The sequence below is a fragment of the Carcharhinus amblyrhynchos genome, chromosome 7, assembly GCF_965287045.1.
Source record: "Carcharhinus amblyrhynchos chromosome 7, sCarAmb.v2.hapA, whole genome shotgun sequence".
In the NCBI taxonomy this organism is placed as follows: domain Eukaryota; kingdom Metazoa; phylum Chordata; class Chondrichthyes; order Carcharhiniformes; family Carcharhinidae; genus Carcharhinus; species Carcharhinus amblyrhynchos.
The window spans coordinates 13,408,330-13,696,687 of NC_137330.1; the positions used below are offsets into that span (position 1 = coordinate 13,408,330).

General features: G+C 44.2%; 3 protein-coding genes and 2 long non-coding RNA genes across 6 annotated transcripts; 1 reads left to right on the forward strand and 4 right to left on the reverse strand.

Moving 5' to 3' along the window:
* Positions 1-8,855: 8,855 nt before the first annotated feature.
* col9a1b (collagen, type IX, alpha 1b) lies at positions 8,856-132,492 on the forward strand. The gene is made up of 32 exons (XM_080193166.1): positions 8,856-8,989; positions 10,739-10,801; positions 11,568-11,603; positions 11,708-11,770; positions 29,514-29,567; positions 34,581-34,616; positions 36,294-36,317; positions 38,413-38,466; positions 42,615-42,668; positions 44,978-45,022; positions 45,109-45,165; positions 45,276-45,329; positions 55,275-55,328; positions 57,764-57,817; positions 61,954-62,007; positions 69,573-69,626; positions 71,818-71,871; positions 72,441-72,494; positions 72,615-72,668; positions 77,686-77,730; positions 81,267-81,320; positions 84,954-85,007; positions 92,443-92,496; positions 93,721-93,792; positions 100,101-100,136; positions 100,265-100,309; positions 104,784-104,816; positions 110,759-110,905; positions 111,024-111,078; positions 124,131-124,319; positions 124,863-124,940; positions 131,358-132,492. Exons 1-32 carry the CDS (start codon positions 8,912-8,914, stop codon positions 131,540-131,542), a joined length of 2,043 nt encoding a protein of 680 aa, XP_080049292.1. The 5' UTR covers positions 8,856-8,911; the 3' UTR covers positions 131,543-132,492.
* A 23,821-nt stretch (positions 132,493-156,313) lies between these two features.
* On the reverse strand, positions 156,314-179,708 carry LOC145345420 (uncharacterized). 2 transcript variants are annotated; one of them, XM_080193238.1, is made up of 7 exons: positions 179,506-179,708; positions 179,369-179,404; positions 179,137-179,181; positions 174,131-174,292; positions 168,894-168,960; positions 160,966-161,109; positions 156,314-156,560 (listed from the first exon to the last, which is right to left on the reverse strand). In XM_080193238.1, exons 1-7 carry the CDS (start codon positions 179,560-179,562, stop codon positions 156,523-156,525), a joined length of 549 nt encoding a protein of 182 aa, XP_080049364.1. In that variant the 5' UTR covers positions 179,563-179,708; the 3' UTR covers positions 156,314-156,522. The 2 variants fall into 2 exon arrangements, with proteins under 2 accessions (XP_080049364.1, XP_080049365.1); XM_080193239.1 differs by lacking the exon at positions 179,137-179,181.
* Positions 179,709-218,750: 39,042 nt separating this feature from the next.
* LOC145345421 (uncharacterized) lies at positions 218,751-224,625 on the reverse strand. The gene is made up of 3 exons (XR_013887060.1): positions 224,580-224,625; positions 224,441-224,494; positions 218,751-218,792 (listed from the first exon to the last, which is right to left on the reverse strand). It is a non-coding gene; the product is annotated as an uncharacterized LOC145345421 (long non-coding RNA).
* Positions 224,626-230,771: 6,146 nt separating this feature from the next.
* On the reverse strand, positions 230,772-243,089 carry LOC145345352 (uncharacterized). Its single transcript, XM_080193168.1, has 6 exons — positions 243,039-243,089; positions 241,466-241,519; positions 239,385-239,438; positions 233,908-233,997; positions 233,734-233,778; positions 230,772-230,933 (listed from the first exon to the last, which is right to left on the reverse strand). Exons 1-6 carry the CDS (start codon positions 243,087-243,089, stop codon positions 230,772-230,774), a joined length of 456 nt encoding a protein of 151 aa, XP_080049294.1.
* A 12,904-nt stretch (positions 243,090-255,993) lies between these two features.
* LOC145345422 (uncharacterized) lies at positions 255,994-262,870 on the reverse strand. The gene is made up of 3 exons (XR_013887061.1): positions 262,827-262,870; positions 258,538-258,579; positions 255,994-256,038 (listed from the first exon to the last, which is right to left on the reverse strand). It is a non-coding gene; the product is annotated as an uncharacterized LOC145345422 (long non-coding RNA).
* Positions 262,871-288,358: the final 25,488 nt, after the last annotated feature.

Sequence of the window (288,358 nt, forward strand, 5' to 3'; positions counted from 1 at the left end):
AAAAATATGCAGACTCCGCACAGACAATGACCCAAGCTGCGAATTGAACTTGGATCCCTGGTGCTGTGAGGCAGCAGTGCTAATCATTAAAGGGGAACCAATAGATACAGTATATTTATGTTTTGAAAAGGCATTCAATAAGGTGTCACATAAAAGATTACTGCGCAGCCAAAGAGCTCATGGCGGTAGGGTAATATATTAGCCGGGATAGAGGACTGATTAACCAACAGAAAACATAGAATTTTGATAAATGGCATTTTCAGGTTGACAAACTGTAACCAATGGAGTGCCACAGGCATCAGTGCCGAAGCCTCAACTATTGACAATCTATATTAATAACTTGAATGAAGGGACTGACTGTGTTGTAGCCAAATTTGCTGATGACAGAGAGATGTGAGAGTAAATTGTGAGGAGGATACAAAGATTCTGTAAAGGGATATAGATAGGTGAAGTGCATGTGCAAAAATTTGGCAGATGAAGCACAATGTGGAAAAATGTGAGATTACTTACTTTGGTAAAAAGAATAGAAAAACAGAATATTAATAAATAGAGAGAGACTGAAAAATGCTATAGTACAGAGGGATCAGATGTGCAGGTACAGAAAGTAATTTGGAAGGCAAATAGAATGTTGGATTTTATTGCAATGGTGATGGACACAAAGAAAGGGAAGTCTTGTTGCAACTGTACCAGGCCTTGATGAGACTATACCAATGTATGACTGTGTGCAGTTTTGGTCTCCTTGTTTAAGCAGGAATAGACTTGCATTGTCACTGTTCAGAAAAAGTTCATTTGGTTCATTTCTTGGATAAAGGGATTGCCTTTTGAGGAATGGTTGAGCAGGTTGGGCCTATACTCAGTGGATTGAAACAGGACCTTGGTGAGATCACATTTGGAATATTGTGTGGCGTTCTGGTCATTTCACTATAAGAAGGATGTGGAAGCGTTGGAGAGATTGCAGAGGAGATTTATAAGGATGCTGCCTCGTTTGGAGGGTAGGTCTTATGAGGAAAGGTTGAGGGAACTGGGGCTTTTTCTTCAGAGCGGAGGAGGATGAGAGGTGACTTAATATAAGTTTATAAGATGATGAGGGGGATAGATAGAGTGGACATTGAGAGACTCTTTCCTCGAGTGGACGTAGCTGTTACTAGAGGGCATAACTATAAGGTTCATGGTGGGAGATATAGGAGGGATGTCTGAGATGGGTTCTTTACTCAGAGAGTGGTTGGGGTGTGGAATGCACTGCCTGCTGTGATGGTGGAGAGGGACACTTTAGAAACTTTCAAGCAGTTACTGGATAGGCACATGGAGCACAACAGAATGATAGGGAGTGGGGTAGCTTGTTCTTGGGTTCGGACACAACTTGGCACAACATTGAGGGCTGAAGGGCCTGTACTGTGCTGTACTGTTTTATGTTCTATGAATTTGGAAGAATGTGAGGTAACTTTATTGAAACACAAAACACTGAGGGAGCTTGATGCAGGGGGATCTAGAGCTAGGGGACATAGTATCAAAATAAGGGGTCTCCCATTTAAGATGATGAGGAATTGTTTCTCTGAGTGTTGTTAACCTTTGGAATTCTCTACCTCAGACAGCAGGGGAAACTGGGCCAATGAATATATTCAAGACTGAATTGGACACTGAACAACAGGGACTGAAGGACTGTGGGAAATGTGGAGCTATGACCAAGGTCAGATCAGCCATGATCTTAATATACAGTAGAGCAGGTTTGTGGAACTGAGTAGCCGAATGAAACTTGTACAAAATTTTTAAATATATTTAAAAAAAAAACCTACATCACCCCTCTGGTTCTTGTGTGAACCACCTTAAACCTGTATTCGTTGGTTAGTAATCCTTTGCCATCTTCCTATTTACCCTATCAAAATCCTTCATGATTTTGAACACCTCAATCACATCTCCTCGAAGACTGCTCTGTTCTAAGGAGAACGACCCAACTTTTTCTATAGAGACATAACCAACATCTTGCATTCCTGGTACGATTCTGGTCAATGTTCTCTGTTGTTCACATCTTCCTAAAATGTGGTGCCCAGAATTGAACACAGGCTTAACCAGCAGTTTATAAGGGCACCACCTTGCACAGTGGTTAGCACTGCTGCCTCAGACTGCCAGGAATCAGGGTTTGATTCCCAGCTTGGGTCACTGTGCAGAGTCTGCAGCTTCTTCTGTGTTTATGTCTGTTTCCTCCAGGTGATCCAGTTTCCTCCCACGGTCTGAAAGACGTACTGGTTAGGAGCATTGGCCATGCCAAATTCTCCCTCAGTGTATCTGAAGAGGCGCCGGAGTGTGGCGACTAAGGGATTTTCACAGCAACTTCATTTCAGTGTTAATGTAAGCCTACTTGTGACACTAATAAATACACTTAATAATGGTTTATCGTAACTTCCTTGCTTTTTATTCTGCCTTTGCATTAAAGCCAAGGTTCTCATGTGCTAGTTGTCTTAACACCTTTCTTAACATGTCCTGCCACCTGCAAGGATTTGTGTACATCTGTCACCCCACACCTTTCTGTTTCTGCACCCCATTTAATACTATACCATGTCATTTTCAATAAAAAAACAGGAAATGCTAGAGACACTCGGATGGTCTCAGACTTTAATTCAGAGTTAAATTATAAGGTCAATGATCTTCATTCAGAACGATTTGGTGTATAATTGTTTGGTGGTATGGAGCATGAGTATTGCTGAAAAATTTAGGCATGTTGGAGCTTTTTGGCTCCACTTATCAGGACACTTTGCAAGAAAACAATAATTTATGAGAAGAGAATCTGATTGATTAGCAAATGGGTGTGCAATGTAAAATGATCTGATTATGGTATCCATTATCCTGCAGGATGCCTTTGATGTCCCCTTGTGATGTGTGTACTTTTAAGAATCTTTTTAAAGTCATGGTCTCTGCAGCTCACTGCCTTAGCTGATGTCATTCTTGCTGAGCTGTCTATAAGGAGTCCTTTTATTGTTCCTTAAGTGGTTTAAGCAGGCTTAAATGATTATTTTTATTTTGGGATCTTTTATGACTCTGCATTGTTAGGAGAGAGAATGATTGGCAGGTCAAGCAACAGGAGATCTTTCATTTTCAGTTTTGAGCTGCAGGTTTTAGTTTTAGAAGGGACATCAAACTGGAAAGTCTCTCTCTCTCTCCCCCTGGTTTTGGAAATTCTGCTGGTTAGTTGCAAGCAAGGCTTATTGCCTTCTTGGAGTAAAGAATCTGCGGTTGGTGGCTTCATCAGAGTTTTCTCCCTGGTGTTCTGGGAAGCTGTTCTGGGTGTACCAAGAGGACTGCTAGAATTTACAAGACTGAGCATTTTCAATTCTCCAACTAAATGCTTGGTTCCAGTATCACATGAGCATTAGTCTTGTTGTGTTGAACCTGTTTGAAGGGCTTTGCTTATGGCAAGGTTTTTTTTTAATTGGAACATCTTAGATATATTAAGGGTTATGCATTATTGTGGTTATTTTGTTGGTTGCAATTGATAAAGGTTATTGGTAATATTCTTATTAAACTTGTTAACTCTATTCTTAATTAAACATTGTTTGATAATAGCTCTCTCGTGGGTCATTTCAAAGATATCTGAAGTGAAACATATCATGCTTCTCCTAGCCAAATTCAAGAGGCAAAACTTATGATCCAGGCGGGCTCCATAAAACACTTTGGAGTTTCTGGCCTGAACTGCAACACTCTGTTTCAGCAATAAACTAAAATGGTGGGCAATTGGTCTATCCCTATTTACAAGGTTACCGATAAGACTAATTTTATGGCATGTGGAGTGGTAAGAACTGTAATTAGATGTGATTCTGCAATTGGACAACAATTCACTAAATAATCCTCTGTGCTAATAATTATGTTGGCAACCAATTTAAGATTGCCAGTTGGATTTGCAGTACTGTGCATTTGCGTGTGCTGAAAGTTACTTTCAGTAAGACACAGCCCTGTTCTTTGTGGACAGAAAGAACACGTCCACACATTGCACCTGTTTCAGTAAACAAAGGATGTGAGCCATTTGCTGATTAATGCCTCAGGGCAATGTTGTCAATCAGGGTCAAGCTATCTGGTTTAAATTTCAGAAAATGCTTGACAGTTCACTGTCAGTCACCATCAGCTGGTGCATTAAACATGGCAATGCCGCAACCATTCAAAATCCACTAGCCATCAATCGGCATTCTCCTCTCAAACAGTATAAAATGGTGTTTTTCCTTTATACTGGTATTCTTGCTAAGTGTGCTGCTGAATGCCAGACGAAAAGCTTCAACATGTCTCTTTTTTCAGCAATACACATAGATTATATTATCTTTCCTCATTCTTCCTACCAAACTATGTATCACTTCACATTTTTCTGTTAAATTTCATTGTCATGAGATGATCTATTTCACTAGAAAGCCTTTGTCTTCCTGAAGTCTGTTACCATCTTCCCCATTGTTTAGTACAATTCTGAGTTCTGTATCATCTACAGCTTTGAAATTGCATCCTGTAACCAAGTCCAGGCCACGATAGGTACGAAAAAGAACTCTGGTCCTAATACTGTCCCCAGGAAACACCAGTGTATATCTCATCTGAAGAATAATAATTCACTACTATTCTTTGGCTTTCTGAACCTTAGCCAACATTTTACCTTGCTGCCACTGTCTCTTTAATCCCATGTGATTTCATTTTGTTAACAAATCTATTATGTACTACTTTATCAAAAGCCCTTTAAAAGGCCATAAATACATCTACTGCACCACCCTTATCAACCCTCTCCATTACCTCATCAAAGCATTTAATCAAGAAAGTAAAGAATGATTAACCTTTAACAAATCCATGGTCACTTTATTTTTTTAATTCATTTATGGGATATGGGTGTTGCTGACTGCATTTATTACCCATCTCTAGTTACCCTTCAGAAGGTGATGGTGAACCGCCTTTTTGCACCGCTGCAGTCCCTTAGGTATTGGCTCACCCACAGCACTATTAGGGAGGGAATTACAGGATTTTGATCCTGCGACGATGAAAGATGTGCAATATATTTCCAAGTCAGGATGGTGTGTGACTTGGAAGGGAACCTCAAGGTGCTGGTACTGCCAGCTGTCTGTTGCCCATGTCCTTCTAGATGATTGTGGTCATGAGTTTTGAAGGTGCTACTTGGTGAGTTCCTGCAGTGCAGTCCATCATGCAAACCAGCCTTCCACCCATTGACACTGTTTACAGTTCCCACTGCCTTGAAGAAGCAGCCAGCATAGTTACCCCATGCACCCTGGACATACTCTCTTCCGCCTTCTTCCATCAGGAAAAAGATACAAAAGTCTGAGGACACATACCAACCGACTCAAGAACAGCTTCTTCCCATCTACATCAGACTTTTGAATGGACCTATCTTGCACTAAATTGATCTTTCTCTACACCCTAGCTGTGACTGTAACACTACATTTTACACTCCTTTCCTCTGTTTTGAATGGTATGCTTAGTCTGTGTAGTGTGCAAGAAACTATACTTTTCACTGTATATTAATACGTGACAATAATAAATCAAATGTAATCAAATCAAAAAATCAGAATAAATCAAATCAGTAATGGAATGATTGAATGTTTGTGGAAAGGATACCAATCAAGTCAGCTGCTTTGTCCTGGATAGCATCGAGTGCAGTGTTGTTGGAGCTGCACTCATTCAGGGAAGCGAGAAAATACCATCACACTCTTGACTTGTGTCTTGATGGTAGACAGACTTTGGGGAGTCACAAGTTGAGTTGTTTGTTGCAGAATTCCCAGCCTCCCAACTGCCCTTGTAGTCACAGTATTTATATGGCAGCTCCAGTTCAGTTTCTGGTCAATGGTAACCCCCAGGTGTGGTAATAGGGATTCTGCAATAATAATGCCATTGAATATCAAGCGACAGTGATTAGATCCTTTCTTGTTGGAGATGGTCATTGTCTGTGTGTGGTGTGAATGTTACTCGCCATTTGTTCGCCCAAGCTTAAATATTGTCCAGGTCTTACTGCATTAGGACATGGACTGCTTCAATATCCGAGGAGTCAGGAATGGTGCTGAACATTGTGCAATCATTGGCGAACTTCTGAACTTATGATGGAAGGAAGATCATTGATGAAGCAGCTGAGGATGTTTGGGCCCAGGACACTACCCTGAGGAACTCTGCAATGATATCCTAGAGCTAAAATGATTGGCCTCCAACAACCAAAAGCATTTTCCTTTGTGCCAGGTATGACTCCAACCAGTGGAGAGATGTCCCCCTGATTTCCATTGACTCCAGTTTTGCTAGGGATCTCTGATACCATACTCGGTCAGATGTTGCCTTGATGTCGAGGGCTGACACTCTCACCTCACCTTTGGAATTCAGCTCTGCTAACACATACTTATTCCAAGTGCCAATTAATTTTGGCTATGGTTATTATCTCTGAATCTTTGCCCCTGCATACGAAGCATTGGGATCATAATGGAAATGGAACCACCAGCAGCCTCTCTCTCTGGTTAAAAGGATATGGTTTATTTTCTCTTCCAGGCTTGGTTAATTTAGTGCTCATTTATCAGATGACAGATGATAAATGCAAAATTTCTCATGAATGCAGTTGTAAGTGTCTATGTTAGAGGCTGACAGTGTTTAAAATTATTTTTCTTCAGCATGGTGTGAAATGTCACATGTACACAAGAGGCACTGACAGCGACATCTCATGTCTACATGGTCTGGAACACTGAGATTCCAGTTACTTCAAAGAGAAATACTGATCATTAATAGAATCCCATAAGTGCTGGTTCGTCATTAAATTCATTTCAATTCTAAACTGTTATTTTGATAAATAAACAAAAGAATTGGACACATGCTTTAAGGGGATAAATTTTACATGGATATGGGGGAAACAGCAAGGGAGTGGGACCAATTGGATAGCTCTTTCAAAGAGCCAGCATGGGCACTGTGGACTGAATGGCCTCCTGAGTGTGTTATATGACAGTAAAAAGTCTCACAACACCAGGTTAAAGTCTAACAGGTTTATTTGGTAGCAAATGCCACTAGCTTTCAGAGCGCTGCTCCTTTGTCAGGTGAGTGGGACTTCTGAACTCCCACTCACCTGACGAAGGAACAACGCTCCGAAAGCTAGTGGCGTTTGCTACCAAATAAACCTGTTGGAGTTTAACCTGATATTGTGAGACTTCTTACTGTGTTTACCCCAGTCCAATGTCAGCATCTCCATATCATGTGCTATATGAACCACTGAATCTCTACAGTGCAGAAGGAGGCCATTTGGCCCATCAAGTCTCCTCCAACTCTCCAAAAGAGCATCTTACCAATGCCCACCTTCCTGTCATTGTCCTATTTAATCCACTTAACCTACAAATATTTGGTGTGTGGGAGGAAACCCACGTGGACACAGGGAGAATGTGCAAACTCCACACATACAGTTGCCCAAGGTTGGAATTGAACCTGGGTCCCTGACTCTGTGAGGCAGCAGTGCTAACCACTACGCTTCTGTGATTCCCCAGCTTCTATTGTTTTTGAGTTATTTTGAATATTTTCATTGTACAGGCCCTAATATAAAATTCTGAACCTGTATTTCGTAATATGTGATGAATTTGAATATCAACGGTAATGAGCAATTATCATCGAATCCCTATAGTGCAGAAGGAAGCCATTCGGCCCATGAAGCATGCACCAACAACAATCCCACAGTATCTCTGTAACCCCGCACATGTATCCTACTAATCCCCCCGACACTAAGGGCTGATTTAGCTTGGCCAATCAACCTAACCCGCACATTTTTGGAGTGTGGGAGGAAACCGGAGCACTCAGAGAAAACCCACGTAAACAATGTGCAAACTCCAGACAGTCACCCAAGGCCAGAATTGAACTTGGGTCTCTGGTGCAGTGAGGCAACCGTGCTAACCACTGTGTTACCGTGCTGGCCAATTATATATGAAAACAAAAGGTACTGGCCTTCATTGCTCCATGCAACGTCCTTTAAGCATCGCCATCACTAAACAAAATACAATTTTTCTTACTTCATAGTTTTTACGGCGAAATATCTACCTTTGAAGGAAAAGCAAACACACGTGCATTTGATGGTGGCACATTGGTTAGCGCTGCTGCCTTACAGCACCAGAATTCTGGGTTTGAATCCCGGCTTGGATCGTTGTCTGTGCGGAGTCTGCACTTTCTCCCTATGTCTGCGTGGGTTTCCTCCGGGTGCTCTGGTTTCCTCCCACACTCCAAAGATGTGTAGGTTAAATGCATTGGCCATGTTAAATTGCCCTTTAGTGTTCCGGGATGCATAGGTTAGAGGGATTAGCAGGGTAAATATGTGGGGTTGCTGGGATAAGGCCAGGGTGGGGTTGTTGTGTAGACTCGATGGGCCAAATGGCCTCCTCGGGATTCTATGATCATTGGCTGGCAGGTTAAAATGAGACCTTAATGGTCAGGGATTTTAGTTGCTCTCTGTAGTTAATGAGCTGTTTATGACTGTATCTGATCTTCACTGTAATTCTCTCTGATCCAGTTTGATTTGCAATCAAGCACACCGCGAAACCTACTCTCAACTTCCTGTCCGACCCTCGGTAAGTAAATAGGACCTGCTATTCCCAAGACTGACTTCTGTAAAAATAAATGATGTTATTTGATACGATTGCAAAAACTCAGGGATAGTCTCATAAACCTTTAAAAAATAGTAAAACAGCACGATTAGGAGAGGTTGGATCAAGTTTATGGAAAATGTATGGATATTAACCTGGGAACACCTCTGTCTGTCAAACCCGTCCAATCGCGGAGCCTGACAGCCCAATATTAATAAACATGAGGTTTCATTGCTATGCCAGAGCTTTAGTCGGGGATAGCGAAGGAAGATTTTTCTTGGGGGCCGAACAGTTAACTGAGAGGAGAGGAAAGACGAGAGATAATATAACCTGGCCATTGAGTGATCATGGTGAACTCCAAGAGGCGATGTGGACTCTTGTATCTCGTGGTTTTTCTACAGATAGTGCGTCTCAGTTTAACTCAAGTAAGTGGATATTAATTTTAACCTTGCGGTCCTAATTCTTTACGGATTGGCGGCGGATTCTTATTCCAGCCTCGGTGCCCAGATTTTATTGCCTTTGCACCAAAATGTTCTCACTGAAAATGTACTAAAACAGAAAGCATTGACATGGGAAGGGTTTAATAAACTACCACTGTTCTAATGCATTATACCGAGTGACTGAAACGAGGTGCCACATCTCCTGCGCTCTGTTTCTCCCGATAGATTCAGCAATACTGGGCCATTGCTATATCATTCATTGTAAAGGCTTATCACACCGGGAAATCACCCTGCACATTTTCTGGTGGTAAAGTGATTCTACCACTGAACTTTATTCGATTAAATCTAACTTTTTTGGAGACATTAACAGCTGGACAGTGGCAGCTACTTCCCTGGGTGGCTTCAGGGATACAGTGGTCTGAATGGGTTGTCCATTCCCCTGATGGTGATGGTCTCCAGTCAGCTGCCTGGTCACTGAGGAGAGCTGGACTGGGAGTTAGAAATGTAAAACTGGGGAGAGAGGATCAACGATTAGGGTACTTTGGCAAAGCATGCTGACGATTCACATTGCATTCTGTTCTGCAGTTTATTCTTTTGATCTATATCACACATCCTGTGACTTGGCGTATCACTTTGAGCGCAGGGAAGAATTCATTGTTTAAATTACGAATGTTATTTCAAACAGCAGGAAATCGCTTTCTCTAAATAGAATTTTAACAAACACTAACCCAGGAGTTTAACCTACACAAACCCAGGGTTTAATCTCACTAACATAGAGTTTAACCAACATTAACTCAGGGCTTTAATCTCACTAGCGCAGGAGTTTAACCTACATCAACCCAGGGGTTTAACAAACACTAACCTAGGAATTTAATCTACACTAACCCAGGAGTTTAATCTCACTAATCTAGGATTTTAATCTACATTAACCCAAGATTTAACCAACACTAACCCAGGAGTTTAATCTACATTAACCAAGGAGTTTAACTACTCTAACCCAGGGTTTAACCAACACTAACCCAGGAGTTTAACCAACACTAACCCAGGAGTTTAACCAACACTAACCTAGGAGTTTAATCTACGTTAACCTAGGAGTTTAACCTACACTAACCCAGGAGTTTAATCTACATTAACCCAGGGGTTTAATCTACACTAACCCAGGGGTTTAATCTACACTAACCTTGGCGTTTAACCAACACCAACCCAGAGGTTTAACCTACACCAACCCAGAGGTTTAACCTACACCAACCCAGAGATTTAACCTACACCAACCCAGGGGTTTAATTTACATTAACCCAGGGGTTTAACCGACACTAACCCAGGGGTTTAATCGACACTAACCTAGGAGTTTAATCTACATTAACCCAGAGGTTTAACCAACACTAACCCAGGAGTTTAATTGACACCACGCCCAGGGTTTAACCTACATTGATTCAGGGGTTAAGGTAAATTAAGAGTGGGAATAGAAGTAACAAAGTGTATAAAATTATTTAAACCGTTTTGCTTGTTCAAAGTGTGGGAATGTTTCAAAGTTAAAAATTATTAGAGAACTAGGATGGATGTTGTTCCTTATTGAATATTCACCAATGCCAAAATAAATGTGTTCTAAATGCAGCATTTATACAGGAACGTTAATTATTTTAATTCTATAGCTGCTTTACTTGACCAACACTAAATGGCTTTTGATTATTTAACAAATAATTCAGACTTTTCTTCATGGCTTTCAAACTGTAGGTTTCACCTGACGAGTTGGTTCTCCCAGGTCTGGCCGGAGTCCCGGGAGTGGATGGCATTGATGTAAGTCATTGGGAAAAATCTTGTTAATGGCTTCCCTCCCAATCTCCAATTCCCTACTCACATCCCCATTCCCTACTCCCTCCCCCATCCCCTCCCCATTCCTCAAACCATCCCCATTCCCCACTCCCCACCCCTCCTCATTCCCTACCACTTCCCCATTCCCCACTCCCTCCCCGTTCCCCACCCCCTCCCCTCTTCCCATTCCTTACCCCCTCCCCATTCCTTGCCTCCTTCCTATCCTCCACCCCCTCCCCATTCCCCCTCCCTGTTCCCCACACCCCCCAATCCCTACTGCCTGCACATTTTCACCCCTCCCCATTCCCCTATCCCCTCACATTCATCTCACTCCCTTTCCCCCTCCCCATCCCCCACACCCTCACCACTCCCACCCATCCTCATTCTCTCTCCCCATTCCCCACCCCTCCATTTTCCGCTTTCCCCTCCCCCTACTTGAGCACCACCAGCAGTCTATATAAGGAGGTGTTGGATGAGTTTATGTGAGGAGTTGAGTTTGTACAGAGGGACCAGCTATTTTATAAAGCCCCCAGAGCGAGGGCTGTGGATCCGATTGGAACAGAATAAGCTCAATCACCTATTGAAAAAGAAGATTATTGTATTGAAGTCTTTTTAACATGTGCACCCCCCCCCCACCCAACCCCTGCCAATCTGAGTCTCCACCCAGATCTCCCTCTCTCTCTCTGGAGAAAGACAATGCGTTTTAAACTCTATAACCAAAATAAATTGTTCACTTTGTGATTACCTTTAGGGGGATCGTGGTCCAGATGGTTCCCCGGGTCCCCCGGTAAGTTCATTCTCCTTCTCTCTATGTTCATCATGAGGATGTAGCTGTAAGAATTGAATCAGTGACATGAAACTCTCTTGCTCTCTCTCTCTGAATTTTTACAGGGTCCGAAAGGTGATTCCGGTCCCAGAGGCGCGGCCGGATTGGTGGGACAACCAGGAGCAGATGTAAGTCCAAATTTATTTTGAAATGATCATAGCTGGAGGCTAGCAAATAGTATTAACTTGGCAGTAACATTGGCAGAACCCAGCAGTGTTGGCAGTTTTGTGTATGTGTGTGAGAGCCACTGTGTAACTTACAGGAAACCAGGCCTGAAGGAGTTAAAGAGATGTATTCCAGCTCTTCCACTGGAAACAAGACCCTTATTGTGCCAGCCTGTATATTATCAACATTAAAAATCAACAGAAAAATCCACACAGTCTGAAAATAATGCAGTACTCGACACCAGAGAGAGGAGGAGGGTCTCCCCTGGTCCCAGGGGGGCAGGCCCTGAGCCTTGGAGTGGGGTGGGGGGGAGGAAGCAAGGTCTCCTCTAATCCTCAGGAGGGTGCAGCTGGTCTGCCCTGAGCCTTGGGGTGCCAGAGGGGGCGGTAGGTTGGGGAGTGGGGAAAGGGGTGGGTGCAGGAATGGTTTCTTCCAAGCCCTCAGAGTGGGGCTGAGTTCCTCCTGGCCCTCAGAAGTGGATGAGTATCTCCCCTAGCCCTCAAAATTGTGGGTAGTATGGTCTCCCTCACCCTCAGTGAGTGTTGGGTGGGTGGGCCTTCCTTAGCCCTCTGGGGCAGTGTGGGAGGGAGTGGAGACATTTCCGCTCACCCTCCAGAGAGCAGGTGAGTGGGTTTCCCCGGCTGTCAGAAAGGGAGTGGGGATGGGTTGAGGTTGGCCTCCAAATCTCAGGGAGGATGGATATCCCCCCGGTCCTCTGGGGATTGAGGTGGAGGGTTGTGGGGATGGTCTTGAGCTTTTCCCTGGCGTTCCAGAGTGGGCGGGGGAAGAGGTTGCTCCCCAGGCTCTCGAGGGGAGGAGGGCAGTGGGGATGCAGTGGTCTCCTCCTGCCTTCAGGAAGAGGGCTGGGGTGGAAGGACCAGGGGGAGGGTTTCAGTCCCTAACCTGCACCATTTTCTCATCTTCCTGAATCTGGAAAAGGCAGAATCAGCCAAAGGGGATTTTCACAGCCAAGCAGTCTCCATGACAAACGATTAGGTTCCCGATTCCTCCAGGATTGCACTGTAGGCTGCGGGAATTCATCTTCCGACCCTGCCCCAGGGAGAAGTAAAAAGCACAGCAGCAGAGTTGCAGTGCCTTTTCATGATTGATTAATTTCAACATATTTATTTGCTAGCTATAAAGACATCAGGACCTGGGAGGAGTTGGGGGTGGTAGGTTGTTGGATTGAATCATGAATCACCCAATTAGGCAAGTGCCATTCTGGACAGCTTTCAATTGGTCCTGGTCTTGTGGGTAGTGTGAGGATGACAGACTGGCTGACCAATGATGGCAGGGACGGGGGAGGGGGGGGGTGCATGGTTAGCATCAGGTGGTCAGGCGATAAAACCTTCTGAATTTGCCAAACCCAAGTTGGCAACAGGAAAGTTTTAAGTGACTCTTACTGTATGTGTTGAAAAGAAAATGCTGGAAGTATTGAGCAGGTCAGTTCAGTTCAGAACAGTTCAGGCAACCTCTGTGGAGAGACAAGCAGAGTTAAGGGCTGCGATTTTCCCAAAACTGCTGAATTGGCGGGAAAACTCTTCGAGATCCCAACTGTTTCTCAGTTCAACTTCTCACCCGAATCTTTGCACACTGTGCAATGCAGAGGTCCTAGTCATGCATCTCATTAAAAAAGCCAGGGGGATGGGGCCTATTTGCACCGGAGCCTGACAGTACTGGAACTCTGCGTGTGGTTCCGATGTGTCAGTCTCCCCGTTTGTTGGCCAGCTCGATTGCTGGCCAGCCTGGGACCTCCGTAGTGCTGCTCCTCCAACCCTTCCCACAACCTGATCGCGGTCTCCACAACAAATCCTGGGCCAGGCCTGACCCCCCTGCCGTTGCCCACCCTCTGGGGTCAGACATCTTCCCATCTTCCCCCCACCACCACCAAGAAGGCAGCAAGCACCCCACCCTGGCCGCCCAGCAGACACCACCCCCCCACCCCCACACCCTCCCAGCCCGCCCCAATCACTGCCCTCCCTCCATCCCAGAGCGATCCTGTCTGCAGAGTGGCAGGGGATCCCCCCACCCCCTCACCAATTGCCCCTGACCCCCCAACAATAGGCCCCATCCCCTTGGCACTGCCCAATGGGCAGTGCTAAGATGTCCCCTGGGCATGGGCACTTTGCCCTTGAGCAGTGTCAGGGCACAGGCTGGCACTGCAAGGGAGCCCACCCCCTGGGGGTCTCAATTGTCCCCTTTCATTCCAACGGGATCTCCCGCTAGTTTCCCTGGCAGGGTGGGAGCTTCAGTCAGGACTGATGAGTTCCTGATAATTATATTTAAAAGATATTTAAAACATATTAAAAACAGATTCACATTACTTACCTGTCTCCCTGCTGATTTTCCAGCATGGCCTGACTGATGACTGTTCGCTGGCTCTGGGAGATGCGCATGCATTCCCAGTGTATGCACAAATCCCGGAACAAGGCCAGCAACGTGCATCTCCCACCCCCGACCCCCAGAAAAGTTGTGGGTTGGGATGGGAGAATTGCGGCCAAGGTTTCAGGTCTGTGACCTTTCATCAGTGCATGAGCTTTGACTCTCCCTCTCCACAGCTGCATGACTTGTTGAGTATTTCCAGCATTTTTGGTTTTTTTCAGTTTTCCAGCATCTGCTGTATTTTGCTTTTGTATGTTTTGAAGATACAGCGACCCAGGTTCAGTTCCGACCTCGGGTCCCTGTCTGTGTGGAGTTTGCACATTCTCCCCGTGTCTGCATGGGTTTCCTTCAGGGGCTCCGATTTCGTCCCACAGTTCAAAGATGTGCTGGTTAGGTGCATTGACCATGCTAAATTCTCCCTCAGTATCAGAGGATTAGCAGGATAGACGTGAGATTATGGGGATAGGACCTGGGTGGGCTTGTTGTTGGTGTAGGTTCGATGGGCCGAATGGCTTCCTTCCGCAATGTAGGGATTCTACGAAAATGAATAAACATAGAAACTAGGAGCCATAGTAGGCCATTCAGCCCCTCGGGTCTACTCCACCATTCAGACTGATCCTCAATCTCAAACCTACTCTCTCCCCATACCCCTTGATGCCTTTGGTGTCCAGAAATCTATTTATGTCTTCCTTACATTCAGTGATTTGACCTCCACAAACTTCTGTGGTAGAGAACTCCACAAATTCACTATCCTGTACACGGTGGCACAATGGTTAGTGCTGCTGCCTCAGAGTAAAAAGTCTGACAACACCAGGTTTTAGTCCAACCTATTTATTTGATAATATACTCACAAGCTTTCGGGGTTAGCCCCTTCGTCAGGTGAATGGAGAGTTCTGGCCTCAGACAGAGCATATAAAGCACAGACAGTTTAGAGATTACTGATTAGAATGCGAATCCTTACACCTAACCTGCTGTTCAAGACCTGAAGTGGCTGATAATGTGAGTGGAAGGAGCACTGATCACAGGTTAAAGAGATGTGTATTGTCTCCAGACAGTACAGTAAGTGAGGTTTTGCAAACCCAGGCAAGTCACGGGGGTTACCTCGCTGCCTCAGAGTGCCAGGGATCCGGGTTCCACTCCTGGCTTAGGTCACTGTCTGGGGAGTCTGCATGTTCTCCCTGTGTCTGTGTTGGTTTCCTCCCACAGTCCGAAAGACGTGCTGGTTAGGTGCATTGACCATACTCAATTCTCCCTTAGTCTACCCAAAGAGGCACTGGAATGTGGTGACTAGGAGATTTCACAATAACTTCACTGCAATGTTAATGTAATGCCACCTCACTGGCTGGCCAATATTTATTGCCTATCCCTAGTTGCCATTGGAGAGTCAACCACATTGCTGTGGTTCTGGAGCTACATGTAGGCCAGGCCAAGTAAGGTCAGGCAGTGACAAGTTACAACCATTTTGCAACATGAGAAATCATTCATCTTTCTTTTGGAAAGAAACATTTTTTTCTTTCTTCAGTTGGCATTTTAGCTCACAATTTGCCTGAACTTTTAATGAAGTTACCAATCCTCCAGAAAACTGTATTCAATTGCTGAACAACACAGGAGTATATCAATGGGCCATTAAAACAAGAGCGTGGGGGTTTGTTAATATGGAAGTGTTAGAGATGGGAGAAAAGGTTGTTTGATCAGGCGACGTCCATGTCCCATAGAATCATAGAAACCCTACAGTGCAGAAAGAGGCCATCTGGCCCATCAAGTCTGCACTGAGCACAATCCCACCCAGGCCCTACCCCCATATCCCTACACATTTACCTGCTAATCCCTCTAACCTACACATCTCAGGACACTAAGGGGCAATTTTCGCATGGCCAATCAACCTAACCCGCACATCTTTGGACTGTGGGAGGAAACACACGCAGACAGGAGGAGAATGTGCAAACACCACATAGACAGTGACCCAAGCCAGGAATCGAACCCAGGTCCCTGGAGCTGTGAAGCAGCAGTGCTAACCACTGTGCCACTGTGCCGCCCATGAATGAATTAAAAAGAAACCTGCCACGTTTAGAGTATTGTGGTAATTCAAAGGGTAGATTGAAATGATAATTGACAAAATAAACTTCGAAGAATAGTTTGTCTTAAATGTTTCTAGACGCATTACAGTGTGTGTCGATCCATATAAAGTTTTGCATTGGTGCAAAAGCTGTGGTGCAGCCTGTGTCTAGTCACCTGAATTAACAGCAGCTCTGTTTACCTTATTGATGAATCTGATAGTTTGAGATGGACTTGGGTCAGGCAAAGTTGGTGGCATCCCATGGAATCCCTACAATGCAGAAGGAAGCCATTCATCCCAACAAGTCAACTCTGGGTCTCTGACAGAGCATCTCACCCTGGTGCACACCCGCCCCATTCCTATAACTCCACACATTTACCGTGGCTAATCCCCCTCATCTACACATCTTGGGATACTAAGGGGAATGGCCAATCCACCCAACCTGCACATCTTGGGACAGTGGGAGGAAACTGGAGCACCTGGAGGAAACCCATGCAGACACAGGGAGAATGGCAGATTCCAGTGACCCAATACCAGAATTAAACCCGGGTCCCTGGCGCTGTGAGGCAGCAGTGCTAACCATTGTGTCACTGTGCCATTAGTGTTAGTATTCCAGGGCTTCTTAGTATTTCCCTGCTTAGTTGTCTCTGGTTTTCCTATCTATATCAGTTGCCAATGCCGGGATGGAACTGCCGTCAGCACTTTCACGTGACCGATGTTCCTTTGAACATAGATCTATTTGTAAAATTCACTTTCCAAATTAAAAAAACAGAAAAATAAACTGCAAAAGTCAATCATGCAATATAGGCCATTCTGAAATGACGTCCCAAACTCCCCATCTGCCTTCCTACTTTGCCTTGGATTCTTGCTGCTTTTCCATCTCTGATTCCTGGTCTGTTCCTCCCCCCTCACTTAAATCAATGATTCACTGCTTCTGTCACTCTCTACCAGAAGCACTTTAATTGTTTCCTTTAAGACTTTATAGTGGATAATAGTTCCAGATTTAAATTAAAGGGGTGGTATGCACAAGCATATTATCCAAAATTATTTTTTTGTTCATGGGATGTGGCCATTGTTGGCAGGGCCAGCATTTAGAGTCATAGGGTTACAATATGAAAACAGGCCCTTCGGCCCAACTTGTCCATGCCAAACAGTTTTTACCACTAAACTAGTCCCAATTGCCCATATCCATCTATACCCATCTTACCAATGTAACTGCCTAAATGCTTTTTAAATGGCAAAATTGTACCCACTTCTACTACTGCCTCTGGCAGCTCTGCACTCACCACCCTCTGAGTGAAAAAATTGCCCCTCTGGACCCTTTTATATCTCTCCTCTCTCACCTTAAACCTATGCCTTCTAGTTTTAGTCTCCCCAACCTTTGGGAAAAGATGTTGACAATTGACCTTATCTATGCTCCTTGTTATTTTATAGACCTCTACAAGATCATCCCTAAGCCCTCTACACTCCAGCATCTCCTTATAACTCAAACCATCAAGTCCAGGTAGCATCCTAATAAATTTGTTGCCCATCCCTAATTGCCCCTTGAACTGAGTGGCTTGCTTGGCCATTTCAGAGGGCAGTTAAGAGTCAGCCACATTAAGTTAGTTTATTAGTATCACAAGTAGGCTTACATTAACACTGCAATGAAGTTACTGTGAAAATCCCCTTGTCACCACACTCCGGCACCTGTCCAGGTACATTGAGGGAGAATTCAGCATGACCAGTGCATCTAAACAACACATCTTTCGGACTGTCGGAGGAAACTGGAACACCCAGAGGAAACCCACACAGATACGGGGAGAACATGCATGCTCCGCAAAGGCAGTGACCCAAGCTGGGAATTGAACCCAGATTCGTGGTGCTGTAGACAGCAGTGCTAACCACTGTGCCACTGTGTCACCCAGGTTAGGTTCAGCAGATTTCCTTCCCACAGCAATGTGGTTGACCAGAAGTGTTTTTACTACAATCGATGATAGTTTCACAGTCACTGTTACTGAAACTAGTTCCATATTTCAGATTTTATTAATTGAATTTGAATTCCATCAGCTGCTGTGGTGGAATTTGAACCCTTATCCCCAGAGAATTAGGTTGGGCCTCTGGATTACTAGTCCAGTGACATTACCACTGTGCCACCATCTCCCCTAAACAGTGCGAAAGAAAACATTGTTTGGAATTTTTGCCAGCCAGCTGCCAGTGGCCTGTTTCAGACTTATGCTTGAAAGAGTTTGCATGTGGACGTGTTGCTTTGAGCTCCTCTTGAGTGACATTATAAAGTCCATTCCAAAATCGTACACATGGCCCACAAAATTCCTCTTGACAGTTTTGAAACCAAACTAGGTGTACACAGGAACTTGATTCAGAGACTCTGCAAACTGGAACGGCAGCAGCAAAGCTTCATACAATGAACGCCCTGTCCACTTGGATTCAGGCATCTGAAAGTGTGTCAAATCATTGCTTGCTGAAGCAGGGTCTTTGGAAAATGCATTGGTCGCTGGGGAAACTGCCGGGTACCCAAGCACAGCCTTTCTTCTAACTGTCGGCCGAGGCAGAACTCCGATATATATCTAACGGTATATTCAGTATTGCTGATTTCTCGAATAGAGCCATATTAGACAAGAGTTTAAGTTGTTAAAAGCTCCCTTGACGCTGTTGGAATTTGTCCTGCACAAGTTGTCTCTTTCGGTACCCTGTTGCTCTGACACTTGATCTGCAAAAACAGAACAAGTAATTTGATGATTGTGAGAGAAACACTATTTAAAGTTGCAGATTACCCAATGCAGTCAGAAAGAGTCCAGAAAGACCAGTGTGCGAATTTGTGCTCCTGGCTTGACTTTCATCTGCTTTGACTAGACATCAGAAATTTGGGTCGGTGATTTTGTGCCCATTTGAATGAATGCTGGGAGAATGCCTGCCAAAATCAGAGATTCATAGAATCCTTACAGTGCAGAAGGAGACCATTTGGCCCATCAAATCTGCACTGATCACAACCCCACCCAGGCCCTATCCCCTTGACCCACTTATTTACCCTGCTAGTCCCCCTGACACTATGTGGCAGTTTACCATGGCCAATCAAGCTAATCCGAACACCCTTGGACTGTGGGAGGAAACTAGAACACCTGGAGAAGACCCACACAGACACAGCGAGAATGTGCAAACTCCACACAGACAGTGACCTAAGCCGGGAATTGAATCCTAGTCCCTGATGCTGTGAGACAGCAATGCTAGCCACTGTGCTGCCCAGGCCCAACTGCTTACTGAGACTTCAGCCAAGAGTACAGATTTATAAAACTGCCCAAAGCAAGCCAGGCAGCTGTGTTGGAATAGCACCAACCTTATGATTAATTCTGGTCTACAGTAACTGCAAAGATATAAAGGAGAAACCACTATAATTCCTGAGATGAGAGGGTTGTCCTATCAAGAGGGACTAAATAGTCTAGGTCTGTATTCCTTGGAGTTTAGTAGAGTGAGGGGTGACCTTATCCAAACACACAAGATCCTGAGGGGGCTTGACAGGATGGATGGTGAGATATTTTCACTAGTGGGAGAGTCTCAAACAAGGAAACATAGCTACAAGAAAAAAGGGACAGTTACTTAAAACTGAGGTGTATAGAAATTTCTTCTTGCAGAGGGTGCTGAGTCTCTGCCTCAAGGGGTAGATCATTAGAAGTATTTAAAGTGGAGGTGGATAAATATTTGATAGATCAAGGGATAGAGGAGCGATGGAGAAATGGCACAGAAAAATAACTAAGGCTGGCATAGATCAGTATTGAATTATATTGAATGTTGGGGCAGGCTTGAAGGCCCTGGTGGCCTACTCCTATTTCTTGTGTTTTTGTATATTGCAGTCCGTATAGTCTGTATGGTTCACAGCGGTTAGCACTGCTGTCTCTCAGTGCCAGGTTTGATTCCCAGCTTGGGAAACCATCTGTGGGGAATCTGCATGTACTCCTCATATCTGCATGGGTTTCCTCTGGGTGCTGTGGTTTCCTCCCACAGTTTGAAAGATCTGCTGGTTAGGTACATTTCTTTTTGAAATTTTCTATTGCATGCCAATCTCAACCACTTTCTGGGGAGAGAGTTCCACATTCTCAGTACACTTTGTGTGATAAAGTGCTTCTTGACATCAGCCCTGAATGGCCTGTCTCTAATTTTAAGGTTTGCCTCTTGTTGTGGACACCCCACAAGACAAAATTATTTCTCTCCACCTGCCCCAGGCATGGCGGCACAGTGGTTAGCACTGCTGCTTCATAGCGCCGGGGACCCAGGTTCAATTCCTGACTTCGGTCACTGTCTGCGCAGTCTTGATGTTCTCCCTGTGTCTGCACGGGTTTCCTCTGGTTTCCTCCTGCAGTCTGAAAGACATGCTAGTTAGGTACATTGGCCATGCTAAATTCCCCCTCAATGTACCTGAACAGATGCTGGGGTATGGCAACTAGGGGATTTTCACAGTAACTTCATTGCAGTGTTAATATAAGCCTCCTTGTGACACTAATAAATAAACTCAAAGGATAGTTGAAGAGGAGGCTGTAAATCTCAAGCAATTGCACAACGTACTACTCCCGGCAAAGGTTGCTACTCACATGGCATCTGTGTAAAATATTTACAGGTACAGCAACACACCTTTGCAATTTCACTTTCTGTATCCATTCAGAGAGAGAGAGAAAAACAAGAATGAGAGAAATGAACCATTAATTATTTAAAGCAAATAATACGTAAATCTGTAGGGTCCATTCATTCCTCAGAATAGTTGTATTTCTTTTATTGAGCATAATTTAAAATTAACACATAACAGAAAGCGAAAAAAACTGGGAGAGAGAGAGAGAGATACTATCAAAGGCCAGTATTGTACTGGTCTCAAAACCAGACTTGACCCAAACCAACTGAAAAACATATGGCTGAATACAGAACTATAAGTTTGCCATTATCTCACATAGAAATTGTTTGATACAAGCCGTCTCTAACTTTCATAAACAATTTGCAGCTGTGGCCAGGAAGCCATTGTTTTGGCTTATGTGAAAGCTTGTTTCTGCTAGCATTGTACTTTCAAAGAATACAGTGAATTTTTCAAGCTAATCCCAACATGCCTGCTGAGCTTAAAATGTCAGCATGTTAATTTTTTTAAGCTTAGTATTTAAATGTAATTGCATAGGCAGAAATATCTTAAAATGAAGTCTTTGCGTAAATGAAGCAAACCATATATCGGATCCACAACAAAATCAAAGGTAAAAGGTGCACATCAACTCAGGATTTCTGTACTCGGCTGATCTCCCATGTTCAATAAATTAACCATTATCCAAAACTCTGCAGCTAGTCTTAACTTGCAACATGTTTTATTCTGCTATGCTCGCTGAACTGTGTTCTCTTGATGAAATAAAGTCTTGATTTTACAATTCTCGTCCTTGTTTTCAAATCCCTCCGTGGTCTCCCTCCATCTCTGTATTCCTCTACACACCACAACAAACTCCAACAATATCTGTGTAATTAAGGCCACTTGTGAATTCCCAATTATAATTGCTCCATCCCTGGTTACTGTACCTTCTGTTGTCTCATCCCCAAGCTCTGGAATTCCCTCCCTGCACCTCTGCACTTCACTACCTTCCCTCCATCAAGACACTCATAGAATCTCTTTAACCAAACTTTTGGCCATCTGCTCTAATATCTCCTTATGTGGCCTGGTGTCATACTTCATTTTATAATGCTCCTGTGTGGGATGTTTCATTATATTAAAGGTGGTATATAAACATAAATTATTGCTGCGAACAAAGGTGAGGCTCTCAACAGTCACAGGTATTGTGAAGAAAATGAAACATCAACTTCTGACGTCTGCACACACAGTCAAAGAAGGAAATCCAAAAGTTTCTATTGGAGATTGTCCATGCCACCACACACAAGATGCGCCTTTGCAATCTTACTGAGAAACAAGGCATACAAATCACTATAACAGTTTGAACTTGCTCACTGGTTCACCCAAAAAGCAGCAGAGAAACTTAAAACTGGTGCATTCGGGAGAAAGTGAGTGCTCGTTGTGCTGATAATTAATAATAATTGTTGAACAGCCTATCTGGCCAGGAAAATATAATTTTACAGGTGTGAAGTCTCATTCCCTTCAATGGCAACCAACGCTGGAGTTTTGTTTTAAAGCTTTTCTGTCTCTTTTATCTCCCCTTTATCCTTTCTTTCACCTTCTTTTGCTTTCTATTAGATTCAAATCTAACTTGAACTCTTAATTTGATTTAGTCTCTACGTGGCTCAGTGAGAAATTGTACAATCTGGTGATGACCCTTGCTGTTTGTTGACCAGTTCACAGACCTCCTGTAGAGAATGTTGTGCTGGATCAGATACTGGATTACAGTTAGTCTGCACTTTAAAAACATGTTGGTGAGTCATAGAGACATGCAGTACAGAGGAGGCCCTTTTGGCCCATTGAATCTGTGCCGGCGAACCATATTAGATCTGCACTAATCCCACTTTCCAGCACTTGGTTCCTTGAATGTTAGGACATTTCATGTGCTCAGCCACATACTTTTTAAAGATTGTGAAGTTTCCCTCCCAGGTAGTGACTGCCAGTGAGGTGAGCAATTGTTCCTTGCTGCTGATCTCAAAATCCAGGCCAGTGAATTAAAATAGTGCTTCTTTTATGGTACTACTTCCTGGTAATTCAAAGCTTGGATTGTGGTTTCTCGACATTTTTGGTAGAGGGTTGTAAAATTCCGTGGATGGGATTCCCTCCATGATTCCTGATGCTCTGACCCAGACATGATTTTACAGTGGGATGGGGAAGGCAAGGAAGTCTTAAACTGTCTACTTAATGGCCACTCAAGTACCTTTCTCTGCCCAGCCTCAAGTTTTAGGCAGGCAGGTGTCTGATGATTTCCTGATGCCCGGGGAAGTGGGATCATGTTTCAATCAGGAAAGTGCCTCCAGGCTGGGAAGGCACACTCCTCTCAGGTACCAGCTCTGGCCTTTCCTCTCCTATTTCCTACCGTCCTCCCCCACCTCTACTGATACTGAAGTCACCCTGACCTCCTAGAACAATCCCTATCCTCCCCCACCCTACAACCCCCAGGACTCAGCTGATTTCCAACCCTGGGATGTAGTCTCAGGCTTGGCCACTACAGTACCACTTCAGGCCACTGCAGCACTGTGCTTGGAGGAACTGGAGATCCATTGGCAAATCAGAATGGCTGACAGGTCTCCGAGGTGATGACTTACCTCCATTGTCAATCAGAGCACAACTGGGCATGAAGTGGCTGCAGGCCTGTCAGATTAAGGTGCTAAGCACTCACCATCCTGAAAATTCAGGCCCATGTTTCCACGCTGAAACACCTGTTCCTTGTGAGACCTCAGCAGTCCTGTCTCCACTCTGAAGGAGTTGTTGCATGGAAGTTCACTCTTGAATGTTTCCAATATTCATTTTTTAAAGCTTTATTTATTATTGTCACAAGTAGGCTTATATTAGCACTGCAATGAAGCAACTGTGAAAGTGGCCACACTCAGGTGCCTGTTTGGATAAACTGAGGGAGAACTTAGCATGGCCATAGCATAGGATCGCACCTAACCAGCATGTCTTTCAGACTGTGGGAGGAAACTGGAGCACCCGGAGGAAACCCACGCAGACATAGGAAAAATGTGCAAAGTCTGCACAGACAATGATCCAAACCAGGAATTGAACCTGGGTCCCTGGTGCTATGAGGCAGTGGTGCTAACCACTGTGCCACCATGCTGCCCTGTGGGAATCTTAAGCATTGAGGGGAGAAAGGAAATCCTGAGGTAGATTCATGACAGACAGTTATCACTGGAGTTATAACCCACCTGGTGATCTAAAGATTATTGATGGGCTCCTGGAGGGTTGTTTGGCTTCCGTACTGCCTGGGGCTATCACAGCTGGGTTCAGAATTTGTGGACAGGATGTTTAGCCCTGGTTGAGGACGGGATTGGAGATGGGCGAGTGTGGAATTTTGTACTACTGGTCTGCGTACTGAATATTGACCAGAATGTTGTTTACCCAGCTCAATGACACTCCAGTATCTTCTGGGAGTTGGCGCATAACTGAGCTAATGAATTGCACCTCTGGTCTCTATTTGCCCCTGGGGGTAATTAGTGCCGGCAGTGGATAGGCGTTCTGGTTATTGGTTTCTGAGGTGGTAAGCTGGCTCAAGCTATTATTTTTGAAGTGGGATCATGCCACTTTAATGTTTAGCTATGGAATTCTCTGCCTCAGAGGGCTCTGGAGTCTGACTCATGTCCAAGACTGAAATCGATAGACTTCCACTGATTAAAAACACCAAGGGCAAGAAAATGGTGTGGAAGGAGAAGATCAGCCATTATTTCATTGAATGGTGGAATGGGCTCGAAGGGCTGAGTGGCCTGCTCCTGCTGCTACATCTTATGTTCTTAAGCTTCCTATAAAATAGCTTCATTGGAGATTTTGCAGTTAAGCCTAAAACTGGTTTACCGTCTCTATATATATTTTTAATTCATGATAGAGTCATAGAGGTTTACAACATGGAGACAGGCCCTTCAGCTAACTGGTTTATGCCGCTCAGTTTTTATCATTAAGCTAGTCCCAATTGCCCACATTTGGCCCATTCCCATCTTACCCACCTTACCCATGTAATTGTCCAAATGCTTTTTAAAAGAATTGGTGGGACATGGGCATTGCTGGCTGGCCAGCATTTATTGCTCATCCCTGGTTGAGAGTTAGCCACATTGCTGTGGCTCTGGAGTCACATGTAGGCTATGCCAGATAAGAGTGGCAGATTTCCTTCCCTAAAGGGTATTTGTGAACCAGATGGGTTTTTCTGACAATCAAAAGTAGTTTCGTAGTCATCAGTAGATTTTTAGTTCCAGATTTTTTTTAATTGAAATCAAATTCCACCATCTGCCGTGGTGGGATTCGAACTTGAGTCCCCAGAACACTAGCTGAGTTTCTGGATTAATAGTCAAATGATACTACCACTAGGCCATTGCCTTCTCCTCAGCGTATTGTAGGCTGGGGGCCCATGATTCTGCTGGTTGAAACTTGTTTTGAGATCAAACCTTTTGTTCAGTATTGCACTTTATAAATGGAAAGACTTAGTTGACTTTGAAATTAAAGCTGAAGCAGTGAGAATAGTTCTTTGCAATAATAATCACAGCAATTGCAGTAACTGTGAATCAGAGTCATTTTAGTATGACTGATCTTCAACAGACTGCTTGGCATATACAGAACTAACAATTACGGACATTTTAGTGGCAATGGGTGTCAGATAACGTGGAGCTATTGATTGGATTAATTGTACTGGCTGGAGATTAGGCTGTATACTGAATTGGAAATTCTGACCTCAGTGTTGGAAGAGTTAATTTGCACTGCTGTCAATTATTCCTATGTAGAGTAGTCACTATATGGAGAAACGTAGAAATAAATCTTGACGTTGCCGGAGTTCCAATGCACAAAATTGATTTTGTTGAATTGATTTTTACAGCTGGAAAATTGCAATGTCATTAATTAAATGCGCCATGGTGGGAAAATACGTAGTGCGGAGGACAGCGAGGTTTGTAGCGGTATTTTCTGAAGGACCAATCATCAAACACCACTCCCCCACCTTCTCTCTGTAGTCCTGCATGTTCTTTCTTTTCAGATAATCATTAGAAATCTGGACAGGGTGGATTTTTTTTATCCATTTGTGGGACATGTGTATCGCTGCCTGGCTAGCATTTATTGTCCATCCCTAGTTGCTGTTGGAGGGCAATTGAGAGTCAACAACATTGCTGTGACTCTGGAGTTACATGTCAGCCAGACGGGTAAGAATGGCAGATTTCCTTCCCTAAAGGAAGTCAGTGACAATTGCTTCATGGTCATCAGTAGATTCTTAATTCCAAATTTTTTTTATTGAAATCAAATTCCACCACCTGCTCTGGCGGAATTTGAACCTGGATCCCCAGAACATTAGCTGAACTTCTGGATTAATAATCTAGTGATAATACCACTGGGCCATCGCCTCCCCCTTGGGATAGGGAGAAACTGTTCCCATTGAAGGATCAGGAATCATGGGGCAGGGATTTAAGGTGACTGACAAAGAAGCAATGATGACACGAGGAAAAGGTGTTAGTTAGCAACTTATCAATTTCATGTCCCACATGGCCTAGGAGGTACATCAACCCATCTACTGCAAAAACATGGAAGATCACAAAATAAGAAATGTGCTGAGCATTGTAGCTGCAGACAAGTATGTTGGACAGGCTACCTTTGTATTTGCTGGAATTTAGAAGAGTAAAGGGCAACTTGTTTGAAGTCTTTAAGATCCTGAGTGGTCTTGTCAGGGTGATGTGGAGAGGATCTTTCCTCTTGTTGTAAAATCTAGAGCTAGGGGTCCCTGTTTCAAAATAAGGGGTCACTCATTTAAGAAAGAGATGAGAAGATATGTTTTCTTTCAGAGGGTGGTGAGTCTCTAGAACTTTCTTCTTGTAAAAGCAGTGGAATATCCTTTGAATATTTTTACGGCAGAATTGGATAGATCCTTGATTAATAAGAGTGGGGGGGAGGGTGAAAGGTTATTTGGGGAAAGCAGGAATGTGGGTCTGAGGCTACAATTAGATCAGCCATAATCTTGTTGAATGGGGCAGCAGGCTCGAGGGACAGAGTGGCCTCACGCCTGCTCCAAATTCATACGTTCGTATGTAATGGGATTGAAGCAAGTACAGAGACAAGGGAAAGGGAAGGAAAGGACAAAAGGAAAGATGTCCAAGAAGACTGAAGGTAGGTGAGATTAAATGACAGAAGGGAAGATGATGCATGTGCCAATGGGACAATCGAGGAACATAAGATGGATCTAGAGAAGGTATAAATGGGAAATTATTGAACCACTATCAACAATTTAAAATCAAAAAAACACATATACTGAATAACTGAAATAAAAGGATAAAATACTGGAAAAGCTCAGCAGGTCATTTCAGTATCTGTGGAGAGAGAACAAAACCAATGTTTTGAGTCTGGATGACTAATGTGCTGGGAGGCAGGGGGAGAACAGGAAATGGATGAAAATGGTTGAGACCCTGTCAATTTCAGTAGGGGGGATTCTTATTTGAGGATAATGAAAGATACATTGGGAGCATTGGTGTGGAAGGTGGCAACATCAGAACAACACAATATATTTGCATAGCGTCCAGATTCAGAATTGGCTGAATTGTTGGAGACAGAGGGTGATGACAGAAGGCTGTTTTAGTTACTGGAATGATGTGGAGATGCCAGTGTTGGACTGGGGTGAGCACAGTAAGAAGTGAACTGGAAGCCAGTGTCCAGTGGAGTACCATAGGGATCTGTGTTAGGCTCCCTATTATTTGTCATTTGTATAAATGACATCGATGACCTTGTGGGGGATACAAGGGGATACTTATAAATATAGTTTAAGTTTGCAGATGACACAAAGATTGGCCATGTGAGGTGGAGTGTCTTGGGCTACAGGAAGATATAGATGGGCAGATAAATTGCAGATGGAATTTAACCCTGAAAGGTCAGTCACAAGGGGACATAGGTTCAAGGTGAGGAACAGGAGGTTTTGGGGGGATATTAGGAAAATCTTTTTTAACCAGAGGATGGTGACAGTCTGGAATGCACTGCATGGGAGGGTGAGGTACACTTTGGAAGGAATAATTTGACAAGGAAGTGCTCACTGTATGATAGGGCACTAGGAAGTTCTGTGGAACAAAGGGACCTTGGTGTGTTTGTCCACAGATCTCTGGAAGCGGAAGGGCATGTAGGTAGGGTAATGAAAAAGGCATATGGGACATTTGCTTTATCTATCAAGGCATAGATTACAAAAACAGGGAAGCCATGTTGGAGTTGTATAGAACTTTGGTGAGGCCACAGCTAAAATACTATGTGCAGTTTTGAGTGTAGAGGAGATTCACCAGGATGTTGCCGGGGATGGAACATTTAAATTATAAAGAGAGGTTGGATAGGCTTGGGTTGTTTTCGTTGGAGCGGAGAAGACTGAGAGGTGACCTGATGGATGTGTACAAGATTATAAGGGGCAGGGATAAGGAACAGCTTTTCCCTTAGTTGAATGGTCAGTCATGAGGGGACATAGGTTCAAGGTGAGGACAGGAGGTTTAGGGGGGTTGTGAGGAAAAACATTTTTTATCCAGAGGAGGGTGGCGATCTGGAATGTGCTGCCTGGGAGGGTGATGGAGGCAGGATGCCTCACATCCTTTAAAAAGTACCTGGATGAACACTTGGCACATCATAACATTCAGGGCTATGGGCCAAGAGCTGGCAGATGGGATTAGATGGGAGTTCAGGTGTTTCTAATGTGACGGTGTGGACTTGATGGGCTGAAAGGCCTCTTCTGTGTTGTATGGTTCCATGATTCTGTGATTTAACAAAGGTCACCATCAAACAAGAATTGACACTGAGCCACATTAGGAGCTATTATGACAGGTGGTCAAATGATTGGTCAAAGAGGTGGTTTTTTAGGAGTGTCTTAAAATAGGTTTGAGAGATGAAGAGATTGAGGGATTGAATGTCAGAGCTTATGATCCTGGCAGCTAAAAGCAAGGTGACTGAAGGTAGAGTGATTAAAATTGGGGATGCACATGAGGCTGAATTACAGGGGGTGCAGATATAGAACCATATTATTTCTACAGTGCAGAAGGAGGCTAATCAACCCATCGGGTCTACACCGACTCTCCAAAACAGTGGGCTCCACCCCTGCCCATTCTCCACCCCTCCACCTATCCCCGTAATATTCACCATGTTCACATTCACCACGGCTAATCCACCTAACCCACACATCTTTGGATTGTGGAAGGAAACCGGGGTACCCAGAAGAAACCCACGCAGACATGGGGAGAATGTGCAAACTCCACACAGTCAGTGACCCAAGGCTGGAACTGATCCCTGGAGCTGTGAGACAGCAGTCCTAGCCACTGTGAGGCAGCAGTGTTAACCTGGAGGTCTGTGTGTTTGGAGGAGATTGCAGAAATGGGGAGGGGTAAGACCACAGAGAGATTTGGAAATAAGGACAAGAGTTTTAAACCTGGGGTTAGAGTTGGCATTTGGTGCACAATATTTAATATATATTAATAATTGCTAAGGCTAACTGTCCCTACAGGAAAACCAGAACTGTCATCTTATTTACTTCTGGGATTTTAATAACCTTGTATCATTTTGGGAAAAGATGCCTGCTGATATTAACTAATATTTAAACTTCAGTCACTGAAGTTTAGTGTAACTATTGGTGAAAAGTGGTTAATGTTTGTTTTCTGGTATTTCCACATATGTACAGGGATTACCAGGACCGGAGGGATCACCAGGAATCCCTGGACAACCTGGACCAAAGGTAAGTAAAGAGTGAAAGGATTTCTCAATAAAATGCAGCTGTGTGCAGAACATATTTAATGTGTTAAATCAAGACTTTGCTCTGTGTAACAGAAGAGAGAGAGAGAGATGACAGTGACTGAGATATTTAATCAATGGATATGTGGGTCAGTACTAACACACAAAGCGCACAGGCAAATATTCCGTCTTTTGTATTATTCATTGGTGGAACATAGGCGTTACTGGCTGGCCAACATTTATTTCCCATCCTTAGTTGGAGGGCAGTTGAGAGTCACCCACATTGCTGTGGGCCTCGAGTCACATATAAGCTGGACCAGGTAAGGACATCAGATTTCCTTCCCTAAAGGACATTAGTGAACCAGATGGGTTTTTCCGACAACTGACAATGGTTTTATGGCTGTCATAGATTCCTAATTCCAGATTTTAAAAACACTGAATTGAAAGTCACCATCTGCTGTGGTGGGATTTAAACCCAGGTCCCCAGATCATTAACTGAGTTTCTGGATTAACAGTCTAGTGCCACTAAGCCATCATCTCCCCCTGTAGACCATAGGGATTTATGAATAAACTCATAATTCCCATACACCCAGTGAGAAACACAATTTAGTCATATGGTAGTAAAAAACTTCAGTATTGCTGAAAAAAGAGACATATCAAAGTTTTTGCACTTACATTTTGCAAGAATAGCAGTGAAAGGGCAAACCAACAAATTTATATTGCATGTGAAGAGAATGCTGATTGGTTGGCAAGTGAACTCTCATTAGTAGGGGCATTGTCATGGTGAATGCACCAGTTGATGGTGGCTAACAGATAATTGCCAAGCATTGACCAGTCAGGGTTAAGCTGCCTGGTTTAAATTTCAAACAGTGCTTGACAATTAACTGTCAGTTTGGTGCAAGTTTGGGCATCACATTTGTGAAAGGATATATTGAACTTGGAGAGAGTTGAGTGTAAATTTGCCAGAGTGATCCCTGAACTCCATGGGTTACTTGGGGAGATTACACTCCGGTTATATTTCCTGGAACGGAGAAAGTTATGGGGGTGATTTGGCCAAGGTTTTAAGATATTAAAGCAACACATTGGGTGAATTGAGAGAAATTTTAAGCTGGTCAGGAAGTCTAGAGCTGAGGGACATCGTCGGAAAATTGGAGCTTTCTGGGGTGAAATTAGGAAACAGTTCCATGTGAGAAGATGGTAGAAGTTTGGAATTGTTTTCTGGGAACGGTAATTGATGCCAGATCAGTTGTATATTTGAAACCTGAGATTGATACTTTATGGCAAGCAAAGGTATTAAAGTAAAAGGTATGGAGTTGGGTCACTGATCAACTCTGATCTCATTGATTGGTGAACAGACTTGAGGGGCTGAATGGTTTACATGTGTTCTTATCTCCTTCAGTGCACTACAGATGCCATCATCACAAATAGTGTCATAGCTTTGGAGTCACTGCTGCAATTAGCTAGGACCAGCATATTTCTCTTTCTTGTTTAATATTAAATACTGGGACTGGTAGGGTAAAATGTGTGGAATTAGGGCTAACAGAGTAAGGGTTCCTCACTTAATCTAAGTTTTCTTTTGCTATGCAGTTGAGTGTTAAAAACCTTCCCATATGATCATAAAATAGAACCATAAGGCCACAACATATAGGAGCAGAATTAGGCCATTCGCCCCATCAAGTCTGCTCTCTCATTCAATCATAGCTGATAAATTCCTCAACTCATTCTCCTGCCTTTTCCCCATAACCTTTGATTTCTTATCAACCAAGAATGTATCTAACTCTCTTAAATACACTCAGGACCTGGCCTCCACAGACTTCTGTGGCAATGAATTCCATAGATTCACCACCCTCTTGCTAAAGAAATTTTTCCTCATCTCGGTTCTTTGCTCTGAGGCTTTGCCCTCAGATCCTAGTTTCTCCTACTAATGGAAAAATCTTGCCCACGTCCATTCTATCCAGACCTTTCATTATTCTGTAAGTTTCAATGAGATCCCCCTTATTCTAAACGCCATCAAGTACAGACTCAGAGACCGCAAACATTCCGCATATGTCAAGCTTTTCATTCCCAGGATCATGAACCTCCTCTGGACCCCCTCCAGGGCCAGCACATCCTTCCTTAGACACGGGGCCCAAAATTACTCATAATATTTCAAATGTACTCTAACTATAATCTTACAAAACCTCAGCAGTACATGAAGGAATGAATGATTCCTTTTCAAATTTTGTGCTAATACATGTTATGGTACATTGTTGTGTTTGGTTTACACTGGCCTTACAGGAGTGTAAAGACTGATATGTTGGCATAACCATACTTCAGAAGACAGATTTCAGGTGGCATTGCCAAGAGATGAGGGCGATACTTGATTATCTTGACTTGAACCACTATTCTCATGGTTCTACTTTCCTTCGCTTTTCAATCTATTGTTCCTCAGCAGGAATGGGATGGCACTGACAAGGGGTTTAGGGGTAATTTCTGAACAAATTAGTCCCGTAATAGATTGCTTGATACTAAACTAATATCTCAATCCCTGTCCTGCTTTCCATGAGATGGAATGGGTGCCTTTATAATTTTCTAAGTAATTCTCTAAGATAATAGATTACAATGGCATTTATTGGCATTTACAAACATTAAGCATAAAATGATCACTATTATAGATAATAATGCCACAAAACCTATGAGCACTTACCTTGCTCTTAGTTTACTGTAAAGCTCATTTTTTATGATTCATTAATTCGAGGGCAATGTCTGCTCTAGAATCATCGAATGAAACTAACACATCTTTTACATCTTTCCTTTGTGACAATTAGTGGATTTCCTGTTCAACCCATCATGAGAGATGGTCCGCCATTAGCTGGCAGTGGGATCTTCTGGTCTCGCTATTGTCAACAGGATTTCCCTTTGAATGCCCATGTCACTGCCGGGAAGCCCATGGCAGGGCTGTGCCATCAGAGGGATTGGAAGATCCCACTGGCATGAGCAGCCAGAAAATTGTGGCCCATATGTTTTGATAGGGTGGCACAGTGGTTAGCACTGCTACCTCACAGCGCCAGGTACCAGGTTCAATTCCCAGCTTGGGTGACTGTCTGTGTGGAGTTTGCACATTCGCCCTGTGCCTGCATGGGCTTCCTCCCACAGTCCAAAGATGTGCAGGTTACGCGCATTGGTTGTTGCAGACTTGAAGGACTAAATGGCCTCCTCCTGTACTGTAGGATTCTATTTTATGATATTCGTTCATCCAATAAGCTACAGTAACTTGCAATTTAACAGGAATCATTTTATCATGACTGAGCTGACACTCAAAGTAATTTAACTGAGGGGGCAGTTAGATTGTGTGATTCCCATTCTTATTCACGTTCTTGAAGAAGTTAGCAATGTGCGCTATTGGGATTGCCTTGCAGCTGCAAAGTCTATTTTAGCTATGCCATTAAAAGGCAGTTTGTAGGAGTGCTGAATCTCCTTACCAGTTTGTATGACTCGAATTCCTTTCACCAGATCAATCTCGTTCCCCAAAAATTCAGCTAGAAGCTCAAGTTAGTATCAACAAATTAGTATAAAAAGAACCTTTTTTTAATAAGAGGCTTGCCTGTATTGATATTTTACATTTGCTGGCTGCCCTTCTCTTATTCTCTGATTGCAGAGATGCGGCACGATGATTCGCACTGCTGCCTCACAGTGCCAGAGACCCGGGTTCAGTTTCAACCTCGGGTGACTACCTGTGCGGAATCTGCACACTCTCCCCTTGTCTGTGTGAGCTTCCTGCGGGTTCTCCAGTTTCTTCCCACAGTCCAAAGATTTGTGGATTACTTGGATTGGTCATGCTAAATTGCCCCTTAATGTCAGGGGGATAAGCAAGGTATATACAAGGGGTTATGGAGTTAGGGCCTGGGTGAGATTGTTGTCAGTGCAAGCTTGATGGGCCATCTGGCCTCCTTATGCACTGTAGGGATTCTCTGATTCTATTCTATGGTGTTGGGGGAAAAGCCCATTTTTGGGATACCCCACATAATGATTGCACCCCCCAGGAAAGTCAGCTATCTGCTGTATTAGCATACCCTGGCCTGGCCATATGCAGGCCATATCCAGCCTGCCCCTTGGAGGGAAGCTCTGGAAATTCCCAGGCAATGTAAAGCGAATAGTGACTCACCTACATGGATCTCCATTCTCGTTTCCACTCCATCGTGTCAGGAACTGCCTGTTGCCCAGGTGTATATCCTGTATACACAGGAATATCCTGTCTCCAATATATGCTCCAATATGTAGAGGCCAATATATGCTCCAAATTCTAGAGAGGTAAAATTGAGGGCCATCATTTGAATTTTTCATTCATTCGTGGATCATGGCCATCCATGGGTGAACACAGTAAAAAGCCTGACAACACCAGGTTTAAGTCCAACCGATTGATAGTAAATTCACTAGCTTTCGGGGTTACCCTCTTCGTCAGGTGAATGGAGAGTTCTGGCCTCTGTCTGAACTCTCCATTCACCTGACGAAGAGGGTAACCTTGAAAGTTAGTGAATTTACTATCAAATAAATCGGTTGGACTTAAACCTGGTGTTGTCAGACTTTTTACTGTGTTTACCCCAGTCCAACGCCGGCATATCCACATCACCCATGGGTGGCCAGCAATTATTGCCCACCCCTCTTTGCCCTTGGAGGGCAGCTGTGAGTCAACCATATTGTTGTGGTTGGCCAGACCATGTAAGGACAACAAATTTCTTTCCCTAAAGGACATTAGTGAACCAGATGGGTTTTTCCAACAATGTTTCACGGTCATCAGTGGATTCTTAATCCCAGATATTTTTTATTGAATTCAAATTCCATCACCTGCCAGGGTGGGATGCGAACTTGGGTCCCCAGAACATTAGCTGAGTTTCCTGGATCAATAATCTAGCAAAAAAATCACTAGGCCATCACCTCCCCCTATTTGGCAAGCCTTGAACAAATCCATAAGTACATTACATCATGACTGTTCCACTTTACTGAAAATGAAACTAATTCAGATTGTTCCTTTTTTTAGGGGGAGCCAGGGGCAGTCGGACCTCGTGGAGCTCCCGTAAGTTCAAATATTTACAATTACAAAATACCTTCAAAATGTTAGTGTTTTGAAAAATGTAATTGGATGTAGAAAATAGCATTCTATACTTAAATGCTCCTGAATAATTATTTTGGCAAAACCTCTGATTAACCCATTATTGAAATCTTGTAACAACTTGCACCTTGAGAGCAACTTTGCAAAGCGGCCCATTGTCTTTTTTAAGGAACTTGGACACTGGCTGATGGGGAGATTAGGAAAGGATGGGTGACATTGAGTGTGAAATAAGTAGAGGGAAGATGACCATGGTTGATAGTGAAGTTAGCTATTAAGGAGGCTGTTAAAAATGGGAGAGTGGTAGATAAGTGGACAGGTTTAGCAAGAGAATTCCGGTCAACGTGATGACTCTATCATTGGTGAGGGAGGCAGGTTGTATACGGATCCAAGTTCAAGACTTGCATGTCTGGTTGGAGGTAAGGTGTCGAGAGACCAAGAAGGATTGGTCAATGAGTGCGAGGAACTTGAAGACATTACAGCTGGGAATGGGTGTCTCAATGAGAATGAGTGAGGACAGAGATGATTGGTAATCAGGATACTGCAATTGGGAAAGTTTTTAGAGCATTTGGAGTCCGTGTCGGGTAGAAGTCAAGAACCTGGTGAAGAGAGGTTCGGAAAAGTCAAGCCAGGATGTGGTGACAGTGTGAAAGAGATTTTCTGTGGGAAGATTGGGGCCAGTATTTCAGAGATGGAGGTCGATGAGTGTAGTAAAGGATTGAACACATGATTTGGAACTCAGCTCATAGTGAAACATGTCTGTTTGGTTTCACACTTTGTGATTTGACCTGTGCAAAGCTCTACAAAGAAAGATGAAGCTTGTGTTGACCATCAAGCAGTAGGACTTCTACATTGCTGATGGTTTTGATGGAAGAAGTTCTGGATGAGCCCCAACACAATAGTGGGTAGACAGTCCGATGTGACATAAACAATCGAAGGCGCAGAACGGGGGTGGGTAGGGTCAGGGTTAACACCACTGGCTGAGAGGGAAAGTTAGTACCGCTGAGGTAAAAATGAGGACCCCATGCCAAGTGGAAGATGCAGATGTAGATAGCAGTGGACCAAGGACTCACGCAACTGAAGATATGGGTGGATGAGGGAACACAACTTCAGCCGTTGTGTTGACTATACATAACCAGCAGGAGCCATAGAGGGGCAGTCACACATTGCTGGACCGTAGGGTAAAAGCAAGAGTGAGGTGAATGGTGTGACCTTTGAGACCAAAGGTCACAGACAGGTCAAAGATGAAATATTGTGCTCTGTGAATGCTCAAACACAGTATTTGTGGGTGATATTGATCAGAGTAGCCTTGGTTTGAGGTTGGGGGAAAGGTGATGATGGAAGCTGAGACTAAGGGGTTCCTTGGACAAAATGAAAATGGTGTTGGGGGGTTGTGGTGGTGGTGGGACATAGAGGGGGGAGATGCAGCAAACAACTTGTTTGGAGAGGAAGATTAGGAATGGGGTTGTGATTGGAGAGAACTAGGGTACATTGCAGTCAACAAAACACTTGAATACTTTGTTTGCCAGTTCCAATTTGCTTTCATCTCAGTGCAGGGAGATACGTTTCCTTCACTTATTAAAAAAAAATGTCCATTTAAACAAAAATTGCTCCATTGAAATGTTTGCTGTTCTTTGTTTGCAGGGTGAGGGAGAACCAGGGCCACCTGTAAGTACAGTGACTGTGCAATGGATGTGGCAAGTTATTGGTTAACTATTGAAATGTGAGCAGTTTTCCACTCTGTGTAAAGCTGTCCTCCTTTTCTTTCATTGGGCTTGTTTTTTTCCCTGCTTTTTATTTCTCTCGTCCCTTGAGAGCAGTGGATGCTGGGTCATTGAATACATTTAAGGTGAATTGGATGCATTTTTGATTGATAAGGGGTCGAGGGTTATGAGGGGTAGACAGCAAAGTGGGCTGAAGGCTACAATCGGATCAGCAGTGATCTTATTGAAAGATAGAACAGGCTTGATGGGCTTAATGGCCCTACCCTTGCTCCTACTGCTGCTGATGTTATAAAGATATGGATGGTTATTTCCTTTTTGTTTGCTTTTGAAGTCTTCCTGTACTAAAAACATCTCTTAGCCCAGCCACTGGTTAAGTTGCTGCAAATTCATGGCTTCCACTGTCCAAAATGGTGCAACTTGAATAATTAGAGACAATATCTGCCTCCTCCACACCCGATTCCACCCCTCCACGGTGCGTTTTTGGGTGGTGGAGGTGACCCACCATTGGCTGGTGGTGGGATCTTCTAGTCCTGCCGCTGGAACAAGGTGGAAACAAGGACTGAATTCAAATTAAAATAATGGACAGTTTTAGGTTGGATGAGGGATAAAACTTCACCCACCCTCTGACCCAAGCGTTTTCAGCAGATTTGAAGCTGTACGGGGGATTAGACAGGAATCTCCTGGTTTTAAACTTTAATGGCTGAAATTGTGAGCACTAGGAATGCCTGGGTGAGGACTTGATGGATTTGGGAGTGAAATGTTTTCATGCCCAGCTCCGGGATCCAGGTGCCTGCCAGAGGGCCCCCTGAAACCCTCTGCAGTGTCTGCCTGCAGGCATCCCTTATTTACCCCCTCCATTTACCCACCTCCCCACCATCACCAAGCCTCCCATTTATCCCCTCCCCAATAGCAGGCCTTCTATTTACACTAAACCCCCCCCCCGCCCCCCCAACCACCACCAGACCTGTCATTTACCCCCCATCGACTGCCAGGCCTCCTGTTTCCCTCCCACCCTGTTGTGACTTTTGCTCAGTGACAGATCTCTGCTCAACATCATTCAGGAGCAGACTGGACAGAGGCTGAAGGAAGAGGATACATGTCACTGGGATTATCTCCTTGTGTGTAGGGTAAATGTTGATGTAGACTAGTTGGGCTCAGTGGTCCGTTGCAGTGATTTTAGGCTCTCGCGAACTGTGCCAGCAGCTTACCCACCCAAAGGAGAGGTGTTCTGGTTTTCCCTCTGTTTTTGTCCTCGCAGCAGAGATTTGTACCAGGATATAGTCCCACAGAAACTCTGTAACATGCCCAGGATACATCGCTTCTCGCCTTGAGCTTTGACTGGACATGTCAGCAGATTGCTTGGGCAGAACTCAATCCTGTTCTCCACCAATTCTCCATCTGCACCCATACTTCCCACCAGGAATTGCTGAATAATGGGGATCCCACCTAATTAACCCCTAGGCTTCTGGCTCAGACACTGAAAGGTGAATTCTACAGCCTCAGTGAATTGTATTGCCTCACCCAGCGAAAAGTCAGCTCTGAGTAGGCCAGGTATTGAACCTCGGTTCTCCTGGTCTATTTTGCCTCAGTAGCACTATGTACATTTACCTCACTGAGGCATTTTATAAAATCATCGGCAGTGACAAGGTTGGAAACAATCCAGAAAGTGGAGTTGGGCCAATCACAGTTTGGTAATGTTCCTTATCAATGAGATTGGAGGGTGGAATTTCTTGAGATCTGCAGTTGGACATTGCCAGCAGTGAATGATTTACCAGAGGATTGGGAGCACACTGTCCACCATACTGGATCATTGCTTTCAGTGGACATAAAGGGGGAGGCAGGCATGACTGTGCTTTTTAATTGTTCAGATGTCCGTTGCTGGCAAGGCCCTGCAGCAGGGTGAGCAAGGAGTGACTTTGCGTCTAATGCCACACAGCCCTCAGAGTGAGTTTTGTGCTTTTTCGTTGGTTAATTCTACCTTTAAGATGTTCCACAATGAACAGAATGCATTCAGCTTAAGCTGTGTTGCTTTGCTGTAGGGCCTCCCTGGTCCATCTGGACTTCCAGGTGAAATTGGTCGAGTCGGTCTTCCAGTAAGTATTTATTATTTTATCATTTCTCCACTGTTATGACTTTACATTTTGTAGATCATCCTCCTGACTGTTAAAACTGAGGGATGATGTGGAGATGTCAGCATTGGACTGGGGTGGACACAGTAAGTAGTCTCACAACACCAGATTAAAGTCCAACAGGTTTATTTGGAAACATGAGCTTTCGGAGTGTTGAGCCTTTATCAAGAGTGGACTCACTCCACTCACTCGATAAGAAAACAGTGCTCCGAAAGCTCGTGATTTCAAATAAACCAGTTGGACTTTAACCTGGTGCTGTGAGACTTCAAAACTGAGGGACAATGATTATTTGTGTATGTATTAATAGAGAGGGTTGAAATGTGACTGTAACAGTAACAGTGTTTTGAGTAAATTTATGCATTTTTGTTATCAAGTTTATACAGTGTACATTAATCAATGCGGCTGTTTATGGTACTTCCTCAATTTTAATCCAGTTTATACTGAGGGTAGGCCGGCCTGCAGAGACTTAGAATTCAGCATTACATTTTGGATATGTACAGATCAATTTACTACTTTGATACGAACAGTGGTGGCCACACACGCACACGCACATGCACACACCCAGCCACATGCACACACAAACGTACACGGACATGAACACACACACACACATGGAGACACACACACATACACAGACACACACAGATGTAAAATCCCGTCAGCAGTAAACACGCTGTGGGTCAGGGGCACCCGAAAACCTTGGTCAAGGAATATTGTGGTTCTCCCTTTGTCGTTCCCTTTAGAAGTTCACACATGTGGATGATGAGATTGAGGCCTTGTTGCTATCCATCCCTAGCTGCTTCTCTCTCTTCTTCTCTCTCTCTCTCTCTCTCTCTCTCCCCCCCCCGTCCTCTCTCTCCTCTCTCTCTGCCTCTCCTTCGCTCGCTCCCTGTCTCTTCTCTGCTCCCCCCCCCCTCTCTCCGCCTCTCTCTCTTCCTATACCTGCATGATTTATTGGTTATGGTCAGATACCAGCATTGACAGAGTGGAATCACCTTTAGTTCCAATGGAGGGGAGAATTGACATCAGGTGCCTGCAAAGTCATACATGTGGCCAACGCCAGCCCACCCTTGGGGAAACTTTGCAATTCTTCCACCTTGTCTCCAGCAAGAAGACATGGAAAGAAGTTAACTCTTTGAATTGGCAACCTTGGTGATCTCTCTTTTGGAACAGTGGATGGCAAGCTGAGAGATGTTGCTGCTCCAAGATGGAAGGACCCGGACACCACAGCCAGTAGCAATGCTGTCCTTGCCCTACTTTGAGATTGTAGTTGTAGCTATAGCTGGAGGCAAATTTTGGTGAGGGCACAGAGTTCCAAACATTGGTCATCACTGAGGGTTAAACAGGAGAACTTCTCCCGGAATACCATGTGTCTATATGGCCTCCAGGTGAGAGATATTTTCCCCCTCCTTCTCCCAGCAGCTTGGTCCTACTTTGCATGGCCTCTGTTCATTGTCCAAATCATGCTGGAATCCAAAGAGAATGTCTGAAAGCATCAGCTTTGTGCAGAAGCCTTGAAGTCAATAAAGATGACCTGCTACACCAGTCGGTATTGACCATTGCAACATCAATGGAAAGCACCAAAAATGCGCTGAGTCAAAGCATCGGTCAGAAAAAAAATCAACCAACATAAGCCATGGATGAACCCTTTAACTCGGGCTGCTAGGGCAAAGGTTTTCATGCCTGCTGATTAATCCCACAGAGGCTAACACCTTTACAAAAAGGGCATTTGATGTACTTCACAGCAGAAGTCTACACGTGCACTGCAGATGCCATTTTGGATCGTTAATGGCACGCCTAGCTGTCTGATATTCCATCCGTTATCTGTGCTTCTGCTGAGCTTTTTGCCATTGCCTCGGACGTCTCCAGATCTTTTAAGAGAGTACACTTCTAAATAAGTGATCATCATACCGCTAGTTAATTTTTTCTTAAATCACTTGTGTGTAATTAATCCTCAGATTATTTTTGTCCTTTGCTCTATTGCACGCAATGTAGTGAGATTCTGTAGCTGTGCTTGTTCCAAAACTGGAAAATCCTGCCTGATGTCAACGGACCTTTGCATGGTGTCCCCCTGTTTCCCACCCTGCTCCCCCCAACCATCTGCTATGATTCCTATGGTGGGTGAGACGTTAAAATTTCCTCAATGTTTCAGCAGCATTCTTACCATTAATTTCATGATTAGGCCTTTGGAAATAATCTAATTATACACTTAAATTCAAAGATCACCAAGTAAACTCTGGAATTTTTGTCCACCCTGATATTTCCATTATTCCCCATCTCAGAGACGCCGCAATGATCGAGTGCCATGAAGAATTTGAGTATCTCACCAACAGTGAGCTCCATTCCAAGCAGTGCCATTACCAGCCAGACATTTGCTCTGTTCCTTTTCAAACACATTAACCATTTTGGCCTCAGCTTGGAGTTAGTTTGACAAAGTCACTTACCATGCGGAGCGAAAGTCAAGCTCTGGGATGAGATTCTCCGATATCATACGCACCCTTCCCTGACACAGCTGCCAGCGAGAATGGAGAATTTGGCACTCAGCCAAATCTCCGTCCACAGCAGAAGAACTGGAGAATCCTAGCTGCGTTTGAGGTGGAAGAATCCTGGGCCCTGGTCTGTCATATAACTTGAGACTTGTTAATGTTAAACCCTGTGACTTGCCAGTGACTGATGACAAATAAAGAAACAGAAATGAAAAAGGTCATCATTTGAAAAATAAAACACAAAAAAGGTGCAGAAATCATAGACTCCCTCAGGAGTTTCCTATCTTAGTTACATTACCCAGAAGTCATGAATGATCCCTTTAACTCAGGTTGGTGGGGCAAGGTTCTTCATGCCTGCTGATTATGTCATGATCTGTCTGCCCTACATACGAGTGGCAAACATTAACCCCACAGAGGCCCTTTTGGTAAAGACATTTGGTATACTTCACAGCACAAATCTACATGTGCATTGCAAATGCCATTTTGAATCGCTATTCCTGATCCGTGCTTCTACTGAGCTTTTTGCCATTGCCTCGGACATTTGCAAATCTTTTAAGATTGTGGAGCAGTACACTTCTAAGTAAGTGACCATCATGTCGCTAGTTATTTTTTTCTCAAATCACTTTACTTGTGTGTAATTAATCTTTGGATTATTTTTTGTCCTTTGCTCTCTTATACACAATGGACCAGATTTTCCAGCCATGATGACGTGCCACTAACTTTTCCAGATGTGCAAAGAAATTTCTACTCCCCTAAAGAGGGGAAGGGATATGTGGTGGGGAAAATCATCTCTAGGCTTTTCTTGTACATCGACAAGCTGATTCGGAGAGTAGGGTCAAGTCTAAGGACTAGGTTGTCTGCCTCCTTTATTGGATGTATGTATATTCCAAAAATAATGCAGTAAGAAGTGTCAGAACACCTGGTTAAAGTCCAACAAGTTTATTTGGAATCACAAGCTTTTGGAGCGATGCTCCTTCATCAGGTGAGGGGACTGTCCATTCACCTGATGAAAGAGCAGTGCTCTGAAAGTTTGTGACATGATGGTCACTTACTTAGAAGTGTACGGCTCCACAATCTTAAAAGATCTGCAAATGTCCGAGGCAATGGCAAAAAGCTCAGTAGAAGCACGGATCAGGAATAGCGATTCAAAATGGCATTTGCAATGCACATGTAGATTTGTGCATTGTGAGACATCTTACTGTACCCACCCCAGTCCAACACTGACATCTCCACATCATGTGAAAATGAATGGGTGAACAAACAAAAGTGAGAGTAAAATATTGTTCAATGTGCACATCATTCATTTCCCTTTGAAATATCCCTTTTACGTACCCCATTGTGAATATGCCACGCAAGGACAAGAGGTGGGATTCCTCATAGGTTTGGGATTTAATGGTCACCGATGCCCCTAATTATTCTTTGGAATAGGGCAAACAAAACTGCAACTTGCAAACTGACACCGCAGATAGTTTGAAATCCATTTCAGATGCACCTCGGTATTTTGTGTTGATGCAAGTATATTTTGCGAGTCAATAGTTGGAAGTTTGACTTTGGTTCTGATTAATATGTGACAGAAATGTTTGTAATTACACTGGGCAATGACGTGCAGGTTCCTTTCAATCCCAGGGTGATCGAGGACCTCCAGGACTTCCTGGACCACCAGGTCCCCCTGGACCCAAGGTGAGCAATTCACCGTTTTATCCAAATATTCACTGTCGTTTGTTAACCAGTGCAGAAAAGTTGTCTGTTTTTGCTTTTGATTTGTTAACACTGATTATTTACTGTGGCCAGAATTCTCTGGCCCAGACAATCCCGCTGCCACCACCTCCTACTGGTGGAAAACACAGGACTAGGAAGCCAGAGATCTCGCCCCGTCAGTCTAAAGAGTAGAACACCTCGATGAACCAGCAATAATTTTGATTGGGCCTTAACAAGGAAGAATCAGGATTTGTTTTATCCAGAATGAAATGTCAGTGAGACTTTATGGCCTGTGATGAAGCAATGGTGCAAGCTGCTGATCTTGGGACAGGGGTGGGGGGGTTGTTGGTGGCTGGTGGTGATGAATTTCAGCTCCAGGGAAGGAGTCCCTCCTCACAGTGTGTGCTTCACTACAGCAGTTTCTGGCCCAGTCAGAAAGAAGTGAATTAGATGGCACAGTGACTAGAAACCGGCACTGTGGTCCAGTGGTTAACAGTGTTTGTTTCCCGATTTGGGTCATTGTCTGTGCGGAGTCTGCAATTCTCCCCGTGTCTGAGTGGGTTTCCTTTGGGTGCTCCAGTTTCCTCCCACAGTCCGAAGGACGTGTTAGTTAGGTGCGTTGGCCATGCTAAATTCTCTGTGTACCCGAACAGGTGCTGGAGTGTGGCGACTAGGGGATTTTCACAGTAACTTCATTGCTGTGAGGCAGCAGTGCTAACCACTGTGCCACCCTTAATATTTTTAAAAGTAGTTTATGTTAAAACATTTACAAATCTAGATTAATTGTGTTAAATCTGTTTGCACAGTTTTAAAAAAAATCTGATCAATAAAATTTCAGAAGAGTTATAAAAATCTACCCGAGTCTCAGGCCTTTTGGAAGTTCCATTCTGGTGCTGGTAAACTCATTAAATACTCAGTAAATGAAAGTTTCTTATGATACCAAATCTGAAATTTTTGGATCAGAATAATGTGCCTTTACTAGACAAGCAGGTCAAAATCTCACCACTGCCAAATCTTTGATTTTAAGTTTCAGGCCTGTGATTGATACTGCAGAGCTTTGAAAGCAGTAGAGAGTGACACCTTCTCCTTGTAGGTGTGACAGTGTCTGTGGTCTTTGGACCTCTGCACCAGACAGTGACAGAGACTGCTGAGAGCTTTGCAGTCACTACTCATGCAAAACCTGGATCTATGACAATGAAATTGTGTTTTTTTAAAAATCACCGTTAGTGTGAAGCGTGATTCGAGCACTGTATTTTTGTCTGTAAAATACTGTGAATGATGATGGCATGGGGCTTTAAATCAAGCAGAAGGGAATCACTTGCTATTAGGGGAATCTGTTTTTTATGATTATGCAGGATGTGGCCATCGCTGGCTAGGTCAGCATTTATTGCCCATCTGCAATTGCCTGAAAGAAGATGTCTCTTGATCCACTGCAGCCCACGTGATGTAGATCAGTGTTTCCAAACTTTATTTTGGTGACCCACTTTGACAAAATGGTCGCCCCCCTCGTGACCCACTGATGAGGCAAGCAGCAGTACTGCTGCTACAGTTGCAACCTAAGCCAGATTTACTGCACATTTAAAAATACACCTCACCTTTTTTCCTTTCATGAAGTGCTTGTAAGTTGAATTGTATCAGGCAATACCAAGCTTTTCCACTTCATGCTGGCCATGTCACTGTTTGAATCGAGAGATTTTCATTGTCATAACGCCTTCTCCAAAATGTGTGCTATAAACAAGAACATCCCACTTTTCTTTTGAACAGGATTACAGAAAATCTTGCGATGTTTTGAACAGGCTAGTTGGTCTATACATATTCCTATTTCTTGTGTGTTCTGTGTTCAGATGACAATAACTTGCTCCAGACAAACATTTTTCCTAATGTTATCTCGGGCTCTTCTGCTTTTTTTAATTCATTCATGGGATGTGGGTGTTGCTGGCTGGGCTAGCACTTATTGCCCATCCCCGAGGGCAGTTAAGTGTCAACCACATTGCTGTTTGTCTGGAGTCACATGTAGGCCAGACCGGGAACTGACAGCAGATTTCCTTCCCTAAAGGAAAACCCTAAAGGGTTTTGACAACAATTGACAATGGTTTCATGGTCACGAGTAGACTTTTAATTCCAGATTTTTATTGAGTTCAAATTCTGCCATCTGCAGTGGTGAGATTCGAACCCAATCCCCAAAGCACTACCCAGGGTCTCTGGATTACTGGTCCAATGACAGTACCATTATGCTACTGACTCCCTGAATTAATTCTGTTAATAATGTTTCTGTTTTCCCTTTACTGCAGGGACTTCCAGCGCTTACACAAGGTGACAACAACGATGAATCACTGGTAAGGGTTCAGGACAATTGGTACATGTTCTGCAATGTGATCATTTCCAAGAGGTTCATTTAAACAGAATGTCTGTTTGCTTGCAGTGTCCCAATGCTTGTCCTCCTGGCCTACAGGGCCACGCTGGCCTTCCTGGAATGAAGGTAAGTGCCCAACTGGTTCATCGCAACTGAAACGAATACATACAGTACAAAAATTCAGCATCCACTTTGACAAACAAGTGTTTCTAATTCCGTCACTTCTTGATCTTCAGGGACATAAAGGCGTGAAAGGAGAGGCAGGTGAACCAGGAAAACAAGGACACAAGGTAGGAGAAAATATCACTCTGCTCTTTCACAATGTTAAATATCTAATTGGCCAGTCACAATGGTAAACTGATTAATTGAACCTGATTTCAAAACACAACCTCAACTCACATTCCATTCTTAAGCACAAAACAATGTGAGCCAAGCAACAAACCTTTTTGTTTATTGTCTGACTTGTCAGTCCAAAACAGGTGAAGGTGACTTGGTTGACCTGGGTTTGTGCAGAGTTATGTAAAATAAGATTACTTATTTGGCAGGGAAAAGTCAAGGATCAGGCAGGTAGATCTCCTCTGCTAGGGGAGAGTCAATGATCAGGCAGATTGATCTCCCTCGCTAGAGGAGAGTCAATGTTCAGGCAGCTTGATCTCCTCTGCTAGAGGAGAGTCAATGATCAGGCAGGTAGATCTCCTCTGCTAGGGGAGAGTCAATGATCAGGCAGGTAGATCTCCTCTGCTAGGGGAGAGTCAATGACCAGGCAGGTAGATCTCCCCTGCTAGAGGAGAGTCAATGATCAGGCAGGTAGATCTCCTCTGCTAGGGGAGAGTCAATGATCAGGCAGGTAGATCTCCTCTGCTAGGGGAGAGTCAATGACCAGGCAGGTAGATCTCCTCTGCTAGGGGAGAGTCAATGACCAGGCAGGTAGATCTCCCCTGCTAGGGGAGAGTCAGTGATCAGGCAGGTAGATCTCCTCTGCTAGGGGAGAGTCAATGATCAGGCAGGTAGATCTTCTCTGCTAGGGGAGAGTCAATAATCAGGTAGGTAGATCTGTCCTGCTAAGGGAGAGTCAATGATCAGGCAGGTTGATCTCCCTCGCTAGAAGAGAGTCAATCATCAGGCAGGTTGATCTCCTCTGCTAGGGGAGAGTAAATCATCAGGCAAGTAGATCTCTCCTGCAAAGGGAGAGTCAGTGATCGGACAGGTAGATCTGCCCTGCTAGGGGGGAGTCGGTTATCAGGCAGGTAGATATCCTCTGCTAGGGGAGAGTCAGTGATCAGGCAGGTAGATCTCCCCTGCTAAGGGAGAATCAGTGATTGGACAGGTAGATCTGTCCTGCTAGGGGGGAGTCGGTTATCAGGCAGGTAGATCTCCCCTGCTATGGGAGAGTCAGTGATCAGGCAGGTAGATCTGCCGTGCTAGGGGAGAGTCGGTGATCGGACAGGTAGATCTCCCCTGCTAGGGGAGAGTCAGTGATCAGGCAGGTAGATCTCCCCTGCTAGGGGAGAGTCAGTGATCAGGCAGGTAGATCTGTCCTGCGAGGGGGGAGTCGGTGATCAGGCAGGTAGATCTGCCCTGCTAGGGGAGAGTCAGTGATCAGGCAGGTAGATCTCCCCTGCTAGGGGAGAGTAAATGATCAGGCAGGTAGATCTCCCCTGCTAGGGGAGAGTCAGTGATCAGAGTAGTTGATGAAGGCAATTTTTCAAAGTCACCTCAGCTTTGGCTAAGATGAAGCTTCAGATCGAACCCAAGACAGGGGGCAAAGTCTCATCTTTTTCAACTTGGATGTTGTTTGTCTCACTCATGGGGATTCAACTTGGATTGAATAAAAGTTTGAAAGAAGATTAAAAGTTGTTTTTCTTTCTTCTGGGGACCATGAATCGGATTAAAAAAAGATGACCATGATTTGACAGTAACTAATTAGTATCTTTCCTTTTCAAATGCTTGCACCACTTCAGTGTTGCAAGTCTCTGTCCCTGTACTTGCTTTTCAAGACTCTTTTTAAATGGTGTGAGAATGGGAGGAGGATCTGCAGACTGGAAACTCAAACCAAGAGAAATGCTTCTACCAGGAAAAGATTTCAAATATCTCTCAGTGCGCAAGCAGGAACAGATTCGTCAAAATAAAAATGGGCCCTTTCAAGGCTGTGGCGGTGAAATTATAGGGGGGAGGAAATGTTTAAAGTTTATATAGGACGGCAGCGTGGCATAGTGGTTAACACTGCGTCCCTTGCAGCCAAGGATCGGGTTCCATTCCCAGTTTGGGTGCCTGTGTGTGTTCTCCCCATACCTGCGTCGGTTTCCTCGAAGTGCGTAGAATCATAGAAACACTGCAGTGCAGAAGGATGCCATTCAGTCCATCGAGCTCGCATAGACAACAATCCCACCCAGGCCCTATCCCCATAACTCCAAATATTAACCCTGCTAATCCCCTGACGCTAGGGTCAATTTAGTATGGCCAATCAACCTAACCTGCACATCTTTGGACAGTGGGAGGAAACCCACACAGACACAAGGGGAATGTGCAAATTCCACACAGACAGTCATCTGAGCACAGAATTAAACTTGGGTCCCTGGGCACTGTGAGGCAGCAGTGTTAACCACTGTGCCAGGTGCAAATTCAGCTTGGATAGCATGACATTGTAGACATTACCAAGACTTGACAACAAGAAGTTCAGAACTGGGAACTAAATCTTACTGGGTTATAAAGTAGGAAAAGACTGGGACCAGGGTAGAAGGGGAGGGATAGTCTGAATGATTAGGGATGAAATAACTCCAGTGATGAGAGAGGATATAATAAGAGGTAGACAGGCATTAGAAACTTTTGTGAGTGGAATTATAAAATAGTCAAAGAATTTAAGACTGTAACGGGGGTTGTGTATAAGGTCCCTGTATATAATCTGTGAAGTGGCATTCTGCAAAAATGCAGAGATTAAGTAAGCATGTAGCAAAGGCAGAGTGATTTTTAATGAGAGAATTTAACTTTCATGTAGTTTGGGATAAGCAGATAAGTGCGTCAAAAAGGCTGTGAATTTCTTGAGTGTGTCTGGCATAGATTCCTCCAGTAATATGTCCTAGAATCAACAATGGGATAGGTAGTTTTGGATTTAATCAGAGAATCCCTACAGTGCAAAAGGAGGCCATTTCAGCCATCAAGTCTGCACCGACTCACCTTTATATCTTACCCAGGCCATATCCCTGTAACTCCACATATTTTTTCCACTAATCTCCTAACCTACATATCTTGGGACACTAAGGGGCAATATAACATGGCCAGTCCACCTAACTTGCACATCTTTGGACTGCGGGAGGAAACCAGAACACCTGGAGGAAATGCAGGGAGAATGTGCCAACTCCACAGCCAGTTACCTGAGACCAGGAATCGAACCCCATTCCCCAGCGCTGTGAGTCTGCAGGGCTAACCACTGTACCACTGCAGATTTAATAATGAAGCAGCTTTAGTTAACAGCCGAACAATTTACCAGGAGTGATAATAATATGATTGTGTTCTACATTACGTTTGAAAGGGAGAAACTTGAAACAGCTACTGAGATTCTAGTTTTAGGTAAAGCTGACTTCAATGGAATGAGTTAGAGACTACATACAGTAAACTGGGCAATTCTGTTAATGGGTGAAATGACAACAGGTCAGTGGACAGTGTCCAAAAAGGGCAGAATAATTTTATCACCCTGCACAAAAGTGCAATGTGTTGGAGATGTGAAATATAAACAAAGAAAGTATTGAGTATAAGAGTTGGAATGTTATGGTGAGCTTGTGTAAGACATTGGTGAGGCCGAATTTGGAGTATTGTTTGCAGTTTTGGTCACGTAATTACAGGAAGGATATTAATAAGGTTGAAAGAGTGCAGAGAAGGTTTACAAGAATGTTGCCAGGACTTGACAAACTGAGTTACAGAGAAAGGTTGAATAGTTAGGACTTTATTCCCTGGAGCGTAGAAGAATGAGGGGAGATTGATAGAGGTGTATAAAATTATGTCGGGTGTAGATAGAATGAATGCAAGCAGGCTTTTTCCACTGAGGTTGGGGAGAAAAAAACTAGAGGACATGGGTTAAGAGAGAAGGGGGAAAAGTTTAAAGGGAATATTAGGAGGGTTTCTTCACACATTGAGTGGTGGGAGTGTGGAATGAGCTACCAGATGAAGTGGTGAAAGCAGGCTCACTTTTAACATTTATGAAAAACTTGGACAGGTACATGGATGAGAGGGATGTGGTCCAGGTGCAGATCAGTGGGACTAGGCAGAAAAAAAGTTCAGCACAGCCAAGAAGGGCCAAAAGGCCTGTTTCTGTGCTTTAATGTTCTATGGTTCTAAATGTGGAATACTCAACAGGTCCAGCAGCATCTAGGAAGAGAGAAATATATTTCATCAAAGTTTATAGTCCAAAGGCACAAGATCTCTACTTGCCAAAAAAAGTCATCTATGGACAACAGAGGTCAAAGACAATATTAAATTAAAAGAAAAGCATATGAACATGCAAAAACTAACACACATTCTGGTGAATGGAATAGCTACAAAGAGCTACAAAAGGTGACAAACTGTACAGTGAGAACCATAAAAGGGAGTATGAGAGGAAAAGTGCAAATAATATCAATTCGAATGCAACATTTTTACAATTATTATAGGAGAAAAAGGGTGGTCAGGAGGAATGCGGATTCCTTAAAATGTGGGTTCTTTGATAACTGATAAGTGATATTGTCAGTGAAAATAAAGGAATGATTTACTGGTTACGTAAGTGGAAGAAGTCAGCATGGCAGATATTGCAAGGAATTGAATCAAGGTTAGAGATTCGCCAAAATTAATTTAAGCAAATAGCAGTAATTAAGGAAATAATGGCACAAGAAAGTGACAGATCCCTAAGGTGAGATGGTTTCCATCACTGAAGAGGTAGGTGAGGACACTGCAGATCACCCAACTAAAATTTTTTGAAAGTTCTCTTGAGATTAGAAAATTATGCTTTTTAAGATGGAGATGAGGGGACATTTCTTTACCTAAAGAGTGGTGAGCCTGTGAAATTCATTACCATAGGAAGTAGTTGATGCCAAAACATTTGAATGTATTCAAGAAGTGGACAGATATAGCACTTGGGGTGAATGGGATCAAAGTTTATGGGAAGAAAGCTGATTAGGCTGTTGAGTTGGACGATCAGCCATGATCGTAATGAATGACAGAGCAGGCTCGGAGGGCCGAATAGCCGCCTCCTGCTCCTATATTTTGCACCTTGCACTGGGCAGGCTACACAGCCATGAGGACTAACACTCTTGGCCACAGAGAACTCTGTCTATCCGCCTGACTGCTGTTTCCAACTGGCACTACATTCCTATTCACTCCCCCCACTTGAATGTCTCCCTACTGCACAACAATGTGACCAGTTTGCTCATCCACCCTGCAGCCCTCTCAGTCATCCATAGTGCAAGAACCTCAAACTTGTTGGACAATTGCAACAGTTGAGCCTCCTCCACTTGTGACTTCTGATTCCCCAACCCTGTTTCATTTGCAGTCACATTTTCTTATCTTTGGACATGGAACAAATCAGGAGACCCTAGCCTAAGGGATGAGACTGCCTCCTAGAACAAAATGTCCATGTAACGTTCCCCTCTCCCGAATGATTTGCAGTGTCTGAAGCTTGGACTCCAGCCTATCAACTCTGAGCCAAACTCTTCAAGCTGCAGACAATTAATGCAAATGTGATTGCATTGAGTGCCCACCAGCAACCACATGCTACAGCTGCAATGCATCACCTGATATGCCTCTTTATTGTGAATAATTTAACTAATTAAGTTTTGAAAAAACACTCAATAGTTATCTGTAATTCTGTCAGATAGTTTCACTGGATAAGCTGTAAATGTAATGCAACATCCTCCCCTGTATCTATTTAAGCGACAACCAGCAACTTATAGCCAAAAAGAAACTTAAAACTCATCAACTACTGATCTATCTGCTTAGTCAATTAATACTTCTAGCTTTTAGCTCTTATGCCCACTGCTAATCTGTCCACACTCAGTTCACTCCTTTAATTAAAAAAAGTCAGAAAAGCACCTTCTCTGTCACTGCACCACATTCCCTCACTCACCAAATGCCCTCACTGCTCTAAATTCTTAAGTTCTCACACTGTGTCTAGTTGCACTCAGTGATGAGGTGCTGTCTTCATGTTTGCTTACTTTGTGCACCTCGCAAGACCATCTGTATTTACTAACTGAAATGCTATAGCATTGAGTCAACACTGCTGGCTGGAGAAACCAGTTTAAACTAGCTATCCAGAGGAGCAGCTGCCTCTCTAGAAGACAGCTTGAAAATGCTCAACTTCAACAATAAATTGCAGTTAAATTGCTAATTAACACTAGATTTTAGAAAGAGATTAACCCTTAAAATTCCCTCAAATCAAAATCCTAAACTCACACTTATATCTAGCTGCACTGAGTAACAAGCTACTCTCTTTGTGCTTGCTTCATGCTCTGCTGTTTGTGGAGAATGTGTCCCTGCATATTAATGTATGTTTCTTTCAGCAAACTTAAGTGAGCCACATTCTATGAGTTGCTTTCTCTATGGCAACACCTCAGTCAATCAGAGTTGTCTTGCCAACCAATCAGCACTCTTCCTTCCTATGGTATAAGTAATTATGATAATCTGAAATTTGGCATTTTTGCATTTGTCCTGGTGAGTTCACGACAAAAAACTTCTGCAACATGTCCCTTTTCAGTCATACTGATTACCTTTTTCTGTTAAGGTATTAAGATATATGGGTCAAAGATGGGTAAATGGAGTTAGTTTGCAGATCAGCCTTGATCTTTTTGAATGGCGGAACATGGACAAGTGGCTAAATGGCCAACTCTGATTTCAATGTTTGCCGTTTTAAGTTTAACATTGTAGCTATATTCTGATTTTAGACTTAAAGTTAGTAAAGAACTTGTATAACATTTTATTGGGACGTCATAAAGCCCATTACAGCTAATGATGTATTAGTTGGAAATGTATTTTTTTCTAGTTTAAAAAACTATGTATTCTGATCTGTTAATACTTATTCATCCGAAAGTCATAGCTCCAATAATTCTTGAGTCTCATAGAATTCGTGGGGCAAAAGTAGAGTATGGTAGCACAATGGTTAACTTGTTGGACCAGAAATCTAGAGACCAGGCTAACAATGCAGAGACATGAGTTCAAATTCCACCTTAGCAGCTGGAAATTTAATTAATTAATTAAATAACATATGAAAGAAACAGCTAGTTCCAGTTATAATGATCATAAAACTATTATCAATTATTGTAAAAAAAAATCTGGTTCACTAATGTCCTTTAGGGAAGGAAATGTCGTTCTTACCTACTCTGGCCTCCATGTGACTCCAGAGCCACAGCAATGTGGTTAACTCCTTGGCAGTGACCTAGCAAGCCACACAATTGAAGTATGTGGTTGACTGTTACTCTCTTGTGGATAACTAGGGATGGCCAATAAATTTCCAGCAATGCCCACATTTCGTCAATGAACAATAAAAATGTGTGAACAGAACTCCTGAATACCAAAGGCAATGGTTTTCTAATGCCCATGCCAATGGTGCCAGTAGTTGTTACTTTGGGGTCAGAATTGGCTCTGAGATGAGCTTCCAGCTAACTTCATATACCCGTCTTTACACCTATACCTTAATACCTTTGCTTAAAAAAACAAGATGGCTGAAAAGGGAGGTGTTGCAGAAGCTTTTTGTCTTGAACTCACCAGGACAAATGCAAAAGTGCCAAATTTCAAATGATCATAAAAATTTCTACCATAGGAAGCAAGCATGCTGATTGTTTGGCAAGACAACTCTGGTTGAGGTGTTGCCTTAGAGAATGCAACTTATAAAATGTGGCTCATTTATGTTTGCTGGAAGCAATATGTATTAATACACACGTTCTCTGCAAACAGTGGCTTTACTATGTTAAGGCCCTCGTGCAAGTTGTTGTTGAATACAAATTGTTGTTGGTCTCTTAAGAATGCACCTACAATTCTGACTATTTTAAGTAGCAGTTCCACTGCAGCAACAGCATTGTTTGGAAGTGATTTACTTTTGAAATTCCCACTACAGCAGTGGCATTAGTGTCAGCTGTGGTGGGGACCTGATTCTGGATTGAAGTGCAGTGAAATTAAAGTGGGTGTTTCTTGATGAACCTTCACTTTGCTCTGGGGACGGGTCAGGACCCAAATACAGTAAAACCTTGTTTCCATTTAAATTGGCAGGTGATCAAGGGGATTGACAGGAAGAGGATGAATAAGCAGAAACATTGGGAGGAGCAGAGTTAAAACATAGGATGAAAGAGCTAGGAATGTAACAGAGAAAATAATTTAAAGTTAACAACTGCAAATACAGGCAGCATGAGCAGAGAGAGTAAAGAGCTAGAACAATGAGCAGATAGATGAATTAGAAAGAGCAAAGAGAAAACATAGCCATAATCGGAAGAGAGGAGAGAACAGGATAGATTGAAAATAAAAGCACAGCATAAAGTAAAAACAGAGAGGACCCGAAATGGAAAACACAACAGGGAAGAGAAACAGTGGGCTGGAATTCCCTAACCTAACCCACAGCTGGGATTCTCCAGTCCCACTGCTGTGAATGAAGATTTGGCTGAGCGCCATATTCTCGTTCTCGCTGACAGTGGTAGTATGAGACTAAAGCATTCTGGCCAGTATCAATTTGTATTGATGTGAGAGTGAGTAGAGCCAGTAATAAATGCAAAACTAAGACCTACGACCAAAGTGTGATTTATTAAGGCTCTGACATAATGGACTTAACTTTAACTCCAGGGTAGGAGACAGGAGGGAGGCCCAGCTGATTCCTGTGGCCCGACCTCATTCACGTGATGCTGGCCGACTTCTCAACCAGAAGTGTTGTGAAGTACACATTGGTGGAAGACCTCATTTTCAGCAGCCACCTCACTCTCCATATGGGTATATGAAGTTAGCTGGAAGTTCATCTCAGGGCCAAATCTGACACCAAAATTACGACTACTGGCGCTGTTGGCATGGGCATTGGAAAACCATTGCCTTTGGTATTCAGGAGTTCTGTTCACATGTTTCTATTTTTCATTGATGAAAGTGGGCATTGCTGGAAATTTATCCAGCTCACTGCATTTTCCTCAATGTTACCCACCCAGATTATCCTTTTAGCACAAACACTGGAGGAAGAAGAGTTGCCCTTAAGTCTTCCCAAGTAGGAAGCTAAGAAAGGTGGAACTCTGAGGAAATACTCATCAGTTTTTTGCTTACAACTCCTACACTTGCTCCAAACTACTGCCAAGTTGAGGTAAGGATAATGGATGAAAATAATACATGTGGCCAGTGCCTGTGAACATCTCGTCAAATTTGTGTTTGATTTGATTTGATTTATGATTATCACATGTATTGAGAAACAGTGAAAAGTATTGTTTCTTGCGCGCTGTACAGACAAATCATACCGTTCATAGAGTACATAGGGGAGCAGAAAAGGAGAGGGTGCAGAATGTAGTGTTATGGTCATAGCTAGGGTGTAGAGAAAGAGCAACTTAATATCAGGTAAGCCCATTCCAAACTCTGATGGCAGCAGGGAAGAAGCTGTTCTTGAGTCAGTTGTTATGTGACCTCTGACTTTTGCATCTTTCTCCCAAAGGAGGAAAATGTAAGAGTGAATGTCTGATGTGCGTGGGGTCCTTGATTATGCTGGCTGCTTTTCCGAGGCAATGGGAAGTGCAGATGGAGTCAATGGATAGGAGGCTGGTTTGCGTGATGGAGTGGGTTATGTACACAGCCCTTTGTAGTTTCTTGTGGTCTTGGTCAGAGCAGGAGTCGTATCAAGTTATGATATATCCGGAAAGAATGCTTTCTATGGTGCATTTTGTAAAAGTTGGTGAGAGTCATAGCAGACATGCCAAATTTCCTTAGCATTCTGAGAAAATGGAGGTGTTGGTGGGCTTTTTAACTATAGCATTGATGTGGAGGGACCAGGACAAATTGCTGGTGATCTGGACACCTAGAAACTTGAAGCTGTCAATCAACTGGTCTCCAACTGCCAAAGGATTTATATTCCAAAACTCATCAATTCAAAGGAACCTATCTTCCTCTGTAACATGATTTTGCTCTTGTTGCCTTTGAATTGCGTGGCTTTGCATATTCTTTTGTTCTTCTTCCTATCGATGCAGCTATCAGATTATGCTCGGTCACTATGTTGGACAGTAAACCTGCTTACCTTTCTCATTTTGTTTTTTATTTCTCAGGGTGAAGAAGGTGAACAGGGAGCTCCTGGAGAATTAGGTGCTCAAGGCTCTCCAGTAAAGTATTTTACTCTTCAATTATATCTTGTGATGTCTGGATTAGGTCTTTGACCATGAGAAACACTGTGTTGAGTTCTCACTTTTGCCACCAGGTATAAAACAAGCAGTCTTGGATTTGTTGCTTATTTTATAAATTAAGCCCTCTGCCCAATCTTCTCACACACCCAACCATAGAAATAAAACAGGTGTTGAGTAAAATAGGCAACTGATTTGCTATTCCTGTTTCTTTTCCACTCAGAGAACTAAATGAAAATTTGGGCAATTAGAGTCGGATTTTAATTAGTGTGAAGTGACCTTGGATCACTAAAATGCATTTAATGAAAAGTGTTCAAAGATTTAACATTCTCAAGGGAATAGACACACTTGATCCCTGTGACACACTTGGGAATGTCACAAACTCTGGTGCCACAAGGCAAGAAAAAATGTTCCCAATGGTGGGATAGTCTAGAACTAGGGGTCATAGTTTGAGGATTAAGCAGTAAACCTTTTAGAACTAAGATGAGGAGAAATTTCTTCACTCAGAGAGTGGTGAATGTGTGGAATTCAGTACCATAGAAAGTAGTTGAGGTCAATTGTCCGATTTTAAGTAGAAATTAGATACAGCTCTGAGGGCTAAAGGGATCAAGGGGTATGGGGCGAAAGGGAGGGGATCAGCATATCAAATTTGGAGCAAGCTCGAAGAGCCAAATGGCCTACCCCTGCCTCTAGTTTCTATGTAAGGTACACAGACAGTTGAGATTTGGGGACTGTGGTCTAAATTGTTATGGTGGATGAGCAGTTATGAAGTTAGAAGTTCAGGTCCCACCACTTTGAAATGGCCTAACACTCGAAAATGATCAGAAAAGAAGCTGGAGTGCTCTAAAAACCCAACAGTTTTACTTGTATCCTTTAGGGATTGTCACCCAGTCCATCTTACACGTGACTCCAGTCCCACAGTGTGTGGTTGACTCTTAAAGGTCTCAGGAGAACTAAAGATGGGCAATATGTACTGCTTTGCCAGTGCAGCCAATATTAGGAGATCAAAGCCTATTTAAAATATAATATTTTAAACAACTGTGGAAAAGATTGTTCGGCACGTAACTTGAATATTGCTGAAAAAAAACATGTTGCTGAAGCATTTCATCTTGCACTCATCATGGACATTCGCAAGAATACCAAATGTAAAATGGAAAAACAATTTCTACTTCATGAGAAGAATGCTGATTAGTTAGCAAGTGATTAATTGTAGGGGTGCAGGGGGTGTTACCATAGAGAATGCACCAGTTAACTGATGATTGACAGTTAACTGCCAAGCCATGCTTAAATCCAAACTTTGCAGGTTGACTCAGATTTGTGCAATATCAAAAGTTTTGTTATCATGGATGGGGATTTTCTGATCTTGGTAGTTCTTGCCCATGCTGCCAACAGAATGGAGAATTGGCGCTCAGCCAAAACCCTATTCACTGCAATGCGACAGAAGAATCCCAGCTGTGGATGAGGTCAGGGAATTTCGATGAATTTACTTTTAAGCAATACAGAAGCAGATTGTGTGGGAAAATTTGAGAGAATTAAACAGGAATTTAAAGGAGAAAACAACTGAGTTAGTTGCTGAGACAAATAAGATGGATTATGGAGTCACTTCCAATCATAGAATCCTTACAGTGCAGAGGAAGGCCGTTCGTCCCATCGAGTCAGCACTGACTCTCCGACAGAGTATCTTACCCTCTCCCCCACCCTATCCCCATAAGCCCACGCATTTACCATGGCCTAATCAACCTTATCTGCACACCTTTGGACTGTGGGAGGAAACTGGAGCACTCGGAGGAAACCCAGGCAGACACATTGAAAATGTGCACACTCCACACACTCTCCCAAGGCTGGAATCGAACCTGGGTCTCAGGTGCTGTGAGGTAGCAGTGCTAACCACCGTGCCACCCTAGATTGGGCAGTCAAAATAAACTGATGAAGAACATACTATGTCTGACAGAGACGACAGTCAACTTGATGAATTTACATTATACTCAATTCTGAGAAGGATAAACAATTTGATTTTGAATTGCTAATTTTTTCACAAAGTTCTTATTGTAAATGTTGTTTATAACCAACAAATATTGAAAAAGATGAAAAATTCACATAGTAATTCAGTAATTGCATTTTGGGTGTAATTTGATTATTGTCTGCTATGTGCCACCCCCCACCCCCTGGGCCAATTTGTCAGCCTAGGTGGTAGTGTTCGGGTGCTGGAATGGAACTTGAACCCACAACCTAGGAGGTCAGTGTGCCACCAATTGAACTGCAATTGGCAGCGATCCTAAAAATAATTTGTGCATTTTGCTCAACTGGAATGAGGAGATTAAAACTGGCATCAGGCATTCTTTGTCCAAAGGTATTCTTCTAACTGCTTCTAATAGTTAATTGTCTAGATTAATGGGAGATTATTTTGTCAATTTCAGGGCACACAAGGTCCAAGAGGGTTTGCTGGCATGGAAGGAAGAAAGGGTGATCTGGTAAGTTAAACTGATGCAATCTGGCTAAATGTGAGCACCGATGCCTGAATTTCCACCAGTACGTTAAATTGCAACTTGCATCTCTCTCTGCATCGAACCACTCCTGACTTTACACAAAGCTACAGAAATGACAGTACAAGATTTAAAACTGAGTCCATATTTCCTCCCAGTGAAATGAAGGAAGGTTAATATCCCGCTGGCTGAGAGGAACGTTATGCAACTTTTTTCTTCACCGGCATTTTAAATTATTGGCAGAAATTTTCCAGTCCTCTCAGCCGCTGGGATCTTGTGGTCCCGCTGGTTGTGACCAACCCCTGTGGAGCGTTCCTTGGTGGCAGTGGGTGTGGGGCAGACAAAACCCCATGGACGTCGGTAGGATTGGAAGGTGTCTCTGCCGGCCAATGGCTGGCAGGTTCTCTCACCAGAAAATACACCACTGGGCATCTAGAAAATCCCACCCATTGCTTTGAGAATATTTCATAACTCTTTTGGACCCTCCAAAAGAGCACCTACCTAGACCCAATACCTCACCCTAAACCTGTGGATTGATAATGGCCAATCCACATAACTGACACATCTTTGGACACTAAGTGGCAATTTAGCAAGGTCAGTCCACCTAACCTGCAAATGTTTGACATTTGGGAGGAAACTGGAGCAGCTGGAAGAAACCCACATAGGTACAAGGGGGAAAGTGTAAACTCCAAACAGTCAACCAAGACTGGAATCAGACCATGGTCCCTGGCACTGTGAGGCAGCAGAGCTAAACCACTGTTTTTAAAATGGTATTGAGTAACTATTTGCAGGGCTATGGGGGAAAGAACAGTGGGATTGGACTATTAATATAGGATTATAGAAACAGGATTAGGCTCTTGTTCCTGTTCCATCATTCAGTTGACCTGACACCCATCTCCAAATACCACTTCTTGTTCCCTGCCACCCCACCCCCCCCATCCCTCCAATATCCTTTTGTATCCTTCACTTACAAAGACCAATCTATCTCAGTTTTAAAATTAACAACTAATCAAAAGAAATAGGAGAAGTGAATGAGCTTCCTCTGCCACTCATTAAGATCATGGCTGACCTGATTGTGGCCTTAAGTCCACTTTCCTGGCTGTCTCCACTGTCCCCTTCCCCCTCTCTCCAACCCAATAACCTTTGTCGACATTAGTCTTCAATATATTCAAGGCCGTAATTTCTATTGCTCTCAGGGATTCCCAAGATGACCCTCTGAGCGATGAAATTCCTCATCATCCCTGCCTTGCAGGGGAAGAAAGAGTGATCATTCTGAAACTGTGTCCCCTGGTTCTAGTCTCTCCCACAAGTGGATACATCCTCCCAGTATCCACCCTATCGAATTCTCTCGGTATATTTTCCATTTCAACAAGATCACTTTTCATTCTTCTAAATTCCAATGAGTATAGGCCCAGCCTGCTCACCTTTCATAGAATAGAATCCTTACAGTGCAGAAGAAGACCATTCAGCCCATCGAGTCTGCACCGACCACAATCCCGCCCAGGCCCTATCCCCATAACTCCACTTATTTACCCTGATACTAAGGGGCAATTTCCACATAGGACAAACTCCACGTCCTGGGAATCAGTGAAATTTTCTGAACTGCTTTCCATACAATAATTCTTCCTTAAATAAGGAGATCAGAACTTTACACAATATTTCAGATGTGTTTTCATCAAGGACCCGTACAGCTGCTGTAACACTTCCCCACTTTTATATTCCATTCCACTTGTAATAAACTTCAACATTGCCTTGCTAATCATTTGCTGTACCTTTTGTGATTCAGGTACCAGGACACTCAGATCCTTCTGTAGCAGAGTTCTTGCAATTTCTCTCGAGTTAAATAATATGCTGCTTCTCTATTCTTCCTGCCAAAGTGGAAAAGCTTGCATTTTCCCATATTACACTTCACTTTTTCTTCACTGCTTACTCCGGTTTAGAGTTGAAGCCTATCCTGTCAGACATTGGGCATCAGGTATAGTACATCCAAGATGAGATGTCAGTCCATCATAGAGTGTTACACACGCACATGGACACAAGCACACACATGCACAAATACGTGGTCACCTGCACACATACACACAAACATGCGTGCACACGCACATACACAGGCACATGCATGCACATGGGAGGAAACCAGAGCACCTGGCGATAATCCATGCACATACGGGGAGAACTGACAGTAATCCAAGTTGAGAATCGAACCCGTGTCCCTGGCGCTGTGAGGCAGCAGTGCTAACCACTGTGCCACCGTTCTCTTCACCCCCCCCGCCCCATATTATTCTCCAATTGCTAAGGGTTTGTCCACTTGCTTAACCTATCTGTATCCCTTTGTAGACACTTTGGCACAGGTTTAGCTCCTGAGAAGGGTCACGTGATTTCCTGGCTTGAACTACCCACCTCAGAAGAAATAACCCTGAATAACAGAACCTTCATTCTGGGCAGGGATAGGCTTGGCAGCTGAGTACTGGAGAACAGTCTGCTGTCCCAGGAAACAGTTTGGAGGCAGCCACAGGGATTACTGAGTACCAAACCGACAGGTTAAAAGCCTTGCCTTGGTTACCTGAGACTTTGTCCCAGTTGTAATAAACCAACTAAACTGTTATCCATCACTCCTCACATCCCCTCACACACCCCCTTCATTACCTTCATGCCAACTGATGTCAAGTATGCCTTCATCCACCCTCCATGATCCACACCTTCTTGCCATAGCCTTCTACCCAACCCCACAGTGCTTTAAAGCCCCTATACCACTTTAGTGTCAACTCATACGAACCCAACATCTACCACCCTGTGCTCTCATATCCTCCATGCCAACTCATACAGTAGCCACCATGGGCAGACCTCAAGAGCCATGCTGAGATGAAATTAAATAAAATTCACTCTATTACAGGCTTCATTACATTTAAAAATATTAATTGGTGAAACCACATTTAATCCCTCATAAAAATATACATTTATATTCATAGCTCCACATTAAAGACTAATAACCTCTTGGAGCTGTCAAACTGTAAGTTTACAGGCCGTCCGTTGTGATAATGATATGGAGGGGAAGCAATCAAGCATTATGATTATGATAATGATAGATCTCAGGCTTATGTCAACAAACAGCTATTGAAATTTTAAACACCAATTCTTTTCAACTCAGAGACACAGCAGGCTGTCTTTCTTCCAAAATATAAAGAGCAGGGGATTTAAGTAACTTGACAACTTGATCTTATAGATCTTATCCATCGTTTGTGCACAGCCATGTCGACTGTTGAAAATTATAAGTCACACAGGGCAAGGTACGGCTCTTGCTCCAGGAAGAAAAAGGGTCTGTTTGAACTCGGCACTGAGTTCAAATACCCCCTGCTGCTTTTGGGTTCTTCCCCATGTGTGAATCACATTCCAACTCTCTTATTCCTGTTTGCTAATCAATCCTCTATCCATGTTACTGTGTTATGCCCAACACCATATCTCGTGCAGTAACCTTTTACGTGACACCTTATTGAATGAATGCCTTTTGGAAATCCAATTACACCATATCAACTGGATGCCCTTTATCCACCCTGCTAGTTACTTCCTCAAAAAAGTCCAATAAATTTGTCAAGCTCTATTTTCCTTTCACAAAGCCATGTTGACTCTGCCTGATTATTTTCCAATACAGTGTGGCCAATGTGTGATACATTCCATTTTGCTGGAGTGCACAAAAATAGCACTAAGACAGTGACTTTTGCAACTTGAAGTTCATCTAATCAGAATGAATCACAGAATAGAATCCCTTCAGTGCAGAAGGAGGCCACCCGGCCCATCGAGTCTGCACTGACAACAGTCCCACCCTATCCCTGTAACCCCACACGTTCACTCTGCCAATCCCCCAGAAACCAGGGTCAACCCAGCATGGCCAATCAACTAAACCCACGCATCTTTGGAGTGTGGGAGGAAACCAGAGGAATGTGCAAACTCCACACAGGCAGTGACCTGACACCAGAATTGAATATGGGTCTCTGGTGCTGTGAGGCAGCAGTACTAACCATCGTGCCACAGGATCTACTTGATTTGTTCTGTGAAACTGTGAACAATTGCTACAGAATTTTTTTCTCCTTTTCTTCTAAAACCAAATTCTCTGCTTGTTTCTCCAGGGACTTCGTGGATTGGATGGTGAAGCTGGTGCTATCGGTCCCATTGGTCCCCTTGTAAGTAGCCTTGTATTGAAAATGTAACTCCTCTTTCTGACTTAACCAGTGAGTGGTGAGAATATGAGACTATACCACAGGGAGATAGCATAGGTGCATTTAAGGGGAGACTAGAGATACTGCCTGAGAGGGAAAGAATTAGAGGATTATGCTAATCTAATAAAATGGGCAGAGGCTCAGATGAAACATAAATTATACACTAGAACGGTTTAGACTGAATGACCTGTTTCTGTGCTATACATTCCTTGTTGTGACATTATTCTAATTCTAATGGTTGCAGTTTGTTTCATTGTAACTGTGTTCAGCTGTCAACATCCTCATTTCTGACAGTGAAATATTGCTGCTATATTAAAGAAAGGAACATTGTGCATTTGAAAAGTGCCTTGGACATCTCAAAAGGCTTCACCGCCACTTAAATATCTGTGCTCACTCTAGTGTATGGGGTGTCAGGGAGGGGTAGTACCTTTGGTGGGGGAACATGTCGTGTCCTTTCACGGCAGTTTGTTCATCTTTTGTCCCCACCTGGCACTCAGCTCTCACCTGTGGCTCCCCATAGCTGTTTGCATGCGACAGCAGCCACATCCCGGGCAATGGCCTCGACAAGCTGGCTAAACCAGCCGAGGGTAGCTGATGGGTCTCAACCTTTGGTGAGATAGGGAGTTGTCTATCCCAGCATGTGAAGACAGACTCCAACGATTTGAGTGGACGAGACCAATGGAAGGTCCAGTGGTCAAGAAGGCGGTCTCTGCAAGCATCGTGGAACGCGAAGAGCAGGACAAGACGCAGAAGAACGTCCTGGTCATCCACTGCGCCGAGTCCCACCTCCAGCCGTCTTGACTCTTGTCTTGCCACTGGATCTAGATGGGAATTGGGAAGAGAGAGTGTGGTTGACGCTGTGCAACTCTCCCTCACTTTAATCCAAATCAAGCGCTAGTTTCGACACCATCATCATCATCATGTGTCCTGTTTAACCCTTGAAGTCCTGTGGCGATGGGCGAGCGACGAAGCAGCAGGCATAGATGCACTGGGAGCTGTAGTCATGGACCTGCACGCAGGCGGCTCAGGTCTAATGGTCGTTTTTCGCTGATCGAAGCAGCAGTGGAACTCGGCATCTACCTGGGTGACTGAGCATACTCTTCAGGAACGCACTGCTCACCTCCATAGAATGAGGAAGGGGCTAGAAAAGGTGCCCTAAACATTACCTGCTTCACTGCACCCTGGCCAGTTTACCACGGCTAGTGGGGATCCTATCTTGCGGTCGAACAGACAAAATAAAACACAAGGTGATACCACTCACCATTGGCACATGGAATATGCACACACTTTTGGACAACCCTACAACAGACAGACCAGAGAGAAGAACAGCCTTAGTTGCTAGAGAGCTTGCAAGATACAACATTGACATTGCAGCCCTGAGCGAAACTTGTTTTGCCAACGTAGGTCAGTGGACTGAAACTGGAGGTGGATACACGTTTTCTGGAGCGGTCACGGCAGCGATGAGCGTCGTGATGCTGGAGTTGGATTCGCTGTCAGGAGTCACCTTGTTTGGAAACTTGATAGTCTACCCAAGGGTGTGAACAACTGGGTTATGACATTACAGCTTCCACTACAGAACAGAAGTCAAGCCACCCTGATCAGCGCCTATGCCCCCACAATGAACAACCTTGACGAGATGAAAGACAAGTTCTACAAAGAACTAGACGCTCTACTATCAGCAGTGAGCAGTACCGACAAGCTGATCTTGTTTGGCGATTTCAGTGCAAGAGTAGGGTGTGACTCTGCAATCTGGCAGGGAGTTATTGGGAGGCATGGTGTGGGCAAGCGTAACAGTAATGGCCTACTCTTACTGAAGACCTGTGCAGCACACGACCTTCTCATCACCAACACAACCTTCCGTCTGCCTACCTGTAACAAGACCTCCTGGATGCACCCACGCTCTAAGCATTGGCATCTTATCAACTATGTCATTGTCAGGAGAAAAGACAGGCAGGAGTCAGAGTTACCAAGGCCATGTGTGGTGCTGACTGCTGGACAGATCACAGGCTCATTGTCTTTAAAATGAGGCTTCGCATCAGACCCAAGAGGCCACCACAAGGAAGCAAGGTTATGAAAAGAATCAATGCAGCCAAGCTAAAGAACCCCAGCATAGCTTCAGCACTGGCTGAAGACTTAGAAATCAAGCTTGCTGACCTACACCTTGCAGGCAGCGCTGAGGATGGCAAGACAAAGTGCCAGACAATGAAATTCTCTCTAGAGCAAGGCTACCATCAGTCCACACACTGCTGATGAGAGCGCAGATCCGGTGGGCATCTCATGTCATCTGTATGTCAGATGAGCACATACCCGAGCAGCTCCTTTTTGGGGAACTCTCTGCTGGAAGTCGCTCGCATGGAGGGCAGAAGAAACATTTCAAAGACACACTCAAGGCCTCCCTGAAGTCGCTTGACATAGACACGACCACCTGGGAAACGCTGGCACAAAACCAGCCTACCTGGCGCTACCTCATCCACAAAGGCTGTCAAGCTCATGAAGCAAGGTGTATTGCTGAAGCATAACTTAAGCATGAGCTGCGCAAGTCCAGAGCCACCAGTGCAACATCTACAGTGTCTACACAAGTCTGTCCAATATGTGCCAGGACATTCTGTGCCCGAATTGGCCTGATCAGTCATCTTCGGACACGCTGCAACCAGCCTCAAAATGACTAATGGTTTCGAGGTCCTCATCGATGATGATGGATGAACAACAACAAGTGTATGGAATCTTAGCAGGCAATCTATGCCACAAGCAACAAATACTCAGGTCATCTGCATTTTAGTGATGTTAGCAGAGGGACACATACAGGGGAAAACTAAATTTAATCCAGATAGAATGGCAGGGAGGGAGCGAAGGGGGAATAAGTCAAGCAGTGATGTGAGATGAGGACAATGTGGCTTTTATGACAAAGAGTGGTGTAAATGCATGGAATCAATCAACATATTATGTCATCATGAGTTCCATTATTATTGCAGCTTAGCAAAGTAGTTCACTGGAAATGTTCACTTTGGTCATAAACCAAAAGTTTGTTCAGTTAAACAATGAAGATTCACTGAAGTCTGTATTTGCTGCTGTTCTGACATCCAGTCACATACTCTAAGCTTGACTCCAGGGTGTTGCACGAACCATCTAGGCCAGAACTTTGGTGTGGGACTGAGGAAGTGTACTGAGGAATGCGACATTAATCTGAGATTCGGATTCTATTTTACAAAGAGCAGGGTCCCAGCCAATATTCTTTGTTCGACTAGCACTGTCAAAAAAAGGTCATTCATTTCTTTGGTGTTCGTAGTATATATTATCAGGTAGATCCAGTGCTATGACCATAAATACAGTACTGGTTCCTTTTGATGGAAATTTCCAAAATAAATTGCGTGGATATGATGATATCACGTTGTTGTCCTACAAGTTCCAAAGTGAGCAGCCATCATCAACAGATCCCAAAGCAGTAACTTAAATTGAAGTTGTCAGTTTGTTGCTGAGGTACTGTAATATGTTATGAAACAAACTTTAAGTCCTCTTCTACATTCATGTACAAAATTGACCATGCCGTACTCCTGACAATACAGCTAATGGATAATCTGTTTGTGTATGGTATCCTCTCTCCTGGGAACATCTCAAAACTAATGCAGTATTTTTGAAGTACGCTAATTTGGCTACGCGGATGTAGCAGTCAGTTTGTGTACAGCGAGGTTACTATGAACACCAAAGAAATGAATGACCTTTTTTTGACAGTGCTAGTCGAACAAAGAATATTGGCTGGGACCCTGCTCTTTGTAAAATAGAATCCGAATCTCAGATTAATGTCGCATTCCTCAGTACACTTCCTCAGTCCCACACCAAAGTTCTGGCCTAGATGGTTCGTGCAACACCCTGGAGTCAAGCTTAGAGTATGTGACTGGATGTCAGAACAGCAGCAAATACAGACTTCAGTGAATCTTCATTGTTTAACTGAACAAACTTTTGGTTTATGACTGTTCCAACTCACGCCTAATTTTCTGAAGAAGGAAACCTGCCAACTTGTTAAGCATAGCAATGTTAAACAGTATCAATTAAAGTTGAAAATTATATTGAAAGGAAAGGACATGGATTAGCAGGGTGTAGAATGATCAATATTGATTTTAATTTAATTTATTATTGTCACATGTATTGTGAAAAGTATTGTTTCTTGCACATTATGCAGAGAAAGCATACCGCTCACAGGGAAGGAAAGGAGAGAGACCAGAATGTAGTGTCACAGTCTTAGTGTGTAGGGAAGGATCAACTTAATATAAAGTAGGTCCATTCAAAGGTCTGATGGCTGCAGGGAAGAAGCTGTTTTGAGTGTGTTGGTATGGAATCTCAGATCTTTGTATTTTTTCCCAACGGAAGATGGTGGAAGAGAGAATGTCCAGTGTACATGGGGTCCTTGATTATGCTGGCTGTTTTCCCGAGTAGCAGGAAGTGTAGACAGAGTCAATGGATGGGAGACTGGTTTGTGTAACCGAAAGAGAAAATGCTGGAAAATCTCAGCAGGTCTGGCAGCACCTGTAAGAAGAGAAAAGAGCTGATGTTTCGAGTCCAGGTGACCAAAGATAAAAGGCATAGAAAGTGGGAGATATTTATACTGCAAGGTGAGGGAATGAAAGATGAGTCATAACCGCAGAAACCAGGGGAAAAGACTGCCAATGGCTGTCTACAGAGAGAATAGAAGGTGTGAATGGCCAAACGGCAGAGAAACTGAAATGAAGACGTTGGGTGAGGGGGGAATGAATGGGACAGATGTAAGATTTGGAAAAGGAGAAGCAAAGGGGAAGAAAATGTAAGGGAAGGGGGATAAAGTAAAGGGAAAGAATGGAGAGGCAAAGAGAAATGAAGAAAGACAATAAAGAAATAGAAGGTAGAGAACAGTAAAAATATTAAATAGAATGAAAACAAAGGGGTTGTGGTGGGATAGAGCAAATCATCTAAAGTTTTTGAATTCGATGGTGAGACTGGAAGGCTGCAAAGCGCCTAGCTGGAAGATGAGATGCTATTCCTCCAGTTTGCGTTGAGCTTCACTGGAACATTGCAGCAAGCCAAGGACAGACATGTGGGTATGGGAGCATGATCGTGTGTTAAAATGGCAAGCAACCGGAAGGTCAGAGTCCTGAATGCGCACAGACCAAGGATGCTCAACAAAGCGATCACCCAGTCTATGCTTGGTCTCTCCAATACAGAGGAGACTACATTGCCAGCAGCAAATGTAATACACCAAATTGAAAGAGGCGCAAGTGAACCGCTACTTAACCTGGAATGAATGTTTTGGACTTTGGATCATGAGCATAGAAGAGGTAAAGAGGCAGGTGTTACACCTTCTGCGATTGCAAGTGAAAATGCCATGAGTGACAGAAGAGGTGTTGGGTATAATGGAGGAGTGGACTAGGTTATCCTGAAGAGAATGGTCTTTGCGGAATGCTGACAAAGGGAGTGAAGGAAAGATGTGTTTAGTGGTGACACCATGCTAGAGTTGGCAAAAATGGCAGAGGATTATACTTTGCATGTGGAGGTTAGCGGGATGAAATGTGAGAACAAGGGGTCTGTATTCTTGTTCTAGGAGGGAGGGGAGGGGGTGAGGGTCATGGCACGGAAGATGGACTGCACGCTGTTGAGGGGCCTTTTGACAACTGTTGAAGAAAAAGAAGCTCATATTAGCAGCACCACTTTGGAAGATGGCATCATCGGAACAAATGCAACAGAGGCGAAGGAGCTGAGAGAAGCTGATGGAGTCCTTACAGGATGTAGGGTGTGAAGAGCTGTAGTCTAGCAAGCTGTGGGAATCAGTGAGCTTGTAATGGATATTTGTAGATAACCTGTTGCCAGAAATGGAGGCAGAAAGGCCAAGGAAGGGAAAGGAAATATCTGAAATGGACCAGGTGAAATTGATGAAGGGGTGGAAACTGGAAATGAAGTTGATGAATTTTTCGAGGTCTGGAAGAGAACGTGAAGCAGCACCAAAATAGTCTTCGATGTACCAGTAAAGGAGTTGTGGAAATAGATCTGGGTTGGCTTGGAACAAGGAAAGTTCTACACACCCCATAAAAAGACAAGCATAGCTAGAACCCATGTGGGTACCCATTGCTACTCTTTGATTTGGAGAAAGTGAGATGAGTTAAAGGAGAAGTTGTTGAGAGTTAGCATGAGTTCAGCCAGCAGAAGAGAATGTGGTGGATGGGAATTGTTCAGGCCTCTTTTCAAGAAAGAAGTGAAAGAAGTTTTCAGGCCGTCCTGGTGTGGGAGGGAGATGGAGATGTAGCGAGATTGCACACCCATGGTGAATAGGAGGCAGTTAGGGCCTGTGAACTGGAAGTTGTCAATATGACGCAGGGCACCAGAGGAATCCTGGATGTAGGTGGAGAGGGAATGTTCCAGGGAGTGAGGATGGAGTCAAGGTAAGACGAAATAAGTTCAGTGGGGTCGGAGAATGCTGACACAATGGGCCTACCAGGACAGTCCTTCTTGTGGATTTTGGGAAGTAGATAGAAGTGGGCTGTCCAGGGTTGGGAGACTGCGGTTGGAAGCTGTGGGGGAAGGCATCTGGAGGAAATGAGGTCAGTGATAGTGTTGGAGATAATGGCTTGATGTTCAGTGTTGTGGTCATGGTCCAGAGGGAGGTAGGAGGAAGAATCTGAGAGTTGGTGCTCAGTTTCTGCGTGGGGGTCAGTCCATCAGATGACAACAGCACCCCCTTTGTTGGCAGGTTTGATGACAATGTCAGGGTTGGACCTGAGGGCAGCAAGTTCATAAGGAGAGAGGTTGAAATGGGTGAGGGGGGCAGAAAAATTGAGACGGCCAATGTCCCATTGACATTTCCCAATGAAAAGATGGCTGGTTCGTGTGATGGACTGGGCTGCATTCATAACCCTTTGTAGTTTCTTATGATCTTGGTCAGAGCAGGAGTAATACCAGGCTGTGATGCAACTAAAAAGGATGCTTTTTATGGTGCATCTGTAAGTTGGTGAGATTTGAGGTAGACGTGTCGAATTTCCTTATCCTCCTGAGAAAGTAGAAGTATTGGTGAGCTTTCTTAACAATAGCTTCGGCGTGGAGGGACTAGGACAGGTTGTTGATTAATTAAAGTAGGCAAAATGAGATTGCTAGCTTTTGTTCATTTCATTACACAGAGGTGGGCAGGATGATTTTCCACAACTGCTTGTCACGGTCTTGCCTGAGAAGCCAATTAATTTAGGATTTATTGTGAAAATATTGGAGGGTAAATGTTAGCCAAGGCATTCGGGAAATAGTGAATGGAGCTTTTGAGATGTGGCTGTTGTGTCAAGCAAATATTTATTATAGAGTTAAATTGTTGAAGTGAAGAATTTGGGATTGCATTTGTTAGGACATGTTATGACTGCAAACCATTAAGGACCTTAAAATATGAGAGCATAGTTATTGCAGTTCTCAGTTACAGATATAGCAGTGTTGTGGCATAGTTAAGAAAATGCATGTTGTAACCCATGTGATTTCAATATAATATTTTGCAAAAAGGTGTGTGACAACTCTTTCTTTCCTTTCAGGGTGATGTAGGGCCTCAGGGCCCCCTGGGTGAACCTGGCCCTAAAGGTGAACCTGTAAGTCACATAAAGTTGTTCATTACTTTTCTCAAAGGTGTGTGTATGTTTCATTCCCACAAAAACAATTTCACATGCTCCTTTTAGATCATTATTCGTTTCCTTAATGAATACTTGCTAAGGGATATAATTTATTTTTGTAATTGCCAAAAGAACCTGAGGCAATATGAGGAGAAACATACACAGGGGAGTTATTATAGTCAGAAATGCACTGGCTGAAAGGGCAGAGTGGTTCTAAGTTTAAGCTAATTTATTAAGTTTATTTATTAATATCACAAGTAGGTTCACATTAACACTGCAATGAAGTTACTGTGAAAATCCCCTAGTCGCCACACTCCGGCATCTGTTCAGGTGCACTGAGGGAGAATTTAGCATAACCAATGCACCTAACCAACTCGTCTTTCAGATTGTGGGAAAAAACCAGAGAACCCGAAGGAAACCCTGGCAGACAGGGGGAGAATGTGCAAACCCCGCAGAGACAGTGACCCAAGCCAGGAATCAAACCGGCTTCCTGGAGCTGTGAGATAGCAGTGTTCATCACTGTGCCATCCCTAGTAGCTTCAATAATAACTTTTGAAAGGAACTTGAGATGAAAGGCAATTTGGGAAGAGAGCAAGTGAGTATGTTGGGCCATTAGAAACAGATTGGATAGCTCTGTCACAGGTGTGAAGTCCAAATGGTTCAATGCTAGATCATTGTATGGTACCTAGAGGTAAAATGTTAATGCATTCTTGAGCCTTGTATCTTTTTCTCTTAAGGTATGTTTTAGGGCCTGCATTTATTTGTGTCCAATTTGTCTTGTGGTTGGACTTTATAAATCAGTTCATGAGCTCTGTGTCATGGGAGTCCTCTACTGGAAACTCCAATATTGAGGTCAGCATGTCCTCCCTGAATGGGAAATGCCAGAGAGTCCCCTGACCTCCACTCCACTGATATACACTCCAGCTGTGTGAAGCTGTGAGGAACAAATCTGTTGGAGTTCTTTGAGGAGATAACAAGGAGCTAGATAAAGAAGAACCAGTGAACATGATTTATTTAGATTTCCAGAAGGCATTTGACAAGATGCAGCATAGGAGACTGTTAAATAAATTAAGAGCCCATGGTATTAAGTGTATGGATAGAGGATTGGCTGACTGATGGAAGGAAGAGAGTGGGGATTAAGGGGACTTTTTCAGGATGGCAGCCAATGACTACTGGTGTGCCTCAGGGGTCAGTGCTGGGACCACAACTTTTCACAATATACATTAATGATTTGGAAGAAGGAACTAAAGGCACTGTTGCTAAGTTTGCAGATGATACAAAAATATATAGAGGGGCAAGTGGTATTGAGGCAGCAGGGGGGCTGCAGAAGGACTTGGACAAGTTAGGAGAGTGGGGCAAAGAAGTGGCAGGTGGAATACAGTGTGGAGAAATGTGAGGATATGCACTTTGGAAGGAGGAATGGAGGCACAGACTATTTTTTAAATGAGAAAATACTTAGGAAATCAGAAACACAAGGGGACTTGGGAGTCATTGTTCAAGACTCTCTTAAGGTTAACGAGCAGGTTCAGTCAACAATTAGGAAGGCAAATGCAATATTAGTATTCATGTCAAGAGGGCTAGGATACAAGAACAGGGGTGTCCTTCTGAGGCTGTATAAGGCTCTGCTCAGACCCTATTTGGAGTATTGTGAAATTTTAGACCCTGTATCTAAGGAAGAATGTGCTGGTCTTGGAAAGAATGATCCCTGGAATGAAGAGCTTGAACGGATTGAGGACTCTGGGTCTGTACTCGCTGAAGTTTATAAGGATGAGGGGGGATCTTATTGAAACTTACAGGATACTGCAAGGCCTGGATAGACTGGACGTAGAGAGGATGTTTTCACTTGTAGGAAAAGCTAGAACCAGAGGGCAAACCTCAGACTAAAGGGATAATCCTTTAAAACAGAGATGAGGAGAATTTCTTCAGCCAGTGAGTGGTGAATCTGTGGAACTCTTTGCCACAGAAGACTGTCGAGCCCAGGTCTTTGAGTGTCTTTAAGACAAAGATAGATAGGTTCTTGATTAATAAGGGCAGAAGAATGGGTATGAGAAAAATATCAGCCATGATTGAATGGTGGACCAGATTTGATGGGCCAACTGGCCTAATTCTGCTCTTATGTCTTGTGGTCCTATGGAACATTGCTGATTATCTTTCTATATTTGATCTGCAGGGTCGACCTGGTCCCAGAGGAATTACAGGTTCTCCAGGATCAAAAGGAGAGCCCGTGAGTGTTTCCCATCAGTTCCCTTAAAGCTGCCTTCAAATTCAAGAGAAAGCTGTGTGATTCCACTGTGCTTGTCTTTGTGTCTGAATAGTCAGATTTGAACTTTAACCACTATCTGCAAAGAAAAGGTAGCAACCTTTGTGATCGTAGGAAAAGAAAAACACAGAATCTGGCAATCTGAAATAAAAACAGCAAGGGCAAGCTCAGTCCTCACCTGGAGAGAGAAGAGACATTGGGTGGAATTTTCCTGTCCTGCCTGCCGCGGGAATCGTAGCACAAAGTGGGGGAACAGACCATGCAAAGGTCCATTCACCTCAGGTGGGATTATCCAGCCTTGGGGCAAGTGTGGCCGGAAAATTCCACCCTCTGGCAAACCCAGAACATTACCTCTTCTCTCCCTGGGGAAAGTGTGGTCTGCTAAATGCTTCCTTAATCTTCTTGTGAATGGATATGGCATTATTCTTGCTCATTGACACCATTGATTGAGTCGTAATTCTTAAGTCACTGTGCTGTAGTGTTTTAGTGAGGAGTGAATGCAGTACTTACTTTTCATTGTGTTTGTGCCCTAGGGTTTACCAGGTGTCGATGGAAGGGATGGTATACCTGGCATGCCTGGATCGAAGGTAACTTAGCAATCTTCCAATCTCCTTTGTTTTCCCTTTGAGCATATTTTCCCTCACTCAGTAATTATCTTTGTTGAAGACCCATGCTGCGATTAACCTTTCAGTTTATTTTCATTCCAGGGTGAACCCGGCAAGCCAGGAGCTCCCGGTGAAGCAGGACCTCGAGGTCTGCCTGTAGGTGCAGCTCCTATACGTGAATGACCTGTTTCTGTGCTACATTTGCCAAAGTGCTCAGTTTGAACATAGTATTAGTGGGGAATCATTACTCTGCCTGAAGGACTGGATTTTCGACAACCCCTCCATTCATTTTGATCTCCTTGGTTCCACTTGTCTCGCTCATAGCAGCATTACCCAACCTGCTTCATGTTAGGCAGAGCAGTGAAACCCCAGTAGTTTTATTTATGAGGTAGGGGGTCTTTTTGGTAAGTTCAGACACAGGTAGTATTACGGGCGAGGCCGTCAGGGGGTAGTGAACTGTACCATCTGGGTTGGTTGTGTTCGGTTCTGGGAAATGGAAGGACTCCTTTTTCCTGTCGGGGTCAGGGAGGGATTAGCCTCTGACTACCAGGCTGTTTGCTTCATACGTGGTGGTTTTTCTTTTTGTTTTGATTTGGGTTTTTTCCTTTTTTTGTGTGAGCATTCTTGTCTTTTTTTTATTTGCTTTTGGCTCACTGAGGGTGGATTGGATGTATCCCTGATCTAGAGTTTAATCGAGAGTGGATGTGTATCCCGTACTCTTCTTGTCCCACCATTTTCCTTTTGGTTCTTGTCCAGTCCCCTTTCCCCTATACACTGCCTTGCCTTCAGTGTAGTGACTGCTGTATTCCCTTCTGGGACATTTCTTTCCATTTGTTTCCTTTCTGTGGCATCTTTTTGGGGGTGAGTGGTGGAGATTGTCTTTGTGTTCAGTGTCAGGTTGTGTGTGAGCAGAGGGGAAAAAATGGGGGCGAAGGAGGGGGGTTGCGGTTTTGTTTGCGGGACGGTGTGTGGGTTGGGGGTTACCCAGATATTGAGTGGGAAAGTTTGGTTGTGAAGTGGGATGCGTGCGTTAGGTTTTCTTTGGATTTCTTTTTACTGTTGGTAGAATGGACATTCTGAGGGGTGTTGGGTGGGAGGCGGTTGCTGAGGTTTATTGAACCAAGGCCATTGAGAGGTTTGTAGGTGAGGAGTAAATTCTCTGGCCTCCCCTCAGCATTTTTCTTGGTGATGCAGGGGGTGGGGAGGATGCAGTGTGATGTTTGCTGGTTGAGAGATCTGCTGGTCCTGTGAATGTCAATGGGAATTCCATTGAAGCCACCCACACTGCTGGGGATGCCACAGCATGTGAACGGCTGAAGAATTCTGGCCAAGGATGAGGATTTTACATTCCAGGATAGCAAGTCTGTGCATGGCGGGTGTTGACAAAGAGACTTTTGTGGAATGGGTGATGCATTCTTGGGAGGACAGCAAGAAAGCAGTTGGAAAATTCAATGAAGTAGATGGTAAAGATACAAATCAGTATTTCATTTGCAGCAGAAGATAGAGGTAGAGATGGAGATCTGTGACATTTCACAGGTGGACACTGGAAGGTGTTGTGTTGCACTTGATATGGAATTACAAGCTTACTTCTGTCAAGCTGGATACTGAATGATGTGTTATTGGACGCTGTGGTGTACAGGTATTCGGAACAGGTAACAAGATCAACAGCTAAATATAGAAGCAAGGTGGCTTTGGTCTCGCCATTGCTGAACTGAAGACTGTGAGGCTATTCAGGAAAATACGTTCTGGCATCCCACAACTTGGCAGCAAACAGAGGGACAAATGGCGGAGCATAGCATTGAGGGTGGTGGATCTGGACCATCGTTGCTGATATATGAAACCCTCACTTCATGTTTGTGGATAATGTCAGCAAAGTACGACACACAGATGTGATGAGGGATGGACACCCAGGCAGTGTGCATGAAAGCTTGGAAGGAAAAGCATTTGGTGTGACAGGTGGGAATCGAACCAGGAGAAGGTAGCGTCATGGAGATGGAGCTTGACGGAGAAATTATGGAGGAAGTTTGTGTTTTTGAGGGACATTGAAAACTCTACAGAGCCTGAGGGAAGATATGGGTGGCACGGTAACACAGTGGTTAACACTGCTGCCGCACAGCGTCAGGAACCCGGGTTCAGTTCTGGCCTGGGGTGACTGACTGTGTGGAGTTTGCATTCTCCCCATGTCTGCATGAGTTTCCTCTGGGTACACAGTCCAAAGATGTGTGAGTTAGGTTGATTGGCCATGCTAAATGGCCCCATAATGTCAGGGGGAATAGCTTGGGGTTAAGGGGATAGGGCCTGGGTGGGATTGTGGTAGGTGCAGAGTTTATGGGCCAAATGGCCTCCTTCTGGACTGTAGGGATTCTATGATTGTATGATAACGTAGTGACACTGAATGTCAGCAGTACCCTTTCATTAGTGTGGGCTCAAATGTAGCTGGCATGAAAGTCAAACCGAAGGGATTCAAAAAAAGAATGATAGGTGCCCATTTGGTGGCAGTGATCCGTAATGAACAGGAAGTTGGGTAGTAATTAGGAAGAACAGAGGGGTGAATGAATAACCTTCTTATGAACCTTGCAGTATTGAAGGTGGGAGGGCCCAGTGTTGGAGGAGAGAGAGAGAGAGAGAGCTGTTGTTGCATTACATTGTGAGCATCAAGCTGAGGAGTGGCATTTCAGTGTTAGAATCTGGTCAAAGAAAGACGTTTCATGAGAAGGGGAATTTGGAAAAGATTGGGGCGGGAGGTGTGAAAGAGGCTTGAGAGTTAGACTGTGAGGCTGGGGTAGAGAATGGGGCAGGATGGAACTGCTGGAAGCAGACCACCGAGTAGCCTCAGTATTGGAGGCAATACAGCCCCCAAAATCCTTGCAGCTGTGTACAGATGTGAAGGTGAAGTGGGGAGGGGAGTGAATTGGAAGAACCCTGAAGGAAGGAAGGGTAGGTGTTTGGGATTTCCCATCAGGTTGATTCTGGAGGATTAAGAGGATTTGGTCAATGGGCCTCACTGTTCTTGATCCACTTGTCTGGATGAGTGCAGTTCCAACAACATTCAAGAAGCACAGCACCATCCAGGACAGAGCAGCTCACTTGAGTGACATATCACCCACCTTAAACATTCATTACCCCCATCACTGATGCACAGTGGCAGCAATGTGTACTATCTACAAGATGCACTGCAGCAACTCATCAAAGCTCCTTTGACAGCACCTTTCAAACGTGTGACCTCTACCACCTAGAAAGGTAAGGGCAACAGACACATAGGAACATCATCACCTGCAGGTTCTCCTCCAAGCCACACACAATGCTGACTTAGAAATATATCAGCCGTTCCTCCACTGTTGCTGGGTCAAAATCAAGGAACTTCTTCCCTAACGCATGGTGGGTGTATCTGCACCACGTGGACAGCAATGGTTCAAGAAGACAACTCACCACCAACTTATCAAGGGCAATTAAGGATGGGCAATAAATGCTGGCCTAGCCAGTGACACCCAGGTCTCAGGAATGATGGAAAAAAACAATTGTTTCCTAATTTCACAAAATGACCTATCAGATTTGAGGATGTAATGTCAAGCAGTAGTTTTTTTATCATTTGTTTAAATAATGTGAAATCAGGTAAACCCTTCAAGCTGCGATGGGAGTTTGTCATACTGCAAGTAAAACAGTAGAAATGATCTGGCGACAAGATAGTGGGGCAGAAGCTGTGAAAACAACTGCGACACGTCGGTTAAAGTGTAAAATCCAATAAGTAAAATCAAGGGAGGATCACATGGCCAGTAGGCACCTGGCTAATTTTCCATCTGTTAATTTAAATAGCCTGGTTGTATGAACCCATTTCTCCCTATGTATCTTACATTATTGTGCACTATCTACAAGATGCACTGCAGCAATTCATCAAAGATCCTTAGATGGCACCTCCCAAACCCATGACCACTTCCATCTAGAAGGACTAGAGCAGCAGACCCATGGCAACACTACCACCTTCAAGTTCCCCTCCAAGACACTCACCATCCTGACTTGGAAGTATATTGCCACTCCTTTGCAGTCGCCGGGTCAAAATCCTGGAATTCCCTCCCTAACAGCATTGTGGATCAACCCACAGCACATGAAATGCAGCGGTTCAAGAAGGCAGCTCACCGCCACCTTCTCAAGGGCAACCAGGGATGGGCAATAAATACTGGCCAGCCAGCGATGCCCATGTCCCATGAATGAATACATTTATTTATTTATGCTAAAACAAATGACAATCTTCCCCATCACACCAGACCAATAAAATGAAATATCTGTGTAAACAAGTGGAAAATGGGAGGGAACAAAATGATGGGAAATAACCTGGAAGTAGGATAACACTGCAGGGGTGAAATAAAATTGGAGTAAGCTTGAGTGAAGGAAACTATGGTTTGTCCCGCCATCTATCAATGAATTGAATTACAATTATTTAAATAAGAATGTGCTTTAAATCTTCTAAATTCTTCTAAAGTGAATTATTGTATCACTGCTTGTGTCTTTATTCTGCTGAACACACATCCTTGTCCTGGCATTTACTATCATTTTCTGGGTGTTGACATTCAGGGTGTAATTTTCCTGTCTTGCCTGCCGTGGGAATCATAGCGGGCGGGGGAGGGGGGCGTAGACCATGCAAAGGTCCATTGACCTCGGGCGGGATTTTCCAGTGCTGGAGCGAACACGGCTGGAAAATCCCACCCTTAATGTGACACTGTGATGTGAAAGAGAAAAAAAATACTTGCATTAATGTATCGCCCTTCACAGTCCCAACATGCTTTACAGCGAATAAAGTACTTGTGAAATTGGGACTGTTGAAATGTAGGAAATGGACTGCAGCCAATTTGTGCTCAGAAAGCTCCCCTCAAACAGCAATGTGATAAAGTCCACACAATCTGTTCTTATGATATTAAGTTTTCTTTATCTGAATGAACAGATGAAAGCTCAGAGACCATGAGTCAGCCATTTCCCTACTAGCCCTCCCTGGGAACGGGGTTCCTCACTGGGAATGTCTGCCCCAATTTCTCCAACCGCCCCCCCCCCACCCCCCCCACCAACAACAGTCCAGCATTAGGCTCCATTTCATCAACATAATTTAAACTGAATACATATTTTAATCCCTTCCCCAGGAAGAAAAACTTATTATTTGTTGACCCCTTTTTTTGTTTTCCAGGGTTTGCCTGGTTCTCCAGGACTTCAGGGTGCAATGGGTGCAAAGGTATGTAATGATTGTACTTCTGACTGTGCTTGCTGCTCCTAAATAATGTTAATTGCCAATAAGCAAGTTGATTCTACCTAGCAAGTGGCTGTTGTTGAAGTTTAGATCAGTGCTCCTCTATGGAGCAGAGTCCTCCAGTTGGTCCCTGGGCTGGCCAAAATGGACGCCACTGGAGCTGATATTTGGTGAGAAAGCTTTGAAGAGTTTTTGCCTCCACACACAAACCCCAAGTGTCCTGGACTACTGACTCACCTCTGAATCATCTGCTGCCATACGCAACCATAAGGTGAATTTTCAACATGCTTTGATCTGAAAAGAAGGGGAACTGACTGAATATAGAACATAGAAACATAGGAATGTGGGACTTAGGAATAGGAGGAGACCATTCAGCCCTTCATTCTTGTTCGACCTTTCCATAAGATCATGGCTGATTGGGTTGTGGTCTCAACTCCCCCTTCCCGTCTGTACCCCCATAACCCTCAGTTCCCTAGTCTATCAAAAATCTAAGTCAGTCTTGAATATATTCAATTCCCCAGTCTCCACTGTTCTCTGGGAAGAGAATTCCACAGATTAACGACCCTCTGAGAGAAAACAATTCACCTCATCCCTGACTTGACAAGGATACCTCTTATTCTTAAATGGTATCTCCTAGTTCAAGTCTCCCTCACAAGAGGAAACATTCTCCCAGTATCTACTCTCTCAAGTTCCATCAGGATCTTATATGTTCCAATAAGATTGCCACTTGTTTTTCTAAACTCCAATGTGTATAGAATCAATCCATTCAACCTTTCTTCATAAAATAAGCCCTTCTTACCAGGGGATGGCACAATGGCACAACGGTTAGCACTGCTGCCTCATAGTGCCAGGGACCCGGATTCAATTCCTGGCTTGGGTCACTATCTGTGTTCTCCTCGTGTCTGCCTGGGTTTCCTCTGGGTGCTCCAGTTTCCTTCCACAGTCCAAAAGACTGGTTAGGTAGATTAGCCATGCTAAATTCTCCCTCAGTGTATCCAAACAGGTGTCAGAGTGTGGCAACTAAGGGACTTTCACTTCATTACAGTAAGCCTACTTGTGACAATAATAAATAAACTTAAAACTTAAACAAATTGCCTACCTCTGTTTCCACTTGCTATGTTTCTGTGTGCCTATGAGTTGGGTGAATCTCCTCTGAACTATTTTCAAAGCAATATCCTTTTTTTTAAGACCTGGAGACCAAAAGTCTGATGCGGATTCACCAAGGCACTGCACAGCTGCAGTAAAACTTCTGTATTTTTATATTCCATTCCTCTTGCCAACGTTCAATTTGCTTTCCTAATTACTTTCTGTACCTGCAGACTAACATTTTGGTGATTCATATACCAGGACACCCAGATCCCTCTGTATCTCAGAGTTTCTGCAGTCTCATCTCTCCATTTAAAGATATTTTGCTTCTTTATTCTTCTGGCCAAAGTAAAGAAGTTCACATTTTTCTGCATCATGGCTCATCTGCTGAATTTATGTCCAGTCACTTAACCTATCTTTGTAGACTCTTTACCTCTTGACAACGTAATTTCCTACCTATCTTGGTGTCATTAACAAATTTAGCTACCTTACGCTTAGAGACGTCAACCAAAGCATTAATATAGATTGTTGAAGCCCCAGCACTGATCCCTGTGCACTTCACTAGTTACAGTTTGCCAACCCAAAAAAGATACATTTACTCTCTGTTCCCTATTAGCTAATCAATCCTTTGTCCATGCTAATATGTTACCTCATACATCATGTTCCTTTATCTTGTTATAACCTTTGATGTGACACCTTATCGGATGCCTCTTAGATATTCAAGTACACCACATGTATAGGTTCCCCTTTATCCATGTTGCTTGTTATTTCCTCTGATAAGTGAGTTAATCATGACTTCCCTTTCATCAAACCACGTTGACTCTGCTGCACCCTCTTTAATAATGGATTATACCAATTGTCCCATGACAGATAACTGGTCTGTACTTTCTTGCTCTTTGTTTTCCTCCTTTCTTGAATGAATTAGCTAAATTTGCTATTTTCCAATTCACTTGGACATTATCAGAACCCAAGTAATTTTGGAATATTAAAATCAATGCATCATTTATCTCTGCAGCCACTGTCTAGAGGACCTCAAAATGCAGGTTACTAGGTCCTGGGGACTTGTCAGCCTTTAGTATTAATAATTTTCCCAGCACCTTTTTCCTAGTGATGGTGATTGTTTTAAGTTCTTCCCCCCATCTCCCTCCCTCCCCCTTTCACCTCTAGAATTTCAGATGTCTTTGGGAAACTGAAGACAGACTCAAAATACCTGTCCAATGCCTCTGCCATTTTCTCCTTCTTCATTATTAATTTACTATTGTGGAAATTATGTGGACTCCAAGTCAAGACTGATGCTCTCCAGCTTGGATCCAGACAGTACCTTATTAGATTCAATACCATTCTTCCCACTAACTCCTGAGTTACTTTGTGGTGACAGGCAAAAGCAGGTGGTTTATTGTCCCATCTAAGTAATCTATGGTGAAAATATTTGGGAACCACTGTTTTAGAACAACTGAGATTTGCTACTATAGGTTAGGAGAATTACACAAGATATTTCCAGCAACAAAAATTAAAATTTAGGCATGAAATTTAGGGTAAATTAATTCTGCATTTCCACATAAGAACATAAGAAATAGGAGCAGGAGTAGGCCATCTAGCCCTTTGAGCCTACCCTGCCATTCAATAAGATCATGGCTGATCTGAAGTGGCTTTGTTCCACTTTCCCACTTTCTCCCCATAACCCTTAATCCCCTTGCCTACTAAAAACCTATCTACCCGCGTCTTAAATGTATTTAGCGAGGTAGCCTCCACCACTTCAATGGCCACTTTTCTTATAGATTCATAATCCTTTCGAATGTGGCTTCATACTATAATTTGGGGATTTTAAACTTACCCTTACATGAGTATGTTAGGGTTGGGTATGAACTGAACATTCTGTATTCATGTCTTTGTTACAGTATATGATATTCCAAGCAAATAAATGGAATTGAAGGTTAGCTGAAGAGTTTGAATATATGTTAAGAGAAGAGTCTGAGGGTTAATGCAATTAGAAATGATTGACTAATGTGTATCAGTGTAGTTTCTGATCAGCCTGATCATCATGCAAGCATCTGTTTTGAGATTAAAGATACTTCTGCATTTTCCTTGATTTACCCTGTGTATAAGGGTGGAACTTTTCACCCATTTCTTTAGCAGATGAAATGAATTGGCAGCCCCCACAATAGTTCACATTGTGTGTGGTCTGTGGTGTCCAAATGGAATAGTTTGAGTAACAGCAAATAGCAAAAGTCAGGTGAACGAATGCACTTTTAATTTCAAATTTGTTGGAGAAACAGCAAATTAGTTTAGCGAGCGAATGGTTTCAGTTTCTCTGGCTGCTGCTGTTTTTGAAAATAAAGCATTTTAGGTTTTGAATGGTATAATTACTGTTTATTCTATGATTTTTTATATAAATAATTTATTTTTCTTCCCATTTCATTCTTGCTTTCTGACAGGGTAATAGAGGTCCAGTTGGCTTGAATGGTACTATGGGATCTCCTGGTAAATCTGTAAGTAGACCTTGAACTTATGATCTGAATTAATCTGACTCTTGAACCCTTCACAAAAATACACAGAATTGGCAAATCAAAAGTGTCCTATTAACCATGATGAAGGATTGGGCTATAACCAACAATGGCATGTGATAGAAATATTCTGTTAATTTTCTCTTAGTTACATATAAAAAATATTCCTTTGAATTTTCTATCAATCTCATTTCTGAACAAGTTTATCATCTTCCTGTTGCTCATGATGTATCCTTTATTCATACAAAATCAGGAGCCATTATGATTTCCAATCCCACTACACCAGTTTGAGAATTCAAAATCAACTCACAAAAAATGGAAATAAAAATCGTTTACCTAGAAACGTGGCTATGAAGCTGTCAGATTGTCCTAAAGAAGCCAACTAATTCAGAAATTGTCTTACCTGGGCCGAGATTTTCCTTTCCTGCTCTTCAGAGTGTGAATGGTGACAATGGTGAAAAATCTCACGAGGGACCCAATCACGTTCTAAATTGGAGGGAAGTCTCTCCAAGATTATCCTCCCTGCTCCGTCAGTGATGTAGTAGGAATCCAGATGTTCAACATCAGGAACCCTCTTATAATAAATCTAAATCTCATTATCCGGCCTCTATTGCTGATCATCTCCTTTCTGTGAGATATCCATTCACATTGACACGTGGGCAGACTGGCGTGAATTACAACTGTTCCCCCATGGCATGCACTTGGCTAGCATTCCCTCGAAAGGAGCCCAGGTGAGTGCATCTCTTGAGGGGGGTGGGGTGGGTAAAGGGACATGCCTTTTTAGGTAACAAAATACTGGGTGACAACAAAACACTGAAGAACATGACCCACTATCACGTTCTCTTCTATGTTTCAACCAAGTCGCCTCTTAAACTCCAGTAGATACAAACCTTCCAACCTTTCCCCATAAGACAACCCCCTCGTTCCAGGTGAAGGTTTAATACACCTCTGAAGTGCTTCCAACACATTTACGTTCTTCCTCATAAATAAGGAGACCAATACTGTATGCAGAGTTGCAGATGTGGGGCAGGAGTTTCCTGCCATATGCGTCTCAAGGTTGGAAAGTCCCGCCCTTTGCATAGTCCGTGTCTCGCCCGCTAAGATTCCCGTGGCAGATGGGATGGGAAAATTCTGCTGTAGTCTCACCAATGCCCATTTATTTGGATAGATTTCCTCATTCCTCAGCTGGGGTACTGGATTATCTTTTATAGATTTGGTATTTCTCAGGGGTGAGGGGGCGGGGGGGCGTTCCTGCTGGGGAGTGGACCATTTCATGGTTCAGGCACCCACTTTCAGCCATGCATGCCAACTTGTCCTGATGACAGGCTTAAGTTCTAGCTTCAGAAGAGCATTTCCCACTGCATCAATACAACTTGAGGTGTGACTAGCTTGTTATTGGTGTACTAACTTCATAATTACTAATGGTCACCCTCGTTGACAATGAGAAATTTACATTTCTGGAATGCCAGGATTCTTTATTATGATAAACTGTTGTTCTTCTTTAAATGGTTACAATATTTTACCTTCTGAATGCAATCATAATTTATTTCATCATCGGAACTTTTAAATTAAAAGTGAAGGCATTCCACAGGTTTTACTTCCTGGTTGGCTGTCTGTTTAAATAATTCAATGTGATTGGCTGCTTAGCTTTCTTGCTGACATCACTGTTGAGGTCCCCTTGACCCAGTGTCTGATTTAAGATGATATTGGGAAAGACAGAGTTCATGCTACCGAGATTGCTAGATCTCTGCGGGCAGCTTTCATCAAGGTGGGCACTTTTGAAAAAAATCATTTGTGGGGCATGGCCGCACTGGCTGGCCAGCATTTATTGCCCATCGCTAGTTGCCCTTGGAGGGCAGTTGAGAGTCAATCACATTGCTGTGGCTTGAGGTTGCACTTAGACCAGATCGATAAGGACGGCAGATTTCTTTCCCTAAAGGACATTAGTGAACCAGATGGGTTTTCCCGAAAATCGACAATGGTTATCAGTAGATTCTTAATTCCAGATTCTTTTAATTGAATTCAAATTGCATCATTTGTGGTATTTGAACCCAGAACATCAACTGAGATTCTGATTTCACACCCCTGCCTCCCCAAATCCAACTAGCTGTATCTCATCAGTCTGAGCTTCATTTCAGTCTGTTGCCAGAGGTAAAAAGCTAATGTTTAACCCATGGAATGGCCTGTTTCCTCTCCTACTTTTGTCTTAAACCAGCAGTAAAAATCCACACTTTTATTTAGATTCTGGCTAGGCACATTAATTCCTGCTTCTGTCATTGACTCCTGTCATGGCCAGCTGAGTGCAAACCCACAGCCAGATTAAGTTCTTCATGAATAAAACAAATAAGAAGCTCCATGGTTGTCCCTGGTTCACCAAAGAAAAGTGCCTCCCTTCTTTTAAGAGGGACGAGTTATGAAGGAAACTGAACAGTAGAACAGAGAAAACTCATTAAAACAATGATGGTTTACATCCTGCAGTTCTGGCCACAGGAGGCTTTTCCTTTACTAAAGCGTGTGGTGTACTCCTTCTCCAGGGCTACCCAGGCATGAACAAGACTGTAGGAGAAAGGCAATGAGAGTGACTATCTCCATGAGCCTCTGGCCTGAGATAGGATCATTTATCAACTTGTTCCAATTGTTGTACAGCTTGTTTTTCAAGTTTATTTAAAGTGCCACAAGTAGGCTTGCATTAACACTGCAATGAAGTTACAATGAAAATCCCCTAGTTGCCACACTCTGGCACTTGTTTGGGTACACTGAGGGAGAATTTACCATAGAAATCCTAGATCCCAGAAGGAGGCCATTTGGCCCATTGAGTCTGCAATGACAACAATCCCAACCTGGGCCTATCCCTGTAGTCCTACGTATTTACCCTGCTAATCCCTCTAACCTACACATCCCTGGACACTAAGGGGCAATTTAGCATAGTCAATGCACCTAACCCATAACATCTTTGGACTGTGGGAGAAAACCGGAGCACCCGGAGGAAACCCACACAGAGACGGGGAGAATGTGCAAACCTCACATAGGCAGTGACCCAAGCTGGGAATCGAATCCAGATCCCTGGAGCTGTGAGGCAGCAGCGTTAACCACTGTGCTACCCAAATTTAGCATGGCCAATGCATCTAACCTGCACGTCTTTTGGACTGCGGGAGGAAACCATAGCACCTGCAGGAGACCCACGCAGACATGGGGAGAATGTGCAGACTCTGCATAGACAGTGACCCAAGCCAGGAATGGAACCTGGGTCCCTGTTACTGTGAGGCAGCAGTGCTAACCACTGTGCCACCGTGCCACCCCAATATGCCACCGTGCTGCCCCGCCTCCGATCACCTTGGATTGTAACAAGCAGCCCATCCAGCAAGCAGAACAGGTAGCAAAACCTCTTGTAGTGGTGAAGAAATGAAGAAAACTTGAACCCTGTGGCAGCTTCAATGACATAAAGTTGTTGTTTGGCATCAGGGGCATAAATTATTAAAATGCTCTTTGTTGTACTATTCATGGTTCAAAAATGTCTCGTAAGCAAACTGTATAACCACTGAAACCAGTGCTAAACTGAGAAAAAAATAATTAACTCCTCGTGTCACAGAATTTAAAGTGCTTTTTCTTCCCTCACAGGGTGAACAGGGCCCAATAGGCGATGTAGGAGAACCTGGTCTCGTTGGCCCTCCGGTGAGTAGCTGACAATTTCACTGCCTTTATCTTGCAACCAATCTGCAGGAACTGCGGTTAATTTGAATAGTTTAGTTCAACTCGACTGTGGTGTTCTTTTGTGTGATTGTTCAGAGAATGTCTTTAAAAGGCTTTGGCTGTTTACAGTACTGGCAAAAGTAGTTTTCATTGTTAAAAGCTTGAACCATCTCTGAAACTAGATTATTGCAAAGGGAATGATCACATTGCATGTCCTTATCACAGAATCCCTACAGTGCAGAAGCAGGCCATTTGGCCCATCGAGTCTACATCGACTGTCCGACAAAGATTCACTCCCCGGCCCTATCCCCGTATCCCCACACATTTATCCGCTAATTTCTCTGACCTACACATCTTGATACACTGCGGGAGAATTTAGCGTGGCCAATCCACCTAAGCTGTACATCTTGGTAGTGTGGGAGGAAACCAGAGCACAGGGAGGAAACCCACACAGATACGGAGAGAACAGGCAGTCTCCACACTGATAAGCCCCAATTTTACTAGCTTGTCCATCATTGGATGGAGTGAGCCGGTAAAATCGCACGAGAGCCGAGAAACCAGAATCGCACCCAATTTCTAGGCTCTCGCAATCCTACCAGAACTGGATTTCCGTTGTGTTAAGCCTCTGGCCCATTTCTGGCGAGAGGCTGAATAAATTATTTCAATTTATTAAAATCTTAATTTCCATCTAATTAGTAAGCCCATGCTGAATCATTTGGGCTTGCTTGCACTTATGGCTCACAGGGAGATGTTCTCTCTGGCGAGGAATACATCTGCTCCCCATGAACGGGATAAATTCGTGTTGGCATTTCCGGTAGAACCAGAGGCCATTGAGGACCCCTGAGGAGGCTGAGGGCAAGGGGCTGCCCCTGAGGCAGTGCCAGTCTGGCACCTTGGCAACACCCCCGGCACCTCAGGCAGTACTAAGGAGGCAGTGCCAGAGGGATGGGGCCTGAAGGGGTGGGACTGGCCTGAATGGGTGTGTGACCTGAAGGGGCAGGGCCTATAGGGGTGGGGCTGTTTCGCACTCTGCAATGTGATTGGTGGGGATGAGAGGTGGGATGCCCACTGCCACTCTGCCTGCAATTGGTTGGGGGCGATATTTTCATATGTTGTGGGGCTTGCAATTGCCATGGACCCCTGCGATTGTGGAAGTGGGGTGCTGGGTTGATATTGGCTGCAGCAACAGAGGCCTGACAAATCTCTTTCTTTCTGTCAGGCCTTTATGATTGCAATTGTGCATGTACAGCCATAGAGGTCTGCACATGTGCAATAGCTACCTCTGCTGGTTGAAGAAGCTGGCTGGTGAGTTTAGCCCTGCCCACTGCCTCATTGAATCCCTACAGTGCTGAAGAAGGCCATTCAGCCCATCGAGCCTGCACCATCACCAATCCTACAAAGACCTGTCAAGAATCTTGTCAACATGAATCAGATCAGTGAGGTATAATTACCTCGGGGGATATCATGTGACGAGTGGACTACATAATTACATGTTAGTTTATTAAAATATATTAACATAAGGCTCTTGCCCATTATGGATGCAAATCTGTTTTGTCACTGGCAAATGGGCAGGGAAAATTGAAAATCACAATCTTGCCAGCAAGATTGGTGATTCCCAGTTTTGTCGGGGTTTGTGCCCCAGTAGCAATCCTGTGCACTGAGCTCCACCACGTACAGTGTTGCATGTTTATCAATCCAATGCAAATGATGCAGATTTTTCTGTTTCTGCTCCTATTAATAACATGTTCCGGAGGATCCAGCACGTTGCTTATACTGTTGGATCCCAATACACCATTTTCCCTTTGCAAAGAGTGTGAATCATTCACACCACTATACTATCTCTGTAAATCTTTCTTGACTTTCATAACCTGCTGCTCAGAGATTGAGGTGCTATCTTCGAAGGCGACAACCTGATTAAACCACTCCCGCCCCACCACCACAGCCCACCATGGAGGTCTCAGGAGCTCCCTTCCCCACCCCTGATTGGAGTCAGCCCCTTCTTCCCCCTCCTCTGATTATCAGCCTCTTCTCTGCCTTCACTTGCCACCACACAGTTTGAGCTGGCACCCAGCACCTCTGCACCCACCAACGGCCATCGCTGGCATCCCCACTCCTCCATCTGCTCCCAACTAACACCACATCTAAATGATTTCCCCCCCAGCCCCTCCACTTTCCTCCATGAGGCTCCCACTGGAGCCTGCTCCTTTGCACCGTCAGGTTAGCACTGTCAGGTTGGCAAGGGAATGGTGCCACCATGTGCCAAGCAGTGCAGGGAGCATTGCCAGTGCACTGCCTGGCCAACAAAGCAAAAACAGAGAGTGGAATTTTCCTGTCCTTCCCACTACGGGAATTGGACCATGCCAAATCTGTTGACCTCGGCAAGGATTTTTTGGGACGAATGCGGCTGGAAAATCCCGCCCAGCAAATGCTGGAAAATCTCAACAGCTCAGTCCTTCTACCCTGGGGATCATACTTGTCGTTGCACCTCCAGGTGACCCCCATGACAGGACCACACCTGTATGAAACTGTGCCAATGTGATGTCACATTGGCACAGTGTCAATATACAGTGGAGAAGGGAGGGTTGTCAATATCTATTGAGGAGGCAGGTTAATAACATTTAAGTATATTCAAATAAATGTAAAACAGGTTCATACCGGTGATGCATGTGAACCTGAAGATGTCACTGGTGAGGGTACCTACGCCACGTACACTCCAATGTTTCAAGAAACAGCTCATTACCATTTTCTCAAGAATTTGCGATGGGCAATAAAATGAGTGATTTAGCCAGCGATGCTGCATCCCCTGAAAAAATGAGGAAAAATATAGCAACAACTTGTACAAAAGCAAGGAAATTACACTAACCCTTCACAAAACGCAGATTTAACCCCAGATAGAGTACTGTGTTAAATTCTCTGGCATCACGTCTTAGGAAGGAAGCCGTAGGACTGGTTTCTTAGAAAAGATAGGATATAAAACTTCAGCTGTGTAGATGTGCAGAAAAACTGCAAATGTGTTCTTTAGAGCAGAGAAGGTTAAGTGGAGATTGGATTGAGTTCTTAATAATGATGAATAGTTTCGGTAGAATTGAGAAGAAAAAGCTGTTTCTAGTGGAAAAGGGTGGGTAACCATGGGACACAGATGTTAGGCAGGTGGCAAAAGAACTCGAGGTGAGCTGAGAATTCTTTATAACTGAGCCAGTTGTGAAAATCGGGAATGCACTGCCTGAAAGATTCACTGGTAATGTGCATAAAGGAATTGGATAAATAATTGGCCTATCAGTATTATCACTGGACTATTAATCCTGAAACTCAACCAATGTTCTGGGTCTCGGGTTCGAATCCTGCCATGGCAGATGATGGAATTTGAATTCAATTTAAAAAAGTCAGGAATTAAGAATCTACTGATAACCAATGAACCATTGTTGAAAAACCCATCTGGTTTATTAATGTCCTTTAGGGAAGGAAATCTGCCATCCTTACTTAGTCTGGCCTACATGTGACTTCAGAGCCACAACAATGTGAATGTCTCTCAACTGCCCTCTGAACAAGGGCAACAAGGGATGAGCAATAAATGCTGGCCATCCAGACACGCTTATGTCCCACAAATGAATAAAAAAAATTGCAGGGCTATGGAGGAAAGGACAGAGGGTATGGGATTAGTTGGATACGTCAGTGAAAGAATGGGTTAAGGTACAGTATTCACAGCAGCTTCCGCTTTTAGAGTATTGTATTGTTCCTGGAACCTGCAAGGAATTTAAAAGCTCAGTTTTTCCCAGCAGTGTGCCTGCGAAGATGTCGATTAATCCCCTGAAATATGCTTTTCATCTTTTTGGGGTGGTGAGGGGAAATAAGATTAAGGCTTTTCTAAAATTAATTGCTCTGTGACCATTAGCTGATCCATTAATGTAATTACTGGTGCTGTCATTGAAAGAATGTCAAGATATTTGTTTAACTAATTCCCAACTATTTGTATGCAAATCCTTTGTAGGCTGAGTAGTTAAGGATCTAATTGGTATTTTAAGATCTCCCCTCGCGACTCATGTCCCACAATGAGTGGCACAGACATTTCTAACTAAAGAGAGAAAAAAAATCATGCAAGATGTGGTTTCTTATTTAGTTGACCACCAAGTAAAGTTATCAGCAGTGACAAAACTGTCCTTCTGTGAGTAGCATCACACAGGGTTATGTTTCATTACCATTTTCTCAAGAACAATTTGCGATGGACAATAAAATAAGTGATTTAGCCAGCGATGCTGCATCCCCTGAAAAAATTAGGAAAAATATAGCGACAACTTGTACAAAAGCAAGGAAATTATACTAACCCTTCACAAAACACAGATTTAACCCCAGATAGACTACAGTGTTAAATTCTCTGGCATCACGTCTTAGGAAAATACTTACAAATGGTTAAGATACAAATGGTTAAGATACTTACAGGCTAGCTGAATGTCTATAATCGTGAACTTACTTCAACAAGCCTAAAGACTGCTGAACAACTCTAGATCTGTGAGCAACGCTATCCTGTATGAAGAATAAAAAGGCCAAAGTGGAGGGGTGTTTTCCAGCCTCTGCATGATGCGGTTCTCGTGGTGAGAGGCAGCGTGCCATTTGCTGCCATCCTTTGGTTCCGCTGCTGCCAATTGATTGCCACCTACCACCCCATGCCATTGCGAAATCCATTGCAGGGATCTGTCGTGAGCAGGACCAGAAGATCCTGCCATGTGAACGAATGAAAAACTGTGTGTGTTCCTAATCCTAATTGCAGAGTATTAGTTAATGGGTGCAGAGGGACCTAGGTGTTCCAGTGCATGAGTCACAAAAAGTTAGTATGCAAGTACAATAATTAACTAAGAAGGATAATGGAATACTATCTTTTATTATGGGAAGAACTGAATATAGAAGTAAGGATGTTTTGCTGTAGTTATACAGGGCATTGGTGAAACCACACCTCAAATACTCTGTGCAGTTTTTGTCTCCTTATTTAAGGAAGGATGTAAATGCATTGGAAGCAGCTCTAAGGAGGCTTCCTCAATTGATATCTGGACTGAATGTGTTGTCTTCTGAGGAAAGATTGGACAGACTAGGCTTGTTTCCACTGGAGCTTATAAGAGTGAGGGGTGACTTGATTGAAGTCTATAAGATCCTGAATGGTATTAACAAGGTAGATGTGGAAAGGGTGTTTCCTCTTGTGGGTGAGTGCAGAACTCGGGGGCACTGTTTTAAACTTAGGGATTGCCCTTTAAGGACAGAGATAAGAGAATTTTTATTTCAGAGGGTTGTGTGACTTTGGAATTTGAATGCCTTAAAATTCAGGAGAGGAGGGTCACTGGATATTTTTAAGGCAGAGGTAGAGAGATTCTTGTTAGGCAAGAGAATCAAGAGTTACTGAGGCCATGGGAATGTGGAATTCGAGCCACAAACAGATCAGCCATGATCTTATTGAATGGCAGAGCAGGATCGAGGGTGCAGATTAGGTGGATTGGCCATGGTAAATTGCCCTTTAGATATGAATATTTGGGGGATTGGCAAGGTAAATACATGGGGTTACGTGATAGGGCTTGAGAAAGATGCTCTGTAGGAGAGTTGGTGCAGATTCGATGGGCCAGTTGGCCTCTTTCTGCACTGTAGGAATTCTATAAGCTGTGAAGTGAAATATATATTATACCTCACTGGCTGGAAGTACAGCAAGGTTCAGTTGGGTTCTTTTCCTTGCAGCAAAGGAGATTAAGGGTTAGGGTTTTACCAAGATGTACAAGATTCTACCAGATGAAGAAGAGCTAGAAATGAATCAAGCACTACCTACTTGCATTCTCAGACAGGTTATATTACACATTACATTAACTTGACTTGTATACCCTTGAGGATAGGAGATTGAGGGGTGATCAGGTCGATCAATGTTAAAAGGATTTGACAGGATATTTATGGATAAACTATTACCTGTGGTTGTGAGAATTAAGAATGAAGGAACATAACTCTAAAATTAATAGCTGGGCCATTCAGAAAAGAAAAACAGGATACACTATTTATGTGAAAGATATTTGAAACCCTTTTCTCCAAAAAGGCTGTCGTTACTGGGGCAATTGAAGACAGTGGTACATAGATTTTTGTCAGGTCCTGACAGGGATACAAAGCAATGGTGAGAAAATGGAATTAAAGTCCAGGCCTATATCTATCAAATGACAATGGTGGTCTGAATGTTTTGAAGTCCAACTGCCGTGCCTGTGTTCCTTCAGAAAAAGAATATTGCTGTACTGGAAGGATAATGTTATATTTTAAATGGACTGGTTATTGGTTCCAGAAAGATATATAAATGCTCAGAATCTCTCTTAGTGGAAAGCTGCACCATTGGTATGCCTTCAGCTGCCTGGGCCTACGCTCTGGAATTCCCTCTCTCTGTTAAAATCCCCTCTTTGGCTAAACCTTCAGTTGCCTGTCCCAATATCTCCTTATGTGACTTGTTGCCAAATTTAATGTGGTGATGCACAATGTGTTGTTTTTAGAAGAGTCGGGTATGATATGGTCATCCAGATACCAGAGGGAGGACTAATACTTTGTTGTTGGCTCAGTGTTCAGGAGGTGATCTGGTGATCACCTGAACACATATAATTGGTGTTTAAAACAGTGCCTTAAGAACGAAACAAATCATTATCTGCCTTAGTTTCTTCCCAAAGTACAAAGGTCGTAGAATCTCATCGAATCTGGACCAACCACAATCTCACCCAGGCCCTATTCCCATAACTCCACATATTTACCCTGCTAATCCCCTTGACACTAGGGTCAATTTAACATGGCCAATCCACCTAACCTGCACATCTTTGAAATGTGGGAGGAAACCAGAGCACCTGTAGGAATATCATTCAGACACAGGGAGAAGGTGCAAACTCCACACAGACAATGACCCGATCCTGGAATTGAACCCGGGCCCCTGGTGCTGTGAGGCAGCAGTACCAGCCACTGTGCCATCGTGCCGCGCACGTTAATGTGTATTCTTCAAAGGGGAGATGCAAGGAAGATTTTCCCAATGATGGGGGAGTCCAGAACCAGGGGCCACAGTCTGAGGATTCAGAGTAGACTGTTTAGGACAGAGATGATGAGACATTTATTCACCCAAAGAGTGGTGAGCCTGTGGAATTCATTACCACACAAAGTAGTTGATGCCAAAGTATTGAACGTATTCCAGAGGCGGCTGGAAATAGCACTTGGGGCAAACGGGGTCAAAGGTTATGGGGAGAAAGCAGGATTAGGCTATTGAGTTGGACGATTAGCCATGATCGTAATGAGTAGTGGAGCAGGCTTGAAGGGCCGAATGTCCTCCTCCTGCTCCTATCTTCTATGTTTCATGGTGTCAGTGGATGAACTAATCCCACACTGTAAATTATGCAGAAACTTATCCTTTATGTTTCTCTCTTTTGGACAGGGTGACCGAGGGCCAGCTGGTGGTGTAGGTCCTGCCGGTCCACCAGGCCCAGCTGTGAGTATTTTCATCAACTCTTGAGACAGTTCTGTTTCTGGAATCTTTTTATGTTTATATACCTGAACTTGTGTTCATCAAATTGCTAGCTGGGTTAATATCATTCTGGGCATTGTTAATAACAAACAAAGATGATGGGTTTGCTGCTCCATTATGTTATTGAGGGTGTCAATTTAGTTAAAATGACCCAAGCAATGGAACCCACAGGAAGTTGAATACTGTGCGATTTCAAGCCAATACATTGTTCATTTAGAAATGAAATGTGTCAGGTCAGACTATTCATTCAAAGTTCTATTGTGGTTCTGTGTTTGTGAATATTGGTACCATATTAGGGGTATTTATTATTAATAATAATGGACCATATTGCAAATTTCAAGGCAGTGAAGATGGGGATTATCATAGTTATAGGTATTTGTGGGAGTGTTGGACCAGAGTAAGACTACTGGCCCCGAATTGATTTCTAGCCAGGGACAACAGAGTTCTGCAGCCCAATCCTGAATGTTGGTTGGATCCAAACCTGACATTTACAGCAGAGCTTAAAATGTTTCCTGGGGTAGGGGAACTGGTTTTAAGTCTGACTTTGCAGCAGGTGGTGTGGGATCCAAGCACTATTACTCTATCTGCTGGATCTCAAGTTGTACCTCTCACTCCAGAGGGCTTTGGGTGACTTTGCTTGCACTGGGTGCAAAGGCAGAATTGCTTCTGATGCAAACTGCGTGTTGTAACTGGAACCCATTGAAGTGGTGGTTCTATACTGCTAAAGTAAAGGATGGGCTACATTGCATGCAGCTCCTGCAAGCACAGGATCAGTCCCATCAATGCATCTATTTAATCCTTGCTAGACAGTATTTACACTGTAACAGCAGGGCCACAGCACAGGAGATTGAACTGAAAGAGTTCACTGTTACTGAGGAATTCAAACCACAGTGGAAAAAAAAATCATGTAAAATGAGCTGAAGCAGACAAGGTCAGAAAGACGGCTTTAGTGCTGAAGAATGTTCAAGTACGTGTCAAATAAATTAAACACACAGTTTGAGGAAAAATCTCCAGAATAGCACCAGTTTACAATATTCTTCTGTTTTTTTGAGATGGTGGGGATGTAAAAATGGAATTAGTAACACCGAATTTTGTAGTAGTTATACCTGTGATTGGAAACGCTGGCTGATAATTCCAATTCAGATATTTTATTCCACGCTTTATTTTTCCTGCTCCTGAATACTGCAGGGTCCCGTTGGAGATATTGGCTATCCTGGTCTTCCAGGTCCTGCTGGCTTGCCTGGTGCTAAGGGTGATCGGGTAAGAAATACCTCTTTTTGTACCAGAGTTCGGCAACAAATCGAAACCTTGCCTGCCAACATGCTGCCAGTCTGGGATTTTTAATTGTGATTCAAAGCTGTACATTTACAGGGATTGCAAAGGAGATGAAGAGGCGAGTGGTGTGGGATTGGTGAATGGTGTGAGAGCTATTTGAAGAAGTGGGTGATCGGGGAACTGAGATAGATAGAGAGATAAAGTAACCCTAATCAGCAACCAATGATTAATACTTAGAGCAGTTTTAATACCTCATTCAATGTGCAATTTCACTAGAAAATTAAGATTTTTTCCCTGACTTTTCTACTTAAGAATTCCACAAATCTTAACTTTCAGTGAAGATGAATGCAGGTGATTATATATCTAATACTGGGGCCAAAGTTCTTATCTTTAATCAGAAGTACAGAATTGTCTGCTCTCCTTTTTTGTTGTTTAGCTAAATGCACCCCTCACACCGAAGCTGCAGAAATATATATTTCTGAAACATTCACTGGCTTTGGTGACCAATAAAAACAGTCAATCATGGACACAGAAGCAAAATAAACGTCAAAAGACATTTGTCGGTGAGCTCTGCACCAATGCATCTGTCGGGAAGTTCCACAGTAGAGGTGTTGGACCTGTTACCGGCATCATGGTGCAGAAGGACCCTAAAATGGGGTCCCTGTCCTAGAAAGTACAATCCCCATCAGGCATTGTTCATTGTCATACCTAGGGCATGGCACAATGATCCCCAGTTCTTTAGGTCTGGTCTTATTTATTCCATGTCATGATTAACAGTGTGTAAATCAGCCTGGTCAACCCCTCATCCCTTCCCTGGGGCAGAGAAACCAGCCCGACTTTAAGTTTTAATTATTATTATCCTGGCCCAGCCCCTGCAGGACCCAAATGTGGAAAACACCCAATCCTGACTGACCTGGATGTAGATATTAATATTAAATGTCAGTTTATGACAAATAGAATAACTTACTTATTACTTCCAGCAAGTTTCTCCTGCATCCAACTCATCAGGGATACAAACGTCCCACTGCAGCTGTGTCCTTTTATACTCTCTTTGCAGGTTGTGCAAATAACCATTACCCATCTTTAGGATATCAGTGAACCAGATGAGTTTTTTCGACTTAATTCCAGTTGTTTTTTTTAACTAAATTCAAATTCCATCATCTGGCTTGTTTCGAATGCAGGTCCCCAAATCACCAGCTGAATTTCTGGATTAATAGTCTAGTGATAATATCACAAGGCCACTACCTCCATGATTAAAATCTCTTTGCTTCCTAACTCCATATGCCTTTGCCTTTCCTTTTTCAGTGGCTTTATCTTTAGCAAGCTCTGGAAATTCAGTATTTAAACCTTAGGTTTCTGTTCTTCCTCACCCTCCATCACTATCATTCTACCGACTATCTTCTCCCATTTCATTGTCTCCTCCTAACCACATTATCTCCTGCTTATCCAGATCAAATTGCTTCTTCTCCATATCTGTCCATTCCACTCAGCAGTCTTTGGCCTGAACTATTTTTTTCTGATCGGCACCCTGAAGCATTCGAACAGCAAATTCGGATATTGTAGCCAACTGTACCCATATCCAATCATCTGCACACATTTCGGAATGAAAGTGGATCCAGCACTCACCACTGGACTACTTCAATCCAAATAACACCAATCTACTGACCTACTTTCCCTTCAAGCTGCACATTTTCTGGTGCCCCATAACTTTTGTGAATCACCTTCTGGTGTCCACACAGATCCTTGACTGCATTACCTTTTAGCAATTCAATCAGACTGCTGCTTCTGTAGCCACTACATTTCATGGCTTAGGAACATATGAACAAAGGAATTAGGAGCAGAAGGAGGCAATTCAGTCCTTGCAGCCTGCTCTGCTGTTCAATTAGATTGTGGCTGATCTCAAATCCACCTTCCTACCTGTTCTCTATATCCCTTTAACCCCTTTTTAAATTTATAAATATATCTATCTCCTTCTTGAAAGCATTTAATGATTCAGACCCCACCGTGCTGTGGGGAAGCGAATTCCACAAATTCACCACCTTCTGCGAGAAGTAGTTCCTCCTCATCTCTATTTTAAATCTACTGCCTCTCAACCTATACCTGTGACCTCTTGTTCTAGATTGCCCCATAAGAGGAAACATTGGGTCTACATTTACGTTATCAATTCCTTTTAGTATTTTATATACCTCGATTAGACCCCCTGTCATCCTTCTAGACCCCAGTGAGTACAAACCCAAACTGTTCAATCTCTCCTCGTACGTCAACCCTTTCATCCCCAGAATCAATCTGATGAACCACCTCTGAACTGCCTCCAATGCTACCACATCCTTCCTTGAATAAGGAGACCAAAACTAGAAACAATACTCCAGTGTGGCTTCAATCATCAAACAAACTGTACATTGCAAAATGGCTGATTCCCAAGATGTGCATAAAACATTTATGCAGTGTAAAAGTTGACAGCCCAGGTGACTTTCACTGCTGGTCAATGAATAGAGTGTTTCCTGACCCTACATATTGCTATTAGTATTGTGCCCAGGGCGAACACTGCAGTGGGCCTGCTGCCTGGAATGGTGCCTGTTGCAAGCTAATAGCTTCCTATTACCTATGTGGCCCCTTTATAGTTTTAAAGGTTTGTTTATTAGTTACAAATAGGCTTACATTAACACTGCAATGAAATTACTGTGAAAATCCCCTAGATGCCACACTCTGGCGCCTGTTTGGGTACAATGAATTTAGCACAGCCAATGCATCTAACCAGCACATCTTTCAGAACGTGGGAGGAAACCGGAGCACCCGGAAGAAACCCACGCAGACACGGCGAGAACATGACAGTGACCCAAGCCAGGAATCAAACCCGAGTCCCTGGTGCTGTGAGGCAGCAGGCTAACCACTGTACCATCGTGCTGCCCAAGCAATCTTTGTCTCCTCCAGCTTCTAGTGATGTCTGCTATAGAAACCGTTCCCACCGGGGAAGGGGGTTGCTAACCAGGGGATGTGGAATTAAGGTCATTGGCAGAATGACCAGGGGCGAGACTTCTGCCTGTGTAGCAAGTTGTGATCTGGGATGCACTTCCTGAAATTGTGGTGGGAGCAGATTCGTTATTAACAATAAAAGGTTAATTGGATGATTGGGGAAAGATTTGCAGAGCTATAAAGAAAAGGTAGGGGGAGTTGGATGAATTGGACAGCCCATTCAAGGAACTGAAGGCATGATGGGCTGAACAGCCACTTTCTGTGCTGTATCTTTCCATGTTATTCCCACAACGAGAGACCTGGAGATGACTGTTGCATTCATGTTCTTAGCTGGAGAATTTTTCTGTACTGTTCACCTGTGTTACTGCTGGGGTGATATTTTGCAATTTTTCTTTTCCTTACACTCACTGGATTTGAATTTCAAAGCAAGATCTGAAACCTGACAGCCAGCGAATTCTGGATCCAAAACCCATGCCTGAACTGCGTCGTTCTTGTGCACCGTAAGACCATAAGATATAGGTGCATAATTAGGCCATTCAGCCCATTGGGTCTGCTCCGTCATTCAATCATGATTGATATGCTTCTTATCCCCATTCTCCTACTTCTCCCCTTAACCCTTGATCCCCTTATTGATCAAGAACCTATCCATCTCTGTCTTAAAGACACAATGACCTGGCCTCCACAGCCCCTCTGTGGCAATGAGTTCCACAGATTCACCACCCCTCTGGCTGAAGAAATTCCTCCTCATCTCCGTTTTAAAGCAGTGTCCATTCACTCTGAGGATGTGCTCTGCAGTTCTAGTCTCTCCCATTAGTGGAACCATCCTCTCCACGTTCACTCTATCTCGGCTTCTGAGTATTCTGTAATTTCAATTTGATCCCTCCTCATCATTCTAAATTCCATCGAGTACAGGCCCAGACTCCTCAACCTCTCCTCATATGACAAGCCCTTCATTCCAGGGATCATTCTTGTGAACCTCCTCTGACCCCCTCCAAGGCCAACACATCTTTCCTTAGGTATTTTTAAATGGGCTGATTGGGCAGGAGATGACCTTGATGCCCAATGAGAGGATTGAAACACCCGCAGGAGTTGGGAGCTGCCTACACTGGGACTGATGCCAAAGGCAAACAGCAGCCATGTTGAGTGTTGTTTTCTTGCCAAGATGAACAAGAGTTCCTGGGGAAACCATGGAGGATAAAGCACAAAGAGACCATAGACACCAAGTTTGACCAAGCATTTGACCTGCTGTTAGTTGACCCCTCATATTTATATAAACAAACACGGTTGGAAATTAACTTCCTTTTGTCCTATGGTGACCCCCACAGCTGTGCACTAACATGCTCCAAACTGTTTGTCTTCATCTGGAAAAAAAGATTGAAAATCCCATTCTGTCCCAGACAGGCCCCTTAACAGATTCCTTAAGTAGCGTAAAGGCTTGTTAATGGTTGGTGAGTGGGTTTCCCTGTCTTCCCCGTCCTTTTAACCTCCAGCCTCCCGCAACCCTTTAAAAGTCACTAACTATCCCAATGGCGGTGGGACCCAATGTCGTCCTCCAGCCAACACAGTTTTCCAAGTATAACTGCACCAAATCCCAGTCTGCTGACTATTGAAAATCCATTCCATTAACTCCGGTTCAAACCTGGACTGCATAATGTCAATGGCGGCATCAGAAAGAGCAGGACTGATCTCTGGATGTGTGGTGCTGGACCTCATTGAGGAAACCCCATTGCAGCAGAGCTTTCTATTCTGTTGGGAATCTGAGCAACAGCTGCTGGGTGACCACCTCTGCCAAGGACAGAGGTGCACCCACAGGAAGCCTTCCAGTTGTGTCTGCAGGGTCACTGTGATTGATCTCATCGGCTGCATGGTAGCCTGCCCTTTAACTCTGAGTTGCGGCTCTTTTTGTTCCTTTCTCATGGCGTGCAACATACCAAGGTCCCCCAGCTAGACTTTCCTGTGTTCAGAGCCAATTCCAGCTGAGTGGGGGAGAATATCAATTTGCAAAAGTGTGGCTTGGATAGACTCCAGCCCATCTTTCTTATTCTCGCAAAATCCAGGATATAGAATTCTTACAGTACAGAAGGAGACCATTTGGCCCATTAAGCCACCCAGGTTCAATACTTGTAACCCCATCTATTTACCCTGCTAATCCCCTGACCCTAAGGGGCAATTTAGCATGGCTATAATTTAGCATAGCCACCTGACCTGTACATCTTTGGATTAAGGGAGGAAACTGGAGCACCCAGAGGAAACCCACACAGGCATGGAGAGAATGAACAACTCCGCAGTCACCAAGGCTGGAATTGAACCCGGTTCCCTGGTGCTGTGAGGCAGCAGTGCTAACCACTGGGCCACCATGCCGCGCACATGATGCCCTGAAACCCTTGATCGTCTTTCTATCCCTGGATCTGCTTCTCGGCCTTTGATATTTGACCTTTCTTCAGGCAAAGATCAAACATCAGATCAAGTCCAAGATGGGGTGCAGAACCTCATCTTGTCAGCTTGGATCTTGTTTGTTTCTCCTGTGGGGACCTTGAATTGGATTATATAAACAAACATGGCTTAGCACAGAGACTTCAGCCATCTAGTGCCGCTTTGGTGAGATCTAGCTCAACAGCACCACTAATTGGAAAATAATGATACTGCAGATATTTGCAGTGTTGAAAGACTGGATAGCATAGATACAGGGAGGACGTCTCCGACTGTGGGGAAGTCCAGAACCAGGGCACAGTCTGAGGATTTGGAGCAGACATTTAGGACGGAGGTGAGGAGACATTTCTTCACCCAGAGTGGTGAGCCTGTGGAATTCATTACTACAGGAAGTAGTTGATGCCAAAACATTGAATGTATTCAAAAGGTAGCTAGCTATAACACATGGGGTGAATGATATCAAAGGTTATGGGGAGAAAGCAGGATTAGGCTTTTGAGTTGGAGAATCAACCGTGATTGTGATGAACGGTGGAGCTAGCTTGAGGAGCCGAATGGCCTCCTCCTCTTCTATGTTTCTATGATTCAATTGGATTTTGAATTGGCTTTTGGAGAAACCAACGAATGGATTTGGGTTTGTCTGGTCCACTCTGAGCATTGACTTCGTAACTTTAAGGATGGAATAAAAAAAAATTCAAAAATATCTATTTCTATCCCTAGGGCTGAAGTTTCCCATGTGCGTGTTTGTAGGCTTGGCTACATAGTGTCCGTCTGTCCGACTGACTGTCGATCCCTTTCGTATATGGTTAAAATTCTAAACAAAGTGGATATTTAACTTCATGATGTTGAAAACCCATTTCATTTACTTGTCTATTTTATGTGTTTGTTTTCAGGGTGCTGTTGGCGTGAATGGGACTAAAGGTGAACAAGTAAGTCCTTAAATTACAAGGGGGTTAAAGATAATGGAGCAGTTCCCTTAATATTTATGAAAAATAAAATTTCACATGATTTTGATAATTAATTTTTAACCCTCTTTTTAATGTTTTTACCCTCTTAGGGTTCTCCTGGTGGAGAAGGTATTGATGGACCCAGAGGTGAAATGGTAATGAGATCATGATACTTATCATTGAGTGATCCTGGATCTGCAGAACTCTGTTCTTAAGTTATGGGGATGGTAGGGACTTTAATTTATGGCTGTATGCGATACCCAGGCAAGATTCCTTCCTATTGTAAAGTAGAATCGGTACAGTGCGGAAGGAGGCCACTTAGCCCATCGGGTCTGCATCAACATTCCAACAGAGCATCCTTCCCAGGACTTTTCCCTGTAATCCCACTAATCTCCCGAACCCACACATCCTGGGATGCCAAAGGGCAATTCAACACAGACAATCCACCTTACCAGCCCCTCTTTCGGACTTGGGAGGGAAGCAGAGCACATGGAGGAAACCCACGCAGACATGGGAAGAACGTGCAGACTCTACACAGTGACCCAAGCCGGGATTCAAACCCGGGTCCCTGGCGCTGTGAGGCAGCGGTGCTAGCCACTGTGCCACCCCCAAAGTACATCAATTGTGTGTGTGTCTGTATTTTAAGAACTACATTGTGTTTATGTATGAAATTAGAACATAGAACATTACAGTGCAGTACAGGCCCTTCGGTCCTCGGTGTTTCGCTGACCAGTGGAACCAACCTAATGACCCTTTAACCTAAACTATTCCAATGTTATCCATATGCCTATCCACTGACCATTTGAACCCCCTTACAGTCGGCGAATCCACAACTGCTGCAGGCAGGGCATTCCACGCCCTTACGACCCTCTGAGTAAAGAACCTACCTCTGACATCCGTCCTATATTTATCACCCCTCAATTTAAAGCTATGTCCCCTCGTGTTAGCCATCACCATCTGAGGAAAAAGGTTTTCACTGTCCACCCTATCTAATCCTCTGATCATCTTGTATGCCTCAATTAGGTCACCTCTTAACCTTCTTCTCTCTAACGAAAACAACCTCAAGTCCCTCAGCCTTTCCTCATAAGACCTTCCCACCATACCGGGCAACATCCTGGTAAACCTCCTCTGCACCCTTTCCAATGCTTCCACATCTTTCTTATAATGCGGCGATCAGAACTGTACGCAATACTCCAACTGTGGCCGCACTAGAGTTTCGTTCAGTTGCAACATGATCTCACGGCTCCGAAATTCAATCCCTCTACCAGTAAAAGCGAACACACCGTACGCCTTCTTAACAATCTTATCAACCTGGGTGCCAACTTTCAGGGATCTATACACATGTACACCGAGGTCTGTCTGCTCATCGACACTACCAAGATTCCTTCCATTAGTCCTATATTCTGTAACCCTGTTACTCTTTCCAAAGTGAATCGCCTCACACTTTTCCGCATTAAACTCCATGTGCCACCTCTCAGCCCAGCTCTGCAGCTTATCTATGTCCCTCTGCAAACTGTAACATCCACCCTCACTGTCTACAACTCCTCCGACTTTAATGTCGTCCGCAAATTTACTAACCCACCCTTCTACACCCTCATCTAGGTCATTTATAAAAATGACAAACAGCAGTGGTCCCAAAACAGATCCCTGTGGTATACCACTTGTAACTGAACTCCAGGTTGAATATTTCCCATCAACCACCATCCTCTGTCTTTTTTCAGCTAGCCAATTCCTGATCCAAACTGCTAAATCACCCTCAATCCCATGCATCCGTATTTTCTGCAGTAGCCTACCATGGGGAACCTTATCAAACACTTTGCTAAAATCCATGTACACCCCGTCAACTGCTTTACCCTTATCCGCCTCTTTGGTCACCTTCTCAAAGAACTCAGTAAGGTTTGTGAGGCATGACCTACCCTTCACAAAACCGTGTTGACTATCCCTAATCAAATTATTTCTCTTTAGATGATTATAAATCCTATCTCTTATAATTCTTTCCAAAACTTTGCCCACAACAGAAGTAAGGCTCACTGGTCTATAATTCCCAGGGTGGTCTCTACTCCCCTTCTTGAACAAGGGGACAATATTTGCTATCGTCCAGTCTTCCGGCACTATACCTGTAGCCAGTGATGACATAAAGATCAAAGCCGAAGGCTCTGCAATCTCCTCCCTAGCCTCCCAGACAATCCTAGGATAAATCCCATCCGGCCCAGGGGACTTATCTATTTTCATACTCTCAAGAATTGCTTACACCTCCTCCTTATGTACCTCAATCCCGTCTAGTCTAAAAGCCTTTATCTCAGTATTCTCCTTGACTACATTGACTTTTTCCTGCGTGAATACTGACGGAAAATATTCATTTAGTGCCTCTCCTATCTCTTCAGGCTCCATGCACAACTTCCTACTACTATCCCTGACTGGCCCTAATCTATCTTTTATTGCTGACATACCTATAGAAAGCTTTAGGGTTCTCCTTGATCCTACCTGCCAAAGTTTTCTTATGTCCTCTTCTAGCTCTTCTTAACTCTCTCTTTAGCTCCTTCCTGGCTAATTTGTAACTCTGAAGTGCCCTAACTGAGCCTTCATGTCTCATCTTTACATAAGCCCCCTTCTTCCTCTTCACCAGAGATTCAACTTCCTTAGTCCACCACGGTTCCCTTGCTCGACCACTTCCTCCCTGCCTGACAGGTACATATTTATCAAGGACTCGCAGTAGCTGCTCCTTGAACAAGCTCCACATTGCAGTTGTTCCCAGCCCCTGCAGTTTCCTGCTCCAACCTATGTATCCTAAATCTCGCCTAATTACCTCATAATTACCTTTCCCCCGCTATAACTTCTGCCCTTCGGTATATACCTATCCCTTTCCATCACTAAGGGAAACGTAACCGAATTGTGGTCACTATCACCAAAGTGCTCACTTACCTCCAAGTCTAACACCTCGTCTGGCTCATTACCCAGTACCAAATCCAATGTGGTCTCATCTCTTGTTGGCCTATCTACATACTGTGTCAGGAAACCTTCCTGCACACATTGGACAAAAACTGACCCCTCTAACGTACTTGAACTATAGTTTTTCCAATCAATATTTGTAAAGTTAAAGTCCCGAAGTTAAAGTTATTAGGATAAAGACTTGCATAGAGACTTGGAGCCATGTGGTGAGGCTGTGTTGAGATCTAGCTCAATAGCACCACTGATTGGAGAATAATGGTACTGCAGATATTTGCAGTGTTGAAAGTCTTAAGTTAGTCTTCAAAACTGCAATTCCATGGTGCAAAATATTCAGTCTACTCTAAGAGCTGTCACAAAATACTACAGAGACATCACAAAATTAATGTCTGCATCACAAAATAAGCATTATCATTTCCAGTGACAAACAAATTAAATTTAAAATCCTTAATTTTTTTAAATACACAGAATTGTACAGAGTGTACAGCACAGGAAATAGGCCACCCAATCCAGCTGTCTGTCCTGATGTTCATATTCCCTGCAAGTCTCTTCCTACCCTACTCCTGCCACCATGTCCTTCTATTTTTTTTGTTATAATTCAGTTGGGAGGTTGGGAGAAACCTCTTTACTAGTGTCACAAATAGGTTTACATTAACATGGCAATGAAGTTACTGTGAAAATCCCCCAGTTGCCACAATCCAGCATCTGTTTGGGTACACTGGGGGAGAACTTAGCATGGCCAATGCTCCTAACCAGCATGTCTTTCGGACTGTGGGAGGAAACTGTAGCACCTGGAGGAAACCCATGCAGACATGGGGAGAACGTGCAAACTCCACACATACAGTGACCCAAGCTGGGAATTGAACCTGGGTCCCTGGCACTGTGAGGCAACAGTGCTAACCACTGTGCCACCCAGAGGAGGGATTAGAGTGCGGAAGTTTCCACCACCTGAAGTTCCTCCGGAGTGAGATGAACTGCATTGAGGCATTTAAAAAGACATTTGGAGGACACACAAAGTGCAAAGTTGATGGAGTTCGATGAGCAGTAGTAGGAGGATGAAGACTGGCAGAGGTGCTGTGGCTGAGCCATATGTAAGATCAGAAAGTAATGTGCCTTTTACATCTCCTTAGTGCCTGTTTCTCAGGCTATATTTTCCAGATTGAAATATTTTAGAAATGCAAAGCATGCCTATTATGAACTAGATGCTATCATAGAATCCCTACAGTGCAGAAAGAGGCCATTTGGCCCATTGAGCCTGCATTGACCACAATCCCACCCAGGCCCTATCCCCTGAACGCTATATATTTACCGTGCTAATCCACTGACACGGGGCCAATTTATCATGGCCAATCAACTTAACCTTTTGGACTGTGGGAGGAAACCGACCTTCCAGAGGAAACACATGCAGACACGGGGAGAATGTGCAAACTTCACACAGAAGCTGAGAATAGAACCCGGGTCCCTGGCGCTGTGAGGCAGCAGTGCTAACCATTGTGCCACTGTGCCGCCCCTTATTACTTTAGGTTTTTCAGGATTTTTATAGGAACTCTATTTTATTGTAATCTGTGTTTAAAATTTTTATCACATTTTGTATAAAGTTTGATATTTGATATGCTAAAGGTGGAGACTGACTTGTGCTTTCTTTCTTTGTTCCTCCCCTCCCTCTGATCTTTCCTTATTCAGGGTGATGTCGGGAAGGCTGGTCCCAAGGGTTCTGTAAGTATCAAATCAATTCATCCCTTTCTGCATTGGAACTTTGTAAGCTGGGTTTCATTCTGCAACAAAGCATAGACTTTGAGGCAATTTGATTGATCCATAAAACACGAAGGGTTGAATTCTGTCCAGGCCATTAGGTTTTAAATCTACAATTTAATTTACCCAGAGGTTACACATTACATTTATGTAAACTGGTAGTTGCTATCATACCTATATATACACGTATAGAGCCACTGCAATGGTACAGTGCTTTATTGCAAAAGTAAAGTAAAGCCAAAGCCACAAGCTTGTGGTGAACACAGACAGGTCCCAATTGGGATAATGGAATAGTGGACTCACTCAGGGGCATGCTTCATACAGGGCTCAGTATACGAACTCCACTTGGTGAGTTAATTACCAACCCTCAGGGAGCTCGTATTCAACAAGTCCTACAGGGAGGTCAGTCAGAGATTCCCCATATAATTCCTGGGGGTTATCACAATACAAATATAAAACATCTGCTAAATGGAAAAAACCTCACACATATAGAATACAGGTAGATTTTATAGATTTGACAGGTTCAAATTTGAAGTGCGTTCAGGTTTAAGCTACATGGCAATGTGAAGACTGTGGAATAATGATTGGAGATCAGAAAGTCTTCATGCTGACATTGGCTGGAGGTTTACACCCTCCTCAGGAGCAGGCTGGGAGGTGGGAGGATGCAAATTTGGATGTGATGATGGGTGTTGGGATTGGGTGGGGGGAAGGGGGGTGATGGTCAGTACTGGCTCATTGCCTTCCCATTACCAGTGGCATTTCAACAGTGGAACAGGAGGTGACTGGCCTGCCTACCCTTAGGCTAATTGAGATCCATAAGCAATCGATTATGTCATTTGAGAGCCTTTTCCTGTTGCTGCTGGTATTTTATCAGTGCTTGCCTAGTAAAAACTGGTTGCCTTCCTGTGGATTTCCTTAACCTTATTACAATTGTTGAGTGATATTTCTGTGTGAAATTCCCTTTCATTTATTGTTTCATCTCATATTGTCATGATGATGTAACAGGTTCATGTGTAATATTGGGGTGCAACTTTCCACGCCTGTCAGTGGTGGGAATCATAATAGGCAGGGACGCTAAATTGGGTTCAATGGAAAAAATAAGTTTCTTGTCAACAAGAAATTGGAATTTTGTTTTCTTGACTTTGCAGACATTAATTCATACCTTCATCTTTATGACTGGCAAAAAAACCCCCCTCTTAACATCAATCATAGATAGCATCCTTTCCGGATGTATCACAACCTGCTATGGCTTCTGCTCTGACCAAGGCTGCAAGAAACTACAAAGGGTTGTGAATGTAGCCCTGTCCGTCACTCAAACCACCCTCCCATCCATTGACTCTGTCTACACTTCCTGCTGCCTCGTAAAAATAGCCAGCATCATCAAGGACACCATGCACCCCTGATGTACTCTCTTCCACCTTCTTCTGTTGGGAAAGAGATATAAAAGTCTGAAATAATGTACCAACTGACTCAAGAACAGCTTCTTCCCTGCTGCCATCAGACCTTTGAATGGACCTACCCCTTATTAAGCTGATCTTTCTCTACACTCTACCAATAGCTGCAATGCTTTACTCTGCACCCTCTCTTTTTCTTCTCCCCTAGGTACTCTGAGCGATATGCTTTGTCAGGATAGCATGCAAGAACAATACTTACAGCACATAGACTGCAGCAATTCAAGAGGGCAGCTCACCACCACCATTTCAAGGGCAATTAGGGATGGGCATTAAATGGTGGCCTTGCCAGCGATGTCCACATCCCATAAAAAGAATAAATCAAAACCCTGCAACTTAGTATGAGCAGTACCTTGAGTTGTCAGCTCTTGTGTAGTGTAACAGGCATAAAACAAAATTTAGAAGTGTGCATTGGGACTTCACTCTGACAAATAATGTCATTAATAATTGGATGCTAGTATGCTTAGGAGGAACAAGATCAAAACTCTGACCCCTGCAAAGAATTTCAGTTTATTTCAGTGTTGAATACTGCTGGTAACCACAATGTGCTAGCCTGGCTGAGCAGACCTGAGAGTGATGTGGAATTCCCAGCATATTTCAGCACTGCCAGCGTAGCTTTGTTTAACTTTTTTGATTTGATTTGATTTATTATTGACACATGTATTGGTATTCATTGAAACCACCTTTCTTGTACAGTTTTGTGTACGTTATACAGACAAAACATACTGCTCATAGAGAAGGAAAGGAGAGGGTGCAAAACGTAGTGATATAGTCATAGCTAGGGTGTAGAGAAAGATCAGCTTAATATGAGGTAGATCCATTCAAAATACTGATGGCAGCAGTGAAGAAATTGCTCTTGAGACAGTTGGTACGTGTCCTCAGACTTTTGTATCTTTCTCCTGATGGAAGAAGGTGTAAGAGAGTATGTCCGGGGTGTGTGGGGTCTTTGATTATGCTGGCTTCTTTTCCGAGGCAGCAGAAAGTGTAGACAGAGTCAGTGGATGGGAGGCTGGTTTATATGATGGATTGGGCTACATTCATGACCCTTTGTGGGTCTTGGTCAGAATAGGATCCATGCCAAGCTGTGATACTTCCGGAATGGATGCTTTCTATGATGCATCTGTAAAAGTTGGTGAGAGTTGTAGTGGACATGCCAAATTTCCTTAGCCTCCTGAGAGAGTAGGGGCATTGGTGCTGTCTTTGCCGTACCATTTTTTTTACATTGGAGGAAGGATGAGAATCTCCATGCCACAGAAATGAACAAGGCAACACTTGGTGCTGTGGGGATCGACATTTTGACCTTGCTGCTGCTCATTTTTCAAATACCTCACTACCCACTACGGTGTTTCAGCATTCCAGCTGCTCACTGCTTTGCAACTATTACTCATGGCACATATACTCCTCTGACTTTGCCTCCCATAGCCAAGGCAACACAGAACATCATTTCCAAATGTCAAATGTGAATTGATAAAAGTTCAATGAGGTCACGTCATGGTTCAACATAAGAATATATGAAATAGGAGCAGGATTAGGCCATCTAGTCCTTCGAGCCTGCCCCGCCATTCAATAAGATCATGGCTGATCTGAAGTGGATCAGTTCCACTTTCCCGCTTTCTCCCCATAACCCTTAATTCCCGTCTATCAGAAACCTATCTACCCGTGACTTAAATATATTTAGTGAGGTAGCCTCCACCACTTCAACGGGCAGAGAATTCCAGAGATTCACCACCCTTTGAGTGAAGAAGTTCCTCCTCAACTCTGACCTAAACTGCCCCCCCCACTTACCTTGAGGCTGTGTCCACTAGTCCTGCTATCCTTTCTGAGCGGGAAGAATCTCTCTACCTCTACCCTATCCATCCCCTTCATTATCTTATATGTCTCTATAAGATCTCCCCTCATCCTTCTAAACTCCAACGAGTACAGGCCAACAGTATTTAGTCTCCCTTCATAGGCCAACCCCCTCATCTCCGGTAGCAGCCTAGTGAACCTCCTCTGCACTCCCTCCAAGGTCAATATATCCTTCCGAAAGTGCGGCGACCAAAACTGCACACAGTACTCCAGCTGTGGCTTCACCATTACCCTGTACAGTTGCAGCAAGACCTCCCTGCTTTTATATTCTATTCTCCTCGCTATAAAGGCCAACATTCCATTCGCCTTCTTGATCACCTGCAGACTGGGTTTTTGCGACTCGTGCACAAGGACCCCCAGGTCCCTCTGCACCGTAGCATGCTGCAGCTTTTCACCTTTTAAATAATAATCTCTCCTATTATTATTTCTGCCAATGTGGATAACCTCACACTTGCTAAGAACATAAGAACATAAGAAATAGGAGCAGGAGTAGGCCATCTAGCCCTTCGAGCCTGCCCCGCCATTCAATAAGATCATGGCTGATCTGTTGTGGCTCAGTTCCACTTTCCCGCCCTCTCCCCATAACCCTTAATCCCCTCTCTTATCAAGAACCCATCAACCCGCTTCTTAAAAATATTTAGCGAGGCAGCCTCCACCACTTCAACGGGCAGAGAATTCCAGAGATTCACCACCCTTTGAGTGAAGAAGTTCCTCCTCAACTCCGTTCTAAACCGCCTCCCCTTTATCTTGAGCCTGTGCCCCCTAGTCCTACTGTCTTTTTTGAGCGGGAAGAGTCTCTCCACCTCTATCCTATCCATCCCATTCATCATCTTATACGTCTCAATGAGATCTCCCCTCATTCTTCTAAACTCTAACGAGTACAAGCCTAGTTTATTCAGCCTCTCCTCATAGCTCAATCCCCTCAACTCCGGTATCAGCCTAGTAAACCTCCTCTGCACTCCCTCCAGGGCCAAAATATCCTTGCGCAGGTGCGGCGCCCAAAACTGCACACAGTACTCCAGCTGCGGCCTCACCAATGCCCTATACAGCTGCAGCAAGACCTCCCTACTTTTATATTCAATCCCCCTCGCTATGAACATTATACTCCATCTTCCAGGTCCTCGCCCACTCGCTTAGCCTATCCAGATCTCTCTGCAGACTTTCCACACCCTCCATGCAATTTGTTTTTCCACTCATCTTCGTGTCATCAGCAAATTTCGTCACCCTACACTCAGCCCCCTCCTCCAGATCATCTATATATGTGGTAAATAGCTGAGGCCCCAGCACTGATCCCTGCGGCACTCCACTAGTCACCAACCGCCAACCAGAATAGCACCCATTGATTACCAACTCTCTGCTTCCTATTAGACAGCCAATCCTCTATCCACGCTAACACCTTACCCCCAACTCCATACACCTTAACCTTAGCAAGCTTTTGTGAGGCACCTTATCAAACACCTTTTGGAAATCTAAAAACACCACATCCACCAGTTCCCCTCTGTCTACCACACTAGTCACATCCTCACAGAAATCCAATAAATTCGTCAAACACGATTTCCCCTTAACGAATCCGTGCTGCATCTGCTCAATCAAACAATTCTTTTCAACCTCCAGCCTGCTGAGACACGTCAGCAGTGTGAAGAGTTCAAATGGAACAAGTATCTTTTTTCAGGTTCCATGTCATCCAAATCTTAAACAGGGAAGGAGAGGAGGTGAATCGCGATGCCCTGATTAGACGATGCTCAACTCTGGTTTTAAAAACAAAACACTGTTTACGTTTAAGTTTATTTATTCGTGTCACCAGTAGGCTTGAATTAACACTGCAATGGAGTTACTGTGAAAATCCCCTAGTCGCCACACACTGGCACCCGTTCGGGTCCACTGAGAGAGGATTTAGCATGGCCGAGAAACCTAACTAACATGTCTTTCGGACTGCGGGAGGAAACCGGAGCATCTGCAGGAAACCCAAACAGACATGGGAAGAATGTGTAAACTCCACACAGACAGTGACCCAAGTCGGGAATCGAACCCGAGTCCCTAGCAGTGTGAGGCAGCTGTGCTAACCACTGTACCACCCTACCATCCCGGAAGAATATAGTGCAGGCTGAAGGATAATATTATAGAGGATATTGAGTAGATCCACATGCTGGAGGATATTGAGTAGATCCACATGCTGGAGGATGTTGAGTAGATCCACATGCTGGAGGATGTTGAGTAGATTCACAACCTGTAGGTCTAGGAAAGGATCCTGTTCCTCTTCCTTCAAGTACTGTGCCCTAGAGGATGTTGGTGACCATGAATTTCCATTGGATTGCTCCATGATTATGTTTGGTACACTACTGCAATGGTTTGCCATTACCTTCTGCAGTATGGCTGACCAGAAAACTCTCCCACTTTTACAGCCTGCCCACCATTTTGCCTATTGGAAGCTTTTGCAGGCTGGTGATCAAGCTGTTTGGCCAGGTTACCAATACACTGCTGGGGAAGGGTGGGTGACATGAAAGCGATCCTGGGGTCAGTGAAGATACAGGTGAAGCTAGATGCTGCAGAGAAGAGGTCAGAATTTGTGCTTTCAACATTCAGAGAGTTTTCATTTCAATTTTGTAGATCGGTAAACCTGGTGAGCCTGGAATTCGTGGTAAAGATGGCATCCGTGGTCTGCCGGGTGTACAGGGTCGCCGTGGCGCTGCCGGAGCACAAGGTCTACAAGGAGATCGGGGACTTTCTGGCCTACCTGGGAGACAGGGTCCACCTGTAATTATGAGTACAATTTGAACTCTATTCATGCTCCAAGGAATTCATTATATTTACACGACAAATCTTGAATTTGCATTGTCTTTTTTATTCCTTCTTTAAACATGACCGTTCCTAGGGTAAAGAGCCTACAGACCAACACATCAGACAAGTGTGCATGAGAGTGATGCAAGGTGAGTACTTCTTTCTTAGAATTAAGTGTCGACCGTTTTGCTTTTATAGTGCAAAAGTAGGAAAATTCCCGTCAAATCTACTGTAGCCCAAATTGAAACACTTTGACATACCACAACCCATCTGGAATATACACAGACTGATATACCATAACTCACCAGAATATACATACACTGATAAACCATAACTCACTATAACATATACAGGCTTATATAGCATAACCCTCTATAATATACACAGACTCATACCATAACCCACCATACTACCACAGGCTCATATATCATAAACCATCATAATATGATCAGACTGATATACCATAACTCACCATAATATACACAGACTCATATACCACGACTCATTTGAAATGTACACAGACTGATTGATATACCATAACAAAATGGTATGTTGATAGGGTGAGATGAAGAAGGGTGGGAGGAGTCTCATGTACGTCATAAACACCAGTATGGAACAGTAGTCTGTTTCTGTATTGGAAATACTGTGCATTCAGAGCTACTGTAGGATTTCAGTTGCTATTTTCAGGTACAATAGATTATGTACCCTCTGCATTAAACACGGTTATACCAGGCATTGCACATTCTAATCAACTGAGGGACCCAGGAGGAGGAAGACTGCTACTTCTGGACCCAGAGAAATGTTAACCCATTCTGCAAGTCTATTTGAACACAAGTGTCTGTGGTCACGATGGCATTAAGCTGAGCTTGTTTGGCCTCAGTCCGAGCTGCTACTGAATGTACAAAGTACTTTCTAAATAACAAAGTAGTAGGAACAAGGAGCTCCAAAGAGTCTTGGCAATCCGTGGATCACTGAAATGAATAGGCACAGAAAATGATCAGTAAGGCTAGTGAAATGCTGATCTTTCTATCTAGGGGACTAGAAGGCAAGGGGTTATTCTTCAGCTCTGCAAAGCCCTGGTTAGACCTCACCAGAAATCAGTATGAGCAGTCCTGAAAACCACACCTTAAGAGTGATATTGGCCTTGGAGGAAGTGTGGTTTAGATTTACCAGAATCATACGTAACCTCCAAGGCCTAGATTATGAAGAGGAATGACAAAATATGGTTGCATTCCCTGGAATTGAGATGTTAAAGATTGATTCGACTGAAGTTTCAAAATATTGAAGGAAAAGATAAGGTCGATAGAGTGAAATTATTTCCACTGGTTAGGGAGTGTTGGACAGGGGACATAGCCTAAAAACTAGAGCCTGACATTTCAGAAGTGAATGAAGAAGGTGACGGCCTAGTGATTTTATCATTAGACTATTAATCCAGAAACTCAGCTAATTTCTGGGAACCTGGGTTCGAATCCCACCACAGCAGCTGGTGGAATTTCAATTTAGTAAAAAATATCTGAATTAAGAATCGACTGATTACTGTGAAATCATTGTTGATTGTTGGAAAAACCCATCTGGTTCACTAATGTCCTTTAGGGAAGGAAATCTGCTGTCCTTACCTGGTCTGGCCTACATGTGACTCCAGAACCACAGCAATGTGGTTGACCCTCAATTGTCCTTGGGAACTAAGGATGGGCAATAAATGCTGGTCAGCCAGTGACACCCATGTCCCATGAATGAAAAAAGAAATGATTTAGTACTTCCACACACAGGGTTTGGAACTCTCTTCCACAAATGGAGATTGAGGTTGAGGGTGTTTTGGAGTTGGGAGCATGGAGGTGGAGGGGGATGGAGGTTGGTGAGTGGGAGAGGTGGAATTCAGGGTGGTAGGGGGTGGTGGACGAGGGTGGGGGAATGAAGAGGTACATCCTCGACTGACCTGTATTTTCTCAATTAGAAGAGTCTGGGATGAGGGAGAAATTAGGTGGGAGATGGCAGATTAGGTGGCATTAGATTGGATGGCATTCTGTTGAAAGCTGCTAGCCAATCTCTCTCGTTCATTGCCACTCCAATACTGGCAAGCACTGTCTCCTTCATGGGGAGAAGATGATATATATTTCCAACAGATAGTTGCTGCCTCTGGTTTATCCACCACCGTGTCCTACAAGAGAATGTTAGCAAGAGTGGTGCAATGTTGGGTGGCACGGCGGCACAGTGGTTAGCACTGTTGCCCCAAAGGTTGGACTTTAACCTGGTGCTGTGCAACTTCTTACTGTGCTTAACCCAGTCCAACGCCAGCATCTCCACATCATGGCCTCACAGTGACAGGAACTCGAATTCAATTCCCAGCTTGAATGACTGTCTGTGTGGAGTTTGCATGTTTTCCCTGTGTATGCATGGGTTTCCTCTGAGTGTTTCAGTTTGCTTCCACACTTCAATGATTGGTTGATTGGCCATGCTAAATTGCCCATTAGTGCCAGGGAGACTAGCAGGGTAAATACCTAGGGTTATGAGGATAGAGTCTGGGTGGGATTGTGGTCAGTGCAGATTCGATGGGCCGAATTGCCTCCTTCTGCACTGTAAGGATTCTATGATTCTCTTCTATGTATTAGGAATACGTTTAATTTGATTTGATTTATTATTGTCACGTGTAGTGGTATAAAATGAAAAGTATTGTTTCTTGCGTGGAATACAGACAAAGCATATGGTTCACAGAGAAGGAAACGAGAGAGTGCAGATTGTAGTGTTACAGTCATAGCTAGGGTGTCAGGAAAGATCAACTTAGTGTGAGGTAGATCCATTCAAAAGTCTGATGGCAGCAGGAAGACACTGTTCTTTAGTCAGTTAGTATATGACCTTAGACCTTTGTACTGTTTTCCTGACTGAAGAAGGTGGAAGAAAGAATGTCCAGGGTGTGTGTGGTCCTTAATTATGCTGGCTGCTTTTCTGAGGTAGTGGGAAGTGTAGACAGAGTCAGTGGATGGGAGACTGGTTTGCATGATGGACTGGGCTTCAGTCACAACCCTTTGCAGCTTCTTGCAGTCTTTGACAGAGCAGGAGCTGTACCAAGCTGTTATACAACCAGAAAGGATGGTCGCATCTCTAAAAAGTGGTGAGAGTTGTAGTAGACATACTGAATTTCCTTAGCCTCCTGAGAAAGTAGATGGGCTTTCTTAACTATAATGTCAACTTGGAGGGACCAGAACAGGTTATGCTGACATGTTGGAACAATGTGTACAAGGTGTGAGGTGTGGGTGTGAGTTTTGCAGCTGTGGTAAGTTAGTGACGATGAGATAGAATGACTGTGAGGGAGGAGTCGTGATGGTTAGGCACTGTTGATAGGTGAGTGATGGGATGTGGTGAATAAATTCATTCTCACTCACAAAGTGACATGTGTCTGTACATAGTTATATGAAGATCTAGCTCGTCAATACCTGCTTTACAGTGGGGGAATGCAATATTGAAAATTTTTGGACTGATTAGTTTTTAGATGTGAAGGAAAGCTGAGAGTTTTGAGCAAGAGCTGGAAAAGGTTAAGGAAAGTATTATGAAACCCTTCATTTCTACAGGCCAAATGAAGGGAAGTAAACTGATTCTTTTCAAAATAATCATTCAATTTGTCTTTGAAACCTTCCAATTTTTAAGAAGCAGAATCACTACAGTGCAGAAGAAGGCCATTTGGCCCATCGAATATGCACTAACCCTCCGGCAGAGCATCTCCACCACCCCCCCCCACCTCCTTGCCCATTCCTGTAACCCCACATATTCACACTTCTATTTCCCCTAACCTATACATCTTGGGACACTGAGGGGCAATTTAGCACAGCTAATCAACCTAACCTCTGCATCTTTGGACTGTGGGAGGAAACCAGGGCACCCTGAGGAGACCCACGTGGACCCAGGGAGAACATGCAAACTCCACACAGTCAGTGATCCAAGCCGGGAATCGAACACTGTGAGGCAGTAGTGCTAACCACTGTGCCAACATGCTGCCCTTTTCTCTCTGTCCCTTTCCTGAAAGAACTAAGCCTTGCAAGGGTATAGTTCAACAAACACCTTTTCTTTTTGTTAATTCAGTTGTGGGATGTGGGTGCCACTGTCTAGGCTAGCATTTATCGCCCAGTCCTAATTGCCCTTGAGATGGAGGTAGTGAACTTCCTTCTTGAACTGTTGAAGCCCATGTGGTGTAGGTGCACCCACAGTGCTGGTAGGGAGGGAAATCCAGGATTTTGAACCAGCAACAGTGAAGGAACGGCGATATATTTCCAAGTCAGGATGGTGAGTGGCTTGGAGGGAAACTTCCAGGCGGTGATGTTCCCAGTTACCTGCAGCCCTTGTCCTTCTAGATGGTATAGATTCTGGGTTTGGAGGGTGCTATTGTAGGAGCCTTGGTGACTTTCTGCAGTGAATCTTGTAAATAGTACACAAGTGTGTCAGTGGTAGGGGGAGTGAATGTTTGTAGAAGGGTTGCCTATCAAGGCAAATAGGGTACAGGTGAAGGCTGGGATGAAGGCACTTTATCTGAATGCACGAAGCATTCAGAATAAAGTGAATGAGCTGGTGGCGCAGATCAGCACAAATGGATATGATGTGGTGGCCATTACAGAGACGTGGCTGCAAGGTGACAGGGACTGGGAGCTGAATGTCCAGGGGTATCAAGTGTTTAGGAAGGATAGGTGGGAGGAAAAAGGGGGGGGCGTAGCTCTGCTGATTAAGGATAGCATCAGGGTGGTAGTAAGGGATGATATAGGAGCCAAAGAGCAGAAAGTGGAATCGTTGTGGGTGGAGATTAGGAACAGCAAAGGGAGGAAGATGCTGGTGGGTGTTGTCTATAGGCCCCCAAATAATGATCTGGAGGTGGGGTGGGCTGTTAACGCGCAAATGCGGCGTGCAGGAATGGAACGGCGATAATTATGGGGGATTTCAATCTACATATTGATTGGTCGACCCATGTTGGACGTGGTGGGCTTGAGGAAGAGTTCTTGGAATGCTGCCGGGATAGTTTCCTTAAACAGTGTGTGTTGGAGCCGACGAGGGAGCGAGCTATCTTGGATCTGGTGTTATGTAATGAGGCAGGTAGAATTGGGGATCTTGTGGTGAAGGATCCTCTTGGGAAGAGTGATCATTGTATGGTGGAGTTTCTGATGCAGATGGAGGAGGAGAAAGTGGGTTCCCGGACATGTGTCCTTTGTTTGAACAGAGGGGAGTACGATAGGATGAGAGAGGAATTGGCAATTGGGGGAGCACATTGGAAGGTAGGTCTGCTGAGGAACAGTGGAGGATCTTTAAGGAGATCTTTCTTGATGCTCAGCAGAAATTTATTCCGATGGTTAAAAAGGATCGTAGGAGGAGAGATAATCAGCCGTGGATAACGAAGGAGGTAAAGGAAAGTGTTAAATTAAAAGCGGATGCGTTTAGAGTAGCTAAGAGTAGTGGGCGAGAAGAGGATTGGGAGAGGTTTAAATATCAACAAAGAATGACAAAGAAGTTGATAAAGAAAGGTAGGATAAACGATGAAGCTGGGCTAGCGCTTAATATAAAAAAGGATAGTAAGAGTTTTTATAAATATATAAAAAGGAAGAGGCTGACTAGGGTGAACGTTGGAGCCTTAGAGGATGAGAGGGGGGACTTAGTGGTAGGGGATGGGGAAATGGCTGAGGCCTTGAATAACTTTTTTGTTTTGGTCTTCACGGAGGAGGACGTGAATAATTTGCCGGGTGATAGTGATGGAAAGATGGTAGGAGTGGAGGGCCTGAATGACATTATTGTTACTAGAGAGGCAGTGCTCAAAAGACTGGAGGGACTGATTGTGGACAAGCTCCCAGGACCGGATGGAATGCATCCAAGGGTTCTGAAAGAAATGGCGGAGGTGATAGTGGATGCCTTAGTGATTATTTTCCAAACGTCGCTGGATTCCGGGGAAGTGCCGAAAGATTGGAAAACGGCTAATGTTATGCCATTGTTTAAGAAGGGTGGCAGGCAAAAGGCAGGGAATTATAGGCCGGTTAGTTTAACGTCTGTTGTAGGTAAAATGTTAGAATCCGTGATCAAGGAGAAAATAGCGAGGCATCTTGAGGAGAATTGTTTGATTGAGCAGACGCAGCACGGTTTCGTTAAGGGGAAGTCGTGTCTGACGAATTTACTGGAGTTCTATGAGGATGTGTCTAGGGTGGTGGATAGAGGAGAGCTGGTGGATGTGGTGTTTCTTGATTTTTCAGAAGGCGTTTGATAAGGTGCCGCACAAGATGTTATTACAGAAGGTCAGGGGGCATGGAGTTGGGGGTAGGGTGTTAGCGTGGATAGGGGATTGGCTGTCAAATAGGAGGCAGAGAGTGGGGGTCAATGGGTGCTATTCGGATTGGCGGTTGGTGACTAGTGGAGTGCCCCAGGGGTTGGTGCTGGGGCCTCAGCTATTTACCATTTATATAGATGATCTGGAGGAGAGAACCGAGTGTATGGTGTCGAAATTTGCTGATGACACCAAGATTGGTGGAACGGCAAGTTGTACGGAGGGTGTGGAAAGTCTGCGGAAGCATCTAGATAGGCTGGGCGAATGGGCCAGGAACTGGCAAATGGAATTTAATGTTGGCAAATGTGAAGCTGTCCACTTTGGTAGGAATAATGGTAGGAAGGACTATTATTTACATGGCAAAAAACTGCAGCATGTGACGGTGCAGAGGGACCTCGGGGTCCTTGTGCATGAGTCGCAAAAACCCAGCCTGCAGGTGCAGCAGGTGGTCAGGAAGGCGAATGGGATGCTGGCCGTCATAGTGAGGGGGATTGAATATAAAAGTAGGGAGGTCTTGCTGCAACTGTACAGGGCACTGGCGAGGCCGCAGCTGGAGTACTGTGTGCAGTTTTGGTCGCCGCACTTACGCAAGGATATTTTGGCCTTGGAGGGAGTGCAGAGGAGGTTTACTAGGCTGATACCGGAGTTGAGGGGGTTGAACTATGAGGAGAGGCTGAATAAACTAGGCTTGTACTCGTTAAAGTTTAGAAGAATGAGGGGAGATCTCATTGAGACATATAAGATGATAAATGGGATGGATAGGATAGACGAGGAGAGGCTCTTCCCACTCAGAAAGGACAGTAGGACTAGAGGGCACAGCCTCAAGATAAAGGGGGGGAACAGAGTTGAGGAGGAACTTCTTCGCTGAAAGGGTGGTGAATCTCTGGAATTCTCTGCCCGTTGAAGTGGTGGAGGCTGCCTCGCTAAATATATTTAAGACGCGGGTTGATAGGTTTTTGATAGGCAAGGGGATTAAGGGTTATGGGGAGAGGGTGGGAATGTGGAACTGAGACACAACAGATCAGCCATGATCTTATTGAATGGCGGGGCAGGCTCGAAGGGCTAGATGGCCTACTTCTGCTCCTATTTCTTATGTTCTTATGTTACTTGTTGCTGGATGGTTTCTTGGGGCTTAATCAAGCAAGTGGGAGAATATTCTATCCTTCTCTTGTGCCTTGTGGATAATGGACAGGCTTTGGGGAGTCAGGAAGTGAATTACCCACCACAGGATTCCTAGCTTTTGACCCACTCTTGTAGTTACAGTATTCATTACCTCCATTATCTTCCATTCCTGGCCATTCTTGTGTAAGCTTAGTCAGTAAGTATCAGACACCTATTGGATCTCAGAGTCAGTTGGAAAAACCAATCTGATTCACGAATGTCTTTTAGGGAAGGAAATCTGCTGTCCTTACCTGGTCTGGCCTACGTGTGATTCCAGAGCTACAGCAACGTGGGTGCCTCTTGACTGCCTTCTGAAATGAGCTAGTAAGCTATTCAATCGCTACTCAACTGCTATAAACAAGTCAAAAGCAACAGTTCAAGAAGGTGACCCACCCTCACCTTTTCAAGCGCAATTAGGCATTCAAATTGCCCTGGATCCCATGGGCTCTTACCTTCTTGATCAGTCCCCCATGTGGGACCTTGTCAAAGGCCTGACCAAAGTCCATGTAGACTACACTGGCTGCACTACTCTTATCGAAACACCTACTCACCTCCTTGAAACATTCAATCAAAATTGTAAGACATGATCTCCCCTGACAAATCCATTCTGACTATCCTATATTAATCTTTGCCTGTTCAAGTGGAGATTAAATATGGGGTTTCTCAGAATTTTTTCTAATAATATCCTTAACGCTGATGTTAGACTCACTGGCTTGTAATTGTCTGGTTTTCCCTACTTTCCTTCTTGAACTATGATACCGCATTATTGCAGTACTCCAGTCCTCTGGCACCTCTCCTGACCCACCTGACGAAGGGGCAGCCAGCGCTGCGAAAGCTAGTGGCTTTTGCCACCAAATAAACCTGTTGGTCTTTAACCTGGTGTTGTGAGACTTCTTACTGTGTTTACCCCAGTCCAACGCCGGCATCTCCACATCACCTCTCCTGTGGCCAGAGAGAATTTGAAAATTAATGTCAGAGCACTTGCAATCTCCTCTCTTGCCTCACACAGCAGCGTCTGACATGTCTCAGCTGAGCTTGGGGATTTATCCACTTTTGATGCCACTACAATCGCTAATACCGCAATGCTAGTCTGTTCCATTATGTCACAGCCCCCCTCCCTGCTTTGTCAATTTCCTTCTCCACAGTGGACACAAATGCAAAATACACATTTAATGTCTTACCTATGTCTTCCAGTTTCACATTGCTACTTTGGTTCCTAATGGGCTCTTTCTCTGGTTTCACTCTTGCCCTTAATAATATACTTATTTTGTCTGCTAGTGTTTTTCATGCCCCCTTCTTCACTCTCCTAATTTCTTTTTATAATTATAGAATCAAAGAATCCTACAGTGCAGAAGGAAGCTATTCGGCTCATCGAGTATGCACTGACCATAATCCCACCCAGACCCTATCGCCATAATCCCGTAACCCCATCAATTTACTCTAGCTAGACTCCTGACACTAAGGGGAAATTTAGCATGGCCAATCCACCAAACTCGCACGTTTTTGGACTGTGGGAGGAAACCAGAGCATCCGGAGGAAACCAACACAGACACACGGAAACTCTGCAAACAGTGACACAAGCTTGGAATCGAACTCGGGTCCCTGCTGCTGTGAGGCAGCTGTGCTAACCATTGTGCCACCGTACCACTCAATTATCCCCTGCACGTTTTATACACCCAAGGGTATTCACTGTTTTCAGCCCCCCATATCCTTCACAAGCCTTCCTGTTCTTCCTCAGCCAATCTTGTAATTTACTGCGTTCCAAGGTTCTCTGGAATTTTTGGTCCCACCCTTTACCTTCACGTGTTAAGAGATGTTAATAGGAGAACAAATGTTAGTGCCCCAAACCTCCGACCTTGTCTGCAGCTGGGAGTCTCCAGTATCACTGTGGTGAATAGAGTTTTGGCTGGAACGCAAAATTGTCCATTGGCATCAGGGTGGGTGTGGACGAGAATGAAGAATCCCCTCCCAGGTGCTCAGGGAAAGCAAAAATGAGCACAAATGACAGGTGGCCCTGTGGGGAAAGTGAGTTTGTATTAAGCCTAACCAAGGAAACAAAAAAAAGGGGAATCTTTGGACCATCGATTCCCCAGTACAATTAGAATAGAATAGAATACCTACATTGCAGAAGGAGGCCTGTCAGCCCATCAAGCCTGCATTGACAACAATCCCACCCAGGCCCTATCCACAAAACTCCAAGTATTTACCCTGCCAATCCACTGACACTAAGAGATAATTTATCGTGATCTAATCAACCGAACCTGCACGTTTGCACTTTATAATTGAAATACCCTTGAATGTCATTGTCATCACATACACTTCAGTATAGTCACTGTTGTATCATAGGAAATCACGGTAATCATCCAGAAAAGTTCCACAAATGTGATTTAGGCCAGAAAATCTGTTCTGATGGCAGTGACTTGTATTACCAAATATATACAGCACAAAACAGGCCATTCAGTCCAACCGATCCATGACTGGTTCCGCACAGGTCTCCTCCCGCACCTCTATCTGTATACCCTTCTGTTCTTTTCTCCCTCATGCTTATCTGACTTCCTCCTGAATGCATTCATTATTTTTGTCCATTTGTTTTGTCGCAGCCACTGTCTTTGGGAAAACATTTTTTTCTGAATTCCCTTTTGGAGTTATTAGTGATTTTTTTAATACAAATAGCAACGCCTCTATCAAATCTTGAAGAGTGCACCCCACAGAGATCTCTGTTTTTGGAGTAAAGTGTTTCAGCCTGTTCAGTCTTTCCCATTAGGTGTACCTCTCATTTTTGGTGTTATCCCAGTAGATCTTCTCAGCAGAGTCTCCGGTGTATCTAGGTCAGCCTTCAGCTTGGGGAGGGTCACATGCGGCCCATCTGAGTGTGGTCCATGAGACATTTTGTTGACTGTTGTTGACATGCAGAATTGCCATATTCTGCTAATGTTGTCCACTCCCAATTTTTTTCCTCCCGGTATGACTGAAGTGATACACACGTTAAAGCAAGGGTAAGTGAGGTGAGATGTGTGCTGATTACTCACAACATTGACTGTGAGAGCTGTGCATTCCCTCTGCGTCCAAAACACAAATATTTGTTTTGTTCTTACTGTTTGAAGTTGGTGATATGTCTATTAATATATGCGATTAAGCATTTTCTATAACTCATTACGAAATATTCGGTGTGGATAGCACCTGGGTGGAATTGTTGCTAGTACAGGTTTGATGGGCCAAATGGTCTCCTTCTACACTGTAGAGAGTCGCTGATCTTATGAACTATACCCCATTGCTTTGTTTGCAATTTTGTTAATGCCATTATGAACCTTCACTGTTACTTTTAATGATTTTATTTGATTTATTATTGTCACATGTATTAGTAAACAGTGAAAAGTAGTGTTTCTTGTAAGCTGTACAGACAAATCATACTGTTCATAGCGTACATAGGGGAGAAGGAAAGGAGAGGGTGCAAATGTAGTGTTACAACCATAGCTAATATGAGAAAGAGCAACCTAGTATGAGGTAGGTCCATTCAAAAGCCTGATGGCAGCAGGGAAGAAGCTGTTTTTGAGTCAGTTGGTATGTGACCCCAGACGTTTGTATCTTTTTCCCGACGGAAGAAGGTGGAAGAGAGAATATCCGTGATGCATAGGGTCCTTGATTATGCTGGCTGCTTTTCTGAGGCAGCGGGAAGTGTAGACAGTGTGGATGGGTGGGAGAGTAGTTTGAGTGATGCACCCTTCATAACCCTTCGTAGTTTACTGTGGTCTTGGACAAAGCAGGAGCCTTACAAAGCTGTGGTACAACTGGAAAGAATGCTTTTTATGGTACATCTGTAGAAGTTTGTGGGAGTTGTAGCAGACATGCCAAATATCCTTTGTCTCCTGAGAAAGTAGAGACATTGGTGGGCTTTCTTAACTATAGTGTCGGCATGGGGGGACCAGGACAGGTTTTGGTGCTCTGGACCATTAAAAACCTGAAGATCTCGATCATTTCTGCTTTGTCCCCATTGATGTAGACAGGGGCATGCCCTCCATTATGCTTCCTGAAGTTGATGATCATCTCCTTTGTTTTGTTGACATTGAAGGAGAGATTATTGTCGTTCACCAGATTCTCTATCTCGTTCCTGTACTCGGTCTCGACATTATGGTGGTGTCATCAACAAACTTGAAAATCGAGTTAAAGGGGAATTTGGCCACACAGTCAGAGGTATATAAGGAGTATAGTGAAGGGCTGAGGACACAACCTTGTGGAGCACCGGTGTTGAGGATGATTGTGGAGGATGTGTTGTTGAATCTCCTTACTGACTGCGATCTGTAGTTAGGAAGTCTAGGCTTCATATTTGCATAATCTGTAACTCCAGATCCATCTGTTTCTGTATCCCAGTTAGACATAGGAATATGCGACCTCTTTATTCTTCCTAGTAGAATGCACCACCATCTATATTGAAGTAAATTTGTAAATTTATGCACCATTCTGCAACTTCATGGCTTCCTGTAATGTTGAGTCTCCTCTTATATTAACAACTACCCCACCTCCCCCAATTTAGTGTCGCCCATAAATTTTGAAATTGAATTTGCCGTACTCAAGGCTATATTACTGATTTTATATCAGTGTAAATGGAAGTACACCTCAACAGGTGAACCTAATACCTGATGACTTGATCTTGTATGCAATTAGATTGCTGATATCAAATAAAAGAACTAATTCAATAGATCACAGCTCAGTAAAACCGTTTCACAATTAACTCATCTTTCCATGAGAATGTTTCATCATCAGAAAAGATTCACTTTATTGAGAGCAAAGGTATTAGGATTTTGAAGCGGTTCAGTGAGGGGAATGAAATGCATTCATTCCAACAGAATGTAGAACCAGAGTAGTTAAGATGGACGGCGATTGGGCAGGCACTCAAGGGAGAAAGGAATAGAAGGATATATTGATAAGGTTTGATCAAAAGAGATGGCAGGAGGCTCATGAGAATAAATAAATACTGGCATGGACCAATTGGGCTGAATGGCCCATTTCTGTGCAATTACATTAGTGTAGACTATACTGTCAAGCAATATCCACCAGGAATACAACATACATTTAATTGTTCCTTGTTGGTATTATGGGTGGAGTTTTAAGGATAAGCACTCGCCATCCTGAGAGTCAGCACATAATGTGTTACCGCCAACACTTGAACTCTCACTGCTATTTAACGCTCACTTGAGCATTGATTGGCAGTGGGTGGGACTCCTGTCCACCTTTGGAAGGAAGTCCTGTCGGTGAGAGCTGTTGGCCAACCTGATTGGCTGACAGCTCTCCAACCCATCCAGGCACAACGCTGAATGGTCAGAAGAGGTACTGCCTAGAATTTAATCTCAAGGTAACTCCCAGGATGCCTGGAGGCTGACAAGGAAGGGGATGTCCTGGGAGGTGATTGTAACATTGGTGGGAGGGAGACTTGGAGCTTCAAGGTCCCAGAAGGAAGGGTGCCCCCAGGAGCCATCAGAGTGATACACACCACTTCCTCCTTCTATGCCTGAGATGGAGAAAAGTTTATTTCTCTGTTTCCCACCCTACTTGCGCTTACTCCTGTCAGCCTACAATTAATAGATGAAAGGAGGGTTTCCCGCCCAAGGCCTTGCCCGCAGGCAGGATCCGAGTGGGGAATCCCTTCAGTGCAATTTTCCAACTCATCCCTCACCTTCAGCGCCTTGGGGAGCATAAACTTCCGCCCCACGTGTTTTGTTCACATACAGTAACTTACATATTTGTATTCTCCTTCAGAACACTTGGCTCATTTAGCTGCCAGCCTCCGACGACCAGAATCTGGTATCATGGGTTTGCCTGGGCGCCCTGGACCACCTGGACCCCCAGGCCCAGCTGGAGACAATGGCTTCCCTGGACAACCAGGGCCTCGTGGTCTGACTGGCCTGAAAGGCCCATCTGGTATAATCGGCTACAAAGGACAGAAAGGTAAGATGAAGCAAAACAGCGCAACACTCAAAACTCTTTCTTTAAGATTGACATATGATGGCGATGTATTTCCATAAGATATACCAAAAACATAAGATTTTGTACCATTAAGAACCTATCAGAATAAGTGCTCTCTCTTGAATTAGCTGGTGCAGTATTGATATCCTCAAGGATGTCTCAGTGTTTGGTGTATTGAGATAAGGCACTTTTATCACCCCCTTAGCGCTATATACTCACCTGAAATTTGTTTAATTCTTTATAATCTTTTTTGATTTTCCTTCCTAACGTAATCTATAGACATATTAAACTATTCTTGGTGTCATCGAACCACTTAATCTTGCCCTACATCGTACTACTTCCAAATGGGCTAGCTTGCTCCAAATAGTTCTCTTCATATATGTTATTATTGCACCATGTAGAACTGAAATAACAAAATGTGCTTGCTGTATGATTTCAAATCCTTTCTTAAGCTCATACAGTTAGTCCATAACGGTGGCTATTTTGCTTGTTGCATTCTCTTATCTAACATCGATTTCTGTACAGGTGAACCTGGTGAGAAGGGCGATAGAGGCCTGCCAGGAAGAGGACCCAGGGGGTTGCCAGGACAACAAGGCCTACCAGGTATGGGCAAACCAGGCAAATATCCCTGCTAGCTTCATTTTACTGTTTTCACTTTGGTTAGAAAGTTCTGACGACAGCTTTTTGCTGTGACTCTTGTATTTGTGTTTCATTGTACATAAGAATTCATCCTTTATGTCAAGTCTCATCAGGATATTCAATGTTTTAATGAGATCAATGAGAGTTCTTCTAAACTCCACTGAGTACAGGCAAAACCTGCTCAACCATACTTCTTAAAATAAGCCCTTCATCCCAGGAATGAATTGAATAAACTTTCTCGGAATCATTTCAATTGCATTTATATATTTTTTCAATATGTAGACCAAAACTGTACACAGATGTGGTCTCACCAAGATCCTGTAGAGCTTAAGTAAAACTTGCATAGTTTTATATTCCATTCTCTTTACATTAAACACCACATTCCATTTGTCTCCCTAATCACTTACTGATTTGATTTGATTTATTATTGTCACATATATTGGGATACAATGAAAAGTATTGTTTCTTGTGTGCTCTGCAGACAAAGCATACCGTTCATAGAGTACATAGGGGAGAAGGAAAGGAGCGGGTGCAGAATGTAGGCTTACAGTCATAGCTGGGGTGTAGAGAAAGATCAACTTAATATAAGGTAGGTCCATTCAAAAGTCTGGTGGCAGCAGGGAAGAAGTTGTTCTCGAGTCAGTTGATAAGTAATTTCAGACTTTTGTATCTGTTCCTGCAACCTAACTTCCTTTACTAGGTATCCCAGATTCCTCAATACCTGAGAGTTCTGAAGTCTTGCTCCATTTAACTAGTACAGTTTTACTATTCTTCCTGCCTAAGTGACCAAGTTCCCGTATTCCTGGATCATAGCCGACCTGCTGAATATATGTCCACTCACTTAACCTATCTTTGTAGACACTTTACCTACTGTCCACAATTTACGGTCCTACTTATCTAGCTACCATATATTTGGTACCTTCATCCAATTCATTGATATAGATTGTAAATAGTTCTGGCCCTGACATTGATCCTAGCTTCCCAGGCCAAAAAAAGATCCATTTATTCTAACTCTGTTTTCTGCTAGCTAATACCCCCTACACCATGAGCTCATGCTTTTTATAGTTACCTTTCATGTGGCATCTTATCAAAAGAACAACACAGCACAGGAAACAGGCCCTTCGGCCGTACAAGCCGGCGCCACCCATTTTAACATTTAGTGAGTGCCTCATTCCCATCCTTCTACTACCTATGACTTTTGTCTACGCCTCTTGGACTCCATAATAAAGGGGTGCAAATTTAGAGAATTATATGTGCACCAGATTAAGGGAGGTCTAATTTGGTGTTAACAAATTGTCCCTAATCAGCCTAAAAGCATGTTTTTGGGGTGTGGGAGGAAACTGGAGCACCCGGAGAAAACCCATGCAAGCACGGGGAGAATGTGCAAACTTCCACAGACACCGACCCAAGTCGGAGATCCAACCCAGGTCCATGTATCTGCACAGCAAACAGTGATAGTCACTAAGCTGTCGTGTTGCCTGTCAGTTGGTCCAGTTTAAGCGTACACTAACGATGTGAAGCGCTAGGCAACTCTCGAAGCAACATTCAAGAGCAGCCCTTGCACGACCCACTGCGTGTATGCCCCTTGTTAGTCAACAAGGCGGACTGAATCACCTGTGGATGTAAAAAAAGACATCAATCAACATACACAGCCTATACAGACATTAACAGAAAATCCCCAGAAGCTCAAACGTAAGAGACAAGTAAGCCATAAAATATGTTGGACGGCCCATAGGAATCTATTGATTCCCAGGAACGTCCTGAGGCTCTTGATCCTTAACTAGAACATTCTTTTGTATCCCTCCATCTCTAGTCTGCACATGTGCTTATCTAGATAAGCCTTAAACAACTCTAGCGTGCCTGCCTCCACCCCCCCTACTTGGCAGTGCATTCCAGGCCCCCACCACCCTCTGTGTGAAAAACCTCCCTCTAACATCTGAATTATACCTCACCCCTCTAACCCTAAGCCTGTGGCCCCTCGTGATTTTCGTATCCAACCTGGGAAAAAGCTTCCCACTGTTCACTCTATCTATACCCTTCATAATCTTATACACCTCTATTAGGTCTCCCCTCATTCTCTGTCTTTCCAGGGAGAACAGCCCCAATTTGCCCAATATCTCCTCATAGCTAAGACCTTCCATACCAGGCAGCATCCTGGTAAACCTCCTCTGCACTCTCTCCAGGGTCTCCATGTCCTTCCGGTAGTGCGGTGACCAGAACTGGACGCAGTACTCCAAATGCAGTCTAACCAACTTTCTATACAACTGCAACATTAGGTGTCAGCTTTTATACTCTATACTCCTTCCTATAAAGGCAAGCATACTATATGCCTTCTTCACCACCTCCTCCACCTGTGCTGCCACCTTCAAGGACTTGTGAACTTGCACACCTAGGTCCCTCTGCGTTTCTATGCTCTTAATAGTCCTACCATTTATTGTATAACTCCCCCCTACATTATTTCTTCCAAAATGTATCACCTTGCATTTATCTGGATTAAATTTCATCTGCCATTTCTCCGCCCAATTTACCAGCCTATCTATATCCTGCTGTATTGTCTGACACTGTTCATCACTATCAGCAAGTCCAGCCATCTTCGTGTCATCTGCAGACTTGCTGATCACACCAGTTACTCCCTCTTCCAAATGATTTATATATATTACAAATAGCAAAGGTCCCAGTATGGAGCCCTGCGGCACACCACTGGTCACAGACCTTCAGCTAGAAAAAGATCCTCCCACTGCTAGCCTCTGTCTCCTGTTGCCAAGCCAGTTTTCAATCCATCTAGCCACCTGTCCTTGTATCCTATGAGCCTTAACCTTATTCACCAACCTACTATGAAGGACTTTGTCAAACGCCTTACTGAAAGTCCATATGGACGATTCCATGGCTCGTCCTTTGTCAACCGTTTTTTCACCTCCTCAAAAAATTCTACCAGATTCGTAAGGCACGACCTCCCCTTTACAAAGCCGTGTTGCCTGTCAGTAATCAGATTGCCATGCTCTAAATGCGTATACATCCTATCTCTAAGAATCCTCTCTAACAACTTCCCTACCACTAACGTCAAGCTCACCGGCCTATAATTACCCAGGTTATCCCTACTACCCTTTTTAAACCACATTCGCTATCCTCCAGTCCTCTGGGACCTCACCTGTGTCCAAAGAAGAGACAAAGATTTCCGTCAGAGGCCCAGCAATTTCATCTCTCGTCTCCCTGAGCAGCCTAGGATAAATGCCATCAGGCCCCGGCGATTTATCAGTTTTAATATTGCCTAAGAACCCTAACACTTCCTCCCTTGTGATGGAGATTTTCTCCAACGGGTCAACAATTCCCTCCAAGACGCTTCCAGACAACAAATCCCTCTCCTTTGTGAACACTGATGCAAAGTATTCATTCAGGATCTCCCCCATTCCCTCCGGCTCTAAACATAGTTCCCCTCCTTTGTCCCTAAGAGGACTGATTTTTTTTTTTCTCTAACCACCCTTTTGTTCCTAACATATGAATAAAATGCCTTTGGATTTTCCTTAATCGTCTCTGCCGAGACCATTTCATGCCCCCTTTTTGCCCTTCTAACTCCCCGTTTGAGTTCCCTCCTACTCTCTCTGTATTCCTCCAAAGCTCTCTCCGTTCCTAGTTCCCAGGACCTAACATAAGCCTCTCTTTTCTTCCTGATCAAGTCCTCAATATCCCTAGTTATCCACAGCTGTCTAATCCTACCTTTCCTATCCTTCCTCTTAACAAGCACATGTCTGTCCTGCAACCTTATCAGTTGTCTCTTAAAAGACTCCCACATGCCAGACGTGGACTTACCCTCAAACAACCTTTCCCAATCAGTGGCTAACAATTCCTGCCTAATCCGGCTGTAGTTAGCCTTCCCCCCCAATTTAGCACCCTCCCCTTCGGACAACACTCATCCTTTTCCATTAGTATCCTGAAGTAGACAGAATTGTGGTCACTATTTGCCACATGTTCCCTTACTGAAACCTCGATCACCTGACCAGGCTCATTTCCCAGAACTAGATCCAGTATAGCTCCACCTCTAGTTGGGCTAACTACATACTGCTCCAGTACACATTTTACAAATTCCTCCCCGTCCAGACCCCCAGCCCGAGGCACCTTCCAATCCACACCAGGGAAATTCAAGTCTCCCACTACAACAACCCTATTTTTTCTGCATCTATCCAGAATTTCCTTGCATATACTTCCACTTCTCGCGGGCTATTGGGTGGCCTATAGTATACCCCCAGCATAGTGATTGCTCCCTTCCTGTTTCTGAACTCCACCCACAATGACTCATTGCCCGACTCCTCTAAATTGTCCTCTCTCTGCACCGCTGTAATATGCTCCCTAACTAACAACATTATTCCCCCCCTTCTTTTAGACCCTCCTCTGTCACGCCTGAAACACTTATACCCTGGAATATTTAGCTGCCAGTCCTGCCCTTTTAACCAAGTCTCTGTCACTGCAACCACATCCAAATTCCATGTAAACATTAAAGCCTTAAGTACGTCCGTCTTACCCGTTATGCTCCTCGCGTTGAACTAGACGCACTCGAGACCTCCAGGCCTACTCGGGTCCTCCTTCTCCAGGATGATTCTCTTCTCATCTAATCTTACCCCGGCAACCAACTCGCTCCCAATCCCAGTATCTACTGAGCTATTGGTTTCATCCCCACCCCCCTTCCACATTAGTTTAAACCCTGCCGAAACACTCCAGCTAACCTCCCAGCTAAGATATTTGTATCCTTCCCATTTAAGTGTTCCCCATTCTTCCTATACAGGTGCCGTTCTCTCATGAAAAATTCCCAATGATCAACAAATGTAAAACCCTTCTTCTTGCACCAATCCTTCAGCCATGCATTCAGTTGAAGGATCTCACTGTTCCTAGCCCCACTGGCACTGGGCACTGGTAGCAGTATAGAGATTGCCACCCTGGAGGCCTTACTCTTTAGTCTAGCACCCATCTCCCTGAATTGCTTACGTATTTCCCCCCTGCACTTCCTTCCTACATCCTTCTCTCCTCCGTTTGATTCGTTCGCCCTTCAATATTCCTTCTACCCTCTCTGAGACATCCTGTACCCTGCACCAGGGAGGCAGACTACCATCCTGGAGTCTCACTTTTGTCCACAGAACCAGCCATCTATTCCTCTAACCATCCCATCCCCCAACACTATCTCTCTCCTGTTCCCCTTTTTTCCCACGAAGGCGATCTGGTCCTCCTGTCTTATTTCTGGAAGATCACCTCCCTCATTTGTCGCCCCTCTCTTGATATTTCGGGAGACTGCCACTGGGGTCCTCTTTGGGACATGACCCTTCTGATTTTTGCCCTTCCTAACTGTTACCCACCTGACCTCCCCCTAAGGCCCTGGTGTCACCACCTGACTGTAGCTTCTATCTATTATTGTTTCATTCTCCCTTAATAAAAATGGATCCTCAAGCCGCAGCTCTAGCTCCCTGACCTGGATCCTCAGGAGCTGAAGCTCCATACACTTGGCACAGATGTGGACCTCCGGGAGACAAGTTGTCTCCAGGAACTCCCACATCTCACACTGAGTGTAACAAAGGGGTCTCTCAATTGAACCTGCCATTTTCTTTATTGCTGTTGGAGATCAAATGTCTTTTGGAAATCCAAGTATATCTACGGGTTCCCCTTTATCCACATTGTGTATTACTTCCTTAAATAACTTTAATAAATTGATTCAACGTGAATTTCCTTTCACAAAGGATACAGTTGAAAAATGAGGGAGGGAATTTTCCTGTCCTGCCCATCATGGGAATCAAGGTGGTGGTGAGAACAAGCAAAGGTCCATTGACCTCGGACGGGATTTTCCAGTCTTGGGGCAAGTGTGGCCGGAAAATCCCACCCGAGGAGTCTCTTAATTTAAACTAAGATAAGGATAATTGTTTTCTTTCTGCGGGTCATTAGCCTGTGGACTTCTTACGTTCCAGACTAGTTACGTAGATTAAGGGAGTTAAGAGTAGAGAACAGACAGAAAAGTGGAGCTGAGGACAAAATCAGATAAGTCATATTGATAAATATAGAAACTAAAAGCAGAAGCAGGCCATTCAGCCCTCCAAACGTTTTGATTGGTATAACAGGCTGAAGGAGCCAAATAGCCTACACTTGCTCCTAATTCTTGTGTGTGTTAATGCTATGTTTCAGAGGGATCAGGGTGCTCTTGTACATGAATCACAAAATGTTAGCAATGCAGATAACAGCAAGTAATTAGGAAAGCAAATGGAATATTAGCCTCAACTCCCTTACTAATGAAAAATCTATCTAACTCTGTCCACAACATATTCAGTATAAAGATATGGGTAAATAGACAGCAGTAATCGTTTGTAGTCTGGCTATTGAAGGCACCATTGTTTTCCTATGTTACAGGGGAGCCTGGTAAGAACAGCTTTGGCAGGGACGGCCGTGATGGTCCAAGAGGCATACCTGGAAAGAGTGGGCAACCTGGAATCCCTGGTCCTCCTGGTCGTGCAGGACTTCCTGGTTACTGCGAGTTCTCCGCCTGTACACAAGCTCACCGGGCACCGCCACCAGAGGATGTGAAGGGGCCATGAGTTTGAAGTACCCAGCTGTTAGGATGTGAAACAAATTGCAGAAGAGAAGGAAAAGAACTGAAACCCACGTGATAGACGTTTAATCTGGGAAGTGAACTTTAATATTTTAATTTTTCAAACTGTTTTATCATGGCAAAGATATTGTCCTTGATGACCTAATGATGGTGCTTGGTAATAATTCTCCATTGGATGTGTGGTGAGATCAAAAGATGACGAAAAGGAATATGTGGTTTTGATAAGTTTCTGATGTCTCCCTCCCCTGGCGTGTTACATGAGACACGAGTCCCCTTTATCTTCAAATAAATACCATAAAACAGAAGATTGTGTTAATTATTACCTCAGAAATCATATTTTATGAAATTTAAAAAAAACTCGAGGAACCAACTAGTATGTTTGTTTCTGCTCGTTTTGCGGGGTGTATGTACTATATTGTATACTAAACCTGTTAACAGGAAACCACAAGGTTTCATTTTGTACAGAAGCTATTCTCCGTGACCATTCATGTTTTGAACATGCCCATGCAGTGTGTGCTGTAAATCTCTGTAAATGTCTGATTCCTGAGTAACTCGAGAGCAAATGTGTATGCTTCTTAGCAAATGGGATTCAATAAGTGAGACCTGGATAATTCACCTCAGCAACTTCTGTCTAGGGCGTGTGAAAAATATTGAGTATTTACTCATTTCCCCCATGCTTACGCAATTCTAGATTAAGCCCTATTACCAATCCTCAATTCTGAAAACCAGAAACATTCCTTTTTAAAGAAAAAAAAAATCACATTATTTATTTTAACGCTCTGAAGTGACATCATTGTATCAGAAGAATATAATAAATAAAATGTCTTAAATTTGTGCATGTCTTTTCATGAATGGTCAGTTTAACGTATTGAATGACAAGTAGTCCAAACAGATAACAAAGCCTTTGTTGCTGTTTTTTCCCAAATTATTTTCCAGAAAAGAGATTTGCAGTATACATGTTTATGTGTTCTTTGTAAAAAAAAAGGATTAAAAGTATCACACCATTTATTTGCAATAAGTGACTAATTTAACTAGTTATTTTTTGGGATGTTTAATTTATTTGAAGTTTTTTTTGTATTCTGTTTTGCAATCCACTGCCATCTGGAAGAAAAAAAATAGAACTGGTATATGAACAAAATATTCCTTATCAGCTGGTCATCTCTGTCTTCACACAATGGTGAATGTAACAGAAAGAATCAGTAGGTGGAGAGAAATTTGTTGAATATACTCAGGAGGAATTTCTCATTCACTGTGTGGATGGCCCATCTAGAGAGGGGCAAAACCTGATCTCCTCTTGGAAAAATAAGGAAGAGCAGGTGACAAAAGTGTTAGTGATGGATCAGTTTGGGACCAGTGATCATAATTCTATTAGTTTTAAGATAGGTATGGAGAATGATAGGTTTGGCCCAAAAGTTAAAATTCTAAACTGGGGCAAGGCCAATTGTGATGTTATCAGGTAGGAACGTTCAAAAGTTAATTGGGGAGCCTGTGGGAAGGCAAAGGGATATCTGGTAAATGTGAGGCTTTCAAAAGTGTGTTAAGTAGGGTTCAGGGTAAGTACATTCTTCAGAGTGAAGGACAAGGCTGGCAGAAGTAGGGAACCCTGGATGACTCGGGATATTGAGGCCCTGGTCAAGAAGAAGAAGGAGGTACATGACATGCACAGGCAGCTGAGATCAAGTGAATCCTTTGAAGAATATAGGAGTAGAGTTAAGAGAGAAATCAGGAGGGCAAAAAGGGGACACGAGATTGTTTTGGCAGATAAGGCAAAGGACAATCCAAAGAGCTTCTACAAATACATAAAGTGCAAAAGAGTAACAAGGGAGAGAGTAGGGTCAACAAGGTCATCTATGTACCGATCCACAAAAGATGGGTGAGAGCCTAAATGAATCTTTCTCATCATTATTTACTGTTGAGAAAAGCATGAATGTTAGACAACTTCTTGGGGCAATAAATAGTGATATCTTGAGAAGTGTACATATTACAGAAAAGGAGGTGCTATAAGTCTTAAAGCACATCAAGTAGATAAATGACCTGATGAAGTGTATAGCAGGACATTGTGGGAGGCTAGGGAGGAAATTGCAGGTCCCGTAGCAGAGATGTTTGAATCATCAATTGCCACGGGTGAGGTGCCTGAAGATTGGAGGGTGGCAAATATTGTGCCTTTGTTTAAAAAGGGCTGCAGAGAAAAGCCTGCGAACTACAGGCTGGCTAGCCTCATGTGTGATGGGTAATTTGTTGGAAGGTATTTTGAGAGACAGGATGTACAGACATTTAGAAACACAAGGACTGATTAGGGACAGTCAGCATGGCTTTGTGAGTGGAAAATCATCTCTCACAAATACGACTGAGTTTTTTTGAAGGGGTAACCAAGAAGATAGATGAGGGCTGTGCAGTTGATGTCTACCTGGACTCTAGCAAAGCCTTTGACAAGGTATTGCATGGTAGATTGTTGCATAAAGTTAAATTTCACAGGATCCAGGGGAGGTAGCTAAATGCATACAAAATTGGCTCGATGACAGAAGCCAGAGGGTGGTTGTAGAGGGTTGCTTTTCAAACTGGAGATCTGTGACCAGTGGTGTGCCTCAGGAATCAGTGCTGTGTCTACTGTTATTGGTCATTTATATTAATGATTTGGATGAGAACATATGAGGCATGGTTAGTAAGTTTGCAGATGACATCAAGATAGTGGACAGTGAAGGAGGTTATCAATTGGGCCAGTGGGCTGATGAATGGCAGATGGAGTTTAATTTAGATAAATGCAACGTGATGCATTTTGGTAGATTGAACCAGGGCAGGACTTAGTTAATGGTAGGGCACTGGGGAGAGTTAATGAGCAAATAAATCTAGGCGTATAGGTTCATAGCTGCTTGAAAGTTGAGTCACAGGTGGACAGAGTGGTGAAGAAGGCATTTGGCATGTTTGTTTTCATTGGTCAGAACATTGAATACAGGAGTTGGGACATCTTGTTGAAATTTTTTGGAATATTGTGTACAGTTCTGGTCAACCTATTATAGAAAAGATATTATTAAACTAGAAAAAATGCAGAAAAGATTTACTAGGAACTACTGGGACTTGATGGTTTGAGTTATAAGGAGAGGCTGGATACACTGGGACTTTTTTCTCCGGCGCATAGGAGGCTTTTGGGTGATCTTATAGAAGTCTATAAAAGAATGAGGAGCATAGATAAGGTCGATAGTTAGTATCTTTTCCAAAAGGCAGGGGAGTCTAAAACTAGAGGGCATACGTTTAAGGTGAGAGGGGAGAGATACAAAAGTGTCCAAAGGGGTAATTTTTTCATACAGAGGGTAGTGAATATCGGAACAAGCTGCCAGAGGTGGTAGTAGTAGAGGCAGGTACAATTTTGTCTTTTAAAAAGCATTTAGACAGTTACATGGTTAAGATGGGTATAGAGGGATATGGGCCAAATGCAGGCAATTAGTACTAGCTTAGGGCTTTAAAAAATGGGGCGGCATGGACAAGTTGGGCTGAAGGGCCTGCCTCTATGACTCCATGATCACTTTAGTTGTGTCACTATGGTGTGGGTCTACTGGTGATAATTAGTGAAAGTCTGGCCAATGGACAGTCAAATGAAAACACACATTCACAGAAACATTATGACATATCAGCATTTGGGAAGAGGACATAAAAGAAAGGAATATCCCACTTTAAATATTAATTCTTTACATCAGAAATCACCTTATTCTCTTGTACAGATTGGTGCATCTGCATGTTACATAGGAACATACATACAAATTAGGAGCAGGAGTATACCACTTGGCCCCTTGAGTCTGCTGCCCCATTCAGTAAGATCACCTGAGGTGACCTCAGACAATTATAAGCCTCACAAAGCCAGTGTTTCTGAATCAACAGCTGCTAGGAGATTCTTAGAGGGTTGAGTCAGCTCTCGGGTGAAGCAATTAGACTTCTCCAAATAGATCTGACTTTTACAATTCAAAGCAGATCAATTATAAGTTTTCTTATCACTCATTTGAACCTTGCATTAGCTTAAAATCAATAACCTTTAGTATATACATAACCAATAATAATTTCTGTTATGCACTCAGTCAATTGCATTTTACCATGCAACATAATGATGTCTTATTTGTCTATTAAATCCAGATGCTAACTTCCATCTTGGCTAAAACTACTTCCCCATTGTCAGGTTACCTTAGACACTCATTACAGGGTCAAGTTGAATGTTCCCATTGCCAAACTGGATTGACATGTGATCCCGCGTCTGGTATGTTTCCATCCTAAGTCTAGACAATGAATACACTTATTCATAAAGTTGCTGTGTGTGTTCTTGCGTAAGAAACTTTCTGAAATGAATTTTGTTAACTACAGGGTTCCCTGGACTTTGGTTCTGAACTATTTGCCTGTATCATCATACCTTGAAGTAACTTGCCTTCGGCTGAAGTGAACAATAATTCAAATAATACTTCAAATACATTTCAATGTCAGCATATATGTTTTAAATCATAATTACTTGTTTAATTCTCATGTGTAACCTATTCTCTTGTTAGCTTACAATCTTGTTTTAAGAATCATTTAAATCTTTGCTGGTAATCTTGTCATTGTCTAAATGTCTACCGTCTAAATACTGTATTGATTTGTTAGAAATTTCTTATATCACCTACCTTAGCCCATTCTCTTTAGCTAATTATTATATGTTGTCTTAACTCTAAGATAATGGCTTCTCTTAAACTATATCTCTTGAATTAACCTAATTGTTGACCAATAATTGTTTAATGTATTTTATCATGTTCTGATTCTTGTCACCTAGACCTCCTTTATCATGAGGTTATCGATTAATCCTATCTCATTGCACATCACCAAGCCTAGAATAACCTGCAACCTGTTCAGCATTAATGTTTAAAGTTTATTTATTAGTGTTACAAATTGTCTCACATTAGTCACATGAAGTGACTATGAAAATCCCCTTGTTGCCACATTGCAGCACCTGTTCGGGCACACTGAGGGAGAATTTAGCATTGCCAGTGAACTAACTAGTGTGCCTTTTGGACACTAGGAGGAACCAGAGCACCCAGAGGAAACCCACGCAGACATAGGGAGAACGTGCAGATTCCACACAGACAGTGACCCAAGCTGGGAATTGAACCCGGGTCCCTGGTGCTGTGAGGCAGCAGTGCTAACCACTATCACTGTTTACTGTTCTAAGAAATAATAAGAATACTCTCAGCAACTTGTATCACAGTCAATCAAACAAAGTCCCCTTCACAGTTTTGGAAACAACACCCACAGAACTGAATCCATTAGTAGATTTTGGAGCTTAGCCAAGCATTCATAATGGGATTTCATTGTTTAACTGTGTCAATAAATGCTCTAGAGCTGAATGTATGAAAAACTTGCAGCAGGCTAAACAGAGAGGTTGCCCTATCAAATATATCAGCCATCTGGTGAGCCATTGTAACCATCTCTACCTCGTTCAAGACAATATTAACAACCTTCAGAGTGATTACGCAAATGACAGATTAACTTGAATGTTGATATACATAAAGTCATTCATTTTTACAGAAAGAATAAAGACCAATTATACCTTTGAGAATAAGAGTTGCTTAATTAAAAACAAAGAGGACTTATACTACACGTGCAACAAAAAGTAAAGGTACAATACAGATAATACACCTATAAAGGCTGCAAACAAATCTCTGGCATCAATTTTCAAGGTATTTGATTCAGAAGTCCAGGAGTTATCTTAATCTTGTGTTAAGTATTGTTCAGGCCATACTTTAAAGTTTTAAAGTTTATTTTATTAGTGTCACAAGTAGGCTTACATTAACACTGCAATGAAATTACTGTGAAAATCCCCTAGTTGCCACACTCCGGCGCTTGTTTGAGTACACTGAGGGAGAATTTAGCACGGCCAATGCACCTACCCAGCATATCTTTCGGACTGAGAGAGGAAACCGGAGCACCCGGAGGAAACCCACGCAGACAGGAGAGCATGCAGACGCTGCACACACAATAACCCAAGCTGGGAATCGAATCCAGGTCCCTGGCGCTGCGAGGCAGCAGTGCTAACCACTGTGCCACCGTGCTGCCCCACGATCCCAGGATTGGGATGGGTCATGGTTGAGGGGGAGCAATGGGTAAGATCGATTGAGGTAATGGGTGAGGGTGGGGTTAATTCTCAGGGATTCATAAGGGAACAGTTTTGATTGTGGTCATTGTGATATGATGTATATGAACTTTTAAATATGCTTGTTTTAAACTACTGTTAGTCACTACTATTGAGACAAGACCTAATTAGTCCATGATATGAATTCAGTCTATATTAGCACATTAGGAATCAGACATGTTTAATTAATTAGTATTACTGGCACACAGTAAAATATTTTAATAAAGAACTCACATTATTGTTTCACCAATCCTTGCCCAGTGATTTTACACTGAATAGGAGAATTTAATACGGTGACAACATGACTTCTGAAGATTTGACTGAGCAATATAGAAGCCTCAGGCTTTGCATGTTCGGCAGAAGATCAGGTATGGAAGTCGAATAATTAATAAAGAAGTCACATTGTGTAAGCAATTCTGCAGCTCTGTGCAGATCTGACATACTGTGCCATGATTCTGACACATTGGGTGAAATTTTCCCATCCTGCCCACTACGGGAATTGTAGTAGGCAGGACATGGATCACGTAAAGGTCCTTTGACCTTGGGCAGGATTTTCCGGTCTTCGGGCGGGGCGAGTAAGGTCTGAAATTCCCACTCATTGTTACTCTGCAGCCAGTAGGCTCCAGGTCTGAGGAAATGGTTTAAATTTGGGAGAGTATAATAGTACAAGTTTTACCTGATGCAGGATCACAACAGATTCCAGGTATTTAAACAGATTTCCACAGACAGGAGAGAATCCAATTCTGCTGTCCCTACAGGAGGCCGGGACAAGTTAAACACCGCAGAATGGTCTGGTTAGCAACAGCTCCGAATGACCAGGAAAAGTCATAGAGTAAGAGAATCTAGAGTGCAGAAGGAGGCCATTTGGCCCATCGAGTCTGCACAGATAACAATCCCAAAGTCCTATCCCTGTATCTCCACATATTTTCTCCGGGTGCTCCAGTTTCCTCTCAGAGTTCAAAGATGTGCACGTTAGGTGGATGATTAGCTGGGTGATAAAACTCTGGCCAGAGTCATAGAGCAATACTGCATGGTAACATGTCCTTCGGCCCAACCGGTCCATGCAATCAATGGTGCCCTCCCAGCTAGTCCCAATTGGGACAAGCATATCTTATTTCTGAGGCCTATTTTACCCTTTAGAAATACTCAGTACAACAATGATCATTTAACCCCTTATATGCTGTTTCCAGCAGTTGGAAACGCAAATCAAAATGCAGTACAAAATATGTTTTGCCGCAATCCTTTTCTTCACCCTAGGCTCTATGCTGTTTAAGTTTATAAGGTATAAACTTAATTCCATTATTAAGGAATGAACACAAATGAAACTTAAGACGTATTTTATTGGAACATAATATAGAACTCAACATGGTTCAAAAATGCAAATTGATTGCAAATCAGAAGGTAGAAATAAGATTAGTGAAAACTTCCATCAAGTTGCACTTAAAAAAGTAAAAACTGGATTAAACAATGTAAATAAATTTGAGTCAATAACTGGTTTACATCAGAAGCTAAAAAATGTACAGTCTGAAAGTCCAACAGATAAAAAGTACCATCTGCCCCAACATCAGTTTACAATATTCAAACTAAAATATAACATTCCTCGATGGCACTGAGCTACAGAAACCTGAAGTTCCCCAATTTGATCACTGCTCAGTTATTGAGTTGGCAGGTCACATTCAGCAGCTATTGAAATTCATACAACTGGCTTCATTTCCCTAGGGGCTAAAAGGGAGCGATTCCCACTTGATTCTGTCTGGATTTCCCCACTCCTGGTGTCTACCAAGTGACCTTCGGTCAACCGACCCCAGGTGGGCACGAACATGGGGTGGGCTCAACTATCCCTCCTTCTTGAACAGCTACCTTCGCTCAAGTGCAGCCGCCTGGGTAAGTTACTGGACAGCCGGTACCAACTGTGGTTCTGGAGCCCAGCTCCTCTGGGAGATGAGTGGAGAAAAGAGGAAAGAGAAGGAAAAAAAAAACCTCTCCTAAAGATTGTGAACTATCACCAAATGATACAACAATATGGGAATTGTTCGGATCATTTCATGTAAGACTGAAGAATAACATTCAGAATAATTAGAAAATTACATCAGTTAATTAATGCCACAAATAAATAATATATTCTATAAATACATATTAACACTAGCCCTCAAATGAGGTAGGACATTGTGTTCTGAGCTGTAGATCCAGCTGGTATCACCCAGTTTTCTCTTAGAAATAAGCTGAATATCCGGTTAATAAGACAATAATTGCAAACAAGTTAAACAATATCTTGTTTACAAAGGATTTCAAATAGGATCAACCATTCCAATGGTCCTATTTGCCACCAAAAGACTTGAATCTTAAACACTATTTCCTCATTGCAATCATGCACTGAAACAACATAAGGAAGGTAATGTAAATCCACAAATTTGACATGATTGACACTGGGTAAGTATCCCATCTTTACAAAGTGTCTGGCTTTTATAACCAATAGCTAAGATGAAGACTGTAGCAAAAAAATGGTATAATTAAACAACATTAATGGCAAATATTCTACAGTATTTATACATGCTTTTATACGAGCATTTACCAGCCTTAATCCTGAAATTAGTCTTTTGCAGCAATTAGTCAAAGACGATTCAAAGTGACAGCATTTCTGTTCATCTCTCATAATTCTGTGGAGAGGCATTCCTGACCACCAAACCCTTTTTGCAGCAAATCTTGCCGAAGGTTTAAAACAATATTGGAGCTGCATTATGCTCAATTCAGATAGAATCAATTCTGGATTAGGGGATGGAGAGAGGTCATGAATTATTAAAACAAGCCTGTAACTATTAAATTACATTATCGGCGATTCCAAGTTGTTTAATCTTAACAAAACCAAGGAAAGTATTTTTTTACAAAGGAAGAAAATGGTGAGTGTTGGAACTAAAAATTGCAAAACGTTCACATTTAAATTACACTCCTTTTCCTTTCACTCTGGAGTCGTGATGAGGACACTATTTTTTGTCTCTCACAGAATCATACAGGACAGAATGAGGCAATTTGGTAAATCGTGTCCGTGCTGGCTTTTTGAAACAGCTATCCAATTATGGCAATTAGGATGATCGTTCAGTATTGTGATGCCTCTTTCCAAAAGTAGTTAACATGTCTGTTGCTCTCTGAAGGGGCCTTCTCACCCATGGCACATTCGAACCCAAACACAAAATCATCTTCCAGATGCCACCTGGCAGGTGCATTGGGTGGCATGGTGGCACAGTGGTTAGCATCGCTGTCTTACAGCGCCAGGGTTCGATGCCAGCCTTGGATGACTATGAAATTTGTTACGTTCTCCCCGAATGTGTGTGGGTTTCTTCCCACAGTCTAAAGATATGCGGGTTAGGTTGATTGGCCATGCTAAATGGCCCTTAGTGTCAGGAGGACCAGCAGAGCAAAATAAATGGGGTTACGGGGATAGAATCTGGGTGGGATGGTGGTTAGTGCAGATTTGATGGGCCAAATGGCCTCCTTCTGCACTGTAGGGATTCCAAAAGCATTGTTTATATTCCTCAAAAAAAAATTACAGATAGGGTAAGGATGGAATGCTCTTCACATGAGATACTTCTGCCAACAATATATATTAAACACCCTTCCACATCTTTAATCAAAAATACTGGCACCAGTGCACAGCAGCAGATGAAATTCACTTCTCAATGAACATACAGGAAATGGCAACATGTACATCTCATTTAAATGAACCTATAATATAAAAACAAACCAATATTTAAAGGGAAGAAAGTTATCTGACACGGGCCAGGAGTCTGACACAAGAAATCACAAGACAATCTACGATTTGCAGCAACTGAATCCAGCACTTAGGAGGTCACATTTGTCACACGAGTAGGAAAATAAAATCATGGCAAAAATTTACAATTTATAAAAATAAGATCTGCTGGTGTTTCAATCACATTCGAATTAAGTCAACACGTGTACTTGAAAGTTGGCAGAAGAGACGTTAAGCTCATTAAATTTTGCTATGGTCAACTGGAAAAAAAACCTCAAAATATACACATAGCACGATCCAGAATAGTCTTTGTTCCACAAAATTCAAATTAAAGTTTTCCACCAAACACCAGCCCAGTTAGTACTTGTGCATTACAAAGTATGGTGAGTAATATTAAGTTTGCAAATTTTTCCAAAAAATATGGACTTTGGGGCATTTCTTTTTGATGTTCAAATGATGCTCTTTGCCACTTAAGGCAGATAATTTGAAAAAAGGGAGGGAAAAAGATGCATAAATACATCGCCGCACAATTTAATTCTCAAACTATTTTCGGGCTCTTATTAACAGGCAGACTTTTAAACCAAACATTATGAGATGGAGCTACTCAATAGCCATGCAATATACCCAGCCAGCAGTAAATCACATAGGTAACAGTGTAATCTGTATTGGCATGAAAAAAAACAACTAATTTGTTGATTGGTTTACAGATATAAATGTTTTTTAAAAAATTACCCTTGAAAAAACATGAATTAGAAAATTCAGAAGATTTTTAGCTCTTAATATCATTTTACAATGAATTAAACTGGAGAGACAGTTACTGCAAAGAACGGTTCCTGATAATAACAATTATATCTCTGATATTATAATAATTCGACTTAATTAGAATTAAATTAGAATTGCAGAACTGGAGCCAATAGGTCACAGTAGGGAGAGATGATGGCGTAGTGGAAATGTCACCTGCATTTGTGATTTCCTTAAGCCCAGGCAAATGTTCCGGGGACATAGGTTCAAATCCCACCATAGCAGCTGAGAAAATCTGAATTCAATTGAAAGAACCTCATTAATGGTGACCATGAAACCATCATTGATAGTCATTAAAAAGAAAACACATTCAATTTGTTAACGTCCTTTAGGGAAGGAAATCCTGGCCTGGCCTATAGGTGGCCCAGTGAGAAGTCTCACAACACCAGGTTAAAGTCCAACATGTTTATGGAGGAACTTCTTCACTCAAAGGGTGGTGAATCTCTGGAATTCTCTGCCCAATGAAGTGGTGGAGGCTACCTCGCTGAATATATTTAAGTCACAGGCAGATAGGTTTCTGATAGACAGGGGAATTAAGGGTTATGGGGAGAAAGCGGGAAAGTGGAACTGATCCACTTCAGATCAGCCATGATCTTATTGAATGGTGGGGCAGGCTCGAAGGGCTAGATGGCCTACTCCTGCTCCTACTTCTTATGTTCTTATTTGGTAGCACTAGCCATGTCTTGTGTTACCAAATAAACCTGTTTGACTTTAACCTGGCGTTGTGAGACTTCTTACTGTGCTTACCCCAGTCCAACGCCGGCATGGCTATATGTGGCCCAGACCCACAGCAGCATGGCTTGACTCTTAACTGCTCTCAAGAGCAATTAAGGATGGATAGTCAACGCTGAATTTGCCAGTGGCACCCACAACCCATGAATGAACAAAAAGAGGTAAGAACAATAACGATAAGTAGCTTTTAAAAAAAAGCGTTGAAGGCAGATTCTATTCAAAATGCAAGAAATAAATACCCAAAGGGGGACATTTTTCAGGGTTATGAGGAAAGGACAGAGGACCGGGACTAATTGGATAGCTCTCCTAAAGAGCCAGCAGAGGCATGATGGGCCAAAATGCCTCCTTCTGTCATTTGATGATTCTATAAGAGTAGCTGTAATATCTGGAATGAGATCGATATTGTTTGCGAACAGCTATCGCCCAGTTGAAATGATATATTTCTTCTTGAAGCATAGTAAAAGGAGCTAAAGTATTTTCCAACCTTATTTACCCAACAGATCCCCACATTGCCTGGGAAATACGTAGTTAATAGATTCAAGGACAGGTAACAGAATTACCAACCAAGTCCATTAACTAGGTTCAAAAATGCATCATAAATCTACTGTCGCTACCGTGTCACATGCTCAACACAACAGGTTTTCAATCAAATTGTAAATGTAACATCAGCAGTCAGAAAGGGACTGAATGTCCCTCGATTGGCACTTGATCTACAGGGAATCACCCACACAGTTTCACAAACTGCAAAATAAAAAGGGTCCAGGTCCCTGTGCTGGTCAAGCCTCGAGTAATCTGTAAAATTTGTTAAACGAGGCAGTTCACAAACTGCTACGCTTGAAAAGGTTTCTGGTTAAAAGGCAGATGCTTATCCTTTTGCAGGAGGTTCTGGAAAGCTTGCGGGAAAGAGACAGTCTGTGCGATCACATTTCCCATCTTGTCCGGGAGGACCAGTGATGCCCTGTGGGCCAGGCAGACCTGGAGGACCTCTCGTTCCCACTCCGGGCAACCCTGAAAGACACAAGGGAGGTGGTCAGATGAACGGTTCACAGACACCATTGGTTTGTATGTTGACCCCACACTAAGAGACAAAGACATTGCCATTGAAGGAGTAGTTTGAAAATCTTTGATGGTTAATGTTTGACTTTCTGTTCGGCTGCAACCTTAAGGGGTTGGGGGGGGGGAGAGGGGGTGGTGGGAGAGGGGGTGGTGGGAGAGGGGGTGGTGGGAGAGGGGGTGGGGGGAGAGGGGGTGGGGGGAGAGGGGGTGGGGGGAGAGGGGGTGGGGGGAGAGGGGGTGGGGGGAGAGGGGGTGGGGGGAGAGGGGGTGGTGGGAGAGGGGGTGGTGGGAGAGGGAGGGGAGAGGGAGTGGTAGGGTTGGGGGGGAAGAGGGAGTGGTGAGGTTGGGGGGGGGAGAGGGAGTGGTGGGGTTCGGGGGGAGAGGGAGTGGTGGGGTTGGGGGGGGAGAGGGAGTGGTGGGGTTTGGGGGGAGAGGGAGTGGTGGGGTTGGGGGGGGAGAGGGAGTGGTGGGGTTGGGGGGGAGAGGGAGTGGTGGGGTTGGGGGGGAGAGGGAGTGGTGGGGTTGGGGGGGGAGAGGGAGTGGTGGGGTTGGGGGGAGAGGGAGTGGTGGGGTTGTGGGGGAGAGGGAGTGGTGGGGTTGGGGGGGAGAGGGAGTGGTGGGGTTGGGGGGGAGAGGGGGTTGGGGGGGAGAGGGAGTGGTGGGGTTGGGGGGGAGAGGGGGTTGGGGGGGAGAGGGAGTGGTGGGGTTGGGGGGGAGAGGGAGTGGTGGGGTTGGGGGGGAGAGGGAGTGGTGGGGTTGTGGGGGAGAGGGGGTGGTGGGGTTGGGGGGGGAGAGGGAGTGGTGGGGTTGGGGGGGAGAGGGAGTGGTGGGGTTGGGGGGGAGAGGGAGTGGTGGGGTTGGGGGGGAGAGGGGGTGGTGGGGTTGGGGGGGGAGAGGGAGTGGTGGGGTTGGGGGGGAGAGGGAGTGGTGGGGTTGGGGGGGGAGAGGGAGTGGTGGGGTTGGGGGGGAGAGGGAGTGGTGGGGTTGGGGGGAGAGGGAGTGGTGGGGTTGGGGGGGAGAGGGAGTGGTGGGGTTGGGGGGGAGAGGGGGTGGTGGGGTTGGGGGGGAGAGGGAGTGGTGGGGAGAGGGGGTTGGGGGGGAGAGGGAGTGGTGGGGTTGGGGAGAGGGGGTGGGGGGGAGAGGGAGTGGTGGGGTTGGGGGGGAGAGGGAGTGGTGGGGTTGGGGGGAGAGGGAGTGGTGGGGGGGGGGGAGAGGGAGTGGTGGGGGTGGGGGGGGGAGAGGGAGTGGTGGGGTTGGGGGGGAGAGGGGGGTGGGGGGGGAGAGGGGGTGGTGGGGTTGGGGGGGAGAGGGAGTGGTGGGGTTGGGGGGGAGAGGGGGTGGTGGGGTTGGGGGGGAGAGGGAGTGGTGGGGAGAGGGGGTTGGGGGGGAGAGGGAGTGGTGGGGTTGGGGAGAGGGGGTTGGGGGGAGAGGGAGTGGTGGGGTTGGGGGGGAGAGGGAGTGGTGGGGTTGGGGGGGAGAGGGAGTGGTGGGGGTGGGGGGGGAGAGGGAGTGGTGGGGTGGGGGGGGAGAGGGAGTGGTGGGGTTGGGGGGGAGAGGGGGGTGGGGGGGAGAGGGGGTGGTGGGGTTGGGGGCGGGTGTTGTTGTCTAGCTTGGGTTTTTTGGCAGAGATTTCTGGCAGAAATAAATGGTGAAGCTAAAACTTCTGCCGCTCACAGTTAATTGTGCAGATCAGTTTGTTGCAGTCTCAGGGCAGGAATTCCAGCATTTCCTGCGGGCGGGATCTTTCAGTCCTACTGAAGGCGACATTCCCCCCTCCCCCACCCCCACTTCCCAGTGGCAGGCTCCCCCATAGCAGGGTGGGTGAGGCATTCAGAACACTGTAGGCTTCGGTGGGACAGGACAATTCCAACCAATGACCTCTGATCCAGGAAAAAGCACTGCGGGTGGTGGGGGGAGAGCAAGGGGCTGGAAATGCAACGAGAGACCCAACGCAGAGGCCACGATAATTATGGCCGGGAGAGGCAATTGGAGGCTGGTGATGAAGTCTGGGTGAAGAACTATGCAAATGGCCCTGCAAGGTTATCGGGTACAGTGGACTCCAGGACAGGATCTGTCTCTTACCGAGCGCGCGAGGGAGGTGTCGCCCTGATAAAACACCTAGATCAGGCGCGGGTTTCGAAACCACAGTCTGTCCCAGAGCCGACTCAGCCAAACGAGCCGAGAAACGAGGTGGCTACTCCTCCCAGACCGGCCAGCCTCACCTCTCCAACACCCATAGCTAAAACTTCAAGAGTCCGAAATGGACACAGCCAATGGAGCTGCAGTATTCCTCTGCTGCCTGAGGAAGGGGGTGAACTAGAACTCTGGTGCTTACTATGAAGGGGATGGGCACCTATCAGATACACCCCCCAATATTGGACCCATGCTGAAAAGTTGAAAGAGATCCATGAGGCGCTCGAATGACTGAGGTTCTTTGGACTTGGGGGGAAGGGTGTCATGAGGCCATTGAGGTTGGCCTCTTAGAAATCATTACACAGGCCTGTTTCTCTTCCGCTCTGGCGAATGGACTCAATGGAAGGAATTTAATCTATCCCGTAGAAGTCACACACATTGGCTGAAGAGGTGGCAAGGTACAATATTGGTCACCCTATTATAGAAAGGATATCATTAAACTAGAAAGACTACAGAGAAGATTTACTCGGATGTTATCAGGACTTGATGGATTGAGTTATAAGGAGAGGCTGGATAGATTGGGACTTCTTTCTCTGGAGCGTAGGAGGTTGAGGTGACCTTATAGAGGTCTATAAAATAATGTAGGGCATAGGCCAGCTAGATAGTCAATATCTTCTCCCAAATGTAGAGGAGTCTAAAACTAGAGGGCATAGGTTTAAGGTCAGAGGGGAGAGATACAAAAGTGTTCAGAGGGGCAATTTTTTCACACAGAGGGTGGTGAGTGTCTGGAACAAGCTGCCAGAGGTAGTAGTAGAGGCGGGTACAATTTTATCTTTTAAAAAGCATTTAGATAGTTACATGGGTACATAGGTATAGAGGGATATGGGCCAAATGCAAGCAACTGGGACTAGCTTAGGGGTTTAAAGAAGTGGGTGGTGTGGACAAGTTGGGCCGAAGGGCCTGTTTCCATGCTGTAAACCTCTATGACTTTAAGATCGACACATCACTCTTTTTGCTGAAGATTTGCCATTTTAAGTGCCAAATCAGGAGCTTTAGTGGCCAGCAGGGGGCCTTCTCTGGGATGGAAGGATGCTGGAGATGGAAGTTCTGTCCTTCCAAGAACTGTGGGCCCACCAGAGCCTGGAAGCTCACTAATGGAGGTGGCGTCACTAGGAGCAATGGTAACTGCCAGCAATGCCCTCACCAGAGGCCGAGGGTCAGCAAAGGGACTCAGGCCACAGCTGAGTGAGAGCGGATGGGAGTCTGGGGGCATGGGGTGATACACTGATTAGGGTGTTAGAAGGAAGGGGAGGACATCTTCCCTATTCTCAATCAGGCACCGAGTGTCCGACAACGAGAGAAACTCCCCTTGGAGTTCTTTCCAGACTGATCGAATGGTGACTGCCCTGGCCCACCTCTGATTGAATATCAATAGTGATGGGATAAAGACCTTGGCTTCAAATTATTTGCCCATTTAAGGGTCTCAATTGCAATTAAGGGGGAAAGTCTTCCAGTAGCCTTCCTGATCCAGACTTAATCAGATCAGAGGTGGGCTGACTATCAGGAAAACACGCTCTCGTCCATGAAAAATCTCCAAATCCATCTCGGGGAGGGCCACAGTCTCCAATACTGACCTTGTCCTGATTCTGACCTTCTTTAAGAGTAACCCTCCCCATTACTTTACCCAATACTTATCTTACCCCTTACAGACCTGCAACAGTGACCCTCCCCAATACTGACATCTTGAATGCTGACCAATCCAATATTGATGTTCTTCAGTGCTGACCTTCTGCAAATACTGACCCTCCTGAAACTGACCTTCCCCAACACTGACCATTTCCAAAGCTCACCTTCCCCAACACTGACCATTCCCAAAGCTCACCTTCCCCAACACTGACCATTCCCAAAGCTCACCTTCCCCAACACTGACCATTCCCAAACCTCACCTTCCCCAACACTGACCATTCCCAAACCTCACCTTCCCCAACACTGACCATTCCCAAACCTCACCTTCCCCAACACTGACCATTCCCAAAGCTCACCTTCCCCAACACTGACCATTCCCAAACCTCACCTTCCCCAACACTGACCATTTCCAAACCTCACCTTCACCAACACTGACCATTTCCAAAGCTCACCTTCTCCAACACCGACCATTCCCAAAGCTCACCTTCTCCAACACCGACCATTCCCAAAACTCACCTTCCCCAACACTGACCATTCCCAAAGCTCACCTTCACCAACACTGACCATTCCCAAAGCTCACCTTCACTAATACTGACCATTCCCAAAGCTCACCTTCACTAATACTGACCATTCCCAAAGCTCACCTTCACCAGCACTGACCATTTCCAAAGCTCACCCTCCCCAACACTGACCATTCCCAAACCTCACCTTCACTAAAACTGACCATTTCCAAAGCTCACCTTCCCCAACACTGACCATTCCCAAAGCTCACCTTCACCAACACTGACCATTCCCAAAGCTCACCTTCACCAACACTGACCATTCCCAAAGCTCACCTTCACCAACACTGACCATTCCCAAAGCTCACCTTCACCAACACTGACCATTCCCAAAGCTCACCTTCACTAATACTGACCATTCCCAAAGTTCACCTTCACCAGTACTGACCACTCCCAAAGCTCACCTTCCCCAACACTGACCATTCCCAAACCTCACCTTCACCAACTCTAACCATTCCCAAAGCTCACCTTCCCCAACACTGACCATTCCCAAAGCTCACCTTTCCCAACACTGACCATTCCCAAAGCTCACCTTCCCCAACACTGACCATTCCCAAAGCTCACCTTCACCAACACTGACCATTCCCAAAGCTCACCTTCACCAACACTGACCATTCCCAAACCTCACCTTCCCCAACACTGACCATTCCCAAACCTCACCTTCCCCAACACTGACCATTCCCAAAGCTCACCTTCACCAACACTGACCATTCCCAAACCTCACCTTCACCAACACTGACCATTTCCAAAGCTCACCTTTACCAACACTGACCATTCCCAAAGCTCACCTTCACCAACACTGACCATTCCCAAAGCTCACCTTCACTAATACTGACCATTCCCAAAGTTCACCTTCACCAGTACTGACCATTCCCAAAGCTCACCTTCACCAGTACTGACCATTCCCAAAGCTCACCTTCCCCAGTACTGACCATTCCCAAAGCTCACCTTCCCCAACACTGACCATTCCCAAAGCTCACCTTCACCAACACTGACCATTCCCAAAGCTCACCTTCACCAGTACTGACCAGGTGCAATACTACCCCTAAAAGTGACCTTCTCCAATACTGACCTTACCTGAAATGGACGTTCTCCAACACTGACTCAGCCCTGTATTGACTTTATACAATAGTGACCATCCCAACACTGACATTCTCCGATACTGATCAACCCATCACTAACTTTCCCCAATACCGACCTCCTCCAATATTGACCTTCCTGATACTGATAATACCCAATACTGATCTCCAATTCTGACCTTTCTCAATAGTGAACTTCCTCTGTGCTGACGTCCAAACTGACCAACGCAAATACTAACTCACCCAATATCGATATTCTTCAATACTGGCCTTGTCCTTCGCTGACACTGACCCTCACTGACTCCAACCCTCCCCAACATGACCCCCAATACTGACGCTCAATACCGATGCTCCCTGATACCGACCCTTCCGAAATTGACCCCCAATACCGACCATCGCTGACACTGACCCCCAAGACTGACCCTTGCTGACACTGATATTCACCAACACTGACCCCCAATACTGACCCTCGCCGACACTGACACTTACCAATACTGACCCTCACTGACACTGACCCGCAATACTGACCCTCCCCAATCTGACGCCTGATGCCGACCCTCCCCGATGTGACCATCCCAAAATTGACCACCAATATGGACGCCCACTATTGACCCCTATTGTGACTCTTTCCAAACTGACACCCGATACTGACCCTCCCCCACAGCAACCCTCCTGAAATTGACCCCCAATGCTGACCCTCCCCAATATCAACCCTCCTGAAATTGACACATGAAGCCAACCGTCCCCAATCCCGACTCTTCCCAATGCTGACCTTGCCGTATACGGAGCTTCCTGAATGTCCAACACTGACCTTCCCGAACAGTGACCATTCCAAATGCTCATCTTCCAATGTGACGAGCTTGTCCAATGCTGACCTTTATAATGCAATATTTCCTGACAGAATTATTCTGTGTTGAATATATCCCAGTGGAAGGCTTCCATCATTAAAACCTTCTGCAGATTAAACATTATTTGACAGAAACATTCCCCAAGGGAGGAACATGGGAATGAATCTTGCATAATTTTAAACCTTTCCAATGGTACCTCATGGTAATGTTCCACGGCGGATACCATCCTTAATGGAAATGTTTTCCAGTGAAATGGTATAATTACCCTTTAAATCACAAATCATTACTTGTTGTTTCAATAGCAACCTTTGAAAGTGGAACAAATCTCAAGCATTTTCACAAAACTATCCAATAGATTCAGATGTACCATTTCCTTATTGTCTTGTGAGTTGGAAGTGTTGTCATAAGTAAACCGGATTAGTGTGCACAATCTCTTCCCTTTAGGGTCTACAGGGGAAATTCAGTTGGTGGTGGCCCTCAAGCCCACGATTGTATTGTATGGTAGCTCCGGGTGCTCCCAGAATGTATGGTCAAAGTGAGAACAATCCTGCAAGCCCATAGAACCATAGAACACTACAGCTCAGAACCAGGCCCTTTGGTCCTTCTTGGCTGTGCCAAACCATTTTTCTGCCTAGTCCCATTGACCTGCACCTGGATCATATCCCTCCACACCCCTCTCATCCATGTGCCTGTCCAAGTTTTTTCTTAAATGTTAAAAGTGACCCTGCATCTGGCAGCTCATTCCACACTCTGTGTGAAGAAGCTCCCCATAATATTCCCTTTAAACTTTTCCCCCTTCACCTTTAAGCCATGTCCTCTAGTTTTTTTTCTCCCCTAGCCTCATTGGAAAAAAATCCTGCTTGCATTCATTCTATCTATAGCCATCATAATTTTATACACCTCTATCAGATCTCCCCTCATTCTTCTACGCTCCAGGGAATAAAGTCCTAACCTCTTCAATCTCTCTCTGTAACTCAGTTTCTCAAGTCCCGGCAACATCCTTGTAAACCTTCTCTGCACTCTTTCAATCTTATTTACATCCTTCCTGTAATTAGGTGACCAAAACTGCACACAATATTCTAAATTCGGCCTCACCAATGTCTTGTGGTATAACATTCACTGTAACATTCCAACTCTTATACTCAATACTTTGATTTATAAAGGCCAATGTACCAAAAACACACTTGAGCAAGGTGCAGCATCCTCTGCTTATAACAGATGTAGAGTATAAAAAGTGGCGTCTGATGTTACAGCTGTATAGAATGCTGGTCAGGCCACATTTGGAGTACTGTGTCTAGTCCTGGCCGCCACACTACCAGAAGGACATGGAGGCTTTGGAGAGAGTACAGAAAAGGTTTACCAGGATGTTGCCTGGTATGGAGGGTCTTAGCTATGAGGAGAGATTGGTAAACTGGGGTTGTTCTCCCTGGAAAGACAGAGAATGAAGGGAGACATAATAGAGGTGTATAAAGTTATGAAGACCATAGATAGGGTGAATAGTGGGAAGCTTTTTCCCAGGTCGGAGGTGACAAACATGAGGGATCACAGATTCAAGATGAGGGGGGGTAAGGTTTCACTCAGACATCAGAGGGACGTATTTCACAAGGAGGGTAGTGGGTGCCTGGAATGCACTGCCAAACAGGGTGGTGGAGGCGGACACGCTGGGATTGTTTAAGACTTATCTGGATAGCTACATGAGTAGGCTGGGAATGGAGGGATACAAACGAATGGTCTAGTTGGACCAACGAGCGGTGCAGCCTTGGAGGGCCGAAGGGCCTGTTTCCTGTGCTGTATTGTTCTTATGCAATGAGTGGGATTTTCCGGCTGTGCTTGTCCCAAGACTGGAAAATTGCACACGAGGTCAACGGACCTTTGCACAGTCCTATCCTGCCTGCTACAATTTCTGTGGCAGGAGGGATGGGAAAGATCTGCCCAAGGTGTCAGGGAAATCAGTAAGTTGGAAACTGCTCAATTCAAATACAATCTTTCTTCATTTTTAATTATCTGCCCATGTGCAGATAATTATTATTCACCGAATCAAAGAACAAAGAAACTTACAGCACAGGAACAGGCCCTTCAGCCCTCCAAGCCTGCACCGACCCTGCTGCCCAACTGAACCAAAACCCCTTACCCTTCTGGGGAACGTATCTCTCTATTCCCTTCCTATTTATGTATTTGTCAAGACACCCACTTCAACTACCTCCCCCGGCAATGAGTTCCAGGCACCCACTACTCCGTAAAAAATCTGCCTTGAACGTCTCCTTTAAACCTTGCCTGTCGCACCTTAAACCTGAGCAATTGACTATCCCACCCTGGGAAAAAGCTTCTGACTATCCACTCTGTCAATGCCCCTCATAATCTTGTTGACTTCTATCAGGTCTCCCCTCAACCTCCATCGCTCCAGTGAGAACAAACCAAGTTTCTCCAACCTTTCCTCATAGCTAATGCCCTCCATATCCGGCAACATCCTGGTAAATCTTTTCTGTACCCTCTCCAAAGCTTCTACATCTTTCTGGTAGTGTGGCGACCAGAATTGAACACTATATTCCAAGTGCGACCTAACTAAGGTTCTATAAAGTTGCAACATGACTTGCCAATTTTTAAACTCAATGCCCCGGCCGATGAAGGCAAGCATGCCTTCTTGACTACCTTCTCCATCTACATTGCCACTTTCAGTGACAGCAAAGTGCTGTGATTTCTCACTATGGATTGGGCGAGGAGGCAGGTGCCGGTGTCTACCTCAGCCGGAAAAGATGGATTGAACACTGCACAGTTGGCCTTAACCTGATTCACACTAGCTGTATTGGCAATTGAGTGAACCATCCTCAAACACATCAGCAGATGGGAAGATGGATTTGCTGGTTTTGACAGAAACCACTCCTGCTTCATCGAGTATAAAAGTTGGAGAGTTATGGTAAGGTTATATAAGGCATTGGTGAGGCTGAATTTAGAGTATCGTGTACAGTTTTGGTCACCTAGTTACAGGAAGGATGTAGATAAGATTGAAAGAGTGCAGAAGAGGTTCACAAGGATGTTGCTGGGACTTGAGAAGCTGAGTTACAGAGAGATTGAATAGGTTAGGACTTCATTCCCTGGAGCATAGAAGAATGAGGGAAGATTTGATAGAGGTGTTTAAGATTTTGATGGGTATAGATAGAGTGAATTCAAGCAGGCTTTTTCCACTGAGGCTGGGGGAGAAAAAAAACCAGAGGGCATGGGTTAAGGGTGAAAGGAGAAAAGTTTAAAGGGAATATTAAAGGGGAATTCTTCGCGCAGAGAGTGGCGGGAGTGTGGAATGAGCTGCCGGATAAAGTGGTAAATGCTTTTAACATTTAAGAAAAACTTAGACGGGTTCATGGATGAGAGGGGTGTGGAGGGATATGGTTCAAGTGCAGGTCAGTGGGACTAGGCAAAAAAATGGTTCGGCAACAGACAAGAAGGGCCAAAAGGCCTGTTTCTGAGCTGTAATCTTTTATGGTCCTATCGTTCATCGGGGCTGGGAAGAGGAACTAGTACATGGGACGTGCGGTAAAGAGATAATATGCTAGCTTATTGCACATGTTGCTGTGGGGTGATGATATGAGGAGGCCTGGGGAGGCCAATGGCCATGGCAATTAATTTTTCCACAGGCTGTATAGAGAGTTGGCACCTGGCTTGCCCAGGTAAAGTAGTTGGAGGATTATGGGCAAATTATGACCAGCTGGAAATAGGAACAGTGGACATTGTACTGAAGTGCTCCACACGTTTTTGGATCTGCACCTCATCCTCAATCAGTTGTTTTTAGGAACACCAGAGGAAAAGTGAAGGAAAATTAGAGGAGGAGGCACAGAAGGTTTAATTGATACGTCATACCTGGAGGACCACGTGGACCAACAGCACCAGGCAGTGCGATGCCAGGTTCGCCTCTTTCACCCTTCTGACCTCTGTAACCTGTCCAGGAGAAACACAAAACTAAAGATCAAGAGAATGTGTAAATTCCTGTCACATTGACTTGGGAACATATACTATGTTTGGAGTTTTGGAATATTTGTGCCCCATCTAAATAGGAGGATTCTTGGGCAATATTTCCCTAAGGATGATGATCTTTGCATGGAACAAGGGATTCTTGCATTAAACCTAATCCACGAACAGGTTCACCGCAGTGTCCTAGCTTTGAAGATGCTGGACTTTCCAGTCCAGGGGTGGCACGGTGGCACAGTGATTAGCACTGCTGCCTCACAGCGCCAGGGACCCGGGTTTGATTCCCGGCTTGGATCACTGTCTGTGTGGAATCTGTGCGTGTGTTTGTATGGGTTTCCTCCGGGTGCTCCAGTTCCCTCCCACAACCCTAAAGATGAACTGGTTAGTCGGCCATGCGAAATTCTCCCTCAGGCACCAGAGTGCGGCAACTAGGGGCTTTTCACAGTAACTTCATTGCAGTGTTAATGTAAGCCTAGTTGTGACACTAATAAATAAACTTAAAAAAGCTTTAAACTTTCCAGTCAGACAATGTCAATAACAAAATCAATGTGAAAATTCTCAGCCTCCTGTAAACATCATGGGGAGGCAGTGGCCTAGTGGTATTGTCATGGGGACCTGGGTTTGAATCCTACCACAGCAGATAGTGAAATTTCAATTCAATAAATAACTGGAATTGAAAATCTCATGACCATGAAACTATTGCCAATTGTTGTAAAGCCCATCTGGTTCACGAATGTCCTTGAGGGAAGGAAATCCGACCTCATCTGTGACTCCAGAGCCACAGAGCAACGTTGCTGACCCTGAGAAGCCACTTTAACTCAAGGGCAGTTAGGGATGGGCAATAAATACTGGCCCAGCCAGCGACATTCACGTCCCCTGAACAAATTAAAAAATGATTGTTACTATTATTCCAATTGTGAGGTGGCTAGGAAGTCAAGCTTCTCGAGTCAATGCCTCAAATAAAATTCACTTCTTCTTTAATGCAAAAAATGCATCTTTCCCTCTCAACAACCCCTAAATCTCTATCTTTGGAGCTGGGTGACATATATACTGCCAGGCTGGCTGGAGTGGGGGAAGCAGCTCTAGCACATTTCTTATTTATCCTTGAGACAGAATGTAAGAAACTGTCACTTGGTCACTGATCCTTTTCTCAATTCTAGACTTTAGACTATCCTATAGTCAGACCCGATTATTCCACTGGAGTTACCATGATCATTGCTGTGCTACATCTCTATCTTCATTCATCAAATACTCCCCACCTTCTCAGTGTGTTAAAACTTGCATTTTCTCCAACTGTGGCATTTCCTTTAATCGGACCTTACTACCTCTTATTGATTAAAATTAAACACATGTGGCATCAGCTCTAGTTTTTGGCTTAGCACGTATTCTTCTACACATTTGAACTCTTCTACAATGTGGGAAATACAAGTGGCGAAGCTTGAACGAGATGATTGCTGCCATTAGTATTCAAATGTTTAAGAGCACCCTGTACTGAGCTTTTCCACACAATATTTGTGGTGAAATGTTCTTCGTTCTTAAAGAAAAAGAACAAGGTGCATGTTTTCCACGCTTACTTGCATCTGAAATCGTTCCATTAGGAATATTTAAGAAAAGATGAGTCTTCTAAAAGAAAGCCCATAAACCAACAGGATGAAGTTTAGCATTAGCGTAAGATTGTGTATGTAGCCTAATCATCCAATGACACTGAAGACTGTCTGATCTTCAAAGAACACTTTGTTGGGCAGGAATGAAGAGTTTGAATGACTCAAAAAGAAAATGACGAAGAGGCAATGTTGAAAATTTCAAGGCATTTACTTAAAAAAATCAAAAAATATAGAGCAAAGTTTCTGATAATACAAAAAAAAACACCTCGAGAAAACAATTCAATAATTATAATCCATGATATGTATTCTTCCACAGGTAAAAAGAAGTCCGGGTAACATGAACAGGCAACTGAAATGTCAAGGGTGCGTCAGGGAAAATCTCCCGCCATGGGGAAAGAGGGTTGACCCAGAGAAGTAACACTGTCACTGGAATATGGACTGGCAAACCACCCAGTATCATCAAGAATCTCGAACACTCTGCAATCCAAACCACACTTCTTCACTGGGTTGTCCACCTGGTCCAAGTACAATGGTATTTCAAGCAGCGGTGAATGGGTCCTCTTCGTGCTACTGGTGTCTGTCCCCCAGATAAGGGTTAAAACAATTATCGGGGGCATGCCTCATTGCTTTCTCTTCCATTCTATTTTGACTTTCTCTCCTGAAAGGGAAATAAAATGGCGTTTTCTTGCGCAGAGGTGAAGTTAGAAACTTAGTAATAATGCATCAATTATGTTTAACAAGCTGGAAGTGCACAGAGGAATTGTGCTATTACAGAAAGAGCTGAAGATAGGCTACGATGGTGCATAATGATACTAATCATTCCTATTTCTTTTTAACAGAAAACCTATGTAAGGGGCAATAACAGGGCATGACTTTCTCAGAGTGGTAATCGGCATGTTGGATTGCCACTCCCTGCCCAATTAATATTGGTCAATATTTTTTTCAGGTGGGGGAAGGGGTGGTGATGATGGTGGGGAGGGGGGGGTCTTAGGTTGGGTTGGGCCTGTGGTGGGGTGGGGCGGACTGTGGATGAGATGGTTGAGTCAATGGGAGCTTGCATCAGGTCGGCGGAGGGGTGGGATAGGGTTGTTGAGGGTCAGGTTAGGTCAGTGGGGGAGGGTTGGGTTCAATTATGGGGGTCCAGTTGGGTATGGGAGGGTCATGCTGGGTGTGGGGTCTGATAAGGTTGTGGGGGGGGTCTAGTCAGTTACATGTTGGGGGCGGGGTGGGTAGTTGTGGTCTAGGTCTGGTTGAGGGTTTGGGTATTGGGGCCCAGTTGGGTATTTGGGATGGGTCAGGTCAGGGTGTTGGATCGGGCTGGCGGTGTCTGCTCAGGTTGGTGGGTGCAGGTGGAGTCAGGTCGGACTGGGGTGCGGTGGGGTTGGGAGGGGCAGGTCGAGGGGGCTTCAAGGGTTTGTTGAATTGTGAGGTTTGGACTGAAGTTGGGGCGGAAAGGTTGGATGGATCAAGGGCGGGTTTGATCAGGTTGAAGTGGGGTGAGGGTTGAGATGGAAGGGTATGGGGGGGGTAAGGGCATGTGCTTGGGATGGGCTCAGGTAATAGGGGACAGTCAATACAGGAGATCATATGTCATGCGTCAGGTGGGCGTGGGAGTCAGAGTCAAACCTGCTGGAGTTGGAGTTGGAGGGTGAGGAACTCCATGCAGATGGGGGAACTATCATGGAAGGGTTGAGGGTTTGGGAAATGTCATGGGGAAGGTTAGTTGGGGCAAATCCTTGAAGGGTATGGAAAGTGGGGTTATCCGTTGGAGGTTCAGTCTGGATGGTTACAATACTTACCCAGAAGCATCACTGGTTAGGCCAGAATTGATTGCCCATCATTTACTGCCCTGGAGAGAGTAATGGTGAGCTGCCTTCTTGATTAACGTAGGAGATACGATACAATTAATCAAGAGGCAATTCTCAGGTAACACAAGTTTACTTTAAGTGAATGTTCTACTGTATAAGTAATGGCATCTCCACATCATGACTGTATAAATAAAATAAGGATGTCTACTACTTTGATCCTGGCCTAGAATAGCTCAAAGTTGAAGACTGTCCAATGAATGATGGGCTTGTGTAAGATGCTCTATTGGAGAGTCAGTGAAGACTCGATGGGCCGAATGGTAACTTTCTGCACTGTGGGGATTCTATGGTTCTATAAATCTGGATTTCAGCACAACGGAGGTGTTAGGAATAATGTCAAGTGATGTGTTTAAAGCTTTGGAGAAAAGAAAAGATAAAAATTTAGATTGCACACCGAAAGTTATAAAATATCACCGGACAGTTGTAAACTGGAAGAGAAGTAAACATCTGTTGGACAACTAACTTTTCCTCATGCCATGTACCGCTGACAAGTCAACTCTTTAATGTGGAAGAAATCTTTCGCTTCAACAGTTGGGGAAGAACTGCCTGAAATGTTTTTGGTGATAGCTTTTTGCGGAAGAGAGAAGGTTTACTGAACATTCTTGGTGCCATGTTGTGTGTTGGCTATTGGACAAATCTGCTCTCTACAGCCTGGCGAGGTTTTCTGGAACAAGGAAGATTTGGCAGCTGTTCATTCAAGATATAAGCTGGGCTGTCTTGACCTTTTTACACGTCAGAATTGAACTGAGTACATGAGGACTCCAGCAACTTCTCAGGTTTAAAATCTAAAGTGCATAATCATTTCTGAAGTTTTCCAAAAGCCCAACCTCGGTCAGTTGGTGACAACCTTCTTCTGCAAGGGATAAACACAGTTTTGAGAGGTTATACTTTTTTCTAAAAGGCTACTCAGGTGGGTAGACTGTGAGGAGTGCCAAGAGAACACGTGGAGGCATGCAGGTTTGGCATTTCTGGAGGACATGATGTGCAATTCAATATCGGAGCTTCCCTCAGGTCTTAGTACATTAAGATCTCGGTCAATGTTCTTATGTCTGTGATATAAACGTTTGCATTCAGGGGAGCTCCATAAATCAGCATCATCCGGCTACAGACATAAGTAAATCAGTAATATCTGACTAAAGAAATATTGGGAAATCTGCATTTTAATGCCAGACAGGTTACAGGCCCAAAGTATGAGAACTCTTTTCCCACAAAGTATAGATTTTTGTGAAGTTCCTTGGAAAGAATGAAATAATTGATGGCTCTATAATTTGCTCGCTCGAATGTTTTATCGTGCAATGTGTGTTTTGTTTAAACGTCACCACCCTAGCTCATCAAACACCTCTTGATGTTGATATAATCAGCACAAAGATTTTGGGGGATTTTAATTTTAATCTGTCCTCTCTGGCAGTTAGGTGACTTGATATAGCGCAGTGGAGGTTCTTCCCCACAAATTCAAGTAAGGAGCAAAAATAAGTGGAAGATGGGAGGCGAGGGTTGGGGAGGGAAGGGAGGGATATGACACACTCCTCCTTTTCCCACCCAATGGGCTAGATTATAAGAAACTCAGTTATATCCACATGATACATTCAATTTTCTATTCATACTTGTTGTTCTTAATTGGATTTGAGGTGAGTCTGTGGATAGGACTTCCTCAACGTAAAGCTACTATCATTAAAATGAGTTTCACCACTGAGTCACAGAATCTCTACAGTGCAGAAGGAGGCTATTTGACCCATCAAGTCTGCACTGACAGCAATCCCAGCCACTCGCTATCCCCCTAAACCCTCACATTTGCCCTGCTAATCCTTCTAACCTACACATCCCGGGGCACTAAGGGGCAATTTTAGCATGGCCAATCAAGCTAACTCGCACAACTGTGGTCTGTGGGAGGAATCCAGAGCACTTGAGGAAACCCACACAGACACAGCGAGAATGTGCAAATCCTACACAGATAGTGACCTAAGTCGGGAATCAAACCCAGGTCCCTGGAGCTGTGAGGCAGCAGTGCTAATCACTGTGCCACTCCAACCAGCTCCAGATTCTCCTCTGTTACAACCACAGCAGCGTAATTCAGAGAGCAGCACAGCATCCAGATCAGTGCCTCATTCCCACAGTGGTTAGCATTGCTGCTTCACAGCGCCAGCAGCCTCCTGTGCCATTCCACATCCCATCCCTCACAGTTACTGTTCCCCTACTAATGAGCTGCACATTGCCCCTTCTTTTGTGACATCGTTCGTGGTCACTGTTAATTTGCAATTCTGAGAATTATCATCAGTTATTGGGAAAATGCTGTATCTCCATGACTAAACTGTGTAGTTCCTTTCATTATGTTTAAAACTGTTTCAGAATTGTAAAGTCATGCAGTACAAAAGAGACACTCCAGCCCATCGAGTCTGCACCCGGCAAAGCTACACTAAACCCATTTTCCAGCAATTGGCCCATACCCTTGAATGTTAGGACATTTCAAGGCCCATCTGCGTACTTTTTAAAGATTGTGAGGTTTCCTGCCTTTACCACCTTCCCAGGCAGTGCATTCCAGACTCAGCAACCTCTGCCTCAAAAAGCATTTCCTCAAATCCCCTCTAAACCTCCTGTCCCTCAACTAAAAATTATCTCCTCTCGCTGTTGACCCTTCAACCAACAGCAGCTTCCTAGCCACCCTGTCCATTCCCCTCATAATCTTATCCACCTCAACCAGGTCCCCCCACCTCAGGCTTCTCTCCTCTAAAGGAAACAACCCGAGCTTGTTTAGCCTCTCTTCATTGCTCAAACGCTCTATCCTGGGGAACATCCTTTAAAGGACAATTTTCCTTGTGCTTGATCGATGTTGAGCCTAAGAATATTTAACAAGCAGTTTACTCCTCAATAATCTGAAGGCCTGTATAGCACTATTCAGAACTCTGAGATGTTAAATAGAGCAGTTCTGAGCAGCGAGACTATTTAACAGTATTATCCACCTTGCGTTTGGTTCCTGCACTACCGTCATCATTTCCCACTCAAGCCAGCAGGGGACTCTGTTCGCTCTCTCATGGGCCAATCAACACACATCTCAACCTTAGCAAACCAACATAACTTTCTGTTTGTTAAGAATGATCTTCTTTTGTTATCTAGTGGACTGTTGTCAGTTTGGGGACATGACGAGACATTCAATTATATAAAAAAAAGGCTCTTATGCTCATTAATGTGGATAAATCTTGCCTCTGGCTCCTTGCGGTCCAATCTCTCCTCGAGGTCCTGGTAATCCAGGTAGGCCATCATTCCCTGGTGGCCCCGGGGGGCCGCTTTTAGCTTGAGCGGCCAACATTGCTGCAGGGGACTTGAGTTTGTAGTGGGCTAGTTTCTCTGGAAAAGAAAATAAGTGTAAAATGAGCAAACCGTGCAGCTCCATCGCAAAAGAATAACCTCCGTACATTTACATAGGAACAATGGGGAGGCCATTCAGCCCATTTTCACCATTCAGTTAGATCGTGGCTGATCTGTATCTTAATTCCATCTAATCACCTCCTGAAAGGAAAAAAAAACGTGTGCAATAGCATTCTTATTTCCCTGTGTTCCATTTCAAGGTGTGCAAGACCAGTTTCATAGAATCATTCAGTGCAGAAAGAGGCCCTTTGGCCCATTGAGTCTGCACCGACCATAATCCCACCCAGGCCCTATCCCTACATATTATACCCACTAATCCCTAACGTACGCATCCCTGGACACTAAGGGGCAATTTCTTAGCATGGCCAATCAACCTAACCCGCACATCTTTGGACTGTGGGAGGAAACCGAAGCACCCGGAGGAAACCCACGCAGACACGAGGAGAATGTGCAAACTCCACACAGACAGTGACCTGAGCCGGGAATCGAACCCAGGTCCCTGGAGCTGTGAAGCAGCAGTGCTAACCACTGTGCTACTGTGCTGCCCTTTGCACCAATATTCTTATTTCTCTAGTTTTATTGTTTTTTTCCCCCTCCTGGGACTGAATCCTCAGCCCTTAATACCCTTCCCTCAAAAAAAGCTTTCAATCTCACTTCTGAAACGTTCAGTTGACTCACATCCTTGATAGATTTTTTTGGAAGAGAGGATTCCAGATTTCTAGTACCCTTTGGGTAACTAATGTAGAAAATCCCAAAGTACTTGGAGATGAGAGGGGGAAAAGTAAATGCAGAAATGGACATCAAGCCACTGTATGAGATTTCGGAGAGGGAAGTTAAAACTAGCTGGAAAAGACGGGTCCTGGATACGGAGACACAGATTCTCCAGTCTTGCCTGCGGCTGGGATTCTCCTGTCCCGCTGCTGTGGAAGAGATTTGGCTGAGCGCCAAATTCCCCATTCTCGCAGGTAGCAGTAGAGGGCAGTGTGTACATCAGAGAATTCCGACCAGAGACTTCTATTGAAATGAATCATAGATCCTCAAGTAGGATACCGCAATGCCATCGCAATTCCTAATCTCCCATTATCCATCAGAAAGCTACAATCACTCAGTGCTTTGCCACAAGAGTTTATGAATGCACCTTTGAATCAGATTAAGATCTTTGAATCATTTTGGAATCTCCATTATACACTACTGAAATCCTCTGATTCGATTACAGGCTGGTAATCTCTCTGGGGATGCACTGTTCCATATAAACCATCTAAAACACTTGATTAGATTACTGCTTTGCAATCGCTGCTGGGTATACATTATTCAGTATGTGCACCATCTGATTAGATTAGTGTTCAAACAAAGTGACTACACACAAGAGTAATGAATAATTGCTGAGATGAATTAAACTGCATTTAACTGGACGGTTATCGTGTTAAAAAAACATGAGCAACATTGACTATAAAAGCGGAAGAACTCTCTGGTGGAAGTTATTGTCAAGTTCCAGTTACAGTGCATTTTACAATCAATAGTCTCAATAAGAATTATGGTATCAGGAAGATGGAAAGCTCAGACCCTGCATGAAAGAGCTTATAAGTGGAGCCCCTAATGGGGTGATAAGATTTTTAAACTAGCAGACATTAAGGCACTGACAGAACTAGCAGCATTTGTAAATGACGTTTAAAATAAGTTTATGAGCTAACAAGAAGCAATTTACACATAGGAGATGATTCAAATAAATGTTTATGATTGTAAAACACATGTGCTGATATTTTGAATTGCTGACTTTAAGAAATGTTAACTTTAATCAAAAAGCATTTTACCGCAAGGCGTCATGGTAACAGTAATTCGGGCAAAGCCATATAAGAACATAAGAAATAGGAGCAGGAGTAGGCCATCTAGCCCTTCGAGCCTGCCCCGCCATTCAATAAGATCATGGCTGATCTGTCATGGCTCAGTTCCACATTCCCGCCCTCTCCCCATAACCCTTAATCCCCTCTCTTATCTCGAGAGAATATATGGATATATGCAAGTTTTATCAGTAAAGTTTCAGATGGGAGAACATTTAGAACACTTTATCGTATTTCACGGTTTAGAAGAGATGGACTGGTGGCCAGATGTGGTGTCATGAGTTAGTCTGGTTAGACAGTGACCTTCAAGGGAACCCGTGAGAACATTTATTTGAACTCTGGGCTGAGTGTCTTAGACTACTAGGCAACCAGGGTGTGGGGTCAGCCATGGAGGAGTCAGCTTCCGATTTCACGGGCTAAGAAAATACCATTATGGTGAAGGGTGGAATTCGACTGGCTAAAGTATTTGACATTGATTTGTGCATCCTGACAGTGATTGATTTGAAGTTACTGAAAGGCAGAAATGATTGATAAGAAAAAGCTATAATCATTTTTGATTGTATATGTTAGATTCATCGGAGAGGTTTTGCTGGTCTATGCCAGAACTAATTAACCTTTTGACGAACTCCTGGCAGCCACTGGTTTAAATAAGGTTATGTCTTAATGCAGAGATGTTTGCCTTGGGAGGCTTGAATTGTCTAAACTTTAGTCAGTACCGGTCACCTCGGGTGCCCCACAACAGAGCTGTAAGTGATTATTATTATTAGTGGAAAGGAGCAGAACCATCGTCATCGGGAGGCTACCTGAGTTTACCTCTTTAGACAGTAGTCTAAATTTTCAAAGCTTGGTTTCCGCACCAAAGAGAACCTTTGAACATGCCATCTTTCAGATCCTTTAACTTTATCCACAATCGAGCATGTAAAATGATCATTGAAATAGATGAGGATATAATTTTATGAAATCGTGGGGCTGGATTTTCCCATCGGTTTTGGGATTCTCACCTCAGGACCACATGGGTCTCCTGAGCCCACACTTGCCAGCAGTTATGCTTGCTGCAGCTAGACAGGGCCTTGGTGAGGCCGCATCTTGAGTACTGTGTGCAGTTTTGGTTTGAGGAAGGACATTCTTACGATTGAGCGAAGGTTCACCAGACTGATTCCTGGAATTGCAGGATTGATATATGAAAAAAGATTGGATTAAGTGGGCTTGTATTCACTGGAATTTAGAAGAATGAGAGGGGATCTACATAAGAACGTAAGACATAGGAGCAGGAGTAGGCCATCTAGCCCCTTGCGCCTGGCCTGCCATTCAATAAGATCATGGCTGATCTGAAGTGGATCAGTCCACTTACCCGCTTGCTCCCCAATCTCATAGAATCATATAAAATCCTGATGGGACTGGACAGGCTAGATGTTCCTGATGTTGGGGAAGTCCAGTACTAGGGGTCACAGTCTAAGAATAAGGGGTAAGCCATTCAGGATTGAGATGAGGAAGAACTTCTTCACTCAGACAGTTGTGAACCTGTAGAATTCGCTACCAGAGAAAGCTGTTGGGGCCAGTTTGTCAGATATTTTCCAGAGGGAGCCGGATGTGGCCCTTGTGGCTAACGGGATTGGAGGGGTAAGGAGAGAAAGCGGGAGTGGGATACTGAAGGTGCACGATCAGCCATGATCGCATTGAATGGTGCTGCAGGCTCGAAGGGCTGAATGGCCTACTCCTGCACCTATTTTCCATGTTTCTACGTCGGACCAGAGAAGCTACTTTCCCGGAATTGGCACCCGGCCTACGGCTGGCCAGTGGACATCCAGTGTTGCCTATCCGACTAGAGGGGCAGCAACTCTGGAACCTCAAATGTGGGAACAGATTGGTGCTGTTGAGACTGGTAGGTGACGGGGAAGGTGCCTCAAAATGCAGGCGTTAATAATCATGATTTCAGAAAGGAAGAAGGTTCTAGGTTCCTTGAATTGGAGGGAAAACCCTTCAATTTGATCATCAAGATTTCCTTCCCTGATTGAGGTTCCCTCTCTTTGGGAAATGCAGTCTCTTACTCTGATGGCTCAACAGACTTGCCACAGGGGTGGCCACCTCCACTGGGGCTGGTGGTGGGTGGAGGAAGGTGGGAGGGGGAGGGGCAATCCAGCATTGCAAAATCGTTTATCATCGGGCCTGCACTATTGAAATTGCCTGGCCGTCTCCATGCAGCCGGTATGCAATTCACCACTTCCCACATCACACCCGGGAAAGCATCCCGGGAACATCCCAATTCAGCTCCTCTTGGCCTCCCCTCCACCCTCACCACCCAAATCCCCTCCACCTTCAGGCTACACTCCACCATTCTGAGCCAGAAAAATTCAACCCCGTGCTTTTGAGGGGATCTAAGGTCAAAGGCAGGAGGTAGCAAAATCCCAGCTGCATGGTGGCACAGTGGTAAGCACTGCTGTTTCACAGCTCCAGGGACCTGGGTTCGATTCCGGCTTGGGTCACTGTCTGTGTGGGGTTTACACATTCCCCTGTGTCAGTGTGGGTTTCCTCCGGGTGCTCCGGTTTCCTCCCACAGTCCAAAGATGTGCGGGTTAGGTTGACTGGCCGTGCTAAAATTGACGCTTAGAGTCCCGGGATGTGTAGGTTAGAGAGATTGGTGGGGTAAATATGTGGGGTTGCGGGGATAAGGTCTGGGTGGAATTTGTCGGTGCAGATTCAATGGGCTAAATGGCCTCCTTCTGCATTATAGGAGGTCCATGATTTCTACAATACAGAATAACATTTGAATTCGGAGCAGGAGAAAGCTGAATGGCTCTGAAACACTAAGTTCAAGCTGAAAGTAAATGCGAAGATCCAGCAGGCAGGAACAAGGCAAATGGTATGTTGACCTTCATAGCAAGAGGATTTTAGTATAGGGAGAGGAGTGTTTTGCTACAACTGTGTAGGGCGTTGGTGAGGCTACACCGAGAGTTTTGTGTGCAGTTTTAATGTCCTTTTCTGGGGGAGTACAGTGTAGGTTTACACTGGGATGGCAGGCCTGTCAAATGAGGACAGGATTATGTTCACTGGAGTTTAGAAGAGTGAGAGTATAGATAGGGTGAACATCGGGAAGATTTTTCCCAGGTCGCAGGTGACGATCACGAGGGGTCACGGGCTCAAGGTGAGAGGGGCGAGGTGTAACTCAGATATCAGAGGGACGTTTTTTTTACACAGAGCGGGGTGGGGGCCTGGAATGCGCTGCCAAGTAGGGTGGTGGAGGTGGACACGCTGGCATCATTTAAGACTTACCTGGATAGTCACACGAGCAGACTGGGAATGGAGGGATACAAACGAATGGTCTAGTTGGACCAATGAGCGGCACAGGCTTTGAGGGCCGAAGGGCCTGTTTCCTGTGCTGCACTGTTGTTTGGGATGCTGGCCTTCATAGTGAGGGGGATTGAATATAAAAGTAGGGAGGTCTTGCTGCGGCTGTATAGGGCATTGGTGAGGCCGCAGCTGGAGTACCGTGTGCAGTTTTGGTCGCCGCACTTACGCAAGGATATTTTGGCCTTGGAGGGAGTGCAGAGGAGGTTTACTAGGCTGATGCCGGAGTTTAGGGGGTTGAGCTATGAGGAGAGGCTGAATAAACTAGGCTTGTACTCGTTAGAGTTTAGAAGAATGAGGGGAGATCTCATTGAGGCGTATAAGATGATGAATGGGATGGATAGGATAGAGGTGGAGAGACTCTTCCCGCTCAGAAAGGACAGTAGGACTAGAGGACACAGCCTCAAGATAAAGGGGGGGGGGGGGCGGTTTAGAACGGAGTTGAGGAGGAACTTCTTCACTCAAAGGGTGGTGAATCTCTGAAATTCTCTGCCTGTTGAAGTGGTGGAGGCTGCCTCGCTAAATATTTTTAAGACGCGGGTTGATGGGTTTTTGATAAGCGAGGGGATTAAGGGTTATGGGGAGAGGGCGGGAATGTGGAACTGAGCCACGACAGGTCAGCCATGATCTTATTGAATGGTGGGGCAGGCTCGATGGGCTAGATGGCCTACTCCTGCTCCTATTTCTTATGTTCTTATGTTCTTTGAGAGGGGATCTCATAGAAACTTATAAAATTCTAACAGGGTTAGACAAAGCAGATTCAGAAAGAATGTTCCCAATGGTGGGGAGTCCAGAACTGGGAACTAAATGACGTATCCATGTCCTGGATACCCATATGTGTAAAAAGTGTTTTCAGCCAGAACATAGAAACTAGAAGCAAGAGTAGGCCATTCTGCCCTTCATTTTGATCATGGCTGATCATCAAATATCCTGATCCTCCCTTCCTCCCATATAGAATCCGACAAAGCAGAGTCTATTGAGTCTGGACCAACCACAATCTCACCCAGGCATCAACCCCATACATCTACCCCAGCTAGTCCCCCTAACACTAAGTTTGAGGATGAGAGTTAAACCTTTAAGAACTGAGGTGAGGAGAAATTTCTTCACCCAGAGAGTGGTGAATGTGTGGAATTCACTACCAGAATGTAGTTGAGGCCAAAACGTTGTCTGATTTCAAGAAGAAATTAGATAGAGCTCTTGGGGCTAAAGTGATCAGGGAATCCCAGCACTGTGGTTAGCGCTCACACTGCCAGGGACCTGGGTTCGATTCCCAGCTAGGGTCACTGTCTGTGTAGAGTTTGCACATTCTCCTCGTGTTTACGTGGGTTTCCTTTGGGTGCTCAGGTTTCCTCCCACAGTCCAAAGATGTGCGGGTTAGGTGGAGTGGCCATGCTAAATTGCCCCTTAGTGTTGGGGAAATAACGAGGGCAAATGTATGGGGTTGGTGCCTGGGTGAGATTGTGGTTGGTGCAGACTCAATGGGCTGAAGGGCCTCCCTCTGCATTCTTTGACTCTATATGGGAGGAAGGGAGGATCAGGATATTGAATTTGATGATCAGCTATGATCAAAAAGAATAGTAGAGCAGGCTTGAGGGGCCAAATGGCCTACTCTTGCTTCTAGTTTCTATGTTCTAACTGAAAACACTTTTTATACATATGGGTATCCAGGTCATGGACGTGTCATTTAGTTCCCACATGGAACAGAATGTGTACTCCAGAATTTGGAACTTCCCTGCTATTCATATATTTATTAGATAATAAAACTTATGACTTAGAAAAAGTCTTACTCTGTTGACATCACATAAATATATGTTTATGTTTAGTGTTCAATATTCCAGATGGAATCTGATGAAAATCTTCTACAAGCGAGTAAAGTTTTAGTTGTACAGAAACTTCACCAAGCTCCACTGTTCCTATGTGCATGAGTCAGTTCCAGCATCAAGTCTCAGGAAAGTATTATTAGCCAAGGAAGAGATTAATCAAAATAATACCAAGTCTTTAGCGGATTAAATTAGGTGGACAGAGAGTTGCATAAACTTGTATCTTCTTGACTTTGGAATGTCTTGTGTGTTCGATAAGGAAATAGAGAGAAAAAGTATTCCCTGGTGCAAGAGGAACACGAGAATAAAACGTCAAAATTAGAGCCAGGAGTGGAATTAGACAGCAATTTTTTGTACACATTTGAGGTAGAGGAAGTATACATCTCTCTTCCCCTAAAGGTTATGATTAAATTGAATGGCAGATTAGGTTTAAGGGGCTGAATGGTCCACTCCTGGCTCCAGGTAAAATACTGAGAACTGTCAGATTATTTATCATGGATGGTATTGGCAAAACCTGATCTCACATCGGCATGAATGAAGGACCAAAAGCTTGTTTCATTGCCTTCCTTCTCAACACATGGTTCTGAGGCCAATTTTAGAGTACTGGCTGTTGCCCCAGTTATCAGAGCCCATTATTATCCAGTTCTCTTGTGAGATTGCTGGGCCATTTTAGATTAATAGCAGATGGAATAAGGGAGATACAGAGTTGTTAAGCCTTCCAGTGGACATTGACTGATGTGAAATTTAATCCACGTCTTACCTTCAAAAACCCTGTGGACCTCCTGCCTTATAAATCTTGCTATATCTTCAAATGTCACATTTCTGCCCTGGTGAAGGAAAGAGACAAGTTTCAGGAAATAATCAGTCAAGACGTCAAAAGATCAACATTTAATGGTAGCAAGTAAAGCAGCATAACAGAACAAACAGTGAACTTATCAGGGAGAGAGTTATCAGAAATAAAAAAAGTGTTCCAGCTCTGAATGTAATTTAAAATTGAAGTGCTAATAAACCTAGAAAATAGAGCTGTTTACTCTGGGGATGAATAGCTGTAGGTGTAATGTATTGTGGACATTTTCAGTTGATTACTGGATAGTTGGGGGACAATCTGGTTCATTGGAATAGACCAGGACACCACTATCAAACCTTGAATTTGTACATAGTGTGATTTTGGCTTCCTTTCCTTCACTAATGTCTTCAAGTACATTTGAAGGAATATCTAATACAGGGACCAGCTGTGTAGAATGAGATCTCTTTCCGTGTATTGTTGATGAAGTGAAGAAAAATGCAAAGTTTACCCAAGCTTCCAGAAATAATGAATAACTTTGATTTGATTTATTATTACCACATCTATTAGCATACAGTGAAAAGTACTGTTTCTTGGGCGCTATATACACAAAGCATACCATTCATAGAGAAGAAAATGAGAGAGTGCAGAATGTAGAGTTACAGTTACAAATATGGTGTACCGAAAAATCAACTTAATGCAACGTCCACTCAAAAGTCTGATGGCAACAGGGAAGAAGTTTGGTACGTGACCTCAGACTTTTATGTCTTTTTTCTGAAGGAAGAAGGTGGAAGAGAGAATGTCCGGGGTGCATGGGGTCCTTAATTATACTGGCTGCTTTGCCGAGGCAGCAGAAAGTGTAGACAGAGTCAATGGATGGGAGACTGGTTTGCATGGGAGGACTTTGAATAGTGTGGAGGAGCAGAGGGATGTAGGTGTATGTGTACATAGATCTCTGAAAGTTGGGAATCAAGTAGATAAGGTTGTTAAGAAGGCATACGGTGTCTTGGCGTTTATTGGTAGGGGGATTGAATTTAGGAGTCGCAGCGTCATGTTGCAACTGTACACAACTCTGGTGCGGCCGCACTTGGAGTACTGTGTGCAGTTCTGGTCCCCACATTACAGGAAGGATGTGGAGGCTTTGGAGAGGGTGCAGAGGAGGTTTACCAGGATGTTGCCTGGTATGGAGGGGAGGTCCTATGAGGAGAGACTGAGGGATTTGGGGTTGTTTTCGCTGGAAAGAAGGAGGCTAAGAGGGGATCTTATTGAAACATATAAGATGATTAGAGGTTTAGATAGGGTGGATAGTGATAGCCTTTTTCCTCGGATGGAGAAATCTAGCACGAGGGGGCATGGCTTTAAATTAAGGGGGGGGTAGTTATAGGACGGATGTCAGGGGTAGGTTCTTTACCCAGAGGGTGGTGAGGGATTGGAATGCCCTGCCTGCTGCAGTTGTAAATGCGCCTAGTTTGGGGGCGTTTAAGAGATCTGTGGATAGGTTTATGGACGGAAAGGGATTGGTTTAGATTAGTGGGTCAGTGTTTTTTTTTAAAAAACTGGTCGGCGCAACATCGTGGGCCGAAGGGCCTGTTCTGCGCTGTAATGTTCTATGTTGGATTCACGACCTTTTGTAGTTTATTGCGGCCTTGGGCAGAGCAGGAGCCATATCAAGTTGTGATACAACCATAGAACCCTACAGTGCAGAAAGAGGCCCTTCGGCCCATCCAGTCTGCACCAAACACAATTGCACCCAGGCCCTACCCCCATATCCCTACATATTATATCCACTAATCCCTCTAAGCTACGCATCCTTGGACACTAAGAGGCAATTTCTTAGCACAGCCAATCAACCTAACCCGCACATCTTTGGACTGTGGGAGGAAACCGGAGCACCCGGAGGAAACCCACGCAGACATGAAGAAACCGTGCAAACTCCACACAGATAGTGACCCAAGCCAGGAATCGAACCCAGGACCCTGGAGCTGTGAAGCAGCAGTGCTAACCACTGTGCTACCGTGCCGCCCCAGACTAGAAAGAATGCTTTCTATGGTGCATCTGTAAAAGTCGGTGAGAGTCGTAGCTGACATACCAAATTTCCTTAGTCTTCTGAGGAAGTAGAGGCGTTGGTGGGTTTTCTCAACTATAGTATCGGCATGCGGGGACCAGGACAGGTTGGTGGTGATCTGGACACCTAAAAACTTGAAGCTCTTGACATTTTCTACTTTGTCCCCGTTGATGTAGACATAAAATAAAATATAGGACACAAAATAACCTTGGTCTCTCCATAGTTCGCAGGGATATTTATGTTACCAGCCCTGCATTTTTGTGCTGAGTATTGGCTTGATGTAGGTTTCTGAAGGAATCAGCCCAGCACTTTGCAAGTCTAAGTTGATTGACAATTCTGTAAACAGAAGTTGGCTGAAACCAGGTTGAAGTAAGACACGTTCTTGTTAGCTCAATCTCTTGTTTTACCTGACGGATTAATCGTGATTAATGGCTGGCACATCAGGCTGAACCACGACATTTAAAAACCTCCTCTTTAAAAGTGATTGTACGTGGACTTGGATGAGATGTTACCAGGTGGCACGGTAGTTAGCACTGCTGCTTCACAGCTCCAGGGTCCTGGGTTCGATTCCTGGGCTCGGGTCACTGTCTGTGTGCAGCTTGCACATTCTCCTCGTGTCTGTGTGGGTTTCCTCCGGGTGCTCCAGTTTCCTCCCACAGTCCAAAGATGTGCGGGTTAGGTTGATTGGCTATGCTAAGAAATTGCCTCTTAGTGTCCTGGGATGTGTAGGTTAGAGGGATTAGTGGGTATAATATGTAGGGATATGGGGGTAGGGCGTGGGTGGGATGGTGTTCAGTGCAGACTCTATGGGCCAAAGGGCCTCTTTCTGCACTATAGGGGTCTATGATCCAGTTGAGTATTAAAAAAGTGGTTCAGAGGAAGTAAGAGTTAAGAAAGACTTTTTCTCTTTAATTGGTTTATAGGGTGTGGGTGTAACTGGTAAGGTCAGCATTTGTTGCCCATCCCAAATTGCCCTATGAAGTTGGCATCAACTGCCTTCTTAAACTGCAATGACCAGTCTGGTTTAGACACACCCACAAAGGTGTTTGGTGTCCAGATCACCAATAAACTGTCCTAGTCCCCCCATGCTGACACTATAGCTAAGAAAGCCCACCAACGCCTCTATTTTCTCAGAAGACCAAGGAAATTTGGCATGTCAGCTACGACTCTCACCAACATTTACAGATACACCATGAAAGCATTCTTTCTGGCTATGTCACAGCTTGGTACGGCTACTGCTCTGCCCAAGGCCACCCAAAACTACAAAAGATCGTGAATGTAGCCCAATCCATCACGCAAACCAGCCTCCCATCCATTGACTCCATCTAAACTTCCCGCTGCCTCGGCAAAGCAGCCAGCTTAATTAAGAACCCCACACACCCTGGACATTCTCCCTTCCACCTTCTTCCATCGGGTAAAAGATGCAAAAGTCTGAGGTCATATACCAACCAACTCAAGAACAGTTTCTTCCCTGCTGCCATCAGACTTTTGAATGGACTTACCTTGCGTTAAGCTGATCTTTCTCTACACCCTAGCTATGACTGTAACATTACATTCTGCACCCTCTCCTTTCTTCCTCTACAATCGATACACTTTGTCTGTATAGCACGCAAGAAACAATACTTTTCACTGTATATTAATACATGTGACAATACTACATCAAATTAAAATTTTAAAAAAAGTAAAGGAATTCAAGGTTTTTGACTCACTGTCCTGATTTGTGTCTTGTAGATGGTGGACAGGCTTTGGGGAACAGGAGGTGAGTTGCTCATCACAGAATTCCCAGCCTCTGACCTGCTCCCGTAGCCATACTATTTAAACATTCCAGGTAAGTTTCTTTTCAATGGTAACACTCAGGATTTTTATAATTGGGTATTTGGTGATGGAAATGCCATTGAATGACAAAGGGAGATGGTTAAATTCTCTCCTGGAGATGGTCATTGAGCCTAAATATTATCTAGCTCTTGCTCATTTGGACACGGACTTCTTCAGCATCTGAGGAGTTGCAAATGGTATTGAACATTGTGCAGTCACCAGCAAACATGCCACTCCTGACCTTGAGATCGAATGAAGGTCATTGGTGAAACAGTTGAAATTGGTTGGGGCACTGACCTAAGGAACTCCTGTAGTGATGTCCTGGGACAGAGATGACTGATCTCCAACGACCACAACCATCCTCCTTTATGTTAGCTGTGACTCCAATCCGTGCATCTCCATTATCTCAACCAGAGAATCAGATTATTTTTTTGATGTTGCATGAGGGATAAGTATTTCCCACAAAGAAAGGTTAATAATGTTCAAATCCCAGTAAAAGTCATTGGTTTACTGGAATACTGGACCTTTCATTTCCAGCTTTTACTGGTTGTTCCTTTTGGGTTGCCAGGACACGAGGTGGAACTCCTTTGCTCTTCTTCAAATTAGAGCGGAGGGATCTTGTACATCCATTGGCGAGGGTGACAGGATTTTGATTTAATGCCCTGGTTGAAAGACAGCATCCCCAGTAACGCAGCAGTCCCTCGGTACGGCACTAGAGAGTTACTTAATTTTGCCCTAAAGCTCTGAAGCGGGAATTGAGCTCACAACCTTCTGATTCAGAGACAAGAGAATGTTACCAACTGAGCCATAGCTGGCATACAGAATAAATAATTATTTCATGGTGACAAAGATTTGTCGAAAAATCTGAGCCCAATGTTCAAACTGAGTGTTTATTTATTATTGTCACAAGTAGGCTTACATTAACAGCGCAATGAAGTTAATAGTTAGAAGGGATTTATTTGGTTTGTTAATAATTTAGATAATTTGTTCACCGTTAGTTAGATAAATAAATTTGATTTTAGAGAGTGTGTCAGGGATTTATTTTCATTCAACCACTAAAAGTTGCTGAAGAACAGATCACAGACTTTTTATAGATTATAAGGCAAAATGCTCCTCTTTGGGTATTTTGGTGTTAATTCTCAGGGTTTGGCGGGGGGGGGGGGCGCCATGTTGGTCAACCTCTGCTTTGCAACACTTATCACTATTTCTCATCTTTATCCACATAAAGAAATGATCCCAAATTTAGCTCAAATGTGTCACTGATGCGCAAATAATTTAGATGTGAAGCCAATGCGAATTTTATGGCAATTTAGATGTGTAATGTCATTCTTACAGGAAATCCCGGGGGTCCATGGGAACCTGGAGGTCCTGGGGGACCATCTTTTCCAGTTGGTCCAGGAGGGCCAATCATTCCTTTCTCCCCGCGAGGTCCTGGATGACCCATCCTTCCTCTTTCACCCTGAGGGCCACGATCTCCCAGAATTCCCGGGTCACCCTGTTCAAACAGAAGAATGAAGAAGGCAAAAATTAAAGAGGGCGTTAGAAATACTTATTAACAGTGTGAAGGGAAACTTAAATAGGCACGAGAACATAATTTCAGAGACATTTGTTTGGGAAGAGGAGAACTCTTTTGGGAGAAAAGCAAAAAGGAGAACATGCCCAATAAGTGATACATTGATACAAATAAGAATGCTGAAGATTTGAATCACTGCTCTTGAGACCATTCATTCTTGTCACAAGTAGGCTTACATTAACAGTGCAATAAGGTTAATAGTTGGAAGGGATTTATTTGGTTTGTTAATAATTTAGTTAATTTGTTCACCGTTAGTTAGATAAATAGATTTGATTTTAGAGAGAGTTGCAGGGATTTATTTTTATTCAACCACTAAAAGTTGCTGAAGAGCAGGTCACAGCACCTTACACAGATTTTTTATAGACTATAAGGCGAGATGCTCCTCTTTGGGTATTTTGGTGTTAGTTCTCAGAGAAGTGGGGGGGCCCGCGTGGGTCAACCTCTGCTTTATAATAATATTTCTTCCTCACTCTCTCCAACTGCCCTCCCTCAGATGCTGGCTTTTGCTAAGGCCTACTACCACACTCAAATGGTTCTTCCTCACAGGCCCAGACAGAAAGTGTGCATTCAACTTGAAGGGGCATCGGAGGCCACCCCACCTCCATGCTGTGTTTCCCCAAAGTCCAGACATGGACTTTCATTATTTTAATTAATTTGTGGGATGTTGGTAAGGTCAGCATTTATTGCCCATTCTTACCTGTCCTCGGGAGGACGGTGATGAGATGACTTTTTGAACCGCTGCAAGGCCCACAGCAACGGGATGAGGCCATTCAGCCCCTCGAGCCTGTCACGCCTTTCCAAAAGATCATGGTTGTTCTGTACCTCAATTCCCTTCACCAATCCTAGCTCCATCTGTCTTGAAACAGTGGCTTAACACAAATCTATCTCAATCTAAGAAATGCGACCAGAGTCTTTTGGGGATAGAGTTTCACTACATTATATATAGGAGACCATTTGGCTCATTGAGTCTGCACCGACAATAATCCCATCACGTATTTACCCTGCTAATCCCCCTGACGATTTAGCATGGCCAATCAATCCAACCCGCACATCTTTGGAGTGTGGGAGGAAACTGCAGCACCCGGACGAAACCCACGCAGACGTGGGGAGAATGTGTAAACGCCACACGGACAGTGACCCGAGACCGGAATCGAACCTGGGTCCCTGGAACTGTGAGGCAGCAGTGCTAACCACCGTGCCACTCTGATGACTCCTGGTTGCAGAGGAATTAGGAATGAAAGCACTTTAAAAAAAAATTACTTCACTCAGTGGTGTTAGCACTTTGTTACCTCGGAGTTACATAGCAAGTACAGCTCAAAAACTGGTTCAACTGCTTTTGCTACTGTTAATGCTGCATTCACAGCTTATCCACCCTTTTTTCACGGAAAGGTATCAGAATATCCTTCAATTCCGTTATCTTTCATTAGGTGGAGCTGTTGGCATTGATCTGGGGTGGGCACAATAAGATGTCTCATAATGACAGGTTAAATCCAACAGGTTTTTCTGGACTCACATGCTTTCAGAGTGCTGCTGCTTTATCTCTCATCGACATCTAGCTGCACCATGGATCTGTTTTATTTGCCTCAACTACTCGAATGGCAACAAGCTCCACATTCAAATCACTGACTGACTGAAAATATAACTGTGAAATCTCGATTAGATTCATTGATGACTACCTTATATTTAGCAGTGTACTCACAACCACTATGAGCTAAGCAGACAAAGACTGAGGAGCGCATTTGGATAATTCCTGTCTTTAATATTCATTGTCAGTCTGGAAGTGTTCAAACTACTGATGGGAAAATTACACTGCGAGTGTATAAGCCACTGAGGAACAATATCACACTTGAACTGCATAAATCACTGAGCGGTAATATCACACGGGCAGTGTATAAACCACTGAAGGACAACTTCACACAGGCTGTTTATAATCTCACTGAAGAACAATATCACACTGGGAGGTGTATAAACCACTGAAGAACAATATCACACTGGGAGTGTATAACTCAGCGAGGGGCAATATCACACTGCGAGTGTATAAATCACTGAGGCCCGATATCACACTGGGAGTGTATAAGCTGCTGAGGGAAAATATCACACTGCAAGTGTATAAACCCATGAGGGGCAATATATCACATTGGGAATGTGTAAACCACTGAGGAACAATATCACACTTGGACTGCATAAACTACTGAGCGGTAATATCACATGGGCAGTGTATAAACCACTGAAGGACAATATCACATTGGGAATGTATAAACCACTGATGGACAATATCACATTGGGAATGTATAAACCACTGATGGACAATATCACATTGGGAATGTATAAACCACTGAGGGACAATATCACATTGGGAATGTATAAATCACTGAGGGACAATATCACACTGGGAATGTATAACAACTGAGGGACAATTATCACATTGGGAATGTAAAAACAACTGAGGGATAATTGTCACACTGGGAATGTAAAAACAACTGAGGGACAATTATCACACTGGGAATGTAAAAACAACTGAGGGACAATTGTCACACTGGGAATGTAAAAACAACTGAGGGACAATATCACACTGGGAATGTATAAACCACTGAGGGACAATATCACATTGGGAATGTTTAAACAACTGAGGGACAATATCATACTGGGAATGTCTAAACAACTGAGGGACAATATCATACTGGGAATGTCTAAACAACTGAGGGACAATATCACACTGGGAATGTATAAACCACTGAGGGACAATATCACACTGGGAATGTATAAACCACTGAGGGACAATATTACACGATGTGTATAATCTCACTGAGGGACAATATTTCACTGGACATGTATAAACCAGTGAGGGACAATGTAACATTGGGATTGTATAAAGCACTGAGGAACATTATCACACAGGGGCTGTAAGAACCACTGAGGGATAATATGATGCTGGAGTATATAAACCACTGAGGGGCAATATCACACTGCGAGCATGTAAACCACTCAGGGACAATATCACACTGGGAGTATAGAAAAACACTGAGGGACAATATCATACTGGGAGTGTATAAACAACTGAGGGACAATATCACACTGGGAGTATAGAAAAACACTGAGGGACAATATCATACTGGGAGCGTATAAACAACTGAGGGACAATATCACACTGGGAGAGTATAAACAACTGTGGGATAATATCACATTGGGAGTGTATAAACTGCTGGGGGCAAAATTACACTGGGAGCGTATAAACCACTTATGGACAATATCACATTGGGAGTGTATAAATCATTGAAGGACAAATTACACTGGGAACGTATAAGTTACTGAACAGCAATATCACACTGAGGGTGTATAAACAACTGAGGGACAATATCACATTGGTGTATATAAACCACTAAGGGACAATATCACACTGGGAGTCTATAAACAACTGAGGGACAATATCACACTGGGAGTGAATGAACCACTGAGGGGCAATACAACACTGGGCATGTGGAAAAAAACTGAGGGACAATATCACACTGGGAGTGTATAAACCACTGTGGGATAATATCTCATTGGGAGTGCATAAACTACTGGGGACAAAATTACACTGGGAGCATATAAACCCCTTATGGACAATATCACATTGGGAGTGTATAAATCATTGAAGGACAAAATTACACTGGGAGTGTATAAGTCACTGAAGGGCAATATCACACTGAGGGTGTATAAACAACTGAGGGACAATATCACACTGGGCATGAATAAACCAATGAGGGACAATATCACATTGGGTGTGTATAAACTATTGAGGGACAATATCACATTGGGTGTGTATAAACCGCAGACAGACAATATCACACTGGCATTATGTAAACCACTTAGAACAATATCACACTGGGAGTATAGAAAAAACTGAGGGACAACATCACACTGGGTGTGTATAAACCACAGAGGAACAATATCACACTGGGAGTGAATAAATCAGTGAAGGACAAAATTACACTGGGAATGTATAAGTCGTTGAAGGGCAATATCACACTGAGGGTATATAAACCACTGAGGAACAATATCACACTGGGAGCGTATAGTTCCCTAAGTGCAATATCACACTGGAAGTATATAGACCACAGAAGGACAATATCACACTGGGGAGTGCATTACTCACTGAGGGGGGGCAATATCACATGGGGAGCCTATAAACCAGTGAGTGGCAATATCGTACTCGGCACGTATGAACCACTGAGGAACAATATCTCACTGGGAGTGTATAACTCACTGAGGAGCAATATCACACTGGGACTGTATAGTTCTCTAAGGGCAACATCACACTGGGAACATATAAACCACAGAAGGAAAATATCACACGGGGAGTGCAAAAACCACCAAGGAACAATATCACGCTGGGAGTGCATTACTCACTGAGGTGCAATATCACGTGGGGAGTGCAAAAACCACTAAGGAACAAAATCACATTGGGAGTATATAAAGCTCTTGGGGAACAATATCACACTTGGAGTGTATAAACCATTGAGAGACAATATCACACTAGGAGTGTACAAAACACAGAGACAATATTGCACCGGGAGTGTATAACACACAGAGGAGTGATATCACATTGGGAGTGTTTAAACCACTGGGTGGCAACATCACATTGGGAGTGTATAAACCACTGAGGAACAATATAACACTGCGATTGTATAAACCACTAAGGGACAATATCACACTAGTTGGTGATACGTCTGAGCTGAATTTACCTTTAATTGAAGAAACACTAATTACTTTAATAAATGATTTACCCGTTCACCCTTGGGCCCCCGGTCTCCTCTGCTGCCTGGTGAACCCTGGAATTAAATAAGGCAAAGAAAGTGTTTTCCCAGTGTCTTATGAGATTCAAATAAACTTCACTGTAAATTTCAACAGTAAAATCATTTTGCTACAAATTTGGTTAGATTACACGACACAGAGACAAGGAGGGGTTAAAACAGTAACAACGAAAGCGAGCATCCTTTGAATTTCCTGGTTTCTTACCTGTGAACCCGGAAATCCACGACTTCCAGTTTTTCCCTGTTGGAAGACAAAAAGAAAACACACCATGAGGAGCGGGAATCTGGCTGGTGATATTTCTAAAAGAGGACATGAGTTTTCTGTGCAGAACTCTCTCCAACCTCATCAGCTCCAAGCCCCTGCAATAGGAAGGCACAAGGTCTGTGTCTCGTCTGCATGGTAAATCTCCGATCTAAACAGTACAGCTGTGGGACAGTTGCAGGGACCTACCAGATGTTCCCACGTGAGGAGGGAGCATCTGAGAATCGGGGGAATTTTCCCTTCCCCACCGCCACGGGAATAGTAGTGGGCATATGTTGTTAACCTCGGGAGGGATTTTCCGATTTTGCGCCAGCGCAGCTGGAAAATCCCACCCTAAGCCTCCTCCTGAGCAACAGTTCAGTAAAGAGCCCAATTTCCACCAAGTTCTTTCTCTTGGGATGAGGAATCGTACTATAGGATCATAGGAAAAGCAGGGAAGAAATAATAGCTAAATAATAAAATATTTATCATGTTCATGGTCAGTTTGAAAAAAAAAGCACCAATGCTTCTTGAAAGTCCATTAACACAACATCAACCACATAATTCACATCATGAAAGAACACCATGAAACTAATTAAACATGAATTGCCTTAACAAATCTCTGCTTGTCTTTCTTAATTCATAGAATCCCTACAGTGCAGAAGGAAGCCATTCGGCCCATTAAGTCTGCACTGACCACAATCCTGCCAGGGCTGATCCGCATAACCCAATGCATTTTTCCTAGCTAGTTCCCCTGACACTAAGGGGCAATTTAGCATGGCCAATCAACCTAACCCCCATGTTTTTGGATTGTGGGAGGAAACTGGAGCACCCGGAGGAAACCCACGCAGACACGGGGAGAATGTGCAAACTCCACACTGTCACCTGAGGCTAGAATTGTCCTGGCGCTGTGAGGCAGCAGTGCTAACAATTAAGCCACCATGTTGCCCTAATTTGTGTGGGTGGCACAATGGCGAGCACTGCTGCCTAACAGCATCAGGGATCTGGGCTCGATTCCTGGCTTGGGTCATTGTTTCTACAGAGTCCGCATGTTCTCCCCTGTGTGCCTGGGTTTCCTCCGGGTGCTCTGGCTTTCTCCCAAAGATGTGCCAGTTAGATGGACTGGCCATGCTAAATTGCCCTTTAGTTCGGGAGGACTAGCTAGGGTAACTGCCCAGGTTATGGGGGTGAGGGCTGGGTGGGATTGTGTTTGGTGTGGACTCAATGGGTCGAGTGGCCTCCTTCTGCACTGTATGATTCTCTTCTAATTATCTATATTTGTCCAAGTGATTTATAATTTTGTCCCAAATCATTGTTTCACCAAATTTAAATGGACTGAATTGTAGTTTCTTCGAACCAGTTTGGAACAATTCTCCAGTCCTCTGGCATCCTCCCTGAATCTCAGAAGGATAAGTTCAGCCTAAAGTGAGGTCTTTAGCAGCAGATCAGCTGAGACAGGGACAGAGATAAAAGTAGGTAGCCCTAAAGTCCCTGCAGCATTCTGAGCTCACTTCTACGTAAGCATGCAACTATTGGGAATTGGATAATAAAGGGAATATAGAATTCTACCTTAATAAGGAAATTGGCAGGAGTCTTTCACAACAAGGAATTCCTCAGTGTGTAGTGAGGAGAACTGTAGGTGCGAAAGGACTTCATTTGTAATTCATTAAAAGCAGTAGTTTATAAATTATATCTATTCCCTGGCTGTTAACTTTCATATTCCTTCTCATGCTTTGGGATTGCACTTACTTTTCCTCATCCTCCAGTCCTTTTTGCTTATTCATCTGTGGGACATGGGTGTTATTGGCTGGCCAGCATTTACTGTCCATCCCTAATCATCCTTGGAGGGCAGTTGAGAGTCAACCATATTGCTGTGGCTCTGGAGTCACATGTAGGCCAGGCCAGATAAGGACTGCGGATTTCTTTCCTTAAAGGACATTAGTGAACCAGATGGGTTTTTCCAACAGTGGTTTCACGGTCATCATTAGATTCTTAATTCCAGATTTTTTTTTTGTTGAATTCGAATTCTACCATCTGCCGTGGTAGGATTCGAACCTGGGTCCCCACAATATTAGCTGAGTTTCTGGATTAATAGTCCAGTGATAATGCCACTAGGCCATCGTCTCTAAGTGCAGCGAGCTAGTCTTTGTTATGCTGCTGTTGAATACACAGCCAACTACAATTATTCTGGACAGTCTTCCTATCTGTGTTCCAGCAGATTTATCTAAGCACTGAAAGGGACACTTTAGTCTATCACACTCATTGTAATGTCATGTGCCTCATTCAATCTGTTGCCCTTTCAGTCTTCGGAAGCCTTATTGTAGGGCTGGAATTCACACTGGTGGATCATTTCCTGTAGTAATTGAGTATCACTCCAGTATAGTGTGTAGATTCACCGCTCTGAGTTTTGAGAGCAATGTTCAGCGGATATTCTCCCATGTCAAAAGTGTCTTGGCTGAGACCTGGCCATCAGGCATTCACATATACTGTAGTGTATGATGACCATAGCAGACTGGTTCATGATTACTAGTGCATGGTTACCATTACACACTCGTACACAATTCCCATTACACACCATTCATAATAGCCATTGCAAGATTGTTCAAATCGCCATTTCACATGAGTTCATGATTACCATTCCATAGTCTGGGCGGGATTTTAGAATGATAGAATTTCTGGCCTCTCCCACCCCAAAACCGGAAAATCCTGCCCGAGGTCAACAGACCTTTCCATGGTCCACTGTTCACCCACTCCAATTTCTGTGGTGGGCAGGATGGCAAAATTCCAGCCTCTTTTATGATTACCATTCCACACTAATTCATGATTACCATTACTAGCTTATGAGTACCATTACACTCTTGTTCTTGATTACCATTACACATATTAAAGATTACCATTACATACTCATTCATGACTATCATTACACAATAGTTCATGATTATCATTACATGCTCACTCACGATTACCATTACACACTAGTTCACGATTAACATTGCACACTAGGGGAAATGGTGGCACAGTGATATTGTCACTGGACTAGTAACCCAGGCAGTTAGGCTATTGCTCTGGGGACTGGGGACCTGGGTTTGAATCCCACCTCAGCAGATGGTGAAATTTGAATTCAGTAAAAATCTGGAATTAAAAATCTATTGATGACCATGAAACCATTGTCGATTGTCGGAAAACCCCATCTGGTTCACTAATGTCCTTTAGGGAAGGAAATCTACCATTCTTATCTGGTCTGGTCGACATGTGACTCCAGAGCCACAGCTATGTGTTTGACTTTCAATTGCCCTTGAAAGGTGACTGGGGGGTCAGTATGAGTTAGGCAAATGGGTAACAGAGTTTATGGAAAGTCCAAGGAGGGATTTCGAATAATTAATTTGGCAAGAAGTGCTGGGCTCCCAAAGACTGGCGACCAAGGATTTGTACCAAATAATACATTATTCAGGAGCTACTCCATGCGTGTATTCTGCCCACGCTTTAGGGAGAATTCCTGCATTTCCTGTTAAGTAACCACGTCATCATGCGATCACTCGATCTATAGGAATAATTAAAACCAGGGGAACTAGGTAGGGTAAATGCATGGGGTTATGTGGATAGGGCCTGGGTGGGATAGTGGTCAGTGCAGACGCGATGGGTTGAATGGCCTCCTTCTGCACTCTATGATTCTAAGAGAAATATTCCTAACACTCTTTATTTTTAGCTGAGTAGTTTGTCTCTAGCTGTTTGATGGATGCAAAAAGGTCATCGGGGTTGTGTTTTAGATGCTGATAGTGCGATTGCGTACACATTAAATGCTATATGTCTTCCTGCATTCCCGGTTTGCATATTCAACACATGATCATTTGGCAAGGAAATGTATTTTTGACTGTTTCTTCCAAAGTGGGTTTATAGCTTCTAACCCGTGAGCAGCTGTGAGCCCTGACAGATGACACCGCCTGTCAGCTGGATAGAAAACTGTGTCTAGGAACTTTGCATGTGCTTCACCTTAATCTCAGGAAATGGAAGGAGATCATCTTCCCATGTCTGGGCAGTTTCTACAAGCTGTGAAGCTGCTGGCGGCCATTAAATTAGAGTCCTGCACCCAGAGTGCAAAGGTAGCTTCTTCCACTCTTTTAAACCCAGGCGATCAGTTTGGATTCAGAAGCAAAATCTGCTAATGGGGTTTTATCTCCCATCTTTGCCTCCAAATGGGCAGATTCTTCATCCTGCTGCATGCAAAGATCATCAGCTGTAACTGATCTTGTTTGCTGCAACACGCCATCAAGGAGTCTTGAGAATTGTTGCAAGGAGCAACTGGACCAAGAAAGCTTGTGGGTGGAGATTGGACCAAAGCACAGCTCTAGTCCTCAGGAGGACACTCAAATTACCATCGGTTTCCACACAGATATATACACGCACTTTATCATGTTCCAAATTTAAAAATGAAGAGTTCTCCCCTGAGATTCTGTTATCAACACTGTGGATCTTAGATTTGGGGAAGATGATGGCTTAGTGGTATTATCACTAGACTATTAATACAAAAACTCAACTAACGCTCTGGGGACTCGGGTTCAAATCCTGCCACAGCAGGTGGTGGAATTTGAACTTAATAAAAATATCCGGAACTAAGAATCTACTGATGTCCATGAAACCATTGTCGGAAAAACCCATCTGTTTCACTAATGCCCTTTAGGGAAAGAAATCTGTCGTCCTTACCTGGTCTGGTCTCCACGTCACTCGAGACCCACAGCAATGTGGTTGACTCTTAAAATTCCCTCTGAAATGGAGGGCAGTTAGGGATGGGCAACAAATTGCTGCCCCAGCCAGCAAAGCCCACATCCCATAAATGAATTTTTAAAAAATGACCCGTTCGCAATTACCATTACACACTCTTACATGATTAACATTATACACTATTTCACAATTATTGTTAAACACTTGTTCACGATTTCCAATGCACATGACTCCACAAATACCACTATACAATAGTTGGGTTTGCCATTACACATTTGATCGTGATTACCAATGCACCCTAGTTCTGATTACTGTTACACACTGATTCATGATTCTATTACACATTAGTTCACGGGGAGGTGGTGGTGGAGAGGTATTGTCACAGGACAGCATGGTGGCACAGTGATTGGACAGCAAGGTAGCATTGTGGTTCAAAGCATCAGGGACCTGGGTTCAATTCCAGTCTCGGGTCACTGTATGGAGTTTGCACATTCTCCCTGTGTCTGCATGGGTTTCCTCCAAGTGCTCTGGTTTCCTCCCACTATCCAGAGATGTGTGGGTTAGGTTGTCTGACCATCTTAAATTGTCCCTTAGTGTCAGGGAGATTAGCAGGGTAAATATATGGGATTACGGGGATAGGGTCTGGGTGGGACAGTTGTTGGTGCAGGCTCAATGGGCCAAATGGCTTCCTTTTGCACTGTAAGGATTCTATTATTCAATGTTGAGCAAACCTGAGACTCGGTAAATCTCTGGGGATCTGGGTTCAAATCCCATGACAGATGGCAGAATTTGAATTTAGTGGAATTAAAAGTCTAATGATGACTGTGAAACCATTGTTGATTGTTTTAAAAACCTATCTGGTTCTCTAGTGCCCTTTAGGCAAGGAAATCTGCCCTTACCTGGTCTGGCCAACATGTGACTTCAGACCCACAGTAAGCCACTCAGTTCTATCAAACCACTAAAAAAAAGTCTAAGGGAAAAGAAACTGGATGAACTACCTGGCATCAACCTAGGCATTAGAAACAACAACTGCAAACTCAGCCCTATCAACAATGCAAAGTCCTCCTTATTAATATCCAGGGACCTTTACCAACATTTGGACAGTAATCTCATAGACTAACCCAGAAACAGCCTGACATGTCATAGTCACATATTCATTCCTTACAGAAAAGGTCCCAAACACCATATCACCATTTCAAGGTATCTCCTATCCCATTGACACTACACTATGAGATAGACTTCAAACAGATTTAGCAGCCCTAGACTGGACATTCATCAGTCACTGTGGGCCATCAGCGGCAGTAGAATTGTACTCAAACACAATCTGTATCCTCATGGCCCGGTATATTCTCCAATCTACCATTACCACCAAGCCAGGAGACCAAGCCTGGTTTAATGAAGTGTGCAGGTGGGCATGTGAGAATCAGCACCAGGCATATCTAAAATTGGGGTGTCAACCCTGGTGAAACTACAACACAGGACTACGTGCATAACGAACAACATAAGCAGCGAGTAATAGACTAATAGCTAAGCAATCCCACAACCAATGGATCAGATCTAAGCTCTGCGGTCCCTGCCACATCCAGTTGTGAATGGTGATGGACAATTAAATAACTCACTGGAGGAGGAAGCTCCACAAATATTCCCGTCCTCAATGGTGGAGGAGCCCAGCACTTCAGTGCAAAAGATAAATTGAAGCATTTTCACAATCATAAACCAGAAATGCCAAGTGGATGATTCATCTCAATCTCCTCCAGAGGTCCCAGCATCACAAATGTCAATCTTCAGCCAATTTGATTCATTCCTCATGATATCATGAAATGTATGAAGGCACTTGATACTTTCAGGCAATGGGCACTTATGACATTTTGGCAATAATACTGTGCTCCAGGACTTGCCATGCCCTTAGCCAAGCTGTTCCAGTATAGCTACAACACTGGCATCTACCCGGCAAAGTGGAGAACTGCCCCGATACGTCCAGGACACAAGAAACAGAACAAATCCAACCTGGCCAATACACACTAGTTCATGATTTAAAAAAATGTTTTATTATTCATTTGTGTGACAAGGACGTAGCTGGCTGGCCAGCACTTATTGCACATCCCTCGCTGCCTTTGGAGGGCATTTGTGAGTCAACCACATTGCTGTAGGCCAGACTGGGTAAGGACGGCAGATTTCTTTCACTAAAGGATATCAGTGAACCAGGTGGGTCTTTCCGACAATCGACAATGGTTTCACGGTCATTGTTAGATTCTTAATTCCAGATAATTTTGATTGAATTCAAGTGCCTCCATCTGTCGTGGTTGGATTCAAACCCAGGTCCCCGGAACATTAGGTGAATTTCTGGAGTAATAATCCAGTGATAATACCACGAGGCCATCGCCTTCCCCATTACACTCTAGTTAATGCTTGATCACACTAGTTCATTACACATTTGTTTATTACACACCTATTCATTACACACTTTTGTATATACATTCATTACTTATTTTTGTATACAAAATGACTGGTACTGGTCTAAAGTGAACTGACAGCACAAATCATCGCAAATGAGAATGACTGAGTGGCCATTACAGAGACATGGCTGCAGAGTGATCATGGCTGGGAGTTAATTATCCAGGGGTATCGGACTATTTGGAGGGAAAGACAGGAGGGTAAGGGAGGTGGTGTAGCTCTGTTGTTGAAGGATGATATCAGGGTGGTAGTGAGAGATGATATGGGTTCTTCGGAGAAAAAGGTTGAATGCATTTGGATGGAAATTAAAAATAAAAAGAAGAAAAAGCCACTGATAGGTGTAGTCTATAAACCACCAAATAATATCACAGTGAGGAGGGCAACAAACAAAGAAATAACTGATATGTGTAAAAATGGTATGCCAATTATCGTGGGGGAATATTAATCTACATGTCAATTGGTCAATCAAGGTTGGTCAAGACAGCCTTGAGGAGTTCATAGAGGGTATCCGCGATAGTTTCTTTGAACAGAATGTAATGGAACCTACGAGGCAACAAGCTATCCTAGATCTGGTCCTGTGTAATGAGACAGGAATAATGAATGATCTTATAGATAGGGGTCCTCTCGGAAGAGGCGATCACAGCATGGTTGAATTTAAAATACAGATGGAGTGTGAAAAGGTAAAATCCAATGCCAGTGTCTTGTGCTTGAACAAAGGAGATCACAATGGATGAAGGAGGAATGAAGGCAGACGGGGAGCAAAAACTTTATGGCGCGACAATCGTTTCAAAATGATTTTTCATAGTGCTTAGCAAAAGTATATACCAGTGATAAGGAAGGATTATAGAAAAACGGATAATCAGCCATGATATCTAAGGAAATAAAGGAAGGTATCAAATTGAAAGAAAATGCATACAAGATGGCAAAGGTTAGTGGGAAACTAGAGGATTGGGAAATCTTTAAGGGCAATAGAAAGCCATGAAAAAAGTTATAAAGAAAAGTAAGTTGAGCTATGAGGAGAGGCTGAATAAACTAGGCTTGTACTCGTTGGAGTTTAGAAGAATGAGGGGAGATCTCATTGAGACATATAAGATGATGAATGGGATGGGTAGGATAGAGGTGGAGAGACTCTTCCCGCTCAGAAAGGACAGTAGGACGAGGGGGCACAGCCTCAAGATAAAGGGGGGGCGGTTTAGAACGGAGTTGAGGAGGAACTTCTTCACTCAAAGGGTGGTGAATCTCTGGAATTCTCTGCCCGTTGAGGTGGTGGAGGCTGCCTCGCTAAATATTTTTAAGACGCGGGTTGATGGGCTTTTGATAAGCGAGGGGATTAAGGGTTATGGGGAGAGGGCGGGAATGTGGAACTGAGCCATGGCAGATCAGCCATGATCTTATTGAATGGTGGGGCAGGCTCGAAGGGCTAGATGGCCTCCTCCTGCTCCTATTTCTTATGTTCTTACATTCTTATGTAAGTTAGATTATGAGAGCGAACTAGCTCAGAATATAAAAGCAGATAGCAGAAGTTTCTATAAATATATAAAACGAAAAAAAGAGTGGCTCAGGTAAACATTGGCCCTTTAGAGAATGAGAAGGGGGATTCAATAATGGGAAATGAGGAAATGGCCAAAACATTGAACAAGTATTTGATGTTGGTTTTCACAGTGGAAGACATAAATAACATGCCAAAAATTGATGACAAGAAGGCTATAACAGGTGAGAACCCAGAAATGATTACAGAACATAGAGCATAGACAAACTACAGCACGAACAGGCCTTTCGGCCCACAAGTTGTGCCGATGATATCCCTACCTACTAGGCTTACCTATAACCCTCAATTCTATTAAGTTCCATGTATTCATCCAGAAGTCTCTTAAAAGACCCTTACGAATTTGCCTCCACCGACGGCAGTCGATTCCACTCACCCACCACCCTCTGAATGAAAAACTTACCCCTGACATCTCCTCTGTGCCTACTCCCCAGCACCTTAAACCTGTGTCCTCTCATAGCAACCATTCCAGCCCTGGGAAAAAAGCCTCTGAGAATCCACCCAATCTATACCTCTCAACATCTTGTACACTTCTATCAGGTCATCTCTCATCCTTCGTCTCTCTCAGGAGAAAAAACATAAGAACATAAGAACATAAGAAATAGGAGCAGGAGTAGGCCATCTAGCCCTTCGAGCCTGCCCCGCCATTCAATAAGATCATGGCTGATCTGTCGTGGCTCAGTTCCACATTCCCGCCCTCTCCCCATAACCCTTAATCCCCTCTCTTATCAAGAACCCATCAACCCGCTTCTTAAAAATATTTAGCGAGGCAGCCTCCACCACTTCAACGGGCAGAGAATTCCAGAGATTCACCACCCTTTGAGTGAAGAAGTTCCTCCTCAACTCCGTTCTAAACCGCCTCCCCTTTATCTTGAGGCTGTGCCCCCTAGTCCTACTGTCTTTTTTGAGCGGGAAGAGTCTCTCCACCTCTATCCTATCCATCCCATTCATCATCTTATACGTCTCAATGAGATCTCCCCTCATTCTTCTAAACTCTAACGAGTACAAGCCTAGTTTATTCAGCCTCTCCTCATAGCTCAATCCCCTCAACTCCGGTATCAGCCTAGTAAACCTCCTCTGCACTCCCTCCAGGGCCAAAATATCCTTGCGCAGGTGCGGCGCCCAAAACTGCACACAGTACTCCAGCTGCGGCCTCACCAATGCCCCATACAGCTGCAGCAAGACCTCCCTACTTTTATATTCAATCCCCCTCACTATGAAGGCCAGCATCCCATTCGCCTTCCTGACCACCTGCTGCACCTGCAAGCTGGGTTTTTGCGACTCATGTACAAGGACCCCGAGGTCCCTCTGCACCGTCGCCTGCTGCAGTTTTTCGCCACGTAAGCTCCCTCAACCTATCCTCATAAGGCATGCCACCCAATCCAGGCAACGGCCTTGTAAGTCTCCTCTGCACCCTTTCAATAGCTTCCACATCCCTCCTGTAATGAGGCAACCAGAATTCAGTACAGTATTCCAAAAGGGGTCTGACTAGGGTCTTATAAAGCTGCAGCATTATCTCCCGACTCCTAAACTCAGTCCCTCGATTGATGAAGGCCAGTACACCATATGCCTTCTTAACCACATCCTCTACCTGTGAGGCCAATTTAAGAGTCCTATGGACCTGGACCCCAAGGTCCTTCTGATCATTATTATCACTAAAAAGTTGTGTTGGGCAAGCTAAAGGTAGACAAGTCGCCTGGCCCTGTTGGAAAGCGTTTCAGCGTACTCAAAGAGATCGCGGAAGGAAATAACAAAAATACTATGGTAATTTACCAAAATTCACTGGACTTTGGAAAACAACAAATGTGATGCCAATGTTTAGAAAAGGTGGTGGACAAAAGGCAGGTTAGCTTAACATCTGTAGTGGAGGAAATACCACTAAGCTAGTACCAATTGCCTGCACTTGGCCCATATCTCTCTACATCCATCTTACCCATGTAATTGTCTAAATGACTTTTAAAAGACAAACTTGTCCCCAGCTCTACTACTTCCTCTGGCAGCTTGTTCCAGACACTCACCACCCTGTGTGTGAAAAAATTGCCCCTCTGGAGCCTTTTGTATCTTTCCCCTCTCACCTTAAACCTGTACCCTCTAGTTTTACACACTCCTACATTTGGGAAAAGATGTTGACCATCTACCTTATCTGTGCCCCTCATTATTTTATAGAACTCTATAAGGTCACCCTTAAATTTCAGAGAAAAAAGTCCCAGTCTATACAACTTCTCCTTATAACAAAGAACATCTTGGGTCAAATATTATGCTACAATCTTTTACAGTTTTTACACTCCATGCCTTGCACTTATATACAAGTAGCAATCTAGGATATTCTTCACTGTTGGAAGATAATGCATTACTGTACCAGTCACTAAACAGTTTCCAAATCTGACAGTTGCTCATTGCCTTATAGTATAACAACAGTGTTATAATTCAGGTCAGAAATGCCAAAGTGTTTTATGGAGTCAGCCTAGATCATAGGTTTTGCACTTTGAAGTTTGGCATGGGTAAGCATTAAATGTTTCACTCTAGGTATGATTCAAATGATCCACAGGGAGTTTTTATCAACAAAGTTTAATTTAAGAATACAGTTAACATATAATAAGACAATTAGCAATATATTTTACCAATTGCAAACAAGAGAAAAAAACAACCATGATATTGTATAAACAAATACTGTTCCAACACATGATGTGGATGTGATTCACCTGATGAAGGAGCAGCGCTCCGTAAAGCTCCTGGTTCCAAATAAAACTTATGGACTTTAGCCTGGTGTTGTGAGACTTGTTACTGTTCCAACACACGCCTCCCTACAAACATAAATCCCTGTTCCAGGCTGAACTCAGAAAGTAAGTATGCTTATATGATGCTGGATCTTGCAGCTTTGCAACACCTGCTGTGACTTAGTCCTTTGAATGGAGAATTGAAACTTGGGCTTCCCTGTCCTGGAGCTCCCAGCATACCTTGTGGTAGAGATAGAGCCAATGCTGACTTCTAGCTTCTAGCCAGAAAACCATTTCAAGAGACAGAGGCATTCCTTGCCTCTACTTACCAGCTAGCCAGCCATCGAGAACTAAATTTCCAATACTAGGGAGAGACCCAGAAACACACTGCTTGCAGTCTCGAGTCCAACAATTTCTGCCAAGCCAACAGAATCTCCATGATCAGGAACACAGACAAAAAACACTGTTTTTAGTCTGGACTACAAACATCTTCTCATTAGCCAAACTGAAAGTGAACCCTTGGATTCCTCTGGTCAGGAACCACCTGACCATGACCTGTCAATCAGTCTTTCCCCAACAATTCAAAAGGGTCATACGACTCGAGGACATTGCATTAGGCCCAAATTAAAATAAATAAAAAGCCTATTATATGACTCTAGCAACAATAAAAGGACAGACAGCTCGGTGCCTGCTTATAACTGCAGGGAACATGCTAAAAATGCATTTCTTAAAGGCATAGTAACACCATAACAGGCATTTCAGCAAGTGAAAACAAGGTCTAATGCAACTTGATACATACAGGAGCACCAGGGGGTCCTTCAGGTCCAGGAAAGCCAGTTTCTCCCAGTGGTCCTCGCTCACCCTTTAATCCCTACCAACACAGAAGTAAAAATGAAGGTCAGATGCACAAGATATGCCTCCAACTTTATCATCTAAATGATAAATAATGTGCATTGGAATAAAAATGAGAATTTTACTCACGGGTTCGCCTGTTAATCCATTCGGGCCTGGTAGGCCTGGAGGTCCAGGTTTCCCCTTTTGTGGGAAGATAAAAAAAATACAATAAACTGACCCTGTTAGACAGTTAAACAAGCTATTCAATATTAGATTTTCTTTTAATTACTTGTTCATGGGCTGTGGGTATCACTGGTCCGCATTTATTGTCCATCTCTATGTATGAGAGAGTGTAACCAGTGACAACTTTGTATTGGATGTAATGTGACCAATGGGAAGGGTCAGCTGATCCAGTAAACCATGGAACCAAGATGTAATAGTCAGCTGATTCACTATAAATAAAGAACTGTGCAGCATTGTGGGAAGCTTGGAGTGGCCCGGGAGAGGCCCCAAGTTTGGAGCAATGATGTTTCTTTATTAAACCCTTTATTTGATTTATAAGCTGAAGTAAGTTTTGTTGTACTTTCATGAGCTGCATTTTGAAGAGTTCCCCCTGAAGAAACATAGTAGACTTGAGAAGGTGGTGGTGAGCCGCCTTCTTGGATTGCTGCAGTCCATGTGGTGTACGTACATCCACAGTACTGTTGGGGGGGGTGGGGGGGGGGGACTTCAATGATTTTGACCCAGCAACAATGAAGGAACGGTGATATTGTTCCAAGTCAGACTAGCGAGTGACTTGAAGGGGAACCTCCAAGTGGTGGTGTTTCCATACAACTGCTGCTCTTTCCTTCTGGGTAGTAGAGGTCATGGGTTTGGAAGGTGCTGTCGAAAGAGCCTTAGTGAGTTCTCACAGTGCATTTTATAGATGGCATACACTGCTGTTCCTGTGCATGGTTGGTGGAGAAAATGAATTTTTAATATGGATGGAAATCGTGAACTTTATCTTGGATGGTGTTGAGCTTCTTGGAGCCAGCACATAAGCAATGGGCTGAATGGCCTCATTCTGCAGTGTCATTACGTGTTCCACAAAGTCATTTTCTTCACAGGATGTCATTTAGAAGTAATGCAACAATGTAAGCAGCTAACAGTAAACATTTCAGCTTATCACCTTGAAAGTACTACACCGGTAATTGTACCATGTATGAAATCACTGCAGAAGTTCCTCAGGATAGTGTGCTACACCCAATCATAGAATCCCAACAACATAGAAGGAGGCCATTCAGCCCTAATGAGTCAGCAATGCACGTGGACAGTATTCCATTGCATTCCTGACTCGCACCTTATAAATGTTGGACAGGATTTGGGGTGTCAGGAAGTGAATTACTCATACAAAAATAAGAACTAGGAGCAGGAATGGGCCATTTAGCCCTTTGAGCCTGTTCCACCATTCAATGAGATGATGGTTGAACTTCTACTTCAACGCCATACCCTATATCCTCTGATGCTTTTAATATTAGAACATAGTCAATGACTGAACCCCCAAAGTCCTCTGGAGGAATGAATTACAAAGAGTCATCACCCTCTGAATGAAGAAATTCCTCCTCATCTCAGTCATAAATGGCCTAACTCTCATTCTGAGACTGTGTCCATTGGTTCTAGATTCTCTCAGCCAAGAGAAACACCCTATCTGCATCTATTCAGCCTGCAGAATTCCTAGCTTCAGACCTGCTCCTGTAGCCATGACATTTATGTGGCTATTTCAGTTCAATTTCTGGTCAATGGTAACTCCTTGATTGTTTATAGTGGAAGATTCAGTTGTTGGCAATGCAATTGAATGTCATGGGGAATTGGCGAGGTTCTTGTTGGAGAATCATTGCCTGGCACTTGGGTGGCATGTTACTTGCCACTTAGCTGCCCTAGTCATAATGTCATCCAGGTCTTCCTGCACATGGACAAGAACTGTTTCACTATCTGAGGATTCATGAATGGTGCTGAAAATTCAACGAACATCCCCATTCCTGATTGCATGATGGAAGGAAGGTCATTGGTGAAGCAGCTGAAGATAGTTAGCATGACTGCATCACAGCTCCAAGGACCCGGGTTCAATTCCAGCCTTGGATGACTGTGTGGAGTTTGCACATTCTCCCTATGTCTGGAGCATGCGGTTTCCTCCGCATACCCCAGTTTCCTCCCACAGTCCAAAGATGTGCAGGTTAGATGGATTGGCCATAGTAAAATTGCTCCTTAATTTCCCAAGATGTGTAGGTTAGATGGACTAGCCTGAGGAACCCCTACATGGTACAATTACAGGGGTAGTGCCTTCAAGGTGATAAACTGAAATATTTACTATTTGCTGCTTACAATTGTTGCATTACTTTCAAATGGTGTCCCTGTGAAGAAAGTGACTTCATAGAATCATATAATGACAGTGCAGAATAAGGCCATTCAGCCCACTGGTTCTGTGCTGGCTCTTGGAAGCAGTGCTTACTAAAATAAATAACAAAAAACAAAGAAAAATACAGCACAGGAACAAGCTCTTCGGCCAATCATGATGACCTAACTAAACTAATCCATTCCATTGCTCCTTCTCCGTAGTCCACCCTCCGTTTCAAATATTTGCAAATTTGTTCAGATTTGTATAGTTGGCCACTGACTTCACACCAGTATTAAACAGACTCAGAGCTAATTACATACAGTGACTGCATTATGCAGGCAGTGTATGAATGCTGAATTTAAAAAGAACAAAGAAGTCCCAATTCTTCACAGAAATACAGAGGAACTATTCATACTAAAATGATGAAAAAGTGGCTGAAGAATCTTTGACTATCATGCATTGAATAGTAGTACTTGCAGTTTTTGGAAAGATGATTAAACTTAGTGAAAAAACTGACAGTACAGTGTGGACAATGATCAAAGTCCTTTAGCATATACCATACACATTGATTATATTGCCTTTTCCACACACAAAGCCATCAATATTATCCATCTTCCTTCAAAATATTCACCTGTGGACCTGTCAGTCCTTGAGGACCAGGTGGCCCTGGCATGCCTGGATCTCCCTAGAAATACATTGAAACATAATTATAAAGATGAGTTAAGACTCCACGGGTAAAGTTGTGTGTGTGGTGTGTGCGTCTGTCTGTCTTACTGTGTGTGTGTATGTATGTGTGTGAGTGTGTGTCTGTCTGTCTTACTGTGTGTGTGTGAGTATGTGTGTGTGTGTCTGTCTGTGTGTGTGTGTATGTATCTGTGCATGTGTATGTGTGTCCGCACGTGTGAATGCGTGTATGGTGTGTGCGTGTTTCTGCATGTGTGTCTGTGTACACCATAAAATCAACCCATAGAACAATATAATTGCAATATTGCAATCTTATCAATGAAACCCTATCAAAATTACCAATGAGAATAGCACTGCTTTGAAATGATGAAGCTTATAAACAAACATATTTATGGAGCAGGGTTACTACATCTGTACAGGGTTTTAGTCATACTTTTTGTGGAGCATTTTGTATAAGTTTAGTCTCCTTCTTTAGGGATGAATTCCAGCTTGTCTTGAGTGAAGGTTGGGCTCGTACTCATTGGAGTTTAGAAGAATAAGAGGTGATCTTATTGAAAGATGCTGATGTGACTTGACAGGGCGGGTATTGGGAGGAGGCTTCTCCTCAAGAGGACAAACTAGAACTCGGGGGCACAGTTTGAAAAATGACATTGGGAAGGTTGTTAGTCTTTGGGATTCTCTTTGAGAATATAGTGGATATATTCAAGACTGAATTAGATATACTGAATATATTCAAGACAGTAAGATTTTTGATCAACGAGGGAGTCAAGAGTTATCGGGGAGAGCAGGCAGGAAAGTGGAGTGGAGGTCACAATCATATCACCCACAATCTTACTGAATGGAGGAGAGGGGCTGAATGGCCTACTGCTGCTCTGAATTTTTATGACCTTATTTTGAGGGAGTCTTTGGAAAATTTCAGGGTTCATTAAAAATGGATTACCAGTAGGCCATTGGGTAAATAGGAAAGTTATACAGAGCCACATAGCTTAGGGACAACTCCAAGTTCGGAACTCAGTCAGTGCTCAGTAAATCCTAACCTGGATACCAACGGGACATAACAACAGGATGGGACAACCTTGATCTAGAGAATGGCAGGGGAAGAAATGGCTAGCTCCTGTTCATGATCCAGTGAGCTCTATGTCGTGAGAACGTGTGCAAACGTTCAGTGTTGGTGAGGCTGGGTTTGGCTACGAAGCTCAGATGGTTGAAGAGCTTCCTGATGGCCGCCAGGATTAGCTACTGGAAGGGAACCAGCATTTACGGAGCATGAGGTCACACTTCCGGAAAATGGGAAGAGCAAAAAGGGAGAAGTCGGGGGGGGGGGGGGAATAAGAAAAGTAAAAAAAAAAATTCCCTGGTCATTCATGTGATTCAAAAAGCACCACTGGGGGTATTGAGTTAAATAAATATATTGAGAGGTGACAAAAAGAGAAAAAACATGAGAAAGAGATACCTTTTCTCCCGGTGTGCCTTCTAGTCCTGGCAATCCCATTGGACCCATCTCTCCCTGCAAGAGTGTGAGAGTTAGCCTTTATCTAACACATTGTCATATTGTAGCTCATCATTAAACATGCCAAAAGCAGCATCAAACGCGTTTTAATGTATTACGTCCCTCAGGTGCTGAGGTCTTCTCATTTGTTGAGATTTGACACCATTAAATAAGTATTTTTTTTTAATCATACGTTGCTTGTGGCATGTTTCGCTCTAGTAGGCCAGACTATCATCAAGTTGTCATGGTCACATTGTACGTTAAATATACAGAGATCATTATTAAACACACAACAGTATTTGTTCATTCTCAGACAGGTTTTCTCAGGCGTGTTTCCAAAATAATTCTATTTTATTTCACTCTTCGGTTTAGCTTTTTGTTTCTTTATCATTCTTGTTGCCAGTTCCAAACAGAAAGCGAATTAATTTTACGGTGACAAATCTTAGGATTGAATCCTAAGTTAAATTCACATTCTCCTGTGTCTGCGTGGGTTTCCTTCAGCTTCCTCCCACAGTTTGAAAGATGTGCTGGTTAGGTACATTGGCCATCTAAATTTTCCCCTCAGTGTACCGAACAGGTGCTGGACTGTGGTGACTAGGGCATTTTCACAGCAACTTCACAGCAGTGTTAGTATGAGTCAGATAGACAGATAAGATAAAACAGGTTAGCTAAGATAGATAGATAATAGCCACAGTACACTTACATAGAACATAGACATGGAACATAGAACAGTACAGCACAGTACAGGCCCTTCAGCCCTCGATGTTGTGCCAAGTTATGTCCGAACCCAAGATCAAGCTATCCCACTCCCTATCATTCTGGTGTGCACCATGTGCCTATCCAATAACCGCTTGAAAGTTCCCAAAGTATCCGACTCCACCAACACAGCAGGCAGTGCATTCCATACCCTAACCACTGTCTGAGTAAAGCATCTACCTCGGACATCCCTCCTATATCTCCCACCATGAACCTTAAAGTTATGCCCCCTAGTAACAGCTATATCCACCCGAGGAAATAGTCTCTGCATGTCCACTCTATCCATCCCCCTCATCATCTTATAAACTTCTATTAAGTCGCTTCTCATCCTCCTCCGCTCCAAAGAGAAAAACCCCAGCTCCCTCAACCTTTCCTCATAAGACCTACCCTCCAAACCAGGCAGCATCCTGGTAAATCTCCTCTGCACTGTCTCCAATCCAACCTGTGTAAAATATTGTATCACTCCTTAATCTGTGCAGTCAAGGTGGTTAATAATAGGTTCAGGAATGAAACCAGAAGTAACAAAGATGCAAAGTAATGGTTCTTTCATGGTCTGTTTATGGTTGGGTTTTTCCATTTCTGTTCTCATTGGTCTGAATAGTGATAGCAGCACAAAACCTTGACAGAGGCCCAAAATGTGTTATATGTTGATGGGAAGTTCCATTATGATTGACACCCCGCCCCTCCTCCCCCGCACCCCCCCCTCCACCCATCAACACCATCACCCACCTCCCCCCCCCCATCCCGCCCCCCTGCTCCACCACCAACCCTCCCATTCCCAATGATGCTCGGCATTGGGAACCCCATCAGAATAAAGCTAAATCTAATTACCGGGCTTCTACACCTAATAATTCCCTCTGTTGTATTATCCATTCATGTCAGCATGAGGGCATGCTGGTGGGATTTACGACTGCTGAACCACAGTGTGCACTTGGTGGGCAGAACCCGCCAGGCGCTTGGGTAAGTGACTTGCTGAGGGGGTGAGGGCATGCTGCTAGGGCACTACTCTGGCTCTGCCTCTTGGCAGTTCCCCCCTGGCACTTCCCCCTTGGATTATTTTTCCAGGGTTCCTCATGATACGGTGGAGAAATCTGCTATAGCACCTTTTCCTGTCTGCTGTGACACTTGGCATTAAAAACACAAACTTCTGCCCCATAACTATCTATTGGAAGTTTAGGATTGTACTTAGGACATACTCCGAAGACTTGATGATTCTTAGGTCCACCCTTCCCAAAGAATGGCGTCAGTTTGTATATCAGTTGATGGAACACTCAAGACTGTCGTCATAATTCAGTTGGGTAATAAGCATGTATTCGGATGTCACTTTGAAGCCAGGAAAGTTATGGAAAAAAGGCAAAGATGATGGACAAATATCATGTGGAGAGACTGGAGAAGAAGGGGTTGCTCTTCTTAGAGCAGAGAAGAATCCCTACAGTGCAGAAGGAGGCCATTCAGCCCATCAAGCCTGCACTGACTCTCTGGCAGAGCATCTTACCTACGTTCTACCCTCATAGCCGCATGCATTTACCCTGCTAATCCCCCTAACCTACACATCTTCAGATACTAAGGGACAATTTACCATAATCAATCCACATTTACATATCTTCGGATACTAAGGGGCAATTTACCATAATCAATCCACATCTACACATCTTTGGACACTGAGGGGCAATTTATCATGATCAATCCACCTAACCTACACATCTTCGGACACTGAGGGGCAATTTATCATGATCAATCCACCTAACCTACACATCTTCGGACACTAAGGGGCAACTTACCATGATCAATCCACTTAACCTACACATCTTCGGATACTAAGGGGCAATTTACCACGATCAATCCACCTAACCTACACATCTTTGAACGTTATGGTATGATTTAATAGACACGTTGAGCTGAGAATCGCTGGAACTTGCTGATTATTTTATACCACTCTATTGCCTGATTCACACAATGATTATCTCATTTTTCAGCCTTCCCCCTTCTGTTTAGGGAAATTTGAACATTAATTCTCCATTAAGCCTGGGGCTCCTAATTATCCGTACGAGTTGTCCCTGTAACAAGGCGGTAACAGTGAATGCAATGCCAACCAACCTCTCCATTGCGGGAGGGTGTGAAGAGAAAGCTGAACTAACTGTACTCAAGAAGCCCCACTCCGCAACGTTAGGTCTATCAAATTTTTTAAAAGTTTGTTCCATTGGAGGTAGGGCTGAAGCTCTAATGGAATGCAGGTTAGGATGCTTTGACAGCACAATAAGCTGCATACAACTGTCAGCATCTTGTTACTGATTCAGATTTTGAGGCTGTTCCTTTTCCATTACAATTTTGGGAATTGGAGGTGCCTGCTCACCGTTGAACCTGGGTCTCCTTTTAAACCCTGCAGAAGGAAAGCAAATGGTAAACAGAAAGCTAATAGCATTCAAAATTCATACACACCAATGTCTCATTAAAGGTCACTACATTCATCTTAGAAAAAGCATGTGGATAAAAGACCAATCATATGATCAAAATTATTCTTGGAGTTGAAAACTATTTACTTTTAGTCACAGTGAGGAAGGATTCTATGAATTAAAACCAGCAACTCAGAACTTCCTAGAAATTTCATTCTAAAAATGGAGCAAGAATTCTTTTTTCCCCACGGAAATTCACCTGTAACTGAGTTACATTGCTTTTACAACAAAAACACTTCAAGCATCCATTTCCTTGATTACTTATATTGCTCCCGAGTTAGACTGACCAAATTCATCCACTTACACACGGTGGCACAGTGGTTAGCACTGCTGCCTCACAGCGCCAGGGACTCGGGTTCGATTCCCGGCTTGGGTCACTGTCTGTGCGGAGTCTGCACATACTCACCGTGTGAGTGTTGGTTTCCTCCGGTTGCTCTGGTCTCCTCCCACAGTCATGAGGTGGAGATGCCGGTGTTGGACTGGGGTAAACACAGTAAGAAGTCTGACAACTTGGTGCTCCTCCCACAGACCAAAGGACGTACCGATTAGATGCATTGGTCATATTAAATTCTCCCTTAGCGCACCCAAACAGGCAGCAGAGTATGGTGACTCAGGGATTTTGACAGTAATTTCATTGCAATGTTACTGTAAGCCTACTTGTGACACTAACAAATAAACCTTAAATCTTTAACTGAGTCATGACGCTTAGCCAACAAAAACACTACAAACATCTATTTCCTTGATCATTTATATTTCTCCTGAGTTAGATTGACCAGATTCATCCACTTACATCATTAACATAATTTTAACCTCACCATATAAAGGACCAGTGAACACAAGATTCTTGAACTTAAACCTACTCTGATCAATGTAGGCCTAAGGCTTCAAATACAGTGACACCCAAATGCACTAATTCTGGTATTTTTCTTACAAAACATAAATGCTACGTGCCCTTACTGGGATTGGCTGTTATGACAGCCACAAAGGCCACATCAATAGGTCTCCCTGTGGGCCTGGTGAAGTACAAGCTGCCTTACTGAGTGAGCACAGGCTCACCCAACAAGAAGCAGCAAGTGGGGGGTTTGTCATCCTTTACCCGGACCGGAGTTGTAAGTCCCGAGGCAAAGACTGCCTGACTGTAATCTCAGGAGCGGCCTTTTCCTTTAGTCCACGGGTGACAGGACACTGGAGTTTGGCTGAATGACTACACTGGCATTGCATTTTCCTGCATCGATTGATACTTTTTTTGTGGCATCAAAATCTTTTACATTAAAAAAAAATGGGTTCTCCACATTAGTAAGATAAAGAAATATTTAAAGAAGGTGTCATTCCAAGCTGTGTTGGCAGATTCCAACTTGATTGCCTACAAATGCCGATACAGGTTAATATTTCACTGGGGCAAACTTCAATGTGGTTGCAGAGAAAATTAGATTGAGAAAATTCCAGGCAAAATGTCAACCTATTTTTATATCAGTGAACATAAGAAACATACAATATTAATTGTTGACTTACTGGTGAACCTGGAGGACCTGGTGGACCTGGAATGTCCTGTAAGATATTCAGTGATTAGAGCATTTATTGGTTATTGTAGTGGTTTTACACTTCAGTAATATCCAGCATACTCATACAACACTCCCCTGTCCCCATCTTATTGCTACAAAGCTATGCTCTAAAGAATATCAATTTCTAATATCATCTGCTGGCTATGTATATACGCATTGAACTTTCTGAGGGGAATATTTTGTTGTCAGTGCAGGGTCAATGGGCTGAATGGCCTCCTTTTGCACCGTTGGAGTTCTATATTTCTATAAATATGGTAAGGGAATGCTTGGGGGAGATGGGGCAAACGGCAGCAGTGCCAATGGAGGAAAGCAATGTATTGCACAGTGTTTAATAGACAAGTTAACATATACTTATTTCATGGCTGGATGCACAGTAAAGTGGGAACCTCATGGTGTTTGAAAGTGAGCTAGTTTTTTTCTTAGTAACAAAAGATTGATTGCATTTCAACATGGAGATAATGATCTCATCAATAAGGGAACTGTTTTTTTATATAGTTCAGCAGTCAGCGAATCTTAAAGCTCAGCAAAAGACAGATTCTGAACCACTTCAATGAAAGACAGCAGGTATAAGCATTCTACACTATAAACACAGAGGTCCATGCTAGCCATACTTGGTTAAGGAAAAGGGAAGCCACCTTAGGAATGCTGTTGTGGGGGTTACATTAATATAACAGAGGCGGATAAACTGGGAGAATGGAATGGAGTCCTTACAGCAGACTGGGTGGGAGGACTGTAGTCAAGGCAGCCATGGAAATCAGTGGGCTTATAATTATAGCCTGTTCCAGAAAAGGAAGCTGAGAAGTCAAGGGAAGGAAGAGCAAGGAGTGTATAGCGAGTGAAGATGAGACAAGTGTGAAAATTAGAAGCAAAGATTTCCAGTAACAACTGATGAAGCAATGGGTAATCTGTAACGGGATGTCTCAAGTACATGTTAGTACATTGCCACGGATGATAGATAAGGGTATCAAAGCTTGAATTCCATGGAAGATGAAAGAGATAGAGGATATATTGGGTTGAACCCTCTGTGGAGGGGCAATCTATCAGATTGCCATTCTACTATTTTCCGCAGCCACTTTGACAGTTACCCCGTCAGCAACCTCTTTCTTGGTGAACACCAATACAATGGGATGGCAAAGTGGTTAGCACTACTGCCACATAACGCCAGGGACCCAGGTTCAATTCCAGCCTCGGATCGCTTTCAGTGTGGAGTTTGCATGTTCTCCCATGCCTGTGTGGGTTTCCTCCGGGTGCTCCGGTTTCCTCCCCCATTCCAAAGATATACAAGTTAGAAGGATTGGCCAAGCTAGAATTGCCCCTTAGTGTCAGGGAAATTTTCAGGGTAAATACTTGGGAATATATGGATGGGGCTGGGGTGGGATTGTATTGGTGTTCACCAAGAAAGAAATTGCTGACAGGGTAACTGTCGAGTGGAAATGATACAAGGAACAGACAGGGAGAAAATTGATGGGAAGGGTATTCTGGAATGGCTGCCTATACTGAGAATGGATACATGACTGGGTTTGGATGCTTGCATTCCGGCTTACTAAATGAAGTGGAGCTGGAGTTAGTAGAAAGACTTGTCATAAATTTCTGATCTTCTCTAGACAGAGGGCAGGTGCCAGAGAATTAGGGAGAAGAAAATGCAACATCCTTATTCAAAAAAGAGTGCAAGGACATTCCGAGTAGCTCCGGGCAGTCAGTTTAACATCGTTGGTGGGTTAGGTTTTAAAAACGGTAATCGGGGGGAATGAAATCAACAGGTGCTTGAAGAGATTTGAATCAATTAGGGAGAGCCAGCGCCCATTAGTAAAATATTGATCACACTTTACCAATCTAATTGAATACTTAATGAAGTGATAGAGAAGGTTCAGGAGGTGAGTAAGTTGATATGGATTTTGAGGAAGCCTTAGTCAAGGTTCCATGTTAAAGGCTGTCTAAATTGATGGAATTGGTAGGTCAGCGTCCATTTGGGGAAAAGTGGCTTAAAGATAGGAAACAATGATTCACGGTAAGTGATTATTTTTCAGAGTGGAGGATGGTCAACAGTAGCTTTCCCCAAGGGCCAATGCAAGAAAAACTGCCCTTTAGATATATTTAAATGACTTGGATATTGGGATGCAAAATAAAGTTTGAAAATTTGCTGAGATACCAATTTGGAGGAATGAAGAGGTTACAAATCGCCTGCAGCAGGGTTACAGACAGGCTGGCAGAATGGGGACACAATGGCATATGGCATTTACACCGAAAAACACGAGATGATATATTTTGACAGAAGGATTAAGGAGAGGCAATACAGACTTAATGGCACAATTCTAAAGAGTGTGCAGGGACCAGAAGGACCTGGGCGTGAATATTGATCTTTGAAGGTGACAGAATATATTGAGAAAGAGAGATTAGCAAAGCACATGAGATCTTAAGCTTCAAAAATAGACGCACTGACTACTAAGAGAGGTAATGCTGAATCTTCATAAAGTTCTGGTTAGGTCACAAATGGGAGTATTGTGTCCAATTCTGGTCACCACACTTTAGGAAAGATGTGAGAGTCTTTGAGAGGGTGCAGAGGAAATTTAATTAGAATGGTTCCAGGGAGGTGGACTTTTAGCTACAACATTAGATTGGAGAGAGTGAGGTTGTTCTCCATGAAGTAAAGAAGATTGAAGAGAGATTTGATAGAGATTTACAAGATTATGACAGGTTGAAAGCAGGTTGACAAAAAAAAAGCTGTTCCCAACAGCTAATAGTATAAGACTAGGGGACACACTTCAAAGGTTTTAGGCAAGAGATATAGGTGTATGCGAAGAAAAGCTTTTTATGCAGTGAGAGGTAATGGCTTGGAACTCGCTGCCCATAAGGGTGGTGCAAGTGGAAACAATGATGGATTTCAAAAGGAAATTGAATGGGCTCCTGAGGGAAATAAACTTACAGAACTATGGGGATAGAGTGAGGGAGTGGAACTGATTAGACTGCTCTCCAGTAAGCTGGCATCTACTCAATGGATAGGACTTCTGTATCGTAATAACTCTAAACTTGCTAGGAAAGAGAGCAGGATGATGCAGTCGAAGAAACTACAAAATGGCCATGACAAAATCTCCTACTGGATAGAACTTTCAGCTGAAAATGCAAATTGATGCAATATGCGACACACTGGAAGGGAAAATGTGAGGCAGATCTATTCAACTAATGATGTGAGTCACCATGGGAGAAGGTAAATGGAGGGATGGGTTAAAATGCACTCAGCATTTAAATGGCTTACTATTAGAGAGTTGGTGCAGACTTGATGGACTGAACGGCCTCCTGCCGCACTGTAAGGATTTAATGATTCTAGAACAGCAATCAACAAAACAAACTGAATGCGGAGCTCTTTTGCAATGCCAACCAATCTGAGACTGATTTGCCCAAAATTGTTTTAAGGCTTAGGCCAGGTTGTCCCATTTAGGTCTGGTCACCCAAGCTAGAAAGGAAATCTACTCTCTAAGCCCTAAGCAGAGCAGAGAGGGGCTGCACTGAGATCTCACTGATGAGGAAAGAAGGCAAATGAAAAAGAACCTTATGGGATTTTATTACAAAGTAGATGGATAGAAAGGTTTAACACTAATTCAAGCTGAATCTTCACTGGGGGCTCAAGCTAGCAACAGACACATTCAGGACTGCGATGGCACAGTGGTTAGCATTGCTGCCTCATAGTGCCAGGGAGCCGCATTCGATTTCCAGCTTGGGTCACTGTCTGTGCTTTCCCCCCGTGTCTGCGTGGTTTTCCTCCAGTTTCCTCCCACAGTCCAAAAGAAGTGCTGATTAGAAGCATTGGCCATGCCACATTCTCCCTCAGTGTACCCGAACAGGCGCGGAGTGTGGCGATTTGGGGATTTTCACAGTAACTTCATTGTAGTGTTAATGTAAGCCTACTTGTGACACTAATAAGTATACTTAAACTTTGATGAGCATCAAACAGAGATAAGAATCTTCACTGGAGTGATACAGGTAGATACTGATTTGAGGAATATTGGGTTGCCATAGAAGGATGAGCAACAGTACTATTTAAAAAAAATGAATGGGATAACATAGCTTAGATCTGTCAGTAAAACCAAAATATAGGTACCTATAAGATCTTACCTGTATCTTGTATATGCTGCTCATTCCATTTCCTTCATAGACAGCAGTCCTCTGTAAAACAAATAATATCAGATTGAATTCTGAGAGTTCTGGAATGTATTGAACCTATTATTTACATGAACATGGCCTTCATCAGAGATCGTCCAGACTTGAAACGTTGGCTCAATTCTCTCCTCACAGATGCTGTCAGACCTGCTGAGATTTTCCAACATTTTCTGTGTTTTTTTTCCCAGACTGCAGCATCTGCAGTATTTTGCCTTTAAGAAATGAAAGGTTTTTTAATTCCAAAAACCATAGGGATCCTGGGGAAGTTTTGCTCAGGTACATTATTCTCCATTTGCCTGCTTTGGTATGCATTGAGGCTGCTTGCTTTCTGAGGTGCCACATAAGAACATAAGAAATAGGAGCAGGAGTAGGCCATCTAGCCCCTCGAGTCTGCCCCGTCATTCAATAGGATCATGGCTGATCTGAAGCGGATCAGTTCCACTTACCTGCCTGCTCCCCATGACCCTTAATTCCCTTATTGATCAGAAACCTATCTACCCGTGACTTAAATATATTCAGCGAGGTAGCCTCCACCACTCCAATGGGCAGAAAATTCCAGAGATTCACCACCTTCTGAGAGAAGAAGTTCCTCCTCAGCTCTGTTCTAAACTGACACCCCCCCCTTATTTTGAGGCTGTGCCCTCTAGTTCTGGTTTCCTTTCTAAGTGGAAGGAATCTCTCGACCTCGATCCTACCTAGCCCCTTCATTATCTTATATGTCTCTGTAAGGTCACGCCTCAGCACAGCAGCCCCCATCAGGGTTGCCATCTACCTCTGCTGCTCTCGCTGTGCAGGCAGCTCTTGGCCTTTTCGTGATGCTCGACATCATGGATTGGGCACTGTGCCACATCTGGCCCAATTAGGGGTTTGTACGTTTGAAAGTTGTGTGGCGTGAGCGATGCAGATGTGGCCTGGGGTTGGGACCTGGAATATATCCGGGAATCAGGTTCCTCACCCCCAACTGAAAATCAGGTCCCACCTTTCACTTTTCAGGGATTCAAGGAATGTGGGGAATGGGCAGGAAAGTGGAGTTGATGTAATGGATCAATCATGCTTGTATTGAATAAGGAGATGGTGGCATAGTGACAATATCACTGGACTAATAATCGCGAAGCCCAGGTTCTGGGGGCTTAGGTTCAAATCCCACCACACAGTTGGTGGAAATTAAACTTGAATTATAAAACTGGAATTGAAAGCTTGTCTCAGTGAAGGTGACCACGAATCCATCATTGATTGTCGTAAAAACCCATCTGGTTCACTCATGTTCTTTTAGGGAAGGGAATCTTCCATCTGTGCCTGGAGTGGGCTACATGTGAGTCTAGATCCACAGCAACGTGGCTGATTCTGAATTGCCCTCTGAAATAACCAAGTCAGCCATTCAGTTCAAAGGTCCACCTCCTATGAAAGAATTTAAAAAAAGCAGTTTCGAGGAGGCCACATAGGTCTATTCCTGTTCCTACTTCTTGTGCTTTTTATGAGATCTGAACAACCAAGATGGATGTGGTTATAAAAGATTCTAAACTATCAAGAAAGGTTGAGGAAGAAATGGACTTCAGATTAAGTTTTCAGGGAAAGTCAGATTTAAGGGCAACTGGAGAAAGATAGAATTAAACAAGATGGCGGGATGCCCTTAGACAATCCGTAAACAATCTGGAATCAATTTGACCCAATATATCCTTTTCTTACACTCTGACTTTCTCTTTATATAAAGGTAACATTCCTGAATTTAAAACATTCTGGTAACTCACTGGAGGTCCAGGTGGTCCGGGTGGTCCTGGTTTTCCTGCTGTCCCTTCATTACCCTGCGATATATAATCAATACTTCAGTTTGGTCTTTACTCACATGCAAAGTAAGTCAAACTAATTTATACAATGGACTAAATTATTGAAGCTTTATCCTGTGGCTAGCATTGCTGTCCTTTATATCGATAGCGTGTAGAACCTCCGATCAGCAATGTTCCTGTGCAATGCAGAGAGCTAGCCCACGCATGATGGGCCAAATGATCTCTTACTGTACTGAGTGCATACCAGCTCTCTGTAGAACAATGCAGTCAGTTTCATTCCCCAGCTCTGTCTATGTAATCTGCAGCTTTACTTCACTTAAGTGCCTGTCAAATTTCTTTTTGACATTATTGATTGTCTGTTTCCGTCAACCTCGTAGGCAGCGAGTTCCAAACCTTTATCGCTGGCTGCATAAAAACACTCTCCCCCACACCTCACCTCCACATATCACTTGTTCAAAACATTACCTCGAACCCACCAGCCGTACACTACACTTACCTACGGGTCATTTTATGCAGCAGTAACCCATGAAATTGTGCAAAAACAATGGACAAGGGAATGAATTCTGAGTATATTCAGAGCTTGTATGTGATTTTTGCATATCTGGTGCGGTATTTTCTTATCCCACCTGCTACTGGAATCGTAGAGGGCGCGACACTGACTGTGTGAAGGTCTGTTGACAATGGGTAGGATGTTCTGGTCTTGGGGTGAGCGCAGCTGGAAAATCCTGTCCCCTATCTTCGAATTTCTAGATATTTCTTTGTGTTTCCATTTTTTAAATTTTAACATAGATGTGATTTCAATTTCGAAGAGTAATCCCTAGTTTCAGCATCGTTACTCTGGTAACATTTGGCTAATAATTCAGGTTCAGAAAAACACCTTTTCCTGTCACAAGCAGACATCACTCTGTGTTTCCCAGTTAGTTTCCTTTCCTGTTGTCACAAACTCGATGAGAAGGAAACCCGAAGGAGACATTAGGTTACATGATACTATCATCAATACTGGTGGTACCCTGTTTAAAATGGATGGGTTTATGCTGTCTTTATAAGAATATAGACCTACTTGTGACATGCATAAAATCAAAAAAAGCTGAGTTTGCACACATGACTCCTAAAGTTTTTCGGTGTTGGTGGGTTTCCTTGTCTCAGGACTGGGTCAGTTGTAGTCTATGAAACAGACGGCTCACTGTGATTAGTCAACAATTCTCCTTGTATAGTGACTAACTGAATAGTAGAAGCAAGACTGGACTGGCCTGGGTCATTGTTCATCCAACAATTCTGATGTTTCCTAGTGAAATAATCTTAGTAGGGTATTAGAGTCAGTTATGGCACATCAGGAAGCCATTCAACCCATTGAGTCCATGCTTGCCCCCGATGGGACAATTCAGCCAGTCCCACACCCCTGCAGTGGGAATGTGAGGAATATTTTTATTCATCATTGTAGTTCTGCAAGTTTGTTTCCTTCAAGTGCCCATCCAATTTCCTTTTGAAATCAATGGTTTCTACTTCCCCCAACCTCCTGCAGTGAGTTCCAGTTCATTACCAGTCACTGTGTGAAAAAGTTCCTTCTTCCCTCTCCCCTGTACCTCACATCCAAAACCTTAAATTTGTGTCCCCTCTGACCATCAGCTGATGGGAAGAGTTTTTCCTTTTGTCCCTTTTATTTAAGCCTGTCATTATCTTGCATTCTGATATCTAGGGCAGAATTTTCTGGTTGTGCTCGCCCCACACTCGGAAAATCCTGCCCGAGGTCAATGGACTTTTGTACAGTCCGTGTCCCACTACAATTCCTGTGTGGGCGGGATAGGGAAAATTTCACCCCAAATCTCTCCTCTATCCCCTTTGCTCCAAGGAGAACAACCCCAGCTTTTCCATCCTAACATTGTAATTAAAACCCTCCATCCCTGAAACCATTCTGGTAAACCTTATCCATTTGACACAAATTGGCAATAACGTTGGCTCAGAGACGAGGATGATCAATGAAAGTAAGAATTGTCCATGGGCTAAATGTACTTTTGAAGTTCTGTATTCTCGGTCAAGTGAAAACATTAGCACAGGGACCCTTCATCTTAAGGAACGCAATATTCAACCCAATGAAGGGAGGCAAATTCTTCGGTCTCTGGAAGCAAGTTTCCAAATGTAGTAGTGAGGGCTGTTGGAGTGGTGAAGGGAAATTTTGGGGCATTCTCTGTGGATTTGACTGGAGGAATTCAACCCATTTCACAATTGATTGCAACAATCATTGGAGAAAATAATCTCAGCATTGCCCTTAACAACATGCCACTCTGAAACTGGTCACATTCATTGTGCAGTTCAGCAATCTCTAATGGGGTAAATTTGGGATTTCATTAAAAGAGCAACATTTATTTTTCTCTACCTTTTCTCCTTTAAGTCCCATTGGCCCTGTGTGTCCGGGTCTTCCTTTTGGACCCTGTAAAGAAAAACCAAAGAAAACCCCATTTCAGATGGGCACTCAATAGAACAGAACTTAAGTATCATTGATAAAAAGTGACATGCTGTTGAAGCTTTTTGTACTGCACTCATCAGGACAGACACAAGAATACCAAATTTCAAAGGGAACATATTATACTGCAAGCTATATTGATTGGCTCGTGGACACTGATTGTTTCAGGCATTGCCATGGGGATTGCGTGAGGGAATAGTTGTTCATCCAAACTTTTGGTGCATCTGAAATCATTTAGGAAACATTTAAATACACCATTGCATACAGTGAATACTGCCCCTTCACACTGCACAGGTTTTCATTCTTTGTTTCACGGCAGAGAGGGAGAAACTAGTATAGCAGGCCAGGGAGGCAACAGAGGGAAGTAACACTCCCACAAGAATGAAGGCAGATTTTTACATACCATGGGTCCTGGAGCTCCTGGAGGTCCTGGAAGTCCTGGTACACCAGGCTGTGCCTGAGAATCAGAAACAAAAACATGGCTCTATTTTAAAACATCAAGCATAATTTTCTAATAAAAACAAAATATTGTCTTAAAAAATGCAGACAGCTACTTGGATTTTTGAAAGAAATCAGAAGATCAATTTTCCTTGAGATGGGAAGTTCCAGAGACAACCCCAAATGGAATTGCAGTATTTTGTGAAGGTAAAGGAAATGGGTTAAAAATACGATATAAATGAGAGCTCTGTGATGATAGAATATTCAAAATAGCCCAAGTTCAGATAAATAGATAACTTTTTTCAAATGGCTTTGAATATTTTTTCGAGTTGCTTTCTCTCTGGTTGTATTGTTGCTTAGTATGGCTCCTGCTCTGCCCAAGGCGGCAAGAAACTACAAAAGGTCATGAATGCAGCCCAATCTATCATGCAAATCAGTCTCCCATCCATTGACTCTGTCTACACTTCCCGCTGCCTTGGTAAAGCAGCCAGCATAATTAAGGATCACCAGGCACCCCAGACATACAAAAGTCTGAGGTCACGTACCAACCGACTCAAGAAAAACTTCTTTCCTGCTGCCATCAGACTTCTGAATGGACCCACCTTGCATTAAGTTGATCTTTCTCTACACCCTAGCTATAACTGTAACACTGCATTCTGCACCCTCTCCTTTCCTTCTCTATGAAGGGTATGTTTGTTTGTATAGTGCGCAAGAAACAATACTTTTCACCGTAAATTAATACATGTGACAATAATAAATCAAATCAAATATTTTTAAATTTGTTGTGATTTTTGTGACCAAACTAGGGTTGGAATCACTTGAATAAAAATGTTCCCCTTGCCATGTCTTTCTTCTTCTTGTGAAGCCCAAACTAATGGCTGGCAATAAAAACCTCTCAAAGAAACCTAATTAAAGAAAGATTCTCACAGTAATTTTGATGTAAGGTGTACAAAGTAAGCTCTACCTTACAAGAATGAGATGATTCCTTCACTGCGTTTCTGTAATGCTGGACATACTATTATTTCTCATTACTCTGTAATGGCTCCATTCGACGCTTCCCATTAAGGGGAGGATCATTCTGAGTTTTGCCTCCTTTACTTAAGCACTGAAGTGAACCAGCCGACCGATATCATCACATTCACATGAAGGATCCGCGTATGACAACTGCCAGTATATCACGTGCAACATTTGCACAGTCTCTGGGTTACAACACACTCACCTTGTCTCCTTTCTCTCCATCAAGCCCAGGGTATCCACGTTCACCTTTGTTTCCCTTTGAAAACACAAATGCTCAACTCATTAACATGCTGGTTTCACAAACAGATCTGTGCCAACAAGGGAATGATATGTGCATTTTTAAGTTTATTTTTTAGTGTCACGAGTAGGCTTACATTAATACTGCAGTGAAGCTCCTGTGAAAATCCCGGAATCCCCAGATTCCGGCACCTGTTCGAGGACACTGAGGGAGAATTTAGCATGGCCAGTGCACCTAACCAGCATATCTTTTGGACTGTGGGAGGAAACTGGAGCACCTGGAGGAAACCCATGCAGATACAGGGAGACTGTGCAAACTCCACACAGACAGTGATCCAAGCCAGGAATCAGAACCCGGGCTCCAGGTGCTGTGACGCAGCAGTGCTAACTATTGTGTCACCCAATTCAATTATGAATTGGTAAATGATATGTCAATCAGATTTCGTCATTTACTAAAAGACCCAGAAAGTTGTTATTTTGAGTCCCACCTGTGGTAATGATTGGGTTCTGAAACCTTAGCGCTGGTTTTAGCTCAAGGACAATTTTCAGAAAATGTGAGTTCTGACATTGGATCAAATGATCCAATTGCAGCAAATGACATCGTGGACAGCACAGTGGCACAATGGTCAGCACTGCTGCCTCATAGCTCCAGGGATCCGGGTTCAATTCCAGCCTTGGGTCACTGTGTGGAGTTTGCACATTCTCCCAGTGTCTGCGTGGGTTTCCTCTGGTTGCTCCAATTTCCTCCACAGTCCAAAGATGTACAGATTAGGTTGACTGGACATGCTAAATCGCCACTTAGTATCCCAGAATGTGTATGTTAGAGGGATTAGAAGGGTAAGTATGTGGGGTTTTGGGGATAGGACCTGGTTATGATTGTTGTTAGTGCAGACTTGATAGGCCGAATGGCCTCCTTCTGCACTGTAGAAATTGTATATAAATGGCAAGCCTTCAGTATAGAACACATCTGAGTTTTATAAGAATGCTCGCTACACAGAGCTGCGAAGGAACCTCCCATGTCTGGAGGACAATTTCTTGCATTTCAACCAGAGGCTTGTTGAGTGTCAACGTACTCCTGTTCAACCAAATGATCTTTGCTTTCTACATTTTGCTTAGTAGACTCCACTGAAACAACTTAAAGGCAATACAGATTTTTATCATCTCTTCTTGACATTCAGTTGTATTATCACTACTGAATCCCCTGCTATCATCATCCTGGGGTTTACCATTGATCAGAAACTGAGCTGCACCAGCCATAAAAATACTGTGGCTACAAGAGCAGGCCAGAAGTTAGGAATTCTGCAGTGAGTAACTCACATCCTAACTCCCCTAAATCTGTCCATCATCTACAAGGCCTGTGTTAGAGAGTGAGGGAATATCTGAATACCCACTCGTCAGGGTGAGTGCAGCGCCAACAACACTCAAGAAGCTCGACACTATCCAGGAAGCAGCCCGCTCGGTCAGCACTCCATCTATCACCTCCACTCCCTCCGCCCCCAGCATGTAGAGAGAGGGCTTAGACCGAGAAAGGGACACCCAGTCTCCTTGTGCTTTTGCGGCAGTAATCTCCCTTCCAGAGCTCTCAGAATTGGACACTTCCAGGCTGGCGTTACCTACATCCCTACAAAAAAAAAACTCCTTAATCACACAACAACAGCCTCACCAGAACTGCGCATGTGCTGATCTCCACTGTGACCGATTGACACATGTGTAACGGCCTCCTCAGCACTTTGCTGCCAGCCTCTCCAGCAGGAATAGGCTCTGCCCACTAATTTTCAGTGTGATTCACGCTAGGGAATTCTGCAGTGCAGAGTATGAGAGATTCATTTTGAAAAATCCACTAAAAAACCAGTGGGATTTACTCCAATATCTATACGAATTCAGCATCTGTTAATGTCTTTAAACCCTAACCCCATGACCAAGTTTTTGACCATTCGTCTTAACATCTTCTCATGTGGCTTGGCGTCACGTTTTGTTTGTTAACTCTCCTCTGAGGCACACTGGGATATTTTACTGTTGTAACTGTATAGGATGGTGGTGAGACCACATCTGGAGTGTGCGTCCAGTTCTGGTCTCCTTATTTGAGGAAAGATGTGGTGGCATTGGACACAGTTCGGAGGAGATTGATTCTGGGGATCAAAAGGTTGACGTACGAGGAGAGATTAAACAGTTTGGGTTTATACTTCTTGGATTTAGAAGGATGTGAGGGGATCTGATTGAGGTATATAAAATTCTAAAAGGAATTGATAAAGTAAACGTAGACCAAATGTTTCCTCTTATGGGGCATAAGACAAGAGGTCACAGGTATGGGTTGAGAGATGATAGATTTAAAACTGAGGAGGAATATTTCTCACAGAGGGTGATGAACTTGTGGAACTCATTGCCCCATAGCACGGTGGAGTCTGAATCATTAAATGGTTTCATAGCACATAGAACATTACAGCACAGTACAGGCCCTTTGGCCCTCAATGTTGTGCTGAGCTATGTCCAATCCCAAGATCAAGCTATCCCACTCCCTACAATTCTGGTTTCAAGAAGGAGATAGATATATTTCTAATAAAATATGGGTTAAAGGGATATGGGGAATAGGTGGAGAGGTGGATTTGAGACCAGGGAGAGATCAGCTGTGATCTGATTGAATGGTGGAGTGAGCTTGTAGGGCTGGAATAGCCTACTTCTGCTCTTAATTCCTATATTCCTAAAAACACTTGTGGGAATGCAAATTAGTGTTATTATTGTTTAGTAGTCCACTACTTTATTGTCTGCTTTTATGTAAGAAAGAGTTGAAACATCACTTTAAGAAGAGAATATTGTACCCACCTTTAGTCCATCTAATCCAGGTATTCCAGGTGGACCCCTTGGTCCTGGGTCACCCTGTGAGAAAATAATTTGCAGAGTTCAAAAAAGACAAGGAAACACGATTGAGCATTGTTGTTTAAATTCATCCTCATTGGGAATTTGCAGCAATTGTCCTCTAACTGACCAATATTTCTATTTAGGGGGGAACGATTGGTGAATATCACTCCTCACATCACTCTCCACCCCCATTCCTCTTCCAATCCCTAAGGTTACTTCCTTTGAATCAATTCTTGGACAAACTATCCTCCCTACCCCTCTCCCCAGTTCACTTACAAAATTCCAACTATCTAGCCCTTTAGCCTTCCATTCTCCATGACACTTATGCAGACAATGACCTGCTCAATTACGTCCTCACCACCACCCCATGCCCTCACCCCCAATTAAACTATTGCGCTCTCACACCCTGGCCATTCCCCCATTGAACCCCATATTCCTGCTCCCTCAGTTCTGATTGATGCAGGCTTGAACATATCTGGCTGGACCACATAAAACTTTCATCTGTGAAACCTGCTCCACATTATTCTGGAGAACAAAAGTAAACTCTGGCTCTTTGTTTTACTTTAAGTCACCTTCTTAACCCCTCTCTCCTGTCTGGCTCCACACTAATGTCCAGTAACAATGATGAGGAGCTCATGGATCTCTTGGTCATTCAACTTTGATGAGCTACTTCCCTCCCTCCCACTATCCCACCAGGTCAAATATCCCCAAAGGTTCTCCTCTGCCCAAGCCCTGAACTCATACCTTCCTCTTCAAGCCCAGCTTGTCTACAAGACCCACTCTCCTGCTCTTTCAAATCTTATTCCCGCCAAACTTCTGACCACCCAAATTCCCCTCCTGGGGCCCATGTTAGCAGACATTGTTAATGGCTGTCACTCCTCAGGTGTTGGTGGTACAGTGGTTAGCACTGCTGCCTCACAGCTTCAGGGGATGCGGGTTCAAATCCAGCCTTGGGTGACTGTGTAGAGTTTGCACATTCTCCCCATGTCTGTGTGGGTTTTCTCCAGGTGTTCTGGTTTCCTCCCACACTCCAAGGAGATGCAGGTTAGCTGGATTGGCCCTGCTCAGTTGTCCTCAACGTCCCAACATCTATAGGTTAGCTGGATTAGCCATGGAAAATGTGTGGGGTTACGGGGATAGAGCAGAGGAAAGGGCCAGGGTAAGATACTCTGTCAGAGAATCAGTGTGGACTCGACGGGCCGAATGGTCTCTTCTGCACCGTAGGGATTCTTTGATTCTATACAGAGTCATAGAATCTATGGCACAGAGACAGGCCCTTTGGCCCAAACTGGTCCATGCTAATAAACCCATCTAAGCTAACCTCATTTGCCTGCATTTGGCCCACATCCCTCTAAACCTTTCCTATACATGTATCTATCCAAATGTGATTTAAATGTCTCTGCCTCAACCACTCCCTCTGGCAGCTCATTCTACATATGTATTACCTTCTGTGTAGAAAAGTTGATCCTCAGGTTCTTATTAATCCTTTTCCCTCTTAAATTATGTCCTTCAGTACTCGATTCCCCAATCCTGGGAAAAACACTGAGTACATTCATTCTATCTATGCCTCTCACCTCTGTAAGATCACGCCTCAGTCGCCTATGCTCCAAAGAAAAAAGTCCTAGCCTGTCCAATCTCGCTCTATAACTCAGTCCCTTGAGTGCTGGCAATATCCATGTAAATCTCTCCTGCACGCCTTCCAGTTCAATATCATCTTTCCTATAGGAATTCAGGGTTCTTAAACTAGACCAAAACTGAACGCAGTACTTCAGGTGTGGCCTCACCATTGTCCTGTAAAACTGCAACATGTCTGCTGTCATCACCCCCTTCCTCCTCAAAAATAACTCACCCTTGATACCCACCATCCTCACAAGATACCATTCCATTTCCAACTTCTCCCTCCTCACCAAATTCCTTGAATGTGCTGATGTCTTCCAAATCCATTCCCGTTCTTCCAGGAATTCCATGTTTGAATCCCTCCAATGAGAGTTCCACCCTTGCCACAGTGACGAAAGAGTTCTGATCAGTCACAAGTCACATCTCGTGTGACCGTGGCAAAGGTAAACGTTCCCTCCCTAACCTTCTTGGCTCGTCCTCAACCTTTGACATGGGTTGACCACACCAATCTTTCCTCTGTTGTCCAGCGGGGTGGCACTGTTCTCACCTCATTCCATTCTTATCTATCCAAGCTTAGCCAGAGAATCTCCTCTCAGGGCCTCTCTTCCTGCTTCTGGTGCCCCGCAAGGATCTATCCTCAGGCCCCAACTATTTGCGGCGCAGTAGCACAGTGGTTAGCACTGCTGCTTCACAGGTCCAGGGACCTGGGTTCGATTCCCGGCTTGGGTCACTGTCTGTGTGGAGTTTGCACATTCTCCTTGTGTCTGCGTTGGTTTCTTCCGGGTACTCCGGTTTCCTCCCATAGTCCAAAGATGTGTGGGTTAGGTTGATTGGCCGTGCTAGAAAATTGCCCCTTAGTGTCCTGGGATGCGTAGGTTAGAGGGATTATTGGGTAAAGTAAGTAGGGATATGGTGGTAGGGCCTGGGTGGGATTGTGTTTGATGCAAACTCGATGGGCCGAAGGGCCTCTTTCTGCACTGTAGGGTTCCATGATCTATGACCTATTTCTCATCCATAAGACTTTAAATAGGAAGCATTTGTTTCTAATGGTAGGCGGGTCAATTGCAAAGAGGACAGAGACTGAAGGTAATTGGTGAAAGAACTAATTTTAAGATGAGGAGAGAGTTTTTTTTTACACAATTATTGCAATCTGGAATGTGTTGCCTGAAAGGGCAGCGGAGATAAATTCAATAATAACTCCCAAAAGAGAACTGGGTAAATATCAACCAAGGTGAAGAAGGATAATTGGGAATAAGAAAGGTTGAATGATTAGTTGGATAGCTTTCAAAGAGCAGGCATCATTACAATGGAACGAGTGGACTCCTCCTCTGCTGTATCATTCTATGAATCCCCAGGTGACACATCGAACTCCATACTGCCTGAGCTCAATGAAATTCCCAACAGCCATTGGCCAAAAGACATGTAAAAAATACCATATTAATTTACTGACCCATTAATTTAGACCCATTTTCAGAGCCGTGGGGCCTTGGAGAAGCCTATACAGCCTTGGTTAACTCTATGGTTGGAGACAATTCATTTCATATCTTTGACTGATCAGCAAAAATGGGCGATTAATCTTATTTTTTATTACTTCCAGTACAAGAAAAGCCTTGCACTGTTCAGACACCCCCTGTGCCGATAACAATGGACCACACGAGTCAGCTGATCTCTTTACCTGCCTGCCATTACGTCCATCAGTGCCAGGTATCCCAGGCACACCTCGATCTCCTTTCATTCCAGGTAACCCCGAGAAGCCGCCATGATTGCCGGTCAGACAGTTACTGCAAGCATTCTGCGCACGCAACAAGGAAACAAGCTCATTAAAAGGTGATGATGATATGAGGTAAAAGTACACACTTGAAGTACATCGAGGGTAAACTGTAGTTTGGAAAGTAGTAAACAACATTATATGGCGTCAGACTGGGTGACATATGCAATCCAAGCAGTTTGTCTTTTAGCAATCAATCGTGAGTCATTGAATTTCTTTATACCCTAAGACTACAAGATATAGGAACAGACATAGGCCATTCAACCCATTGAGTCTGCTTTGCCATTCAGTCATGGTTGGTAAGTTTCTCAACCTTATTCTCCCACCTTTACCCTGTCCATGCTAATACATTACCCATAACACCATGCACCTTTATCTTATGTAGCAGTCTTTGATGCGGCATCTTGTCAAATGCCTTCTGGCAATCCACTTGCACCACATCCACATGTTCCTCATTGTTCATTACAAATGCAATGTTCTCAAAGAATTCCACCAAGTTAGTCAAATATGACCTTCCCTTCATGAACCCATGCTGTGTCTTACCAATGGGACAATTTATGTCTAGATGTCTTGCTATTTCTTCCTTGATGATAGATTCAAGCATTTTCCCTACTACAGAAGTTAAGCTAACCTGCCTTTTGTCTACCTCCTTTTTTAAACAGTGGCGTCACATTTGCTGTTTTCCAACCTTCGGGAACCACCCCAGAGTCCAGTGAATTTTGGTAAATTACCACTAGTGCATTTGCTATTTCTCCCACCATCTCTTTTAGTGCCCTGGGATGCAGTCTGTCAGGACCGGGAGACTTGTCTACCTTTAGCCCCATTAATTTGCCCAACACTACCTCTTTCGTGATAATGATAGTTTCTAGGTTCTCATCTGCCATAGCTTTCCTGTCATCAATTTTTGGCATGTTATTTGTGTCTTCCCCTGTGAAGACCAACACAAAATACCCATTCAATGCCTCAGCCATTTTCTCATTTCCAGTTATCACATCCCCAAAGGACCAATGTTTTCTTTAGCCACTCTTTTTCGTTTTATACATTTGTAGAAACTTTGGCTATCTGTTTTTATATTCTGAGCTAGTTACTCTCTGTTACATTACTCTCTATCTTTTCATTCATTTAGATTATATATAGCCCAGGCCCCAGCGTTGATCCTTGCAGCAGTTCACCATCCACTCTCTGTCAACATTAAAGTCCCAGGCTCATGCCCACTCTTTGTTTTCATTAGCCACCCCTCTATCCATGCTAAAATTTAACCCCAACTCCACAAGCTCTTTCCTTGCCTATTAATCTTTTGTATAGAACTTTATTGAACGTCTTTTGGAAATGCAAGTATACAATGCAAATATGTGAAAGGATTCTCCCCTCAGCCTTTGCTGCCCTTCAGCCACACTGACTACAGTAGCTCCATTGCCCGCTTACCTTTAACAAGGCTCCAATGTCTCCCATGAGAGGCAGTGCAGACTAAAATGAAACAGAAACATATGGAAGAGTGAGAAAAAAACATCAGAAGAAAGATTCTTCAAGGAAAGATTCTGTGTGGAGTTTGTACGTTCTCCATGTCCGTGCGGGTTTCCTCCCCACTCCAAAGATGCGCCGGTTAGATGGATTTGCCATGGTAAATTTTCTTCTGGTGTCCATAAGTGTATAGATTAGGTAAATTAGCAATGGTAAATGGGCTGGATTAGAGGGATAGGGCGAGGGTGTGTGGACTTGGGTAAGGTGTTCTTAGGGGGAGTTGGTGCATACTCAACAGGCTGGCTGGCCTCCTTCTGCATGTTAGGGGTTCTCTGTTCTACGACATGCCAATTATCAAACACAGTTTTGGATAACTGGACTGATTGGAAAGCTTAGCATGTGCACAGAATGATTCATAAGGACAACTCTATTATATTTCTGGATAACAGTGAAGTAAATTTACAATGCCACGTTTCCCACATGGAAAGCTGCAGAACATTTTGAGAACACTGGCCTCTCGCTAACAGTTTATTTTAGAGGCTGTCAAGCAGTCATTCATTGGACGTTGTGAATGTCCAACATCCTACGTTGTTGGGGGCCGGTTTCTAATAAAAGCCTAATTAAGATACGGTTTGCAGACAACTCTGTACAGCAAAGAAAGCTGGTAGAGGTGGTACAGATGATATTATCATTTCTCTACTAACAAGTACAAAACATTAAATCATCCAATTTAATTCAAATCTTTGTGGCAACAATGAATACCCCAATGAATACCCTTGGAATATCCCAAGGGTAAGGGGTTTGGATGGGGAGGAGTTTGTTAGGTGTGTTCAGGAAGGTTTCCTGACACAGTACGTGGATAAGCCTATGAGAGGAGAAGCTGTACTTGACCTAGTACTGGCGAATGAACCAAGACAGGTGATGGATCTCTCAGTAGGAGAGCATCTTGGGAATGGTGATCATAATTCTATCTCCTTCACAATTGCATTGGAACGAGATAGGATCAGGCAGGCTAGGAAGGTGTTTGTCTGGAGTAAGGGGAAATACGAAGACGTCAGGAAGTTACTTGGACAAATAAACTGGAAGGGGGCGTTCTTAGGGAAAAGTACCGAAGGAAGGTGGCGGATATTCAAGGAATGTTTGTCTGGAGCTCTGCATGACAACGTTCCGATGAGACAAGGAGGTTTTGGTAGGTCGCGGGAACCGTGGTGCACGAAGGCTGTGGTGAACCTAGTCAGGAGGAAAAGGAAGGTGTACAAAAGGTTCAGGGAGCTAGGAGATGTTAAGGATCTTGAGAAGTATAAGGATTGTAGAAAGGAGCTTAAAAAGGAAATTAGGAGAGCCAGAAGGGGTCATGAGAAGACCCTGGCGGGTAAGATTAAGGAGAATCCCAAGGCCTTCTATAAATATGTGAAAAGTAAAAGGATGAGAAGAGAAGGGATAGGACCTATAAAAGGTGAAGGGGGAAAGGTCTGTGTGGAACCAGAAGAAATGGCAGAGGTGCTTAATGAGTACTTTGCCTCAGTATTCACAGTGGAAACTGATCTGGGAGATTTTGCTACGGATTTGCAGCAGATGGAAAAGATTGAGTATGTGGATATTAAGGAAGAGGATGTGTTAGAACTTTTGAATTCTATCAAGATAGATAAGTCGCCGCGACCAGATGGGATGTACCCCAGGATACTGTGGGAGGTGAGGGAGGTGATTGCAGAGCCCCTGGCGATGATCTTTGCGTCGTCAATGGAGACGGGAGAGGTTCTGGAAGATTGGAGGATTGCGGATGTGGTTCCTATTTTCAAGAAAGGGAACAGAGATAGCCTGGGAAATTACCGACCGGTGAGTCTGACCTCAGTGGTTGGTAAGCTGATGGAGAGGCTTCTGAGGGACAAGATTTACGAGCATTTGGAGAGGTTTGACATGATCAGAAATAGTCAGCATGGTTTTGTCAAGGGCAGGTTGTGCCTTACGAGCCTAGTTGAGTTCTTCGAAAATGTGACTGAACACATTGACAAAGGAAGTGCAATGGACGTGGTGTACATGGACTTCAGCAAGGCGTTTGATAAGGTCCCCCATGCAAGACTTCTTGAGAAGGTGAGAGGGCACGGGATCCAAGGGGCTTTGGCCTTGTAGATCCAGAACTGGCTTGCCTGCAGAAGGCAGAGAGTGGTTGTGGATGGGTCTTTTTCTGCATGGAGGTCAGTCACCAGTGGAGTGCCCCAGGGATCTGTTCTAGGACCCTTGCTGTTTGTCATTTTCATAAATGACCTAGACGAGGAAGTGGAGGGATGGGTTAGTAAGTTCGCTGATGACACGAAGGTTGGTGGTGTTGTGGATGGTCTGGAAGGATGTCAGAAGTTGCAGCAGGACATAAATAGGATGCAGGACTGGGCGGAGAAGTGGCAGATGGACTTCAACGCGGATAAATGTGTAGTCGTCCATTTTGGCAGGACCAATGGGATGAACGAGTACACTATCAAGGGCAGGAGTCTTAGTAGTGTTGAACAGCAGAAGGATCTTGGGGTCCGGGTCCACAGGACTCTTAAATCGGCCTCGCAGGTGGAGGATGTGGTCAAGAAGGCGTATGGTGTACTGGCCTTCATTAATCGAGGGGTTGAGTTTAGGAATCAGGAGGTAATGCTGCAACTTTATAAGACCCTTGTCTGGCCTCACTTGGAGTACTGTGCACAGTTCTGGCCTCACTTGGAGTACTGTGCGCAGTTCTGGTTGCCTCACTATAGGAAGGACGTAGAAGCTATTGAAAGGGTACAGAGGAGATTTACAAGGATGTTGCCTAGATTGGGAGGCATGCCTTATGAAGATAGGTTGAGGGAGCTGGGACTCTTCTCCCTGGAGAGACGAAGGTTGAGAGGCGACCTGATAGAAGTTTATAAAATGTTGAGAGGAATAGATAGGGTGGATTCTCAGAGGCTATTTCCCAGGGCTGAAATGGTCGCTACGAGAGGACACAGATTTAAGGTGCGGGGAGGCAACTACAGAAGTGATGTTAGGGGTAAGTTTTTCACTCAGAGGGTGGTGAGTGAATGGAATCGGCTGCCGTCAGTGGTGGTGGAGGCGAACTCGCTGGGGTCTTTTAAAAGACTTCTGGATGAGTATATGGGATTTAATGGGATTGGGGGTTATAGATAGGTCTATGGATTGGTAGGTGTTGATGTGATCGGCGCAACACATGGGCCGAAGGGCCTGTTTGTGCTGTAGTGTTCTATGTTCTAATACGGTGATGCTTTTACCAGGCTTATCCACATTACCACAGTAGCTACACTTCTAACTTTTGTCATGGGCTGTTAAAACACTTCAGGATATGCAATGGTCATGGAAACTGCCATATAAATCACCTTACAATCCAATACTTATGTGGTCAAAACCTAACTGCAAATTCAAATAAATCTGATGCTTTCTGCTCCCCTACTGAAAGGTGATCAGCAAACTGAGCAAATTGTTTGAAAAATCCCACTTGTTTAATAATGGGATGGAAGATAAAGAACATCTTCTCTATCTGTGCCGGGCTGACTTCCGTTCTGGCCTGAATTTCATACTCGAGTTGGGTAACGGGAGTCCAGAAAACTGCTGTCTTGGCCCACTCACCTGGAGAGAAAGTGCCCACATGGACGGGATTTTTGCCCTGGAGGCTGGGTGTGAGTTGCAGCCCAGCCAATCAACCTGGGAAACTTTTCAGAGGCAGCCACAGGAGTTGCTGGGTGCAGATGTGGGCTATTAGAAAAGTTCGTCTTTGTTCTGTGGGACTTTGCCCCAGCTAAAATAAAAGCAGAAGACTCCTTCATTCCCCACACACTCCCCATGCCCCATCCATGCCATCTTGTGCTCCAACCCACCCCAATAACCTTAACTCTAACCCTGTAGCCTCCCCCTCTGCCCAAAAGCCAAGCTGCGGTGAGTAACTCGCCTCCTCACACCCGAAAGCCTGTCCACCATCGACGTGGCACAGGTCAGGAGTGTGATGGAATATGCTCCTCTTGCCTGGATGAGTGCAGCTCCAATAACACCGTCCAGGACAAAGCAGCTCATTTGATTGGCATCCCCTCCAGCATTTGAAACATTCACTCCCTCCACCACCAATGCACAGCGGAGGCAGTGTGTCCCATCCACAAGATTTACTACAGCAATTAACCAAGACTTCTTCAGCAGTTTCTAAACCCGTGACCTCTACCCCCTAGAAGGACAAAAGCAAGGGAACACCACCACCTGCAAGTTCCTCTCCAGGCCAGGCACCATCCTGACTTAGAAGTATATTCCCATTCCTTCACTGTCGCTGGGTCAAATTCCTGGGATTCACTCTCTAAAAGCACCGTGAATGCACTCCACCGCATGGACTGCAGCAGTTCATGGAGGCAGTTCACCACCAGCCTCTCAAAGGGCCATTAGAGAGAGGTGATATATACTGGCCTAGCCAGCAACGCCCACAAATAAAATAAAATAATCCTGATCTGCATAAGCAAGTGCAGCCTTTAACAGACTTCTAACATCAGTCTGGATGAGCGAGGGGGCGTAAGTCCGCCGACAAAATGAAATTTCATAGAACTGCAGTCCTGCCCAATCTGCTCTCTGAAAGCGTGGCTCAGACTGTGTACCAGCGCCATGCTAAGAAGCTCAACCACTTTCATTTGAGCTGCTTACCCAAGCTTCTGGAGGTCAGATGGCAGGACCAGATATCAATCAGTGAGGGGCTCAGCTAAACGGGCACACCAAGCAACCAAGCATATTGAGTCAGTCATCACTGGTTTGGGATGGTCATGGAGCCAGAATGCCTGACACTCCCTTACCAAAGCAAATCTTCTATGGAGAGCTCGAGTCTAGGGGGTGCTCTCGTGGTCCTGGGCAGGGCTGCAAGGACAATCTCAGAGCTCCACTTCGGAGTTTTGACACTGACTTTGAGCCCAAGATTGCTGCATCTGGTACGACCAAATAAAAAAATGATGTGACCTCTTTCAACACCAAACACTTATCAGAGGCAGAGAGAGAATACAAGGGGAGGATATCCTGAGACAGCAACTTGTCCACAATGCAAGCAGCTGTGGAGTCCTGTCCTATTTACAGCAGAACCTTTTGGATGACAATTGGTCTTGGCGGTTACCCACATACCCACTGACCCCTACCAAACAGATGATGAACAGGAACATAGGAATTGGGAGCAGAAGTCAACAAATTCAGCCCTTCGAGCCTGCTCCGCCGTTCAACCAGATCGTGGCTGATCTCATCTTCCTGGTCTCAAATCCACCTCCCCACCAGATCCCCTTAATCTGTTTTTTTTTATTAGAAATATGTCTATCTCCTTCATTTAACGATTCAGACTCCATCGCGCTGCGGGGCAGCGAGTTCCACAAATTCGCTGCCCTCTGCGAGAAATAGTTCCGGGAAGGACAAAGAAGAACATCTACCCACGAACTGCAGTGGGGCAGCCAGTCCGGCAGGATGCAAATCCAGCCTTGCACTCCATCCCCCGGGGCTTTCTGATGGATGAGTGGAAGCGAAGTTACTCCCTGTGTCAGTGATTCTCAGGAATGTCGCAAAAGCTTTAAGCGCTGATGTCTAAAGGAGAGAATGCTTCTCCTGCCTTTAGAGGATAGAAGCTGGACATTGGTTACGCAATTGTGATTAAAAAAAAAACCTTTACTTACCGGTTCTCCAGGTGGACCAGGTGGTCCTGGTACTCCATTGTTCCCAGGTAGACCCTGCAATAAAACGAGGAGGGAATCAGATGTGGAAGCTGGGCACAGTTCAGCACAGTGAAGAGTTTGATGGGTGTATCGTACTCACGTTCACACCCGGGCGTCCCAAAGACCCTGGCAAACCTCTCGGGCCCTGAATTGGGGAAAAAAGACGAAAGCTGTTTAACACCCTTACGCCCAGGTGTTGTATTGTTTTCTCAGTAGTTTGAGTTGTCCTTGGTTAGAAAGCTAGCTTCAACATTGTATTTTGTTATACACAGTGCAATAGAGGTTAGTCCCCTCTATTAGATGACTACGCTCCCATCAGATGCAGCTTAAAAAAACTGAAAACCAGGCTCCTGAAATTGTAAACACTATTTTGTAAATTGGATTTTCTGCGCCCACCTCAGCGTGTTTCATGGCAGCAGAAGTAGAAACATAGAATCTAGAAACAGGAGCAGGCCATTCGGCCCTTCGAACCTGCTCCACCATTCATTGTGATCATGGCTGATCATCAAATTGAAAATCCTGATCTCCCCCTTCCCCCCACATCCCTTAATCATTTTAGCCTCAAGAGCTATGTCTAATTCCTTCTTGAAATCAGACAACGTTTTGGCCTCAACTATATTCTGTGGTAGCGAATTCCACACATTCGCCACCCTCTGGTGAATAAATTTTTCTTCCCCTCAGTTCTAAGAGGTTTATTCCTTATCCTCAAACTATGACCCTTAGTTCTGGACTCCCCTACCATCGGGAACATTCTTTCTGAATCTCCTCTGTCTAACCCTGTTAGAATTTTATAAGTTTCTATGAGATTCGCTCTCACTCTTCAGAACTCCAGTGAATATAATCCCAACCTACTCAGTCTCTCCTCATATGACAAGACCTGCCATCCCAGGAATCAACTTGGTAAATCTTCATTGTATTCCCTCTATAGCAAAGACACTATTGGCCGGGATCTTCTGGCCTTGTCGTTGTCAACACGGTTTCCCGTTGTTTGGGTTCCATGGGAAATTCATGGGTTTGCCATTGGCAGGACCGCAAGCTCCCACTGACGGGAATGGCCTGAAAATTCCGGCCAATGAAGGCATATGTCTGACACTGCTATGGTGGAGGAAGCATTAATCCAGTTGCTTTAAATAGGTTAATCATTCAGTGAGTACAGAGGCATTGCAGATGAATATATTCAGAACTTAATAGCTGGTTCCTCACAGAACTAAAAATGTAACAGGAAACAAGGCAAACAAGGAAGCAAGTCCTAATTGCAAGGGATGTAAAGAAAGCCTTTCCTGCTTCTAGGAGCATCGGAGTTCCTGTGCACAGCAGGTATCAGGGCATTAGTTGGGTTGAAGTGCCCATCTGATGCTTCCTGCGTGAGTGAGCTGGTGCACCTGCTTCCAGACCCGGGCAATCCTTTATGTGTTGTCCGGCTGAGGGTGAATGGATCAAAGCTTCTTTCTGTAGTTAAACTACTGGCAGAAACCTGAGCTTGTCTGATTGAGTGAACAATGCCTCTTGTGCGTCTTTACCTAATACGGAGGCATGCACCTCTGTCTGAAAGTGTGCACCGCTTTGTGCCAGCTACTTGAGTTGTTAGTAGGCCGTGCACAACGCCTGAAAAATTATGTTGCGCAGCCCAGTTTTTAGGAAGCAACAGGGGAATAGTCTGAGAGGAAAACGGAAGCTACAATGTCATCAAACTCAGAGAACTAATGCTTATCAACTAATGTTAACATTTTTGGCAGCATGCTTTAGATGTGAATACAAGGAGGGAGAAGACTGATCCAAGAGAAAGCAGGCAAGCTCCAAGGAAAGATTAAGGAAATATAAACTCTGTGGCCTACAAGGTAAGTTAAAAAAGAATCATCAAGGCAAATGAAGTCCTTCTCTTGCTATTTTATTTGGGATATATTTTCACTAAAATAATAAACATCAAATGGAATTAATGCTTGCCTTTCATTGCAAGCATGGCAGAGGTTGTTCATGCGAACAGTCAGATCAAGAGAGCGTCTGGGTAGGGGGACTAGCCTGCTCTCTTCAGGGGAGAGAGCAGTGCCCTCGATGGGCTCACGGGCACAGAGCCTGAGGCCCCCAGCCTGGCTAAAAGGAACTGGAGCTGCAGATGGAGGGCTGGCCCGGAAACGCAGAAAGAGGAGCTGCAGTGAGCAACCAGCTGCTAGGGACTGAGGAGGACAATGTGGACAGTACAGAAGCATTCTGAATCCGAGCTGTTCCAAGGTGCTGGCGATACTGCTCACAGTGTGGATGCCAAGGAAACCAGGTCCACATGTTTGAGTGGAACCAGCAGCAGGAATGCCAAGGGTGTGTTTGCTCTCCACTTTATTTCTTTGCTGTACCCCTGCTTTGAACCTAGAATTAAGAATCTACTGATGACCACAAAACCATTCTCGATCCCATCTGGTTCACTAACATCTAGATATGGAGGGTATTATACTGTACTAATGCCTGGTATGGAGGGTATTGACTAGAAGCGAGGTTGAATAAGCTGGGATTGTTCTCCCTGGAAAAACAGAGGTTAAGGGCCACCGAATAGAAATTTATAAAATTGTGAAAGGTATAGATAGGGTGAACAGATGGAAGCTTTTTCCCAGGGCAGAAATGACAATTACAAGGGGGCACGAGTTCAAGATAAGGGAAGAAAGGTTCATTAGAGATGTGTGAGGGAAGTTCTTTACACAGAGGGTGGCGGGGGCCTGGAATGCATGGCCAAGTGAGGTGTTTGAGGCAGTTATGTTAGTCACATTTAAGATTTATCTTGATGGACATACGAACAAACAGGGAATATAGGGATATAAGCGGTTAGTCTGGATAGATAAATGTGATCAGCACAGGCTTGGCAGGTCGAATGGCCTGTTCCTATGCTGTACTGTTCTTTGTTCTTGTCCTTTAGGGAAGGAAATCTGTCTTCCTTACCTGGTCTGGCCTATATGTGACTCCAGTCCTGCAGCAATGTGGTTGACTCTCAAATGCCCTCAGGGATGGGCAGTAAATGCTCACCCAGCCATCGATGCCCATATCCCATGAATGAATTAAAGAGAAAGCTCAAATCCATTTTGCAAAGAGTGGGGATTGGAAGTGGGGAAAAAAGGATCAGGATATCAAATCTTCACTCTGACTGAAAACAAGACATTCTCCTTCTTTAACAAACAAGCCTGCAACACTGCTGATTCAAGACAAGGGGAGCGAACGTGAGTGAGCTTTTGGGGGGGATGGGAGGGAGCAGGGGTTAGGGAGCGGGGGGGGGCGCAGACTGGGGAGCTGTTCTGCAGGTGGGTGAAGGAGCTGTTTTGATGAACCTCTGAGGACTGGCTGGGGTGGGTGGGATTCAGTTAAACATTTTTTTATTCGTTCGTGGGCGCTGCCAGCTGACCAGCATTTATTGCCCATCCCTAGTTGCCCGAGGGCAGTTGAGAGTCAACCACATTGCTGTGGCTCTGGAGTCACTTGTAGGCCAGACCAGGTGAGGATGGCAGATTTACTTCCCTAAATGGCATCAGCGAACCAGACGGGTATTTTTTCTGACAATCGACAATGGTTTCATGGTCATCCATAATTCTTAAGTGGGATTCGAACCTGGATCCCCAGGATATTAGCTGAGGGAGTTTGAGGGCTAGTGGAAGAGTGAGAGCGGCGTAAGTTATTGGGAAAGTTAGGCGGGATTTTCTGACCCAAGACTGGGAAATCCTGCCCGAGGTCAGCGTACTTTTGGATGGTCCATTCCTTGCCCACTACGATTTCCATGGTAGGCGGGCCAGGAAAATTCCACCCATTAGGTTAGGCAACTGGAATCATTCCAACTCTTGGCACTATGCTGCACATGCACACAGCTGAAGCGTACGGAATAAGGGGACATTGGCATCCTGGCAATATATATCCTGATGCAGGAGAATCGACTCAAATTTGGGACAATCTGAGATGATCGGTCGCCCTGCGCAACATGAGGGTCCACATTATATGGGAAAATAAAACAGAAGGGAGAAAACCCATTCTTCATGTATAGTTTCTAAATTTGTATTTGTAGAGTGAGGTTTGCAAAGATTTACATCTCCCTCTTGGGCTGGGGGATACTGTATGCTAAAGGAGTAAATAATGAAGGTCTAGCTTACTAACGACTGCCACTATTGCAGATATATACCATTTCTCTGCAACAAGACTGTCATCTATTTGACATAAAAAGTTGCATTAATATAATGGGGAACATGCTCAGATTGCCAATACGGACTTCTGAGGCTGTAGTTTCAAAAGAAAACCAACTGGGATCTGAAGGTGCCACAGTCAATATTACTGTGAACGCCTGCCACAGAGAATGGTAAAAAGATGCAATTGTCTCAGAGGACACCACAAGACTGATCTCAAGAATCATAGAGAACAAGGGATAGGGAAGCCATTTCTTCTTATTCATTGTTGGGCTGTGAGGGCAAGACCAGCACTGATTGCCCTTCCCTACTCTGAGAGGAGGGTACTAAGCCATCTTCTCAAACTGTGGCGGTCCATATGATGTAGGTACAATAAAAGTGCTTTTAACTTGAAGTGGTTCAATAAAAACTCAGGGCCATTCTATCACTTCAGACAACAGTTAGGGCAAATCTCAGGGTTGAATGCCTGGGGTCACATGTGGGCTGGATCAGGATCTGGGAAAGATTTCAGACTTCATTAGTCAACTAGATAGGGTTATCCGACAATCTGGGGATTTCATCATCATTATGCATATAGATAGCATTTTAGTTCAGGTTTGTTTTTTAATTGTATCTAAGTTTCCCCAGGTGCCCTGTTGGGATTTGAATTCATGTCTCCAGAGTTACTAGTCCAGGCCTCTAGTCCAATGACATCCCTGCTACGCTACTGTTTCCTCAAGGTGCTAAGGAGCTCTGAGAAGCTCAAGATTTTGTGAAAAATGTGGTTGAAGAGGGAATCTCCTCAAAATTGATAAAATCTTGAATAGTATTTCATTGAGGTAAACCCAATTTATTGTTTCGTACTTCATCAACAACGTAAGACCTGAGGCTGTAAGTTTGAGAGTAATTGGGTGGCACGGTAGCACAGTGGTTAGCACTGCTGCTTCACAGTGCCAGGGACCTGGGTTCGATTCCCGGCTCGGGTCACTGTCTGTGTGGGGTCTGCACATGCTCCTCGTGTCTGCATGGGTTTCCTCCGGGTGCTCTGGTTTCCTCCCACAGTCCAAAGATGTGAGGGTTAGGTTGATTGGCCGTGCTAAGAAATTGCCCCTTAGGGATGTGTGGATTAGTGGGTATAATATGTAGGGATATAGGGGTAGGGCCTGGGTGGGATTGTGGTCGGTGCAGACTCGATGGGCCGAAGGGCCTCTTTCTGCACTGTAGGGTTTTGTGATTCTAATCATATCAGCAAAAAACTCCATACAGGAAGGCTAGTAATTCTGAACAATCTATTGTGTAAACAATAAACATTGGAGTTATGAAGGATAGAGATACCATGATTGAAAAGTACAGATAAGTTTCATGAGGCAAAATGGCCATTCCTAATGTTGAACAATCACTCTACCTGAATTCATCACTTTCAAGGCAATAACACTGCATGTTGTCTACGTATTCAATCATGATTTTTGTTGAAAAAGACAAAGCTCTTACCCTTATACCCGGCTCTCCAGAAGGACCTCTTGGACCCTATGGGGGACATCAACAAGAAAACAGACTGCTTAAATTTGCTTTCATCTACTCTGTAATACTGCTTAATTTTTTTTTCCTTGGGATGAAGACATCTTCGGCAATTGCCTCAAAAATGTGGTGGTGGTTCTTCTAGAAGTACTGCAACTTGGGTCGTGATGCTATTCCCACAACGGTGTTAGGAACGGTTTCGGAGCCAAGAATAATGGAGGGAACAGCTATATATGCCCATGTCAGGATGGTGCATGACCTGGCAGAGAGCCTGAAGGTAATGCTAGTCCCATGAAATTGACAGCACAGTGGGGCATAGTGATTAGCAGTCCTGCCTCACAGCGCCAGTGTCTTGCATTCAACTCTGGCCTTGGGTCATTGTCTGTGTGGAGTTTGCATGTTCTCCTCATGGCTGTGTGGGTTTCCTCTGGGTGCTCCAGTTTCCTCCCATACTCCAAAGAAATGCAAGTTAGATGGATTGGCCATGCTCAATTTCCCCTGAATGTCAGGGGAACTCGCAGGGTAAATACATGGGGTAGGGCCTGGGTGGGATTGTTGGTGGTGCAGTCTTGATGGGCCAAATAGCCTCCTTCCGCACTGCAGGGAATCTATAATTCTCTGAAATGGTTTTATCTTGATGGAGAGCCTTAGGGGCTAGGAGGTGGTCTCAAGGTAATGGCAACAAAGAAAGTCAAATGCTGAGGGTTCTGCTGGATATTTTTTATACTCACTGGGGGGCCAAGGCGGCCAACTCCAGGTGGTCCCTTCTCACCTTGTGGACCTTGAAGACCAGGTAATCCACGCTCACCCTGAAAAGATATCCGAGTTTTATCACTGAGCAAACATTAGGAAGTGTTATTTTTAGTGGCTGCACATTTGGGAAGTTAAATGGAGTGAATATCAATCGTTTACCAGAGGCAACTTAAATGTACTGATTAGCATACCTTCTCAAACTTCACATGCAAGCAATGTATCCATTGAGGATTAAGCAATTCTTGTATCAAGTCTTTGTGTACACATAAATCTTAACCACAGTAATTCAATCAAGTAATGACTAAATGAATAGACTAAGTTTCTAAACAGAGATTATGATATTGAATACCACTTAAGGGACAATTGAAGATGTGTTTTATCCAAACTCACAGGCAGCTGACATATTTAATATAAGGGCTGCAATTATTGGCTCAGTAAGAAGTCTCACAAAACCGGGTTAATGCCCAATAGGTTTATTTTGGAATAACGAGCTTTCGGAGCGCTGCTCCTTCCTCAGGAGAGGTCGGTTCACAATAATGGCATGTATAGATAAAGACACAATTGCAAGATAAGAGTCCAAAGATGTGTGGGGTAGGTTGATTGGCCATTGTATAGTTGCCCCTTGGTATCCTAAAATGCTTAGGTTAGAGGGATTAGCAGATAAAATATGTAGGGACATGGGGGTAGGGCCTAGGTGGGACTGTGGTTGATGCAGACTCGGTGGGCTGAAGGACCTCTTTCTGCACTGTAGGGTTCTGTGATTCTATGATTCATCTATGATAATGGTTGGAGTGTGAGTCTTTACAGGTACAGACAGTGAGATTGGAGGCAGCGCAAATGGTCTGGGCTTGCAAAATCCTACTAACTGTGCTGGCTTGAGACAATTCACACCTCTTTAACTTGTCATTATCCTTCTCGCATTTCCTGCATCTGTAAAGATTTGATAACCTGAAAAGACTTGCACTCCAACCATTATCTTTTATCTGTCCAAGGGTTGTCAATGTTCTGAGTCTCTCTCTCTCTTTTTCATTTACATTGAGAATCTAAGGAACTCAGCCTGTCAATGATCTATGAGCTTTGGCGCAAAATGTGACATGCAGGAGACCTTTCATTTCAATTTTACAGAATAAAGAGATATACATTTTTAAAATTAATTCGTGGGATGTGGTAATTGCTGTCGAGCTCAGCACTTATTGCCCATCCCTAGCTGCCCTTGAGGTTGGTGGTGAGCTGTCTTCTTGAACTGCTCCAGTCCACGTGGTGTAGATACATCCACAGCTCTGTTCGGGAGGCAGTTCCAGGATTTTGACTCAGCAATAGTGAAGGGGGTGGGGAGGAGGTGTGGGGCGGGGTGGGGCAATATATTTCCAAATCAAGATGGTGAGTGGCTTGGACTGGAACCTCCAGGTGGCAGTGTTCCCAGATATCTGCTGCCCTTGCCCTTCTCGATGGTAGTCATCATGAGTTGGGAAGTCGTGCCTAAGGAACCTTAATGAGTTTGCATTGTGAAATTGCAAATTTGCAATGTGTTGCAATGATTTGCAAGTTGGAATGATCATAATTGTGCAATCATTTCATTATTCGATACTTGATTTTTATCTCAACGATTTTCTGTATCTACCTCGTGAAATATGATTACTTTGTTTTACTTTAATTGCAATCATGATCACAATTTGACAGCTGTAGCCATGATGATTTTTCAATAAATCTACTCTTATCTATAGATGCACGCATGGGAGGCAATAATCAGATCAGCTTATCAATAACTAAACTTGCTGGGCAGATTCTGTTTCAGATTCTCCTCAGGAGATTCACCCTTCCTCTGATGATGGGAGAAGTTGATTTGAAGAGAGGGCAGGAGGCATATCATTGGTGGAAGGATGAGGATCCAGCTTCCAAAAGGTCTTTTTCAAAATCAATCTGCCTTTCTTGGTCGAATTATTTTTATAATACTGGTTTCTTTTCAATCATACTCTTTCCCCCAGTGTTTTGATTCATGCCTCGCTATTTATTTTGTTCATTCATGGTGTGTGGGCATCGCTGGCTGGCCAGAATTTACTGCCCATCCCTGATTTCTCATCCTTGAGCTAAATATCTCCCCTTTGGCTGTAAGTACATACTAGGAATGTCCTCTTTTGGAGCGAGCTGTGCATAAAATGGGGCCCGTTGATGAACTCTCCTTTTATTTCTGCTTCCTTCCTCTCGGATAGGGTAGGGTGGCACGGTGGCACAGTGGTTAGCACTGCTGCCTCACATTGCCAGGGGCCCGGGTTCGATTCCAGCCTTGGGTAACTATTTGTATAGAGTTTGCACATTCTCCCTGTGTCTGTGTAGGTTTCCTCCAGGTGCTCCAGTTTCCTCCCACATTCCAAAGATGTGCGGGCTATATGGATTGGCCTTGATAAGTTGCCCCTTAGTGTCAGGGGAACTGGCGGGGTAAATATGTGGGGTTACGGGGATGGGGCCGATGTAGGGTTCTTGTTGGTGCAGGCTCGATGGGCCAAATGGCCTCATTCTGCACTGTAGGGATTCTGCGATTATTGCTGGAATCTTAAAACACGTCACATTTTGAATGTTGCCTTTTTCCTTAGATGTACATAGCAAATGTACACTGCCTATACATTTGCTTTTGCTTTTGCACAATGCGGGGAGGGTGGGAGAGTGGGATTGTAGTCAATGTGGACTCGATGGACTGAATGACCTCCTGCATGGTCAAGATTCTGATGACACTCATTACAGCAACTCGAAGGTGGAAAGTATTGACATCACATGGAGATTCTCTACCATTGCTTACTGAAGCTTCGCATGACCACAGATTGACTGTATCAATTTTGTTGACAAGTCTGTTTATTGTACCTTAGGCCCCCGCGATCCTCGTGTTCCAGGTGGACCAACCGGCCCCTAATTGTAATAAGAAGCCAACAATTAAAGAAAAAGAATAATGATAGAATACAATTCATTGATGAGAATGCACATATTTCAGATCATTTCTTTCTTTTAAACCCGCACATCGTCCAAAATGACACAAACCTCTTTTCCAACGAGTCCTGTCCCTGGAAGTCCGGGGTCACCTTTCTCTCCTTTCTCTCCGGGTCGTCCAAGAGCACCCCCCGAGTCTCCCTGCAGGGCACAGAATCTTGCATTGATTAACACAATACAGATTTTTGTGCTTACACCATCAAAATGGTTGGCCATTGCCTACTGCAATATGGTTGGCCAGGAAACTGAGGGATGAAATGATGATCAGGCAGGGGAACGAGGCTAACCCATTGCACTGGAGATGTGCTGACACCTGCACTGGTGGTTTGCCTAAGCTAGGGTAGAGTAAGAGATCAGGTTAGCCAATGAGGCAACTTTTCTTGGCTAAGATGAAAAGTTAGCTCAAGCCAAGGAGGGGGTGCAATGCCTCACCTATCAGTTTGGATCTTGTTTGATTGAACCCAAGATAGGATGCATCTTATCTTGTCAGCTTGGATCTGGTTTGTCCCTCATGTGGGGTCCAGGATTGGTCTTAATTTGAATTGGCTTTTTTAATTCGAATTAAAGTGCCAAAAGGTACCAATAAAAAAACATCAAATTCAACAGGAAAAGAGCCAGGAGCTTGGAAAGAGTGATTACTGACAGGACAAAAAGATCAGTCCTTGACAAAGCCTCTGAACCATGAGGGCGGAGTAATGAGCTGAACAATCATCTTTTGTCAGCAAAAGATCACAAGGGAGGGTTTTTCTCTTGAGCTCAGTGACGGAGTGTCTAATTAACCATAATATTTATCATTGGGAAGAAAGAGCTAACATTTATATAGTTCCTTCACATCCTCAGGCCCAAAGTACTTTGCATTTGAAGAATTTTGTCAATAGCTTTTGACATACTATGAAACTCAGCTGCCAATATATGCACAGCAAGATCCCCAAAACGCAACAAATATGATAAATCATCATTTGTTTTGGCAGCGTTGGTTGAGGAATTAATGTAGCCCTCTGTCCCCGAAATTCCCCTTGCTGCTCTCAAGTTTGAGGCTGGTCAGGAAGTGGCCCTTAAGTAAACATTAATTAGTGAGATTCTGCTCAATATTTATTCTGAAAGGTACCTCCTGCAAAGCAGTATATCCTCACGTGCTGAACAGAAGCGCCAGCCCAATTCTCAAGTTCTAGACTGGAGAACGGCTGTGTCAGTTTGAAGCTAATTAAATAGCACCACTGATTCTGTCTGGAATGCATTGTCAGCTCTGAAGAAGAGTAATACTAGATTGGAAACACGACTGTTTCTCTCCCCACAGATAGTGCCAGACCTGTTGAGCTTTTCCAGTACTTTCCATTTTTCTTATTAATGCACTGTCACGGTCTGAAAGAGTAATATTGATCTCACTCAAGGTAGAATCATAGAATCACATGGTGCAGAAGAGACCCTTTGGCCCATCAAGTTTGCCCAAACATATTAGAAACACCTGGATTCCCGCCTAATCCCATCTACCTGAACTTGGCCCGTAGCCCTGAATGTTACGATGTGCCAAGTGCTCATCCAAATAATTTTTAAAGGATGTGAGGCAACCTGCTCCTACCACCTTCCCAGGCAGCGCACTCGGGACCATCACCACCCTCCGGGCAAAAAAGTTTTTCCTCACATCTTCCCTGAACCTCCCGTCCCTCACCTTCAACCTATGCCCCCTCGTGACTGACCCTTCAACTAAGGCGGACAACTGCCACTTATCCACTCTGTCCCTCATAGTCTTGTACACCTTCATCAAGTCGCCCCTCAGCTGGAGTAGTGTGTGCAGTTTTGGGCGCCGTACTTACGCAAGGATATTTTGGCCTTGGAGGGAGTGCAGAGGAGGTTTACTAGGCTGATGCCGGAGTTGAGGGGGTTGAGCTATGAGGAGAGGCTGAATAAACTAGGCTTGTACTCGTTAGAGTTTAGAAGAATGAGGGGAGATCTCATTGAGACGTATAAGCTGATGAATGGGATGGATAGGATAGAGGTGGAAAGACTCTTCCCGCTCAGAAAGGATAATAGGACTAGGGGGCACAGCCTCAAGATAAAGGGGGGGCGGTTTAAAACGGAGTTGAGGAGGAACTTCTTCACTCAAAGGGTGGTGAATCTCTGGAATTCTCTGCCCGTTGAAGTGGTGGAGGCTACCTCGCTAAATATTTGTAAGACGCGGGTTGATGGGTTTCTGATAAGAGAGGGGATTAAAGGTTATGGGGAGAGGGCGGGAATGTGGAACTGAGTCACGACAGATCAGCCATGATCTTATTGAATGGTGGGGCAGGCTCGAAAGGCTAGATGGCCTACTCCTGCTCCTATTTCTTATGTTCTTATGTTCTCAGTCTTCTCTGCTCCAAAGAAAACAAGAAGCCTATGCAAGCTCTCTTCATAACTTAAATGCAGCATCCCAGGCAGCATCCCGGTGAATCTCCTCCGCACCCCGTCCATTGCAATCACATCCTTCCTGTAATGCGGTGACCAGAATTGCACACGGCTGTGGCCTCACCAAAGTTCTATGCAACTTTAACATGACTTCCCTGTTTTTGTAATCCATGCCTCGATTGATGAAGGCAAATGTCCCATGTGCCTTTTCCACCACCCTACCAACATCCCCTTCCGTCTTCAGAGATATGTGGACAAACACACCAAGGTCCCTTTGTTCCAAAGAACTTCCTGGTGTCCTACTATTCATTGGAAGTAATTTGACAAGGAAGTACTCAAAGTGTATCACATCATACTTTTCCGTGTTAAATTCCATCTGCCACTTATCTGCCTGTCTGACAATTCTATTTATATCTTCTTGTAGTCCAAAACACTCTGCCTCACTGTTAACCACCCAGACGATATTTGTGCCATCCGCAAACTTACTAATCCTACCCGCCACATGGTCAACTATGTGATTTATATAAATGACAAGTATAAAACTCTACCAATGCCCACTGGCTCCACTCACAGATTGCACCCTTGGTCCCTAATGGGCCCTACTCTTTCCCTAGTTATCTTCTTTCCATTCATATACTTATAGAATATCTTAGGATTTTCCTTTCTTTTATAAGTGAGAGCTTTCTCCTATCCCCTTGTTGTTTTCCTAATTGCTTTCTCAAGCTCCATCCTGCACTTTCTATACCTCACTAATGTCTCCACTGATTTGCTCCGCTTGTACTTTATAAAAGCCTTTCTTTTCCTTCTCATTGTATCCTGAATATCCCTGGTCATCTATGGTTCTCTGGGCTTGTTATTTCCACCTATCGCCCTGGAGGGAACATGCTGGGCTTGCACCCTCAGCGTTTCCTTTTTGAATGCACCCTACTACTCTTCTGTAGATTTTCCCATTAATAGCTGTTCCCAGTCTACCTTGGCCAGGTCCAGTCTTATTTTCCAGAATACACTCTCCTCCAATCCAAAACTTTTTTTTTTGCAGCTTGTCTATCTCCATGTCCATAACAGGCTTAAATTGTACCATGTTGTGATTGCTATCACTAAAATGCTCCCCCACCACCATAACAACCACCTATCATTCCCCAAAATTAGGTCCAGCACAGTTCCTTCCTTGTTTGACCCTCCACACTAAAAAGTTCTCCTGTATACATTTCAAGAAGTTCACTGCTTCCAAGCCCTGAACACTATGCATATCCCATTTAAAGTTAAAACCCCGAATATAATAACCCTACGGTTATTGTTTTTACACACCTCCATAAGTTGTGCACGTATTTGCTCCTCAATATCCCTCTGACTATCTGGGGGTCTATAATGAACACTTAACAACGTGGCTGCCCTTTTTGTACTTCTAAACTCTACTCACAAAGCTTAATTTGATGCCTGCTCCAAGATATCATCTCTCCTTACTGCAGTAACTGACCCTTTTACTAACGCAATTGCCTCCTCCTCTTTCACTCCTCCTCTGTCTTGCCTGAAGATTCATGGCCCGGATATGAAGGTAATGACAGTACTATTCCAATACTGTTCCACCTGCAATTTTCTCTGGTTTCATCCCCCACTATTCACTAACTGGTAAACTGTCGAACAATAACCAGACAACAATTCTTTATAATTAATTGCGTTTTTCAAAATGATGGTTGTTCTTTTGCAAATGATGCAGGAAGCAATAGGAGATTTTGTGACATTTCCTCAGCATCATGATGTGTAATGAAGCAGGGGGAATCATTAAAGAATTCAAGGCAATTTAAACATTTTTTATCAGATCAAAAACAGGTGACAGTAAGAAAGAAAGACAGATTGCATTCATATATCACCTTTCACTACCTTGTCTCAATTGCAGGGTGTTGAGTATCATTCAGTGGATCTTAATGAAGTCTTAAATACATTAACTGTGCGTATTTGTTAACTACGCATATACATATATGTGGTGATTTGTGGTGACTGTCCCTTTTTGGCCAGGGTTCAAATTTGGAGTTCTCTCCATGCTTACTTGTGCATATGTCCAACACTAAGCTGACCCTAGGTGCATGTCATGTACTGTCTTATATCAGTGTGTGGATGGTACTGTACTCAGTCCTACATTAACCCTACAGGTGACAGGTCTTTATTCTGCACACAGTGCTTCTGAAGTGTAGTCACTGTTGTAATATGGGGAATGCAGTGGCCAAGTGGTGTGGCAATGCCCAGGTAATCTCTCTTGTTCTTGTGGCAATGCCCAGATAATGTCTCTTGTTTTTGTGATGACGAGCAAGGAATAAATGTGGACCAGGACATCAGGAATGAATCCCTGCACCTCGCCACACCTCCCCATGCCCCCCCGCCCACCAACCCTCTCCCCCTATCCCCCTGCCTCCCTTTCTTCACCTATAACAAATGCCATGGGATATTTTACATCCACCTGAGAGCAGACACAGGTCTTCCTTGGTTGAACGTCTCACCTGAAAGAGGGCACCTGTGACAGTGCTTCCTCCCACGGTACGCATTGGAGTGTCGACCTGGGTTTCCTGCTGATATCTCAGACCGGCACTGACTCAGGGACAAGATCTCGGACCGGCACTGACTCAGGGACAAGATCTCGGACCGGCACTGACTCAGGGACAAGATCTCGGACCGGCACTGACTCAGGGACAAGATCTCGGACCGGCACTGACTCAGGGACAAGATCTCGGACCGGCACTGACTCAGGGACAAGATCTCGGACCGGCACTGACTCAGGGACAAGATCTCGGACCGGCACTGACTGAAGAACAATAGGGCTGACCACGGCACAAATTTCAATTCAGGATCTGTTTTACAATTCACCCAATTTTCATTTAATCACAGAATGCTACAGATCAGCAGGATTTGTGGCCCGCTTTGTGTCTTTGTCTTTGCTTTTTAAAGAAAGACGTAATTAATCCCATTCCCCTGATCTTTCCCAGTGGACTTCCACTTTTTTTTTAACCGCCCTCAAGAAAAATGATACAAGATGTAAAACAAGTGCTCAATTGACAATTGTATCAGCTTTTGCACATCAGAGTTACAATAAAACCCCCTCCAACACTCAATATTTCTAAATGTAACGATCGAAGGAAATGAGATAAAACCTTGTCACCCTTTTCACCCTGTCTTCCTGGCTTGCCAGGTTCTCCTGTCAATCCCTGAGAAACGAGAGAGAAAAGAAATAATCATAAATCATTATTTGATCACAATCAGCAAGTGACAACACACTATGATAAATCCACAGTATCTGTTAAGCTCTGCAAGCTCCACTGGGGAAGAGCTGTCGTGATAATTACAAAGCCGACACGTTCAGGTTCCAGCTTAGATGAGTGTACAGTGAAGTTTCACAAAGAGTATACTGATATATTTTTGAACAAATGCTTTTTCAGAACAGGTTGACTCTGAGTATCATTTTTAAAAAAAACTTATTTATGGGATTTGGGCTTTGTTGGATAGATCAGCATTTATTGTCTTATCCCTGGTTGCCCTTGAGAAGGTGGTGGTGAGCTGCCTTCTTGAACTGCTGCAGTCCATGTGGTGTATGTACACCCATACTGCTGTTAGTGAGGGAATTCCAGGATTTTGACTCAGCGTCAGTGAAGGAATGCTGATATATTTCCAAGTCAAGGTGTTGAGTGACTTGGAGAAGAATCTCCAGATGGTGGCATTCCCAGATATCTGCTGCCCCTGTCCTTCTAGATGGAGATGCCAGCGTTGGACAGGGATGGGTACCGTAAAATGTCTCACAACACCAAGTTAAAGTCCAACAGGTTTATTTGGAATCACGAACTTTTGGAGCGCTGCTCACCTGATGAAGGAGCAGTGCTCCGAAAGCTCATGATTCCAAATTTACCTGTTGGACTTTAAACTGGTGTTGTGAGACTTCTTACTGTTCTTCTAGATGGTAGTGGTTGTGGATTTGGAAGGTGCTGCCTTAGGAACCTTGATGAGTTCCTGCAGCATCTCTTGTAGGTGGTACACGCTGCTGCTGCCACCGTGCATTGGTGATGGAGGGATTGAATGTTTGTGAAATGGATAGCAATTAAGTGGGGCAGCTTTGCCCTGGATGGTGTCAACCTTCTTCAGTTGTTGAGCTGCACTCATCTGGGCAAGTAGAGAGTATTCCATCACGCTCCGGACTATAGACGGTGGACAAGCTTTGGGGAGTCAAGAGGCGAGTTACTCAGTGTAGAATTTCCGACCTTTGACCTCTTTTTGTAGCCACAGTATCTGTGTGGATAGTCCAGTGACAAATTGACCAGAAATATTAAAAAAAACCCATGTGTTTAAATCCAGCCTCATTGTATTAATATGAAATGACAGAAATTTGAATACAATTCCTACGTGTTCAGTATAGAATTTGAACATGCAGAGCACTAAAAAAAACTATCAAAGAGAAACTGGATGAAGAGGTTTATTTGCTGATTGAGTGACCTACCCTGAAGATCTAAGTATCCTATATTCGAGACATCAGTGGTTCAAATAGGTCTTACAGGGACAGCACGGTGGCACAGTGGTTAACACTGCTGCCTCATAGTGCCAGGGATTTAGGTTCAATTCTGGCCTTGGGTGACTGTGTGGAGTTTGCACATTCTTCCAATGACTGCATGGCTTTCCCCTGGGTGCTCTGCTTTCCTCCCACACTCCAAAGATGTGCGGGTTAGGTGGATTGACCATGGTAAATGCACATGGTTACAGGGTGAGGATAGGTCAGGGGTGTGGGCAGGGGTAAGTTACTCTTCTGGAGGAGAGCCAGTGCAGACTTGATGGGTTGAATGGCCTCCTTCTGCACTGTTGGGATTCTATGGTTAAGTAATAAGATGCTAAGGTGTGGAATATTTATTGAAGTTCTCCTGATCGCCTCCCTGCCACTGATCCCTGTGGTATCCCACTAGTCACCCTATATTTCACCCCTTAGTCAATCTTTTGGCCCTCATTTGCTGTATTCTAAACTGCTCCTAATCCTCAGGCTTGCTACCTTTTCGAGCAACTTTGCACGATTCCTCTTTGGATCTAAAGCTATTGTCAACTTCTTTTGTAAGCTGTGATTGGGCCATTTTGCCTGTTCTGTTTCTTCCATCTACCCAGAAGTGGTGAGGAATCAGTGTTGGGGTGCGGCCAGCACAGAAACAACAATGCATCCCTGTGTTCAAAACCAACTTTAACATGTTCGAAGCGTACTTACTATTTCGCCTTTTAATCCTTTGGGACCTACGGGACCTGGCAATCCTGGTCGACCCTGCAAAACAGATGATATTCAACCCATAGCACACAAAACCTTGCTAAAGGAAGGGACCCTGTGAAATATTAAAGCTCTGTCAATGAGAGAGCAACCATCCAACTTGAAGCCTGCCCTCTGCTAGCCTGCCTACAATTTTTGATCTATAATATACACGCTGGCTAACGTTATGCTTGGATTATTGAGGCTAGGTTTGAATTTCCACATTTCTTAGATAGAGCAAGCCTCAGTGTTCTTTGCCATTGTGATAGAGAGTGAATCTTTCATCAGGATAGATTCTCGACCACAACAGCCAAAGCATCCTATAACCTACAGATTATCAAGGTTCATGAGGGAATTCAAGTTTGTATCTTGTGTAGATATTGTGAGCAGTCACTGAGACTCACACTCGAGGCAAGGCTAAAAACACTTAGAAGGCTTTTTTTAAATTCATTCATGGGACATGGGCATTGCTGGTTAGCCAGCATTTATTGCCCATCCCTAGCTGCCCTTGAGAAGGTGGTGATGAGCTGCCTTCTTGAATCGCTGCAGTCCATGTGCTGTGGGTTGACCCACAATGTCATTAGGGAGGGAATTCCAGGATTTTGACCCAGCGCCAGTGAAGGAACGGCGATATATTCCCAAGTCAGGATGGTGAGTGGCTTGGAGGGGAGCTTGCAGGTGGTGGTGTTCCCATGTATCTGCTGCCCCTGTCCTTCTAGATGGAAGTGGTTATGGGCTTGGAAGGTGCTGTCTAAGGATCTTTGGTGAATTGCTGCAGTGCATCTTGTAGATGGTACACACTGCTGCTCTTGAGCTAATCTTCAGCATCGAAGGACCACATTGTCAAAGGTCAGTCTTGAGATGGGATGTTTGAAAGTGAATTTTGGAAAAGGCATGAAATGGAGTAAAAAGGGCACAGCTAAACACTAATAATGAGGCAAAGATTCATATTGTAACCAAGTTTTGCCTTGCATAATATCAGCATGACAGCATTGCTCACAAGGCTGCCATTATTGCCGATCTCCAGTTATCCTACATTTGATATCACTCACTTGCCCTCTGAGGGCAATCTGTCAACCACATTAGTGTGGGACTGGAGTCACATACACATGAGACTGGGTCACAATGGCAGATTCTCTTTCCTAAGGGATTTAGTGATCCAGCTGTACTTTTAAAACAATTTTCATTTCCAGATTTTTTTCAACCTTATTCTGATCGCTAAACTGCCATGCTGGGATCCGAGCCCACCTTCTCTGGATTACTAGTCCAGTAACATAACTGTTACGTTACTGCACTGCTAGTTTGTCAGGTAGTGGAGCCCAAAGCTCTGGAACGGTTGAATGCAAAGGAGATCAGCTGCAATCTTACGATATGGCTAACTGAACAGGTTCAAGGAGGTTAATGGCCTCCTCCTGTTCTGATAGAGGGACTATTATATTTTTTCACAAGGCCCACTGAGAGCGAAAGCTGACTGGATTTTCCTTTCTGCACCTGTCTTATGATCATTTGTGTGTTGACTTTAGCAAGAATACATTACCATCAACCAGAATCCTAAACGAATCAGCAATGTTCTCTTGGTCTCCTCCATGTGCAGAATAGTTGGATACTTCACAAGTCACATGATAACCAAGCTCCAATCAGCAGTGAGCAGACCAGTGATAGCTTCATCAGCTTATGACGTCTGCAGGGTAGTCACTGGAGGACTAATTGACTACCAGATAAAGGAATTCATCCACAACGCAAGAGAGAGATGACTTCACCCAGAAAGTGGTGAGAATGTGGCACTTACTCCCACAAGGTGAATAGAAAGGGTACCAATAATGGAGCAAAAATTTGTACTGTAACTAAGTTCTGCCTTGCACAATATCAGCATGAGAGCATTTAAGAGGAAGCTGGTCAATCACATGAGGGGAGAAAGGAATAGAAAGATATTATTTATGGGGTGTGTTGTATTGGGGGGTGTGAGGAGGTCAATGTGGGCCATAGAACAGTGGGGCCAAATGGCCTGAGTCCATGCTGTGAATTGGGAACTCTTTTCAGCCAGTTAAATGCATCAGGTTTGTGATTTGAAATAGATTTCCCCAATCCCCCAGTTGTACAAGGCTGATCTTTCACTTCCTGCCAAGAATTGATGGCCACAATGCAAACGCAGTGACATTCTTGTTGGGAAAATGTGAACCAGGTGTACAATGGGATTTGTCGATGAACTGCTACATTGAACTGCAATGTAACACAGAATCAAACACTCCAGCCACGACACTGGCGGAATGGGAACATTTGGAGAACCCCGGCAACGATGCCCGCTGCTGGCAGGATCCGAAAATCCCGGCTAACTTCACAGTCACAAACAAGCAGAATATAAATACCTCTAAGCCGGGTCTTCCATTCAGTCCTGGTATCCCCGTCTCTCCCATTTCACCCTTGGAAAAACAATTAAGTTACAATAATCATTATCTAACCATGGTAAAATAGTAATAAGCAACACGACAGAAAATAGACAGCTTCACAGTTTCCCTTTACCTTTAAGCCAGGGAATCCTTGTAGTCCTTTGTCTCCTTTAGGCCCCTAGAGGGAATAAGCATAGCTTGATGAGTCTGAGAATCACCTATTTAAACATCCAAGTACCAAGTCAGACCTGAATTAGCTGAGCCTTCGCGGTGTCTGTTTTTATTTCAGATTTCCAGCACGTTTTGCTTTTGCAAAAATCGCCTCCCTTCCTGGATTGCTCACCTTGAAGAAAATACTGCTCTTCTCTGCAATGGGATTTCTTGGATGGCACAGCGGTTAGCGCTGCTGCCTCACAGTGCCAGGGACCTGGGTTTGATTCCTGGCTTGGGTCACTGTGCGTTCTCCCTGTGTCTGCTCCAGTTTCTTCCCGCAGTACGAAAGACATGCTGGTTTGGTGCGTTGGCCACGCTAAATTCTCCCTCAGTGTACCCGAACCAGAGTTGGAGTGTAGTAGCCAGGGGATTTTCACACTCACTTCATCGCACTGTTAATGTAAGCCTACTTGTGACACTAATAAGTAAACTTTAAACTTGTTTAGCTCGTTACCCAATTCATCTCAATCTCTACTCCCTCACTCACTCTGATCTATTTCCCTCTGGGCTTGCAGCACTCTGTTAGGTTTCACCTGGGGGTTATCATTCTGTTGAAAGGTCGCTAAGCTGAAATGTCACTCTGTGTTTCTCTCCACAGTTGCTGTCTGATCCCACTGTGTGAAGTTGTATTTCAATCCTTGTCAGAAGATTAGTATACATCTCAGACCTTCCTTTGTGACAAAGGCTGAGGTTACTGAGGTGCTTGGTGCTAGAATACATACAGTGAAGCCCTGACAAAGGGCTCCACAAAATCTTGTGATGTAGTTTTACAAACGTACCTTCTTCAAACGCAGTCTATCTCCAGCAGCAAGTGAGAAGCGAAAGCTGAACAGGGATTGAAACACGATCAAAATCCTTTACAATGACTTATGCATCCTTGTTTGGCTGGCTATTGTGAGGAAGGGTCAGCAATTGATGCACTAGTCACCAAAATGGCGTGAGGCTCTTTTAGGGGTGCCAGTGGGCAATTGAATTGGCAATCCAAGACTTAATGTTCCGAGTAAGAAGTCTCACAACACCAGGTTTATTTGGTATCACGAGCTTTCGGAGTGCTGCTCCTTCATCAGGTGAACAGTGCTCTGAAAGCTCGTGATTCCAATAAACCTGTTGGGCTTTAACCTGGTGTTGTGAGACTCCTTATTGTGCTTACCCTAGTCTAACACCGGCATCTCCACATTAATGTTCCTCGTGACCACACTGCCTCCTTTATTGAGTCTTGCACTAAAGGTGGACTAAGTTGGTATCGTAGCTCAAGACACCAGTATGGCATCTCAGGGGTCAGTTTAACACTAAAAATATTTCAGGAAATTGCCTCCCACAAACTTTTATAATGACGCAGTCAAGTGACAACTCATTTTGATCCTCATTACACCCTAACTGGTGCCAATGCTCTCTCCTGGGACACAAATTAACTGTTGCAGAGGTGGTCAGGTCTTCATCAATGCAATCCTGTTGACTATTTTCTCTCTGATGTTTCTCCATCCACAGCCCCCGTCTCCCTACAAGTCCACTGAGAAATGTTTGGCACCTATTGGCCGCATAACACAGCAATAGACCTAAAATTGCAGCGCCAGTGATATAGAGAATTTAGCTGGTGGCCACACTGATGTGAGCTCATGTGTGATGTGTTACTCCATTCCCTAAATAGTTTGGGAATGTGCGAGACAATGCTGAAGCTTAACATTCCTTGCATTTGGAATTTGTGATTAGTATTACACGTGCCATGCTTCACTGAGGTGGGGAACCACACAGTTGGCACTCTTCGCACTATTGTAACCCGCTTCACACACAGAAAGATTAAGGCATTCTCATCAAAAGTAGTCCACCGTTCTGACTTGTTGACTGAGATTCTCCGGCCTCCTAGCCTTGTGTTTACTACTGGCGGGAGGTGGCACATTGTTTGCTAGAGCTGGGATTCTCTCATCCCACTGCTGTCAATGGCAATTCCGTTGGCATCACCCTACGCTGCCAGGAAATGCGCAAGCGAGGGTGTGCTGCCGACAGGACTGGGGAATCCCGTCAGCATTTCTCTAGCCGTATACTTTGGAAGGGGTAGCTGACTCAATTCATCCTGATGTTGTTTCACCCAGATGATTCTGAACTTATTTCACTGCGTAGTGAACATGAACGGGGTCAAAGGTGCAGGAAGTGAACTGTTTCCCTTCCTCTTCAAGCTACTTCATCAAATACAATGACAAAGGAATTCCTGCACACAGCACAGAAACAAAAGCTTGTGTTTGATCAGGTGAAGTGTTTGGCACAGCAGATGTTGATGTATTTTGGGTTTACACAGGTAAGGGAAGTGCTGAGTTGGCCAGTTCCCAGCAACGCACAATACTATTTCTGAAGCCGTCTGCAGATAGATGAAGGTATAAAAAAGGCCAAAGGCATTTTGGGTTATATAAATACAGGCCAACTGCAGCAGGCGACGGTGCAGAGGGACCTCGGGGTCCTTGTGCATGAGTCGCAAAAACCCAGCTTGCAGGTGCAGCAGGTGGTCAGGAAGGCGAATGGGATGCTGGCCTTCATAGCGAGGGGGATTGAATATAAAAGTAGGGAGGTCTTGCTGCAGCTGTATAGGGCATTGGTGAGGCCGCAGCTGGAGTACTGTGTGCAGTTTTGGGCGCCGCACCTGCGCAAGGATATTTTGGCCCTGGAGGGAGTGCAGAGGAGGTTTACTAGGCTGATACCGGAGTTGAGGGGATTGAGCTATGAGGAGAGGCTGAATAAACTAGGCTTGTACTCGTTAGAGTTTAGAAGAATGAGGGGAGATCTCATTGAGACGTATAAGATGATGAATGGGATGGATAGGATAGAGGTGGAGAGACTCTTCCCGCTCAAAAAAGACAGTAGGACTAGGGGGCACAGCCTCAAGATAAAGGGGAGGCGGTTTAGAACGGAGTTGAGGAGGAACTTCTTCACTCAAAGGGTGGTGAATCTCTGGAATTCTCTGCCCGTTGAAGTGGTGGAGGCTGCCTCGCTAAATATTTTTAAGACACGGGTTGATGGGTTTTTGATAAGAGAAGGGATTAAGGGTTATGGGGAGAGGGCGGGAAAGTGGAACTGAGCCACGACAGATCAGCCATGATCTTATTGAATGGCGGGGCAGGCTCGAAGGGCTAGATGGCCTACTCCTGCTCCTATTTCTTATGTTCTTATGTTCTTATGTTCTTATGTAATACTTCTTTGTCAAATTATTCCTGCCAAAATGTATCATCTCACACTTTTCAGGGTTAAATGATGGCAAAAATGTGATTGGGTATGCTGTGAGGAGGAACTTCAGATGCTGAGACTACTTCCACTGGATTAGAAAAGGCTAAAAGCAGATAAGGAACAAAAGGAACAGGAGCAGGAGTAGGCTATTCAGCCCATCGAGTCTACCCTGACATTAAAGCAGATCATGGCTGGTCATCGATCCCTTATGCCATTTTCCCACTATCTCTACATCCTTGGATGTCATTAGTATCCAGAAATACATCGAGCTCTGTCTTGAATGTATTCTATCTAGGATGGAAAATTCCAAAGGTTCACCACCTGCTGAGTGAAGATATTCCTCCTTATTGCAGTCTTAAATAACCTGTCCTTTATTCTAAATCCATATCCCTGGATCTAGCGTCACCAGCCAGGGGAAACATCTTAGCCACATCTAGCGTGTCATTTATTTAGGGGTTTCCAACATTGTCATTTTGACAGATTGAATAGGATGCAATTATTTGAAAAATGTGAGGCTACGGGGTGATGGGATCAATTGGATTAGTTTTGGATTGCTCCAGTAGGCACACACAGCTGGATGTCATAAAGGGCAGCACAGTAGCACAGTGGTTAGCACTGCTGCCTCACAGTGCCAGGGACCAGGGTTCGATTCCCGACTTGGGTAACTGTCTGGTGTGGAGTTTGCACATTCAGCCGTGTCTGCGTGAGCTTCCCCCAGGTGCTCTGGTTTCCTCCTACAGTCTGAATGTGGGTTAGGTTGATTGACCATATTAAATTGCGCCTTAGCATCAGGAGGACTGGGTAGAATAAATGAATGGAGTTACGGGGATAGGGCCTGGCTGGAATTGTGATTGGTGCAGACTAGATGGGCTGAATGGTGTCTTTCTGCACTGTAGAATTCTATGATTCTATTTCTCCTGGCTGGATATTCATCGATGAAGGATCATTATTGTAAAACAGGCCATTAAGAGAATGAGGAGAAAGACATGAAGAAATTTCTTCATAAAAAAGGTCATTGAAACATGGAACATGTTGACATATGGTGACGACAGAGTATCTTTGAAGGAAGAACTTGTGTCCCCTGTGACAGACCCTCCAACTAAAAGGAAAAGCTGCTCCTTATCCATTCTGCCCATGCCCCTCATAATCTTATACGCTTCAATCAGGTCACCCCTCAGCCTTCTCTACTCCAACAAAAACAACACAAGCTTTTAAAGGAAGAATTGGAAAAATATTTGAAGCAGAGGAAAACATGCTTGAAATAATGGCTAGCACTGCTGCCTCATAGTGCCAGGGACGCGGGTTTGATTCCCAGCTTGGGTCACTGTCTGTGCGGAGTTTGCACTTTCACCCCGAGTCTGTGTGGCATTCCTCTGGGTGCTCCGGTTCCCCTCCACAGTCTGAAAGACGTGCTGGTTAGGTGCATTGGCCAGACCAAATTCTCTCTCAGTGTACCCAAATAGGTGCAGAAGTGTGGTGAAGTTACTCACAGTAACTTCACTACAGTGTTACCATAAGCCTACTTGTGACACTAATAAATAAAAAATAAAAATGTGGGGCTTTGGGATCAATTGGATGAGTTTTTGATTGCTCGAGTAGGCACAGAAACCACAAAAAAGTCTCTTTGGGTGTCATAAATCTTAGTATGTGACAGATGTGACTGTAGCACTTGAATTAGCTCTGAGCCTTGATTTTCTGTTGGATTTATATCTGGGTGCTGGCTTCACTCCAACTTTATGGAATGGAAAATTCCTTTTGAGGAGCTACACCAGCTTCCTGCTTGTCCCCATTTCCAAGACTTCCTGTCAAAATAAAGGGGACATAGAATGTGCCCGCCCACATCTAAAAATGACAAGCATATTTTCACAAATAGAATCCTACGCGTTGGAAACAGTTCAGAGAAAGTTTACTAGTCTGATACCTGGAACAGGTGGGTTGTTTTATGAGGAAAGGCTGGACAGGCTAAGCTTGAATCTGCTGGAGTTTTGAAGAGTAAGAGGCAGCTTGACTTAAACATTGAAGATTCTGAGGGGCCTTGGCAGGGTGGGGGTGGAGAAGATGGTTCCCCTTGTGGGAGAATCCAGTAATAGGGACCAGTGTTTAAAAATAAGGGGTCAGCCATTTAGGTCAGAGGAGAAACAGTTTCCCTCAGAGGGTGAATGAATCTCTGAAGCTCTCTTTTCCAAAAGGCATCGGAAGCAGAGTCTTAGAATATTTTGAAGGCAGAGTTAGACAGATCTTGATAAGGTGGGGGTTGGAGGTGAAAGGTTATCAACAGTAGACAGGAATGTGGACTGAAGTTACAATCAGATCAGCCATGATCTTATTGAATGGTGAAGCAGGCTCGATGGGCTGAGTGGTCTTCTCCTAATTTGTATATTTGCATGTTTGGATTCAGTCCATTAAGCCTGTGTCTGAATTGTCCAATTAGTTGCATTCTCCCTGTTCTTCCCCCATAGTTCTGCAAACGTTTCTCCTTCGAACCTAGGTCCCTGACACTGTGCGGACCACAGTGGTTTACACTGTGCTGCCCACATGAAGGCCATCTGGCCCTTCGAGCCTGCTCCGCCATTCATTATGACCATGGCTGATAATAAAATTCAATAAACTGATCCCCCCCCCCTTCCTCCATATCCCTTGATCCCTTTAGCCACAAGATCAGTCGTATCCCCATGAGAAGGTGAATGAGATGGAATGAATGAGTGAGAGGGAGTTCACTTTGACCTCCCATCGCAATAACTTTCATGTCTTGGCGTGGGGGCTGACAACTCCCCCAAATCTCCCCACACCACTTCTCCAGGCCGTTCCAGATCAGCAAAGAACAAAGTTCTGCAGAAAATTAGTCGGTGCAAAGTGGAAACTCTTGCTAGCAGGAAGATTGCTGAAGTCTTGGAGTCTGATCGCTGATCTGGCAGTGACAGAGCTAATGACTGACTGACAGTGTTGAGGCTTCTAGGTTGGCAGGGGTTTCGATTGCTATCTGGCAGTCTGACAACAGCCCAAAGTATGAGATCTGGATGCATTCCAGGGCTGAGGGACTTGCCAGCAAAGATCAGTGAATAAATATCCTTCCAAATGTCTGTTGTTGATTCATTTCAAAATCATAAATAGTTTGCATTAATTTTGGATCTTTGCCTCAAGTTCAAGGAGGGGGGACTAAATAATAAAAAAAAAAGCTGATACAGCGTTTTGGTAAAAATGCTTCTCTTTGCTTGTAAATAAATTTGGAGATCAGAAATTGAGTAATCATTGAACAATCTGAAGTAATTACAGTCGCTCAGATCATCAAATTTAATTTTCATTTACTACTCTGCTTTATGTTTCTAAAATCTCGTTATTCTTCTTTCAAAAAACAAAGAATTACGTTGAAGATTGATGTCAAAGAATCATTGGTTGTTTATAGAACAGAAAGAGGCCATTCGGCCCATGAAGCCAGGGCTAGCTTCCATTACCTACATTTTCGGTTTCGTATTATATATTTTGTTTTCTTTAATCTTTCATGGAATGTAGCAATTTCAGCATTTGTTGCCCATCCCTAATTGCCCTTGAGCTGAGTGGCTCGCTCGGCCATTTTAGAAGGTAGCCAAGAATCATCTGCATTGCTCGGGATCTGGGGTCGCAAGTAGGCCAGGCCAGGCCAGCTAAGGAAGGCAGATTTCCTTCACTAAAGGAAGTTAGTGAACCAGATAACATCAGGTCTATTAATCGAGCAGCACGGTGGCAGAGTGGTTCGCACTGCTGCCTCACAGCGCTAGGGACCCAGGTTCAATTCCCGGCTTGGGATCACTGTCTGGGCGGAGTCTGCTTGTTCTTCCCGTGTCTGCATGAGTTTCCTCTGGGTGCTCTGGTTTCTTCCCACAGTCCAAAGACGTGCTGGGGTTAGGTGCATTGGCCATGCTAATTTCTCCCTCAGTGTAGCCAAACAGGCGCTGGAGTGTGGCAACTAGAGGATTTTCACAGTAACTTCATTTCAATGTTAACGTAAGCCTACATGTGACACAAATATCTATAAATTGAATATAAATTCCACCAGAAGCTGTGGTTGGATTTGAATCCAGAGCATTAGACTGAACCTCTGGATTGGCAGACCAATGATATTGCCACTACACCAGCATCTTGCCCATAAATATTAAAACTGACAGAATATTTATTTAGTATCTAAGCCACGTGTTCCCCCTCATTTCTCAAGGCAATCCTACATAAGAACATACATAAGAAATAGGAGCAGGAGTAGGCCATCTAGCCCTTCGAGCCTGCCCCGCCATTCAATAAGATCGTGGCTGATCTGTCGCAGCTCAGTTCCACCTTCCTGCCCTCTCCCCATAACCCTTAATCTCCTCTCTTATCAAAAACCCATCAACCCGTGTCTTAAAAATATTTAGCGAGGCAGCCTCCACCACTCCAACGGGCAGAGAATTCCAGAGATTCACCAGTGAATCTCTGGAGTGAAGAATCTCTGGGAGTGAAGAAGTTCCTCCTCAACTCCGTTCTAAACCGCCCCCCCTTTATCTTGAGGCTGTGCCCCCCAGTCCTCCTGTCTTTTTTGAGCGGGAAGAGCCTCTCCACCTCTATCCTATCCATCCCATTCATCATCTTATACGTCTCAATGAGATCTCCCCTCATTCTTCTAAACTCCAACGAGTACAAGCCTAGTTTATTCAGCCTCTCCTCATAGCTCAAGCCCCTCAACTCTGGTATCAGCCTAGTAAACCTCCTCTGCACTCCCTCCAAGGCCAAAATATCTTTGCGCAGGTGCGGCGCCCAAAACTGCACACAGTACTCCAGCTGCGGCCTCACCAATGCCCTATACAGCTGCAGCAAGACCTCCCTACTTTTATATTCAATCCCCCTCGCTATGAAGGCCAGCATCCCATTCGCCTTCCTGACCACCTGCTGCACCTGCAAGCTGGGTTTTTGCGGCTCATGCACAAGGACCCCGAGGTCCCTCTGCACCGTCGCCTGCTGCAGTTTTTCGCCCCGTAAGTAATAGTCCTTCCTACCATTCTTCCTACCAAAGTGGACCACCTCACACTTGCCAACATTAAATCCCATTTGCCATTTCCTGGCCCATTCGCCCAGCCTATCTAGATCCTTCTGCAGACTCTCCACACCCTCCGCACAATTTGCCGTTCCCCCAATCTTGGTGTCATCAGCAAATTTCGACACCCTACACTCGGTTCCCTCCTCCAGAGCATCTATATAAATGGTAAAAAGCTGAGGCCCCAGCACCGACCCCTGGGGCTCTATTTAACCATGTTTTTACTTTGTGTATGCTTAGAAACGTCATTACTATTTCTCCGGGTTATTTTGTAACTTTACATTTTCTAATACTTCTTTTTAATCTCCCCCTTTCAATGCTGCCATTGCATTTCCCACATTTGCTTTTATATTGCAAGCCCTAATTTCATGTTTGTCTTTAGTTTTAAATTCTCTATTTATCCACTAGCCTATTGTTCTGACTTTTCACATTAATCCAACTGCCTCATATTTGAAGGTTTCTTGTCATTTGTTAATGTTCCCCTGGTCAGAATTTAGGACATAGGAGGCCACTCAGCCCATTGAGCTTTACATTTCCATTGAATTTATGCACATTCATGTCTAATTTTAACTATCCTAACGTGTACCTTGCTACTCCCAAAGAGCACCTGCCCTTTTCCCAAAGATGCCAAGGTCCATATCCAAAAGAATATCCTATCTCAACAAAGCACCCCATCAGGTTTAGATCCTTTCCTACCTGATCTAAAGTGAAAATATCGTATTGTAGACATACCAATAGCCAAATCCACATCTGACTGAGGCAGCTGCATTGTAACATGTACAGTTCCCTGTAGAGTAATCCAATCAGTCCCAATCCCCTGCTCTTTCCCTGTAGCCCTGCAGGATTATTGCCTTCAAGGGGTCTATCCAATTCTCTTTCAAATGAATTGATTGTCTTCACTTACGTCACCTTCATGGGCACCAAATTTCAGATCGTTATCAGTGATTAAAAAAAAAATTCCTCCTTTACACCCATGTGCATCCCTCGCCAAAAACCTTAAGGCACAGTGGTTAGCACTGCTGCCTCAGAGCGCCAGGTACCCGGGTTTGATTCCCGGCTTAGGTCACTGTTTGTACAGAGTCTGTACGTTCTCCCCGTGTCTGCATGGGTTTTCTGCAGTTGCTCCGGTTTCCTCCCACAGTCCAAAAGATGTGCTGGTTAGGTACATTGGTCATGCTGTGAAGCTACCGTGTGTTTCCAGGAGAAAGTGGGGAGGCACAGCAAGTGAATGGTGAGGAGAGTGGAATTCCTTAAAGACTTGCAGGGTGGGATCTTATGGCCACACTCTCCCCAAGACCAGAAAATCCCACCCAAGATTAACACACCTTTGTGCGGTCCTGTCCCACCTGCTACGATTCCTGTGGCGAGCAGGATGGGAAAATTCTGCCCACAGCGTTCGACTACCTGGGATTGGATTAACAAGGAGGATAATTCAGCGCCCATCGTCAATGTAATTGCTGACATTCCAGTACCAACCTTGGTAACCTTTCCAAGAGAAACCTAGAAATGAAATTACGAAGCATCTAGATAGAGGCATCATTTCTCTGAGCAGAGAGTGAGGTCAATAACTAGGGGGCATAGAATCATAGAATCCTTACAGTGCAGAAGTAGGCCATTCGGCCCACTGAGTCTGTAATCCCAGCCATTTATGCTGCTAATCCCCCTGACTCTAGGGTCAATTTAGCATGGCCAATCCATCTAACTCGCACATCTTTGGAGTGTGGGAAGAAACCGGAGCACTCATAGGAAACCCACACAGACGGGGGGCGGGGGGCGGGGGGCGGGGGCGGGGCGGGGGGAGTGCAAACTCCATGTAGACAGCGACCCGAGGCCAGAATTGGACATGGGTCCCTGGCGCTGTGGGGCAGCAGTGCTAACCACTGTGCTATCGTGCCATCCAAATTTAACACAGCTTGCGGAAAGATTTGAGGGGAGTTGAGAATTGTTTTCACCTCCTGAGCGGTGGGGGTCTGGGACGCACTATCGGAAAGGGTGGCAGAGACAGAAACCCCCATTACATTTAAAAATAATACGTGGCTGAGGTGCCACAACTTACAGGACTATTGACCGAGAGCCAGAAAATGGGATTAGCTCTCTTTCAGTCTTGGACACGTAGATGGGCTGAATTTTGTGTTATAAATTTTCTATGTTACAGTCATTTCTGCAGTCTGCAAGAATATATATTGCAATAATAAGTGGGAAATATATAAAACAAACTAAAATAATATTACTGTTAATTGTAATTCTTTTTGTTTAATGAACGCTGATATGTTTTAAGTTTAATTATTAGTTAGACTTGCATTAAAATTGCAATGAAGTTACTGTGAAAATCCCCTAGTCGCCACACTCCAGCGCCTGTTCGAGTGCACTGTGAGAGAATTTAGCATGGCCAATGCACCCAAAACAGCACATCTTTCGGACTGTGGGGGGAAACCGGAGAACCTGAAAGAAACCCACACAGACATGGGGAGAACGTGCAGACTTTGCACAGACAGTGACCCAAGACAGGAATCGAATCCAGGTTCCTGGCACTGCGAGGCAGCAGTGCTAACCATTGTGCTGTCATGACTCCTACTTAAACAGCCATAGACCAAAGGGACAAATATAAACAGGGACCAGATGTCTCAGAGTGACAGAAGAAGTGAATGTGTTCCTTGGAGTTTGCAAATGTTATTTTACAGAGGACTCCTCTGTTTAGTAACATCAAGCTTGTCAGTTTGCAATTGATAAAAATGGCACACCAAAATTAAATTAATAAGGGATTCAGATGAACCATGCATTGACTCACTGCCATGGATCACCAGAATAAAACACAGATCACTCTCAGGAATGATCAGGCTTTTCTCTTCCATCCGTTTGTTTTCTCAGGCAGTCTTTTTAGGATTAGCACCATATAATCCAAGGGCTCTGTTATCACACTGCAAAGCAACTGGTGAATGTTGCCTGGACTGCAGAATCGTGTTACATTACTGATGTGCCAACAATGGTTGGGATGATCCAGCCTGCGGTGGGCGGAACGGGAAAATTGCCCCCTGTATCTCTCACCTTATCTCTGGAATTCAGCTCTTTTATCAATGCACCAAGACTATAATGGAGCCTGGAGTTGAATGACCATTGCAGGACCCAAACTGAGCATTGGAGAGCAGCTTATTTGTCACTAGACAATACCATCAGCAATAGTTTTCATGATTTTATTGATGTTTGAGAGTAGATTGCTGGGGTGGTAATTGCCAGATTAGATTTGGCCTGATTCTTGTGGACTGTCATACCTAGGCAATTTTTTACATTGGTGGCTAGGTGCTGTGGAAGCCAAATCACAGAATGTAATTCAGGAAAGATGGATTTTTGTTTAGATTTTAATGGCATCAAGGAGTATGGGGAGAAATTGGGAATATGGCATTGAGATGGAGGATCAGACATGATCATGTTGAATGGTGGAACAGGCTTGAAGGGCCAAATGGCCTACTCCTGCTCCAAAATTCGATGTTTCTTTACATGGAATTCATTGGACAGCCCTTTTAGAGGACACTAGGATGGGCTGAATGGCCTCCTCAGATTCCATTGCTATCAGCATGATTGCTGTTGACTGTGAGAATGCTTATTGTTTTATATATATATGTACATCAGCACAAAATACACACCGGATCTCCATGTTCTCCCTTATCTCCTTTATCTCCAGCTTCACCCTTTTAACAAAAAAAAAGGAAAATTAATTAACATCATTAGCACAGGACAGGGCAGGGCAGCCCCGGACCGAAAGAGAACATGTCCTTCTTAATGGGCCATCTCTCTGTTCACAAGCCAGGTTTACAAAGAAAGGACAAAACTATCATTATCACACCCTCATTCTGCATGCGCACTTGAAATGCTCCCATTCAAATCACGGTCCTATTCTTAAGCATGTTATTTAAATCATCTCACTGTAAAATGATACTATCGTTAAAAAAGAGGCTATAATTATAGGGCTTAAAATAGACACCAAATGCACAAAAATACTCCACGCTGTTAATTGTTGATATAAAGGGTCCGTCTTAGCACCTCATTATTTCAGAATAAAGATGGACAAACATGTCTTACTGGTGATGGTAATTAGATCCACCAACTGCTTGATGTCCGATCTACTACAGGCAGAGTCAATTATCTTAAAGTGATGGCTCCCGGGTGACGGTCGTTAGTTTTACTATTAAACTGCATGAGCAGCAGGAAGGGAAGGACAGAAGACCTAACACGGCCGCAAGTGGTTCCATTTTAGCGTGGGTTTTATTCTATTTTGTATGTTTATTGAAGGCATGGCAGCATAGCTCCAGAATCAGGTGCTGCCCTGGGCATCCACCTGCATGTTAGTAACTTTATCCACCTTCAAATCTGCCTCAGCCCATCTACTGCTCAAACAGCAGGTTATTGGTAAATATGCCCTTCTTTATAGCATCTGTTACTGTTTATTAGGCCCTGTTTGGACAGCAAAGCAGGCCCTTACCCTGGGCAGGTCAGAGCATGACAGAAATTCTCAAGTTGGAGTCTGATGGCGTGACTCAGACGGCATCTGAATAGCGAGCAGCCAGATTTGGTGCCACACAAAGGCTGGATTGCTCCTCTGGGAAGCCCAGCACCCTGATTTTCCTTTTCTTTGCACAATCATTTAGCCTCCACCATCCCCATCCCTCACCCATACCACTTACCCGCATGGCACGGACCCTGCTGTGTGCTCCCAGATGCCGCCTCCTGGCATACCAATGGTCTGACCTCATTGACTACCAGGTTTCAGCTGGGAAACATACCCAGTGTGATGTGTTCTGTGAGTTCAAATAGATTGGACCTCATTTTTAAAAATTCTTTCATGGGATGTGGGTATCACTGGCTGGTCCAACATTTATTGTCCATTCCTAATTGCCCTTGAAAGGGGTGGTTAAGAGTCAACCACATTCTTGTGAACTTGAAGTCACATGTAGGCCAGACTGGGTAAGGATGACAGATTTCTTTCCCTAAAGGACATCAGTGAACCAGATGGGTTTTTTTTTGACAATCTACAATGGTTTCACGATCACCACTAGACTTTTAGTTCCAGATTTTTTATTCAATTCAAATTTCACCATCTGCCATGGTGGGATTCAAATCTGAGCATTACCCTGGTCTCTGGAACGCAAGTTCAGTGACAATACCACAATGCTATTGCTTGCCGTGAGCTTAATGCCTGCCCCAAGGGCCCCAGGTTAAAGTTGGTGTTTAAGTGGATGTTTGGGCCGTTGACATGCTCCAAGTGTTACACAGCGGGGAAGATGCACTGATTACAAAACTAAATGGTTAAAGGAAGGGGTCACCTGTACCATCGATGTACACAACTTCTGCACTCATTTATATTTCCATATGGTGAAACTCCTCACTCTCATTATCTATTGGATTAAAATACAAATATCTCACAGCGCCAGGAACCCGGGTTCAGTTCCAGCTTGGGTCACTGTCTGTGTGGAGTTTGTACATTATCCCCGTGTCTGCGTGGGTTTCCTCCGGGCGCTCCGGTTTCCTCGCACATTCCAAAGATGTGCGGATTAGGTTGATTGACCATGCTAAACTGACCCTAGTGTCAGGGGCATGAGCAGGGTAAATATAGAATCATAGAAACCCTACAGTGCGAAAAGAGGTCATTTGGTCCATCGAGTCTGCACTGACCACAATCCCACCTGGGCCCTACCCCCATATCCCTACACATTTACGTGCTAATCCCTCTGACCTAGGCACCTCAGGACACTAAGGGGCAATTTTAGCATGGCCAATCAATCTAACCCACACAGCTTTGGATTGTGGGAGGAAACTGGAGCACCCGGAGGAAACCCACGCAGACATGAGGAAAATGTGCAAACTCCACATAGATAGTGACCCAACCCGGGAATCGAACCCAGGTCCCTGGAGCTGTGAAGCAGAAGTGCTAACCACTGTGCTACCGTGCCGCCACTGGCACATGTGGGGTTATGGGAATAGGACTTCGGTGGGATTGTGGTCAGTGCAGACTTGATGGGCCAAATGGCCTCCTTCTGCACTGTGGGGATTCTATGATTCTTGGTGGATCTTATCATCTCGTCGACTCTTCTCAACTCTGTCCTGCACCCCTTTATCCCTGTCACCTAGGGTCCTCAATAAACAGGCAAACAGCGGCAATGAGGAGCTAGAAGGATGAAAGAGAAACTTACAGGTATTCCAATCTGCTGCAGTGAGTACTCAGACGCCATTCCCTGCAAGTAACAGAAAAAAAAAAGAGGTTCAGGTAATTTTGTCTCTCTGTGTCATTCTGATGTATGTACACACACACACACACACACACACACACACACACACACACACACACACACACACACACACAAAATGAAAGCTTACTGGTGTGTGAAAATTAAGTTTGTGAAGGGGTAAAGACAGAAAATGCTGGATAATCTCAGCAGGCCTGGCAACATCGGTGGAGAAAGAGACAAGAGTTAATGTTTCGAATCCATATTACTCTTCTTCAGAATCTGCTCTGAGTTTGCCAGCATTTCTTTTTTAAAGTCAGAGAGCAGTACAGGACGGATACAGGCTCTTCAACCCAACAGCTCCATGCTGACCATGGTGCCTTCCCTGCTAGTCCTAAATGCCCACGTTTGGCCCCTATCCCTCTAATCCCTTCCCGAACTATGTACTTATCCAAACGATTTTTAAATCTTGCTCTTGATAAATTGCTATTCAAAAAGTACAGGGCGGCACAGAGGTTAGCACTGCTGACTCACAGCGCCAGGGATCCAGGTTCGATTGTCCATGGGGAGTTTGCACGTTCTCCCCACGTCTGCGTGGGTTTCCTCCGGGCGCTCCGGTTTCCCCCCACAATTCAAAGACGTGCGGGTTAGGTTGAGTGGCCATGCTAAATTGCCCCTTTGTGTCAGGGGGACGAGCTAGGGCAAAAGCATGGGGTTATGAGGGTGGGGCCTGGGTGGGATTGTCGTAGGTGCAGGCTTGATGAACCGAATGGCCTCCTCCTGCACTGTTTGGATTCTATGAAACTGCCTCAAGCTCTTTCTCTGGCAGCCCATTCCCTATATATGGGAACCATCTGCCTGAAGAAGTTGCTCCTCAGCTCCTTTTTAAATCTTTCCCCTCTCACCTTAAACCCATGATCTCTAACTTTCAATTCCCCTTCCCTGGGGAGAAAAGACAAAGGGCGGAATTTTTCCGTCCTGCCTGCCACCAGAATTGTACCGGGCGGAACACGGATTGTACAAAGGTCTGTTGACTTCAGGTGGGATTTTCCGGTCTTGGGGTGAACGCATCCGGAAAATCCCACCCTATGCGCATTCATTCTATCCATTTTAATTTCAGATTTTCAGCCTCGACAGAACCTTATTTTCATGAAGGATTTTGCCAGCATAAACGGATACATTTCCAGTCTTGGTACACTTCCTAATGCTGGCTATTAAACCACCATTGTCACGTTATGCTTTTAAGCGGACCTATTTGCTATTGTGTGACATGTGTTATCACTTGTTATATTTGTGTACGCGTGCATGGTTGGTGCAGTAGACGGTGAAAAAGGCAAATGGTGAGTTGGCCTTCATAGTGAGAGGATTCCAGTGCAGAAGTCTTGATGCAATTATGCAGGGCCTTGGTGAGACCACACCTGGAACATTGTATGCAGCTTTGGTCTCCTTACCTGAGGAAAGATATTCTTGCGAATGCACAGAGGGTTTGTCAGACTCATTCCCGGAGTGGTGGGACTGACATATGAGGAGAGATTGAGTCGGTTAGGATTATATTGGATGGGAGTTTAGAAGCATGGAGAGGGGGCAGGCAAGAGCTGTTGGTTGGGGGGGGGCGGGTGGGGGGGGGGGGGCGGGTGGGGGGGGGGGAGCAAATCTCATAGAAACCTATAAAATTCTAACAGGACTAGACAGGATAGATGCAGGAAGGAGGGGGGTGTCCAGATCCAGGGTCACAGTCTGAAGATATGGGATAGACTGTTTAGAATTGAGATGAGGAGAAATTATTTCACCCAGAGCGTGGTGAGCCTGTGGAATTCACTGCCACAGAAATCAATTGAGGTCAAAACATTGCATGTTTTCAAGAAGGCGTTAGATACAGCTCTTGGGATTAAAGGGATCAATGGATAAGGGGGGAACGTGGGAACAGTAACTGAGTTGGATGGTGAGTGGCAGAGCAGGCTTAAGGGCTGAATAGCCTACTCCTGCTCCTATTTTCTACATTTCTATGTGTATTGAATGGGGTACAACTTCTGTGTAGCAATAAACTGTACGGACAATTTTTTTAAAAAAAGTGTAAATGTAGTTTTGGGATTAATTGTTGGTGATCAAAATTAGTGCGTTAATTACATATTTTCAATTCCAATGACAAACTGGGGCATTTTAATGAAACATTGCATCAAGACACAGAGGTGGGACCTGTCCTCTTGATCACTTCTTTAAAGAACCAGATGTAAAGGAAAGGCTTCACAACAGAATTCTGCAGATTGAATTCAGGATGAATTAATCCTTTACTTGAACTTTTTTTGCAAAGGTAGTGATATTGGCTACGAGAGGCGATCAATACAATCAAAGACCCTGCAACATCGATCTCTTGATGTTGGATGAGTCAGCTTCTTAGCATTCAACGTCTTGATGTTCCTTTGAAAATGGAGGTCGTCAATGAGAAAAAGAAACTCATCTAAAATTCAATTAAATCTCAGAGTGCAGACTACTTCTCTGAAGTTAAGAATAAGGTTGGCAGTTATGTGCGGAAGTAGTATTTATTGCTCCTAGAGTCACATGTGGCTCACATTGGTGTCAGAATCCTTGCCTCAAATGATATCATCGCACAAGTTGGATGGTTGACCGGAATTCCACCTGGGCTGCACAGAGTGGGGAAAGAAAGCTTCCCTCCTGCAAGAGTATACTCACATGCACACACAAGAGGTCAAGACAAGATCCCACTATGATTAATCTGTCTAGAATGTCCATCATGTTTGTGCCAGCTATTTGAGTGGACTCTCTGGGCAGCACAGTGACACACTAGTTTGCACTGCTATTTCACAGCGCCAGGGACCCGGGTTCAGTTCTGGCCTTGGGTGTCTGCTTATGCGGAGTTTGCACAGCCTTCCCGTGTCTGTGTGGGTTTCCTCCCCCACTCCAAAGATGTGCAGGCTGGATGGATTGGCCTTGCTAAATTGCCCCTTAGTGTCTAAAGATATGCAAGATAGATGGATTAGCCATGGTAACTGCAAGGGGCTACAGGGGCATGACCTGAGTGGGATGCTCTGTCGGAGAGTCAATACAGATTCGATGGGCCAGATGGTCTCCTTCTGCATTATAGAGATTCTATGATTAGTCCCACTCCCCCATTTTCTTTCACTCTCCTTGCAAATTGTAGTCCTGTTAGTGAATGGTGAGCATGGACTACACTTGACTCCCTCCCCAATCATAAGAACATAAGAAATAGGAGCAGGAGTAGGCCATCTAGCCCTTCGAGCCTGCCCCGCCATTCAATAAGATCATGGCTGATCTGTCGTGGCTCAGTTCCACTTTCTCCCCATAACCCTTAATTCCCCTGTCTATCAGAAATCTATCTACCCGTGACTGAAATATATTTAGCGAGGTAGCCTCCACCACTTCAATGGGCAGAGAATTCCAGAGATTCACCACCCTTTGAGGGAAGAAATTCCTCCTCAGCTCCGTTCTAAACTGCCCCCGCCCCCTTATCTTAAGGATGTGCCCTCAAGTTCTGCTGAACTCTCTAAGCAGGAAGAATCTCTCTACCTCTACCCTATCTAGCCCCTTCATTATCTTGTAAGTCTCAAAAAGATACACCTATGCACAGCACACATGCACATAAACACATGTGCGTGTACACACACACACAAACCCATTGAGCTGTGAAGCAACCACGCCAACAGGGAGCCTGCCATGTTTCTTTCTTGCAGCTCCCTTCCGCAGACAAAGAAGCAGGGAGTTTTTTTTAAAGTTTTTAAAAAAATGTATTTATTAGTGTCACAATTAGGTTACATTAACATTGCAATGAAGTTACTGTGAAAATCCCCTAGCCGCCACACTGCGACACCTGTTCGAGTACACCGAGAGAGAATTTAGCATGACCAATCCACATAACCAACATGTCTTTTGGACTGTAGGAGGAAACCAGAGCACTAGAGGAAACCCATGCAGACAGGTGGAAAGTGTGTGGACTCTGCACAGATAGTGACCCAAGCCAGGAATCGAACCCTGGCGCTGAGAGGCAGCAGTGCGAGCCACTGTGCTTCCCTCTTACTGTCGCATGCAAATGGTTGGATAATACTTCTTGGTAGGAAATGTACCTTCATATTATTGATATGAAAGTTGGCCATGTCTTTCTGTCCTGTAGACCCTGGTGCTCTCGGCAGCTTAAAACTATTTTTACATCGCGAGCAGCAAGAGAGTACACTAACGATTCTTTTCATTTATAATACAAACAGTTTGAAAAGATAACTCACGATTCCTGGTGGGCCTGGGGGTCCTGTCAATCCAGTGTCACCCTGAAACAGAAAAGTGACTTGTGAAAAACGCTACTCTTTCACATTCAATGCGAGACTGGTGGGCCAGGGGAAGAATGATGGACAACAGCTCAGTATGCTCAACATGACAGCTGTTATCTTGTTTTATATCAACTGTGCAGCTGCTTCTGTCTGGAGACTCTGTGTTTTGCTCAAAGGCAATCTACAATGAAAGCAGAGCTGAAATGAGAGGCAGCTATTCAATCCTTTGAGCTTGACCCTTCCAACAAGGCAAGGTAAAGCGTGCACCGTTATAGGTTCTCTGCAGCCCAGAGGGAAAGAGGAAACATCCAGCAATTCTTTCTTTGTGCTTGGAGGCTAGGCCGACATCTATTTGCCCATCCCCGGGGAGACAATGGCCTCGTGGTATTATGACTAGATCATTAATCCAGAAACTCAGTTAATGTCCTGGGGACCTGGGTTCGAATCCCGCCACAGCAGGTGGTGGAATTTGAAATCAATAAAAAAAAATCCAGAATTAAGAATCGACTATAAAGCCATTTTCAATTGTTGGAAGAATCCATCTGATTCAGTAATGTCCTTTAGGGAAGGAAATCTGCCATTCTTACCCGGTCTGGCCTACATGTGACTCCAGAGCCACAGCAATGTGGTTGACTCTCAATTGCCCTCGGGCAATTAGAAATGGGCAATAAATGTTGGCCAGCCAGTGACGCCCATGTCTCATGAATCAATATTTAAAAAAAATGCCCTTGAGGAGGTGATGGTGAGCCATCTTCGTGAACTGCTGGAGTACACGTGGCGTAGGTACACACATAATGCTAGTTTCCTGCAATGATTTGCTTGGCCATTACAGGGGGCAGTTAGGAGTAAAACACATGGTTGCAGATCTGGAGTCACACGTAAGCTATATCATCAGCTTTCTTTCCCTAAAGGACACGAGTGAACAACTTGGGCTGTTCCGACCATCTGCTTGCTTCATGGGCCGGGATTTTAGAACCGCATGTCTTCCCCTGATGGATGCTGCATGCCATTTGAATTGCTGTTCACTTTGGCAGGACCTACTGGGCAGGAGACAGCATAAAATCTTGGCTCTTGTCACTATTAACAAGACCAATATTTTACCTTAGGTTCATTAATTACATGGCACGGTGGCACAGTAGTTAGCACGACTGCCTCACAGTGCCAGGGACCCAGGTTCGATTCCCGGCTAAGGTCACTGTTTGTGTGCAGTTTGCACATTCTCCCCCGTGTCTATGTGGGTTTCCTCCGGGTGCTCCAGTTTCCTCCCACAGTCTGAAAGATGTGCATTGGCCATGCTAAATTCTCCCTCAGTGTGCCTGAACAACACCAGACTGTGGCGACTAGGGGATTTTCACAGTAACTTCATTGCAGTGTGAATGTAAGCCTACTTGTGACACTAATGAATAAACTTTAAATTAATTGAATTTGACTTCTCTTGCTGCCTAGATGAGGTTTGAACTTGTGCTGTTGGAGCATTAATCAGCATCAGTGACCCAGTATCAAACCCGTCTGCCACGGTCCCCCCTACAATTAACGGCTGTGAAATTTTCCCTCACACACATGCACATTTCCATACCCCACTCCCATCAAAATTAATTAATGGCCTTGGATTGGAACTATCAGGCTGTGAACACAAGTAAAGTTCTGTTTATTTATCAGTGTCATAAGTAGGCTTACATTAACACAGCAATGAAATTACTGTGAAAATCCCCTAGTCGCCATACTCCAGTGCCTGTTTGGGTACATTGAGGGAGAATGGCTAATGCACCTAACCAGCGTGTTTTTTGGACTGTAGGAGGAATCCGGAGAACCTGGAGGAAACCCACGCAGACACAGGGAGAATGTGCAGACACAGAGAGACGTGCAGACTCTGCATAGACAGTGACCTAAGCTGGGAATTAAATCCGGGTCCCTAGCTCTGTGAGGCAGCAGTGCTAACCACTGTGCCACCGAGTCGCCCCAAAGGCTAAAGGAAGAAGAGAAAGAAATAATCAAATACTGGTGGCATCTCAGCAGCTAGGCAGCGCTGAATCATGTTGGCTGATACGCTCACCTCACCTCCCTGAAATTTTTGTTAAAGTTTGAGAGCAAACTCTGCAAAGATCTATCATCTTGAATGTTTTATTTGCCAACATAAATCCTGGGGCTACCAGACCTGTGACTGTGAAAAAAAAAGTTGAGTAATGCATTATGTCACTGGAATCAAAGCTTCACCTCCCAGTAATAAAGTCACTCAAGATGTCAGGACTGGTTTTACTGCTGCAATGTCAATTTCCAAGCTGAGCCCCCAGGTAGTTTTTCAACATGGTCATGTTATAGACACAGGCAGGTCAACCTGTAATGTGATTTTCTCCTGTCTAATTGAGGAACTCTGCCACTTGCCAAGCTAGCGGCTTGATGTACAAACATCTGGATGAGATAAACTGATAACACGTCATCCTTCTTTTCCCTCTATTTCTCTTTCTTGTCCTGTACTTCTCTCCTCTCTTTGCTCCTTATCAGTAAGTAGGGCCAGTATAATAGTCATCGAGACATATAGCACAGAAACAGGTCCTTTGACCCAACTTGTCCAAGCTGACCAGGTTCCCAAAACTAAACTAGTCCCATTTGCCTGGGTTTGGCCCATCTCTCTAAACCTTTCCCATCCTGTCCAAATGTCTTCTAAATGTTATAATATTGTATCTACCTCACCTGGAGCTCCCTCGAGTGCTTTGTCACCAGCTACCATTTCGTCAAGTAGTGCATCTGAACGGTCTGAATGAAGATTCAACAACTTGGAACTTCATTGGTGACTTTCCTTGGCGCCTTTGAATGAGTGACCTCCGCCCTCCTATGACAGGCACCTTCCCTCAACCCGCTCTTACTCTGCCACCCCACCTCCCCAGGCCCCCCACCCCCAGAGTTTGGAAAGATTTTCCAGTTGAACTTACCTTTGTCCCTTTCTCTCCCTTTCCACCACTGGGGCCTTCTTTTCCAGGCATCCCCTGCAAAAGCACAATGCAGTTGGGGTGAGCAAGCACTTTCTCAAATGCAGAGTCGCTTTGTAAAAACAGCTAAAGACCACTGACCAATTCAAAGCACTTACGGGATCCCCTTTTGTTCCTTTCGCGCCATTCTGCCCAGTGTCACCTGGATCTCCTCGGTAACCCTGTAAAACACAACTGTTGATAGAATTTAGTCCGAAGGACATTGGTCTCTAATCTATACCATTTAAATATTCTCAGTCATTTCTTCATTGCTTCAATGATATCTAGTCCATCAGAGGTTCTGTATAATCCTTCATTCATTGAGGTGAGAAAAAAACTGACCAGGATTTTCACTTCCTAACAACCTTGAAAGTCAGACAAATGCAGAATGCCTTTTCGAGGACAGTAACAGGCTTGAGGAGGAGTTAAAAAGTTTGGTGAAAAGGCAGACACATGGCATAAAATCAGAAGGTCATGAGTTCTGATCATAGAAACATAGAAGTAGGAGTAGTCCATTCGGCCCTTTGAGCCTGCTCCGCCCTTCATTTTGATCATGGCTGATCATCAAATTCAATATCCTGATCCCCCTTCCACCCATATCCCTTGATCCCTTTAGCCCCATCATGTTTAGGAAACTTTTCTGTAGAACCTTATCAAATGTCTTTTGAAAATTCAAATACAGTACATCTACTGGTTCTCCTTTCTCCTCTACACTTGTTATATCCTCCAAGAGCTACAATAAATTTGTCAAGCATGACTTTCCTCTAACAAAACTATGTTACCTGATTAAATTATGATTTTCTAAACGTTTTGTAATCACTTCATTAATAAAATGCTCCCATTTTCCCAATGATAGATGTTTGGCTAACTGGCCTATGACTTTCTCTTTCCTCCCTCTATAGAATTGTGTGACATTTCCAAAAGCTTGGGAACTTTGGAAGATCACATCCTTATTTCTGCAGTCACTTCTTTTCAGACCCTAGGATTCATGCCATCCGTTCCAGACTTGTCATTAGTCCCATTAGTTTTCCTAGTAGTTTTTTCTAATTATAGTGGTTGTTTTAAGTTCTTCCATTTCTTTTGTCTCTTCATTTTCTACTAATCTTGGGTTTTTTTTGTGTCTTCTACTGTGAAGACAGAGACGCGATAGTGTTCAAAGCCTCTGTCATTTCCTCATTTTCCATTATTAATCTCATCCTCGAACGGGGATCTGGGATCCAATGCTGGATTGGAGGAAACAATCTGATTGTGGATAGTACTGGTCGGATGTTTATTGAGTGACTTGTACACTCTTGCAAAAAACACCCCTGTTCCTCTTGGCCCACAAGGAGTGCTGGAAAGACACTAATCTGATGGATTAAGCCCTTAGCACCCCATTTCAGTTGTAGCCCTCCAAGGCCTGGGAAATCCAGGTAGTGAGAGTCAACTGAGGGTAGGAGGCCTCATTTATTATAGTTTAGTAGTCAAACCCACTTTCCAAAAGTAAATTGCCCTTCAGCGTCTCTGTGTTAAAGCCAAATGTGGATAGGTTTGAGGGGGGGTTGGATTCTTAGTTCAGGTTTGTTGAATTTCATCCTTGCGCCCCACACAAGCCTCCATTTTCGGCAGTTAGGATTTGGCCCAAAATGTCTTCCACTACACCCGCCCCCCCCAACCCCCCCCACCCACCCCCCATCCCATTGCCGCATCATTTGCGGCTCAATCTCAGCAGGTGGCACAAGTTCACCGCCTTCTTATACAATAAAGGGGCTTAGCTTGCAAATCTCTTTTGTTCTTCCCCATTGAAGGTACCCTGCACACAGGCGGTGCAAAGCCAAGCTCCAGGACCTGTCAGCGAGCCCCTGTCGTCAAAGCTTGGATGGAGGGGTGGCACTTCAGGCTCAGTGAGTTAGTGAGGAACTACCAGGAGGTGGCAGCAAATCACTACTCCAGAGCTGAGGTTTCTCAGTAACCTGACCTGGGAAAAGACACACATCAGGATGTTCAGTGAAGCAAGGCCTGCAAATACAAGCTATTACTGAACAGATCAGGTGTGACACAAATGCACAGAATATGAATTAGCAGCGGGCACACTGGGCACTGCAAATTGCCGTTTGTTTATACATGCAATTTTAGCACAGGAGCCAAGGTGAGGCTACTAAGATTAACAGCAACTTGTACTAATGTAGCATCTTTAACATAGTAAGACACTGCAAGGTGCTTCATAGAATCCTTAGTGCAGGAGGAGACTATTCGGCCCATCAAGTCTTTGCTCCTAACCCCACGTGTTTACCCTGCTAAGCCCCCTGACACTAAGGGGCAATTCATCATGGCCAATTCACTCAACACGCACATCTTTGAAGTGTGGGAGGAGACCGGAGCACCCAGAGGACACCACACGGAGAGAATGTGCAGACTCCACACAGATAGTGACCCAAGCTGGGAAATCGAACCTGAGTCCCTGGCGCCGTGAGGCAGCAGCGCTAACAACTGTGCTGCCCACTTCAGAGAAGCATTGTAAAACAAAATATGAGACAGCCCCGGGCAAGGAGATATTATGTTGGTTGACCACTATCCAGGGGTAGATATGAAAGAGTGTTCTGAAGGAGGAAGGTCAGGCAGAGAGATGGACGGGGTTTAAGAGATGGAGGGGGTTTAGAACGGAGTTGAGGAGGAACTTCGTCACTCAAAGGGTGGTGAATCTCTGGAATTCTCTGCCCGTTGAAGTGGTGGAGGCTACCTCGCTAAATATATTTAAGAAGCGGGTTGATAGGTTTTTGATAGGCGAGGGGATTAAGGGTTATGGGGAGAGGGCGGGAATGTGGAACTGAGCCACGAGCCATGATCTTATTGAATGGCGGGGCAGGCTCGAGGGGCTAGATGGCCTACTCCTGCTCCTATTTCTTATGTTCTTATGTTCTTAAGTAGAGCATTTCCAAAGCTTGGGGCCCAGGCAGCTGAAGGCATGGCCACTACTGGTGAAGTGAACTGGTAAAAATCGGGGATGTTCAAGTGGTGGGAATTAGAGGAGTGTAGGTATCTCTGAGGGTTGTGGAGCTGGAGGAGATTACAGGGATAAGCAGGAGCCAGGCAGCGGAGGGATTTGAAAAGCAGAATTTTAAAATCAAGGTCATAAAAACAGAAAACGCTGGAAAATCTCAGCAGGTCTGACAGTATCTGTGGGGAGAGAATAGCGAGCTAATGTTTCGAGTCTGGACAACACTTCGCCAGAGCTGAAAGCAAAGAAAATCAGACAAGATTTATACTATGGTGGGGGGGCTGTAATTGGACAAGGGAAATGTAAATGGTGATGAAGAAGGCTGAGAAGGTGTTAAAAGCATCCATGAAATGATCGGAATGTACGAACAGTAGGATAGAGATACAGATTGTTAAGGGACTTCCTGAGGAATGTGGCAGTTGCCCTGAAGAGAAAGGGGGGGAATGGGGAAGGGGGGGGTTGGATGTGATGGAGGCAAGATGGTGAGTGGGTTTGGAGAAGTGGAAAAGTAGAAATAGGAATAAAAAGTGATAAAAATGGATAAATGAGATAAAATAAATGGATATGGGATGAGGGTGGAGGGGAGAGTTAATGCTTTGAATGGGGCGGCACGGTAGCACAGTGGTTAGCACTGCTGCTTCGCAGCTCCAGGGTCCTGGGTTCGATTCCCAGCTCGGGTCACTGTCTGTGCGGAGTTTGCACATTCTCCTCGTGTCTGCGTGGGTTTCCTCCGGGTGCTCCGGTTTTCTCCCACAGTCCAAAGATGTGCGGGTTAGGTTGATTGGCCACACTAAGAGATTGCCCCTTAGTGTCCAGGGATGTGTAGGTTAGAGGGATTAGTGGGTATAACACGTAGGGATATGGGGGGTAGGGCCTGGGTGGGATTATGTTCGGTGGGCCGAAGGGCCTCTTTCTGCACTGTAGGGTTCTATGATTCTATGAAGTTGCTAAATTCAATGTTCAGTCCAGAAGGCTGTGAAGTGCCCAACGGGAAGATGAGGTGCTGCTCCTCCAGTTTGCGTTGGGGTTCGCTAGAAAATTGCAAAAGGCCAAGGTAAAAGATCAAGGTGTGGTTCCACCAGGGGTCAGATAGGTCAATGGATTGGGAGCGCAAACAATCTGACAATGAGGCCAGACTGCTACAAACTGAGCTCTGACGAGGGACAGGTTTTTCAGGCTATTTCCTCAGGAGATGTGCAGTCATCGGTTGTGTGTAGCCCATCTAAAATCGGCTTTGAGAAACAATTTATTCTCCCCCTGAACTGAAGCTCCAACAATCTATATACGGGTCATAGAACTATTGAACCGTAACACTGCAGAAGGAGGTCATTTCTCCGCATCTGCATCGACCACAATCCCATCCAGGCCCTTTCCCTGTAACCTATGCATTTATCCCAGCTAGTCCCCCGACACTAAGGGGCAATTTAGCATGACCAATCCACCTAACCCACACAACTTTGGACTGTGGGAAGAAACCGGAGGAAACCCATGCAGATGCAGGGAGAATGTAAAAAATCCACATAGACAGTAAGGAGTCTCACAACACTAGCTTAAAGTCCAACAGGTTTATACGGTAGCACGAGCTTTCGGAGCAGTGCCCCTTCATCAGGTGAGTGAAGAATTTGGTTCACAAACAGGGCATATATAGACACAGAGTCAATTACAAGGTAATAGTTGGAATGCGAATCTTAACTGGTAATCAAATCTTTACAGGTACAGACAATGTAAGTGGAGAGAGGGTTATGTATCGGATAGAGGTGCGAATCGTCTGTAGCCAGGAAAGTTAGTGAGATTGTTGCAAGCCCAGGCTAGTCGTGGGAGTTACATGAACCCAAGATCCCAGTTGAGGCCGTCCTCACGTGCGCGGAATTTGGCAATCAGTTCCTGCTCGGCGATGCTGTGTTGTCGTGTGTCTTGAAGACACAGACAGTGACCCAATCCAGGAACTGAACCCGGATCCCTTGCACTGTCAGGCAGCAGCGCTAGTCACTGTGCCACCCGGTTACCTTATTCCCTGAATTACTAGGCCAGAAGAGCTGCGCACTCGAACTCTGAAAACAATTGTCTCTCACCTTCTCTCCTTGAGGCCCTGGTTCCCCTTTTTCACCTGGATCCCCCTGAAAAGGAAACAAGGATTTTTAGCTCAGGGTATTTTTCAAATTCTTTTTAAATCCATGCTTGGGACATGGTTGTCACTGGTAGGCCCTTGAAGTCTAATCTGCCATTCATCCTGATCATGGCTGATCATCAAATTCAATATCCTGATCCCCCTTCTTCCCATATCCCTGATCCCTTTAGCCTCATGAGCTATATCACACAATCAGACAATATTTTGGCCTCATAAAACTACCTGTGGTAGTGAATTCCACACATTCACCAACCTCTGGATGAAGAAATTTCTCTTCACCTGAGTTCTAAACATTTTATCCCTTATCCTCAAATTATGACCCCTGGTTCCGGACTCCCCCACCATTTGGGGTGAAACAGTAGTCAGATGGGACATCCACCCAGGTTGCCGTCTCCATGGCCCCTTTGCCTGGGTCGAAGATCATTGTTTATACATGGGAGAACTCCCAGTAGAAGTCCTGCCACCGGCAGTAATCTCAGTGGTGAGATGCCAGCACCAGAGGAGACAGCAAGCCATTACCAAACACCTCAACGTAATCTGGCCCTTCGGCTCATTCTACCTTTTCACCAGTTCTTCCCAGAAACCCGTCTTTTCCTGGAACTCCAGGATCGCCCTGTGAAAGAAACAAGAGTGAGAGGCGAACAACATGAAAACCTTACGGATGTTCATGGGCCCTTGCTGTCCAGGCAGTCTGGAATCAACCATTAGCAGAAAAACACCTGGGTGGGGGGTGGGGGGAGGGTGAGTTTTCCCATCCCACCTGTCACACGAATCGTAGCAGGCGGGGTTGGACCATGCAAAGGTCCGTTGACCTCGGGTGGGATTTTCCAATTTTGTGGCGAGCGGGGCTGGAAAATCCTGCCCCGGACGTGGTAGCTACTGAGGGTAATTGTCTAGATCAGTGGTGGGCAGCTTGAGGCCTGGGGGCCGCACACGGCCCATCAGAGCTCTGAGTGCGGCCTACAGGTCATCGTGTTGACCACTGCCCACACACAGGATTGCCACATTCCCCTGATTTCTGTCCACGTAATTATTTTCCTACCCGTATGACTGAAGCATGTAAAGCGAGGTCACGTGAAGTGAGGAGCATGCTGACTGCTCACAACACTGACTGCGAGGGCCGTGCGCTCCCTCTGCATCCAATTAAGCATAAATTTTTATTTTTTGCTTTTGTTGTTTGAAGTTGATGACAGTTCTATGAATATATAAATGCTTAAGCATTTTCTACGACTTATTATGAAGGCATATGGGACGCTCGTTTTTAATCAGTCGTGGCATGGATTACGAGAGCAGGAAGGTTATGTTGGAACTGCACAAAACTTTGGTTAGGCCACAGCTGGTGTACTGCGTGCAGTTCTGGCCCACCTCACTACGGGAAGGATGTGATCGCACTGAAGGGGGTGCAGAGGTGGGTCACGTCACATGTCTAGGATGGGACATTTGAGCTATGGAGAGAGGCTGGATAGGTTAGTTGCTTTAGAGCAGAAAAGGCTCAGAGGGGGACCCAGATTGAGTTGTACAGGATTATAAAGTGTTTATACAGGGTGAATAGGAAGCAGCTGCTCCCCTTACTGGAAGGGTCAATAATGAGGGGGCATAAGTGAGGGACAGAATGTTCACTCATAGGATGATGGGAGTCTGGGAGGGTAACAGAGGCAGGGAACCTCACAACTTTTAAGAAGTATGTGGATGGGCACCTGAAGTGTCCAAAAATTCAAGGCTATGGGCCAAGTGCTGGATTAGTGTAGATTTAATGTAGTTTTGTTAGTACAGACTCGATGGGCCGAAGGGCATCTTCTGTACTGTGTGACTCTATTATGCAATATTCAGAGTATATTAAATGTATTTATTCTTATTCATAGAGTCATGGTTAGTGAACAAGTTGGAGTTCAATCTTGTGCCCCACTCACTAGACACCACCAATCGAAGTTATTGGAACCACCTTCAAGTAGGGCAAAATAATTCCTCACAGCTATTGCTGCAACGGTTCTCCCAACCTCCTCTTTTAACTTTGGCAGGAGATTGGTGGCAACCTCAGGGAAACGGTCCATTGCCAAACATTTTTGGGGGATCTGCTGGGGATTTGGTGGTCACTGAGAGAAGTCCAGCTGAAATTCGATGTCTCATTGCTTTCTTGATATAACCCTTATTTCTCTTTTGCACAGACAGCTCGATAGGGATACGCGAATGGGCCAAAATGTATGAACAATGTGTCAACTAGATCAATGGTGATCACCATTATTAAGAAGTAAATGGCCCAGGATATTATTGAGAGGAAGAAGTAGTCCATTACACTGCTTTCTGCTGCTCCACTGCTTCCCCCATTAATGCAGGAGCTCCCACTTATTGCTTTGTACATTTGAAGGAATTGCTGCATTTGTGCTGCTAAAATGAATAAAACTTGTTGCAAAAAGCTAGGACTAGTTCTTAACAACTTCAGAACCCTTTTTAATTATCTTCTCTGGAAAACATACAATTAGCATAGAGCAAAGAAGCACAGAAGCCCTACAGTGCATAGGAGGCCATTTGGCCCATCAAATCTGTACTGACTCTTGCCAGGCTTTCTCTGTAAACCCACGTATTTACCCCACTAATCAATGTATATATCTCGGGACAGTAAGTGCAAATTTAGCATGGCCAATCTACCTAACCTGCACATCTGGGCAGCACAGTGCTACAGTGGCGAGTACTGCAGCTTTACAACTCCAGGTTTGATTCCCGGCTTGGGTGACTGTCAGTGTGGAGTCTGCATGTTCCCCATTGACATGAAACCGAACTGGACTGGCCACATAAATACAACAGCTACAACAGCAGGTCAGAGGCTAGGAATCCTGTAGCGAGTTACTCATGTCCTGACTCCCAAAGTCTGTCCACCATCTACAAGGCACAAGTCAGGAGTGTGATGGAACACGCTCCACTTGCCTGGATGAGCGCAGCTCCAACAACACTCGAGAATCTCAAACCATCTAGTCCAAAGCAACATGCTTAATTGCTACCCCTTCCACAAACATTCAATCCCTCCACCACTGACGAACAGTGGCAGCCGTGTGTGTCATCTACAAGATACATTGCAGGAACACACCTGGTTCTTAGGCAGTACCGTCCAAACCCACAACTGCTAATACAATAATATAAACATAATATGATACATATAATACATTGGTGAAGAAGAAAGTAATAGGTTACAGGAATAGGTTAGAGATGGGTTGGTCAGATGGGCAGAACAGTGGCAGATGGCATTTGACCCTCATAAATGCCATTCTTTCATGGGATGTGAGCACACAAAGCTAGCATGTTGTTGTTCAATCCTAGTTGCCCTCAAGAAGATGATGGCGAGCTGCCTTCTTGGACTGCTGCAATCCCTGAGATGTAGGTACACCCACAGTGCTGATGGGACGGAGTTCCAGGGCTTTGACTGAGCGACAGTGAAGGAATGGTGATATATTTCCAAGTCAGGGTGATGAGTGACTTGGAGGGGAACTTGCAGGTTGGGGGGGGGTGCGGGGGGTGGTGGTGGTGGTGGTGGTGGTGGTGGTACCCAGGTATCTGCTGTCTAGTCTTTCTAGATATTAGGGGTTGTGGTTTGGAAAGTGCTGCCGAAGGAAACTTGGTGAATTGCTGCAGTGCACCTTGTAAATGGTACACACAGCTGCTACTGTGCATCAGCGATGGAATGAATTTTGTGCATAAATTAGCTGGCTGCATTACAACAGAGAATACATCCAGAATTAGTTGATTGGCTTCAAAGTGTTTTGGGAATATTTGATGCAATATTGATGCAAATCATTTCTCCACCTCTCCCTCAAGCTAATTCCGACACATTTGACTTGCTGAAAATTAAGGAAATGTTTACTCCCAGGGTTATGTGCATTGAGCTTTGGGTTTCTGAATGATTGACTTTAACCCATTGAGAGGAAGTGTTTCTGGTTCATTCATGGCCAGGATTATACGGAAGCTCAGACTTTACTTTGTTGCTGCTTATAATCAATGGCCTTCTCGTGTGTGTCTCGCAGAAAGACCACAGGACTACTAAGGTGCAGAAGGAAGCCATTCGGCCCATCGAGTCTGCACTGACTCTCTGAAAGCGCATCTTACCCAGATCTGCACCCCCCCCCACCACCAATCCTCTGCTTTTTCCTGTAACTCCTGAGCATTTACCACAGTTAATCCAGCTAACCTGCACATCCTTGGACACTAAAGGGCAACCTAGCATGGCCAATCCATCTAACCTTTGCTCATATCACAGAGGTTACGACACAGTGGTCAATTCCATGAAGCCTATGCCATATTAATTCAGTAGCTTCCAGTGTCAGTGCTGCTCCTCATGTTGACCCTAGCAACACATCCTCCTACACAAACCTGCAGATGACAGCAATAGTTACTCGGCTGGTGCCTCATGTGTGACTGTGCTAGCTCCAGGCTTGTTTTTTTTCAAAACCCTCTCAAGGCTGGCCACCCACCTCATGCTTTCCATAAAACAGTGTTCATTCAGAACCATCCTCCCTGTATCCTAGCCTGCATTTGCCTCATTCAAGCTTACTTCAGTGGGATTCAGTAAAAACAAGCCTGGGGTCAAAATAATACATGCAGCCTGACAACCTCTGAGGAAACGTAGGTGGTGTAATTACTGTACAAGGGATCTATGAGAGAAGAGTGGGAAAGCTAATTAGAGTTATGCTGGTACATGTCAAACGGTTTTTCAGCAATGTGTTCGATCCCCAGAGACAGAGTTAAAAGAAAGTTTGTAATATTATCCACATTCTTACATCATATTTCACAATGTGCTCCTTTGCTCAAGAGAACTATCTTTCTGCAGTACAGCACTCGTAAATAATTGCTGATGCACATCCCTCTTCTTAATTCAGTAAGGACTTGACACTGAACAATAATTATACTATTTGGGCGTGCTGTTTAGATGCATTGGCCGCGCTAAATTCTCTCTCAGTGTACCCGAACAGGTGCTGTAGTGTGGTGACTAGGGGACTTTCACAGTAACCTCATTGTAGTGTTAATATAAGCATACTTGTGACACTAATAAATTTTGCTGAAAAAAGATAAGACTATTGAAACTTCTTATCTTGCACTTATCAGGATAGCTCAAAAGAATTTTGTAACCGTGACGGTTTCAATTTGAACCAAGCTGGGCAGTTAACTGCTCCATGCTGCATGCTACATTTACCACGGCAGCTCTACTGGCCCAACCAATCAGCACTAACATTCTCCTCTCATGCAGTATAAATTGTTTTTTTCCCCCACTTCCCCCATTTGCATTCCTATTGGAAAATTCTTGAGAGTTATTCTGGTGAGTGCCAAGTTTATTTATTAATGTCACAAGTAGGCTTACATTAGCTCTGCAATGAAGTCACTATAAAAATCTCCTAGTTGCTACACTCTGGCGCCTGTTCAAGTACACCGAGGGAGAATTTAGAATGGCCAATGCACCTAACCAGAACATGTTTGGTCTGTGGGAGGAAACCAGAGCACCCAGAGGAAACCACATAGACATGGGGAGAATGTGCAGACTCTGTACAGACAATGATCCAAGCCAGGAATCGAACCTGGGTCCCTGAGACAGCAGTGCTAACCACTGTGCTACCAGCTTTGGTAGTGTGATTCTTTATTCAGCAGAGATGTTATTGAACTTCCAAGAGATGTTTTGTGAGAGATGTTGCCTTAGGTTTCCATCCTGCTCTCATCAGGACAAATGCAAGAATATCAAATTTCAAACAGTTTTAACAATATACACTGCAGGAGAAGACAGATTGGTTCCCAAGTTGATTCTGACTGGTCAGGGTGCTGCCATGGAGAATCAGTGGAAAAGCAACGTACGCTAACATGCAATCATTCATTCCATTAGCAAAAGGAAAATGTTTAAATTTGAATGACCTGAGAACTTGGGGAGTTATGGGTTGGCAGCACAATGAGTTGTTGGCACGATTTCAGATTACCACAAAAAAAGCTGTACTATTTCTACTGAACCAGCAGGCCTGGATTTTAGGCCTAAATGTGACATTCATCCTGGACTTGATGCATAAATATCCCAAGCCATCAAGACCATGTTGTCTGTGTTCCTTGCAGAATCAGCTTAAAGTAACAATTGCATTCCTCTGTAACCTTAACAGTCATAAGGCAGCAAGGCTATTGAGAGATTAAAGTTAAAATTACCTTTAACCCAGGTTTGCCAGGAACACCATCTTTTCCAGGTGGACCCTGCGCAAAGGGATCAGAAAGGAATTAGTGCAAATTGAACGCTACATCAAAATCAATCATTCCACGTGCGAGTTGTGTAAACGGCAGATTGTCAACTCAACAGCAATCAACGAGAGGATAATCTACAGCTCACCTTCACTATGTCTCCACTCCCACATTGAAGGGAGGTCAGACAAACCTTGTCAGGGTAACAAACTAGCTGTCCATCATGTTTCTGACTGAATGGTCATGTGGGACATTTATCCATAGACCACAGCAACCACACAGAGCACATTAAAATATATGGTAGCAAAACGATATGATTTTGAGTGAAGGGATACATCTAACTCTTTCTCCCCCTCTCACTTTCCCACTATATTCATTTTTTGGGGAGGTTTTTAACCGCAAAAGAAATAGGGTTAGAAGTAGACCATACAGCCTGTCAGAAGTGCACTCCATCATTCAACACGATTATAGTTTATTCGTAGCCTCAGTTCAACTTGCTTGCCCATATTCTCCATTGCCATTGATTTTATTGAGAGACCAAACACCTTTTTTATCTCAGCATTAAGTATACTCAACAGCTGAGCAACCACAATCGTCTGAGATGGAGAATTTCAAAGATTCACCATTATTCCTCATCTCCTTATCCCGAGACTGTACCCTCAAATCCTAGATTCCCCAGACGACCAGGGGGTTAAGCCTCTTCAGAATCTTGAATATTTTACTGAGATAGGCCGTGCTAAATTCTCCCTCAGTGTCTTGCTACAGTGTCTTGACTTCTATTAACCAAACAGGGCAAAAATTCATCTGACTGCTCTGTTTCTATAGGTGTCAAGCCAAAAATAGCCGTGTTGACAGAACGTTGAATTGCAATTAACCGCACCTAATCTGGCCTGTCAATGAAATTAACTGACTTGGGTTCTGGTTGATCCCAATGCACAGGCCTTTACCATACTTGGAAGTTGTGTGAGGGTTACTGGCTGGTGCATGAGCCTGCCTTGTTCAAAGAATTGCTCTTTGCGCCTCAATACCTCTGTCATACTTGCTTAATTGCTTAATATGTAATATTAGAGTTAATTAAAAACACAATGACAAGAAAATACTAACCAGTGGCCCTGGAATTCCGGTCTTGCCATTGAGACCCGTCTCACCAGGTAAACCCTAAAGAATAAAAAATTGAAGCTGATTAGTTAGACTAATTTGTCATCATAAAACTTCATCAAACAGTCCAACAAATACTGAACAGTATCTTGAGCATAGAAAGAATATTGAAGTTTAGTGGAGATGCATTGGAGGTGTTTAGTTGAGGAAATGGGGAGAAATTCCTTCCAATTGGGTCAACAACCAGAGGTCAGAAATTTAAGATAATTGGCAAAGGAACCAGGGCAGAGATGAGGAGAATGTTTCATTTCTGTTCTGGCTGGAAGCATGGAAGCTGATTCAATATTTGCTTTCAGATGGGAATTGGCTAAGTATTTCGGTAAAAAAAAGAGATAGCTGGCAAAGTTTTTTGCAATGCGCTCTTCTGGACAGATGCAAGAATATCAAATTTCAAACGGCACAACAATTCATACTGTGTGAATCACAGAAACCGTACAGTGCAGAGGCCATTTGGCCCATCGAGTCTGTAACCGACAATAATCCCACCTAGGCTTTATGCCCACTACCCCACACATTTACCCCATTACTCACTCTAACCCACACATCCCAGGACCCTAAGGGGCAATTATGCACGACCAATCAACGTAACCCGCACAGCTTTGGACTGTGGGAGCAAACTGGAGCACCCGGAGGAAATGTGGCACAGTGGTTAGCATTACTGTGCCACCGTGCCATCAATAGTGTGCTGATTGGTTGGCAAGTGGATTCTGATTGGTGGAGGCATCACCATGGAGATTACACTATGAAACATCGTCATTGTCCCAAATGACCATAGTCTGCTCTTCCCTTAGGTGGGGGGGGAGGGGGGGTGGAAGGGCTGACTGATGGTGATTTAACCTGAGGATTGCCACAGCTCAGGCGAGGGGCAAGGTTCAGATGGCAGGGCCTTCATGAATAGCCTCGACTGGTATGGGAACTGAATGAGCGCTGTTGGCATCGCTACACATCATAAACCAGTTGTCTAGCTAACCAACCTAAACCCACTAGGGAACAGTTAACTGTCAAGCTATTGTTCAAATTCAGTTAAGTCTGATAAGTGGAGGCAATACGCTGTACAATTATTAATTGGGTAAATATTTGAGAAGTGGAGGGTGCAGAGCTATGGAGGAACAGCAGTTGGTAGAACCTTAGCTCTTCTCCAGAGTTGACACAATGAGCCAAACAGTCACTTTCTGTGCTTTAAGGTTCTACAATTCCATGAGAAGAAGTTGCATAAATAATCCTGTCCTGAAATTCCCTTGGTATTTCCTGGATTCTCCTGTCTTTGGCAGAGGAACAGCTGAACCCTGGAGGAATGGTGAGAAGCTATGATCTCTTTGGGCTGAGATGCAGCTGATCTTTCACTAAAAGTATGTGGGGAGATTCAGACAATCCATTCACAAATCCAGGGTCTGTGAACCATATTCAGAACACTCTAAGTACCATCTTCAACAAGAGTGAAGAGTACTGAGAAGAAGGGTCATGGTTATGGAACACGAGGCTCTAAGTTTTGAGGACAGACTCGCCAATTGAAATTGAGAAGAAAGTAATCGAGTCGCGACATAGTTTAAGTCTATGATGGGATTTGAACTTACATTCTCCATATTATTAGTCCACTTTTCTAATAGAGAGAAAAAAAAAACTTGCTATTATTTTGAGGTTCCAGATTCTTCCTCCACTTTCAACAACCTGTGGGTGTGGGGTGGGGTTACATTGATCTGGAATTCGTGACAAGAGTGCACGGTGAGAGATATTTGACCATTCAAAAGAAGAAAGTTTGCCATTACCTTCTAAGGGGCAATAATGGAAGAACAATTAACGCCAGTTTTGTTAGTGTTACCCAAATTCCAAGAATAAATTACAGGAAAGTTGAAACATAAAGGCAGGCTTTGAGGAAAGTCCTACTCTGTTAAGACCGGTGCTTCAGATGGGGTTGTTCTCTGTCCTGGCTGTTGAGTTTTTGCTAGCTGCTCATTATCACTCTCTGCAACTTTCTTATTCTCCTTTACTCAGGATATACAGCACAGAAACAGGCCATTTGGCCCAAACATTCATGCCAGTGTTAATGCTTCACTCAAGCCTCCGGCCATCCTATTGCCATGGTAGTGAACTCCACACTCTTGGGTAAAGACATTTCTTCTGCCTTCCCTATTGGATTTCTTTGCAACCCCTCAGTGATGGTTGCTGCTCACCTTCCACATAAATACATATGGCTCTTTCCACAGCTCGTTACAAAGATGCTGTAGACAGGGTGGTCACATGGATGCCGGAATGATGTGGGAATGATGGAGGTCTAAGTCTACAGTGCAGAAGGAGGCCATTTGGCCCATCGAGTCTGCACCAACCACAATCCCACCCAGGCCCTATCCCGTAACCCCACGTATTTATCCATTGCTAGTCCCCTAACACTAAGAGGCAATTTAGCACACGTGTGAGTTCCACAGACACGAGGATAGCCTCAACTGGGATCTTGGGTTCACTATCTGTAACCCCCATGACTTGCCTAGGCTTGCAAAATCTCACCAACTGTGTTGGCTGGACAGTTAGGGGCATAGGTTTACGGTGCGAGGGGCAAGGTTTAAAGGAGACGTATGAAGCAAGTGTTTTACACAGAGCGTGATGGGTGCCTGGAACTTGCTGCCAGGGGAGGTAGCGAAAGCAGTTACGATAGTGAGTTTTAAGAGGCTCTTGACAAACACATGAATAGGATGGGAATAGAGGGATATGGTCCCCAGAAGGATAAGGGGTTCTAGTCCAGTTGGGCATCATGGTCGGTGCAGGTTTGGAGGGCCAAAGGGCCTTTCCTGTGCTGTAATTTTCTTTGTTCTTATATACATGTCTTAACCTGTGCTTAACCCTCTCTCCATTCACATTGTCTGTACCTTTAAGACTTGATTACCTGTAAAGACTCGCATTCCAACCATTATTGAGTTTGTGTCTATATATGCCCTGTTTGTGAACACAACTCCTCAGTCACCTGAAGAAGGAGCGACGTACTCCGAAAGCTTGTGCGAACAAATAAACCTGTTGGGCTTTAACCTGGTGTTGTGAGACTTCTTACTGACTGATAAGAAGTAGTGTTGACAATTGTAGTGGTAAGGAAGCAGGGCTTATAAATTGTCAAAAGCCCCTTTGGAATTTAAATCAACCTCTGTGACACTGAATGATCAAGGAGCAGATATGAAAGAGGACACCATTCTCAGAGGGCTTTGAGGAGAACTAAAGGCAACACCCAGACAAAATAATGAAGATCCAGAAGAGTCTTCTTCCTCTAAGACTAAGAACCTAACCAATTCTTTTCCTTGAATGATGACTCTTACCTGATAAAAAAATTGTTGTGTAATATTTCAAGTTAAATTATTTTGAATTAAGAAATAATTCCAGAGTCCTGCCTGAACAGATCGTTGGCCAACGGCCAGAGTACAAAATCCTTTTGAAAACTCTCTCAAGACGCTGGGGCTGAGAATCCACAATGGCGTTGAATTTAATATATTCATCAATCTGTCAAGAAATGGCTTCTGTGATATCTGCTATCGCATTGGGAAATTGCAGCACAACAATGTGCATTTATATGGTGCCTTTAAGTGCTTCACAGGGGCAGACAGAAGTCAACAGTGAACTGCGTCAGGGAACATTGCTAAAAGCTTGCTAAAAGAGGTGAGGCTTTATAGCAGTGTTTTAAATGAGACGAGGTGAAGAATTCCAGAGCTCAGGGCCCAAGCAACTTTTTTAAAAATTCATTTGTGGGACATGGGCGTCGCTGGCTGGGCCAGCATTTATTGTCCATCCCTTGTTGCCTGAGGGCAGTTGAGAGTCAACCTCATTGCTGTGGCTCTGGAGTCACATGTAGGCCAGATCAGGTAAGGATGGCAGATTTCCTTCCCTAAAGAACATTAGTGAGACAGATGGGTTTTTCCGACATTGGACAATGGTTTCATGGTCATCAGTAGATTCTTAATTACAGATTTTTTTTATATTGAATTCAAAATCCACCATCTGCCATGACCTGGGTCCCCAGAACATGAGCTGAGCTTTCAGATTAATAGTCTAGCAATAATGCCACTAGCCCATCATCTCCAGCCACTAATGATGCTGTGAAGGATTGGGGAGGGAAGTTGGGAAGCGGCGATGGTGGCTGGAGTTGGAGAAATACACGGATTTGATCAGAGCTACAGGAGGTCAGGCAGATCATGGAGAGATTTGAACATCAGTTTTGATGTCAAATATTGGGGGGGGCACTAACTCCACAAGCACAGGGAGATATAATTTCTGTGGAACTCTTGCCCTACGGGCTTGAGGAAACACAGATAGCTGGGTTTTGAAGTTCTCTTGTGTGAATATTGGTTTATGGATCCTCCTTGTGTGCTCACTAAACTCTTGGGCTTATTAAGTTAAACAAAGTGTTAAGCTCAAAAAGCTTGCCTGAAGTGCAAGTTTCCCAGAAAGTCCTTGAACTCCAGGAGGTCCTACAGCTCCCTACAAAATTAATAAACCAGACTCATAATGGTAGAAATGTCAGCTATCCTTTTTGTGACTATATTTGTACTCTATAAATAGTCAACTACTTTGTAGATGCCTGTTTCAATGAGTGATAGAGGCAAGCTAATGAATCCTAAGTAAAATACAGAGTTGAGGTTAGCCATGGGTCAGTGAGGTGCACATGGGATTGACGTTCCCCCCTCTTCACTGCAGGTAAGAACCAGGTCATTAGGTGTGAGGCACTCTTGGCGTTGCGGTACGTGGCGCAGGTCTGGCACATTCCTCACTCCTGCATGGTGGCGATTACCTGAACAATTCTCTGCTGTATTTGGAGGTCAAAAATGGATTGAGTTCCCAAGCTCCTGATTTACAAGCCTAGAGCTAAAGTAGAGAGTGTTTATTTGTCACAACTTGACTTACATTAACACTGCAATGAAATTACTGTGAAAATCCCCTAGTCGCCACTCCGACGCCTGTTCGGGTTACACTGAGGGAGAATTTAGCATGGCCAACGCAGCTAACCAGCATGTCTTTCAGACTGTGGGCGGAAACCTGAGCACCCGGAGGACATGGGGAGAATATGCAGACTCCGCATAGACAGTAACCCAAGTCAGGAATTGAAGCTAGCTCTCTGGCACTAACCACTGTGCCACCATGCTGCCAAGTCCACCAAACTTCTAGATAAAGGGTAAAAAACATGCCTAAGATCGCTCTAATCTTGATGGTGACATTTGTGTGTGACTGCATCAAGCTGTGTATAGATCCTCAGTACCCAAACACCAAGGGTGGGATTTTATGGCCACGCTCATCCTGAAACTGGAAAATCCCACCTGAAGTCAACAGATCTTTGCATGGTCTTTGTCCCATCCGCTAAGAATCCTGTGGTAGGCAAGACAGGAAAATTCAGCTCCAAGTGCTGAGGTTCCAGCTGTTCCAAGTGTTGCGAAGGATGGGTTGCCGTGGAACGCTCCAAGTAATTGAAACATGCTGTACCACCTATCCCTCACAGAAAAAAATTATGCAGAGAAACACCTTCCATCACTAGTCCATCAGGCAATGGTCTGCACTTATGTCCTTAGAGGTCCCGCAGGAAGAGGAGATGGTGGAACCTGTTGGCTGATTCCCTGAGCAGACGGTCAAAGTAATTTGGCAGAATGCCAGAACTTTCAAACAAGCATCAAGACCTGTCCTGGCTGGTGGTAAGAAAGACCCTCCCTGTCAGATCCTTCCAGCACACCTGGAGTCTCACCCCCTCCGCATATTACCCTGGAGCTGACTGTGACGGGGAACAGACTGTTGTCCATCTCCTTGTAGAATGTGTCCTTGCAAAAAAGATTTGGAAAGAGATGAGATGGAATGTGTCAAGGTTCATCCCAAGCAGCTCTGTGACGCAGGACTCTGCGGGCTGTTCCCAGGGACACACTCTGAGACAAACATCAGCTGCTGCTGGAGGAGTATCAATTTGCTGAAAGGCGCTCTTAGGTCTGCCCAAAACTTGCTGTTTTTCCAGTACAAGGAGTTGTTCCAGACTGAGTGTTGCAGACTGATACATTCCAAAGCCCAGGGTTACGTGCTGAGGGACACACTCAAGCTTGGGGTCACCGCTGCGCAGACGCAATGGGAAAGGTGGCTGTCTAAGACCTTTCAGCCAGATGAATTGAGGGGAATGGAATTATAGACCATAGAACAATACAGCACAGTACAGACCCTTTGGCCCTCGATGTTGTGCCAAGGTACGTCCAAACCCAAGATCAAGCTATCCCACTCCCCATCATTCTGGTGTGTTCCATGTGCCTATCCAATAACCGCTCGAAAGTTCCTGAAGTGTCTGACTCCACTATCAAAGCAGGCAGTCCATCCACACCCCAACCACTCTCTGAGTAAAGAATTTACCTCGGACATCCCTCCTATATATGTTCCATCATGAACCTTACAGTTATGCCCCCTAGTAACAGCTACATCCACCTGAGGAAATAGTCTCAGCACGTCCACTCTATCCATCCCCCTCATCATCTTCTCAACCTCTATTAAGTCACCTCTCATCCTCCTCTGCTCCAAAGAGAAAAGCCCCAGCTCCCTCAACCTTTCCTCATTAGACCTATCTTCCAAACCAGACAGCATGCTGGTAAATCTCCTCTGCACTCTCTCCAATGCTTCCGCATCCTTCTTATAGTGAGGTGACCAGAACTGCACACAATATTCCAAATGCGATCTCACCAAGTTCCTGTACAGTTGCAGCATAACCCCGTGGCTCTAAAACTCAAACCCCCTGTTAATAAACGCTAACACACTATAAGCCTTCTTCCCGGCTCTGTCCACTTGAGTGGCAACATTCAAAGATCTGTGGATATGAACGCCAAGATCTCTCTGTTCCTCCACATTCCTCAGAGCCCGGTCTTTGAGCCTGTAATCCGCATTCAAGTTTGTCCTACCAAAATGAATCACCTCAGACTTATCAGGGTCAAACTCCATCTGCCACTTTTCTGCCCAGCTCTGCATCCTATCAATGTCTCTTTGCAGCCTACAAGAGCCCTCCACCTCATCCACTAATCCACCAATGTTGGTGTCATCAGAAAATTTACTAACCCACCCTTCAGCCCCCTCTTCCACGGGGAAGAGTGTGATAAAATTGTGAGAAAAATCACAAATAGCAGAGGACCCAGCACTGATCTCTGTGGTACACCCCGCTGGTAACTGGCCTCCAGTCTGAAAATTTTCCCTCCACCACCACCCTCTGTCTTCTATGAGACAGCTAGTTACTTATCCAATCGGCCAAATTTCCTTCTATCCCACACCTCCTTATTTTCATCATGAGTCTACCATGGGGAACCTTATCAAACTCCTTACTAAAATCCAAGTATACAACATCAACCGCTCTACCTTCATCTTCATATTTAGTTACCTCCTCAAAGAATTCAATCAAATTTGTAAGGCAGGACTTACTACAAGTAAGTAAGTAAGTAAGTGACTTAGGCCACAATTGGATCTGCCACAACCTTGTTGTAGGGGCCAAATGGCCTATGACTGATCCTCTTTCCTATGTAGCATTTATAGCTGGTGTAGTTCATGCATTCTCAAATTAGTAAGGGAATGAATAGTAGCTCTGTGTCTCACTGTGAAAGGATCTGCTATAAACTCGGATGTTGAATGTAAACTCTAAGGGTGGGATTTTCCAGCCCCGCTTGTCAGTGGGGTCTCCAGACCCGTTGAAATTGATCTCCTACGGTGGGTTCATAAAATCCTAAGATATGGGAGCAGATTTAGACCATTTGGCCGATTGAGTCTGCTCCGCCATTCGATCTGGCTGATCAACCCCATTCTCCTGCCTTTCCCCTGTCACCTTTGATCCCCTTACCAATCAAGAACCTATCTATCTCTGTCTTAAAGACACTCAATGACCTGGCCTCCACAGCCTTCCGTGGCAATGAATTCCACAGATTCACCACCCTCTGGCTGAAGAAATTCCTCCTCATCTCAATTCTAAAGGGACAATTTACTCTGTTTACCTTTCCTCTGAGGTTGTGCCCTCGGATCCTAGACTCTACTGCTAATGGAAACATCTTCCCCACGTCCACTCTATCCTGGCCTTTCAGTATTCTGTCAGTTTCAATGAGATCCCCCCTCATCCTTCTCAACTCCATCAAGTACAGATCCAGTGTCCTCAAACGCTCCTCATCCATCAAGTTTTACACTTCTGGGAAACCCACCTTAGGGGAAGTGGGGAAAGATAGGAGGAATCCCAGCCTACATTTTGCACCCATTTCCAATATGGACTTTGCTAGGGGCAAGAGACAGCGTTAAATTACAAATTTGTACATTGAAATAAGAGATGGACCACTGCACTGCAAGGCTACTCAAACCCACTAAGTTTAATTCAGCCCTGGGCCAACCCAAAAAGAAGGACCATACAATCCAGCAATATACAATAAGGATGAAGCTTGCTATTGCACAGGATGTTTCTGCTGAAGGATCACACCACAACACGGCTGGGAATTTCCAAAGTGCTGTTTGATCCTACTCAAATCTACAATAAAGGGTTTACATGGGCAAGAGCAACTCTTGAGATATCTGTCTTGACTGAGCAGCTACAAATGGATCAGTGGCACAGTGGTTAGCACTGCTGCCTCACAGCTCCAGGGACCTGGGTTCAATTCCAGCCTCGGGTGACTGTCTCAGTGGAGTCTGCAAGTTCTCCCTCTGTGTGGGTTTGCTCCGAGTGCTCTGGTTTCCTCCCACACCTCAGTAATGTGTGGGTTAGGTTGATTGGCCATGCTAAATTGTCCCTTAGTGTCAAGGGGATTAGCAGGGTAAATATGTGGGGTTACGGGGATGTGGATTGTTGTTGGCAGAGGCTCGATGGGCCAAATGGCCTCCTTCTGCACTGTAGGGATTCTATGATTCTAGACATTTCCATATGTGCAGAGCGAGGAGGAGAGACAGAGGGAAACAATGTTACAGTAACAAGAAGGAAGACTTTTTCGACATTATGCATCATTAAAAATCTACTGGTTGGCACTTGACTAACCCCGAGGGAACATTCAATGTATCAGTAACTAAACGGATAAGATTGCAATGTCTGAAATGTCCACTCAGGCTTCTATTTCACTCACAGCAGGCGGGAATTAAAAGAGAACCTCGTTACTTTTCAATCCTGAAGGTGCATGTTAGCAGAATAAAGCAGTGATGACATAATGTGAATAGCAACTAAATAATTAAAATGATTTATAATTGAACCAGGAGTTACAGATGCAATGTAATCTCTTGTATTCCGTTTATTATTAAGGCTGGAAGGCTCGACTCTATGGGCGAATTAGATAGCATTTTCAATGAGCCAGGAAAGACGTATGGGCCAAACGGCCTCCTTTAGAAAAAAAATGGGCAGCACAGTGGCACAGCGGTTATCACTGCTGCCTCACAATGCCAGGGACCTGAGTTCGATTCCTGGCTTGGGTCATTGTCTGTGAGGAGTTTGCGCGTTCTCTCCGTGTCTGCATGGGTTTCTTCCCGGTGCTCGGGTTTCTTCCCATGGTCCAAAGATGTGCAGATTAGACGGATTGGCCATGCTAAATTGCCACTTAGTGTCAGGGGGATTAGTAGGGTAAATACGTAGGACCAGGAGGATAAGGTGGGCTTGCTGTCGATGCAGGCTCAATGGGCTGAATGGCCTCCTTCTCCACTTGAGGGATTTTATGGATGGAAATTTTAAGCATGTAGCATCAATTGTAACAGCGCGCCACACAGTCAACAAACACAAACAGATTCTCATTTTTCAAAAACGCATTATCACTTAAATTAGGGAAACGTCAAGGACAGACTGGAAGTTTGGCTCACTTCAGTAGCAGAGCAGACAGATTTTTGTGCAGGCACTGATTTATTCTGGTATCCAACCTCACACTCAGTTGATGCCATTTTGCACCATGGCTTGAGTGGCTACATATGAAGTTAAAGATAGAACATAGAATCCTATTGTGCAGAAGGAGGCCATGGATTGGATTTATGGATGGATCAACAAGCTATTTATCTGTAGGGGCTATTATGGGAATCCCCGCTCCTCACCTCACATGAGGTCTTCTGAGTTGTGGTTTCCAGAAAGGGCATTTACCACTCC

Bases quoted from the DNA above. Each gene is read 5' to 3' on its own strand.
- col9a1b (XM_080193166.1), top strand. From the start codon at position 8,912: ATGGTGAACTCCAAGAGGCGATGTGGACTCTTGTATCTCGTGGTTTTT. The intron at 93,793-100,100 runs GTAAGAAATACC...GTTTGTTTTCAG, and splicing joins CTGGTGCTAAGGGTGATCGG to GGTGCTGTTGGCGTGAATGG. The intron at 111,079-124,130 runs GTGAGTACTTCT...ATTCTCCTTCAG, and splicing joins GTGCATGAGAGTGATGCAAG to AACACTTGGCTCATTTAGCT.
- LOC145345420 (XM_080193238.1), bottom strand. From the start codon at position 179,562: ATGCAGACGAGACACAGACCTTGTGCCTTCCTATTGCAGGGGCTTGGA. The intron at 179,182-179,368 runs GTAAGAAACCAG...ATTTAATTCCAG, and splicing joins GTGGATTTCCGGGTTCACAG to GGTTCACCAGGCAGCAGAGG. The intron at 161,110-168,893 runs GTAAGACGTGGA...TTTCTTTTCCAG, and splicing joins GGTCCACAGGGTTTTTGAAG to AGAAACTAGCCCACTACAAA.
- LOC145345352 (XM_080193168.1), bottom strand. From the start codon at position 243,089: ATGGAGGAGACCAAGAGAACATTGCTGATTCGTTTAGGATTCTGGTTG. The intron at 241,520-243,038 runs GTAATGTATTCT...TCTGTTTTGCAG, and splicing joins GTTTAGGATTCTGGTTGATG to GGTCGACCAGGATTGCCAGG. The intron at 230,934-233,733 runs GTACAATAAACA...ATATCTTTTCAG, and splicing joins GAGGATCGCGGGGGCCTAAG to GGTGAGCGTGGATTACCTGG.